This window comes from Symphalangus syndactylus, chromosome 1 (genome assembly GCF_028878055.3).
Source record: "Symphalangus syndactylus isolate Jambi chromosome 1, NHGRI_mSymSyn1-v2.1_pri, whole genome shotgun sequence".
NCBI lineage: Eukaryota > Metazoa > Chordata > Mammalia > Primates > Hylobatidae > Symphalangus > Symphalangus syndactylus.
Genome location: NC_072423.2, coordinates 95,898,106 through 96,182,079, shown reverse-complemented (window position 1 = coordinate 96,182,079; position 283,974 = coordinate 95,898,106). Strand labels below are relative to the sequence as shown.

Sequence of the window (283,974 nt, the reverse complement as noted above, 5' to 3'; positions counted from 1 at the left end):
CTCCCTCCCCGGCCCGCCGGGAGGGGTAGGAGGGCGGGCGGGAGGAAGGGCGGGCGGCGGAGAGGAGGGCGGAGGGCAGCGCCGAGCCTGGCTGGGGCGGGCCGGACGGGCCGAGCCGCGCCGCGGGACTCGCCGCTTCCTCGCTGCGAGCCGCGCGGCCGGAACCCTCCATGGTGCCCACGGCCGGGGAGCCGGCAGCAGGTAGGGACGGCGGGCGGCGGCCGTGAGTCCCCCGGTCCACCGTGGCCTGGGAGTGATTATTGTTGGGCGGGGGGCGGGCGCAGCCGGGCCGGACCCGGCAGGAAAAAGTCTGTCACCGGCCAGGGAGCGGCGGGAGCAGCCGCTCAGCCCGGGCGGGAGAGGAGTTGACGCGCGGGAAAGGGCAGCGCCGGGCAGAGCCCGGTGCCCCGGACCCCGCCCCCGCCCCCGCCGCCGGGAAGGAGCGACCGGGCGGGAGCGGGAGGGGGCGGGGCCGGGGGCGCCGAGGCCACACAGAGGGAAGGCGCAGCGCCGGGAGGGGTCCCGGAGCGAGAGGTCACCGCCGGGAGGGAGGGCCAGCTGGCAACCGCCGCCGTGCAGCTTCCCGGCCGAGCCCCTCGAAGGAAACCTTCGAAAGAGTCCCTGGGGCTCGCCAGAGGTCCCCTCATGCTTGCTCTCCCCACCCGCCTTCCTTTCCACAACTCCGTGCTGGGCTCCTGGAGCCCTCCCCACAGACCCCCCCCAATCCCAGAGGACCCCCGTTCCCCCAGCTCCCAGCCTGTCCCTCCCCCCGGGGTGTGAGGGGCTACCAGGAGAGGAGGGGAGACGGGCGGGTGCAGGCTAAGCCTTGGAGAGAGGCGGGGGGTGGGGGGCACTGGGCACGCTGCTCTTTTCTTACCCTGACCCAGGGATACCTCTGTGCTTTCACTGCCCCCGACTGACCTCCGCCACAGCTCGGGAGCACACGTTGCCCCTCACACCGGACAGGACGCGAGTACATATTCCCCTAACAGACCAGACGCGCTCCTGGCCAGCTCAGACACCCTCGCTGCCCTGGAGCCACACACTCCACCGGGGAGGAAGCAGAGATGGCAATTGTCACCCGGCAGCCCCAGAAGTGACACTGCTGATCTCTTGTCCGTCACACTTCTGCATACCACCCCTGCACGCCACCCCTGCACACCAGCCACTGGCTCACTGACACTTCACATTCCTCCCCACGTCCCACCTCTTGTGCACACCTGGCTCCTGCACTCTCCCCCAGCCCCTCCCGCGCCCCTCTTGATAACAACACCCTTTCCAACTCACCCACCACTGCCCTGGACTCCTCCTTCACTGCTCCCCCTGCCTCTGGCTCTCAGTGGGCTGCTGGGCTCCCCCCTGGCTCCCCGCTGGCCTCCCTGAGCACACCCAGGGCCCTCTTGCGGCACAATCAGGAAAGCTCTCACTCCAGCCAAAGCCCAACTCCTGTCTCGCTTGCTTGGTTACTGACTTCATAAGGCAGTGGGGCTGGCCCACCCTCAGCTTCTTCCCCTGGGCCTCAGTGACCTCTGTCATTTAGGCTGGAGGAGAAGGGCACGAAGGGAGATGCTGGAGAGGAGAGGAGAGATGAAGCCCCGTGTGTTTCCTCTAGGAGGAATTGAGCATGCATAGTGTGACCTCCTTGTGCAAGCCCACAGTCACCAGACGGGTTGGTGGCAAAGCTAGGTCTCCCGATTCCCAGGCCCATGTGTCCCCACTCACCAAGCCACTTCTCAGTGGCCTGGGGGAAAGGGAACCAAGGAAAAGGCAGAAGGGAGAGAAGTAAGAGAGGGGAAGGCAGCAGCCCAGAGGGTGTAAGGAAGATGGGTTTCTGTGGGCCTTTGCCTGGGAAGGCAGGTCAGGACACGCCCCTAGGGCAGTTTCCTACCGTCACAATGCCTGGACCTCACCCACTCCATCTCTAACCCACTCCTCACCCACTCTACCCACCTAACCCACTCCATCCCTCAATTCCCCTCAACAGACCCCTCCAACCGCAGCCAGCGCTGGTCCTGGTCTGGCCTTTCCTCCTGGCTCCCATATTCAGCCCAGCCTGAGGCCACCATGCCCCACCTCTGGAGCTCTGCAGTGCCTCCCTGGTTGCAACATTTAGGGCTTACAGTTCTTAGGGTAGCTCTTATAGTCCCAGGTGCAGAGATGCCCGTTGACTTGTCCTACCACCCTAACCACTCTGGCACATCTGCACGGCTGAACCCTCACCCTCACTGGGAAAGGTCAGCCTGGGGGCGTCCAGGCTAGGGACTGAGGGGCAGCTGGCTAAAGTGGCTAAAGACATGTGCTCACGGGTGCGCCTGCCTGTGCAGCTGTCTGGGTGGCCAGTCACTTCCTCGGGCTAAGGGAGAGAGAGAGAGAGACAGTGAGAGTGAGAGAGAGAGAGAGAGAGTGTGAGTGAGTGTGTGTGTGTGTGTGTGTGTGTTCATGAGGAGAGCCTTGGTTCCCAGGGCCCAGGGATCTGGATGGAATTAGGGGCTGGCTGGGGGTGGGGGCCAGGATAGGGGGTGGGGGGCTGCTGCAGGAAACGTGAGCTGTACTCGTTAGCTCCTCACGTGCTCAGCCGGATTTATAAACACACAGAGAAGACGGGATGTAAACAATCAGTGGGCAGCAGCCAGAGGCAGAGCTGGGGCGGGGGCTGGGCTGGGGGCCAGGACTGGTGGGGAGAGGGAGAGGGGGACCTAGGACACAGCCCCAGTGGCCGGGGTCCACCTGCACAACATGAGCCTGAGAGAGGATGGATGAGGGCTCCAGGAAGCCCACCACGCACTCTCCTCAGGAGGCAGGCGAGCTGTGCTGGGTTCCCGAGCTCACGACTAAACCGCAGGTGTTCACCCCACGCTGCTTTCCCTCTTGCTGCCTGAGACACGGCACGGCTTTGCCCAGAGTGGAAGCTGTCATAGCAGGGGCAGAGCCCTGTCCTTCTACTCCCCTTTCTCCTCTCCTAACCTCTTCTCCCTCTGGATTCCTGAGAGCCCTTCCCTCTTTCTGGTTCTCTCTGTGGGCCGTCGGATCCTTCTGTTCTCCCCTGCCCCCCACCCGCAGCCTGCAACGACACAGTTACCTCAGAACTGAAATATTCCTGGAAACACCGGCCTCGTCTGGTTAATTTCATGAGCCGTTTTTTCTGCCCAGATGACTTAGTTCTTGTCTATCCAAAGGCTTCTCCCCCTGCCGTCCCTGTGTAGGGAGCTGATCTCCCCTAGGGATGTCCTACAGGGCTCAGAATGGGAGAGGGTAAGTCCCGAGCTGGGTTCCTGACAATACCTCTTGGCCATGACAAAGGCAGAGCCTAGGACTCTGGCCAGCATGTGGGTAAAGAGGCAAGCCTAGCTCCCAGCTCCAGCTTCGGTTGGGACCTTCCGCCTCGCCACTAACTTTGAGTGAAGCCAGACTTGATGCTGAAAGTGACCTCAAGGCTGGGAGTGCCGCTGCCCTGTTCAGCAGGTCTCCAGTCTCCAAAACTAATGCTATTCTGTACCCGTAGGATCCTAGAGGTGACTGCCAGATCCCTAGGCTTGGAGTTGTGTTGGGATGTGAGGAACAGGGAGGAGAAAGGAACTGAGTCAGGCAAGAGCTGGGGATAGAAAGGAAGAGTGAGGAAAGCAGCATCCAGGAGGAAGCCACAAGCTCAGAGGGGACAGGAAAGGGTGAGCTGGTCTCCCCAGGGAGCAGTTGAGTGCCTGACCCTACTCTCTGTCTTAAAACACACGGGTGTACACACACCCACACTCGCCTCAAACCAAGACCCTGTGACTGGTGGCACCCCACCCCCATGCTCCCTCAGTAAAGCCGGCCAGTCACACATCTGAAGGAGTCCAGACTGACCAGGTGGGCCACTGCCCAAGTCCTCACTGACCCCTGTCCTCCATGAGAGATGTTTTATACAAATGGAGTCTTGCATCCTTCCTAGTTATTAGCCCTCTCCAAAACTCTGCCCCAGCACTGTGATTAGACCTAACCTAGTCTTCATTCTTTCTTGAATCCAAACCCCATCCTAACCATGGGCAAAGCGTTATACCTATCTAAGTTATTTCTACCTATCAAAGCAACCTATGTCGTTATAGAAAAACCTGAGAGTATAAAATATGAACTATAGGGGTGGTGGAAAGAGAAGGTGGCAGAAAAAAAAAAAAAAAAAAAGGAAAAAAAAGAACTATAGGAAAGAAACCACTCATGACCTCACACCTATTCAAGCTGAAAACCCAAACTAGCCCTGCTCTTCATAACATGACAAGCAGCACCCCATCTGATACCTAAACCGACCAAGTTACAGCCCTCCAACTCACCCTCTGCCTGCCCAGACCTTACCACATCCCCTGCTGGACTCAAACCTCAACCGCACTAAATCAACCAAATCCCAAGTCTAAACTAATCTGAAGCTTCTAAAGTAACCCAGTCCTTAAACCTAACCTAGCCCAATGCCAATTATATCTACCCTAGCCAAACCCTAACTGCCTTTGCCAGTCCAAAGTGTCCACTGAATCCTCACCTTGGTCCTCACTTAAAATCCCAGAAAAGCATATTTCCCCACTGCCCATGTCCCTCCTTACAGCACCCAACCCTGGCCTCTGGACTCCTGGTATCCTGGGATGTCCAAACTCTGCAGTGCCATCAGCTGACAAGCCCGACTCGTCAAATGCACCTCTCTCCCTTCCTGTCCCCACCCTCGCAGGCTGATGGAAAGGCCTCATTGAAGTCCAACTTTTCCCCACCTAACACCAAGAATGGGGTGAACCTACACACTGCCACCATTCCCTGAGAGTGAGCACTAAATCTCCTTCAATCTAACCCCACCCTACGCTTCCTACACTCAGGAATCACATCCTAGAATATACCGAAAACTAGCCCCATAAGGCAGCCCGACCCTGGTGGTCTAACCCTATACCTTGCTTCCTATGGGCGACTGTGTTCTTGGCGGCTGCCTCTCTCCTGCTTCCTCCCTTAGGGCTGACTGTGCTCAGCCTGCCAGCTCTGACATGTGCTGTCTCCCACCCTCTGACTCCCCTCAAGCTGCAGTGGGACTGGGAGACTGGCAGGAAGCTAGGGTACAACTGGAACACAGGTAGGTCGACCTGCAGTCCCTAGGCCTGGCCCCGTCCCACGCATACATGTTGGCACACACACAGTGGCACACATGCCAAAGACTCTCGCAGCTGACACACAGATCCACTCTCAAGTATCTACTGATAGACACTCATGTGTGCCAAGTCCTCATCCTCAAACATACACATGCCTCCTTTTCTCTCCCCTCTCGCCAGGAGTGTTTCCCCTCCTCCATCCCCTCTGCCTCCCATCTGGTGTCCCACCCTCACCCCCCTCCCAGCCCAAGGTGGGGACAGACACCTGAGGGGCTGCCAGCTGCTTCCCCGTGTGGGCCCGGGCCGCGCTCATGCTTCTCGTCCCTCCTGCCCACAGGGGACTCGTGGGGGATGTTAGCGTGCCTGTGCACGGTGCTCTGGCACCTCCCTGCAGTGCCAGCTCTCAATCGCACAGGGGACCCAGGGCCTGGCCCCTCCATCCAGAAAACCTATGACCTCACCCGCTACCTGGAGCACCAACTCCGCAGCTTGGCTGGGACCTATGTGAGTATCCAGCGTAGGAGTCTGGGAGTTGGGGAGGAGTGAGGAGTTGCGGAAAGAGTCCTAACCGTGGAGGGTCCTGGTAAATGATGGGGTAAGGAGGGGCTCTTTGGCTCCCACCAGTCCCCCTGTCTGGTCTATCTCCTGCCCTTCCCTCTTAGGTGGCCCCCCCACTTCCCCATCCCTGGCCCCAGGACTAGGCATGTGGGCAGGCCTCGCACCCGCCTTGGCCCATTGCCCCACTGGCTGCCAGCCCAGCCGCCCGCCTCCCCCTGGGGGCTGGGGAAGTCTCCTCTGTTTACACCGTGTTGTGGTGTCTCTTGCGCGGGCGGGGTTGGGTGGGGACAGAGGGGCCCCACCTCCCATGCCTGCGTTCCAGCTCGCCTCTGCCCCTAGACCTGGGGCCCTGCTGCTCTGGACCCAGGGGCCTCCCTTCCGTCTGCCTCTCCCATCCTAGCTGGGCCTCCTAGGGGGGTCATGGGGGAAGGGGACTGTAGGGAACCCAGGCAGTAGTGGCAGGGGGTTTAGGGTGTGGATGGAGGTTATGCTTTAAGGATTTGGGGGTGGTCCAAAGGTGTTCAGAGAGCCCAGGAGAGAAGGAAGGAGGATTGGAGAAGCTGAGGACCATGGGGAACCGGCCCCCTCTTCCCATGTTCCTCTTCCACATCCCAGACCCTACTCTGGAGCCAGGGAAAGAAAAGGGAGGAGGGTGGCGGGGGAGCTGGCTCCAGCCCCAGGATACACCGAGGAAATTAGTTTGTCTCTGTGCTTGTCAGCGTGTGAACCTCCCCCTGGGCCCTTGCCTATCCCAGGCCTCTCCCCTTGCTTCTCCCTTCTTTCCCAGTTATACATCTCCCTCATCCCTTTCCCTGGGCCCCAGCCGCTCCCCCGAGGGTTGTCAAGGGCTCTGCCCTCTTCCCTATACCATGCTGTCTTCCATAGCCTTCCTCCTGTCATACTTATGAGACTGCCTCCACTTCTTCCTTCTGCAGCCCTGCTTCTATCAGCTGAACCCTTCCTTCAGAGTGTTAGTGAGTACCCGTCTCTCCCCAGCCCTTCAGCTGGTGGGCCTGGGTGTGTCAGTGGCAAATGGGGCTCTGGTACCAATGGGCCACTCTCATCTCTCTCTTGTTCCTTGTGCAGAAAACCTTTGCTTCACTCCACTGCCCTCTCTAGTTCCCGACCCTTTTTCTCTCCTGGCTTTCCCTGCCAAATTTCTCGAAGGAGTGGTCTACACCCTCTGCCTCCACTTCCTCTCCACCCACTCACTTCTTAACCCCCTGCAATCTGGCTTCCAGGCCCCAGCAGTGGTTCTCTCCAAGGTCGTCAGGCACCTCCTTGCCAAGCCCGACAGTGTTTTGAAGCCTCATTCTCCTTGCTGTCTGTTTTGCAGCCACACTGCTGAGCGCTGCTGCCTTCTTGAACTCCTCTTCCTTGGTCTCTGCACTCTCCTGGGCCACCTTCTACCTCTCCAGCTCCTCCAGGCTCCTCTTCCTCTCTGTCCTGCCCCCACAGCGGGCACTCTCCCAAGGTTTGCCCACCCAGCCAATCAGCACGTCCTTCCTGAGCGTCTTGTGCGTCTCCTCCTCCTTCTTTTTGTACGCCTCTCCATTGGAGAGCTCATCACCGCTGCTGCTTCAACTGTCACCTGCATACAAATGATATCCTTATTGGAGAAACTCAGGGAGGCCATGAACAAAGAAGCCTAGCATGGAGACAGGGCCAGTGTCAGGGGACACAAAAAATAGAAACTTTGGGAGCAGGTAACTCCTCGGTGGTGAGCCAGCGGCTCTGCCCTCCTCCTTCCCCATCACCCTCTCCTTTTCACAGCTGAACTACCTGGGCCCCCCTTTCAACGAGCCTGACTTCAACCCTCCCCGCCTGGGGGCAGAGACTCTGCCCAGGGCCACTGTTGACTTGGAGGTGTGGCGAAGCCTCAATGACAAACTGCGGCTGACCCAGAACTACGAGGCCTACAGCCACCTTCTGTGTTACTTGCGTGGCCTCAACCGTCAGGCTGCCACTGCTGAGCTGCGCCGCAGCCTGGCCCACTTCTGCACCAGCCTCCAGGGCCTGCTGGGCAGCATTGCGGGCGTCATGGCAGCTCTGGGCTACCCACTGCCCCAGCCGCTGCCTGGAACTGAACCCACTTGGACTCCTGGCCCTGCCCACAGTGACTTCCTCCAGAAGATGGACGACTTCTGGCTGCTGAAGGAGCTGCAGACCTGGCTGTGGCGCTCGGCCAAGGACTTCAACCGGCTCAAGAAGAAGATGCAGCCTCCAGCAGCTGCAGTCACCCTGCACCTGGGGGCTCATGGCTTCTGACTTCTGACCTTCTCCTCTTCGCTCCGCCTTCAAACCCTGCTCCCACTTTGGGAGAGCCAGCCCTGTATGCCAACACCTGTTGAGCCAGGAGACAGAAGCTGTGAGCCTCTGGCCCTTTCCAGGACCGGCTGGGCGTGTGATGCGATCAGCCCTGTCTCCTCCCCACCTCCCAAAGGTCTACCGAGCTGGGGAGGAGGTGCAATAGGCCCTGTCCTGTCCTGTTTCTACAGGAAGTCATGCTCGAGGGAGTCTGAAGTGGTTCAAGTTGGTGCAGAGGCTCTCATGGCCTCCTGCTTCTTGCCTACCACTTGGCCAGTGCCCACCCAGCCCGTCAGGTGGCACATCTGGAGGGCAGGGGTTGAGGGGCCACCACCACACATGCCTTTCTGGGGTGAAGCCCTTTGGCTGCCCCACTCTCCTTGGATGGGTGTTGCTCCCTTACCCGCAAATCACTCTATACATCTAATTCAGGAAACAAACATGGTGGCAATTCTACATAAAAAGAGATGAGATTAACAGTGCAGGGGTGGGGTCTGCATTGGAGGTGCCCTATAAACCAGAAGAGAAAATACTGAAAGCACAGGGGCAGGGACAGACCAGACCAGACCCAGGAGTCTCCAAAGCACAGAGTGGCAAACAAAACCCGAGCTGAGCATCAGGACCTTGCCTCGAATTGTCTTCCAGCATTACAGTGCCTCCTCTCTGCCCCCTTTCCCAGGGTATCTGTGGGTTGCCAGGCTGGGGAGGGCAACCATAGCCACACCACAGGATTTCCTGAAAGTTTACATTGCAGTAGCATTTTGGGGTGTGGGGTGGCAGCTCCCCCAGGCCCTGCCCCCCAGCCACACCCACTCATGACTCTAAGTGTGTTGTATTAATATTTATTTATTTGGAGATGTTATTTATTAGATGATATTTATTGCAGAATTTCTATTCTTGTATTAACAAATAAAATGCTTGCCCCAGAACTTAGTCTCTTTGCCCAGCCTCACCCCTCCTGGTGCTCATCAGACTCTTGCCGCCCCCGGCTCCCACTCCCTGCTTGCCTCTGGTGGATCTGCACAGAGCTCTGGGAAGAGGCCCTCTTCCTCCCTGCATTGGGGCGATGGGCGCACCTCAGACTTGCCCACTCCTGCTGCCACCACCAACCCCTTGATCCCTCAGTCCTCCCACACAGCTTCTGTCCACCCCAGGTTTCCCATACCCCGCCTTTGCTCAGTCTTCCTCACCTTTCTGGGATTCGGTTTTCTTTCTTTTTTTTTTTTTTTTTCTTTGAGACAGAGTCTCGCCCTGTCGCCCAGGCTGGAGTGCAGTGGTGCAATCTCAGCTCACTGCAATCTCTGCCTCCAGGGTTCACACCATTCTTCTGCCTCAGCCTCCTGAGTAGCTGGGACTACAGGCGTCTGCCACCACGCCCGGCTAATTTTTTGTATTTTTAGTAGAGACGGGGTTTCACAGTGTTAGCCGGGATAGTCTCGATCTCCCGACCTCGTGATCCATCCGCCTCAGCCTCCCAAAGTGCTGGGATTATAGGCGTGAGCCACCGTGCTCGGCCTTGGTTTTTCTTTGAGAGAGTCTCACTCTGTTATCCAGGCTGGAGTGCAGTGGTGTGATCTTGGCTCACTGCAACCATTGCCTCCTGGGTTCAAATGATTCTCGTGCTTCAGCCTCTCAAGTAGCTGGGATTACAGGGGTGCACCACCACGCCCGGCTTTTTTTGTATTTTTAGTAGAGACGGGGTTTCACCACGTTGGCCAGGCTGGTCTCAAACCCCTGACCTGAGGTGATCCACCTACCTCAGCCTCCCAAAGTGCTGGGATTACAGGCGTGAGCCACCTCGCCCGGCCAGCCTCACCTTCCTGGATTGCATTAATGGTCTCACAGGTCTGTCTTCCCACCTTGAATTTCTATTTCTGCCCGCTGGCCCAGCCTCCTTATGATGAGCAAAGCTATTCATCTGCCCTTCTGGTGCTCTACCCTGAGCAGTCAGCCCCTGGGCTTCACTCCCCAGCTTCCCCAGGACTCCTGCCTGTCTCTGTCCACTGGGGCTTCAGGAGCAGTGACCCTCACTTCAACACCCTTCCTCTCTTCAGGAGGGAAACAGACTGTGACCAAGTCACAATTCTCAGCTGCAAATTCTACTCCTTTCTCTCCAATGTAAGACAGCATATTTGGGAAAAGAGAAAAACTCAGATTGTGAGAGAATGGGATAGATGTTATTCAAGGGATGGCCTAAGCTCAAATCTCAGACTCATAATCTATGAGTGACCAGTTCCCATCAGTAAAGCGGGGATAATTAAATACCCTTCTAAGACTGCTGGAAAGGATAACAGGAACAACAAAGGGCAGACGCTTGGCTGTAGCAGCAGCAGCTGTAGCCATTACAGATTACTTAGGCTCTAGCAACATGTCATGACAATTTAGTTAGGAATTGTCTGGGTAAGTCAAAATGACTGGGTAAGTCAATGGATGAACAGCTCCCAGGTAATACATGGATATTTTACGGACCTTGAGAGCTTGTTTGGAAGTTCTAGCAGGGGAGCGAGGCTACTCGTATACCCTTGACCAAAGACTGATCCTCCTCTATCAGGGATGGTCGTCCTCTTCAGCAGAGCGCACAGCTTCGGGAGGGATGCATGAGGAGCCGTGAGGGAGGAAGGGGACAGTCGCCTAGACAGCCAGATCAGCCGAATCAACCCTGGTGATCAATGGGGTGACAAATGTCACAGCCAGATCGTCCTCACATCCTACATGGATATGTTATAAGGGCCTCCTGGATATAATGCCTTAAGCAAAGAAAGTAAGAAATGATGGCAATGTCAATCAGTTGACAAATATTTTCAAGATCGAATTACCTGCCTGTGGTGTAGAAAAGCCAAAAGAAGCCTAAAACCTAATTTGGCTCCTGCCCTTATGGAGCTTCTAATCTACTTGAGAAGAAAAGATCAATGTACGTGAAATAGTAAAGGCCACAGGCATATCTGTGCGATGCAGACACAGAACTGCCGGCAAGTGCAAGAATCACTAGAAAAGGGAGAAGTCAGAGTGTAGGTGCAGGAGCTACTAACTTGCTTGTGGGTGAGGCAAGCCAGCTCTGCTGAATGTCCCTGAGTCATCTGACCCAAGTTAGAGGGAACATGCCCCACCCTGAGGGGTCCAGGCTCCTCAGGTCGAGACATCTGCCTAGGCATGGCTAGGGGCACCTGCAGGCCCTGCCCCCTGCATAACAAGATAGAAAGGAGAGGGTATCAGGGCTGTCTCCATACATAGTCAAAATAAGCTGTGGCCTGTGATATGCAAAGCATTAAGTAGGGGCTATAAGGAATACAGAGGTAAGTAAGGAGGAGGTTTTATCATCAGAGAGCTTACACAGTACTATCCTGTTGAGTTTCTTGGGGACAGCTTTTGAGTCTACTTCTCACTATACCAGCACCCAGCTTAGACTCCATCCTAAAGAAGGTGCTCAATGAGTGTGTTGGACAAAACAATCTAGAAAAGGGAACAGAAACCCTTCCCTGAATGGTAGAATACAAGGCAGAACTCGATTAAATGCAGAGAGATCCAGGCAAAATACTACAGAAGACTAGAAAAAAGAGACTGCATCTAGTTACGTGAAGGCCCTCTAGGCTGTGAGCCCTATTAGGGGAGAAAACAGCATCTGAAGTTATTGCTGACTTCCATAGCTGTATTTCCAGCGCAGAGCACACAGCAAGTGCTCAATAATTACCTTTTCCATAAATGCATGTGGTGGGATTTGACACCATTCTTGGAGGATGGGCAGAATTCAGACAGATGGAGATGGGGCAGAATAAGAGTTAGTTAAGTGTGGCCGGGTGCAGTGGCTCACGCCTGTAATCCCAGCACTTTGGGAGGCTGAGGTGGGCGGATCACCTGAGGTCAGGAGTTCGAGACCAGCCTGATCAACGTGCAGAAACCCGTCTCTACTAAAAATACAAAATTAGCCGGGAGTGGTGGCACATGCCTATAATCCCAGCTACTAGGAAGGCTGACAGGAGAATCGCTTGAACCTGGGAGGCGGAGGTTGCGGTGAGCCGCGATCATGCCATTGCACTCCAGCCTGGGTGACAGAGTGACTCCAACTCAGAAAAAGAGAGTTCAGTGTATTTGTCTTTTTCTTTTTATTTATTTATTTATTTTTGAAATGGAGTCTCGCTCTGTCACCCAGGCTGGAGTGCAGTGGCATGATCTCGGCTCACTGCAAGCTCCGCCTCCCGGGTTCACGCCATTCTCCTGCCTCAGCCTCCCAAGTAGCTAGGACTACAGGTGCCCACCACTGCGCCCGGCTAATTTTTTGTATTTTTAGTACAGACGGGGTTTCACCGTGCTAGCCAGGATGGTCTCGATCTCCTGACCTCTTGATTTGCCCACCTCGGCTTCCCAAAGTGCTGAGATTACAGGCGTGAGCCACCACGCGTGGCGTATTTGTCTTTTTCAAGCAAATAACATCTTGAGGGCAAGGCCCACGATTTATTCATCTTTGCATCCCTACAGCATTTTAGTGCTTTGTTGTTTTTTTCTTTTGAGATGGAGTCTCGTTCTGTCACCTAGGCTGGAGTGCAGTGGCACGATCTCAGCTTACTGCAACCTCTGCCTCCCAAGTGCAAGAAACTCTTCTAGCTCAGCCAACCAAGTAGCTGGGATTACAGGCATCCACCACCATGCCTAGCTAATTTTTGTATTTTTAGTAGAGACGGGGTTTCACCACATTGGCCATGCTGGTCTTGAACTCCTGACCTCAAGTGATCTGCCCACTGTGGGCTCCCAAAGTGCTTGGATTACAGGCGTGAGCCACTGTGCCCAGCCCTACAGCATTTTAGTGTAATGCCTGGTACAGTAAAACTTTGATAATTTTTTTTTTCTTTTTTTTGAGACACAGTCCCGGTCTGTCCCCAGGCTGGAGTGCAATGGTGCGATCTTGGCTCACTGCAACCTCCACCTCCCAGTTCCAGCAATTCTCCCACCTCAGCCTCCTGACTAGCTGGAATTACAGGCGTGCACCACCACATCAGCTATTTTTTTTTTTTTTTTGTATTTTTTTATTAGAGATGGGGTTTCACCGTGTTGTCCAGGCTGGTCTCCAACTCCTGATCTCAAGTGATCCACCTGCCTCGGCCTACCAAAGTGCTGGGATTATAGGCGTGAGCCACCGCACCCAGCCAAACCTTGATAATTTGACTTAAACTGATTTAAAGAGTGTCAAGACATCAGTTAATAGGGTTGCTATATTAGAGAAAAATTTAAAAAGTGTGTCAAGACAATAGTGTTTTGGAAATTGACAGAAAAGGCCAGGCACAGTGGCTCACACCTATAATCCTAGCACTTTGGGAAGCTGAGGCAGGAGGCTCGCTTGAGCCCAGGAGTTCAAGACCAGCCTGGTCAAAATGGCGAAACGCTGTATCTACAAAAAACACAAAAATTGGCCGGGCGCGGTGGCTCACGCCTGTAATCCCAGCACTTTGGGAGGCCGAGGCAGGCGGATCATGAGGTCAAGAGATCGAGACCATCCTGGCCAACATGGTGAAACCCCGTCTCTACTAAAACTACAAAAATCAGTTGTATGTGGTGGCGCACGGCTGTAGTCCCAGCTACTCGGGAGGTGAGGCAAGAGAATCGCTTGAACCTGGGAGGCGGAGATGGCAGTGAGCCGAGATTGCGCCACTGCACTCCAGCCTGGTGACAGAGTGAGACTCCATCTCAAAAAAAACCCAAACAAACAAAAAACAAAACAAAACAAAATTAGCCAGGTGTGGTGGCGCACCTGTGGTCCCAGCTACAAGGGAGGCTGAGGCAGGAGGATCGCTTGAGCCTGGGAGGTCGAGGCTGCAGTGAGCTGTGATCACACCACTGCACTCCAGCCTGGATGAAGGAAGGAGCTGATCAACAGTCTCAGATGCCCCCAGAGGAGCTCAAGAAGAATGCTGAGCAAAATCCACTGGCTTTGGCAATCAGGAAGTCTCAGGCAACCTTTGTGAAACAACAGGTGAGAGGCAGCCACCGAGTTGTGAGATTAATGAAGGCCATGGTGGGCAGAAGTAGAAGGGGTAAATCAAGTCCCTCAGAGTTTGCTGGTAAAGAGACCAGGCACAGCGGCTCACAACTGTAATCCCAGCACTTTGGGAGGCCAAGGTGGGTGGATCACATAAGGTCAGGAGTTTGAGACCAGCCTGGCCAACATGGCCATCTCTACTAAAACCATAAAAATTAGATGGGCCTGGTGGTGCATGTCTGTAATCCCAGCTACTCAGGAGGCTAAGGCGGGAGAATCGCTTGAACCTGGGAGGTGGAGGCTGCAGTGAGCCAAGATCCCACCACTGCACTCCAGCCTGGGCGACAAGAGCGGGACTCCATCTCAAAAAAAAAAAAAAAAAAAACACCATCTAGAAAGGTTAGCAAGGTCACAGAAGGCTTTTGTTTGTTTTGTTGTTGTTGTTGTTTTCAATAGAAGTGATCTAAACATGTTATTGCTGAGTGAGTAGGGGGTGGGTGAAGAAAAATGGGGAGGTTTGGAGAATGGAGTAAGGAGACAACCAGAGGAGAGCCAAAGTGTGTCTGGGCAGCCAAATAGAACCCAGTGATATCAGCAGGCACCTTTGCCATGGACCTGTCACCATGGGCAGTGACATTCCTTAGCATTTCAGAGGGAGGGGATTCTAGGCTGCTGGAAACTACTGGAATTGGCAGTAAGGGAAGAGTGGTCAGTGGAGGGAAACAGGAGGGGATAGGCCGGGAGAAGAATCCTGAATGGGGAGTGCTGGGGTTCCTGCATGCTGAGGACACAGAACGCTCCCACGGTGGCGGTGGTGTGGCGGAGGGAGAGGCGGATGAGAACACCATCAGAGAGGGCGCTTCAGAGTGTGAGTTCTTGAACTTTCTCAAATAGCCCCTAATGATGGTGACAGGGGATGTGAGCTGCTCCTTCGTGTTTTGGCACTGTGTCCCACAGGCATCTTGTGAAAACGCCAGCACCACAGCACAGGGAGCACCTGGTAGATCACAGGGCACTGGCGTTTTCTGTGAGTGAGTCATTGGTTTTCCATCCAGAGCTGCTTCAGGAGATTCGATGAGTTTTGTTGGTTATTGAGGTTCTACCTCATAAGTATGGCCTTAGAGTCAGAGGCCCAGGTATCCAGAGGCTAACATGAGACTCTAAGGCCTTGCAATGTCAAAGGTTGGAGGGTGCGTTATCTCTAGTAGTCCTTATGTCCCCACAAGGATAGAGAGAGTGGGCAAGAGAAGACCCTCCTCTCCATCATCTCCAGATAGCATGTAAGGATTAGAAATCTCGTTGTCATCTTGGGTGCTTGGAAACACACCCATGTTTGAAAGAATGAGCATAAAATGGAGAACTATCACTTGGGGCAGGGGCAACCTCTGGGGGAAGTGGGGCTAGAGGAGGCTCTGATGGGAGATGGCACAATACTCAGACCTTGCCAGTTTTCCACTTTTGCAAAGACTGACCCACCATCCAAGACTTACAGGCCGCCTCATGATATGAGAGGCTCATTCAAGCACTGAGTTTACACACACATGCACACACACACTCTCACTTGCCACAGCCACCCCAAATGGGGAAGAGCAAAGGGAGGCCCTCTGTTCCCCTTAACCTAGAGGGCAAGGGCTAGTGACTCAGTCCTGGCTGGGCACTCTGATGGGCAGCTTCCTCTCAGCTTCCCCTTCTGCTGTGGAGCTACAACTGTCCCTGCCTTTGTTCCTTCAATTCTCAAGCTCCCTGACTCAGCCTCGTTCCTGAACTTCCCAGCAGGGGACAAAGCCCTTGTCAGTGGGGTGGTGTGGGGGCAGTGGCAGTGAGGGGGATCTGGGGGAAAGCTGTAGAGTCAGAGTTTCTGTCCTTTTCCCAGTCTCAACCTTCAGGGTCCCTCAGCCTTGCCACTTCAGCGGTCACCTCTAGGCTCCTCCCCAGCTTGCCCAGATCTCTCTCTGAGGCCAGGCTGATGGGGTGGAAATGGTTAACTAGAACCTTCCTCCCACCCAGCTGGGCAAAGTCTGACACCTGGTGGCCAAGGTGAGGAATGGCCAGAAGGCCCCTTTTCAAGTCTTCCCGGAACTGCTCCAGAGCCTGGATGGCCAAGGTGAAAGAGGAGGTGACTAGAGGAGGAGGTGACTAGAGAAGGAGGTGTGGAGGGTGGAAGGAGCAGGACAGAAGACAGCAGTGGTAGAAAAACCCAGAGATAGGGCCGGGCGCGGTGGCTCACGCTTGTAATCCCAGCACTTCGGGAGGCCGAGGCGGGCGGATCACGAGGTCAGGAGATCGAGACCACAGGGAAACCCCCGTCTCTACTAAAAATACAAAAAATTAGCCGGGTGTGGTGGCAGGCGCCTGTAGTCCCAGCTACTCGGAGAGGCTGAGGCAGGAGAATGGCGTGAACCTGGGAGGCGGAGCTTGCAGTGAGCCGAGACTGCGCCACTGCACTCCAGCCTGGGCGACAGAGCAAGACTCCGTCTCAAAAAAAAAAAAGAAAAGAAAAACCCAGAGACCCCTTCCTTTCCCCTCAAGCTGCTGCAATGGAAGCACATTAGGCCAGAGAACCTGGACCAGGAGAGGAGGGAGTGTCTGGGAAGGCAGTGAGGGACTAGGAAGGACTGCCTGAAAGAATTCTGGCCCACAGGGTGAGGAATGGGGCCCACGGTGTGTGAGTATGTTGGGGGCTGGGGCCAGGGGTATTCTGGCTGCCCAGAATCTCCTGAGTGGGACTGACTTCCAGCTCAGGGTGGGTGGCAGGGCCCAAGGGCCTGAGGAAGGAGGATACTGGCGAGAGGGAAGAAGAGCTGGATCCACCCCACAGCCCACTGGGCCCCAGGCAGCTGCTCCCCTCTCTCCACCTGCCTCCACCTTCCCAGCTCTACCTGGCTCTCCCTACAAACCTCATGGTGAGGTGCGGGAAGGGAATGCAGGCGCAGTGCTGAGGCCCCCATTCTGCCACATTGTCTGAGTTAAGCCAGACATAATCCTTCCCTTGGGTGCAGTCAGCGGTGGGCCTCAGCCCCCGGGAAGGTGCTGGGTTCCTGTTTCAGTTCTTTTCTCTCCTGGACCCCCAGGACTCTGGGCTTGGCCCTGAAGCAAGGGTCTTGGGTATTATTACCAGGCTGAGGTGCGAAGGTCACTCCTACTAGTCTCATCACCAGCCTCTGGGTGTCAGGGCTGACACAAGGGTCTCAGGACATTCCCCCAGGGAGAGAGAATTCAGCACCCAACCCAGACCTCTGGCCTGGCCATCCAGCCTGAAGCCTGAACAGGCTCCAAGATAGCAGTTTAGGGAATGAGGTCAGGATGCTGCCTGAGTAGGGGAAGGGGTTCTAGGCAAGAAGGTACAGAAGGTGGATAGGGCTGGACAGCAAAGAAGGAAAAGACCTGAGGATGGGAAGGCCAAGGTCCAGCCTAGTCACCAGCGCACCTTAGGGATCCAGGTGCTGAGTCAGGGCATGCCAGTTGGACAGGGATGGTTCCAAAATCCCTGGGTGCCAACTCTTTCCTAGGGGCTCAACCCCACTGCCATCTAAGAGAGAACAGCAATGCTGCCTGCAGAGAGTTCCCTCAACTCCAAGCCAGAAAGCCAGGCCTAGGGTGCCTGCACTTGAGTTGACCACTCTGAATCTTTTTCTGGGGTGTGGGGGTAGCTGAAGCCTGAGGGAGACATCTTCTAGGCTGGGTGGGGGCCTGAGCCAGGCAAAGCTGGGGAAGCTGGCGGGGACAGCCCAGCCAACATCTACAGAGCAGCTCAGGATGCCAGAGGCTGCCCAAGGAGAAAAGGCAATAGGCCCAGGCGGTGGTAGGAGCTACTGTGGCTGCCCAGCGGCACACCCCATTTCACGCTCCCTGGGCGGTGGCAGGGCCCCACGGCTATCAGCTTTCAGGGGTGGGAGGGACTGGGAATGAGGAGGGGTCTGCCCCACCCATGGCTCCCCACTCCCTCAGGGCTTGGTGGACTCAGGAGGTGGGTGCCACACACCTCTGGAAACAGCCCAGGAACCCTTGCTGAGGCCCTCTGGGGAGGGGGTAGTAAATCCCCCAGAGCCTAGACGCCATCCCTACCTAGCATGCTCAGCGCCTGACTGGACTCAGCACCTAGGCCCTTCCCAGCCCTGGCAGAGACGCCTCCCTGCTTCCATCACTCTCTGCAGGGACACTGTCTCCCTGAATGTGGGCTCCACTTAGTCCACAAGGCAGATGGGGGGATTAGACTAGGCCCAGCCCAAACAATACAGCAGAAAGGGCCCTCCAGCTCCATGCAGTGCCCCCACAAGCTCCCTCCTCCAGCAGCCCTCCTCCAGGACACCGATGGGGAGAGCCAGGCAGGACGCGGACCCTGAAGACATGGCCTGCTCCTCTGCCTCCCCTCTGGTGGTCTCCTCTCCAGAGCAGCTTCCTCCCTTGTTCTCACGTGTACCAGTGGCTTAGCCCTCTTCCAGTGCAGAGCACCCAGACCCCAGAGCAGGGAAAGGAGGAGGCAGAGGCCTCTGAGCAGGCAGCAGCCCAGGAGTCTGTGCCCCACCCTCCCAGTATCCCTGGAAGGAAGAACCTGATGGGATCTCTGGAGGGTGATTAGAGCTGGGCTGGTCCCTGTGCTGGTTCCCAGACTCCCACTGGCCAGTACTTTTGCCTCTTGCCAGGAAGTTGGTGAGGGGGAGGCAGCAGTATGGGTGAGTCAGTGATGACAGGAGCCCAAGGGACAAAGGTCATGGGTGGAGAATTGAGAGACATTGTTTACAGCAGTCCACCTCCTCCAGGAGGCCTTCCAATGCTAATCATCCCTGTGGTCCTAACCAATCTCTGACCCACCCTTTCCCTCTTCTGGTAGGAATTATAGCCGCTCATTGACAACTGTGCATCTGTCTGTGACAGTGAGCTCCTGGGGTGCAAGGGAGACTGTGGTTTGATTGGGGCCCTACAATGCCTGTGACTATCAGCAGTGATAATCATTTAGCTATACTTCCTACTTTCAAAAACTTTTTGACATCTATTTTAATTAACATGTAGGAAAGTGCTTAGAACAGTACTTGGCACATGGTACGTGCAATATGAGTGTTAGGTTTATTGTTAATATTTTCTGCTCAGACTCACATTATTGTGAGAGACAGGGCAGATTTTGCCAATGAAGAACTGGGGATCCAAATACATTGTGGTGGGGGGACCAGACCCTTGCTCTGCCTTCCTACTCAGTATGGAATCTTCCTGACTGGTGGGGCGGGCCGGGCACGACTTGGGACCCCAGGAGGGCCAAAACGGCAAACACTCGGACTAAGAGTGGGCAGCATCTTTGGGCACAGACTGTGAGAAAGGAGGTTTCAGAACCCATGGGCTTTTCCGGCCAGGTCTCCTGGGGCCGGTGGGGGTTGGGTGGGAGCCGGGAAGGGGCCTGGATTAGCCCAAACTCTCTTCAGACCTCCAGACCTGCCCCCACAACGCGGGGCGGGCCAAAGGACCGAGTGAAGGCTCCAGCTGGGCTCTAGGGAGTTACAAACTGGCCACGGGGATTAGCGAAGCTGAAAAGAACATTTGCCTAGGAAGGGAAAACGGGAAGTGAGAGGCTGAAGATAACTCTCCTGAAGTCTCTCGGGACCCACAGCAGACCAATGGGGGCCGGGGGAGGTGGTGAAATCGGGGCATCCCGACAGGTCCCCCACCCCAGCCTGCCCCTCCTGCTGCCGCCCACAGCTGTGGCACCGCCCCGCCCCTCATCCTACACTGCCTACCATTGGCTAGCGCCAGGGCCCCGCCCCACAGAGGCAGCCTGCCATTGGCTGAAGTCTTTCCTGTTTGCGTGCTTTTGGGGGTGGGGGAGGCGTCCCTCCCTAGACCCCGGCGACTTCCTCTCTCGGTTTGTCTGGGTCATCTTGTCTGCCCGCCGCTGGCCTGGCCCCGTCTGTCTCTCAGCAGCTGTCTTTCTCGCGCCCACTGGCCGGTCTCTCCTCTTCCCCGCAGTTGCCGCCTTCTCTGCCTGCCTGGGTGGCCGCCATGGGCCGGAAGCGGCTCATCACTGATTCCTACCCGGTTGTGAAGAGGAGGGAGGGGCCCGCTGGGCACAGCAAGGGGGAGCTGGCACCCGAGCTAGGTCTCTGAGGTGTGAGGGAGGCAGGAGGAGTGGACACGGAGGGGCCTAGAGGACGTGGGCGGAAGGGCCGATGGAAAGGGAAAGGTGGCCTGTCCTCCCCTCCCGACCCCAGATCTCCTGCGGGGTGGCAGAGGCAAAGGGCTGGTGAGGAAGGCTGGGAGGTGAGGGGCAGGAGACTGAGGCCAGCCTCGCACTGAAGAGCAGCTGTCATTGCAGGGGAGGAGCCCCAGCCCCGCGACGAGGAGGAAGCGGAGCTGGAGCTGCTGAGGCAGTTTGACCTGGCCTGGCAGTACGGGCCCTGCACCGGTGAGAACCCACCCAGCCAGTCCCGTCACCCACACGTCTCTGAAGTCACCCAAGCGCTTGCGTGACTCTGACCCTCAGGCACTGTCTCCCCGCAACACACACATTCTCCAGCTCAGACTCTACCCCACCCCACACAAGTCTCCAGAGTCTTTTTCCCACTCTGGCAGGGATCACACGGCTGCAGCGCTGGTGTCGGGCCAAACAGATGGGCTTGGAGCCTCCCCTAGAGGTGTGGCAGATGCTGAAGACCCACCCCGGAGACCCCCGCTTCCAGTGCAGGTCAGAGACAGGCCGGGAGGGCTTTCAGGGGAGCCAGGGCCTTCTCCAGGCACCGTCACCCTGCTGTCCTGACCTGAGGGAGAAATGGATGGAGGGTTGGAAGGCCTTGCTGAACAGGCAAGAAGATTCTATGAGGTGCCTGGCTCAGGAGGACACGCTACTATAATAATTTTTTTTCGAGAGAGAGAGTCTCGCTCTGTTGCCCAGGCTGGAGTGCAGTGGCGCGATTTCGGCTCACTGCAAGCTCTGCCTCCCGGGTTCACGCCATTCTCCTGTCTCAGCCTCCCGAGTAGCTGGGACTACAGGCGCCTGCCACCACGCTCAGCTAATTTTGTTTTTGTATTTTTAGTAGAGACGGGGTTTCACCGTGTTAGCCAGGATGGTCTTGATCTCCTGACCTCGTGATCCACCCGCCTCGGCCTCCCTAAGTGCTGGGATTACAGGCTTGAGCCACCACACCCGGTCAATAATTGTTATCTCTACAAGCTAGTGGGGGGCAAAGGTACACCCAGGACCCAAGGAACTATCTATTTAGAACTGAGGGGTTTCCCAAGGACTATGGGCATGGCCAAGAATAAGCTGGTGAAATCAGATCCAGGGACTCAACAACTGATTCTCTCTTTCTCTCTTTCTCTTTCTCTCTGTGGTATCCCTCCCTCCCACCCCATCTTCCACAGTCTCTGGCATCTCTATCCCCTATGAGGCACCATGTAGGACCTCCTGCCCTTAGCTCTCTTGCTCACCACCCAAGAACCTCAGGACAGAAGCGAGAGCCCATTGCTCCTGCTCAGCTCAGTCCCGCTACAGAGGAACCCTTGGCGGAAGAACCTGGAGGTGTCAGAGGCTTAACTCCTCCATCTAACCAGCAGGCTCCCAGAGCTCCCTGGAAGAGCCTACGCAGCTGAAGCAGAGTGCTTCTAGATGGAGAGTGGTCACTGGGGAAAAGGACCTGGCCATCACCTTCCAATACCTGCTGCCTGTCTCCCTGACCCATGGTGTGGCAAGTTAGGCACAGTTAGACATGGACAGTTGATCCATGAGGAAAAGATGCTCTCCCACCTAAGGCCAGGAATCTGAGAGCAGGACTGGCTGAGCTCCCAGGGCAAGGGGTTCACTAATGCTTATCAATAAAGAATATTGAGTCTGGAATCCTGACCTTCAGTCCTTTACTGTGGCCCTGCTTTGACTGGCAGCCCCTAGCAAGTTAGGAGATGAGAAGGCCACCACCACAGCTCTTTTCCTTCAAGAAAGTCCTAGGCCTGAGAGGGAGGAGACAGTCATCTTGAGACCGATCAAGTCCTCGGAAGAGCTGAGCGACCTCTGGTGCCCCCTGGTGGCCCACAGGGAAACTACTCATGACTCACCTTCCTGGAGCAGCCAGGGAAAACCTACCTGACCAGCCAGCCACCTGCCTTGCTAAGCGGTGCCCACCTCACAAACATGGGTGCTTTGCCAGAGAAGGACCCCTGGGGTCCATAGCTCATGAAGTCCAAACATATCTATATATTCCCAGCAAACACCTCTGGCTTCCCACATCGGGGGATCCAAATGTGGATCCCCCTTGATCCAAAGCAGGGCTGGTGAGGGTCTCAACTTGCAGGACCTGCTCAGACATGACCATCATCTGAGGGGCTTTGGTAAGAAACTGATGGCCAGGCGCGGTGGCTCACGCCTGTAATCCCAGCACTTTGGGAGGCCGAGGCAGGTGGATCAGGTCAGGAGATAGAGACCATCCTGGCTAACATAGTGAAACCCCATCTCTACTAAAAATACAAAAAAACTTAGCCAGGCATGGTGGTGGGTGCCTGTAGTCCCAGCTACTCGGGAGGCTGAGGCAGGAGAATGGCGTGAACCCGGGAGGCGGAGCTTGCAGTGAGCCGAGATCGCACCACTGCACTCCAGCCTGGGTGACTGAGCAAGACTCCATCTCAAAAAAAAAAAAAAAGAAAAAAAGAAACTGATGGTGCTGGGGGATGGAGGAGAACTGGCTGGAGCCAGAAACAATGCTCAGGGGACCCGGGGTCAGGGTATGACATGGAGAATAGGGTCAGTAACCGCTTCTACAGCATTACCTTCATCTACTGTAGCAGCCCTCTTATCGTGGGGGTAGATGGAGGCAGCACTAGTAAGTTCTTGGAAAGAGGCCTAGAAAGCAGCTAAGTGGCCTGTGTAGCCCCCGTCTTACTGAACACTGATCATGTCTCGGGTACTTTAAATGTATTATTTAGAATCCTCCTAAAAAACCTTCCAGGTAGGTTTTACTGAGAGGGGAACAGAAACTAAGAAAGGTTAAGTAAAGTTGCCCAAAAGCACACAGCAGGCAAGAGGCAGTGCAGTGACCAGGGGCCACTTGCATTAAGCTCTTCCAGACTATGCCATACCTCCTGCCCAGCTGCTGAGCACTCACTATGTGCCCGGCACCAAAGGTCCCCTTGGGGTATTACTAATGGTCAGGAGATGGGCAAAAACAAACACGTAAGTTAATTATGGCAGGTAGCAGTCAGTAGTAAGCAAAATCAGAGTTGGGATCAGAAAGGGTCCAAGGATGCCAGGGGCGCTATGTTAGAGAGACTGGTCAGGGAAGGCCCTCTGCTAAGGTGGCATTTGAGCACAGACCTGAAGGAAGGAAGGGAGCAAGGTCTGCACCTGAGTGTTCCAGACAGAAGGGGCAACAAGGAGAAGCTCCCTGAGGAAGGAGTGTTTCCAGCCTGTTGCAGGAAAGGCATTGAGGAGGCCAATGAGGCTGGGGGGCCAGGGAGCGAGGAAGGGTAGTGGGAATTGAGGGCAGACAGGCAGCGGGCTGGTCCCTAGGGCCATGATAAGAAATCTGGATTTGATTCTGAGTGAGACAGGAGGATACTGGAGGACTTGAAGCCAATAAATGACAGAGTCAAGCTTATGTTTCGAAAACATTACTCTGTTGGTGGAAAACAAGATTGTGGAGCTGGGGAAAACAGAGGTAGCAAAACCACTCAGGAGGCTACTGAAGTTGGCCTCGTGAGAGTTGAGGGTGATCTGGACCAGCGTGGGGAGGTAGCTGCTCAGAAGTGGCCAGGTACGCTCTGTATTTTGAAGGAAGAGCTGACTGGCAGGACTTGCCTATTGGTCGACTGTGGGATTTAAGAGGGAGGAGCCAAGGATAACTCCAAAGGTTTTGGTTTGGGTGACTGGAAGGACAGAGTTCTCATTACTAAGATGGGAAAACTTGTGGGAAGGGTGGGGCGGGAATCTGGAGCTCCATCTTAGACATGCTGAAGTATCTGTGCCACTTCCAAAGGGACATGGGGTATAGGCAGTGGATATGTAAGTCTCGGATTCTGAGGCATTCTAGGTTTAAAATATAAACTTGGGAATCTTTTAGATGGCCTTGAAAGCTATAACAGTGGATGAGATCCCCAGAGTGAGTGTAGAGAGAGAAGTGGTCCGAGAGATCCAGTAGGGAGGGAACTTGAGGTTACCAGAGATGAGGCATTTGTGTGAGTGAGATCTTTGTGAGGGTGAGGAGGGCCAGGAACCAGAATACGGGAAGAGGGTGGCCTTCAGTAGACACATGCACTGTGACAGGAAGGGAGGCAGAGAACATGAGAGGAGCCTCAGGTAGGGGGATATATTTGGGGATGCGAATATTCAAGAATCAGATGTTTACTAAGAGCCTGGCGCTGCTGGGAGGGCTCTGATGTTTACTAAGTTCCTATCCATGCCATCTGCTATGTGAAATGCTGCACACATGTTATCTAGTTGAATCCTGAGAACAATCTCATTAGGGAAGTACTATCCATGTTTTACAGATAAGGAAACCAAGGCTGAGAGGAAAAGTGCCTTGCTCAATCAGTAAACACCAGGGCCTGAATTCACCCCACACCTGCACTCCAGCTGTTGGAGGATAAGAATGATGTTGAGGAGATAAGGACTACATATGTGGCAAGTTAGAAAACCACGTAATATAAGTGCTTTCCCGAGGCAACCTAGGAGTGGCATAGACACTGAATGGTCTGAGTTCTCAGAAAGGAAAGAGCACCACAGTTGACAGGGACCCACTGCAGGGGCCTCGAGCATAGGGACTGCCACCTCCCTCCCGCTGCATTGTATTCCCCCTGCTGCACCTCATCTGCACCTAGCCCCTTCTAATCAGGGGTCCCTGTTTCTCACCTTCCCGCCTTCCACTGCAGGGTGAATGCAGACTCCCCACTGTAGGGGACAGCACCATGTGGAATGTTCTTAGTCATTTCTTTCAGCAATTTTGCATTCTACTCCATATGTCTGGAGTAGTTGTACTTCTTTTCTGACACAGAGTCTCACTCTGTCACTCAGGCTGAAATGCAGTGGGATGATCTTGGCTCACTGCAACTTCTGCCTCCAGGGTTCAAGCAATTCTCGTGCCTCAGCCTCCCAAGTAGCTGGGATTAGAGGTACCCACCACCATGCCCGGCTAGTTTTTCTATTTTTGGTAGAGACGCGGTTTCATCATGTTGGCCAGGCTGGTCTTGAACTCCTGACCTTAAGTGATTCACTCACCTCAGCCTCCCAAAATGCTGGGATTACAGGCATGAGACACTGTGCCCGGCCTGGAGTAGTTGTATTAACATAAAAGTAGGTGAAATTATTTATAATTAAATAAAATGAAGTCTCCAGGAAGATGTGCCACATGTGGCCTATGGCTGCTTTCAGGTACCCCTGATACATCTACTACACCACCTCACTCAGTTTGAACAGCACTTCAGAAATACTAAAAAGCATATATATATATATATATATATTTTATTTATTTATTTATTTATTTATTTATTTATTTATTTTTTGAGAAAGTGTCTTGCTCTGTTGCCCAAGCTGGAGCACAGTGATGCAATCATGGCTCACTGTAGCCTCAAACTCCCAGGCTCAAGCCATCCTCCTGCCTTGGTCTCCCAAGTAACTGGGACTACAGGCACCTGTCATATACAGCTAATTAAAAAAAAAATTTTTTTTTTTTTTAGAGATAGTCTTGCTATGTTGCCCAGGCTGGTCTCAAACTCCTGAAGCCAAACAATCCTCCTGCCTTGGCCTCCTAAAGTACTGGGATTACAAGAGTGAACTGCCACACCCAGCCAGAGAATAATGTTCTAGACTAAGGGAATGAGCTGAACAAAGGCAAGCAAGAGGGAATCATGTGTGTGCCACAGGCTAGATGCGCAGAGCTGTGAAGTATATACCACAGAGGTTTCCACATAAAATCATAAAAAACTAGCATTTGGCTGTGAGCGGTGGCTCATGCCTGTAATCCCAGCACTTTGGGAGGCCAAGACGGGCGGATCACCTGAGGTTGGGAGTTCAAGACCAGCCTGACCAACGTGGAGAAACCCTGTCTCTACTAAAAATACAAAATTAGCTGGGTGTGGTGGTGCATGCCTATAATTCCAGCTACTCAGGAGGCTGAGGCAGGAGAATCGCTTGAACCCGGGAGGTGGAGGTTGCGGTGATGCAGTGAGCCAAGATCGCACCACTGCACTCCAGCCTGGGCAACAAGAGCGAAGCTCCATCTCAAAAAAATAAATAAATAAATAAAATAAAGGGACAAAGAACTATAAGAGATGAGGAAGTTGGCAAAATTTGCATTTGGTAAGGGAAGAATGGGGAGGAGGTGTCAAATATGAGTCAGGTTTTGAGCTTGGGTGGGTGAGAGAATGCTGATGCCATGGGAAGAAAAATGGAAACTGGGAGGGGGAAGACAGGCTCAATTTTATACATGGTTGGTTTGAGATGATGACAGGACACCCAAATGGAAACATCTGGTAGGAAATGGAAACAGAGCTCAAGTCCAGCAGAGAGGTCAGGGGAGGGGCGGTATCCGGGGGACAAGGAAATCACCTGCATAGATCTGACCTATGCGCACAGATGAAAGATTCAAGAGAGACAGTCCAAGAGAAGACCAAGCATGGCACTTGGGAAAATTCTCTCTAGAAAATGGTGGAAGAAGATCCAGCAAACCAGAAGGGAAGAGTGCTCAGAGTGGCAGGAGAACCAAGGCAGAGCAGTGTCCCAGAGGTCACCGGTGTGATGCTGCAGAGACATCAAGGAAGATACTATCAGGACGCATGGAGGGGACTTGCCCTCATTCCATTCCTTCATTTCCCACTTCCCTCTATCCCCGTTTTGTAGTTCTCTCTAGTGTCTTTGGCTGTCACGGTAACTACCAGTACCACACCCCTCTATGAAGGCCACACTGATTCATTCTTTTTTTTTTTTTTTTTTTTTTGAGACGGAGTCTTGCTCTTTCGCCCAGGCTGGAGTGCAGTGGCGCAATCTCGGCTCACTGCAAGCTCCGCCTCCCGGGTTCACGCCATTCTCCTGCCTCAGCCTCTCCGAGTAGCTGGGACTACAGGCGCCCGCCACCACGCCCGGCTAATTTTTTGTATTTTTTTAGTAGAGACGGGGTTTCACCGTGGTCTCGATCTCCTGACCTCGTGATCCGCCCGCCTCGGCCTCCCAAAGTGCTGGGATTACAAGCGTGAGCCACCGCGCCCGGCTGATTCATTCTTTATTGACTCAGGTGTGGCAACATTTATCCACCCTCAGACAAACTCACTAGTAGCTTGAAGGTTTAAGGAGCTAATTTACCAAGAAACTAAAGTCAACACAGGAAAGAAGCAAGTTTCTGAATTGGTCTAGAAACAGAAGAAAACTACAGCAGTGCCAGCTCGAGGCCAATTTGGGTTACTGCCACCTCTGGGACTCAAGAGATTCTCAAAATGATTCCTAGTTTTCCACACAGTTTATCCACCTGAGTCTATTCACCTGAGTCCTAAGCTAGAAAACCATAACTTTGTGCTAGTCATGGCAGAAGCAAATGATTAGAAACCCAGGCCCTAAGCCCCAAGAGCTCACTGTAGTAGGGAGACAGAAAAACAGACGCGCAGGTAAACTTCAAACAATGCTGCAAGACAGGCACGGGCCTGGCCTATGACAACCTTCAGCTGAGTATGTAAGGATGAGTAGAGGTGCCCTCCAGGTGGACAAGTGATGGTAGACCATGTGCTGGGGTCTGAATCCTTCTTGAGCCTAACTGGTCCTTTGTCTCTTGAAGGAAAAGACATCTCCTAGGAACTCCCTCTGGGATGTGAGCCTCTGTCCTGACCTCATGGATGCCCCTTCACCTCACCTAGAGGCGCCAATGGTTCCTATGCCTGCAGGCCCTGCCCTTGACTGCAGGATGTTTTTCCCTCTGTGCAGCCTTCCCTGAAGAGAGTTAAGGATTTCCCCTCTGCTTCCCATGGTAACCTGTTTCTGTTTTATTACAGCATGTCACATTGCCACAACAATACGCTTCATTGTTTCCAGTGCTAGAGAATATTTTCTCTCTGAGGGTGTATACCTAACACAAGGTTGGCTACATAGTAAGCGATCAAAGCTGGCTGAGGTTGGTCACAGTGGCTCACCCCTGTAATCCTAGCACTTTGGGAGGCTGAGGCAGGAGGATCACTTGAGCCCAGGAGTTTGAGACCAGCCTGGGCAACAAAGGGGTATCCTGTTTCTACAAAAAACAAAAAAAAATTAAAAATTAGCTCAGTGTGGCACGTGCCTGTGGCACCAGCTAGTGGGGCTGAGGCAGGAGGATCACTTGAGCCCATGAAGTTGAACTGCAGTGAGCCATATTCCCACCACAGCACTCTAGCCTGAGCAACACAGCAAGACCCTGTCTAAAAAAATATAAAAAAGCTGACCAAATCGTCCCACTTCACTCACACCTTTTTTTTTTTTTTAAACGAAGTCTTGCTCTGTCCCCCAGGCTGTAGTGCAGTGGCATAATCTTGGCTCACAGCAACCTCAGCCTCCCGAGTAGCTGGGATTACAGGCAGGCACCACCATGCCCAGCGAATTTTATATTTTTAGTAGAGACGGGGTATCACCATGTTGGCCAGACTGGTCTCGAACTCCTGACCTCAGGTGATCTGCCCACCTCGGCCTCCCAAAGTGCTGGGATTACAGGCGTGAGCCACTGTGCCCAGACTGCTCACACCTACTTTTTGATCCTGTCTAGCCTGTAAGAATCATTTGTGTGAGAGTTGTAAATGCAACTCTTTGGGCTCTAAGTCACTTCTCCATAGGGGTTGTGTGGCCTTGATGGCAGGAGCCATCTTTTCCTAAGGCCTTCTCAGTGAGGAAGGCATCAAAGCTGTCAACTGCAGAAGCGGGCCCTTTTCATTTCCTGTTTTGAAGCCTGTGCCTCCAGTGGGCTGGCCATGGAGTGCTTAGCTGAGGTCCTCTGAGGTGCAGAGTAGAGACGGTCATCATTGCAGTGAGCCATCCAGCCCATCTCTCCACATGCTCTCTGGAGAATGGCTGGCCAGGATCTGACTATTCCAGTCCTGAAATGCTGGAATATACACTTGTACAACTCCAAGGACACTAATTTGGCATTATTTATCAAAATTATAAATGCACCTATCCTTTTCAGTCTATATCTAGAAATTTATCCTACAGATATGTTGGTATATGTAAAATAACATGTAAGGTTATTTATTATAAAACTCTTTGTAATAGCAAAGAACATAAATAGCCTAAAAGTCTGTCATCCATAAGGGACTGGGCCAGGTGTGGTGGTTCACACCTGTAATCCCAAATATTTGGGGGGCCAAGGCGGGAGGCTGCTTGAGGCCAGGGATTCAAGTCCAGCCCAGGTAACATAGCTAAATCTTGTCTCTACAAAAACTGTTAAAAATTAGCCCACTGTGGTGGCTTGCACCTGTGGTTCCAGCTACTCGGGAGGCTGAGGTTGGGGAGGACCTCTTGAGCCTGGTAGGCTGAGGCTGTAATGAGCTGTGACTGCACCACTGCACTCCAGCCTAGGTGACAGAGCAAGACTCTGTCTCCAAAAAAAAATAAGGGCCAAGTGCAGTGGCTTATGCCTGTAATCCCAGCATGTTAGGAGGCCAAGGCAGGAGGCTTGCTTAAGCTCAAGAGAATTTGAGACCAGTCTGGGCAATAGAGTGAAACACAATCTCTATGTGAAAAAAAAAAAAAAAATTAATTCTCACTAAGTTGCACAGGATGGTCTTGAACTCCTGGCTTCAAGCCATCTTCCTCCCTCAGCCTCCCAAAGTGCTGGGATTACTGGCATGAGCCACCATGGCTGGCCAAGCTCATTCACTTTTGTTGCTGAACAATATTCCATTGTGTTTTGGCCGGGCGCAGTGGCTCACGCCTGTAATTCCAGCACTTTGGGAAGCCAAGGCAGGCAGATCACGAGGTCAGGAGTTCGAGACCAGCCTGACCACCATGGGGAAACCCCGTCTCTACTAAAAATACAAAAAAATTAGCTGAGTGTGGTGACACGCGCTTGTAATCCCAGCTACTCAGGAGGCTGAGGCAGGAAAATTGCTTGAACCTGGGAGGCAGAGGTTGCAGTGAGCCGAGATCGTGCCACCGCACTCCAGCCTGGGTGACAGAGCGAGACTCCATCTCAAAAAAAAAAAAAAAAAAAAAAATCCATTGTGTGAATATACTAAAATGTATTTTTCCCATTTATCAGCTGATGAACATTTGGGTTGTTTCCAGTTTTAGACTCTGATTGATGGAGCTGTTATAAACATTCATGTACAAGTCTTTGTGTGGGCAGGTTTTCATTTTTCTTGGCTATATGCCAAAGAATCATATTGCTACGTTATATATCATATATATATATTTGACTTTAAACTGCCAGTCTGTTTTCCAAAGTGGTTCTACCATTTTATTTTTTTGAGATGGAGTATTGCTCTGTCACCCAGGCTGGAGGAGTGCAATGGCACAATCACAGTTCACTGCAGCCTCAAACTTTGGGGCTTAAGCAATCCTCCCACCTCAGCCTCCAGAGTAGCTGGTACTAGAGGTGTGAGCTGCTGTGTCTGGCCATGCTCTATTGTTTTCTTTGCTATGCAGAAGCTTTTTGTTTGATGTAATCTAATTGGTCTACTTTTGCTTTGGTTGCCTGTGCTTTTGAGGTCCTATCTCAAAAATCCTTGTCTAGGTCAATGTCATGAAGCATTTCTCCTGTGTTTTCTTCTAGTAGTTTTATAGTTTGAGGTCTTATATTTAAGTCTTTAATCCATTTTGAGTTAATTTTTGTCATTCTTCTGAATGTGGATATCCAGTTTTCCCAGCACCATTTATTGAAGAGACCATCTTTTCCCCAATGTATATTCTTGGCACCTTTGCTGAAAATCAGTTGTGTGGATTTATTTCTGGGTTATCTATACTTTCCACTGGTTTATGTGTATGTTTTTATGACTGTACCATGCTGTTTGGGTTACTATAGCTTTGTAGTATATTTTGAACTCAGGTAGTATGATGCCTCTAGCTTTGTTATTTTTGCTTAGGATTGCTTTGGCTATTTGGGGTCTTTAGTGGTTCCAGACAAAATTTTTGGAATTTTTTTTTTTTTTTTTTTTTTTTTAGACAGAATCTCGCTTTGTCACCCTAGCTGGAGTGCCGTGGGGTGATCTCGGATCACTGCAACCTCTGCCTCCCAGGTTCAAGTGATTCTCCTGCCTCAGCCTCCCGAGTAGCTGGGATTACAGGAGCATGCCACCACACCTGGCTAATTCTTGTATTTTTAGTAGAGATGGGGTTTCACCATGTTGGCCAGGCTGGTCTCAAAATTCTTGACCTCAAGCAATCCACCTGCCTGCCTCGGCCTCCCAACGTGCTGGGATTATAGGCGTGAGCCACTGCACCCGGCCAGAATTTTTTTCTTAATAGTACCTTTAGAATAACGAAAGTTTTAAAATGTGTGTGTGTGTGTGTGTGTGTGTGTGTCTGTGTGTGTGATGGAGTTTCGCTCTTGTTGCCTAGGCTGGAGTGCAATGGCGTGATCTTGGCTCACTGGAATCTCCGCCTCCTGGGTTTAGGCGATTCTCCTACCTCAGCCTCCCAAGTAGCTGGGATTACAGGCATGTGCCACCATGCCCAGCTAATTTTTGTATTTTTAGTAGAGATAGGATTTCACCATGTTGGTCAGGCTGGTCTCAAACTCCTGACCTCGCGTAATCTGCCCGTGTCGGCCTCCCAAAGTGCTAGGATTACAGGCATCAGTCACCACACCTGGCCCAAAGTTTTAAATTTTGATGAAATCCAATTTATCATTTTTTTGTTACTGCTTTTTATGTCCTAAGAAATGTTTACCTACCCCAAAGCAACAAATATTTTCTATTTTTTTCTAGATATTTCATTGTTTTAGCTTTTACATTTAGGTTTAGGATCTATTTTTAATTTCACTGTTTCATTCCTGATAATTGGGGATTTATATTCTCTATTTTCTTAGTCTTACTAGGGACTTACCAATTTCATTTTATTTTATTTTATTTTATTTTTGGAGACAGAGTCTTGCTCTGTCTCCCAGGCTGGAGTGCATTAGCGCAATCACGGCTCACTGCAACCTCTGCCTCCTGGGTTCAAGCAATTCTCTGCCTCAGCCTTCTGGGTAGCTGGGATTACAGGTGCCCGCCACCATGCCCAGCTAATTTTTGTATTTTAGTAGAGACAGGGTTTCACCATGTTGGCCAGGCTGGTCTTGAAATCCTGACCTTGTGGCCGGGCGCGGTGGCTCACGCTTGTAATCCCAGCACTTTGGGAGGCCGAGGTGGGCGGATCATGAGGTCAGGAGATCGAGACCATGGTGAAACCCCGTCTCTACTAAAAATGCAAAAAATTAGCCGGGCGTGGTGGCGGGCGCCTGTAGTCCCAGCTACTCGGAGAGGCTGAGGCAGGAGAATGGCGTAAACCCGGGAGGCAGAGCTTGCAGTGAGCCAAGATTGCGCCACTGCACTCCAGCCTGGGCAACAGAGTGAGACTCTGTCTCAAAAAAAAAAAAAAAAAGAAATCCTGACCTTGTGATCCACCAGCCTCGGCCTTCCAAAGTGCTGGGATAACAAGTGTGAGCCACTGCGCCCAGCCTCAATTTTATTAACTTATTTCAAGAAACCAACTTTTGGCTCTGCTAATTTTCTCCACTTTTTTGTGTATTTTCTATTTCATTTAGAGGTACAGCTCAAGGTTCAAAAAGATTTTTTTCGTTTTTTTTTTTTTTTGAGACGGAGTCTCACTCTGTCGCCCAGGCTGGAGTGCAGTGGCGCAATCTCAGCTCACTGCAAGCTCCACCTCCCAGGTTCACGCCATTCTCCTGCCTTAGCCTCTCCGAGTAGCTGGGACTACAGGCGCCCGCCACCACGCCCGGCTAATTTTTTTTTTTTTTTTTGTATTTTTAGTAGAGACGCGGTTTCACTGTGGTCTTGATCTCCTGACCTTGTGATCCGCCCGCCTCAGCCTCCCAAAGTGCTGGGATTACAAGAAAAAGATTTTTTTCTTTTTTAATGTGGATATACAGTTCCAGCCCCATTTGCTCAAAGAGCTTTTACCCACTTAATTACCTTGGCACTGTCATCCAAAATAATTTGGCCATGGCCGGGTGCGGTGGCTCATGCTTGTAATCCCAGCACTTTGGGAGGCTGAGGAGGGTGGATCACGAGGTCAGGAGATCGAGACCATCCTGGCTAACACTGTGAAACCCCGTCTCTACTAAAAATACAAAAAAATTAGCCAGACGTGGTGGCAGACGCCTGTAGTCCCAGCTACTCGGGAGGCTGAGGCAGGAGAATGGCGTGAACCCAGGAGGCGGAGCTTGCAGTGAGCCAAGATCGTGCCACTGCACTCCAGCCTGGGTGACAGAGCGAGACTCCATCTCAATAAAAATAATAATAATAATAATTTGGCCACGTAAGTGTGGGACTACTGCTAAACTCTATTCTTTCACATTGATATGTTTATCTCAACATCACACTGTCTTGATTTGTATAGCTTCACAATAAAGCTTGAAATCATATAGAGTTAGTTTTTAAAAACTGGTGCGTTTTTGTTTCCTTTTGTTTCTAGAGACAGGGTCTCACTATGTCACCCAGGCTGGTCTGTGGTCTGGAACGCCTGGATTCAAGTGCAAGCGATCCTCCTGCCTCCCAAAGTGCTGGGACTATAGTCATATTCCATGGTACCCAGCCTAGTTTTAAGTGTAGAGGTCTTGCTTATCTTCGGCTAAATCTATTCCTAACAAGGTTTTTATTCTATTATAAGTGGATTTTTTAAAAATTTTCATTTTCCCATTGTTTGTTGCTAGAACATAGAAATATAAACGGTTTTTGTATATTCACTTTGTATCCTGTTACCTTGGTAAATCCACTTTATTCTAGTGGTTTTTAAAAGATTCTGGCCAGGCACAGTGGTTCACGCCTGTAATCCCAGCACTTTGGGAGGCCAAGGCAAGTGGATTGCTTGAGCGCAGGAGTTCGAGGCCAACCTAAGAAACATGGCGAAACCCAATCTCTACAAAGAAGTACGAAAACTTAGCCAGGTATGGTGGCACCCACCTGTAGTCCCAGCTACTTCTGAGGCTGGAGTGGGAGAATCACCTGAGCCCCAGAGGTGGAGTGAGCCATGATTGCCACTGCACTCCAGTTTGGGCAAGAGAGTAAGACCCTGTCTCAAAAATAAATAATAATTAAAACATTTTTAAAAGGGGTTATTTCATTCAAGTTGTCAAATTTATTTCCATAAAGTTATTCACAATACTCCTTTTTATCATCTTAATACATAACAATCTAAACTGATATCTACTCTTTCATTACTAATAATTGGTAATTTTTTTTTTTTTGAGACAAGATCTTGCTCTGTTGCCCTGGAGTACAGTGGCATGATCTCGGCTCACTGCAGCCTCCACCTCCCAGGTTCAAGTGATTCTCATGCCTCAGCCTCCCGAGTAGCTGGGATTACAGGTGTGCACCACCATGCCTGGCTAATTTTTTGTACTTTTAGTAGAGAAGGGGTTTCACCATGTTGGTCAGGCTAGTCTTGAATTCCTGGCCTCAAGTAATCCACTGGCCTTGGCCTCCCAAAGTGTTGGGAATACAGGTGTGAGCCACCATGCTCGGCCTGTATTTTTTTTTAATCAGTCTTGATATGGTTTTATCAATTTTATTATTTTTTCAAAGAATCAACTTTTGGCTTTGCTATTTTTCTCTTGTGTGTGTGTGTGTGTGTGTGTGTGTGTATTTTCTTTTCTTTACTTTTTTTTTTTTGACAGGGTGTTATTCTGTCATCTAAGCTGGACTGCAGTGGTGCAATCATGGCTCACTGCAGCCTCTATCTCCCAGGCTCAAGGGTTCCTCTCACCTCAGCCTCCCAAGTAGCTGTGACTACAGGCATGCCCCACCACACTGAGCTAATTTTTTAAATTTACTTTTTGTGGAGATGGGGTGTCACTATGCCAGGCTAGTCTTGAACTCCTGGGTTCAGGCGATCCTCCTGCCTTGGCCTCCCAGAGTGCTGGAATTACAGGCATAAGCCACTGCTCCCAACCTCTGTGTGTTTTCTACTTCATTAACTTCTGCTCTTCATTATTTCCTTCCTTTGGACTTAACTTGTTCTTTTTCTAGCTTATTTTATTTTCTTCTTCTTAGGCCGGGTGCCATGGCTCACCCTGTAATTAATCCCAGCACTTTGAGAGGCCGAGGCAGGTGGATCACTTGAGGTCAGGAGTTCGAGACCAGCCTGACCAACATGGAGTAACCCCATCTCTACTAAAAATACAAAATTAGCTGGGTGTGGTGGCACATGCCTGTAATCCCAGCTATTTGGGAGGCTGAGGCAGGAGAATCACTTGAATCTGGGAGGCGGAGTTTGCGGTGAGCCAAGATCGTACCATTGCACACCAGCCTGGGCAACAAGAGTGAAACTCCATTTCAAAAAATAAAATAAAATAAAATAAAAATAAAATATTTTCTTTTTTTGACAGGGTCTATGTCACCAAGGCTGGTCTTGAACTCCTATGCTCAATCTTTCCACCTCAGCCCCATGAGTAGCTGGGACTACAGGTGCACAGCACTGTGCTGTTTCTTTTCTTTTCTTTTTTTTTTTTTTTGCGCTATAATCCACATAATATAAAATTCACCATTTTTAAAATTAATTTATTTTTTGAGACAGGGTCTTGCTCTGTCACCTGAGCTGGAGAGCAGTGGCAGGATTGCGGCTCACTGCAGCCTTGACCTCCCAGGCTCAAGCAGTTCTCCAGCCTCAGCCTCCCAAGTAGCTGGGACTACAGGCACGCACCACCATGCCAGGCTAATTTTTGTATTTTTCGTGGAGATGGGATTTTGCTATGTTGCCTAAGCTGGTCTCCAACTCCTGAACTCAAGCCATCTACCCGCCTCGGCTTCCCAAAATGCTGGGACTATAGGCATGAGCCACCATGCCCAGCCTCCAAAATTCACAATTTTAAAGTGTAAAATTCAGTGATTTTTAGTATATTCGCTATGTTGTGCAACCATTACCACTATCTAATTCTGTAACATCTTCATCACCCCAGAAAGAAACCCTGTGCTTAATGGCAGTCAGTTCCAATTCCTCCCTGGCAACCACTAATCTGCTGTCTATATGGATCTGTCTATTCTAAAATTTTCATTTTTATAATTAATTTTTTACAATTTTTTTTGAGGCAGGGTCTCACTGTGCTGCCCAAGCTGGAGGGTAGTAGTGCTTACTGCAGTCTTGGCCTCCTGGCTCAGGGGTTCTCGTGCCTCAAGATTACAGGTGTGCGTTATCACACCTGGCTAATTTTTTATTTTTTATAGAGAGGATCTCATTATGTTGCCCACGCTGATCTCCTGGGCTCAAGCAATCCTCCCACTTCAATCTCCCAAAGTGCTGGGATTACAGGCATGAGCCACCATACCCAGCCCTGAAAATTTCATATAAATGGAATCATTTTGTGTCTGCTTTTCTTCACTTAGCATAAGGTTTTCAAGGTTTATCCATCTTGTAGAATATAACCACTTCATTCCTTTTCATGGCTGAATAATATTCCATTATAGGGATATACCACATTTTGTTTATTCATTCATCTGTGAATGGACAGTTGGATGGCTTCCACTTTTTGGCTAACACTGTTATGAACATTTGTGTACAAATTTTTGTATGAACATGTTTTTGATTCTCCTGCATACATACCAGGGAGTAGAACTGCTGGGTCATATGGTAATTCTATTTAACTTTTTGAGAAACTGCCAAACTTCTTATAGCTTCTTGAGGTAGAAACATAAAATTATTAATTTAAACCTTTCCACCGGGCATGGAATTATGCCTGTAATCCCAGCACTTTGGGAAGCCAAGGTGGGTGGATCACTTGAGGCCAGGAGTTTGGGGCATGAGAATCGCTTGAACCTGGGAGGCAGAGGTTGCAGTGAACCGAGATCGCACCACTACACTCCAGTGTCCCACTCTGTCTCTCTGACCACCACCCCCCCAAAAAAAAAATTTTAACCTTTCTCTTTTCTCATGTAGGTACTTTAAATTATCCACTTTCCTTTAAGTACTTCTTTAGCTGCACCACACATATTTTGATATTCTATGCCTTCATATGCTTCAGTTTGAAATATTTTCTCATTTGTGTTTTCTTCTTTGATTCATTAGTTATACAGAAATACTTTTTTTTTATTGTTTTTTTTGAGACAGAGTTTCACTCTTGTCACCCAGGCTGGAGTGCAATGGCATGTTCTCAGCTCACTGCAACCTCCACCTCTTGGGTTCAAGCGATTCTCCTGCCTCAGCCTCTTGAGTAGCTGGGACTACAGGTATGTGTCACCATGCCTGGCTAATTTTGTTTATTTTTTGTAGCGACAGGATCTCACTATATTGCCCAGGCTGGTCTCAAACTCCTGGCCTCAAGCAATCCTCCCTCCTCGGCCTCCCAAAGTGCTGGGATTACAGGTGTGAGCCATTATACCTGGCCTAAAAATATATTCTTTGGAAATATATTCTTTAATTTCTAAACATTTGGGGACTTTCTAGATATGTTACTATTAATATTATGTCTCTAATTTAATTTCATTGTGATCAGATGATCAGAGAGTATTCTGTAAGGTTGTTTGGGATTTTTTCCCTTTTTTTTTTTTTTTTTAATAGAGACAGGGTCTCACTCTTTAACCAGGCTGGAGTGCAGTGGCACAATCATACTCACTGCAGCGTCCAACTCCTTAGGCTCAATCTTCCCACTTCAGTCTCCCAAGTAGCTGGGACTATAGGCATGTGCTACCATGCTCAGCTAAGTTTTTTACTTTTTATGGAGATGGGGTCTATCTATTTAATATGTTGCCTAGGTTGGTCTTGAATTTCTGGCCTTAAGCAATAGATTTTAATCTTTAGAAATATATTGAGACTTATGGCCCAGATATAATCTAGCTTGGCTAATGTTCTATGTATGCTTGAAAAAAATGTAATCCCAGTACTTTGGGATGGTGAAGTGGGCAGATCACCTGCAGTTATTTGGTGGAGTTTCTTGAATGTCAACTATATCAAATTGGTTAATGGCATTGTTCAGGTTTTCTATATGCAGGTGCTTTTTTGTCTAGTTGTTCTATTAATTGCCAAAAGAAGGTTTTCTTTTTTTTGAGACAGAGTTTCACTCTTGTCCTCTAGTACAATGGCATGATCTGGAGTACAATGGCATGATCTCGGCTCACTGCAACCTCTGCCTCTGAGGTTCAAGTGATTCTCCTGTCTCGGCCCCCCCAAGTAGCTGGGATTACAGTCGCCTGCCACCACGCCTGGCTAATTTTTCTATTTTTCGTAGAGATGGGGTTTCACCATGTTGACCAGGATAGTCTAGAACTCCTGACCTTAGGTGATCCACCCGCTCTGGCCTCCCAAAGTGCTGGGATTACAGGCATGAGCCACTGCGCCCAGCCCAAAAGAAGGTTTTCAAATCTCTGACAATTGTGCATTTGTTGGTTACTTATTTATTTATTTATTTATTTATTTACTTAGAAACGGAGTCTCACTCTGTCGCCCAGGCTGGAGTGCAGTGGCACAATCTTGGCTCACTGCAATCTCCACCTCCCAGGTTCAAGTGATTCTCCTGCCTCAGCCTCCCAAGTAGCTGGGATTACAGGCCTGCGCCACCAGGCCTGGCTAATTTTTGTATTTTTAGTACAGACGGGGTTTCACCACGTTGTTCAGGCTGGTCTCAAACTCCTGACCTTGTGATCTGCCCGCCTCAGCCTCCCAAAGTGCTGGGATTACAGGTGTGAGCCACCACACCTGGCCTATTTATTTATTTATTGAGACAAGGTCTGGCTCTATTGCCCAGGCTGGAGTGCAGTGGTGAGATCCTGGCTTACTGCAACCTCCACCTCCCAAGCTCAAGTGATCCCTCAGCCTCTCGAGTAGCTAAGACTACAGGCGCCTGCCACCACGCTCAGCTAATTTTTCTTTTTTTTTTTAGATGGAGTCTAGCCGTATTGCCCAGGCTGGAGTGCAATGATGCGATCTCGGCTCACTGCAACCTCCGCCTCCCAGGTTCAAGCAATTCTCCTGCCTCAGCTTCCTGAGTCGCTGGGATTACAGGTGCCCACCACCACGCCTGGCTAATTTCTTTGTATATTTAGTAGAGATGGGGTTTCACCATGTTGGCCAGGCTGGTTTTGAACTCCTGACCTCAAGTAAGCTGCCCACCTCGGCCTCCCAAAGTGCTGAGATTACAGGCGTGAGCCACCGCACCCGGCCTTTTTTTGTACTTTTACTAGACACAGGATTTCACCATGTTGGCAAGGGTGGTCTCGAACTCCTGGCCTCAAGGGATCCACTTGCCTCGACCTCCCAAATTGCTGGGATTACAGCCATTGTGCCCAGCTGATTTTTCATATTTTTTTGTAGAGATGGGTTTTTTTTTAATTAATTTTTTTTTTTTTTTTGAAACAGAATCTTGCTCTGTGGCCCAGGCTGGAGTGCAGTGGCACGATCTTGGGTCACTGCAACCTCTGCCTTCCGGATTCAAGCGATTCTCTTGCCTCAGCCTCCCAAGTAGCTGGAATTACAGGTGTGCACCACCATGCCTGGCTAATTTTTGTATTTTTAGTAGAGACGGGGTTTCACCATGTTGACCATGCTGGTCTCAAACTCCTGACCTCAGGTGATCTGCCCACCTCGCCTCCCAAAGTGCTGGGATTACAGGCACGAGCCACCATGCTCAGCCGGAGATGGAGTTTTGAGGGAAGATCCTTTGAGCCTGGGAGCCCAGAAAGCTGAAGTGCAGTGAGCTGAGATCGCACCACTACACTCTGGCCTTGGTGAGAGTGAAACCTTGTCTCAAAAAAAGAGAAGGGGAGGTGAGGTGAGGGGAGGGCAGGGGAATCATAACAGTATATTTACTATTAAGTGGAAGTGGATCATCATAAAGGTCTTTATCCTCGTCGCCTTCACACTGAGTAGGCTGAGGAAGAGGAATGGTTGGTCTTGCTATCTCAGGGGCAGCAGAGGCAAAAGAGGTGGAAGGGGAGGCAGGAGAGGCAGGCACACTCTGGTGTAACTTTACGGAATACATTGTAACTTCTGTCTGACATTTTTGCTTTTTCATTTCTCTAAAAATGTTTCTATATAGCAGCAGTCCCAACCTTTTTGGCACCAGGGACTGATTTTATGGAAGACTTTTTTTCCCATAGATGGGGTTAAGGGGGTGGTTTCGGGATGATTCAAGCACTTTATATTTATTGTGTGCTTTATTTCTATTATTATTACATTGTAATATATAATGAAATAATTAGACAACTCACCATAATGTGTAATCAGTAGGAGCCCTGAGCTTGTTTTCTTGCAACTAGATGGTCCTTTCTGGGGTGATAGAAGACAGTGACAGATCACCAGGCATTAGATTCTCATAAGGAGCTGGCAACCCAGATCCCTCACACGCACAGTTCACAATGGGGTTCGCTCTCCTGTGATCTGACAAAAGGTGGTGCTTACGTGGGAATGCAAGTGATGGGGAGCGGATGTAGATGCAGATGAAGCTTATGTTCACTTGCTCACTCGTCGCTCACCTCCTGCTGTATGGCCTGGTTCCGGTGGCCTGGGGGTTGGGGACCCCTGCTATATGGTATTAATCCTTCTTCCACTGTTTGATTGAGTTTCAGTGCCTGCATCACAGAAGGGTCCATGTCATAAAAAATGTCAAAAGTGGTCCTGAATAATCAGAACCCTTCTTCTAGACTAATGTTAATTATTTTCTGCCACTGCTGCTTCTACATCTTCTTCTTCATCTGGCACAGGTTCACAAGTACTCATCTCTATCAAGTCATTTTCTGTTAATTCATCTTGGGTGGTGTCTATTAAGCTCTTCAATTTCTCTGAGATCCATATCAAACCCTTCACCCCATCTTTTTTGCCATATCCACAATCTTTTTCATGATTTCCTTGCTTGCTTGGCTTTATCATCAATCCTGTGAAATCATGCATAACATCTGGATGCAGTATTCTCCAGGAGGAATTTATTGTTTCAGGCTTGATGGTTTTCATGGCTTTTTCCATAACAATGATGGCATCTTCAGTGGTATAATCCTTCCAGACTTTCACGATGTTCTATCAGGGTTTGCTTCCATAGAGTTGACAGTCCTTTCCATAGAGTACCATGTATATGTGTAATGAGCCTTTAAGGTCCTTACGATCCCCTGATCTAGAGGCTGAATTAGAGACGATGTGTTTGGAGACAGGTAGACCACTTTGACACCTTCGGTGTTGAACTGATGGGGTTCAATGCCAAGGGCAGTGTCCAATAACAAGAGAATTTTAAAAGGCAATCCCAGGCCAGGTGTGGTGGCTCTTGCCTGTAATCCCAGCACTTTGGGAGGCCGAGGCGGGCGGATCACTTGAGGTCAGGGGTCTGAGACCAGCCTGGCCAACATGATGAAACCCTGTCTCTACTAAAAATACAAAAATTAGCTGGGCATAGTGGTGCGTGCCTGAATCCCACTTACTTAGGAGGCTAAGGCAGGAGAATCGCTTGAACCTAGGAGGTGGAGGCTGCAGTGAGCCGAGATCATGCTACTGCATTCCAGCCTGGGTGACAGAGCAGGACTCCATCTCAAAAAACAACAAAAAAAGGCAATCCCCTTACTGACAAGGTACGTCCTGACTTTAGGGACAAAGTATCAATGAAATCAATCCAGAAAAAGGGTTCTCATTGTCCAGGCTTTCTTGTTGAACAACCAAAAAATTGGCAGCTGGTGTTTTTCTTTTCCCTTCGGCTTGGGGGTTAGCAGATTTATAGATAAGGGCAGCCTTCATCATAAACCTGACTGCATTTGCACAGAACAGTAGAGTTAGTCTATCTTTTCTTTCCTTAAATCCTACTGCTCACTCCTCTTCTTTACTAATAACGGTCTTTTGTGGTTTTCTGTTTTCTTCTGCATTAAAAACCTGTTCAGGCAGGTACCTTTTCTCCTCTTTTTTTTTTTTTCGACACAAGGTCTCACTCCCATTGCCCAGGCTGGAATACACTGGCACAATCACAGCTCACTGTAGCCTCAACCTCCTGGACTCAGGTGATCCTCCCACCTCAGCCTCCTGAGTAGCTGGGACTACACGTATTTGCCACCACACCTGGTGAATTTTTTGTATTTTTTTTTTTTTTTTTTTAGTAGAGATGGAGTTTCACCATGTTGCTCAGGCTGGTCTTGAACTCCTGAATTCACGCAATCCACCCACCTCGGCCTCCCAAAGTGCTGGGACTATAGGTGTGGGCCACTGCGCTGGGCCTCAATTATTTTCTTGTTGGTATCTCAGAACTCATCTTTTGTCTCTTGGTAGGTAAAAGGTGCTTTTCCTGTTATCTTGACCTTTTTTTTTTTTTTTCTTTTGAGGCAGAATCTCACTCCCATCACTCAGGCTGGAGTGCGGTGGCACTAACACAGCTCACTGCAGCCTCAACCTCTCGGACTCAGGTGATTCTCCTACCTCAGCCTCCCAAGTAGCTGGGACTATAGGTGCATGCCACCATGCCTGGCTAATTTTTAGCATTTTTAGTAGAAATAGGGTTTTGCCATGTTTCCCAGGCTAGTCTCAAACTTCTGGGCTCAAGCAGTCCTCCCATCTTGGCCTCCCAAAGTGCTAGGATTATAGGCATGAGTCACCGCACCCAGCCTCTCTTGACATTTTTAAAGCCAAATCTCTTTCTAAAACTATCAAACCATCCTTTGATGGCATTAAATTCTCTAGTGTTAGATCCTCACCTTCCTTTTGCTTCAAGTTGTCATATAACGACTTCACTTTTTCTCAAATCATATTAGAGTCTACATGTACTCCTTTCTTATAGCAACCCTGCACATAAATGCTGAATTTTTGATATGAGATAAAAAGGTATTTTGTGCCGGGCGCGGTGGCTCACGCTTGTAATCCCAGCACTTTGGGAGGCCGAGGCGGGCGGATCACGAGGTCAGGAGATCGAGACCACGGTGAAACCCCGTCTCTACTAAAAATACAAAAAGCTAGCCGGGCGTGGTGGCGGGCGCCTGTAGTCCCAGCTACTCGGAGAGGCTGAGGCAGGAGAATGGCGTGAACCCGGGAGGCGGAGCTTGCAGTGAGCCGAGATTGCGCCACTGCACTCCAGCCTGGGCGACAGAGCGAGACTCCGTCTCAAAACAAAAAAAAAAAAAAAAAAAGGTATTTTGCAAAAAGTGCAAGATTTTCACACCTCCTGGTATAGCTTCACCAATTTCCTTTTCTTTTTTTTTTCACAATAGTCCTTACACTGGATTCATTTATCTTGAAATAGTGGGCAACCATAGGTACAGACCTCAATCTATGGAACATATCAAGCAATTCAGATTTTTCTTGAAATGTCATAACTTTTCTCTGCTTCCTGGAAAGCTCCCAGCATTAATGGTGGCACTTCATATGGGTCCTATGCCGAAATTCAAGGTTGATGGCATTGCACGAGACAATGAAAACTCCATGAGAACTGCAAGAGATCACCTTTTTACTGCAATAGGCAAATTACTAGAGAGACAAACTGCTCATGCAGAAATGATTAGTGTCACAGTATTTTAAGTGGATACTCAAAACAACTGAACTCAATGCAATAGCAACAGGAGGTGGTTATGAAATTATTACAGTAGTACAGTATGTACTAATTTTATGCAGTTATGATATAATACAGCACCAAAAATTTTTTTTTTTTTTTTCTGAGACAGGGTCTCCCTCTGTCACTCAGGCTGGAGTGCAATGGCATGATCACAGCTCACTGTAACCTCAGACTCCTGGGCTCAAGTGATCCTCCTGCCTTACCTTCCTGAGTAGCTAGGACTATAAGCACGTGCCTCAAGTGATCCTCCCAGCTTGGCCTCCCAAAGTGCTCTGATTACAGGTCTTGGCCACCTCATCCAGCCAATTTTAACTTCTTATAATAGATTTATCTATATTTCATTGTAGTAAGTGATAAAATAGACCAGTATCTATATTTGCTGCATTCATGACATACCGAACTTCCTCTTAATTTTTCAGTATTTCTAGGCTACGCGGTTTGTTTGTACATTTTTCAAATTGTTGGAAATCTCTAAAAAAAAAAAATTCCAATATATTTATTGAAAAAAACCTGGCTGGGCGTGGTGGCTCACGCCTGTAATCCTAGCACTTTGGGAGGCCAAGGCGTGTGGATCACGAGGTCAGGAGTTCAAGACCAGTCTGGCCAAGATGGTGAAACCCCATCTTTACTAAAAATACAAAAAAATTAGCCAGGCGTGGTGGCAGGTGCCTGTAATCCCAGCTACTGGGGAGGCTGGGGCAGAGAATTGCTTAAACCCGGGAGGCGGAGGTTGCAGTGAGCCAAGATCACACCACTGCACTCTAGACTGGGCGACAGAGCAAGACTCCATCAAAAAAATAAAAAGAAAGAAGGAAGGAAAAAGAAAGAAAGGAAAGAAAAAAGGAAAGGGAAGGAAAGAAAGGGAAGGAAGGAAGGAAGGAAGGAAGGAAGGAAGGAAGGAACGAACTCGTGTGGATCCAGGCAGTTCAAACCCATGCTGTTCAAGGGTCAACTGTATATTTCTTTTAGATATTATATAGTTGGATTTTGATTTTTTTTTTTAGACAGAGTCTCACTCTGTCACCCAGGCTGCTGTCTTTTAGTTGGAGTGTTAAATTGGAGTGTTTATATTGAAAGTAGTTATTAATATGGTTGGGCATAGGTCTACATTAGTTTGCTGGAGTTGTACTATGGTCTGAATGTGTCCCCCAGAATTGATGTGTTGAAAGCTCAGTCCCCAAGGCAATAGTGTTAGAAGGTGGGGTCTTTTTTTTTTTTGAGATGGAGTCTTGCTTTGTCATCCAGGCTGGAGTGCAGTGGTGCGATCTCAGCTCCTTACAACCTCCATCTCCCGGGTTCAAGTGATTTTCTTGCCTCAGCCTCCTGAGTAGCTGGGATTACAGGTATGCGCCACCAAGCTTGGCTAATTTTTGTATTTTTAGTAGAGACAGGGTTTCACTAAATTGGCCAGCCTAGTCTTGAACTCCTGACCTCAGGTAATAAGCCTGCCTCGGCCTCCCAAAGTGTTAGGATTACAGGTGTGAGCCACCATGCCCAGCCTAGAAGGTGGGGTCTTTTACGATTTTTTAGATCATGAAGACTCCGCCCTCATGAACGGATTAATATCACTATGAAGAGGGCTTGTGGGAGTAGGTTCACTCTCTCTTGCCCTTCTGCTTTTCTGCCATGTGAAGACACAGAGTTCATTCTCTCTTGTTCTTCTACCTTCTGCCACGTGAGGTGCAATCAGAAGACTTGAACACTTTTGGAACTATGACAGAATAAATTTCTGTTCTTTATAAATTATCCAGTCTCAGATATTCTGTTACAGCATCACACAACAGACTACGACAGGTTGCCATAACAAAGAACCACAGATTGGGTAGCTGAAACAACAGAAATTTATTTTCTCACAGTTCTGGGGGCTAGAAGTCTGAGATCAAGGTGTTGAGAGGGTTGATTCCTTTTGGGAGCCATGAGAAAAGGATCTGTTCTAGGTTCTGTTCTCTCCCCTCGGCTTACAGATGGCTGTCTCCACATCATCTTTCCTCTGTACGTGTCTATGTCTGAATTTTCTCTTATGAGGACACCAGTCATAGAGGATTTGGGTCCACTCTAAGACCTCATTTTAACTTAAAACCTCTGTAGGCCAAGTGCGGTGGCTCACGCCTGTAATCCCAGTACTTTGGGAGGCCGAGGCAGGTGGATTATCTGAGGTCAGGAGTTCGAAACCAGCCTGGCCAACACAGCAAAACTCCATGTCTACTAAAAATATAAAATATCTCCAGGTGTGGTGGTGTGGGCCTGTAGTCCCAGAGGCTGAGGCAGGAGAATCGCTTGAACCTGGGAGCCGGAGGGTGTAGCAAGCTGAGATCGCGCCATTGCACTCCAGCCTGGGTGATAGAGCGGGACTCCATCCAAAAAAAAAACCACCTCTGTAAAGATCCTATCTGTAGGCCGGGTGGCTCATGCCTGTAGTCCCAGCACTTTGGGAGGCTGAGGGGGGCGGCAGATCACAAGGTCAGGAGTTCGAGACTAGCCTGGCCAACATGGTGAAACCCTGTCTCTATTAAAAATACAGAAATTAGCCAGGTGTAGTGGACTGTGCCTGCAGCCCCAGCTATTCAGGAGGCTGAGGCAGGAGAATAGCTTGAACCCGGGAAGCGGAGGTTGCAATGAGCCGAGACCACGCCATTACACTCCAGCCTGGGTAACAGAGTGAGACTCCATCTCAAAAAAAAAAAAAATTCCGGCCGGGCGTGGTGGCTCCCAGTACTTTGGGAGGCCGAGGTGGGCGGATCACGAGGTCAGGAGATCGAGACCATCCTGGCTAACACCGTGAAACCCCGTCTCTACTAAAAAAACAAAAAAATTAGCAGGGCATGGTGGTGGGCGCCTGTAATCCCAGCTACTCGGGAGGCTGAGGCAGGAGAATGGCATGAACCTAGGAGGTGGAGCTTGCAGTGAGCCGAGATCAAGCCTAGGCGACAGAACAAGAATCCGTCTCAAAAAAAAAAAAAATTCTATTTGTAAATATTACATATTATTAGGAGGATTACTTGAGCCCATGAGTTTGAGGCAGTATTACGCTATGGCTGCGCCTGTGAATAGTCACTGCACTCCAGCCTGGGCAACACAGCAAGACCCTGTCTCTAAAATTAAAGAAATAAATAAATAAAAATTACAAACACAATGAAATAAATAAATTAGGCAAGGATTATTAATGCTAAGGCCAATGGCTGACAGATTGTTGGGGAAAAGCATATTCACATGGTCTCAACTTACCACTCAACAAGTTATTTATTTATTTATTTATTTAATTTTTTTTGTTGTTGAGACAGAGTCTTGCTCTGTCGCCCAGGCTGGAGTGCAATGACGCGATCTTGGCTCACTGCAAGCTCCGCCTCCTGGGTTGACACCATTCTCCTGCCTCAGCCTCCCGAGTAGCTGGGACTACAGGTGCCCGCCACCACGCCCGGCTAATTTTTTGTATTTTTAGTAGAGACGGGGTTTCACCGTTTTAGCCAGGATGGTCTCGATCTCCTGACCTCGTGATCCGCCCACCTCGGCCTCCCAAAGTGCTGGGATTACAGGCGTGAGCCACCGCGCCCAGCTTGTGTCTCAACTTATATGAGGTAATTAGAAGAGGTAAATTCACAGACAGAAAGTAGAATTGAGGTTACCGGAGGGAATGGGGAGCTATCATTCAATGGGTACACAGTTTCTGTTTGTGATGATGAAGAAGTTCTAGAAATGGATAGTGGTCACAGTTACACAACATTGTGAATGTACGTAATGCCACAGCTATATACTTTAAAATGGCAAAATAGTAAATTTTATGTATATTTTACCACATTTTTATTTTTTGTTGTGTTTTAGAGATGGTGTCTCACTCTGTCATCCAGGCTGGAGTGCAGCAGTGCAATCATGGCTCACTGCAGCCTCTCAAACTCCTGGGCTCAAGCCATCCTCTTGTCTCAGCCCCCTGAGTAGCTGGGACTATAGGCATGCACCAGTATGCCCAGTTAAAAAAAAAATTTTTTTTTGAGATGGAATCTTGCTCTGTTGCCCAGGCTGGAGGGCAGTGGCGTGATCTCGGCTCACTGCAATCTCCGCCTCCCGGGTTCAAGCGATTCTCCTACCTCAGCCTCCCAAGCGGCTGGGATTACAAGTGCTCGCCACCACGCCAGGCTAATTTTTGTATTTTCGGTAGAGACGGGGTTTCACCATGTTGGCCAGGCTGGTCTCGAACTCCTGACTCGTGATCCACTCACCTCAGCCTCCCAGAGTGCTGGGATTACAAGTGTGAGTCACCACGCCTGGGGTGACCAGTTAATTTTTAACATTTTTTTTTTTTTCCACAAATAGGCTCTCACTCTGTCGCTGAGGCTGGAGTGCAGTGGCAAGAACATTACCACACCGTAGCCTCAACCTCCTGGGCTCAAGTGCTCTTCCTGCCTTGGCCTCCCAAATTGCTGGGATTATAGGCATGAGCTACCACACCTGGCCTAATAATCACATTATCTTTTTTCTTCTTGTTCTTCTTCTTTTCTTTTTTTTTTTTTTTTTTTTTGAGACAGGGTCTCACTTTGTCACCCAGGCTAATTTTTAAATATTTTTGTAGAGATGGGAATCTCACTATGTTGTCCAGGCTAGTCTTGAATCCTGGCCTTAAGCGGTCCTCCCACCTTGGACTCCCAAAGTGCTGGGATTACAGGCATGAGCCACCACACTCAGTCCCATACTTTTTTTTGTTTTTTAAGACTGGCCAGGTGCAGTGGCTCACACCTTTAATTCCAGCACTTTGGGAGGCCAGGGCAGGCAGATCACGAGGTCAAGAGATCGAGACCATCCTGGCCAAGATGGTGAAACCCCATCTCTACTAAAAATACAAAAATTAGCTGGGCGTAGTCGTGCACGCCTGTAGTCCCGGCTACTTGGGAGGCTGAGGCAGAAGAATCGCCTGAACCCGGCAAGTGGAGGTTGCAGTGAGCCAAGATCGCACCACTACACTCCAGCCTGGTGACAGAGTGAGACTCAGTCTCAAAAAAAAAAAAAAGGAAAAGAAAAGATTGTGGTTATGTAGGATGATGTCCTTATTATGAGGATATACAGACCAAAATATTTAGGGGTAAAGTGTCATAATGCCTGCAACTTATTTTCAGTTGGTCCAGGAAAAAAAGAGAGAGAAAAGAAAGAAACATGGAAATAACAACTGGCGAATCTAGGTGTAGGTTACATAACTGTTCACTGTACTATTCTTTCAACTTCTCTGCACTGAAATTTTTCAAAATAAAAAGTGCTCAAAAAATATTTTTAAATAGAGAGATGAATGGTGGAAGGAACCCTCCCAGATAGAAAGATAAGCATAAGCAAAGGTGAAGAGGTGGAAAAAGTTTTTCGAGAAACAGTCGGTAGTCCAGTTTGATGAGAGTGAAAGGTACATACTAGGATGTTCTGGGAGATAAAGCCAGAAAGGTAGGCTGGCATCAGATTGACAAAGGCCTTCAGCAAAAGAATAGATCTGAGAATGGCGTGAACCCCAGGGGGCGGAGCCTGCAGTGAGCCGAGATTGCGCCACTGCACTCTAGCCTGGGTGACAGCGAGACTCCGTCTCACAAAAAAAAAAAAGAATAGAGTCTAGGCTGGGCGCAGTGGCTCATGCCTATAATCTCAGCACTTTGGGAGGCTGAGGCGGGCAGATCACAAGGTCAGGAGTTTGAGACCAGCCTGGCCAACATGGTGAAACCCTATTTCTACTAAAAGTACAAAAATTAGCCAGGCACAGTGGCACGTGCCTGTAATCCCAGCTACTTGGGAGACTGAGACAGAAGAATTGCTTGAACCCGGGAGATGGAGGTTGCAGTGAGCTGAGATCATGCCACTGCACTCCAGCCTGGATGACAGAGCCAGACTCCGTCTCAAAAAAAAAAAAAAAAAAAAAAAAAGAATAGAGTCTGTACTGCACTTGGCAGGCAATAGAGAGCACCACCAAAGGCATAGGAGTAACACGTGCAAAAGGATGAATACGTCTGCATAGTTAAGGTGCTCTGGACAGACTGAAGGGCATCGCCAGCTGTAAGGTTATCACAGTAGCTGAGGCGTAGGAACAGGGAGTTGGGCTGGGTAAAGGAAGTGGGGGCAAAAGGCAACTGTTTTGTGGAGGATTAGCGGAATCTGATAATTGATTAAATGTAGAAAGTCAGAGTTACCCTGAGATTTACATCTGGGTATAGGAAGGAGACTAGCGGTAATGGAAAAGTCAGCAGGAGGGGCTGGTTTGGAGCTCAAGACTCAGAGGTGAGCTGTAAGAAAAAAGAATGAGTTTAGTTTTATCCTAGGCTTCCTGTCAAATGGATCCTTCACAGTTCCTTGTACTCAAACAAGGGTCTAGCCAGAAACAGAATTCTCCTTCCAAGAACAGCTTCTCCATCAGACCAGCCTCACCTGGCTCCACAACCCAGTCCCAGCGACCATTAGGCCCTTACAGCTACCCTGGGCTCCTGGTGCCTTCAGTTATTCTCTGACAGCATCCCTTCAACCTAGTTCCTTCCTATCTAGCCTCCATGTAGTTCCAAGTCTTCTTTCCCTAACCTCTTTTCTAATCTGAGTCCTTTTTCCTTTTGAAGAGGAGAAGAATCAGAGCTATCTGCCCAGAAGCACAAGTCCTGCAGTATGCAGGCCAAGATGGGCACCCGTAGGAAGCTCAAGTGCAGATAGGCCAGGCAAGCATATGTGCCCCAAGGGTCAACAGCTGCTGCTTGCACTACCTAGAGGGAGGAGAGGAGAGAAAGAGGGAAGAGAAGAATGAACAGGGCTGAGGTGGAGGGTGAGGGTGAAGCTGGAGCAGGATGGTGGGGTGGGCAAGTGGAGACCACCTGCAGATCTTGCTGCATATAGGCTTTGCTCTACACAGCCCCACCCACCACAGGGATATTCGGGAGTAGGGGCGGGGGATCTCTGCTTATCAGCTCAGGCATCCCATTGACCCCAAAATGATTCCACTGGTTGCCTCCAAACCACATACTCTAGGCCCCATGGCACTCAACCTCCCTCCCAATTTCCCATTTCTGTGTTGAAAATAAGAGCTTTGGGTTGGCAGCAGTGAGGACATTCTAAGAAGGCAGAGTTCAGCCTGGCATAGGAACATTTGGGATGATCAGATCTCAGACGGCGGACAGAGCTGGGGGAGGCATCTAGCTGAGCCACCAGGCAGGGTGGAGGGTGTGAAAAAGGTCTCTCGAGGGCCATCAGAGGATGGGAGTCGGTCCGCCAAACCAAGAGAGGAGCTGCACAGCAGTGTGCGCTGCCTGGGAAGACAGGCTGCTGCTGTTCTGGGCAAAGCAGGCCAGCTCCAAGCCTTCTCAGGCCATATGAAGATAAATTATGTAGGATGCATATAACCAGCTCCCTCTCCCCAGGCGCATCCTCCTTTACCCAAACCTGTCTCCCACCTCCACCTCCATGGCTCTGGCTTGAGTTATGCCAGCAGGTGGGACCCTGCTTTAGCCTTTAGCCTGAGCCTTTACCTTCCCTACCACACTCACCTTCCACCTTTACCTCTATGGCTCATTGAGCTGCTCTGCCAGGGGTGCCAATGAGATAGGGTCACACAGGGTGTAGCATTACTATCCAGGCCAACCCCATCAGGCAAACTTTTGCTAACTTCCTTCCCCACCCAGTGGGGGAAACAGTTTTCCTGTTCCTGGTTCTCTAACCCAGATACAGAATCCCCTGAAGTCTCACAGCTACCCAGGGTGCCTATCTGGGAGAGGGTGCACCTGGCAGAACCAAGGGGAAGAGGACAAACTCTCTGATGGGACCTGCTGCCCTGAGAACAAGTCAGCATGTACTGAGGGCATCAGAGTGAGAAACTCAGATCAAACATGTCCAATGACAGGGAGAAGCTGTGCTGGGATAGGACACTGAGGAAAATGAGCAGGAAATTCTAGTTGAAATGGGAAAAAAGGAGAGTCTTGGTCCAGTTTCAGGTTAACCTAGGACCGTGCTCTCACTAGCAGGCAGATGGCACCCTGTCAGTGATTATGGAGGTGGTGGAAAGATCACTGCTCTCAGTGGCATCATTTAGTTCTTTGACCTACAACCTAAGAAATCAGATCCCTCATGTGGAAAAGTGAAAGTCACAATACAAGACCTTACAGCTGTTGAGATCAAATGAGATCACATTTAAGTGCCAGTGCTTAGTAAATTGTATAGGAGCACAGTGCATAACGCCCTTGAAGTAGGTGGACAGAAGCCTCCATGGCGGGCAATGGGCTGTCATAACCTCTTATCAAGTAGCAGGCCTGGAGCTACTCAGGCTTCACATGCACTTAGCTACAAGGAAATCCTGATACACCCTGCAGGCCCTTACCTGTGGCCCGTGGAGCGGGAGTGAAGTGGGAAAGGAGGATGAAAAGGAAGAACCGTTCTCTGGAGAGGGAGCACGGGCTGCCAGAAGGATGGTATAAAGGCTCACCTTGAGTTGCGTCTCCAGGAGAAGGAGCATTTGTGGCCCCCAGACATCCTCCAGCATCCCATATCTAGGGACAAAAAGGACAGTCAGTTGTGCTCTATCCCCTGTCTGGTTGCACCTGCTTAATCTCTCCCCAGCTTCCTTGTTCTGAGGATGACTCTACCTTCTGAGCAACAAAAGATTCCAGGGGGAATCTAGACCTTGGATGAATTAAACAGGACTTGGGAGGATTTGCCCTGTCCTGAACCCATTCTCCTTTCAACCTTTTCTACTTTTGCTATCCCAGCTCCTGAGGTCATTCTCCCCTCCACAGGCCATTAGACACCTGTCTCTAAGGGGTCTCCTTCAAGGCTAGCTCCTAGTGCAGGTTCAGCCCTGGACAGAACTGGAGAAGGGCAGGGCCCTGGAAGTCAGCCTGAAGATGGTGTGCTGAAGCCAGCTTCCTTCCTGTGCAGCAGCGGCAGGCCTTGGCAATCTGCTGGCATGGTGGACACAGTTTCTCACTCCCAACTGGGTCGCAGATGGGAGAGAAATCTCCCTAGGAAGGAGCCATAGAAAAAGAAAAGCCATGGCCGGGCACGGTGGCTCACACCTGTAATCCCAGCACTTTGGGAGGCCGAGGCGGGCGGATCACGAGGTCAGGAGATCGAGGCCATCCTGGCTAACACAGTGAAACCCTGTCTCTACTAAAAATACAAAAAATTAGCCGGGCGTGGTGGCAGGTGCCTGTAGTTCCAGCTACTCAGGAGGCTGAGCCAGGAGAATGGCATGAACCTGGGAGGCGAAGGTTGCAGTGAGCCGAGATTACACCACTGCACTCCAGCCTGGGCAACAGAGCGAGATTCCGTCTCAAAAAAAAAAAAAAAAAAAAAAAAGGAAAAAGAAAAAGAAAAGCCAAGAATGGACACAAGAGTCAAGGGAGTATCCATCACTGGTCTGAGGACTGCTGCATGGTCCTATGCTTCCATTTCCTTCCCTCATGGTTCTTCACCTTAGTTCCAGGGAAAGAGGCTCACAAACCCCCTATCCATTGATGAGACCTTGTTCCCTGGGCTCTCAGCTGGTACTGCACTAAAGATGCCAGCAATATGGCCCTTGCCCCATAATCATCTGCCCATTCGCCTCCTTCCCCTAGAAGAATGGCTCTGAGACAGCATGTGAGTCTAATAAAAGAGATTCAGGGTAATATAGAGACCACAGCTCCATTCCTCTCCACAGGAAACTGGCAGCCCCTATTCGTTCACTAATATTTACCATGGCAACCATGTGCCAATCAGGGGAGGAAAACGCTGACCAAAATCTAGTCCCTGCCTCCCAGAAGCTCACCATTTAATCAGGGCTGCAGATAGCTCTCCTTCACGTATCTCAAAGCTATGGAATGGGTGCCCAGAATATCTTTTCCCTACTTCTTGGCATATCCACATTGTTTACATGCTTTAGGAGGTTCAAAAGCTGTCTTCTTGATTCTCTCATTATACAGTGTGACTCAGCAGTGATCTCTCCTGCCTCTGAATCTTCAGAGCAGTAGCCTGGACCGCTCTATGACACATCACTTTCTACTTGAATTTTATATGTTTTAAATGCATAATTGATCTCCTCTACTAGACTGTATTTCCTGAGGGCAGAGAGAGTGTCTTATACATCTTCATATCCCTCACAGCACCCTGCACAGTTCCATGTACACAGTAGGTGCTCAAAAAATATTCATGGAAAGCCAAGCGCGGTGGCTCACACCTGTAATCCCAGCATTTTGGGAGGCTGAGGTGGGCAGATCACCTGAGGTCAGGAGTTCAAGACCAGCCTGGCCAACATGGTGAAACCCCATCTCTACTAAAAATACAAAAATTAGCCAGGCATGGCGGCGTGTGCCTGTAATCTCAGCTACTTGAGAGGCTGAGGCAGGAGAATCGCTTGAACCCAGGAGGCAGAGGGTGCAGTGAGCCGAGATCACACCACTGCCCTCCAGCCTGAAAGACAAAGTGAGACAAGACTCCGCCTCAAAAAAAAACCAAAATTCATGGACTATAGCTTCCATATAAAGATGTTTGTCGGCCGGGCGCGGTGGCTCACGCTTGTAATCCCAGCACTTTGGGAGGCCGAGGCGGGCGGATCACGAGGTCAGGAGATCGAGACCACAGTGAAACCCCGTCTCTACTAAAAAATACAAAAAAAAAAAATTAGCCGGGCGTGGTGGCGGGCGCCTGTAGTCCCAGCTACTCAGAGAGGCTGAGGCAGGAGAATGGCGTTAACCCGGGAGGCGGAGCTTGCAGTGAGCCGAGATTGCGCCACTGCACTCCAGCCTGGGCAAAAGAGCGAGACTCCGTCTCAAAAAAAAAAAAAAAAAAAGATGTTTGTTGGACAAATGAAGGCTTGTTTGTGAAATTATTGGATGTTCCCAGATTTTTAAAATATATAGTTTTTTTCATTAATTTAAAACTCCTTGTTACAATTTTCTCAATTAACACAAAGCTTGAACTCAATGAAAGCAGCATAGAATTCTTATGCATTCCTTATAACCATGAAAGTAACCAGTCTTATGTAAATACATAATTCCATATTCAGCTGTTTTTGCATCATAAGTACTCACATCCTCTATGAATCTTAAGTATCCACCCTACTATGTGGCATTAAGCCTGCATCCTCCCTAAATGCTGTGTGGTAATGCTATAATTCAGCCTACAGCTGAAGGGAGGCAAAACACTGGCCTTGAGCATCCAACCTTGGGTAAAAAGACTCAAGTTTCCCCATCAAAATCAGCCTATAAAACCATCCTGCTTCCTTCCTTCCTTCCTTCCTCCCTCCCTCCTTCCTTCCTTTTTCTTTCTTTCTTCTTTCTTTTTCTTTTCTTCCCTCTGTGGCCCAGGCTGGAGTACACTCGGCTCGCTGCAGACTCCCTGCGTCCGGCTCCCTTGATTCTCCTGCTCTGGCCTGCGGGCTGCCTGGGATTGCCGGTGCGCGCCACGTTTTTCTCCTTTGGCTGGAGGCGCGGTTTCGCCATGTCGGCCAGGCTGGTCTCCAGCTCCTGACCTCCGGTGGTCTGCCCGCTTCGGCCTCCCGAGGTGCTGGGACTGCAGACGGAGGCTCGCTCACTAGGTGCTGGGTGTTGCCCGGGCTGGAGTGCGGTGGAGTGGTCTTGGCTCGCTGCAGCCTCCGCCTCACAGCCGCCTGCCTTGGCCTCTCAGGGTGCTGGGATTGCAGCCTCTGCCCGGCCGCCGCCCCATCTGGGAGGTGGGGAGCGTCTCTGCCTGGCCGCCCATCGTCTGGGTTATGAGGAGCTCCTCTGCCCGGCCGCCCCGTCTGGGAGGTGAGGAGCGCCTCTGCCCAGCCGCCACCCCGTCTAGGAAGTGAGGAACGTCTCTGCCTGGCCGCCCATCGTGTGGGATGTGAGGAGCGCCTCTGCCCGGCCGCCCATCGCGTGGGATGTGAGGAGCGCCTCTGCCCGGCCGCCCATCGTCTGGGATGTGAGGAGCGACTCTGCCCGGCCGCCACCTCGTCTGGGAAGTGAGGAGCGCCTCTGCCCGGCCGCCCCGTCTGGGAAGTGAGGAGCGCCTCTGCCCGGCCGCCCCGTCTGGGAAGTGGGGAGCGCCTCTGCCCGGCCGCCCCGTCTGGGAAGTGGGGAGCGCCTCTGCCCGGCCGCCCCGTCTGGGAAGTGAGGAGCGCCTCTGCCCGGCCACCCATTGTCTGGGATGTGAGGAGCGCCTCTGCCCGGCCGCCCCATCTGGGAAGTGAGGAGCCCCTCTGCCCGGCCGCCACCCCGTCTAGGAAGTGAGGAGGGTCTCTGCCCGGCCACCCTGTCTGGGAAGTGAGGAGCACCTCTGCCTGGCCGCCCCATCTGGGATGTGGGGAGTGCCTCTGCCCGGCCGCCCCGTCTGGGAGGTCTACCACAGAGGCCAGAAGCAATGTGGGGGCTGGACGTGGTGGCTCATGCCTGTAGTCCCAGTACTCTGGGAGGCCGAGGCAGGTTGATCACTTGAGGCTAGGAGTTCGAGACCAGCCTGGCCAACATGGCGAAACATATGAAAAATACAACTGACCAACCAACCAAGCGACAACAAAACAGGTCTACCCTGGAGTCATACTCTAATTTTTTCTATTTTCCTCCCTTTCTGATCCTTTATCCCACTTTCTTTTTCTTCCTCTTCCTTCTCCTTCTTCTTTGTCAAATAAACGATTGAGTTATTATCATTGATCCATACAAAGTCCCTCTCTCATTTATTTTCTTTAATTCCCACCCCCCATCTCTATTCCCCGTCTTCCCATGTGCAACCTTCCTAATATGTTTGATATGCATCTTTTTGTTTGTATGTACTTTTAGAAAATGTTTATTGTTTTGTGTGCAAAAAAAAAAAAAAAAAAAACCATCCTGCCTAGCCAGGTGTGATGGCTCACGCCTGTAATCCCAACACTTTGGGAAGCCGAGGCGGGTAGATCTCTTGAGGCCAGGAGTTTGAGACCAGCCTGGCCAACATGGTGAAACCCCATCTCTAACAAAAAATACAAAAATTAGCCGGGAGCAATGGCACACGCCTGTAGTCCCAGCTACTCAGGAGGCTGAGGCACGATAATCACTTGAACCCAGGAGGAGGAGGTTGCAGTGAGCAGAGATCATGCCACTGCACTCCAGCCTGGGTGACAGTGAGACCCTGTCTCAAAACAAACAAACGAACAAAAAGCAAAAAATCGTCCTGCTTAGGAGAATGAACTTGCCCAGAAGTAAAGTGAATTCAAAAATTAAGAAAAGGTCTTACGGTGGCTAGGGACTGTTGTAGAAATTATCAGAAACGGTAGCTGGGACCTGGGATAGCAGTTCCTCTATGCAGTCCCTGGGCTAAAAACTTACATGCGTCATCTCATTTAATCCTCAAAAACCTGAGGTAGTATTAACATTATCCCCAATCTTGCAAATGAGGAAGCTGAGTCTCAAGAGATGTCATAACTTTGCCCAAAGTCACAATCCCAAGTTTCTCTGACTCTAGATCCCAAGCTGAGAGTCTTCCTCAGATCATCCCAGGTCCCCTTCTTTCTTCTTGCACTTGGGGTGCAATAAGGGGCAATGGAGCCAGCAGTGTGTAACATACTGCACCGCAGGAAGAGACGTTAGGGATCATCGGTGTCAGCCTCCGTATTTTACAGAGGAAGAAACTCGTAGGTCACACAGAGCCAGGGGCTGCTCTGCAACAGAATCGCAATGGACCCTAGAATTCCAGTCCAAGCCCCATTTTACAGAGCGGGGGAACTGAAGCCCACCGGGCCTGGGGGCCTCCCGGGTTCCGAATCCACCAGCGGCTGAGCCAGATCCAGCTCTGGGCGCACTCACTGTCCTGTCTGATTCTACCTCCGCGTTCACCTGCGCTGCGAACCCTCCCCGTGGGCTGCCAGCGCCCGGGAGTACCTGTCGGCTGCGCGCAGGCCCTCGGCTTGGGGTGACAAGACGCTGGCGCGGGCGAGCGGGGCTTCGCAGGCCACAGCCGGATCGCGGCCTGGAGGACCCGGGTCGCCACGCCAGCCCCTTTCCTCAGAACGCCGAGGCCTCGGGAGCGTGTGCGCGCCGGGACGCCCCAGAGAATTTGGAAGCGCTGGTCCCGCAGGCAAGGCCGGCTTGGTCTCCTCTCCTCAATCCCCCTACGCCGCCCCGTGGACCTTCTGCCGACCGGGTCCCAGCCCCAGCGCACCTCAGGAAGAAACAACACCTTCGCGCTTCGCTGAGTCAAGCGGCAGGGACTCTAGAAGGGGAGAAGTTCCCACGGCAACGAGGGAAACTCTTTGCGCCTGCGCAGAGGCGCTCGGCACGCTGGGAAACGTGGTTTCCGGGTTGTCCCTGGAGGCTAAAGGAATGGACACAAGGTGGCGCGCGAACGTTGCGGTCGATGTGGCCAAGCCCGGGTACCCAGCTCCCGGGCGCTGAGGGCGCAGGAGAGGCCGCGAAGGTCTGAAAGGTAGTTTCTCTGAGGCGTCTGGGATGCGGAGTGAAGAGAAGGAGGCATAGTCTCTTCAGCGCGGTTGATTTTGCCGTTTGAAAACTTGGCCTAACGAGGGGCCGCCCTGGCTAGGGCGAGGGCAGCTGCTTCCGAGGCCCCGCCCCAGCCTGGGCTGAGCCCAGAGCGGCCGAGGGAGGGGGCTCTGACGGTGGGAGCTGGTTCCGGAGGGAAGCGCGCGACGGTCGTGCTGCAGGGGGTTCCAGGTCCAGACTGGGCGAACCCTCGCGCTGCTGAGAGGCTCCTATGCCCGGTAGGAGTTGAAATCGGGCTCCGGGAGCAGCAGTCATCCTGATCCTCCCACCCGCGAGCTGCGAGCACTTCTGGATCCAGGTCCCGCCTTGGGCGGAACTGTGCAGTCAGTTGACTACCCAGGAGCGACCTTCCCCGCTCCCGAGTTAGGCTCTTGGAATGAGAATCTAGAAACCTAGGATCTGATTCCGGTTCTGTTAGAGATTAGTAGTTACTTCTCTGAGCCTCAGTTTCCTCATTTCTAGAAAACGATGGTATTGGGGCAGGCGCGGTGGCTCACGTCTGTAATCCCAGCACTTTGGGAGACGGAGGGGGTGGATCACCTGAGGTCAGGAGTTCGAGACCAGCCTGGGCAACATGGCGAGACCCCCCCCTACTAAAAATACGAAAATTAGCCAGCGTCGTGGCACAAAAAAAAAAAAAAAGAATTTTTTTTTTTTTTTTTTTTTTTTGAGATGGAGTCTCTCTCTGTCGCCCAGGCTGGAGTGCAGTGGCACTATCTCGGCTCACTGCAAGCTCTGCCTCCCGGGTTCACGCCATTCTCCCGAGTAGCTGGGACTACAGGCGCCCGCCACCATGCCCGGCTAATTTTGGGTATTTTTAATAGAGACGGGGTTTCATCGTGTTAGCCAGGATGGTCTCAATCTCCTGACCTCATGATCCGCCCGCCTTGGCCTCCCAAAGTGCTGGGATTACAGGCGTGAGCCACCGCACCTGGCCACAAGGATGCTTTATAAAGCATTACCTGGAATGGGGGGGGAACCCTCAAACAACCTAAATGTTCATCAATAAATGACCACTTAACTGATGGAGTCCATAAAATAGAACATGTGTGGTTATTTTTTAAATGAGGCAAATCTTTTATGTACTATTTGGGGGGGAAACTCAAATGGTGTTTTTCGTCTGCTCTCATACCATCACAATTATCAACACATAAAACTTTGGTGACCAAAGGTATTGGGTTGGCCAGGCGCAATGGCTCACACCTGTAATCCTAGCGTTTTGGGAGGCCGAAGCGGGTGGATCACCTGAGGTCAGCAGTTAGAGACCAGCCTTGCCAGCATGGTGAAACCCCCATCTCTACTAAAAATACAAAAAAAAAAAATTAGCCAGGCATGGTGGTGGGCACATGTAATCCCAGCTACTCGGGAGGCTGAAGCAGGAGAATCGCTTCAACCTGGAAGGTGTAGGTTGCAGTGAGCCAAGATTGCGCCATTGCACTCTAGCCTGGGCGACAAAAGTGAGACTCCATCTCAAAAAAAAAAAAAAAAAAATGTGGGGTTTTTCTCCCCACACACCAAGCAACAGACCAACTGGGTGGCCCCCAATTCAATTCCAACTCTGTCTACCGGGAGATAGTGTTAGATCCCACAGGTTGAGGGCTCAGCCCCCAAGACTGCATCTCCCTCCCCTCAGACCCCAGTCAAAAGTCCAGGCCTCCAGAACTTCTGCCTGACCAGCTTCAAGTTGGGGTTCCCACGATCCCCTCTTTGGGTTTGATTAATTTGCTGGAACAGCTCACAGCACTCAAAGAAACACTTAGGTTTAGTGGCTTATGATAAAGGATACTACAAAGGATAAAGATGAAGAGATGTGTCGGGTGAGACATGGGGGAGGGTGCGGAGTGTGCATGCCCTCCCTAGGTGCACCACAGTTGAGGAACCTGCACATGGTCAGCTACCCAGAGCTCCAAGAAGCCAGTCCTCTTGGATTTTTAATGGAAGCTTCATGACATCAGCATTCCTTACACCAGGGCATAGGGTGAGGATGAGGGTCTCTCTGGGGAGGATCTTATAACCTACAATCTGAAAGTGAGGGGGAACAGTAGAGCCCTGCCTTGGGGCTGGGGAAAGGAGGGCAGAATGTCAAGAGGTTGTTTTCCTACGACCTGCTCCTGAGGCCTGACATACTCAACATTAGAACAAAAGACTGAACAAGGGCTATGAGGGTTATGAGCCAGGAGCCCTGGATGAAAACCAATGTATATATAACACCACGGTACCGATGTGGAACTCTGTGATATGGACAAATTTTCAAAGTGTCGAATAGTATGTTAACGTGCTATTGTCTGTATTTTTAAAAAATACACATGCCAATATATTTGATTACATAAGCATGGGGTACCTGGAGGGCCTTGAAGGCAGCTGGTAACAAGTCATTGCCTGAGTAGACGTGAAGGACTGGAGGACAGAGTAGGAGTGAGATTTACTTTTCATTTTATATCCTTCTTTATTATTTTTTGCCCCTTTAGCAATTTGTGTGAGCTTTGTGTATACAGAGGGTTTTGTTTTTTTTTTTTTTTGAAGACAGAGTCTCGCTCTGTCACCCAAGCTGGAGTGCAATGGCGCAATCTCGGCTCATTGCGACCTCTGCCTCCCAGGTTCAAGCAATTCTCCTGCCTCGGGCTCCCAAATAGCTGGGATTACAAGCGCACACCACCACGCCCAGCTAATTTTTGTATTTTTAGTAGAGACAGTGTTTTGCCATATTGGCCAGGCTGGTCTCGAACTCCTGACCTCAGGTGATCCAACCACCTTAGCCTCCCAAAGTCTTGGAATTACGGGTGTGAGCCATTGCAACCAGCCCATAGGGTTCTTAATTGTTTGTAGGTTTTGTTTTGTTTTGTAGAGATGGGGTTTCACCATGTTGCCCAGGCTGGTCTGGAGCTCCTGGGCTCAAGTAATCCGCCTGCCTCAGCCTCCCAAAGTGCTGGGATTACAGGCATGAGCCACCACACCCCGCACCCTCTTGTCTGTATTTTTGATGCGGTTTCCCCTCCAGTCTTCATTTCCCTGTTTGCTGACTTCTTACTTCTTAGAATCCTCCTGGATTCTAGTGGATTCTAGTGAGCCCCACAGCTCTGAGTTCCTGATTGGACCTGCCTTCTGAGATGCACAGGTTGCAGGAGGGCAGGGCCTGGCCTTGGCTTCCCCGGACACTCTCACCACCACCCACCCATCTGCAGCCCTTGGCTAGGAATACTGAAAGGGCAGCCTGGGTAGGACTCCTAGTTGGCCACAGAATGGGGGGTAGCCCTCAGTGTTTGCTCAGCAGGATGGATCAAGAATCAGAACTAGGCCGGGGGCAGTGGCTCACACCTGTTATCCCAGCACTTTGGGAGGCCGAGGTGGGCGGATCACGAGGTCAGGAGATCGAGACCATCCTGGCTAACATGGTGAAACCCCGTCTCTACTAAAAATGCAAAAAATTAGCTGGACGCGGTGGCGGGCGCCTGTAGTCCCAGCTACTCAGGAGGCTGAGGCAGGAGAATGGCGTGAACCCAAGAGGCGGAGCTTGCAATGAGCCGAGATAGCGCCACTGTACTCCGGCCTGGGAGCGAGACTCCGTCTCAAAAAAAAAAAAAAAAAAAAGAATCAGAACTAGCTTCCCTGTACCCCACATCTTGTGACCCTTAGGCATACCACCCTGATAGGTGCCAAGGATTCCTCTTCTGGAAGGGAGGTAGAGGCTAAGTTCTAGCAATGTCTAGATAGCATGTATTGTTAAAATGTATCAAAGTGTAGCCAGGCGTGGTGGCCCTGTAGTCCCAGCTACTCGGGAGGCTGAGGTGGGATGTCTTGAGCCTGGGAGGCAGAGGTTGCAGTGAGCTGAGATCACCCCACTGTACTCAATAATAAATAAATAATAAATAATAAAATAAAATGCATCAAAGTGAAGAGGGGTACTTGGGGATTTCCAGGTCTAATCCCTTTATTTTACAGAAAGAAACAGAGACTCAAAGCAAAGTAATTCATAAGTGGTGAAGCTGGGGCTAAATCCAAGTCTCCTGCCACTGTGCACTTCAGGGTTAGAGCAGTGCTGGGAGTCCCACCAGGGCCTGGGTGAGAGATTCATTCTTAAAACTGGGCGTGAAGTCTCAGTCACTGAGAATGCTTGGTGCCAGCTCCCATCTCTGAGGACTGCTTTGAGGGAAGGAGTTGAATCCGGCCCCTTCCCCAGACCAGGGTAGTGTATCATAGAGCAGACAGCATACATAATCTTGGGAAGAGGGATAGAAGTGACAAAGATGGGCCAGGCGCAGTGGCTCACGCCTGTAATCCCAACACTTTGAGAGGTCGAGATGTGTGGATCGCTTGAGCCCAGGAGTTCGAGACCAGCCTAGGCAACATGGTAAAACCCCGTCTCTACAAAAAATAAAAGATAAAAATTAGCTAGGCATGGTGGCATGTGCAGGTAGTCCCAGCTACTCAGGGGCTGAGGCAGGAGGATCTCTTGAGCCCGGGAGGTTGAGGCTTTAGAAAGCCAAGATCTTATCACTGCACTCTATTCTGGGTGACACAGCAAGACCCTGTCTCAAAAAAAAAAAAAAAAAGGAAATGACAAAGATACAGCCACTTAGCTAGGTGCGTGCCTGTGGTCCCAGCTACTCAGGAGGCTGAAGTGAGAGGATCTCTTCAGCCTGGGAATTCAAGGCTGCACTGAGGCATGATCGTGCCACTGCACTCCAGCCTGGGCAACAGAAACAGACTGTCTCAAAAAAAGGAAAAAAAGATGGAACGACTAACTCTTCTTGGACACTAAAGTTGAGCAGAAGGAACCCCTGGGCAGGAGGGGAAGCGTCACCAAGGGTCCTTCTTCCCAGGCAGCAATAGCCTGGCTTGGAAAGTCAGGCCCTTTGCTTTGTAGCAGGAGGAAGGTGATACTTGGGACCCAGAACATGCCAGAGAACCTGGCGCCGAGTGTCCCAAGGAGGCTTCACTTTTGGAACAGGCTTGGTCCTGTCCAGGTAGGCACTTCCTCGTGAGTAACCCCTTCCAGCTCTCACAGTGGAGCCGCATGCCTGCTGCCCGCTGAGGACTTGTTCCCTTGCCCGACCTGTCTGAGCGGGTGTGAGCAGGTCATATTTACCAGGCCCTGCCCCAGGAGATGGGGAGATAGCACTGACCTCCTCTCTTCTCTTACCCAATCTTCCTCCCATGCCATGCCCAAACACGGCACTCCCCCAAATAGGTCTGTCACGAGCCACCTGGGAATTGTGAGGAGACTGCTGGGAGGAAGGAGCGGCCACCCTCCCCCGCCAGCAGAGAAGGGTCTGACTGCAACACAGACGGCTTCATCATCACATTGAAAATAACCAAATATGAAAATGTGTTTTATTTCTCAGTACAAAGCCAGATACTATAAGGCTATGAAAAACTGACTAGCCAGAGGCCAGAAAGGACAAAAAGAAGACTATCTCTGGCCTGGTGCCCTGTGATCTGGCGTGGTGTCACAGGAGGTCTGGGGACAGCAGCAAAGACCTGGACCAGTCGAGGTGGACGAGGGAAGCGACCTGCCAGCCCTTCCAGCCTCCCATGGCTGGGGCCTGAGGATCCCGCCTGCCTTTGGGGGCCACTGGTTGCCTGGCCTGGCTGGTTCCAGGAATGAACTGGGAGAGGATAGGAGGTGCAGGGAGGGGGTGGGGGTGGGAGGCATGACCCTTTTTGCACTGGAAGGTCTGTTTTCATTCTGTGACACAGGTGAGTGTTCAGGGCTAGAGTTGAGAATGAAACTAGGGTGCTGTTGCCCCCAAAGGCACCTTCAGTCCCTCTACCACATCCCAGTTAGAAAGTCTTGAGCCCTTGGACAGGCGGACGTGGGTCTAGGACTTAAGGCTGTAGGAGGTGAGGCTGTAGTGACAGGGGTGGGAGGTGAGGCCGTGGTGACAGGTGGGAGGTGAGGCTGTAGTGACGGGTGTGGGGCGGAGCTGAGAGGAATGTGTGCGGCGACAGACGTGAGGGTGTTTCTCCAAGGAGTTGTAGATCCTCTATTTAGTGTCTAGGGGAATGTGGGTGTGTGTGAGGGCTCAGGCCTCGCCCTCCTCTCCGCTGTCATGCACGCTGACCTGCCTCACCACCTTCCGGGACCTGGGCGTAGAGGAAATGCAGGGCTCTCCCTGCCCCTGCCCCTGCTCCTGCTCCTGGAAGGCCTGGGTCCGGTTGGCCACCAGGGCAGTGCCGTGGAGGGTATCCACTGACTGGCAGGACTTCAGGGCAGGCTGAGGCCCCCTGCCCATCTGCTGGCCTCCCTTGGTCCTTGCGAGCTGTGGGAAGGGCTGCAGAGGCTCTTCATGTGAAGATTCATGGGAAGAGAAGACCTGGACAGGTGTGAGGATACAGAAGCCATGGGAGGCCTTTCCGGGGCAGGGGCGCCCAAGCACAGAGCTGGGAAAATCTGGGGCAGGGGTGCCAAGCACAGAGCTGGGAGGAGGCGAGGGCCGGAATGTTTGTGGCACGCGCGCCAAAAGCCAAGCTGTCCACAGCCACGCTTCCCCAGGAGGGAGGACAACACCCCAGCCCTGCTGCCCCGCTCCTTGAACCCTACCTGCTTGTAGCTTCCTTCTGGCCCCCAGAAGCCCTCCTCAGCTCCCTGGAGACCCAGGCCTCCCTGCCCTCCTCCTCTCCTATCCTTCCTCTGCCTTTGCATAGGCAGCCGGCAGGTGAAACCCGTGCCAGCACCAGCCCCTGAGCTGGGCTGGGTGGATGCGTGTGTCCGGTGCCGGGTGAGGACCTCCTGCCTTTAGCAACACCCACACCCGCCCATCAACCCGCCACGCCTCCCTATCCTTCCCGACCCACACCTCCTCCAGGAAGCCTCTCCCAAATGTTCCTGCCCTCAGTGGATGCTCCTTCCTCCAAGTCAGCCATTTGGCCTTGAGTCCCAGACAGGGCCTGGCTCCCAGTCTTAGGCTTGTGCTCGCAGCACTGAGCGTCAAGGGTGCTCACTTAGGCAGGACTTGGGCGGCGTGAGTTCGCAGACTCCTCCCCACCCCATCCTTTGAAGTGCTGCTCCTCAGACCTGGGAGGGGCTTCAGAGATTAATTTAGCCTCCCCACCATGGGGTTAGAGATCGCCCCCAGGGCCAGCAGGGGCCTGTGGAGCTCATGGCCTGGGGAGGCAGCCCTGCCCCTTAGACAGCTAGTCCTGTGGTCAGGCTGGAACCTGCCCGTGACCCCGGCCAGGGCTGGCTCACCCAGGAGCCCCGGAAACAGGCGCTGCTTCCTGCCCTGCCCCTGTGACCCCTCTCCAGCCTGTGCCTACAGTGCCTCCGCCTGCCCTCACTGCATCTCAGCTGCTCTCAGGGGCCCAGGACGTGGCTGGTCCCGTCTTCAGGGGTACTCATGGGACAGGCTGGAGACGCCGGGTGCTAAGAGGTACTCAGCTGACTGTGAAGGAGGCTGGGACCAGGCCCCCTCGGTCCTCCTAGGACACCTGGCATGGGCGGGACAGACCTAGCCCGGGTACACCCTGCTCAGGTCTACAGTCAAACGCCCATCCTGGTCTTTCTCCATCTCCCTCCTTATGGCCCCCACCCCTGCAAGATGAGCTCCTGCAGCCCCAGCCTCACCTCTGGCATGTCACTGGTCTCTGAGGTGCTCTCCAGCTCCAAGGAGGGCTCCAGAAGACTGATGGACCTCATGACCCCTCGGAGGTTGATACGTAGCCGTGGCCCAGGCTCTTCTTTTGGGGCTGCCTGGCTCTCTTCCATGCCCACAACCTTCTCCTCCCCACCACCCCCAGGTTCTGGCGGAAGAGGTGGGAATGGTGTAGAGACTTCAGGGCCTGGGCGCTCCTCTAGGGAGACCCCACCCACTTTCTGCTCCCAGACATGGCTCTGGCGGCTGTGAGGAGGTGGCCCTGAGTCAGCTCTGAGTGACCCAGCAGCCACCCCCAGCAAACCCACCTACTCACCCCCTGCCACTCGCTCCCATCCCATACCTGGCAGTCAGGATGCCCTGGTAGATCTGCAGCTGGCGCAGGAAGCCGGGGTTGGGGCGGGCGATGGGCCGGAGCTCCTGCACGTGGCGCAGGGCCTGCTCCAGGCTGCATTCATACTGCTTCATGGCATAGGCCAGCACTGTGGCTGCCGAGCGGCTGACGCCCATCTTGCAGTGGACCAGCACGTGGGTGCCCTGTGCTCTGTGAAAGCAGGCCAGGTTCAGCACCCTCCCCTCACCATGAAGGACCCCGCCTCCTGCAGGGGAGGGCAGTTAAAGGGCTCACAACCAACTGAGAGTAGAGGAGAAGGAGGGAAGGACACTGAGGGCTGGAAGGAATGGCACAGCTGATGGCAGAGTGGGCAGGAGGAGGGCACTGGGGGCCGCTTGAAGCCACAGTGGAGCGGGCAGCAAAGCCAGGAGACCGACCTTGCAGCCTCAATGAAGCGGTGCGTCTCCTTCCAGTGCGGCAGCAGCTGGGCCGACTCCTCATCCCAGAGGCGCACATTGTGGTAGGTGAAGCGCTCAGGGTAGAAGTTGTCAATCTCCCGGGCCATGTTCAAGATGTGGGTGACCCTGTCCCAGAGGGCCCAAGGCCAGGCTGACGTGGGCAGAGGTACCAGGCCCATTGGCCATCGGACCTGGCAGCCCCTGAGCCTCTCTTTAGCTCTGAGTTTCAAGTCAGATGGAGGCAGCAGTGACAGTGGGAGGAGAAGTGACCCAGCTGTCAGCTGGCTGCGACCTTGGACCAATCATTTTACCCTGCTGGGCTTGTTTCCCCATCTGGTCCAGACAGCTGGGTCAATTGCAACTCCAGCCCTTCTGTTATTCTCGGAAATGAGTTAGAGAACAGCTTTTGAGCTAAGCCGAGAGTGGATGGGTCTGCAGCAGTGGGTGGCAGGGGCTACAGCAGGTCTCCTAGAAGCCCATGGTGGGCAGATGACAGGTACCTGTCAGAGCAGGCAGCCAGGTCCCCACAGGGAGAAGGGCAGTTCCTTCTTCCCTGAGACAGGGCAAGGTGGAGAAAAGGCTTTTTCTTTCTTTCTTTTTTCTTATTTTTTTAGAGACAGGGTCTCTCTCTATTGCCCAGGCTGGAGTGCAGTGGCATGATCACAGCTCACTGCGGCCTCAATCTCCAGGACTCAAGCAATCCTCCTGCCTCAGCCTCCCGAGTAGCTGGGACCACAGGCGCACGCCAAGAGGAGCCTTTTTCTGCTTGTCCAAGGCAGTTACAGCAGGAGGCTCTGCTGCTTCTCGTCTTGGCATGGCTGAGTCCCTTTGTTTCTGTCCTTGTTTCGCAGTGTGGGGAGGGGAGGAGAGTGGGCGGGGGCTGGCCAGCGGGTCTCCTGTCCCCACCTGGAAGCCCACACCAGGGCGACAGCCCCAGGACAGAGTTACAAGCAGAGCTAGCAGCTGCTGAGGGTGGTCCAGGGGTTTTTGAAGCTGGCTACCACCCAATGCAGGGAGGCCAGGAGAAGGGAAGATGGGGTGGGTGGCCCGAGGGGCTCATCGCCCTACCTGTTCCTCTGCAGCTCCTCCAGGTTTGCCGCATTCCACTCTGAGCCCTGGGAGAGAGGGAACAGCACATTTCCCCTTTCCTCCAGCCTCTGCTCCTGGCCCACCGCCCTCGCAGCTGCCAGCGGTCCCCATGGCCCAGGCCTGGCTGCAGCTCACCAGGTAGAGGTGGGGGAAGATGCGGGAGGCTCGGTCCCGCTGTGCCACCAGCAGCAGCATCTGGTTGTCGATGAAGTCACGGTACTGCTGGAGGGGGAGCCCTAGGCGCAGCTCCAGAGCCTGGCGGATCTGCAGGCAGAGCCCAGGGCAAGAGAGGCTGGGGCTTTCCTAGTGCCCAACCTGCCACCTTCCCTCTGGGACCTCTGAGGACAGCACCCTGTCCCATCTAGATGGATTAGGGCCAAGGCCAAGGCATCCAGGAATGGCTCAGGACTGGAGACAGGCAAGGTGGGGAGGGCTCCCAGGAAAGGCAAGCTTGCGGCCCCTGCCGGAGGGGACTCGGTCCCCAGGCCCCCTGCCCACCTCTTTGGAAGTGACACTCTCCAGGTCGCTGGCATCCAACACTTTCCACAGCTCAGCACGGATCGCCTGCTCCATCTGCTCTTGTTCTGAGGACCTGGGAGCAGAGCCCCTCAGTCAAGGGGCCCTTTCCCCTCCCCACCATGCCCCCCACTGCATTATCCTGCCTTCCCCCTCCACCTAGTCCCTCCCCTCCACACACTGACCGGCCAGGCTCAGCACTGGGAGGCCGCAGAGACTCCAGGTCGGCCATAGCCGTCCACTCATTGAGGCAGCTCTGGTCGGAGTTCAGTCTCTCCTGGTAGTGGCTGGCCCAGGTGAGGGCACTGCCACCCGGTACAAGGCCGCTGCCTAGAGCTGCCTCACATGCTTGGTGCAATACCTGGAGTGTGGCCCTGAGACAGAAGGACAGGCTGGGTCACACTGTTCCCTTGCTGCCCTTCCCCAGGCCCTGCAGCCTCCTTCGAAGGAGAGGCTGGCCTGAGTCCAGGCAGTCTCTGTCCTTACCACATGGTCTGGATGGAGATGGGCTTGAAGATCCGGCTCTGCCCACCAGACGTCACGCTGAAGCCCCTGCAGGAGACCAGGTGCAGGTGAGGCCAGACTCCCGGCTCTGCGACAGAGAACCCAGCCTTTTGCAGGGTACAGGAAGCCGAGGCCTAGGAGTCAGGTGCCTCGCTCAGGATCACGGTGAATCTGATGTGGAGCTGGGAGCAGGCCCCAGAGTCATAGCCTAAAGTTCTACTGTACCCCGGTGCCCAGGCCCCATCACATCTGTCACACTCAGTTATTCCACCCTCCTGCCCCCACCTCCAGTTGCCATTGCTTACCCGTCTCCATCTAAGTACACCTGGGTGTCACTCCAGAGGGGCAAGACCAGGCCCAGGGTGCAGCTGGAGGAGCTGGCAGGGGACAGAGGGAAAGCCATTGTCACCCCATCCCTCACCTCTTTGCCCCTCCTTTCCTCTCCCTGCTCGAACCTGCTGTCAGGGAAATCCACGCCCAGGAGGACTGTCTCATCCTGGCTCAGACCTTCTTCTCGTGTAGAAACTACCAGCAGGTAGCGGAGCCGGGGAGGCCGGGCTGCCTCCAGCTGGGCTGCCTGGGGGAGATGAGGAACCCAGGGTCACAGTGGCCCCAAGGACCCTGCTCCCCACCTAGACACCCCAGGCCCAGAACAGTGCTGACCCTGCTCCTTCCTCTCCCATCCCCCCTCTTCCCAGACATAAAATCAGTGGGTAAAGAGGGACTGTGTGGAAAAAAGCGGGGAATGGGACTGACATAGGTTGCACATTTTTTGTTTCTGCTGAGGAAGGAGGTTGTTTTTGTTTTTGTTTTGAGATAGGGTCTCACTCTGTCGCCCAGGCTGGAGTACAGTGGCACCATCACAGCTCACTGTAGCCCCAAACTCCCAGGCTCACATGATCCTCCCACCTCAGCCTCCCAAGTTGCTGGGACCTCAGGCCCATGCCGCCATGCCCAGATAATTTTTAAGTTTTTTGTTGAGATGAGATCTTCCCTATGTTTCTTGGGCTGGTCTTGAACTCCTGGACTCAGGCAATCCTCCCTTCTCAGCCTCCCGAAGTGCTGGGATTTACAGATGTGAGCCACTGTGCCCAGCAAGAAGGACGTTTTTTTTTTTTTTTTTTTGCGATAGAGTCTTGCTCTGTCGCCCAGGCTGGAGTGTAGTGGCGCGATCTCGGCTCACTGCAGGCTCTACCTCCCGGGTTCACACCATTCTCCTGCCTCAGCCTCCTAAGTAGCTGGGACTACAGGTGCCCGCCACCTCGCCCGGCTAATTTTTTGTATTTTTAGTAGAGACGGGGTTTCACCGTGTTAGCCAGGATGGTCTCCATCTCCTGACCTCGTGATCCGCCCGCCTCGGCCTCCCAAAGTGCTGGGATTACAGGCGTGAGCCACCGCGCCCGGCCAATTTTTTGTATTTTTAGTAGAGACGGGGTTTCACCGTGTTTGCCAGGATGGTCTCGATCTCCTGACCTCGTGATCTGCCTACCTCAGCCTCCCAAACTACTGGGATTACAGGCTTGAGCCACCGCACCCGGCCGGTTTTTTTTTTTTTTTAAACCCTGTCACTTGCCATTGCTATCATTTCATTTGAGAAATTTTTATCACCAAGAAATGTTAAGGACAAAATCTCAGATAGGGGATGATACTTCTGTTGTAAATTCAGTTTTACAAAAGATTCACTGCATCTTGTTTGCCACGTCTTGCTGAGGACGGCGAGCTGTCTCCACAAGCATTTAAGCACGAGCGCTCCAGCTCCACCTGGACTCCCTTCCTCCATGGGGCTGGAATCCTCCTCCTCTCTGCCTGGGTCCCTCTAGCACACCCGCCCCCAGTGGGTGTCCAGCAAGCCTGCCTTGTGCACTGGTCCATTTAGGGACAGCTCACGTCATCAGGAAAGTCTTCTACCGGTTGAGGAGAAACATGCCTCTGGAATTCCCACCTCTTGGACCTAATTTGGCCCTATTGGCTCACACAGGACAAACCTCCCCTGTTCTTTCCCTTCCAGAGACCTGCAGCCATGACCTCGCCCTGTCAAAACATCTCTGCCTGAAACAGCAGGGTCACTGGGGTATGGGTAACCCCAATACTCCCCAGGCGGCCCCCTGCCCTCACACCATTGCTCCCCAAGCAGACACATACACAGGGCTCCATTCTGCCCTCAGGCGTGTCTCTTCCCCCCACTCCCCAGAGCTCCAGACGGGCCCTCACCAGGCGGATGTCATCCTGCGGCCTCAGCAGCTGCACCATGAGGTGCAGGTGCTGCCTCTGCTCCTCCTGTTTCTGGGCACTCTGGGATCCTTGCCCGAAGTCTGTTTGGTCCCCGCGGAGCTCCTCCTCACTCGGGGGCTCCTCTGCTGGCTCAGGACTGGCCTCTGCTGCATCATCATTGTCCCCTCCATCCTGCAGTCCCAGGACAGCCCCACGGAGCACCGCAAAGCTCTGCCTGGCAGGGCAGTGGGCAACTGTCATGGCCCCTCATTCCCCTTAGGGTAGGGGCTCTCAAAGTCTAGCATGCGTCACATTCACCTGCAGCCCTTGTCTACACGGATTCATGGGCCCCCACGCGGTCGATAGGTCTGGAGTGGAGGCCTGAGCATCTGCATTTCTAACCCCTTTGCCCCTTGGCAATGCTGCTGAGAACGAGTCTTGGGGGCTTCCAAGCTCTCAGCCCCTCTACTCTTGCTCATCTGTGGGGGGAGGGGGCTGCTCCCTTTCCCCTCCCACCTGTTTAACTCAAGGGCTGCTGGGAACATGGTCAGGGACCCAGGAGTCCTCAGGCCCATCATGCCCTCCTGCCGTTCGGCCCGTGGCCACCACCTGAGCCAAAGCCCAGGGCAGTGGGTGAGGAAGCCCCAGCTGACCAGGGGGAGGGTGAAGGCAAAGGCCGCCCTACCGCGAGCCCACCAGCCGGCCCCACCGGGAACGCTGCCCCACAAATTTGGCAGTGGGCTTTGGCTGCGCGTCCTCCGGGGAGCTTTCTGTCCCTGCACCCGGAGTCCAGGACGGCCGTGGCCAGGCCCCGGGCAGACGGAAGTGTCTGCGTGGGGGAGGCGGCCCTCACCTTCGCTGGAGTCGACTCCTTCGCTGGACCGCCCGGTCCTGCCGAGAGAGCAGCCCCAGGGGAGGGTGAGGGCGGGGAGGGCTGTCCCCTCCCCTTTCTCAGGAATTCTAGGGTTGGGGGAGGCCAGAAAAGGCGCCAGATGCCAATCGTCTTCCCACCCCAGTCCACGCCCCACCGGGAGGCCCCGTGGAGCCCCGGCCCAAGGCCAGGTCAGCTGGGTGGGCGCCGAGGGTGGCGGGGGGCGCGCTCAGATCGGGGCCTCCGCAGCCCGGGCGGCGCGCAGGGCTCTGGATTGTGCCCCGGCGCCAGTACCAGAGACCCTTGAGGCCCCCAGCGCCCTCCAGCCCGAGCCCCGGGGCCCCCTCCTCATGTCCCCGTTCGAGAGGAGCCCGCTGGCGGGCAGGACGCGCTCCCGAGCCGGGGCAGCAACTGCGTGGGCGGCACCACGGCCGGACCACACTCACCCAGGGCCCCACGGGCGTGGAGGCGCCGCTGCCCGGGGGCGAACGGCTCACTGTGACCAGCGCCATGGAGCCAGGCCGCGGGCACCTGGGCTGGCACCGGGCACGGCCCCTTCCCTCAACCCCGCGGACAGTCGTGGCCCCGCAGGACCAGGAAGGACAGACGGCGCCACCCGGGCCTGGCACCTCCTCGGGGGCGGCCCTTAAAGGGCCAGTCACTCGCCCAGCTGGGCCCGTGGAGCTTCTCAGGGCGGCCGGGCCCCGCCCCTCCGGTCTCCGCGGTTCGGCCCGCCCAGCCCCTGGGCACAGGTCAGGGGCGAGGCCGGGGGCGGGCGCAGGTGCGGAGCCCGGAGACCCGAAGGGCAAGAGCTGGAGGCCGGGAGTTTGGTTCCCCTCCCAGGAAGCCAGCGGGAGCACCTGAGCTGTTCTGGGCCTCCAGCGTCCTGTGCCCAGCAGAGGCGGGTCCTAGGGAGGCAAAGCGGAGGGGAGGAGGTTGGGGACAGGTCTAGAGAGGATCAGGCACGGTGCGCCCTCAGCCAAGGGCCCCCACCCCAAACATTTCTCCCTGCTGGTCGGCCTTCTGATTCCCACTCCGCAGGAACCACTGGGAGACAGGCTTCCGGGGAAAACGGCCTGGGGTTTACAAATAACCCAGGAAGCTCACGAGGGGCTCTCAGGTCCACCTCGGAGGCGAGCAGGGCAGGACTTCCAGCTACGCAAGGGGAAGTGACTTGCGCAAACCCACCCGCAGAGAAGAAGCCGCGGTCAGGGCCAGGGCCTGGGCTTGGCTGCAGGGGTCGGCGTCTGGGCTCTTCCCAGCTGGAGGTGACTGGGGTCTGGGGACCCAGGCTTTTCCTCCCCAACAGGCAGGTGGGCCGGTTTCCAGAAGACCAGGCTAGGTGGCAGGACGAACCGGGTCCCCAGCAGATGGGACAGGGCACAGGGGATCTGACTTTCACAGGACGCCTGCTTGGTAAGGACACGTGATTCTCACCAGCTCCTTTCATCCCTGAGGGGCGGAGGGTGGGGGGTGGTCTCCTCATTTTACAACTGAAGAAACTGAGGCTCAGATAGGCTAAGGGGACCATGACCAGGATTCAAGCCCAGGTCTGAGGCCGCCACCCACAGTGTCTGTCCACAGCGCCCCACCTTCAGGGTCCCCACCGCTCCAGCCCAGTGAGCAGAGCAGCCCTGCTGCCACAGTCTCTTTATTTCCATCTCAGTCTCCCCTGCCTGCCCATTCCTGGGGCTCCAGGCCCCAAGCTCAGCAGCAGAGAGTTTATAAATAAATAAATTACAAAAGCGGGCAGGGAGTGGCCTGGCCAGCCCTCCCGGGGCTGTGGCTCAGTGCTCGGTGAGTGACAGCCGCAGGATCCGCTGTAAGTCCTCCTCCTCCTGCTGCCCGCGCCGCTCCCGCTCCTCCTGCTCCCGTGAAGACAACTCCAGGGCCAGGCGCAGCTGCTCTTCAAAGCTGGGTGGGCCGGGGGCTGGGGGTGTCCTGGGAGGGGATCCTGGGCCCCTGGGCTCTGTGGACAGCCGCAGGCTTTCCTGGAGGGCCCTTCCAGGCAGGGCAGGGGAGGGAAGAGCAGGCCAGTGAGCGCCAAGGCTGGGGCAGAAGCCGAGGGGCTGGGGACCGGCTTTGGAGGACAAAGGCAAAGACAGGGTGGCAGGGAGAGGAGACAAGGCAGGGCACTGCTTCCCCACCCCTCACCCCACCTTTGGTGGCAGATAGCGCTGCTGACAGAGGGTGGCCTTGCAGAGGGCCTGGGGTCCTAGCACCTTCCTGCTATCCCCCTCCCCGCCAAGCCAGGGCTGGGGGGAAAGGGACCCAGCCAGCCCCATGAGGGGCTCACCGCTCCAGCTGAAGCTGTTCCTCATAAACCGTGGCCTGGGGAGGAGGACGGGCACCGGGCCGGGTGTTGGTCAGGGCTTCCCAGACGGTCACCTGCAGCCACCAGAGCCCACAGCTGTCACTTCTGCCCTGTGGCTGCAGAGGCCAGAGCCCACCCCCTGCACAAGTCCCACCTGCTCCGCCTCAGTGCCCGCTTCAAGCAGGCTCTGCTGGATGGCGAACTGCAGGAGGTCATCATCCTCGTCTCGGAGGGGCTCGCTGCGCTCCGTGCCCAGCACACTGTACCCCTCGGGCACTTCAAACACGGTGGGATCCACCTCGCACGGGAAAGGGTTCCCTAGGCAGGTGGCAGAGGGGCCACGCTCAACACGCAGGGCTTGGTGACCAGAGAGCTGTGCAGGCTCCCTCTTCCTCCCGTGGGGGTACCTGACGCGGTGACAGCAGAGCTGGGGGCCGGCACCCACACGGAGCTCAGGGGCTCGTCACAGCCACACAGGTTGCTGAAGGTGATGCGGGCATTCAGCACGTGGAAAAGGGGAATCTCTGTGAGGAGACAGCCACACCTGAGCCCTGGCGGAGAGCCACCTGTGCCTACGGCCCCTGCAGCTCTCCAGGGACTGCGCTGAGGGGAGGGCACCATACCTGAGGCCCTCCCACTGCCTGGGCCCAGCCTCTCACCAATTTTGACGGGGAAGCCAGGTGGAAGGCGCAGGGTGATGAAGTCGCGCAGCTTGGCAAAGTGAGCGTTGCTGATGGCCATTAGGTCGATGATGGGCGTCACCTGGTCACCCAGGGAGAGCGGGTGCTCTTCACTCAGCCACAATGTTGCCTTGAACCTACCCAGCCGACCACAGGACATGGGTGAGGCACCGCTGGTGGCGCTTCCACTGAGGACTGCCCTCTGGTTCATGGGCAGCTGCCTTTACCCACCTTCTGCCTGGCCTAGAGTGCCCTGCTGTGCTCAGATGCCACTGCCCACCTCCCCCGGGAGCTGGTGTCCTGGCCACATGGCCCAAGCTGCCCTCCTCCCTGGGCCCAGGCTGGGGCTCCTGAGAATTTCGTACCAGCTCATCTGGTCTGGACAAGGAGGCCAGGTGCCAGGCTGTGGGCTTCTCTCTGGGCCTGGCCCACAGCCCCATTTTCCTCCTCAGCCCAGAGCTGGCCACCAGCTCACGTGTTGCCAAACTTTTATGTCCAGCACACCCCAGGGCAAGACTGCCAGGGTTCGAATCCCAGCGACTGTTGGGTGGCTAAGAGAATCCTCCTGAGATGGTGGGGAGAGCGCTAGGCTTGTGCAGGCACTGTGCCTGCTGTTACCGCCTACACCTGCTCAGGGCTCCTCACGAGGTAAGAGCATTAACTGTTCTGTTCCACCAAGGCAGACGCTCCACTCCCAGGCCACATCACTGGGGGCCCTTCCCACTGTGCCACGCTGGCCCCAGCAGGTACTCATGAAATTCAATAGAAAACCGTACATGGGTGGCACCATCCATTCATCAAAGACAAGCTACCGGTTCTCTGTGCCAAGCCCCTTGCTACGGGCTGAGGACCATGGATAAGGCAGACATGACTCCTGCCCTCCAGGAGTGGAGTCCAGAGAGAAGCCAGCTGAGGGGTGGGTCCCTCACTATGACAGGCCCAGAGAGGGGTCTGCAAGAGCCCTCGTCCCGAGGCAAGTCCCCAGCCAGCTCTCAGACCTCACCTCTGTACTTTGCTGGACATCTCGATGGGGCGGCCTATGTTCCGTGACTCCAGGCTGAAGCTGGGGTCGAAGTACTCCTCAGGGGAGATGGCTGTGGGGTTGGTGGGGCTGGCTGCCTGCTGCACGGGGGCCTGCATGGGTCCCAGGGCAGACTCAGCGATCAGGGCGACAGAGGGCGCCCTCCCGCCCAGGCTCGGCCCCCCGCCGGCCCTGTCTCAGCCCAGCCCCAGCTCACCCCGGTGTGGGAGGAATGCTGCTGGGCCATCCCCAGGAAGGACTGGAACGGAGTCTTCCCCGCTACGGAGAAGGGGTGGGAGCCGGTGAGGGGACACTATGCTTGCATTGCCCCCGCCCACCTCCACCCTGGGAGCCTCCTGTCTGGGGGAAGGGGGGCAGATGGGAACGGGGAGGCCTCCCAGCTCACCCCGGGAAACTCTGGCCCCTGACCCCAGGCCAGGGTGACCCCACCACACGGTGTGACTGGGCAGCAGGCAGGCGCACCTGGGTTTACCTTTGCTCCTTGACTTGTCCTGATCAGAGAGGTGCTCCGTGCGTGTGCGTGTCACCAGCTCCACGTTGGTGGCACTGTACACCTGGGGAGCAGGGGACACGGGGAGCTGGGGGCTCAGAGCCTGATCCCCACACTCAGCCTCACCAGTGCAGAACCCAGGTCCTCCTGTCCCAGAGACAGATGAGATCTTGCTCCCCAAAATGGAGGAGGTGGCAGGGTCTGAACCCTGGGAAGTCACCAATGAGGAGATGCAGCCCCAGGGTCAAGAGGAACACACTCCTCTTTTGATCTTGGTACCCTGGGTAGGGGCCCGTGATGTGGGTGAGCCCTATGTACTCCGCAGGAGCTGGGCACTCAAGCCCGCTGAGTTCCCACAAATGCTCAGGGTTTCCAGAGCCCAAGGGCTACTCTGGGATGGATGTGGAGAGGAGCTGAGTTCCTGGACCTCATCTCCTACCCCCAGCCCCCCACCCCTAGCCTCTCCTGCCTTGGCCTCGTAGCCGCTAACAGTTTCCATCTTCTCAGACCGCCAGCCCCAGATACCACATTTGTTCCTGAAACAGACCAAACAGGAGCTGGTGAGGACCTGCACCCTCACACCCTGGCCAAAGCCTTCCTTTCCAAAGCCCCCTCCAATCAGCCTGCCCGGGGTGCCCAATTCTGAGGGTCCCTTCTCAGTATGAAACATGGAGGACCCCTGAAGAGGGTGCCTGGACAGCGGGGGACACTTGAGCATGGACTTGAGGCTAGAAGACACTGAGGAATTAGCATGAATCTTGTGAGGTATGATAGTGTCGGGGCTGGATTTAAAAACATCCTTGTCTTTTAGAATTGTGCAGAAGCATTTACTAGAAACATTAGGACATCTGGGATGAGCTTTGACATACTCTAGGAAACATTTTTAAAAAAGGTAAGGAAGGATAGATTCAATAAGATTGGCAAGATGTTGATAAATGTTGAAGCTGGGTGATGAGTAAGTATATTATCTCTTCTTTCATATATGTTTGAAATTTTCCAAAATAAAAAGCTAAAATAAAAGTATGTCAGTTGGAGACTCCAGTACCCCACTTTCAATAAGGGACAGAACAACTAGAAGATCAACAAAGAACCAGAAGATAAGAACACTACAGCTAGACTTCATAAACAGGTTAGAACACTCTACCCAATAACAACCACACACATGCTTCTCATGCGCACACGGGGCACTCTTCAAGGCCATATACTAGGCCATTAAGAAAATCTCAATAAGGCCGGGTGCGGTGGCTCATGCCTGTAATCCCAGCAGTTTGGGAAGCTGTGGGAGGTGGATCATGAGGTCAGGAGATCGAGACCATCCTGGCAAACATGATGAAACTCCATCTCTACTAAAAAATACAAAAAATTAGCCGGGCATGGTGGCGGGCGCCTGTAGTCCCACCTACTTGGGAGGCTGAGGCAAGAGAATGGCGTGAACCTGGGAGGTGGAGCTCGCAGTGAGCAGAGACATTGCCACTGCACTCCAGCCTGGGCAACAGAGTGAGACTCCATCTCAAAAAAAAAACAAAAACTCAATAAAATTGAAAGGATAGAAGTCATACAATGTATGTTTTCCAACCACAATGGAATGAAATTAGAAATCAATAGCAGAAAAAAAAAAACTTTGGAAACTCACAAATATGTGGAAAGTAAACAACACACTCCTAAATAGCCAATGTCTCAAATAATAAATCAAAAGAGAAATCAGAAAATACTCTGAGATAAACAGGAATAAAGACACAACATATCAAAACTTATGGCCGGGCGCGGTGGCTCACACCTGTAATCCCAGCACTTTGGGAGGCCGAGGCGGGCAGATCACGAGGTCAGGAGATGGAGACCATCCTGGCTAACACGGTGAAACCCTGTCTCCACTAAAAATACAAAAAATTAGCCGGGCGTGGTGGCAGGTGCCTGTAGTTCCAGCTACTCAGGAGGCTGAGCCAGGAGAATGGCGTGAACCCGGGAGGCGGAGCTTGCAGTGAGCCGAGATTGTGCCACTGCACTCCAGCCTGGGCGACAGAGCAAGACTCTGTCTCAAAAAAAAAAAAAAAAAACTTATGAGACACAGGTAAAGGCCAGGCCAGGCCTGGTGGCTCACGCCTGTAATCCCAGCACTTTGGGAGGCTGAGACAGGCAGATTGCTTGAGCACAGGAGTTCGAGACCAGCCTGTGCAACATGGTGAAACCCCGTCTCTACTACAAAACAGAAAAAATTAGCTGGCGCCTGTGTTCCCAGCTACTCAGGAGGCTGAGGTGGGAGGATCACTTGAGCCTGGGAGGCGGAGGTTGCAGTGAGCTGAGATCACACCACTGCACTCCAGCCTGGGCGATGGAGTGAGACCCCATGTCAAAAAAAAGAAAAGACAGACATGCCTGGAAGTGTAAATGTAATATGTGTGAATGCCTATATTAAGAAAGAAGATCTCAAATCAATAACCTTAACCTAAACTTCCATGTTAAGACAATGGAAAAAGAGCAAACTAAGCCAGAAAGAACAGAAAGAAATAATAAATATTACAGTAAAGGTTAATGAAATAGAGAATAGAAAAATAACAGAGAAAATTAATGAAACCAAAAACTGGCTCTTTGAAAACATCAACAAAATTGACAAACTTTTAGCTAGGTTGACCACGGTGGGCAAAAAAAGAGAGAGAAGACTTGGCTGGGGGCAGTGGTTCACACCTGTAATGCCAGTGCTTTGGGAGGCCAAGGCAGGAGGATTGTTTGAGGCCAGGAGTTCAAAAGCAGCCTGGATGACATAGTGAGACCACATATCTACAAAAAAAGAAAATTAGCTGGGCTTGGTGGTGCATGCCTGTAGTCCCAGGTACTTGGGAGGCTGAAGGATCGCCTAAGCCCAGGAGTTCAAGGCTGCAGTGAGCTCTTATCATGCCACTGCACTTCAGCCTGGGTGACAGAGTAAGACTCTGTTTCAAAAAAAAACCAAAAATAAAAACCTCAAATTACTCACCAGAATCAAAAATGAAAGAAGGGAGCAACAGAAATAAAAAGCATTATAAAAGGATATAATGATAGCTGTATGCCAACAAATTTTATAATTTAGATGAAATGGACAAATTCCTAGTGAGACACAAACTACCAAAACTAATCTGAGAATAAATAGATAATCTGAATAGATGGATAACAAGTCAAGAGACTGATTGGTAAATATAACAACAAAAAACTATACACACACACACACACACACACACACACACACGCTCAGGCCCAAATGGCTTCACCACTGATTCCTACCAATCTTTTGAAGACAAATTAATACCAATTATTTGCAAACTATTCAAAAAAATAGACAAAGAGGTGACATTTCCCACTTCAGTTTATGAGGCATCATCCAGATACCAAAACCAGACATATATCACAAGAAAATTACAGACCAATATCGCTTATGAATATGGACACAAAATCCTCAATAAAATGTGAGCCAACCAAATCTAGCAACATATGAAAAGAATTATACACCACAACCAAGTAGAACTTATCACAGGAATGCAAGGTTGGTTCAATATCCATAGGTCAATTGATGTAATGTATCAATAGAATTTTTTAAAAAATCACATGATTGGCTGGGCGCAGTGGCTCACGCCTGTAATCCCAGCACTTTGGGAGGCCGAGGTGGGCGGATCACCTGAGGTTGGGAGTTCGAGACCAGCCTGACTAACATGGAGAAACCTCATCTCTACTAAAAATACAAAATTAGCCGGGCGTGGTGATGCGTGCCTGTAATCCCAGCTTCTCGGGGGGCTGAGGCAGGAGAATCACTTGAACCCGGGAGGCGGAGGTTGTGGTGAGCCGAGATCGTGCCATTGCACTCCGGCCTGGGCAACAAGAGCAAAACTCCGTCTCAAAAAAAAAAAAAATAAAAATAAAAATAAAAAAAAAATAAAAAATCACATGATCATATCAATAAACACAGAAAAAGCATTTCACAAAATCCAACATCCTTTCATGATAAAAACACTCTAAAAATGAGGACTGGAAGGGAGTTACGTTAACCTGATGAAGGGTATCTACCAAAAACTCACAACTAATATCATACTTAATGGTAAGACTGAATGTTTTCCCCCTAAGATCAGGAACAAGACAAGAATACAAGGATGTCTGCTCTAACCATTTTTATTTTCTTTTTTATTTATTTATTTACTGTTTTAGATGGAGTCTTGCTCTGTCACCCAGGCTAGAGTGCAGTGGCGCAATCTGGGCTCACTGCAACCTCTGCCTCCTGGGTTCAAGCAATTCTTGTGCCTTACTCTCCCAAGCAGCTGGGACTACAGACGCACACCACCATTCCTGGCTAATTTCTTTTTGTTTTTGTATTTTTATAGAGATGATGTTTCACCATGTTGGCCAGCTTAGTCTCAAACTCCTGACCTCAGGTGATCTGGCTGCCTCAGCCTCCCAAAGTTCTGGGATTACAGGCATGAGCCACTATGCCCAGCCTGCTGTAACCTCCCCCCGCTTCTTTTTTTTGAGACGGAGTCTTGGTCTGTCGCCCAGGCTGGAGTGTAGTGGCACAATCTTGGCTCACTGCAAGCTCTGCCTCCCGGGTTCATGCCATTCTCCTGCCTCAGCCTCCTGAGTAGCTGGGATTACAGGCGCCCGCCACCATGCCTGGCTAATTGTTTGTATTTTTAGTAGAGACGGGGTTTCACCGTGTTAGCCAGGATGGTCTCGATCTCCTGACCTTGTGATCCACCTGCCTCAGCCTCCCAAAGTGCTGGGATTACAGGTGTGAGCCACCGCACCCAGCCTCTAACAACCTTTAATCAATATTCTACTGGAAGTTCTAGTCAGAGCAAGTAAGCAAGAAAAAGAAATAAAAGTCATCTAAATTGGAAAGGAAGAAATAAAACTAAATCTATTTACAGATAACATAATCTTACATGTTAAAAAAAATACTGAGGAAAGGAATCCACTAAAAATCTACTTGAATGAATGAGTTTAGCAGTGTTGCAGGATACATGGTCAACATACAGAAATCAATTGTAATTTTATACATTTGCAATACACAATCAAAAAAATTAAGAAAAACATTTGATTCATAATTGTATCAAAAAGAATAAAACCCTTAGTTGCCGGGCACAGTGGCTCACATATGTAATCCCAGCACTTTGGGAAGCTGAGGCAGGCAGATCACCTGAGGTCAGGAGTTCAAGACCAGCCTGGTCCGACATGGTGAAACCCTGTCTCTACTAAAAATGCAAAAATTAGCCAGGAGTGGTGGTGGGCACCTGTAATCCCAGCTACTTGGGAGGCTGAGGCAGGAGAATTGCTTGAACCCAGGAGGTGGAGGTTGCAGTGAGCCTAGATTGTGCCACTGCACTCCAGCCTGGGCAACAGAGTGAGACTCCATCTCAAAAACAAACAAACAAACAAAAAACAACAAAAAAAACAGAATAAAACACTTAGGAATAAATGTAACAAAAGAATTGCAAAGCTTACACTCTGAAAACTATAAAATAATATTGAAAGAAATTAAAGAAGATCCAAATAAATGGAAAAACATCCCATGTTCATGGATTAGAAGACTTAACATTGTTAACATGGTACTATTCCCCAAACTGCTTTATAGATTCAGTGCAATTCCTATCAGAATCCCATCTGACTGTAGAAATTGACAAGCTGAATCTAGAATTCATATATTCTGCCTACACTGGGTTGTGAGAAAAAAGAAAATATAATTCATATAAAATGCGAGGGTCCCAAAATACTGAAATAACCCTGAAAAAGAAAAACTAAGTAGGAAGACTCACACTTTCCAATTTCAAAACTTACTGCAAAGCAACAGTGATTAAGACAGTATAATACTGGCATAAAGACAGACATGTAGACCAATGGAACTAATGTGGGAATCAGAAAGTAACCCATTTATCTATGGCCAGCTGATTTTCAACAAGGGTGACAAGACCATTCAGTGGGAAAAACATAGTCTTTTCAACAAAAGGGGCTAGGACAACTGGATAGTCACATGCAAGACAACCTTCCACTATACACAAAAATTAACTTAAAATGGCTCAAAGACCTACGTGTAACAGATACAATTATAAAACTCTTATGACTCAATGATCAAAAGATGACCCAATTTTTTAAACGAGTAAAGGGATAGGTGTGGTGGTTCATGCCTGTAATCCCAGCACTCTGGGAGGCCAAGGTAGGCAGATCGCTTCAGCCTAAGAGTTTAAGACCAGTCTGTAGGCTCTATCTCTACAAATAACTAAACAAAATAATTAAATGATATAATAAAATAATTACAAATAATTTAAAAATTAGCTGGGCATGGCAGCATGCCCCTGTAGTCCCAGCTACTTAGATCACTTGAGCCTGGGAGGTGGAGGTTGCAATGAGCCATGATCACGTCACTGCACTCCATCCTGGGTGAAAGGCCAGACCCCATCTCAAAATAAATAAGTTAATTAAATTAAATAAAAAACGAGTAAAGGATCTGAATAGACATTTCTGCAAAGAAGATATACAATTGACCAATAAGCACATGAAAAGATGCTCAACATCATTGGTCATCAAGGAAATGCAAATCAAAATCACAGTGAGCTATCACCTCTCACCCACTAGGCTGGCTAGATTCCAAAAACAAATGAGTGAATAATGACAAGTGTTGATGAGGATGTGGGGAAACTGGAACCCTCACATGCTGCTGGTGGGAATGTAAACCAGTACAGCTCATTTGGTAAACGGTCAATTAAACAATGAGTTATCAGTAACCTAGCAATTCCACTCTTAGGCATATACCCAAGAGAAATGAAAACATATGAAACAGAAATTAAAACATATGTCTACACAAAAACTTGCACATGAATACTTAAGAGTGGCATTATTCATAACTGCCAAATAATGCAAATAACCCAAATGTCTATCGATGGGTTAATGAATAAACAAGATATGGTATATTCATACAATGGCCACAAAAAGGAAAGAAGTAGTTACATGCTACAATTTGGATGAACCTTAAATATGTTATACTAAGTGAAAGAAGCCAGACACAAAAGGCAACATATTATAAAATTCCATTCATATGAGAACTCAGAGTAGGGAATTCTACAGAAACAGAAAGTAGATTAGTGGTTGCTTAGGACCGGGAGAGGGGATGAGGAGTTTGGCGAAGAGTTAGCTAAAGGGTGGGGGGTTTCTTCCTGAGGTGATAAAAATGTTCTAAAATTGACTGTGGTGATGTACAAATCTGTGAATAAATATACTAAAAGTCATTGAACTGTATGCTTTAAATGGGTGATCTTATATGGTATATGAGATTATATCTCAATAAAGCTTTTTTTTTTTTTTTTAAGTGTTTCCACTGACTGTTAAGTCAAGAGGGGGCATGTGTTGTCAGAGAAACTCTTGCTGGAAGGGTCAGGTTCCTAGGCTACGCACAAACGATTCTGCCCCCAACACAGCCACACCACCAACAAGCCAACATTGGTGCAAAGAGCTGCTGTGAACCACAGCCTAAATCTTTGTCTTAAAGGGAAAACACATGGGGTCAGAAGTCAAGAAACTGGGGACATCTTGACCTGACCCCTCCCCACAAACATGGCCACAGGAGCCCAACCACTCCCGCAGTCTGAGTGAGACATGGGCTGCAGCAACCCACCTGCCCCTGAGCAGCCCCTGGTGAGTGAGCCCAGAGGCCTGAACCAGGATCTTCAAGGATGGCCCTGCCCTCATTAATGGTGGCTCTTGCTATCCGTGCCCATCCCACCCATGGTGTGCCAGGCCCCGACCGACCTCTCAAAGGCCACATTACGAGTGTCCAGGTGGGTGGAGACGATAGGAGAGGTGAGGCGACTGGCCACATGCTCCTCGCTGGGCCGCATGGCGGCCAGCAGTGCTTCGGGCTCCTGCAGAGCGAGCCCCAGCGTCTCCACATGCACCACCTGCCGGTCATGGTCCACCTCCATCACCAGGGCTCCTGCCTCTGCCGGCAGGTAGGGGTGGACAGAGGGGGCGCAAATCAGTGCTGGGCGCCAGCAGTGCAGAGAGGGCGATCATGTACCCTCAGCCACCTGCTGCCAAGTGGGTCAGCCTTGGCCCCTGGATCCCACTCCATCCCCAACCTCAGCTTCCACATCTGGAAAGTGGAGAGAAAGGGCAGCACCGTCCTCCCAAGCCGTGGGAAACCCGAGAGCCAAGGAGCTGCAGTGAGTGTGTCCAGAGCTCACCCTGGCCCTTGAAGATGAAGCTCCTCCGGCCCCGCTGCCAGGTCATGTGCTCGAAGCCCAGGAGACTGGTGTCTACTCGCAAGCTCTCACCCCGCTTCCACACGCGGTACACATCACTTGGGCACATCTTGGACACAAGGGGCACTGCAGGGTACACAGGGGTCACTGGGGGTCTTTCCAAAGGCCCCACCCCAAATCCCTGGGAGCCCAGAGGTCCCTACTCACCCCAGCTGGTGAACTCCCACTTCATCTCCACGTAGAAATCAGGGGCCTAAGAGAAACCAGAGCTGCTCTTCAGGGCCCTGCCTGCTGCTGGATCCAGCAGGCCTGGGAACCCCTTGTCCACAGCCAGCCCAGCCCTTCATTAGGTCTTTTTTTTTTTTTTTTTTTTTTTTGAGACTTGCTCTGCCGCCCAGGCTGGAGTGTAGTGGTGCAATCTCGGCTCACTGCAACCTCTGCCTCCCTGGGCTCAGGTGATTCTTCCACCTCAGCCTCCCGAGTAGCTGGGACCACAGGTGTGTGCCACCACTCCCAGCTAATTTTTGTACTTTTTGTAGAGACGGGTTTCGCCATGTTGCCCAGGCTGGTCTCGAACTCCTGGGCTCAAGTGATCCGCCCACTTTGGCCTCCCAAAGCGCTGGGATTACAGGAGTGAGCCACAACACCTGGCCCTTCATCAAGTCTTGACTCACTGCTATGGCTCAGCTACGCCCAACCACTCTGCCCAGGAGAGGATGGGCCAAGTGGGGCACTACGATCGTCTTTGGGCAATGAGGCTGTAAGGTGGAGGCAATGAGGCTCCACCTGGAGGTGGAGGTGGAGGGCCAGCTTCAACCTGAACATGAGCCTCTGCAGAGCCCTGGGGAAGCCTTTGCTTCCACTGGGTCTCACAGTCCTACTCTGTAAAGGGGGCACAGTGGCTCCCTCCGAGGCTGCCCCTGGGGTAGCGGGTATGAGGTAGTATGCTCTGCCAGCCAGGCCCCTCCGCGTGCTTCCAGAAGGGTGCATAGTAGCAAGTATTCCAGGGGCTCAGGCCATAATCCACGGAGTCAACCTTAAGTCCCCTCTCCAGGTAATCTGCATTCTTCAGGAGGCCCAAAGCTGGCAAGGCTTCTCTTCCAAAGGGCCCAGTCTCTCCCACATGAGCCTGGCCGTCTCTCTTTCCTACCTGACCCTGGGCTGGGGTCAAGATAGACAGACCTAGACAGACCTCCTCGCTGGTGGCAGGAGGCACACTGCACAAACTGGGTGCCTTTCCAAGGCCAGGCCTGGCACAGTAACCAGGGTGGTGCCCTGCCATGGTACCCCACCTCCATAACTGTGCCCTGCTGTACCTGGCGAAGTTTGTTGAGCAGTTCCGGAATGCCCGCCAGCCTCTGCGTGGCCCTCTGGTAGTCCCGATACTGGAGCACCAGCTGCACCATCTCCGGGTCTCCAGTGCTGACTGCCTCCTGCAGGACTGCGGGCACCAGGCTGCTGAGGGGAGCCCTCCAGATGACCCCAGGCCTGGCTGCTCACTGCCCCCCACCTGCCAGCCTCAGGGGAAGCCCCTAGTCCTCTGCAGTACCTGCCCAGCCCTGGCGGTTCTCTTTGCCCACGTTGGCATTGTGTCGAAGGAGCACTCTCACGGACTCCAGGTTTCCCAGAGACACGGCCAGCTCCAGTGGGGTCCGCCCGCGGGGGTCCTCCTGTTCAATGTCGTGCTAGGGGAGACGGGACACTCACAAAGGGCAGGAGAGAAGAGGGCAAGGCAGGGAGGCTGCCAGGGCGGGCAGGGTTGGGAATCGCTGTGGGAAATAAGGACGGCGGACTGACCAGGGAGATGGCAGAGGGTGGCCTGCGTGTCCTGGCAGGGGAGAGGAGGGGGCAGGAGGGAGGGCAGGGGCAGAACGGGGGTCTGGCGGCGGGGCCTGGTCAGGCAGAGGTGCAGGATGTCAGGAGTTTGGCGGAGCCTGGGGACCAGGATCAGAGTTCTTGTTCTCAGCTTGGGTCAGCAAGGATGCGAAGCGAGTTCGGGCGAGCAGGGCAAGGCCCAGCGCAGGGGAGAGGAGGCCAGAGGCTCAGGCGCGAGGGGCCGGTGACCTGGGCTTGGGATCGTGCAGGGGAGGAAGGCCCAGGATGTGGCTGCGGAGCTGAGCAGGACGGAGGCCACAGCCTTGGGTGGGGGATCCGGGGGACGGGCCGGGTGCCCCAGCGGGGCCTCACCTGGTGGCTGTGCAGTGCGGCCTCCAGTTCGCGATGCCGGTTCGCCCAGACGAGCCGGTGCAGCGGGAAGGTGGGGCCCGGGCTGGCCATGCTGGGCCTCAGCGCCGCATCCCGGCCCCGCCTCGGCTTCGGGCCTGGCACGGCCCCCTAGCCTCCCCTCCGAGCCGCGCCCCAGCTGCGCCCCCCGCGGCCCCCGCAGCAGTAGCGGCGGCGGCGGCGGCGGCGGCGGCAGCGCGGGCGGCAAGGAGGGCGGGGCGGGCGGCGGAGCGGGCGGGGCTGCGCCGGGCCGGGGCGGGGCTTCTCGTGCGCCCCCGTCCCCCCGCAACCATGGCAACCGCGGCCAGGCCAGCGCGCGGCAGAGCAACCGCGGGCGCCCGAGGAGATCCCGGGCCTTGGGTCTGCGCCCCGACCTCGGTCGGGCCCGGGTCCGCTGGGGCGGCCTGGAGGACGGTGCCCGGTTACAGCTCCGCCCGCGGCCCGCAGGAGGCGCCCCGAGCCCTGCGCAGATCCCCGGAGCCGGGTCCGGAAAGAGAAGGGCACTGGGCGGGCACTGGGCGGGCACTGGGCCCCTGGGTCGTGCACGCGCGTGCGCGGCGGGCCGCGGTCCTGCTGCAGCCGTGATACCTGCGTTTCCCTCGCGGATCCCCTCGCTCACCCTGGTCTTCCTACCCCAGGTCCCGCGGTCACCGACTCTGCTGAGGGGTGCGGGTGAAGTGGGGCGCCCCGGCTCCCCTCGCATCACCGAGCACCTGGCCTGGAGACGAGCAACGAGCAGACGCCACTAAGTGCTCGCTGGCTGAGCGGGAAGCACCTTCCCCTGGGACCTGGCCGGTGTCTGCAGGCCCAGCGATGCGGGAAGGCGGCCCCTGGGGCCCTGAAGTCAGGGATAGGAGTTCGGGGAGAGAGTGGCGCAGGCCCAGGCAACTGCAGAGCCGCCCGGCGGAGGACCGCCCGCGGCGAACGGCTACCTTCGCCTGCCGCACGAGTCCCTTTTGCAGAGGCTGCGCTTGGCTGCCGGCGTCAGGAGAGGAAGGCGAGTTTCGAAATCAGGGCCGGCCCCTCCACCCACACCGGAACTAGGGTGCAGGCCTCCGTCAGCTCAGTTCCGGCCCTTGATTACTGGAGGCCCAGCCTGGGGTCTCGGGCCCTGCTTTTGTTAGGTGGCCAAGGCTGACTGACCCTGTACTCTCCGTTTCCCTACGTGGAACATGATTGAGGAGGGCCAGCTAGCTTGAGCATCACTTCCTGCTGTAGGGTGTCCTCAGTTCTGAGACTCTGGGCTGGAAGGCCTGATTGCCATTTTTACCCTGCCTTCTCCCTGTAGTCACATGGCGCCTGTGCCATCTGGGATCACTTTGCCACCCCACGCTATGGTGTCATCTGTGAGGTCTTGGGGTTGATAGCAGCCGGAAAGCTTCTGAGTGCCCAGAGCTCACCTGCTCACCACTGCTGCAGCCCTCCCTGGCCACTTTTCTCAGAGGCCGTCCCTTCCCTGAGCCCTCTCCAAACTCAACCCCGACAGGACTTTCTTGGTTCCAGCCTCTCCTGATTTCTGCCATCTTGAACATGGCTCCCCACTGGCCCTTAATTCCATGACAGTGCCTTCTCAACCCTCTTCCACGGCCTCTTTTCTCTCCCTGACCCCCACGTCCCTGGGAGAGAGCCTGTCCGTTCCCATTGTCACCCTGATGCCACCCCCAGGTCCACATTTCAGCTTACTCCAGGACATCTCTGTGCCCAGGGGTCCCATGCTATCCCATCAGTATGTCCGAAGCCAACCCAACCACACCTACCCTCTTCCCCAGACTCCTGCCTCGCTCAGCCCCAAGTCCAGCGTGTTTCTGCTGGACCACGTTCTTCCCGTCTGGCCTCTTTTCATCTCTTCCTCTCCCACTGCGACGGTTTGTCTCCCTGTCTCCTGTCCTTCACCTCCCTCCCCACATCCTGCACTCAGTAACCAGGCAACTACTTTAGAGCCAGCTCTCACCATCCTCAGCCCTGTTCTGCACCTTCAAGGGCTCCCTGAGCATGGCAGGTCTGGACTTCATGTCGTTTGTATCTTCATTCTGCAGTCCCCAAGCACACACCTGGCTCCGGGCTAGGTTAAGCCTGGCATTCAGCGCCTCCAGGCATGGCTCCTTCCCATAGTCCTCCAGCCAGCCTGGGCCATTCATGAGTGCCTGGCTCTTCCCTGCCTCAGAAATGTCCTCTCTCCTTCCCACACCAATGCTGGAGGCCTGGCTCAAAGGCCATTGCCCCTGACTCTTGTATTCAGCCCTGAGTACCCTGCCCAGCTGCCTGCCTCCCTTCTCTGCCTGGCATGCTGTGCTTTGGCCATGGGCCCCAGCCATGCCCAGCAAAGCCCTGTGTGGAGTGGGCAGCAACACGTATCTATCTCCCAGTTTAGTCACCCCGGGGGCTAGGGCAGGGACATGGGGAAAGGGAAGTTGACCAGAAGCCTCTGGGTAGAGGAGAGGCCTAGTGCTGGGGTTCCCCTCAGGCTTCAGGGACACCTATCAGGGCTGTGCAGTGAGGCCAGAGAGGAGGCTGAAGCCAGAGATGGCCAAGGGCCCAGAGGCTGCGGTGTGACCCAGAGGGAAGAGATGCCTTGTGACTGTTTCTGGGGAGGGGCCTCAGCTTGGTGCCTGCTGTGCAGGGGTGTTCTGTGGGCCTGAGACGGTCCCAGTCAGCCCAGACACTGCGCCAGGCTTAACACTGTTGGCACCTCCTCCTGCTTACCTGGGAAGTGGGAGAAGATGCTCTCTCCTCCCCGGGAAAAGGTGAGGAATGGGTACTGGACAGCCACTAGGTGGAGAGGACTGTCAGCTGGGAGGGGTAGGAGGGGAAGTGGGACCCACTGCCTCACCCCACCTGGAAGATGGCCTGGGCCCGAGCAGACCACCTTGGAAGCCGTGGCGGTGGAGGAGACCTGGTACCACCGAGACCCTCCCCTTCGGGCCCCGGCCCAGCAGAAGCTGAAAAGTGGTCACCAGGTACAAAAAGAGTCTTGAGACAGCCGAAATCAGGCACCATTTTTTATAAAAACGCATAGTCTCATTTTTCACTCTTTAAAATCACATTCAAAAATCGGCAAAGAAACGCCCCGGGGAATGAGTAGACGGGAGGGGAGGGTGCGCCAACCCAGCCCCGGGAGGGGAGAAGGCGCGACACCACACAGGCAGCGCGACTGGCACGAGGGGGCATGCGGTGGGCGAGGCGGCGCCCCGAGGTGGCAGCACTGACAGGACGTGGGCTGTGGGGCTGGCCAGCCTGGGCGGGGGTACACTGATGGGCCGGGATGGGGGGCACACTGATAGGCCCCAGCCAGCCTCCTTGCTGTGCTGCCCGCCCACCTGGCCGGCCCCGTCCTGGGCAGATGGGGTCGCACCCAGCCCAGCATCGGGGAGACCTCAGGCCAGGCGAGGCCAGTATGGCCCAACCCGCAGGTGCCTTGCTGTGGTCCCTGAGCCCGGGTGCTGGGGGTTGAGGCAAGAGGGGACTGCAGGGAGGGTAGCAGCACCTGCTGCCAATGCCACCCTCTCAGCCAAGCCCCGCAGTGTCAGGGAAGTGGGAGTGGAGGCAGCCAGTGACACAGGCTTTTCCTGAATAAGGGCACAGGAGCCCGAGTCACTGTGGGAGGCCTTGAGGGCCAGGGAGACAACGGACCCCTCCTCTCGCCAACACTGTGGGGCAGGACAGTGCAGGGCCTGCCCCTCTGCAGCAGGAGGGTGTGCAGTGGGAAAATTCAAGTCGGATCCCTGTGCTGTGCCTGCCCCTGGTGAGGGAGGCTGGGCCACCCAGCAGTGCCTGTGGGCACAGAGTGCAGCCCACAGAGCCCAGGGTGGCACAGCTTGGTGTGGCATCATCCCTCGGGGAAGGGGTGGGAGGGCTATGCTCTTCCCCCACAGGAAGACACTGGGAGCAGGCAGCCCCTAGGGTCAGGACAGAGGGCGCCGGGCAGCGGCTGGGTTGGTGCAGCAGGAGCCGAGGCAAGCGGGCCCCTCCCCGGGGAGCTGGGCCAGGCTGGGGCCACAGGAAATCACAATAATTACAAAATAAAACCTTTTCCGCTTGGCGGGAAAACAAATAATAAAAATTCGACAAAATAAATTAGAGGTTTATAAAAGGCGGGCGGGTGGGTCAGAGGCCGTTGGCACTGCCGCGCTGGATCAGCGGCACCTTGCTCAGCTCCACCACGGGTGAGCGTGGCTTGTTCTTCATCTTGGGCACCCGCTGCACCAGCTGCTGGGCCTCGCGGTAGGCGTCGCGCAGCTCCTTCTTCCACTGCACCAGCTCAGGGTCACTCTGCACATGCCAAGCCCAGCTCTGTCAAGGCTGGGGCTCTCCCCAGCCTGCCTGGCCTGGCCCCTCGCCTCCCACCCCTGGCTCAGCCCCCACTCACATCGCACTGCAAAACGAACTGTTTCCCACCGCGGATCTTGAGGAGCAGGCACTTGCGCTCCTTGATCTGCGTCTCCTCCACCGACTGGATCTCCTCCATGGTCAGCAGGCTCTGCTGCAGGGCCAGGGATGGGTGGTGCAGGTAAGAGCTGGGCCGGCAGCCACCCGGAAGCCCGGCTCCCGGACCCCCGCACGGGCTCCTTACCGGGGCCTCGCCCTCGCCCCGCCACTCGAGGCGGTTGGGGAACAGGTAGAAGTACCGCCGCTGCCACTGGGTCAGGAAGGGGTTGCCCATCTTGGACATGTAGCCGTGCATGATGCAGTCCTTGCCCAGGGCGTAGTCTGAGGCGAGAGACAGAAGAGACTCAGCCGGCCCCGCCTGGGTTTTTTTTGTTGTTTTGAGACAGGGTCTCCACTCTGTTGCCCAAGCTGGAGGGCTGTGGCACAATCTTGGCTCACTGCAACCTCCACCTCCCAGGTTCAAGCGATCCTCCCGCCTCAGCCTCCCGGGTAGCTGGGAGTACAGGCGCGTGCCACCATGCCTGGCTAATTTTTTTGGTATTTTTTGGTAGAGACACGGTTTCACCATGTTGGCCAGGCTGGTCTCAAACTCCTGACCTCAAGTGATCTGCACTCCTTGGCCTCCCAAAGTGCTGGGATTACAGGCGTGAGCCACCATGCCCGGCCCCAGCCTGAGTTTCAATCCCAGAGCTGCCACTTTCTGGCTGTGATCCAGGGTGAGTTCCTTAAACCCGAGCCAGCTGCTCACTTCTAAGCAGGAAGGGGCTTGGTGCCGCAGCAGCCGGCGACCCTCACCTTCCTCATGGCCCAGCTGCTTGTTCTTGGCTTTCTTGCGAGCCTCCAGCCGGTCTGTCTCAGCATTGATGGTGTCGAAGACAGTCTCTGCCACCTCCTGCTGCCACCGCTCCGAGATGGTGAGGGGGAAGTTGCGGTAGAGCTCCTGATCGCTGTCCAGTAACTTTACCAGGTGGATGGGGCATGGGCACATGGATGGACAGAGATGCCAGAATACCATCAGCCACAGGCTGCTGAGACCCAAGGCCCTGGGTAGGGATGGTCAGTGCAACTGCCACCACCAGGGAAGTTGGCCGAGGAGGAGCTGAGGCCTACAAGCTGGCAGGGCTGGCACAGGGTCTCACAGGTGATAAGAAGGGACAGGGATCCTCCCCCAGGCTAGGATCACAGCCCAGGTACAAGAGGCCAGGCAAGGCCCAGTACCTTGATTCCTTTTGTGTCCTCCTCATCGAAGGAGCCGATGTCGAAGGCGTCGGCCGCGTTCACCTCCCCTCGTGGGGGGATCAGCGGGGGAGGGTACTGCAGCAGAACGGGGGTCGTGGGCATTAGCTCGGGGGTGGGGCTGCAGAGCATCCCCAGTCCCTGCCACAGACTGTTACCTTCTGCAGGAAGACCATCTGCCAGTCCAGGGAGCGGAAGAAGGGGCTCTCTTTCACCTCCTGAGCCCTGTGGGGAGAAGCCAGTCATCTGGCTCAGCCCCACCCTCAGCCCTGGGCTTAACTCCTGGTTGAGCCACTTTCTGGCTCTGTGAACTTGGGCAAGTTCCTTAAGCCTGAGCTGTTTCCTCATCTTTCAAATGGGAGAACAGAAGTTCCTACATCATAGGGTTGTGGGTTTTAACACTGGTAAATTTTGCAAGCCTATGCCCAGTGCTTAATAAATGTTCAATAAACATAAAAAGCTGCTATCATCATCGTCTGTGACAAGGGCCCCTCCGGAAGCCAGTTACCAGCTGGTTCCAGCAGCTCCAACCCCCAGGGCAGCCCCTCCACCCTGAGAACATTGGACAGGGCTGGCTATGCCCCAACTTGTGAGCTCCTCCAAGGAGGCTGGGACCTTGGAGGAGGTTCCAGGTGACGGGACACAGCCCTTGTCCTCAAGGGGGCACAGCCAGCAGCATGCCCAAGGCGCCAGGGCACTCACCCTCGGCCCAGGCAGCCCAGTCTCCGGTTGACATCCCTCTGCAGCAACCCCTCCAGCAGGGAGCGTAGTTCAGGGGAGAAGGAGTCGGGCAGCTCCACGGCCTTTAGAGAGGAGTGGGACATTAGCAGGGGCTTAGGAAGAGCCCTTGACCCCATCCCAGCTCAGGGGAGAGAGAGGTCCAGGCCCCCGCAGAGGGACAGATGGGGCACAGCTTCCTAGCTCGCCCAGCAGTCATGCTCCAACAGCACGGGGAGGGCGAGAGCCTACGGGGCAGGAGGTCTGTCTCGGAGGCCAGAGTAGGGGTCAGTGGCCGAGATCTCTGCTGGCTGGTGGGAAGCAAGAGTCATGCCCTGGTACCCACAGGAGCTCCCCCCAGCTCCCCCGCGGCCCTGCACTGAGACCTGCACCCACCATTGTCAGCGTCATGCGGTCGATCTCATGCTTGTCTTTGGTCTTGTGCTGCCGGAAGGGGCTGTGCCTGGGCAAGAGAGGCCAAAAACCAATGTCAAAGGACAGGAATGGGGAAAGGGAGGCAGGCAGCATGAATGAGCGGTGGCCAAAGTCAGGGACGGTGCCACCCCTAACACCAAGGCAGCTATGGTCTCCCCTCCTTTGGCATCCCACCTGGATTGGGGAGGAACTTCTCTTAGCCCCAACCCACCTGCCCACCTGGGACGGGCCACTCACCCCCGCAGCAACTTGAAGAGCATGCACCCCAGAGAGAACCAGTCGGCACTGCTGTCGTAGGCCACGCCCTTCTGCAGGACCTCTGGAGCCATGTACCCGTGGGTGCCCCTGTGGGAGCAAGGGGGCCATGAGTGGGAGCGGCAAGGGGTGGGGAGGGAGAGGGTGGGGGGCACTCACACGCTGGCATGGGGCTTCTTCTTGGAGAAGTCGCAGGCCAGGCCCAGGTCCGAGATCCGCACGTGGCCATGCTCGTCCAGAAGGATGTTGGCCGGCTGTGGAGGAAGCCCAGTGAGCTGCCTGGGGCAGCTCAGGATGGGGCCCAGCCAGGCAAGATGCCAGCTGGGTCACTGCTTCACTGGAGAGGACGATGGGTCCCCAAGGAAAGGGCAAAGGTGGGGTCCTCTCTCCTGTCCCCAGCCACAACCTGGACCCAGAGAGTGGTTCGGTGGGAAGGGCAGGGGCGGAGATGGGAAGACACGGGGTGGCCATGTCCCAGGAGCCCCAATCCTCTGGGCCTGGTGGTTGGGATGTCGAGAGGAAGGAGAGGATAGCCACGGAGGCCCAGCCTGGGACAGCAGGGGTGCTCACCTTCAGGTCCCGGTAGACCACGAAGCGGTTGTGCATGTGCTCCAGGCCCAGGATGATCTCGGCCGCATAGAAGCGCATGTCAGCTTCTGAGAAGACCCCGTGCTGGGACAGGTGGTAGTGCAGGTCCCCACCTGAGGGAGGCAGCCCCACAGACAGCACTCAGTGTCTTGCCCCAGCCTCCCATGCCTGGGCCCAGCCCACCCTGGGGCCAGGCCAGCACTCACCGTTCATGAGGTCCAGGATGAAGCTGAGCTTGTCTGGCGTGTGGAACGCGTATGACATGCAGACGATGAATGGGCAGTCCTAGGAGGGGAGGGGAGGGGCAGTCAGCAGGGGCGCCCGGGGTTCCAGAGCCTCAATGGCAGCCTGGCCCACCCAGCTCACCCCGGTGCTGACGAGCGAGAGCATGATGCGCTCGTTCAGGGCCAGGGTCTCCCCCTGCTTCATCTTGATGCGCTTTTTGTCCAGGCACTTCATGGCGTACCTGCGGGGCAGAGGGCAGCGGTTGACACCCACCCTCGGAGCAGGGGCCCAGGGCTGCCTCAGGGGGCGCTTGAGAGAAAGACTAGACCCAGGACCAGCGTGTGACACAAATCAGAGACAGGGAGGACTGGGGCCAGAGGAGCCTGCAGGGGGCAACAGCAGCACGGCAAGACAGGACTGCATGGGGCAGCAGGTAGCCCTGTGCGGAACCCAGCCCCTCAGGGTCCCCAGGAGCCCGGCTCCCCCAGGCATCCCAGCGTGCCGAGTAGGGTGCTCACATCTTGCCTGTGTCGGCCTTCCGGCACCCATAGACCTCGCCAAAGCCCCCGCGCCCGATGATGCGATGCACGCTGAAGTCATTCATGGTCAGCTGTGGGGCAGCGACAGCTGCGGTCACCACAGGCTGCCTCTGCCCAGCCCTGGGGCAGAGGCACCTGGGCAGCAGGGGCTGGCCCCATGCCAGGGTCCCCATACCCATGTCCTGGCCATCCTCGCCACACATTTACCTGCTCCAGCCTCCCCATGCTGGGATCCCGGCCCTGACCCCCATAGCCACGGCCCTGGGAGGACAGAAATCCCCTGACCTCCCCACTCCCAGCCAAGCCACAGGCCCAGCTCCCAGGAGAGGAGCAGCAGGGTGCACGGCTTTCCACGCCCCACCCAAGCCCACTCACGTGGATGTTGAGCTCCACATTCTTCCACTGGCAAAACCGTGTGAACTTATCGCTGGAAGAGAAGAATCTGGGCTCAGGGGCCACTCAGAACGTGGGAAGGATGATGCTGTCATGAGCCTGCCCCACCCAGCCGCCACTCCCTGGGGTCCCGTGAGGGTAGATGTGGAAACATCAGGAGCTTTAATGTCTTCTTCCAGGAATGATATGTTGAGGGCCTGCCCACCCACAGCACCAGTCAGGGCTGCTTGGGTGCCCAGCATGGCCCTCGGCCACCTGGCTGTAGCTTCCTGCTGGAATCAGATCCGAACAGAAAGGAGGTCTTCCAGTCTAACCCAGACTTCCTGCTACCATATCCTTGACAAGTGCATCTCACCTCCCTGCTTGCATACCTCCAGTGACACAGAGCTCACTCCATGGCTGGGCAGCAGTGACCCTAAAAAAGCTGCTCCCTAAAGCTGGCTGAAATCTGCCTACAATTCCCACCCACCGTGCCAACTCTGGCTGTGAGGGTCACGGAGGCCGTGTGCTCTCCTGGGCCCACCCCTACCACAACCCGGATGCTTCTCAGTCCGGGTGGGCCAGCAAGGTGCTATACAGCCCACGGGAGACAAAGAGGCACAGGTGGCGCAGCTCTCCTAGCTCCCCGGAGCTAGCAGACTGCCTGGGATGGGCTTTGAGCTGCGTGGTGCTGAGGAGGGCAGGGTGGGAGAAGATAACCTGCAGCCTGTCTGACTTCTCAGGAGTCCTTGCAAGGGGGCCACTGACGGGCCAGCCACCTGCCTGCTCAGGGCCTAATGAAGGCTGGCTTCTGCCCTCCATGCCAGCCACACCCCTTCTGAGAGTGGCCCCTCCCTCCCCCTTCCTCTCCCACACTACCCTGCTCTCACCTCTCGATGAATTTCTGGAACACGTCCCCTCGGAGGTTTTGACAAATCTCTTCGATATATGGCTAAAGGAGGAAGCTGGAGGTTGGTGACTGAGACCCGAGAGACCATGGCTGCCCAGGCCCCTCCCCCAGCTGACCAGGTTTGTTGACCCGGGGCTGTCCAAGGTGACCTCGTCTGGGGAGGGACCGGGAGGTACACACCTGGAAGAGATCTGGAGGCACCTGTTTCTTCCCCAGGTGGCCTTGGACATGCTCAGTGGCACTCTTCGAGAAGGGCTGGGGAAGACAGAGGTGGCCATGAATTCTCAGCAGGGTCCTCTCTTCCCCTCCCAATCTGCAGGTGACTCTGGGCCAGCACACAGGGCCAGCTGAGGACACTCACATGCGAGCAGGCCAGAAGCTCCTTCATGATGTATGAGTCGAAGATCTCCCGGCTGCGGGCCACACGCTCCTCCTCCGTCTCCAGCTTCTCGTACTTCTTGATCTGGAGGACAGGATTCCTGCAGGTCATCTAGAGCCCAGCAGGGAATGGGGATGCCCAAGCCAGGCGGCTTGTGGGTTCCACAAAGCCACCCCAACCTCCTCCCCTTTCTCCGGGCAGAGCAGGGCCTGGGCCTCGGGGTCTCACCTCCTCATAGAATTCCACCAAGGGCCTGGCCTCCTCCAGGTGGTTCAGGCAGAAGTCTCGGAACAGCAGGTACCCTGAAGGCAACAGTGTAAGGTCACAGAGCCACGCCTCTCTCAGAGGCCTTCCCATCGTTGCGGATGGTGTGGGTTGGGCTCCCTGGGCAGAACTGGCTATGGAGGTGGCAAAGGTGGTCTCGGCCCCAGGCAAGGGGTGGGCCAGGCAGCTGCTAAGGCTGCTGCCAACTTGAAGATTCCTGGATTCTGGGTTGGGGCCCCAGTGTTTCTACTCTCTTCCTGAAATCTGTTTCCCCAGGTGGCAGCTGGACGGAGATGGGCACCAGGGTGAGGCAGAGGAGCGGGGTTGGCTCTGGCATCAGGTAGCCCTGGCTTGGCACCTGGGCCCCCACTCACTGCAGCCCAGGGCCCTGTGCCTGCTCTGTGAGGCCGATACCCCCCACCGGGGCGGGCTGTGCAGGTGCCACACGATTCAGTCTGGGGGCCCTGGGATGCTGTGGCCACTGGGGCCAGGTCAGGCTGCAGCATGGGGGGAAGGTTAGCAGGGGGCTCTGAGAGGCCACACCACTCTTCTGGGCCCTGCCCCCCTCCAGTGTCTGGCTGATCTGCACAGCAGCCTGAGAAACAGGCAGGGAGGGTGGGTCCAGTTGGGGAAACGAGGGCTCAGGGAGCTGGTCAGACACACTGTCTGTGGCAGAGGCTCAAGTGGAACTCAGGGTTACTCCACCAAGTGGCAGGTCCCTGGGAAAGAGGTTGGGGGCTGGGGCCTCAGGGCAGGGGGCATGGAAGGGGTATAAGCCACAGGGAACTGGAGAGGCAAGGTGGGCTGTGGGAGGGGCTCTCAGGGAACCCCAGATACGGTGTCCTCATGCCTGAGTAAGGGGCCTGGACCCTGGTCCCCAAGCACTACCAGGGGAAAGAGGCCCTCCTGAGGCCTCCAGTCTGACATGGGTGACCAGGCTTGAGCTGGGTGGCCTCCCATGCCTTCGGGGGCACTGCCTGGGCACCTGGGTCAGAGCTGCGGCCATCACTTCAGTCCTCACTGCCTGGCCTTTAGTGCAGGGCCTTTGAGGAATGGGGGCCAGGCTTCACAGTGGGCACAGTGCTCTCATCTGAATCTGATAGGCCTGTGCAGTGGGACTCATGAGTCCCATCTCCCAGATGAGGACACCATCAGGCTCAGAGAGGTGAAGCAACTTGCCCAAGGACACATGGCACAGGCCTGGGACCCAAACTTTGTGCTTCTTGACACACCGACTCCCCCAGGCTGACCTCCAATGCCTGATCCCATCAGGCCAGGATACCCCCTGTCCAGAGCTGAGCTCCTGTTCTCGGGAAGGCCAAATCAGAGCCATGTGGGGCTGGAGCCTGCTTCCCGAGACCTGCCCCAAGCCTGCCCTCCGGGCCAGGTCCACAGGGTGGGTCGCATGAAACTTCTGACAGCAGGCATCAGACACCAGCTGGAGGAGGAATGGAGGGCCAGCACCAGGCAGGTTGCTTACAAAGAGGGCCCATGGCGTGGGGCGGGGCCAACCACAGCTCAGCAGGCACCACAGGAAGGGCCCCGCCTCTTCCTGTCAGTTCTACCAACGGCCCAGAGCAGCTGCGGCCGCGCCAAGGGGAAGCTGCAACTCTCAAAAACAAAAACCCCAAAGGAGGAACTTCCCTGGCAGCCCTGGAAGACTCTGGGCCCCCACCCCCACCACGGGGCTCCCTGGGCCGACAGCCAGGGGCAAGGAGGCACGCAGGGTCGCGGCGACTTGGAGCAACCCCCCTGGGTTCTCGCTGGCTGCTCCACCCTGAGTGGATGGGAGGCCAAATCTCCGGAGAGTGGGGAGCACAGCTGGGCTGGCTGGGGTAGGGGCAAGAAGTCAAGCCCAGTGGCTGGCAGAGCCACTGCCATACTCACCCAGCTTCTGGGAAAAGATCTTCTCAAAGGTCACCTCGCCCCGGTCCTCCAGGTACTTCTGCATGACACTGCGGATGCTGTGAGACAGAGGGGCGCAGTAAGCAGAAGCCCCCAGAGCCTGTGGGGGCTGCAGGCCCAGAAACGCAAGCTGAGGGCACTGTGGTGGTGTCACCACTCCCTCCAGGAAGGAGGCCAGCCCGTCAGGCCTACTCACTTATCCCAGCCACAGGTCAGACCAGAGGGCTTCGAGGAAACCTTTGCCTGCACTGCCCCCGCCAGGCTGTGTCCTCAAAGGCCAGGGTGGCCGGCAGGTGGCCCCCTGCTCAGAGGCCCACCGCCTGTGGGGTCTCGTCCCGGTGCTGCCACCCGCTGGCTTTGGGAACTTGGCCAAGTCACAAAAGCCAAGCCTGGTTTGTGAGCGGATGAAAAGACACACATGTGGCATCTCCACGCAGCGGCACATGGCTCGGCTGTAAAAAGGAACGAGGCACCAACAGGGGCCACAACGTGGATGAGCCTTGAAAACATGAAGCCAGTCACAGAGGGTCACCACATATTGTGCGATTCCACTCATATGAACAGATCCACCGACACAGAACGCAGATCCGTGGCTGCCGGGGGCTGGAGAGAGGGAGAAGAGTGACTGCGGTAGGGACGGGGTTTCTTTTTGGGGTAAGGGTTGCACAACATGGTCAATGTACTAAAAAACACTAAATTGTATAATAAAATGATGAATCTTATATGAATTGCATCTCAATTTTTTAAATCGTAAGAAAAGGCCATGGCTTGGTTCATGTGTCCCTAGTACTTGCATATAAAATGTGACCCCTGCCCTGGGTTGCTTGGTATGGCCATAGGGGAGGGCCTGGCCATTGTGACCCTCAAAACCCAACCCGACATCCCCCACCCTGTTTATCTCACCCCACACTGAGTGCTGTCTGGGAGAGCCACACCAGGCTACACTGCCGGCCTCAAATACCACCTTACTGTCCCCTCCTGCCCTCTCCTGGCCCACCTCCAGCCCAGCCCTGCCGGTCTGTCCCAACAGCCAGCTGAGGCCTGCATCTGGTCCTCACTAGTCTGGGCTCCTGGGGTAACGTGTAGCTGCCATACTGAGGGCATGTGCAGGGCTGGGGGCCTGAAGGGCCAACACACCTGAGCCCATGTCATGCTCACATGGCCCTGCAGATCTATGGGGCCACCAGCAGGCCGCCTGTGAAAAGACTGCAGCTGGTGGAGATTTGGATCCGCAAGTCCAGGTTCTCTGTGCTTGGCATGGCCCCTGCCTATCTGCACCCCGGCCCTGCCTGCCCCTAGGAGCCCAGCCCAGGGCAGGTCGGACTGGCCACCCAGGCTGTGGTCACAAGGACCCGCTGCACATCTACCCGAGGCACTGGGTACCTCATGCCAAAGCCACCCCCTGCTCCAAGCAGCCCTGCCCAGGGCATGGTTCTGAGCCTGTGATACCAGACAGCGTGTGCAGAAGCCTTGGGAAGGAGAGGAGGCCTCTGGGTCTGGAGAGGCTGTGCGGAGAAGGTGGTACTCCACTGGGTTCCTGGAGTGCAAGCGGGATCTCGGCAGGTGGCGAAGCCAGGGAGGCCGGTAGATGTGGGAACAGGCAGGGGACAGTATGTCCAGGGATGAGCAAGAGGCCAATGGGGCAGGGGAGAGGGCACACAAACGCCATGGTGAGGGGGAGGGCAGGGCCTTGCAAACCAGGGGCTTCACAGCCAAGGAGTGGGCAGGAGAGCAGGACTCAGGAGGCTCGGTCCAGGGCAGCGGGTGGCCCGACTCCACTGGAGGCACCACGCGGAGGAAGTCCAGGCAGAGGCGACACTTGGGCAGGAAGAAGGGGAAGGGGGTGGGTGAGAGAAGGCTCAGGCTGTTGGGGACTGGGAGAAGGGTTATGAGGCCAGCCCCGTGAGGGCTTCCAGGCTTTGGGTCCGAGGGTCTGGAAGGAACGGCAGCTTCAGCCAGAAGAGCCGTCTGCGGAGAGCAGCTCCAGGCAGTGCGGACCTGGCCTGTGGACCCTGCCTGGCCTCTGGCCTTGGCCTCGAGAGGCGGCTCCTATCCGCTTCCACTGGGCACTGTCCTTCCGGGAAGGGCTGCAGTGGACTCCCGGGCCTCAGCCCCTTATCTCACTTGGTTCGAGCCTTCCTCAGGAAAGGCCGAACGACATAGCACCAGCACAGCAGGGCTGCCATGAGCATGGTTCCAAGGCCGTGACCCCCTGGCCTGCTCCCCACCCTCAGAGGCTGGAAGGGGCTGCGGCCTCTTCCAAAGTTGTCTCCAACAGGAAGCAGGGCACTGAAGACAAGGATGGGCCTAGGTGACCCTGAGTTCACATCCTATGACTCCTTTGGAACAGACCCTGCCTGGATAGGAAGAGGAGGGCCCATGCCCCCCACCGGGGAGTGAGGATGCCCTCTGAGAACTGACAGGAGCTCCGAGGATGGGCCCCCTGTCCACACCAGCACACCCGCCCCTTCGGGCCACATGCCAGCTCACGTCCACCAGCCACCATCAAGGACATGTTTCCCAGCATGTGGGACTCCCAGGGACACAGGAAACGGTGGACAGAGATTGTGGTGTTTCACACACAGCAGGGGCTTCATAAAAATCTCTTGAACTGAGAAAGACACAGTCCCTGCCCTCGGCACCTGCAGACAGGAGGCCTGGGCCCGGGGCGACCCTCAGGGCACAGGCTGTGCACTGGGAGACTGGAGCGTGGAGAAAACCCCAAGGTCGGGGCCTGCATCTCACCTGGGCGGTGGGCCGGGAAGCCAGGACTCTGGTTCTGCACCAGATTTTTGGGTTTGGGGACATTTTGGTCCACAGAAGGGGATGGAAAAAAAGCAAAAAAAAAAAAAAAAAAAAAAAATCACAAAATGCCAGTCTTCCAGGGCAGTGGAGGGTCAAATGGCTATGATCAGGTGCTGGTCAAGCGGAAGGTAGCGACAGGCAGATGCAGATGACAGGCAAAGCAATCCCAGCCTGTAGGGGTCACCCACCAGGAGCCGGGCATTGTCCCGGGAATGGGGGCCACAGGGCTTCAGCAGTAAGCACCACTGAGTCCCAGACTTGCTTTCTAGGAGCCTGCAAAAATGGTGCCAGCTTGGCGGGGTGCGGTGGCTCACGCCTGTAATCCTAGCACTTTGGGAGGCCGAGGCGGGCAAATCATGAGGTCAGGAGTTCAAGACCAGCCTGACCAACATGGTGAAACCCCGTCTCTACTAAAAATACAAAAATTAGCCGGGCATGGTGGCGTATGCCTGCAGTCCCAGCTACTCAGGAGACTGAGGCAGAAGAATCGCTTGAACCCTGGAGATGGAGGTTGCAGTGAGCCAAAATCGCGCCACTGCACTCCAGCCTGGGTGACTCTGTCTCAAAAAAAAAAAAAAAAAAAATGGTGCCAGCTTGGCAGAGGGAATGGCCACCTAGGAGCCAGGGAGTAGCCACTGCCACTTTTCAACTAGACACACAAAGTCTCCAAGGGGGAAGCATGCTCGCTTCCCTGCCTGAGACAGCCAGGGGAACCTGCCGGGCAGCCCCTTCCTCCTTCCCAGGGGCTCTGCTGTCGGCCCCGGCCTGGGAACAGCAGGGAGCAGGACCCAGGGCTCTGAGGCCATCTCTCCCCTCAGCAGCCACGCCTGGGCATGGCCACCACATTCTTCCCGGCCCACAGCACTCCACTTTCTTCCTTAAAAAGAAAAAAATGTTTTTTAAATAAAATAAACAACCCCCCTCCCCCCAGCAAGAAACCAAACACAAGGTCAGGCCTGAGCAGAGTCCTTGAATGGAAGGCCCCCAAAGTGGCAATTTTAGGGTTTCCTGTCTATCCCCATGGGTCTGGCCGCCAAGGGAACTGGCAGGTTGGAAGAACTTGTCACTGGGGGCAGCTCCTGCAAGGGTGGCAAGCATGGCGAGCAGAAGGGTGCGACAGCCTCCTGGGCTGGGTCACCTTGTCTCCAACACTGCTCCCTGATACTGACAGAGTCTGGAGTGGCAGTGAGCCCAGAGCGTGTCCCTGACCCCCACCCAGGTCAGCAACCCCGAGATCCGGGGGAACATGGCTCCCAAGATCTACTCTGGAGCATCAGGAGAACCAAGTGGCCTCAACAGTCCCAGATGGAAGGACCCTAAGGTTCCCAACACCTTTGGGCAAGGGCCTCAGAGTCGCCTTTGCTCTGGCCATTGGACAGGTGCCTGGGTTCCAAGTGGCCCTCACCACCTGGTCACAAACTTGAAATGTCCAGTTTCCCCCTGTAAAATGAGGATGTCAATGAGATGCTGAATTGCCACCATCACACTGGCCATTTACAAAGCCTGGGTGGACACGGCAGAAGAGGGGCTTCTAAGATGCCAGGCTGGCCGTGCTGCCCGCCATGCCCCACCTGCTGGGCCATGGGAGAGAGCTGCCAGAGCCCCATTCCTCAGCACCCCATAGCTCGTGCTAGAATCACACAGTAACCAGTCTTGCTCGAGCCTCTGCTCCACATTTGCCGTGTCCTCGGAGAGGACGAGGCCTTGGAGGATGGGGCCTGTGGCCAGGGCTGAGCCGAGCAGGGTGGCTGGGACTCGTCTGCTCACAGGCCAGCTTCAGGCATTGCATCGCTCTACTGCGGGCCCAGTGGATAGAGCCCGTGGCTTGCCCTGCCAAAGTATCAAGGGCTCCTTGGCACAGAGGTGCTTGGTGCCCGCCCAGCCTTGGGAAGGAGCGGTCAGTCCCACCTTGGCACCCCTGCAGTTACGGCAGCCCACACCAGCTCCTGCTGCTCCCGGAGCAGGCTCAGCCCAAGACAGTGAGCAGCTGCAGCACTGAGCACTGGGTGACAAGGAAGGAGTGGGTGCTAAGGGAGCACTTCCGGTCCCTTCTGGCACCTCATGGTTCAGAAGAAATACAAAGTCCAGGCCATCCTCTGTGGCCTGGGCTCTCTCAGGTGTCTCCTGCTCGGGGTCAGAGGCTACAGCTGAGTGGACGGGAGGGGGTGACAAGTCAGAGGCAAACACACTCTTGCTGATGGCAAGGAGGCTGGCTGGGCCACGTGCTCGGAGGCCCACAATGAGTTAGTGGCAAAGAAAATGTCCAAAGGCTCCCTGAGAAACGGCCTCCCACTAGAGCACCCTCCATCTCCCCCTTGACCTCTGTGGAAGAGCTGGGTGCAAGGCTCGGAGGACCCTGACTCGTGCCCAGCCTCTGGCCTGGCTGCCCTCCCGTCCCTGACCAGGGGCTGTAGGAGACGGGCAGCCCCCTTCCCTGGAACCCAGGATGGGAGGCAGCCTCGGCTGGCAGCTGGCAGCCAGGGGCCACGGTTCCTGTGCCCCTCGTGCGACAGTGATGCTAAAGCTTTGCCACGCCAGGACAGTGCAAGCTGGCACGAAGGCTACAGGCCTGGCAGGTCTGGTGCGGCCACTCTGGGAACTGTCCCCTGGGAGATGAGTGAGCGTTCACCAACCAGTGAAGCAGGGCCTGTGGCTGTGGCTGAAGTGCTCCCTGTGGCATTTCCAGGAAACCTGACACCAAGGTGCCAGCAGCAGAAGGAAGTCCCCTGGGGCTTCTTAATGTTTCTCAACGACTCTCCCTGGGGCGAACAACATCCTCAGAGCTCAAGGATGGGGCCACAGATCAAACAGGAAAGACCAGCCCAAACCATCAGGTCCAAGGCAAGCCCTGAGCAGGGGAGAGAAAAAGCCAGCTGGACCCGCGCACACAGCCAGGGTCTGCAGCAGCCCGGGCTCTGGAAAGTCGTGTCGGCCACAAAGAAGCTCCCTTGCGGGGATGCTCGGGAAGAGGCACTCTGGCGGCCTTGTCAAATGTCACGGCTTCTTCACAAATATGACATGAGCACCCACACCTTGCAATTTACTGCCGACATGGAGACCGTAATCTGCATCACACTAGAATGCACCAAGAACAAACTTCCAGAACTCCGTGCCCTGTGGTTTCCAGGAGGGGGTTGTCCCCCATCCCAAACACGAAATGGCTCTAGAGTCAGAAAATTGCCCCCACCTGGGAACAGAGCTGCCGACATGTTAATACCAGAAAACCCACTTCTGCTGGCACAGACACGTCCCTTTGCAGTAAGCAGCAAAGCAGAGAAGGGATATTACTGTTTTAGAAAAAAAGCTGCAGCCAAACACCTCATTTTTAGTATCTCAGTTGCAGCAGAGTAGAAATAACATGAATATAGCTCCATCCAGCAGTGGAAACTGACCCATGGGGAGCCGGCGGGGAGTAGGGAAGGGGCCCGGGAAAAAGGGGCAGGTGTGAGGGAGGCTGTGCGTCCTCAAGGGCTACACTGTGCTTTTGGTTCCTGCTATGTGTTCCGAGGCAACAGCATATCCTGAAAGCAACAGCCAAGCGCGTGGAGCCCAAACCCACCAGCCTGAGCACTCAGCCCCTCTGCCAAGCCCACCTGGGTGCAACCTAGGCACAGGGAGGAGACACTGGCTGTGGAGCGCGCCTGCACCTGACGTCACCGGGAACTTACTACTAGGAATTGATTGTGCACTAATAGGACACCTCATTCTGGGTTAACAGCCCAGGTTTCCCTGCACAGATTCCAACCTGCATTGCTCACACTCCCTTCAAATCCATTTACCCAGGTAACGGCAGGCGGGCGACTTAATGGCAAATAAGTGAAACGCAATGCTCTGGAAAGGAAAACAGATGGGAAAGACATCCCAGAGACCCTTCCTGGGGAACGGCGGTGCTTCAAAGGCCCAGAGGGAGTGACTGCAGGAAAGATCATCTTGTTTTCAGGGAAAGGAGTTGGGAGAACGCTGCCACTGAAGTGGAAAGTTCTGGGTAAGGGACAAAGGCTGGAAGCAGCAGGGTTTCAGCTGGTGCTGCAGGAGTGAAGGAAGAAGGGAGGGAGAAAGCTTCCCGCTGCACCCCTTCCCCCACAAATCGAGGGCAGGAAGTTCTGGCTGCAAAGAGTTAACAGGAACGAGGCAGCTGAGGAACAGGGGCAGGGTCTGGGGAGACAGGGAAGCCAGAAAGGGGCAGGAAGGAGGAAACTCTCGGTGGGGGAGGGACCAGGAAACAGCCAAGAAATCGGGAGGCTGCAAGAGGCACCCAGCTCCGACAATCTGCTGCTGGGGCTGCCACTGTCACCGGGGAGGGCAGAGGAACCTCCTGGGAGAGCCCAGGCAGGGCTCCTCAGCTAGGAGCCCAGAGATTAATTACACGAGGCCTCAATGGTCATATTAAGCAAATGATGATAATTACAAGACTGCTGGCTGCTGGGAAAGGGAGACAGCAGTTCCTTCAGGGCAAGGCCCAGACCACAGACCCTGAGAGTGAAGGGCCAGCCTCCTTGTTTTACAGAGGTGGAAACTGAGGCAGGCCCTGTCGGGCTAAGGGACTCGTCTGGGTCCCATGTGAGCTGGTGGTAGAGGGAGAAGCCAGGTCTCCCATCTTCCACATACACAATGCTGCCTGACGCTGCCTCCTTCTACAAGAAGGTCGGGGAAAGGGACTGTTTCCTCGGATTCTATAGGGTGACAGAAGGGGAGGCCCCTGTGCCAACTCAATGTGGCACTGTGCCTAACCACTCCCATTCCCTAGCCTTTGGAACTCAAAGCTGTGATGCCAGCCCCAGTTCTTGGTCAAGCCACATCCCTAGGCACCAGCCATGGAGGGGCTGCCGAGGTGGGCCACCTCAAGGTGTGAACAATTCCCAGTGGCACCCTGTCCCGGGCACAAGCCACAGCCCCTCTCCCTGACTCTGACCTTGACCTTGTGGATATGAGGAAGACAGGCTCCTGCATCTGACGGGACCCTGGAGTGGAGATGCCCCTCGGTGCAGTAGCTCTGCCACGGCACCTCAGTTCTGGGCTGAGCCTTGTGAACTGTGACAGCTGATGGCCCCAGACAAGGGGTGCCAGTCAGCCCACACCGTAAAATGTGGACAGGGGCGAGAACAGTGGTGTGCAGGGGTGGGTGGAGGGGATAAAGCACAGCAGAGAAACAGCACTGGCCTGTGTGGTCCAGAAACCCGAGGCCCCATTCCAGCTTTCTTCTGTGACGAGGACACGACTCCTCCCCTCCCTGCGCCTCAATAACTTCAACTGCTAAAGGGGAGAATCCCAACTGCTGGGCCTGCCTCTCACAGTTGTCAAAAGGACAAAATGGAGTAAAAAGCACTCTGCAAACGGAAAAGTGTCAGGCAAACATGAAACATGGTCAGGATCACCATTGGGGCGGCGGGGGACGGGGGGGGCGTGCTCTGCCCCAGTGGGTGTGCAAGGCAAGGCATTATGCAAAGGGTGGCCTGCTCCCTAATGCCCCAGGCCTGGACCCTCACGTAGGGGTGGCCTGTAGCCCTTCCCAGGCCTTAGCACACTGACATTCGGCGCTCGCACCTCCAGTCCATTTCACAGATGTGGGAAATTTGCGGAAGGCCATGCTGCTGATGGTGACCCAATGTGAAAACCTGCGCTGCCTGGCTCGGCCTCCTGCTGTCCTCCTAGAATCCTATCCAACCTTGTTTCTGCTCACGACTGCATGGGGGCATCACACAGTCCTGGTATTTCTTGAGCAACTACTACATGCAAGGCATGGCCTTGCCAGCTTCACAGGTTGGTTGCTGGAAGAATTGAGATGACAGATGTCAAAACAGGTAAGTCAGTAATAATTCCTATCATTATTGCTATCACTGCCATCACTACCACGGATGGGAAAGGGGACAGGAAAAGAAGAACATCTCGTTTCTCAGGGTTCTGACACCTGCAGAGCCAAGGCGGCGCCCCATCAGAAGCAATGCATTCTGGGGGGAGGTTACCTGAAGGCAGACAGTTCCAGAAAAGGCCCCGCCTCACACGTTGCAGAACTCCATCCTGCAGGAGGGTCTCGAGGCTGCGGCCACCAAGGAGAGCCGTTTTGAGCCCTAGAGGCTAACTCCCCCATTTCCTCCCTCGTGGGTTTGTCATTTCTGAACTCATTTCTGTACTAACCGTCACTGCTCCCTGGACAGCCCCCAGCTGACAGTCAGTCTGGTTCCTGTTTTGAGAAATCTGATTGCAAATGTCTTAAAAAAAGGCCCTAACGTCCTTTTCAAAACGCAGACCAATTTTCCTCTCCCAGGCCTGACGTTCAGTCAATCCAAACACCCAGTGAGCAGGGCATGGCAGAGGGGGCCGGTGAGGGCCATGGGCATGGCACCCCTGCAGCATCAGCCAGAGCTTAGACGGCTGCTTCAAAGGCTGAGGGACACCGCAGAGTCACAGCTCTTATTTCACGCCATTCACATTTCACAGATGAGAAGACCGAGGCCCAGTGAGGGAAGGGACTTACCCAGAGGCACAGGATAAGACCATGGCAGTGTGGACAGGCCCCATCCCCAGCCCGCTGGGGCACCAGGAGGAGGCTAACTCTCAGGCATGCACAAGGAGTTGCCACACGACACAAAGAATCGTGGCGGGCATGTCTGCTCCCTGGCACAGGCCAGGGTAGCTGATGAAATGTAGAACCGGAAGTCTGAAGCCCTGATCTGTTGGCCAGGTGCCACCTGGGACTACCTGTGTGACTCGGGGCAGGCCACTCACCTCTGGAGCTTCAATTTCCCCACCTGTTCCACAGGGACAAAACCACACCTGTCCTCGCCACCCCATGCGCTGCTGAGAGGCTCACACAGTGGAGAGATACTCTATCAGCCATAAAATGCTGGACAAACCGCAGCAATCGTCCACATCCTGTGTACTTTTGCACCTACATCCTGAACAGTCTAAACTTTGATACCAGGTGTGATGTCAGTTGTCTTACAGGGGCGGCAGCTAAGGTCCAGCCGTTGCAGGTGTGCTGGGAGGGCCCCTGGTCAACAGCACCCACGGGGCACCATATGCAGGGCCTGCCAGAGGACGAATGTGGGGGAGAGGGCACAGGGGATGTTTCCCCCACCTGAGCGCGGTCCGAGGGGGAGGGTGCCCGCAGCACCCTAGGTCCTGCTCACCACGCCGCCCTGAAAGCACTCTCAAGCCCAACTCCAGGACAGCGACCCCACCAGAGGGTGGGAGAAGAGTCCGGAAGACTGGCTGTCCCCCCACATCTCACACAAGTGTAGACTGGAGGAGAGACGGGTGGGGGAAGTGGAAATCTCAAGGCGGGTGCCGTGAGCAGGGACAGCAAAAGGGTGGGTGACATCGTCAGGCGAGGTAAATGGTGGCCGGCAGAGGGGAGGGGACCCCACAGGGACCAAGGGCTGCTCCGAGAAGGATGAAGTGGCGCGCTGGGCCCCCGTGGGAGAAGGCGGGAGCCAGGGGCTGACAGCGACTTGGGGGGGCCGGTGGAGCGCGATAAGGGAGCAGCAGGGCGGCCAGGGGGACCCGAGTGGGTCCGGGGGCCGATGGGGCAGAGGAGCTCCGGAGTTGGGGCGCTCCGGGCTCAGGCGCCCAGGGTCTGGGGCTTAGGGTCTGGACCCGCAGGCGCCAAGGCCGGGCTGCTCCGGGCTGGGGGGACGATAGGGGGTTGCGAGAGCCGGCCCCGGGGGTCCAGGTCGCGGGGTCCAGCGTGGGGCCAGGGTCTCGGGGCCGCGGCCGGGGCGCCCGCGGGGTCGGGCCGGGGCCGCGGGCGGCTTCTCCTCACCTGGGCTCGGGCAGCAGGATCTTCTTGCTGGCGCGCGCGGCCGGCGTGGCCTTGCTCTTCTCCATGGCCATCAGGTAGCTCACGTCGGCCAGCACCGCCTCCAGGTCCGCCATCTTGGCGGCGGCGCTGCCTCCTCCCGCCGCCGCCGCCGCCGCTGCCGCCGCCGCCGCTCCTGCTCGCTCGGCGCTCGGCCCGGCCCGGCCGCGGCTCGCTCGGCCTCGGGCGCCGACGCCTCCCGCCTGGCCCTGCTCGGCGCCCGCGGCTCCGCTCGCCGCCGCTCACAGGCGGCGCCGCCCCATGGCGCCGGCTCGGGCCCGGCCCCGGCTCCGGCTCGCGCTCCGCTCCCGCCGGGACTGCAGTCGGGGCGCCGCCGCCGCCGCCCGCGCGCCCGCGCCCCGGAGCCGCCGCCGCCTCCGGCCCCGCCTGCCGCGCACAACGCCAGCGAGCCCGCGAGGGGCCGAGCCGGGCGGGCGACGGCGCCCCCTGGAGGCCGCGCGGAATCTAACCCCGAACCAGACCTGCGACCGTGGGCTCAGACCCCGGCCGTGACTTCGGCCCTCGATGCTGGACGGAGATCCGGGCCTGGAACACGACAGGGACCTGGCACAGAAGACGACCCCAGACCCATTCTCTGATCACTCGGGTCACATCTCTGGATCCCAGGCTCCCCAATCAGGCCACGGCCCTGACACCAGACCTGATCACAAGGAACCTGGACGGTCACCAAGACACAGATTCAGACCTCTGAACACCATCCCGGGACTTTCGTCTCAAACCCTGGCTATAACCCCGGACTCCCTGACCTTGGACGCAGTCTCCAAACAGGACCCCAGACTCCAAACAGGACCCCAGACTCAAACCTTGGCCCACCACCTGAGACTCTAACCATGACCTCAGATCACAGCCCTGGGTCTCCAACGCCATACCCAGACTGTGACACTCACCTCAGACCCCCAACAGGTCCCCAGATCCAGATTTTGGACCATGACCTCGATCCCATCCTGGTTACTGACCCCAACCTTGATTCTGACCCTAGGCCACTACCATGACCCTGAACCCTAGACTTGGGGTCAGGGCTCAGACCTAGATTGGACTATCAACTCCAGACCACTGTCCTAGACTCAACACCCAGAACTGTGGACATGGACTCAGGACTGGGACATCTAACCTGGGACCCACACTGGACCCAGAATCCTTAGTAGGTCACCCAGAACCTGGGACCTGACAAATGCAGTCCAGTTACAGGCTTCCCCCATCCCCAATCCACCCCTCCTACTCTAGAACCAATCCTGGCCCCAGGAGGCCCACTCAGGATCAAGTACCCAACCCCACCCCACAACCGGCTCATAGACCCAGGTCCCTGGCCAGCACTCTTGGCAGCTCCCTTCCCTGTACCCTGTCCCATCCAGACGCTCCTTCAGGATGGTTCCACATGTAGGGTAAAAACTCTCCCAGCCCGAGAGGGCACAGAGGTTTCAGTGCTGCCTGGCAGGGGAAACCCACCCTGCTGAGAGCCCACCCAGAGTGGGGAAAGCCAGGTGTCTCAAGGCAGCACTCCTATCTCAACATGCCCCTCTCTAGAGCCTCTCTTTGCTTTCAAAGTGATAGGACCCTCCTCCCAGCCCTGGGCACATAGAGCTCAAATCTCATTACCATGCTGTGGGCCAGCAACCAGCATCCTTTTGCAAAGCAAGGCCCCCATCTCTGTGCACCTCTAGGCTACCATCTTGGATCAGCCCCAACAGAACCTGGAACCAGAGCATGTCAGAGCTTGTGAGGTTCTCCTCTCAGATACCCATGTCAGAGCCTCAGTTTTCTTTTCCCCAACAGCTCCTTCATTCTCTCCCCTTCTCTAATCTAATTTGTCCCCATAGTCTCCTGTCTGGCCTCCTGAGAATCTCCGTGAATCTATCTACTTCTCAGGGTCCTCATGGCCAGCCACTGCCCTGACCAGAGATGCTTTTCCCAAATCTAGATCTGATGGAGTCACTGCCTGCTTGGCACCAAGAAGCAGCTCTCCAGGCCTTCTGGGGCTACTAAGAGTGAGAGACCTAGAGGGGTCTCTAGGACTCACCCCACTCTGCCCAAAGCAGATTGGGTGAACAGACTCCTTTTTTTTTTTTTTTTTTTTGAGACGGAGTCTCGCTCTGTCACCCAGGCTGGAGTGCAGTGGCGCGATCTCAGCTCATTGCAAGTTCCGCCTCCCGGGTTCACGCCATTCTCCTGACTCAGCCTCCAGAGTAGCTGGGACTACGGGCGCCCGCCACCACGCCCGGCTAATTTTTTGTATTTTTAGTAGAGACGGGGTTTCACTGTGTTAGCCAGGATGTTCTCAATCTCCTGACCTCGTGATCCGCCTGCCTCGGCCTCCCAAAGTGCTGGGATTACAGGCGTGAGCCACTGCGCCCAGCCCTGAACAAACTCCTTAATCTGCAAGTCAAGATCTTGGGGGACTTGGACCTTGGATGCTCTAGTTTGTTTTGCTACCATCCTCTGCACCTGGAGTTCCCCCACCAACTCACCCACCCATTCTCACTTCTGTGCCTCTGTTGTTTCCTGGGCCTGGAAGCCCTTCTGTGTACCTTCCTCCCTGGCCAACTCCTACTCCTCCGCTAAGACTCACCTCCTCCAGGTAGTCTTCCCTGACTCCCTGACCCCAACTATGTACACCTCCAATTCTACACTTACCACCTAGGCCCTATTTTCCATTTTCAGTTGCAAGATGCATTGTTGCAAGTGTCGACAGTGGGGAGTGAAGCCTCATTACATGTCTGCATCAATTGGAAAATGCATCCAGATGTTGGAAATGCTGATATATATATTTAAAGAGGACATACTGTCCCCCACTGTCACTGGTGCCCCTAGTTCATCCCTTGCTCCCAGTGCCCACCACAGGACCCGACTCAAAGGGATCAATGTTTGATGAGTGAATGAATGAGTGAATGAGCTCTTGGAACACATGGGGTTTGGGGTGGAACAAGGCCAGATGCCACAACATGAAGCCCCTAACCTCCTCTCCCCACAGCCCTGTCCTGACTCTTCTGGAATGCAAGCACAGCCACATGTCAGCCAGGGTTTTTGGGAATAGCCTCTATTTAAAAAATTCTGCCTGATGAACTTGTTGGACCAGAGTCTGCGTGTGGGTTCTGAAATGCCAGCCATCCTATTCCAAGAGGTGGCCTTACCTTCCCACCCCCACCTAAAAACTCAGTCCCTCTCACCCACAGCCCAGTCCACACCCCCTGCCAGGCCTGAAGCTGGGGTCTTTTGAGGGGGGCTGGTCTCCCTTCATTGATTCCTGGGCCCAGGGAAAGTGACTTCAGGAAGCCCCAGGTTCAGAAGACGTTGGTGTGAGCCCTAGGCCTGGGGAAGATTGGTTTTGGGGATGGTGTTGCCCTCTGTTGGTCCTGGGAAGGTCGATTGCAAACTTGCCTTTGCAGGCAGGCCTTCCTTCTCTCAACAAACCTTTGTCCTGTGCCTAGACTGCTCCAGGCCCTGACCAGGATGCTAGGAGTGCAAAGTGGAGTGGAGCCCCATCTCCGTCCAGCTGGCAGCCCCACAGACACATCATTACTTGGCATCGCCACTGGATGACTAATAGATGTTGCAAACTTAGCGCGGCCCACACTGAGCTCTTGCTCCCACTACCCAGCCCGTGTCCAACCTGCTTCTCTCCCGCCTCCCCATCTCAGGCGTGGATCCTCCATTTTCCCAAAATCTAGGAGCTGTCCTCGATTCCTCTCTTTCCTCACCTGGCCCCCACCCCGATGTACACCCCTGCTGTCATACAGCATCTCTGGCGTATCTGTCTCTGAAGTACACTCTTGATCCTTCCACTGTGCCCTGCTAAACCCTGGCCCGAGTCTCAATCACCTCTCGCCTGCATGCCTGCACCAGCCTCCTCTCCGCACGCCCTGCCGTTCCTGCAGGTTGAGCTTCTCTAGATCTACATCAAAGCCCACCCCCAACGACTGCCCCTGCACTTAGGATAAAATCCACCCCACTTCCTGTGGCCCATGAGACCCGCACAGACTGGTGCCTGCCCATCTCTCTAACTCAGCAATTTCCATTCTTCCCCTTCCTCGTAGTCTCCAGCCTCTCTGGTCTTCCTTCTGTCACTAGAACAAGCCAAGTCCATTTCCACCTCTGGGGCCTTAACTTTACAGTTCCCTTGCCTGGACTGCCCTTCCCCACTTCCAGAGTGGCAGGCTCCTCCTCGTGCTGCCACCTTGTGGGCGGAAGAGATCCTGCTCAGAGGTCTCTCCCTTGGCATCTCTGTTTGTCCTGGTCACTGCTGCACCCCTCATCCCCAGCACAAAGTAAGGGCTGCAAAAAGAATCAAGACTCAGTGTTAGCCCAGTCTGGTGGGGAAGAAAACCCCTAAACACATATCTCCAATTAACCTGGCAAGAGCTATAGTTTAAGGAAGTGAGGGCACTCGGGAAAAGGTCAGGGGAGGGGTCGGGGAGGGTTGGGTAAAGTCTTGAACATGACATTGTGTGCATGAGCATGAGACAGGTTGGAAGTGGCACGCGCCAAGGCCCAGGAGCGTGAGTTTTGTCCTGCTGGGACCTCTCTTCTCCGCCTCCAGCCTGGGCTTTGCAGAGCAGGAGGGTGAGCTTGGGGCTTCCTTGACCTCAGCAGGTGTGTGCCAGATTGACCTGGGGACACTCCTCCCCAACATGGACAGCCATTCCTCTGATGTCAGGTCCCCAGACAGTGTCAGGCTCTGGCCGGGATGCTGGGAGTTGATTTATTCACCCGATTATTTGACAGTATTTGTTGAGCTCCTACTACATGCCAGGCACCTGTGCTTGGCCTTGCGGATCCAACACGGGAAGACACAGGTGGGGAGCTTAGAGGCAAACCATACGTGATAACAGCCGCTGACAAGTGTTGGGTTCTCCTTATGTGCAGGGCACTGCAGAGCCCAGCTGATCTTCTGGAAAGCGGGAACATCCCTGTGAAGCACGTGACAAGTTCTAAGAGTCAGGAGCCTCTTCAGGTGAAGTCAGGGAAAACTCAGGGCGTTTTTGTCAGAGCCAGAGGATGGGAGGGAAGCAGTTGTTTTAGGGGCAGAGAAAAGAGCTTTTCAGGTATGCGGAACAGTAGATGCAAAGGCCCTGAGGGAAAAAGGGCCCTGGTTATCTGGGAGGCTCCAACATCACCAGGACGCCTGGGCCCTTCGCTCTTTTATGCAGAGGGCAGGGACCTTGGGCGGGGGTTGTTAGCCCGCAGGCGCCAGCCCACTAACCATGGCAGGGGCTTCGAGACCCCTAGCTCCTCTCGACCCGCCTCCCAGGAGCAGCGCCTCCTCCTGGAACTCTCTGGAAAGTTCACACAGTCCCCGCACTGTCCCCGGATCTAAGGTCCTCTTCCGCCTCAGAGTTTTTGCCGAGACGGGGCCCCAGCGAGCTGCCAGGCCCGGCCCCGTCCCCTAACCCCCGCCCCCGCCCTCATCTTCATCCCGGAGCCTCGCCCGGCCCGCCAAGAGCCCTGCCCAGCGCGCATGCGCCTCGGCGTCGCCGAGCAGCCTGTTCCCAGAGCCGCTTTACCCCTTGACGCTCCTAACCGGCTTGTGAGTGTCCGACTCACGGTCTCGTCGCTCCCACTGGGCCCACATTGTGGCCGCTAGTACTTGCCATGTGTCGAGGGGTGGGGTAGGAAAGACTTGGGGTAGGATGCCAGTGCCACCTTCTAGGAACCCGCCTGGGTGCCCTAGGCAAGTTACTTAACTTCTTAGGGCAGGGCCTTTTTCATCTGTACAAAGGACGTCCCCCGCGTGGCCTCACTGGATTGTTGTGAGGATTAACTCAGATAAGATGTGTGAAACAGGCCGGTCGCGGTGGCTCACGCCTGTAATTCCAGCACTTTGGGAGGCCGAGGCGGGCGGATCACCTGAGGTCAGGAGTTCGAGACTAGCCTGGCCAACATGGCAAAACCCCGTCTCTACTAAAAATACAAAAATTAGCCGGGCGTGGTGGCGGTCGCGTAGTCCCAGTTACTCGGGAGGCTGAGGCAGGAGAATCGCTTGAACCCGGGAGGCGGAGGTTGCAGTGAGCCGAGATCGCGCCACCGTACCCCAGCCTGGGCGACAGAGTGAGACACCATCTCAAAAAAAAAAAAAAAAAAAAAGATGTGTGAAGTGTTGGGCTGGGGAGACGACCCGCCGAGTGGCCACTGTCACACTAGAGTATCTTGGGCCTCATTTATGTCTCCCCTCGTCTTCCTCCATGGTCTCTTTTCTCTCCGTCCCTCTCTACCTCTTTGCCTTTCCTCTTCTGGGTCTTTCAAGGTATGTTTCTCTCCCTGTCCCTCTGCCTGCTATCCTATGGCACGCTCTGGGGAGGTAGAACTCCCTGCCCGTTGGATTGGGGTGGATGTGGAGTGGGAGGCAGAGGCTGGATGACAGCATTGACTAGGGAAAGTCAGGTGTCCCTGACCTCTGGGGCCTGCCGTCAGTTTCCTGCACATACATGGGTGTCAACACTGAGATTTCAGGCCGGGCGCGGTGGCTCACGCTTGTAATCCCAGCACTTTGGGAGGCTGAGGCGGGCGGATCATGAGGTCAGGAGATCGAGACCACTGTGAAACCCCGTCTCTACTAAAAATACAAAAAATTAGCCGGGCGTGGTGGCGGGCGCCTGTAGTCCCAGCTACTCGGAGAGGCTGAGGCAGGAGAATGGCGTGAACTCGGGAGGTGGAGCTTGCCGTGAACCGAGATTGCGCCACTGCACTCCAGCCTGGGCGACAGAGCAAGACTCCGTCTCAAAACAAAACAAAACAAAAAAAACACTGAGATTTCCTTCTGGACCTGAGCTCTGAGAGTTGTGGCCTGGAAAGATGGTGAACAGACTGGTCTTTTTTTTTTTTTTTTTTTTTTTTTTTTTTTTTTTTTTTGAGACGGAGTCTCGCTCTGTCACCCAGGCTGGAGTGCAGTGGCGCGATCTCGGCTCACTGCAAGCTCCGCCTCCCGGGTTCATGCCATTCTCCTGCCTCAGCCTCTCCGAGTAGCTGGGACTACAGGCGCCCGCCACCACGCCCGGCTAATTTTTTGTATTTTTAGTAGAGACGGGGTTTCACCGTGGTCTCGATCTCCTGACCTTGTGATCCGCCCGCCTCGGCCTCCCAAAGTGCTGGGATTACAAGCGTGAGCCACCGCGCCCGGCCTAGACTGGTCTTTTTTTGAGACAGAGTCTCAACTGTGTCGCCCAGGCTGGAGTGCAGTGGCATGATCATGGTTCACTACAGGCTGAGGTGAGTCTCCTGCCTCAACCTCCTGAGTAGGTGGGAGTACAGGCACATGCCACCTTGTCTGGCTAATGTTTTGTTTTTTTTTTTTTTTGAGACGTAGTGTTGCTCTGTCACCCAGGCTGGAGTGCAGTGGTGCGATCTTGGCTCACTGCAACCTCTGCCTCCCAGATTGAAGCAATACTCCTGCCTCAGCCTCCCAAGTAGCTGGGATTACAGGCGCACGCCACCACGCCCAGCTAATTTTTGTATTATTAGTAGAGATGGGCTTCCACCATGTTGGTCAGGCTGGTCTGGAACTCCAGATCTCAGACGATCCACCTGCCTTGGCCTCCCAAAGTGCTGGGATTACAGGTGTGAGCCACCGGGCCTGGCTGTGTGTTTTTGTAGAGACAGGGTTTTGACATGTTGGCCAGGCTGGTCTTGAACTCCTGGCCTCAAGTGCCCCTCCCACCTTGGCCTCCCAAAGTGCTAGGATTATAGGCGTGAGTCACTGTGCCTGGCCTGACCCAGTCTAGAGTAAAGGAGGAGATGGTTTCCCAGAGAAAGTAATAGGTAAACCAAGTTAGGTGTACCAGATGGAGTGAACAGGGCATAGAAAGACCCAGAGATGGTGTTAATTGAAAAGTTGGCTATGAGTGGAGAGGAAGAGGGACAAATGGTGGGCAATGAAGCCTGAGGGCCAGGCAGCCTCATGGGCCACATTACATGCCACGTTCAGACTTTATCCTGAGATGAACACAATGAAGGGTTTTACGCAGGGGAGGGAAGTAGTCAAATCAGTCTTTTTTTTTTTTTTTTGAGATGGAGTCTCACTCTTGTCACCCAGGCTGGAGTACAAGGGTGTGATCTCAACTCACTGCAACCTCCACCTCCCGGGTTCAAGTGATTTTCCTGCCTCAGCTTCCCAAGTAGCTGGGATTACAGGCATGCGCCACCACACCAGGCTAATTTTTGTGTTTTTAGTAGAGACAGGGTTTCACCATGTTGGCCAGGCTGGTCTTGAACTCCTGACCTCTGGTGATCCGCCTGCCTTGGCCTCCCAATGTGCTGGGATTACAGGCATGAGCCACTGTGCCCAGCCAAATCAATCTTTTTTTTTTTTGAGACAGAGTCTCGCTCTGTCGCCCAGGCTGGAGTGCAGTGGCGCAATCTCGGCTCACTGCAAGCTCCGCCTCCCAGGTTCACGCCATCCTCCTGCCTCAGCCTCTCCGAGTAGCTAGGACTACAGGCGCCTGCCACCACGCCCGGCTAATTTTTTTGTATTTTTAGTAGAGACGGGTTTTCACCGTGGTCTCGATCTCCTGACCTTATGATCCGCCCGCCTTTGCCTCCCAAAGTGCTTGGATTACAAGCGTGAGCCACTGTGCCCGGCCAAATCAATCTTTTAAAATAAATGTCTGGCTACCAACATGGAGGACAGAGGGTTGGACCGGGGCCCTTGGGGCTTTTCCTGTGGTTGAGGTTCTAGACAGTGGTGGCTTCCACTAGGGTGGCAGGAATGAGATTAGTAAGAGGCAGATGGGTTTCTGAGATATTTAGGGGCAAAATTGACACTCTTCCTTCCCTGGAAACATCCAAACATGGCCACATCCATATCCGTCCTTGGGGGAACCAACATTAAATCAGCCCATTGTGCAACGCCTTGGTCCACTTCTAGACTGTGCTCCAGAATCAGAGATGGTCCTTTACTATCAGTTTGGGGAGTAGGATGGGCAGAGATCCCCAGATTCCTTTGGAGGTAGTGATGGAAGCCTGCTCAGGCCCTGCCAGATGGGACTGCAGCCCTCTTGAGAGTCAGAAGTCAGGTAAGGAGGCAGTTCTCTGGTAGCATCTGGCGCACACATTTAAAGACTGGAAACTTGGACTCAACATGCTGGGCGATGAGAAGCAGTAGGATGAGGTGGGAGACACGCTGGTCACAGCCTGCCTGGGCCAGACCCTGCTCAGTGACTTTCTGCAGCTTTAGCAGATGGAATTGGCCCTGGCTGATGGCTTGGCAGTTGTGGGGATGAAAGATTAGAGATGCCCCAGCCCATTCTAAGGAGTGAACCACTGGGTGCCTCTGCAGGGCTGCTCTTTTTGGGTGAGAGAATGTCAGGCAATCTCACACTTAAAATGTTCACATCCATTAATTGAAAAGTTGGCTATGAGTGGAGAGGAAGAGGGACAAATGGTGGGCAATGAAGCCTGAGGGCCTGGCAGCCTCATGGGCCACATTACATGCCACGTTCAGACTTTATCCTGAGATGAACACAATGAAGGGTTTTATGCAGGGGAGGGAAGTAGTAGTAGCCCACCTTGGGGCTGGGCGAGGTGGCTCATGCCTATAATCCCAGCACTCTGGGAGGAGGAGGCGAGCGGATTACCTGAGGTCAGGAGTTCAAGACCAGCCTGGCCAACATGGTGAAACCCCGTCTCTACAAAAATACACACACACACACACACACACACACAAATGAGCTAGACATGATGGTGAGTGCCTGTAATCCTAACTACTCCGGAGGCTGAGGCAGAAGAATCGCTTGAACCCGGGAGGTGGAAGCTGCAGTGAGCCGAGATTGTGCCCTTGCACTCCAGCCTGGGCAGACAGAGCGAGACTCCATCTCAAAAAAAAAAAAAAAGATGAAGTAAACGTTGTGTTTCTAGAAGCAAGTGCTGCTTTTTGGTGTTTAAAAAATAAGCTAAGGAAATCCAAGCAGTAAACATGCCCCCTAGTTCTGCTGCTGCTGCTGCTGAGAGTTCAAGCAAGGGCTCCTTGGCCTTAGCCTTCTGACTTACTTGCTCACACGCACACACCGAAGCAGAAAAGGTTTAGTTTTTGTTTTTAAAGCCTTTTTATTTTTAAAAAAAAAACAAAAACAAAAAACCCCCAAACAAAAACAAAACCTAAATTAAAATATTTCCCATTGGAGGCTATTTCTTTTTTTGTCTTTTAAAAATTTTATTACACAAATATCACCCATTCCCACGTGTCAGAGGAAAGATGTCCTTGCTCTCTCTAAAACCAATAGTGGAGAACTTTTGGAAAACAAAACAAAGTCCAACTAGCTTCCTCCTTCTCTGGCCCAAAATAACCTCAATGTGTCAACTGAGATAGCATAAGACTTATCCCCTTAATGCTTACATTTAATTTAAACTTTTTAGCACAACATTGGAGATTGACTCTAAATCAGCAACAAAAAAATATATATTTACAATATTTCTCCGAAAAACAAAAAACACAACCAAACCCTTTAAACATAAGTGACTTTAGGAGTTTTATTTATGGAGCAGTTATTTTTTTAATCACCAAGTGATTTTATATTATATATATATAAATTTTCTTCCTTTCCTTTGTGGTTTTTCGCCCCGGTGCTTGGAAAGATGGAGGCAGGGGTTCTGGTCCTGCAGTCTGAGGGCAGCCTCTCCTGGCAAGGCCGTGTCTAAGAGCAGATTGTAGGACATGCGATGGACTCCCCAGGTTCCTCTGTCCCCCAACAGAGACACTTCTTTCCTCCACATGGACCAACCCTCACCTCTAAAAACCATTTCCCCTCACAGTCCCAAAGAAAAGGAAAACCCAGCAAGGGCATGGTCCATCTGCTGCCTCTTCTGGGCTCCCTTTTCTGCTGACCAATTTACGTGCACGGTAAAAATGCATGTTTTTCCAAACCCCAAAAAAACAAACATAAAAACCAAAACCCAAAAGAAACCATTGGCTTGGAAATTTCTGTGGATGAAATGTCCCAAAGTCAGAGGCACTCTCCCGGCACAATCCCTGCTCTGAAGGGGTCTCTCCACCTCCCCTTTTATAAAAAGACAACAAAATAAAACAAAGTAATCTTTTCAGTATTTTCCACAGGAGCAACCAAAGAAAAAGGCAGGAAGCTTCCAATTACAGGTCATTAACAATAATAAGGTTTTTGCTCAATACCCAGGGTTCTTTACAGAGAAGTTCCCCTAACTGAGGCACTCTGGAATAAGTCACTGGCATTTCCTCAAAGTTTCAACCCCAGATTATTGGGGTCTGGAGACCAATGGAAGTGGGCAGAGGGTCATGGGAGCAGACTGCTGTTTGTAAGGTGCAGCCAAAATATTCAGCAGATTGGAAGAAACAGACAAAATGCCACCCCCTACCAGGACCCAGTTTCTTCTAAGGCCAGTTAATGCCAGGGTCAAAACTGGCCTAGGTGGCAAAGAGGGGACCACTCTGCCTCTATTGCTTTGGAAGTGGCAAGGGTGCAGTTGGCGTCTCTCTTCTCAGTGGCTCACACTTCAGACCCCTGGTGCCTGGGCTCCATTCCCTACCTCTGTAGGGCTTCAGGAAGAGGAAAGCCTGAGACTGGGCTACAGGAAGAGGGCCAGAAAGGGACAAGGATGGAGGACCAGAAGGTGGGGCGGGGGTGGGGAGAAGAAGAGGTTGTGCTATCAGTATCCTTACAGAGGGGGAGCAGAGTGCAAATTTGCATCAATCATTTATAAGCTCTTGCCATAGGCTGCTGCTACTGAGCATCTCCTCACACACTTAAAAATACTGACCCAAAAGAAATGCCGACCTTTCTTTCTTTCTTTTTTTTTTAAAGTGCAAAAAGCTCTCTGCTGCCCTAGAGAGAGGATCTTTGGACAGGCCGTTCAATGCAAAGTAAAAGGGGGCAGCTGATGGGGCTTGACAAAGGGTGGTGGAGCGGGAGACACCATGCTCCCCTCCCTCCCTCCCTCCACACACACACGCGGAATACACTCAGCCACACACACAGAGGCACATGCACACCCCCTTCCATGGCTGCAGGCAGAGGGCAGGTGACTGGCTTCTAAGCAGGACCCCCTGACTGCCCTGAAAGGTCAGTGAGCCACTGGGGCTAGACACAGGCCTGGGCTCGGGGAACTCCGCTAAACCAGAGGCCTGGAGGAGCCTGGCTGGGAGGCAGGTTGGGGCTTGGCCCAGTCCTCTGCCGCCTCCAGCTTGGGGGAGATAGGCTGCTCCCTCTGAGGACGTGCATCCTGGGAAAGCCTTCTTCAGGCAGAATGAAGACACATGGAAAAGGGCAGTCAGTGGGAGGCAAACGAGAGAGGGGGAACAAGGAGATGGTGCCTGTCTCAGAATCCACTTGGGTAGCAACGAAATGGGTGTGTCCCTGGGGTAGACAGTTCCAGCTCCTCTGAAGAGCTTCAACCCCAATAAGTGCAATAAGGACCTCATAGAGACTAGCAAGTAAGTCGGGTAGGCTGGGGTGGGAAACCTAATTATGTGAACGAGCATGAGTGCTGGGCAGAACCAAGCTCAAGGGAGAGGAAAGGAGGGAGAGCACAGTTAAGGACGTGAGGTTTGGGACATCTCAACAGCACCAGTGTGATCGGCACGGGTCTGGGACTCCTGGGGCTGCTGGCCCCTCCTGCGCAAGCCGGGAGAGTGTGATGGAGGAGAGACACGCACTGGACACCACAAGAACCTGGCCATGGAGACAGGGCTGCTTTCTTCCCTGGGAGTTTGCTCAGAACCAGGCACTGCTGGGGACCATGGATGGGGAGGAGGGGCACAGGGCCCAGTGCAGATGAAGTTTGCACAAACACCCCAAACTGAGAGCCCGGCCTCCTGGCAGGCGAGTAAGCGAGCAGGCGCCTCGACAGCACAGCCTGTGCTTTCCCCTCAGATCAATCTGCTACTCCCTTTTCCTTAGGAGGGAGAGGAGCAGGCAGGTAAGCCTGGTGTCCACCACCCTCTCTGCCCCACCTGTACAGGAAGGGCTCAAGGGACAGGAGAGCAGAGAGGGAGTGTGACGCTGGCCTCAGAGCCCGTGCAGGGTCGAGGAGAGGCTCTCCTCGGTGGGGAGTCAGGGGAAGATGGGTTTCCTGTTGAGTCTGGGCTGGGTGTGTCTTAGCTGATCTTCTGTATCAGCTTCTCGTCAGACAGGCAGTAGAGGCTGTTGATGGACAAGTCTGAGATGAAGTGCTCGCAGGCTTTTCGAGTGATCTGCTTGCATCCTCGAAGGTCGATCAAGGTGACGTTGGCAATGCGCCGTAGGTAGATCAGGGTCTGGTCTGTCAATTTATTGCAACCTGTCGGGAAAGTGGACATGACAGTGCTCACATACACACAACCTTCCTCTGCCATTCAATTCCTGTAGCCGTCTTTCCTTCAAAATGCTAAACAAAAGCCCTCTTTGTCCCACAACTACCTGGCTCAGAGACCAGAAGTGCCATCAGCAGCACCTCTAAAGGGATCCTGCTGCCTCACTCCCATCATCATATGACAACAAGCACAAGGGCTGCAAGGCTGACCAAACTCCAGCTGGATGTTGGCTGCGTACACAGGCAACCGACTTAACTACTCCAGGCCTCAGTCCCCCATCAGTTAAAAAAGGGATAGAAATCCATGTCCTTGTCCAGATGTGAAGAAACGAGCTAATGTGGGTCAATCAACAGACCCAAGGTCATTCTGGTTTACTGATCAAGTTCCAGGGAAGGCTGCAGGCAGGGGGCACCGCTGATTATGAACAACTGTAGCGGCATACCTGCCATATTGAGCTCTGTGAGAGAGTAGCGAGTGGAAGACCCGACAGCAGTGAGTAGATTGGAGGACTGATCTGTAAGGTGGCTGCAGTGACTGAGGTCGAGTCGAGACAGGAGGGGCATGTGGCGAATGATGAGGCGAAGCGTGGCATCTGTGATGTCAAGGCCTGCCAGCCGGAAGTCGGTCATGTTCCGGAGCTTGCTGCGATTGTCCTGACCTGTACAGGCAAGAGAAGAGCCTAGAGCAAAACTCTCAATTCTCTAATCCAGTTTCAAGGCTCCAGGCAGCAACAGCTACTTGCTGGCCAGGCCCCCTTGAAGGGGTTAAGTAGAACTGCCCACACCCAGCCCTGCCTTCAGGGTGTGAGCACTGTGTGTAGGCAGTTTCTAAGAAACCAGACAAGTTTTCTTTCTTCTCAAGCTGCTAGATTATGCCTCATGCACACAGCAAAAGGCTATGTGCAGAATGCTCCTCCCCTTCCAATACCACCACACTTTTCTAGACCATCATGCAAATAGCTTTTGACTCCACCTCAACCATAAAGCCTTCTCAGACTTTTTCAGGCTTACACTCTCTGGGTCCCAAGCTCCACCAACTCACAAAATGGACTTACTCCATTGTTTGTAGGTAGTTATCTGCTTATAGTTACCCTATTCTTGTACATAGTCCATCATTCTGTTTTCATTTTGTGCTCTTCTGTTCTTCCACAGCATCATTTCTGAGACTACCTTAGCTTCTGAGGATGAGGTCTGTTTGGAAGACAAAGCTACCGCAAGACAAGCACAGAGAAGTCAGGCCCAGAGCATACCTGGTTTATCAGCTGGTGGAGTAAGCAAGTCCCGAATTTGAGGGTCCTTGATTCCTACTGCCCACCGAAGATCAAGGGTCCTGAGAAGGGGGCAGCTGGAGGTGCTGAGGGCAGAGACTGCAGACCAGGAGCAGCCTGCTAGGAGGAGGTCTTTCAGTCCTGCAATGGACGGAATGAGACACGTAATAATACACTGTTTCCCAGCATACTCAGAGCCGTAACGATCTGAGCAAGGTGAACAAACTTCCAGTCTAACAGGAGAGAAGAATCTATGCCTAATCTTTTAGTCATCCAGCTCAAAGATTTCCATGGTATCCTATACTACATCTTCTAGCTTTAGTGGTAAATTGATTGATTAGTTCCCACCAGAGCAATACAAGGAGTGACTTCCTGTCTTTCCATGTGCTCAAAATGCTGAAGAGAACAAGGGCTTATAAGGAGCTGACCAAAGTAACATCTGACTCAAATTTCCTCTTTAGTGGTTATGCTGAGGAGAACTGCAGGGCTGGCAGCAACACTGATTCCGTTCTCTTTGCTGTCCACTGCAGTGATTGGCCTGCCAGTCCAGAGTGCTGCCTGGGAGACTGGCACTTAAGATGGCCCTGGGTAAACCTCTTGCTAAGCAACAATGGCATGGGACTGCTGCCCTACACTGCCCACAAGTGATGCTAAGAAGCACTGCCAATAACGCAACTTTTCTTGCCCGCTTCTTCTGGGCCCCTGGAAAGACAGCGGCAGGGCTGCTCACTTACCTGGCAGCCTATTGACGAGCCATGTCAGTTGCTTTTTAGAGATGTTGGTCCAGCTGAGGTCAAGGCTGACTGGCTGCCTCTTGATGATGCCACTGAGGGCCTGGGGCACAATGGCCTTACACCTACTCAAGTCAATTTTTGTCCAAAGTCTCTTGTCGCAGCACCTGTGATAGAAGGGAAGAGAACTCGCCTTCATGAACTTGATCAGTGGAGCTCTCATCACAGGCTGTTTATGGCTTCTGGGAAAAGCAGAGCACCTGGAGGCCCGTTCTTCTACAAGTGTACAGGGATCACACCGTATCATTTTTTGCCTCACAGAATAGGCAAAAAATTGCCTTGAACTCTACAACAACTATACGCTTTGCAAACTTGTATGTTGATAGTATATAACTTGACCACTTTACCCTGATTTATTCTGGAGTGTTTGAGAACACAACAGTTGTTAGGGACCCACAGCAAGCAAGTCTATAACTCCTTCATCTGCATTAAAATGGCATGGTTCCTGCTGAAGTGTATATAAGGGAGCCTCTTAAAGTTTCTAGACTTCTTACTGTCTAAAGCTAAGAAAGCCTGCTCCATTCCCTCGTCAGTCACTCGCAGCTGCCTGAAATGCGGGGTGCTACTCAGCACATCCACAATTCACCCTGCCTTCAGCCCATTACTGTATCAGGTCAAAAGAGGCTCTTTATCAGGCTTACAGAGTCCTCTCCCACCCTCAAGTTCTGCCTCAGTGCTATCCTGACATTTTCTAGCCAGGCCAGACCAGAACTGAAAGGGATAGGCCTGGCTTTCCACTGCAGTCTACAAATCTACAGGCCACAAACCACAACATGCTGGCTTCCATTTAATATTTTATAGCCCCTGCCCCTCAGCCTGGTTGGCAGGGGAAGAGAGACAGCACATAATGGGAATCTGATGTGCCTTGCCCTGAAAACCAAGAGGTAGAGCCAAGCAGTCCTACTAGCCCTAGACAGAGAAATATTAAGGAGAATTTAGATACACTATACATTAATTCAGATTTGGGAAATAAACTCATGTTTGCAAAGAATAGGGTCTATTTAGAGACTGAAACAATTTTACCAGTGGCACATGAAGCTTCTATGGCAGAAGCAAGCTGCTGACAATACAGCAGATTTTGCTGCTCTAAACTCGAGCATGCATCAGAGTCCCCTGGAGGAGCGCCTGTTAAAGCAGACTGCTGAGCCCATCCAAGAGGTTCTGATTTAAGAGGCCTATGAGGGTCCTGACAGTTGACATTTCTAAAAAGTTCCTGAGTGAATGCCATTGGTCAGGACACCACACTACTGTAATAGGATGTGTGGTGACCCAGATAAAAAGGATATACCTAGACTAAATATATACCAGAGTTTAAGGAAAAAGCAACAATGCCCAATGGGAAGCTCCTGGTTCATCATCACTAGGAATTTTTTCCCCCAAGTGTCTGTCCAACTTAAGAAGAAGAAATGGTAGCTCTCATTAAGGAAGCTTCAAAACTGGACTCTGCTTGCTGGAAAAGGGAATTCTGATCCAGGTTTGGGGGGATGAGCATTAAAACTGAAGAAAAATGTAAGCACCTTCAAATTCATCTTGAAAACCATGCCCACTTCTCTCACTGAATGGAGAGGTAATTGAGTCAGGGGCTTAAGTGAGGTTATCTGTGTTACCAGCACCAGAAGAGTGACTAGAACATCATAGGCTCTCAACGAACACGTGATGAGTTCAGCTGACTTGAGGAGGCAATTTTCAGCCAGCAAGACTCTCAAGTTTTAGCACAGACTACAAATCTATCCCCCAAATCAGTCTCTCTCCCCATAACAAAGACACATGGGAAAGTATAGAGCAGGGCCAGGAGGCAAATGGCCAGTTCCCTAATGACATCTGCGGGTACTACAGGCTACATCTTTAAACAGGACCCAAAGTTTGGGAAAAAGGGTCAATTCACTCCTCATAAGACCCCACAGGCTTTCAGATGCCAAGGTGCATGCTGTTCTCATATGGAAAGCCTGCCACCTACTCCCATACCCCTAATTCCTGACCCCCTGAATCCCTGCTCACCATTTATACCACGTCTTGCACACTCGCATACATTCACAAAGTTCTCTGCGGCTGAGGTAGCGGAAGACAGACATCCAGACCTCCCGCTGCATCCAGCTTTCGTCTCCATCCTGAGCCCAACTGCCCCGGCCATTCAGCCTGGCTGCACCCCCCTCCTCTGCACTGTCATCTTCCTCCTCCTCCTCCTCCTCTTCCTCCTCCTCTCCCCCCAGCCCCTCCTCATCCCCACGCTGGGGGGTTCGGGCTGGGCAGTGCTGCACTAGCACACGGGGGGAATGGCGAAGGTTGGCAGAGGAGGCCGTGATGGCCTGCAGCTTGGGCACAATGGATGTCCCGTGGAGCTCTTTGGTGGGCCTCTGTAGCGTGACAGTGAGGTACGATCCCCGGATCTTGGCTTTCTCAACTTCAGACAGCTCCTTTTTGCCGCTGGGATTGTTCTCCTTTTCCCGTACCATGGTGCGCTCTGTGGCCTGCAGCCGCAGCAACTGCCGCCGTTTGAAGCGCTCATCGCGGCTGGCACTGTGGTGGTCGCTGGGGCCAGCCCCAGGGGATGACCGAGTCACCATACCCCGGGGGGAAACCGGGTCATGGATGAGCTGCAGCATGGAAGTGGGTGAATGAGGCGGGGGCGTGAGAGGCTCATCGCAGCTCCGCAGGGGCCGCAGGACTTTGGCTTGCACAGCTTCTTCGTCACTCTCTTCCATTTTCCGCTTCTGCAAAACAGGCCCAGAAAAGCAACATCAGTGCTTCCTTTCTTCCAAACCTTCTGAACAGACAGGGTGGACCTCCCTTGCTCTCAGGGGACCAGAGAGAAGAAAGGTCACTGTTGGAGAGGGGGTCATTCCCTCAGAGTCGGCCCAGGCTCGTCTCCAACTCCTGGGCTCAAGTGATCCGCCTGCCTTGGCCTCCCAAAGTGCTGGAATTATAGGTGTGAGCCATTGCACCTGGCCTGACCATTTTTAATTGCGTCTCTGACTTACCTCTTTCACCCAAGAGACGTATTTCTGTTTCATGGTGGAAAAAGCCCACGTATACCATTTGAACTAAGATCCTGAGTCTGACAGTGGTAAACACCATTGGCTTCTAGCTCTACCACAGTCTAAGTTTGACTCCGTCAGGCTGCATCTTCCACTCCATCCCCCACGTGAATAATAACGCAGAGAACAAGATCCTCTGTGAGAAACTGGGTTGCTACAGAGAGATTCACTCAGGATTATGGTGAGGAATCCCACAAGAGCCCCCAACTTTATCTGTTGCATTTGTGCTCTCCAGATACTTGTCCTTCTTGGAGCCCACTATGATTATGCTATGACAAAGCCCAGTAAACATGTTCCACTAGGAACCATATCAGTAGTTCAGGTTTTTTGCAAGGAGACGTTTTATGTCTCTAAGCAACAACCGTGGTCTCTGCTCCTTTTCCTCCTTACATTATGGTTGGAAGAAAATGACCACCTTTTGGATGCTACCTTTTCCAATGTATTAGAAGGTAATACTAAAACATAGCCATCTGCCAACACATCTGCTACAGCAGAGATGCAAACACTCAACATCACTAGTGAAGACACACGTAAAGGCCACTAGTGCAAGAACTTAGGAGAACTTTGGCCCTAGTCAACTTCAAAAATCCTTGCCCTCAAAGACAAATAGATTGAAAAATTCAACTATCTTAGTATCCAAGTGGGAATAAATAAAAAGGTAAGAAAATTCCCTTCTGCCCCCTTCCCCGCTCCTGTGCAAGGGTCCTTGAAGACTGGCACTTGGAAAGCCATCTCCTCCTGTAGGTGTCCACAGCTGGTCTTGCCTTGTCACCTTGAGTAACTACAGTCCTTTTGGCCCTTTGACATTATTGGCAACCACTGGTCAGCAACCTCAGCTCCTTTGGGCCAAGGTCATAGCACTGGTCCTCTCTGGGGGAGGGGCTGCCTCCACATGACACATTTGGGCATGTGGGATAGGCAGGGCAGGGTTTTCTGCCAGGCCACAAAAGTGAAGATGACAAAAATGTGAACCTGCTTAACTGGAAGCTCAAGTACACTGCTGCACTCACTGGCTGCCTCAGGCCACTGCCTCTCCTCTAGTTAACATTCCTCAGGAGGGATCCTACTCACCTAATTTCTCTCCTCAAATAGCCCAGCCGTGGTTCCTCTCTTTGTAGGGCCCCAGAGTATAAAAGGACCTTAGGAATTTGCAGATCCCAAGTGGAACAATATTTAGTAATACAAAACACAATGCTACAAACTCTAACAAAGAAAATACTAAAAACTAACCAAAGGAAAAACATACCAAACCAAACAAAAATAATCTCCTAGGTCAGAGAAACCGTGTGAACACTAATGCAAAGGCAACCGTGTAGCAATCCCCCACATTTGACTCCCCCACATTTGATGCCTCCTTTCTGTCACAGTGCAAATCTGGTAAGGTTCCTTTACCTGGGCTTTCTCTGAGCTGTCCTCCTGGTAGCACTTTGGACATTCCCAGCAATTTGGCAATTCTTCGTTAAGCAACCCCTCTCCATCCATCTATAGGAAGACAGAGATGTTTTTAAAAGCCTGTCTCTCAAGCTTCCTTTATCCAACAATAACACAGTTGGGAAGAATTACTCATTTCTCAACAACATTGGTCCATAAAGGGAGAAAAACTGTGAGCAATCCAGCCCCAAATAGCCAATGGTGCTGAACCTGATCTTGACAGTGGGGCACAGGTTCTGATAGCTGGGGTTTAGGGACTAATGCTCTAGTCTCTGTGACTCAGTGTTCTCCACTGTAAAATGCTGGCTGATATTACCTTCAGTTTCCCTCAGGAACTAATACACAGAGATACAACAATATAATTGCCAGAGATACAACAAAACCCACCTTATAGGGTTGTGGTGAAGATTAAATTATTCATTGTGTAAAGAATTTAACAAAGTACTTTTTTTTTTTTTTTTGAGACAGAGTCTCGCTCTGTCGCCCAGGCTGGAGTGCAGTGGTGCGATCTCAGCTCACTGCAGGCTCCGCCCCCTGGGGTTCATGCCATTCTCCTGCCTCAGCCTCCCGAGTAGCTGGGACTACAGGCGCCCGCCACCTCGCCCGGCTAATTTTTTGTATTTTTAGTAGAGACGGGGTTTCACTGTGTTAGCCAGGATGGTCTCGATCTCCTGACCTCGTGATCCACCCACCTCGGCCTCCCAAAGTGCTGGGATTACAGGCGTGAGCCACCGCGCCCGGCCGGTTTAACAAAGTACTTGGCATACAGAAAACCCTTTGTATTAGCCATTATCATCATCATGGAATTAATATCCTATTTCATCAATTCTGTGGGTTTGAGACATGTTAATAGATGTAATATGCACCATTTAAATCTTCACCAAGTTATAATTAATCAAACAAACTTTAAAGATGGTAAAGCTGGCAGGGCATGGTGGCTCACGCCTGTAATCCCAGCACTTTGGGAGGCCAAGGTGGGCGGATCGCTTGATGCCAGGAGTTCAAGACCAACCTGGCCAACATGGTGAAACCCCGTCTCTACTTAACACAAAACTAGCTGGGCGTGGTGGTGCATGCCTGTAATCCCAGCTACTCAGGAGGCTGAGGCAGAATTGTTTGAACCCAGGAGATAGAGGCTGCAGTGAGCCAAAATCTCACCACTATACTCCAGCCTGGGCAACAGAGGGAGACCATGTCTTAAAAAATAAAAAAGATTGTAATGCTGTTAAAATATCGTAAGAATCAGGCCAGGAGCGGTGGCTCACACCTATAATCCCAGCACTTTTGGAGGCCAAGGTGGGTGAATCACTTGAGGTCAGGAGTTCGAGACCGGCCTGGCCAACATGGTGAAACCCCATCTCTACTAAAAACACAAAAATTAGCTGGGCGCAGTGGCGCGTGCCTGTAATCCCAACTACTAGGGAGGCTGAGGCAGGAGAATCACTTGAACATGGGAGATAAAGTTTGCAGTGAGCCGAGGTCACGCCACTGCACTCTAGCCTGGGCGCCAGAAGCAAGACTCTGTCTCAAAAAAAAAAAAAAAAAAAAAAAGAAATATCATAAGAATCATTTATATCATTAAATGAATAAATGTGTAATCGTGCCACTGCACTCTAGCCTGGGCAACAAAACAAGGCTATGTCTCAAAAACAAAACAAAACAAAAACTCGGTTCTTCATTCAACATATGCTTAATGTCTCCAAATACTGACCTACTATTGTTTCTGTTATAGATTTGCTGCTATACAGTATTCAAAAAAACCAAAAATCTATAAAAGGTATACACATTTTAACCTTTCTGAAATTGCTTCTCATGAATGACAATGTCTTATCATCACTGTCAGGCGAGTCATGATTTTAGCTGATACTTTCTGAGAAGGCCAAGGAAACAGTGGTTCTCCACACAGGCTGCACAATTCGGATCAGCAGGGGAGCTTCTGGAACACAAAGCCCATGCTGGACTCAATGTCTGAGGCTGAGATCTGAATTTATTACTTTTTATTACTTTTTTTTTTAAAGCTATTTAGCTCTGCACTGAGCCTGATACAGACTCAGCACTCATTAAATGTTACCTGATACTATTATCCTCACTCTCTCTGCGGAACTAATATCCAGATGTACACTGAAGTATGTATCAGAGATGCCTAAAGGCTTGAGGCATCCCAAAACACACCATGCAGTTCCATTATGGCCTGGGAACTCTACATACCCAGTCCAGAGTCCAGATTGTAAGCTCCATGAGGACAGGAACTGGGTCTATTTTGTGTACTGTTCTATCCTCAGGGTCTAACACAATGCCTGACACATTGTACATATATGAATCAAGGGCTGATGTTAGACCACTGCATTATGTGACCACAGAGCTGATGGCCTACAGTAGGGATGCTGGCACTCCCATCACAAGTGTCCCATTCTGTTGCGTCACTCGCTCCATTAGCTGAGACTTCAGGAACCCCTTATAGCTCTCCTCACCTGGAGGCAGCCAGGATGAACAATCTCATTGCAGATACAGCATTCCATGAGTTTCTTCTCAAAGTCTTGTGTCTCTTCATTCTGATCCACCTCTCCACAGAGGGAACATGTGACTGAGTGAGGCAGTCTGGGCTACAAGAGGACAAAGATAGAATCCAAGAGAACTGACTCAGATCCTTATCATTTCAGTTTCCCTTAAACTGAAGATGGGAGATTTGGGTCCTATAATTCTCTAGTAAACACCTGGAAGCATGGAGGCAGGGTGGAGAGAACGGAGGTTTTGGGTAGGTAAAATGACTGGGGAAGAGGAGGACTCAACTGCCTGGGCACCAGAGACTAGTTTATTTTCAGTTGACCTATCCTTGGCCTCCCCGGTCCTTTCTAATCTACTTGAAGAGGGGAAAGAAAGCAATGATTTGCCCTTCAAATGCTGGTCTCTTCTTTGAAAATTAGGTAAAGCCTGAAGATTAAATCGGATTTTTAGTACTAGATACCTTGCATCTAAACCTGGGGGAAAAGGTACAAAAAATAAAGCCAAAAAGAGAGTATAAACCTCTTCTTTCCAACTCTGAAGTCTCTTTAACTCTACACTATATGTATTTCAGTTCCTTTGGCACTGCCACCCCTCCCCCAAATTCTTTACCCAGCAGATCACTCACTGCCAAGCACTGTCGGAGGACACAGGACTGCTTCATGCGTCCAGGCCCCCCAAACTTCTTCATGTCTCTGCAGTAGTGGCAAACACCACACTCTCCTTGCACACAGGCTTTGCATTTTCGACATCGCACTCGTCTCCGTCTGGCTCCTGATACAATCGGGGAGGCAGCAGCTGGCCTCACAGGTGTTAACCGTGGAGCTGGTTTCATAGTGTGAGGCTTCGTAATGGGGATGGTAGGAACCCGCACCTTTGGTCGAGTGGGGAATTTAAGCTGGAAAGAAAAAGCAGTGAGGTCAAATATATCAGGTTGCTTTAAGACTGGAGAGGGTAGAAGATTACATGGTAGCATACCTAGCCTGGGACTTGGCCCACTATGGCCAGATCTGCCCACTGCTTGTTTCTAGAATAAATTTTATTGACACACAACTCATCTTGTGTTATGTATTATCAATGACTGCTTTTTTTTTTTTTTGAGACAGAGTCTTGCTTTGTCGCCCAGGCTGGAATACAGTGGCATGATCTCGGCTCACTGCAAGCCCCGCCTCCCGGGTTCCTGCCATTCTCCTGCCTCAGCGTCCCAAGTAGCTCGGACTACAGGCGCCCACCACCACGCCCAGCTAATTTTTTTTGTATTTTTTGTAGAGGCGGGGTTGGTTTCACCATGTTAGCCAGATTGGTCTCAATCTCCTGACCTCGTGATCCGCGCACCTTAGCATCCCATAGTGGTGGGATTACAGGCGTGAGCCACCACACCTGGCCAATCAATGGTTGCTTTCATGCTACCATGGCAGAACTGAGAAATTGTGACTGTGTGGTGTACAAAACCTAAAATATTTACTATCTTGACCTTTACAGAAAAATTTACCAGCCCTTGTCCTAGCCCTTTGGCCTACTAATTCAGCTGCTTCCCTTTCTTTTTGCAGAGCTGTTAAGATTCACCCCTCCCTGAGCTTTCTGTATTAAGTGCCATGTACTAAAGTCACTCTAGGAGCCCTCCAATATTTCCTCATCCTGACTTCTCAGATTATATTCCTAAAGAAGACAGTAAACTCCCTTAGGGTGAAACTAGCCGTTCATTTCTTTAGTACTCCAAATCCAAGCATACAACCTAGTACATAGCAGACACTCCAATAATATTTAAGTGTGGAACACATTTCTTAGCATTCGCATTTATCCTGCTGGTGACCTTTTCAAGGACAAGGACCATGTTTTCTACTACTTTAATTTCTTACCGTATCTTAAACACTTTTCTGACACAAAATACTCAACAACCAGAAACGACTGAATTGTCTTAAGGCAGTCACCTGTGGCCAAGCAGAGGCCAAGTAGGACTCCTCCCACTAGGGACGAGGAGGTGATTCTCTAAATATATTGTTCAACTCCATACCTTTATATTCTGCCTAAACACCCCTGGAATGTGATGGCCTTGCAAGTTTCAGCTAGGGAACAACAAACAGAAGCCTCATTTATTTGCCAAATTCACGGCCAGGATCAGAATGCTATCATTTATTTAATACATAACCTTGATAGAGGACAGTATGGGAAAAAAAATTATACAGGATCTAAACTGAAGAGGCATGAAAATAGATAATTGACAATTTATTAGCTGACAGTGATTCCTTTCTTCTTCTTTTTTTTTTTTCTTTGAGACAGAGTTTCGCTCTTGTCCCCCAGGCTGAAATGCAATGGTGCGATCTTAGCTCACTGCAACCTCCGCCTCCTGGGTTCAAGCGATTCTCCTGCCCCAGCCTTGCGAGTAGCTGGGATTATAGGCGCATGCCACCATGCCTGGCTTAATTTTTGTATTTTTGGTACAGACGGTGTTTCACCATGTTGGCCAGGCTGGTCTCGAACTCCTGACCTCAGGTGATCCACCCGCCTGGGCCTCCCAAAGTGCTGGGATTACAGGCCTGAGCCACCATGCCCGGCCCCTTTCTTCTCTTTTCCATTCCATACTGCAAAGTCCAAGGTAAGGGGATTTTTGAGAGAATGATCTCACTACGCCAAAGAAAAACTCTGCTCCTTTTAGATATCTATGTAATTATTTTAACTGGCTTTCAATCATATCTGTGAAGATAACTGAGTTACTGGTCACAAGGATAGAAGCGGATGCATTTTGGTGAACAAATGCACAATTTGGCATCTGAATCTGGAGGGAGACCTCCCAGTTTGATAGTTCTGTTAAGAGAGGTCACCTCCAAAGATAGCCAATTACCCTGACCTACGAGTCAAAACAGAACTGAGTAATGATTTTCTGTCAGTTTGTATTAATGCAACAAAAGCCATCTGCCTCTAGTTGTTCTTGTTTTCCCCAGAATGGTAATGATCAACTAACAAAAGGCTTAAGCAGCCTAAAGATCAAGCAAAATAGTTTCTTACCTTATCCCTTTTTGGCCACTGTACTATAGGAACTCCAGTGAGGGCTAACTTGGGATCGCTGTTGGCAAGCTCCTCCAGCAAAATCTAAGGGTAGGAGGGGAAAGAAGGAAAAATCAGGGCAGGGTGAACAAAGAGCCAACCACCCTGAACAGCATCCAGACTGCCTCAGTACCCTTGAGTAGCAAGGGAGGCAGGGTGGCAACTGTCTGTATTTGCCCTTCATATAGAGACTCACTGGAAAACAAATAAATCAAAGGTGAAGGAGAAAACTCAAACTTAGGCTGCTGCAATATTATCAAAACTTTGAGGCTGGGCACAGTGGCTCATGCCTGTGAGAGGTGGGAGGATCACTTGAGCCAGGAGTTTGAGACCAGCCTGGGAAACACAGCAAGACCCATCTCTACTGGGGGCGGGTGGTGGTGGTGGGGAAGCAGAAAGGACTTCAAACTCACCTTTGCTCCCAATCCCTTACTTGTGTACTAATTATACTAACACACGGAAACAACTAACTTACTGTGGCGACAAGTGTTACTTCTCATACAGTTCTACATATGACAGTAAAACTTTATTATTGCTTCTTCACTTTTCTACACCAGTTAGTGAATATTATCAGGTAATTAAGTATTGCCTTCATTTCTCAGATGTGAACCAAGTGGCATAAAAATGATTGGCTAATACAGAATTAATGAGATGAATGGTACAGCCTAATGTGCTGATTCAACCCAGGGCTCTTTTCTTCTAAGGCTGATTACAGAAATCTCAATCTCAAATCTCTCTTTTTCTCTCTCTCTCTCACACACACACACACACACACCCACAGAGTCTGCTATTTGCCTTTATTCCTCTAAATGGGGAAAGGAACAATCTTAGGGGCAAAAGTTCTCATGGCATTACCAATAAAATTTAAATGACTTACGAACAATGATACAGTGAGAAAATGCCACTTAAGTGAATCACACTGGTTGACTGTTATTTTGAAACAAACATTTTTTTTTTTATTTTTATTTTTTCAGATGGAGTCTCACTCTGTTGCTCAGGCTGGAGTGCAGTGGCGCTATCTCGCTCACTGCAACCTCCGCCTCGCCTCCCGGGTTCAAGCTATTCTCCTGCCTCAGCCTCCTGAGTAGCTAGGATTACAGGCACCTGCCACCATACCCGGCTAATTTTTGTATTTTCAGTAGAGATGGAGTTTCACCATGTTGGCCAGGCTGGTCTCGAACTCTTGACCTCAGATGATCCGCTTGCCTCGGCCTCCCAAAGTGCTGGGATTACAGGCATGAGCCACTGCACCTGGCCAAATCTTTTTGTTTTAGACAGAAACTCCTGAAACCCAAATCTTCTAGTATAATGAAATCCTTCTTCTTCTGACCTTATGAGCCCTAAAGCAACACCAACAGCAAAATAACTCAAATCTGGGAGACAAGTTACATGATTCCTTTTCTGGCTACCCTAGGTATATATGTACAGGATGGTAACTGTTTCAGCAAATACTAAACTCTGATCCTGGACAGGTTAGCAAGTCTGGGCCATTGCTAATAATTTTTCTCATAATCCTGTGTGCTCTGCCCTGGAGACCAGGACTTTTATGTATTTTCATTCTTAACCTAAGGATCCTGCTCCAAATCCCAAAGTTGGGTCTCAGAAAGATCCTTTAACTCATAGCCAAGAAGCTCCTCTACTAAGATCCCCTTTTGCCAAGTCTCCAGATGCCTCTCACCTTCCCCCGAACTCATTTCATTTGCGGATGTTTTATTTACTTCAAGTTGCTATGGCATCCTTTTCTGTTAGTACCACACAGTGTGGGGGTGAAGAGGCGGGGTGTGGTGCCACGTGGGACAAGACTCTGGTATGGGCTCCTAATCTCCCTAGGGTGAAAAATTCAGGTCCATTCAAAATGTGTGCTAGGGAGTGCATGGCTCCCCTCCCCCACTTCGCACTGCCGAAGAGTAGGACTCTGCCCATTTCCTCTGCTGAAGTGAACTGAGCTGTCCACAAACGGGGACTTTCCACTTTCAGCAAAACAGACTGCACAGTAAGATCTGCGATTGTTTAAGAGTAGAAAAGGAACTTAACTGTTCACCAAAAGCAGTCTAATTCTACCTGCAAGATTTTTGTGGGGAATAGGGAAGGGTAGGCGGAAAACTGTGTCGGTGTGTGTGGGGGGCGGCAGCTGTTCACACATACACGACTCAGTTACTGGGGTATGTGTGGGTGTGGAGGGAAATGCAGATTTCCTTCCAAGCCTTATTTTACTGGGGCCATTCAACCAAGCACGCCCTGCTTTCATCAAAAAAGGCAGACTCCAGCTGAGGCCCTACAAGAAACCATATAAAGAAGCCACCACCCTTCACTAGAGGGGGTTTGGGATAGGAGAGCGGGGGTGGAGTGCGGGAAAGGCTGACGCCTATCTCGGCTCCAGGCATTCGGGAGAACATTTAAACACAGGCCCACACCCTACACAGGAAGGGAAAGAGAACAGAAGGTGCCTGGGCAGAGAGGGAAAGGATTCTCAAAAGCCAACCAACCCAATTCAAAAGCACATCCCACCAGGTGAGGGAACAAGTGCAACGACGGCTCAAGCAACACGAAGTAACATAGCATTGTCCTGGACTCGCCCGGCAGGCAGTTTCTTCTGCCTCTTCACTGAGACAAAAGTCCCTATAGTTACACGCACCCCAAACCAGAAAGGGTTTGCCGATCGACCCCCTGACCTTTCGTTTCCCGTCGCTGTGGAGCTGCCGAGGCTCTTGGTGAAGTTTCCCCAGCGTCTTTGTTTTGTTTTCTGTATTGGAAGTTCTCCTGAAGGAGTTAGATATTCTGCCTCTGGTAAAATCCGGATTTACTTGAATATTCTGGAATCTCCCAGAGCACATAGGGCAGGGCAGTCCAGCTCTGACCCTTCAGACTACCCAGAGGGAGCAGCGTGCAGCACTCTGGGCTCCTTCTGGAGCCCTTCAGCTCAGCCGCGGCTTCCAGTGCCTGCGAACAATGCTGCTGCGTCACCCACATGCAGCTCCCAGAAATGCTTTGCAACGGAAGATGGCAGGAGGGGGAGCTGAGCGAGAGTGAGCGAGCTAGGCAGAGGGCCCAGCCGTTCTGCTGCAGAGCAGGAAGAGGGTGTGTTTAGCAACTGCTTTCTTCCTCGCGATTGGAAGAGGCCCTGCCAGGGAGGGGAGCTCAGTCACAGCCCCCGCCCTGTCTCCCTCCCACCACCACTGCAATAGGAGAACCTAGGGCCAGCCCCCTGAGGGCTCCCGGTGGCAGACTTATGAAGGCGCCAGCCAAAGGGAAGGCTTTAACTCGTTCTGCGGGCTACACTAGGCACCTTGGGCCCACATTTGTCCTTGTCTCAGTCCACACCCTTCCCCTCAGGGTCACCTCTCACTGTTACTGCCAGAGCTCTCTGGCTGACTGCACACACACTTATCTCTTCCCCTCTCAGCAAGTGGAGGGGGTCGCCCAAAGTTTCGCCTCTCTGGATGAACTAGGCACAGGAGCTGAGTTCCTCTTGAGTCATCTTCTCTCTCGGCACACTGCCTGCTTCACCTGCCCTCGCTGACTTGCTCCCAGCCTACAATCCAGAATCTGCCTATGTGTTCCAAAAAACCTTCAGAAATGGCCCATGTCAGCCAATATTGAGATATTCAATAAAATACGGCTAACATCAACTACATCTAAAACAGATGCCTGCTTCTGATTCTGACAAGGACTCCACCCCCACAGTACAGTACTAGAAATGTCTGCGCAGCAATCCTGCAGCAGTTCCACCGTGACCAAGTCAGACAACTGAGGCACAACCTAAGGGCAACACACTTTGCCCTCCTACCTCTAAACAAGGTGCAGGAAGCCAGGGAACACACATTCTCCCAATTCCAGCAGTCTCCTCTGCCTGTAAGATTATCCTACCCTCAGAATACCAGTATTGTACTCTTGGATTTCCATTTCTATTCAAGTCTGTTTGCCTATCTCATTCTTGATATTCCCCAGATGAAGCAGCCAGTCCTGCATCCTGTCAACACACCTCATGCCTTCTCACAGCCACTCGGACTGACAGGTATTGCTCACACCTCTGCACACCAAACCCTGATCCCTGGATCCCCAGCTGGGATGAAGCTCAGACTGAACACACACTCCCTTCAGTCTACAGGAGGAAGGGAGGGTGCACACTCTGGTTGAGTTTCTAGTGATCTACAGTGTACCAAACATCAGCATGGGAGAACCTGAGTAGGAATCAAATACTTAGCAGAAACAGTTTGGGTCTTTTTTAGAGCCGACGTGATTTTTATGTGATTTTTAGACCCTTACAAATGTAACTTGCCTTTTTTGCAGATGCTTTGATTTAAACATCTAGCTCTTAAGCATTCTTATTTATTTCCAGGACAGTTGTTTCAGTGAGTTTCTGGTACAGATTTAGTGGCTAACTAGGCTTTCTAAACTCTGGAGCTTTGCTGCCAGGGGCTACATATATTATTTTTATAGTAGTTTACCAGGGGAAGGACAGACTTTTGTGCTCTCGGCTGAGCTCTTCCTGGAAATGCTTATATGGTCATCCTAACCCTAAACTTCTCCCTGGCACTGTATCTTAAAACTCAAGACCCAGTGTAATCGGCTTATTTTGTTTGAAAAGCTTTCCTTAACAGTGATCTAGCTATTGAGAGGTCTTCTTGGAAAATGCTTATTTTCATCTTCAGTGCTATCTATATTATAGAGATAATAAAGTATGAATACTTAAGAGAAAACATATTACTTTAAAACAAACATAAGTTCAAGTTGCAGCAAGTGCAAATTCTAGAGGCCACCAGGAAAGGACAAAAATCACATAGGGCACTAGGAAACTCACTCCCAGTAAGTTTCCAAATCACAAATTAAACAAGGCCTAACTTTTCCCCCTCCTGCTAATTGAGAATAAAAGATAGGCAAAAAAGATAAGAATTACTAAGACCATGACATTACATAATACAAGAATATGAGGAAAATATTTAAAATAATTATATGTAACTTTAACCATATATGCCTCATAACTGAGTTACATTACTTAAAACTTTCTATTCAGTAAGAATGTATGAATTATTACAAATATCTTGTTAGTAAATATTGCAGATAAAGTTTTATTTGTATGGTTGGCCTTTTTTTTTTTTTTTTCAGACAGGGTCTCTCTTTGTTGCCCAGGCCAAAGTGCAGTGGTACGATGACAGCTTACTACAGCCTAGACCTCAGCCTCCCGAGTAGCTGGGACTACAGGTGCACACTAACATGCTTGGCTAATTTCTTAATCTTTTTGAAGATGGAGTCTCACTATGTTGCCCAGGCTGGTCTTGAACTCCTGGCCTTAAGTGATCCTCCTGCCTCAGCCTCCCAAAGTGCTGGAATTATAGGCATGAGCTAACACATCTGGCCTAGGTTGCTTTACAAAAAAAAATCTGTAAGCCTGGACCTAGGACAAACAAACAGAAAGAAAGCTGAGTTGGTTGGGTAAGGTGGCTCATGCCTGTAATCCCAGCACTTTGGGAGGCCGAGGCAGGAGGATTGCTCAAGGCAAGGAGTTCAAGATTCAAGACCAGCCTGGTCAACACAGCAAGACCCCGTTGCTAATAATAATAATAATAATAATGAAAAATTTAAAAACATTTAAAAATCTGGCTTAATGGAATAAGAGCTAACTATACCGGGTCTTCTACTAGTTCTTTTATTAGTGTCAGAATAACCCCCAAATTATCAGCTGAAGAGAATTCCTAATTAGTATTTCTGGAGTTATTTGCAACCATAACTCTTTCTGCTTCAATCTCATCATACTCCTGGGATGGGGCCTAATATAAATTTTTAGATCATAGTTCCAAAATAAAATGTTAAGATTCTTAGATAAGAGTATCAGTAGCCTATTACATCACAAATAACAATTTTCCAATTTATAAATTGAGAGCTTTTACCATTTATATAATGTTGTAGTAATAAATGTATATCCTGTAACAGGAAAGTTTATTAGCTGGTGAATTAAGAAGACTGGAACATCTCTTTCCCTTAGGACAGACTCTGCCACTCTCACTCATTTGCTCTGTGCCCTGTGTCATGCCAGGCACCTGCAAACCTGGACTGCGCTTATTTTCTATTTCTTAGCCCACTTTTATATCTGCTTTGCCACTGAACTCTAAGGCTCTTGAGGGCTAGGACCACGGCATGTCTGCATAGTTTCCTTAACATTCAATGTGATTCCTGACACAGGGCAGGCAGGCATTATTCAGAGCGGTGGAATAAGTGAATTTCATAGATTTGTAACATTTAACTTTTTTCTGGCTGTAATAATGCACTGCTTATTAAGTATTTTACTAATCTTGTTAATTTTAACAACAATCTCACAGAGTATTTTATAGAGGAGAAAATAGGTTTTCATAAATTTAGTAACTTACTCAAAAGTCACAAAGTAGGATTGGCAGGCTTATCAAAATGTTTAGAGAAAATAGGAAAGTAGAAAAGTATTCAACAACACTGAATTTGCTTTATTAAGTGAGCTGGGCAGCCAGATATATTGTTATATAAAAAGCTCCTTTTATATATGCATATATATTAAGAACTACTTTATCACCAAAATAAATACCAACAAAAACAACAATCTGATTAAAAACTCAAATTCTGGCTGGGCGTGGTGGCTCATGCCTGTAATCCTAGCACTCTGCGAGGCCTAGACAGGCAGATCACTTGAGGTCAGGAGTCAAGACCAGCCTGGCCAACATGGTGAAACTCCATCTCTACTGAAAATACAAAAATTAAGGCCGGGCGCGGTGGCTCAAGCCTGTAATCCCAGCACTTTGGGAGGCCGAGGCGGGCGGATCACGAGGTCAGGAGATCGAGACCATCCTGGCTAACACGGTGAAACCCCGTCTCTACTAAAAATACAAAAAATTAGCCGGGCGTGTTGGCGGGCGCCTGTAGTCCCAGCTACTCGGGAGGCTGAGGCAGGAGAATGGCGTGAACCCGGGAGCCGGAGCTTGCAGTGAGCCGAGATCGCGCCACTGCACTCCAGCCTGGGCGACAGAGCGAGACTCTGTCTCAAAAAAAAAAAAAAAAAAAAAAAGAAAATACAAAAATTAGCCAGGCGTGGTGGCACACACCTATAATCCCAGCTACTCAGGAGGCTGAGGCAGGAGAATCACTTGAACCCAAGAGGTGGAGGCTGCAGTGAGCCTAGATCACGCCACTGCACTTCGGCCTGGGTGACAGAGCAAGACTTCATCTCAAAAAAACAAAAAAACCACAAATTCTTCCAGTTGACTACTACCATCCTACTATGCCCTGCTATCAGCAGGTTGGCATGTACCCTTCTAGATTCCTCTGCAATGCACAAATACGCATACACTTTTTCTTACATTAATGGGATGGTACTATACATACTGTTACATGTCCTACCTTTTTATTCAACATATATCAAGAATACAACTTTCCAATTTTAGAAATGTTAAGGATATCTTGGCCGGGCACGGTGGCTCACGCCTGTAATCCCAGAACTTTGGGAGGTCAAGGCAGGCAGATCACAAGGTCAGGAGTTCAAGACCAGCCTGGCCAACATGATGAAACCCCGTCTCTACTAAAAATACAAAAATTAGCTGGGGTGGTGGTGCATGCCTGTAGTCCCAGTTACTCAGGAGGCTGAGGCAGGAGAATCGCTTGAACCCAGGAGGCGGAGGCTGCAGTGAGCCAAGATGGCGCCACTGCACCCCAGCCTAGGTGACAGCGCAAAAAACAAACAAACAAACCAACAAAACAAAACAAAAAAAAGCAGTCGGGCGCGGTGGCACGCCTGTAATTCCAGCACTTTGGGAGGCAGAGGCGGGTGGATCATCTGAGGTCGGGAGTTCAAGACCAGCCTGAACAACATGGAGAAGCCCAGTCTCTACTAAAAATACAAAATTAGCTGGGGTGGTGGCGCATGCCTGTAATCCCAGCTACTTGGGAGGCTGAGGCAGGAGAATTGCTTGAACCTGGGAGGCGGAGGTTGTGGTGAGCCGTGACTGCGCCATTGCACTCCAGCCTGGGCATAAAGAGCAAAACTCAGTCTCAAAAAAAAAAAAAAAAAATCTCATAGTAGGAAAACCCCATTCTACGTATGTACACTTTCAGGAGTCAACATTACCCACAACCCCTCCCAAACAGAACGTTATACACACACTGATAGCTTTACCAGTAAGGCAATACTTTACTTTCTTTTTTTTTTTTTTGAGATGGAGTCTTGCTCTGTCACCCAGGCTGGAGTGCAGTGGTGCCATCTGCGCTCACTGCAAGCTCCACCTCCCAGGTTCATGCCATTCTCCTGCCTCAGCCTCCCAAGTAGTTGGGACTACAGGCGCCCGCCACGACGCCTGGCTAATTTTTGTATTTTTCTAGAGACGGGGTTTCACTGTGTTAGCCAGGATGATCTTGATCTCCTGACCTCATGATCCGCCCACCTCGGCTTCCCAAAGTGCTGGGACTACAGGCATGAGCCACCATGCCCAGCCTACTTTCTTTCTTTTTGAGACAAGGTCTCACTCTTTTGCCCAGGCTGGAGTGCAGTGGTGAGATCACAGCTCACCGAAGCCTCAACTTGCCCAGCTCAAGTGATCCTCCCACTTCAGCCTTCCACGTAGCTGGGATCACAAACACACACCACCACACCTAGATAATTTTGTATTTTTGTGGAGATGAGGTTTCGCCATGTTGCCCAGGCTGGTCTCAAGCGATCTGCCTGCCTCCATTGCCTAAAGCACTAGGACAAGAAATGTGAGCCACTGGGCTCAGCCCAAGTCAGTACTTTTTATTTTTTTTTGAGACGGAGTCTTGCTCTGTCGCCCAGGCTGGAGTGCAGTGGCGGGATCTCCGCTCACTGCAAACTCTGCCTCCCCGGTTGACGCCATTCTCCTGCCTCAGCCTCCCCAGTAGCTGGGACTACAGGCGCCCGCCACCACGCCTGGCTAATTTTTTTTTTGTATTTTTAGTAGAGACAGGGTTTCACCGTGTTAGCCAGGATGGTCTCGATCTCCTGACCTTGTGATCCGCCCGCCTCGGCCTCCCAAAGTGCTGGGATTACAGGTGTGAGCCACCATGCCCGGCCCCAAGTCAGTACTTTTTAATGTCCTATTTTTTCACTTAATCCCCTTCCAACTCTATATTCTATGACTTGTTCTTCAACACCGTAGAACCTAAAAAAAGCCCTTTTATCACAGCACTGAAATGCACTATTTTTCCTTGGAATATTATGAATATCTCATCTACCACTTTTCCCCTCCTCTCTTCTACTAATTATTTCTGAAAGCCAGATAGGTTACAACAGCAAACAATTCCTTTCTCTGCAGGAAGGGTAAACTGTACTAGCTTTGTCCTCCGCTGAAGTATAGCCATCAGTGCTATAAGCACCAAGTTTTCTAGCACTTCAAAGTCCCCAGCTGTGCAGTGATTCAGCACCTCTCAATCTAGTGCTTTTTTCTTTTGAGTGATGCTCAGATTCTCAAGGTATTCAAACTCTAAGCTTGCTATATCTTTTCTGAGATTTAGCATAACTGATCAAATATAGGAGTAACTAATCTATTTGATCTTAAGTGAAACTTACACCTGCAGAGTTGGAATCTAAATCTGTTGTCTTCTGACGTCAGCTACATTTTGACTGTGGTTTTGGGTAAATGAGAAGCTGTGGACAAGTTTCTGGAGGGAGAATTCAAACACTGTCGGCCTGTGTAGTCATCTCACTGGCTACTTGTTCCTCATGCTCTGGCCTCTGCCACTATATCTTAGCCAGTGATGGCAGTCACGTTTTTCAGTGGTCCCTGATAAACACAAGCAAGCTATCTCCAGACACTTTTCATAATGCTAAGCCTCCTCTTTAGATGTCTCTTCTTAACTCCTCTCTCTTCTTGCTGACTCTGCTTAATATTTAACCCAAATCTTTCTATTTTTTCCCTTGGTATACCATTGTACCACTCTGTCACCTCAAATCTCCTTATTTAGCTACTTTAGTTAAACTCCTCCAGTGGATTTTTTGTTGTTGTTGAGACAGGGTTTCACTTCTGTCACCCAGGCTGGAGTGCAATGGCGCAATCTCGGCTCACTGCAACCTTCGCCTACCAAGTTCAAGGGATTCTCCTGCCTCAGCCTCCTGAGTAGCTGGGACTACAGGCGAGCGTCACTATGCCCAGCTAATTCATATATATATATATATATATATATATATATATTTTTTTTTTTTGTAGAAATGGGGTTTCAACATGTTGGCCAGGATGGTCTCAAACTCCTGGGCTCAAGCGATCCGCCTACCTCAGCCTCCCAAAGTGCTGAGATTACAGGCGTGAGCTACCACGCTCAGCCTCCAATAGTTTAAGGGAGTTTGTGTATTTCTACCACACTTGACCTTGTATAATTGATTAGTAGATTATTATATGGCTTTTTACAACTGAATTCAATGGAGTCAAATCTATCTATAGACATTCCCTAGGGCTGAAAAGACTTTTTTTAAAATCATGAATTACAAACACAGATACCCAGGCCAATAGAATGTTACGACATCCCCTAGGGCTGAAAAGACATTTTTAAAAATCATGAATTAGAAATACAGATACCCAGGCCAAAAGAATGTTACGAGGTGTAACCTTGGAATTCTTTTTTCTTAGGGTCCCTAAGACAATTACACAAGTTAAAAGTCTCAGCCGGGCGCGGTGACTCAAGCCTGTAATCCCAGCACTTTGGGAGGCCGAGGCGGGCGGATCACGAGGTCAGGAGATCGAGACCATCTTGGCTAACACAGTGAAACCCCGTCTCTACTAAAAATACAAAAAATTAGCTGGGCGTGTTGGCAGGCGCCTGTAGTCCCAGCTACTCGGGAGGCTGAGGCAGGAGAATGGCGTGAACCCGGGAGGCGGAGCTTGCAGTGAGCCGAGAGCGCGCCACTGCACTCCAGCCTGGGCGACAGAGCGAGACTCCGTCTCAAAAAAAAAAAAAAAAAAAACAACAAAAAAAAAACAAGTTAAAAGTCTCAAAGGTCACAATTTAGGCCGGGCGTGGTGGCTCACGCCTGTAATCCCAGCACTTTGGGAGGCTGAGCCGAGTGGATCACCGGAGGTCAGGAGTTCGAGATTAGCCTGACCAACATGGTGAAACCCCATCTCTACTAATAAAAATTAGCCGGGTGTGGTGGCATGCTCCTGTAGTCCCAGCTACTCAGGAGGCTGAGGCAGAAGAATTGCTTGAACCCAGGAGGTGGACGCTGCACTGAGCCGAGATCGCGCCATTGCACTCCAGTCTGGGCGACAAGAGCAAAACTCTATCTCAAAAAAAAAAAAAAAAAAAAGTCACAATTTAAAGTTTCCCACATACATCCATAATGGAATATAAGTCTTACCACAATGGAAATGAAAAATCTGAATGTCCTTTTTTCATTTAACGGTATGAATTAAGTCTAGGAAAGTATGTCTAAATTTGTTTTGTTGCACACATGAATCATTATAGAAGTAGGACCACACCTACTTGGAACTTTGTCATTTCCTCCCATAAATAAAAGCCATGATGATATCAACTGCCTCTTCTTATAGCAAACATTATAAAACCAAACTGTAACACCAACTACCTAGTTTCTATCACTACTAAGAAGGACCAACTTCACGAGGTTTTTGCCCCTTTTAAGCCTCTGTTATTTTTTACCTTTTCACTGATGCATAAACAATACAAGATCTAATTAAAATGTCGATTTTAAAAAGAATAAAAGATGAAGTACTATCCTAGTCTTTGGAATTCTTTCCTGAGGTGGCCAGGAGAAGCTGAGGAGCACCTCATCTGGTTATGTGGTGGCCACGGAAAACCTGAATGAGGAATCAAGGATGGAAAAGACCTACTATGAGACATTTATTCCATTTTCACTGAGGTCACAAAATTATTCCCTATAAGTTGTTTTTTTTTTTTTTTTTTTTTTTGAGACTGAGTTTCGCCCTTGTTGCCCAGGCTGGAGTACAATGATGTGATCTTGGCTCACTGCAACCTCCATCTCCTGAGTTGAAGAGATTCTGCCTCAGCCTCCCCAGTAGCTGGGATTACAGGCGCCCGCCACCACGCCCAGCTAATTTTTTTTTTTGGGATGGGAGTCTCACTCTGTCGGCTCACTGCAGCCTCCACCCCAAGCGACTCTCCTGCCTCAGCCTCCCAAGTAGGTGGGATTACAGGCGCCTGCCACCACGCCTGGCTAATTTTTGTATTTTTAGTAGAGATGGGGTTTTACCATCTTGGCCAGGCTGATCTTGAACTCCTGACCTCGTGATCTACCTGGCTCAGCCTCCCAAAATGCTGGGATTACAGGCATGAGCCATCGCACCGAGCCTTTTTTGGTATTTTTAGTAGAGATGGGGTTTCACCATGTTGGCCAGGCTGGTCTCAAACTCCTGACCTCAGGTGATCCACCCACCTTGGCCTCTCAAAGTGCTAGGATTACAGGTGTGAGCCACTGTGCCCGGCCCCCCTAAATTTATAAAATGGCTTAAAAGTAGCTTAAAATAATCTATGTGAGAAGGTTTTTTCAAAATAACATTACAACTTATAGATTAGCTTTCTAATATACATACCCATTGTTCCAAACACTGATTTAAAAAGAAAATTGCTATTTCCAGCTTTACAATTCTTGGTCTTCACATTAATTGTTACTTAGGAGGAAAGGCTTAAAATAATTTCCTCCAGTTTAGATAGCTCAAGGTTGGGTGTGGAGGCTCACACCTGTAATCCCAGCACTTTGGGAGGCTGAGGCAGGCAGATCACTTGAGGTCAAGAGTTCGAGACTAGCCTGGCCAACATGGTGAAACCCCATCTCTACCAAAAATATAAAAAAATTAGCCAGGCATGGTGGCACGTGTCTGTAATCTCAGCTACTCAGGAGGCTGAGGCACGAGAACTGCTTGAACCCAGGAGGTGGAGGTTGCAGTGAGCTGAGATCTTGCCATTGCACTCCAACCTGAGCGACAGAGTGAGACTGTGTCTCAAATAAAAAAAAAATAAAAAAAAAAAGCTCAAGTCTGGATTCCTTAAGAAAAATATACAATATGAAGGGGAGCTGGGGAAGGGATAGCATTAGGAGAAATACCTTACGTAAATGACAAGTCGATGGGTGCAGCAAACCGACATGGCACATGTATGCCTATGTAATAAACCTGCATGTTGTGCACATGTACCCTAGAACTTATAGTATAATTAAAAAATAAATAAATACAAAAAAAATACAATATGAAAAAACTTGATAAAGCAATGGGATGAATTATTTTAAAATGACGCTTTTCCCAATGTATTTAAGTCTTGATGCTAGATAAATTTGAATATAAAGATGCTAAAGCTACTCAATGTTAACCCAGCATAGAACAATTTCATTTCTCTCAATCTGCTTAGGATGAGACTCCTATCAGTCACTTTTGTCCTGTGTTTTATCTCAAGGTAACTTAAGTTTAATGTAACATTTCTTATATAAGTATTTTCTTAGGGTCACTTTATTTTTGGGGTCAGCCTGAAACCTATGTTTAAGACTAAATTTATAAGTCTTCAATGAACACATAAATGTTACTATTTTCAAAATAGGGACATAACCTCATTCTAGTAATGAAAACATTGAGCAGCAACAACAAACACACATGCATATTAACTTCTCTCTGACTGAACCAGAGATCACCCAAAATTTCTATATTTTCTCCCTCTGAATCTGGAAACTGACTGCCATAGCCGGATCAGTAGCTGTCATGTAACACATCAAACCCTTACCTTTACATCAGCAATGAGAGCATCTTCATCTTCTATCCCTGTGGGGACACATTTCTTGTGCAGTGGCAGAGACTCCAACTTATCTACAAGGCAGCGAAGGCCTTCAAGCTCAAAATGGGTCAGATGCACTTGCCTGTCCTTTCGGGGAGCACACTGGGGATCCCACACTTGTCCATTGTGGGACCCCCGGCTAGAGTCAGAAGATGAGTCCCCAGACAAAGTTTTCTTCAGACTTGGAAGACTTCGGCAGGTTTTGCCCAGTCCATCATAATCCAGGTTGACTCCATTTGCTACAGGGCTAGTGAGGACAGAACGCCTGCTGCTCAAGCGTCGGGGTTCTCGATCCACTGCTTCCTCATCCCCATTCCCAGACTCCAACCCATTTAACTCCAAATCTACCAATATGAAGAAAAAATGCAGTAAGAACATTTCACTTTGCCATGTGATCAGCAAGAGAAATAGGTGGCATGATAGGGGCCTTGAGGCTATAAATGACAAAATTATCACATTTAAAAAAATGGTCTATCTTTATTCCAACCCATTTGTCCGCTGTTGAAAATCACAGTTACAGGTAGAAACAGGATCCTGACCTAGGAGGACATCTAGGTAATAGTCAATTGGATTTTTTAAAGTTTGGGTAGGACCTAGTCTTTGAACTGCGTACTAGAAATTAGTTACTTATCAAAGTGGTTGTAAGTCAGTTTCAAGTTAAAGCTTGAATCTGGGATTATAATTTCATTACCTTTTAAAAGAGAAGATACTAAGAAGCACGTATGTTTAAAAAATAGTTTTAGCCTGGGCAACATAGTGAGACCCCATCTCTACATTAAAAAAATTAGCTGGGTATAGTGATGCATGACTGTGGTCCCAGATACTAGGGAGGGTGAGGCGGGAAGACTGCTTGAGCCTGGGAGGTTGAGGCTGCAGTGAGCTGTGATCATATTACTGAACTCCAGCCTGGGCAAGAGTGTGAGACCCTGTCTCAAAAAACAAACAAACAAACAAACAAACAAAAAAAACAAACAAACTTTTTTTTTAGTCTGAAATTTTGGTCTTAAAATTAAGCTTTGGAGTTGAAATCCTAACAACATAAATAACAAAACAAAGTGACTATTTTTGAAAAGGAAGATTTTGATAGTCAAAACACAGTGATAATGTTCACCAGTCTTTTCTATTATAATTTAGAAAATGTAAGAAGGTGCAAAGCAGTAAATAAGTCATCCCTTATCCCTCCATCCTATGATAACAACTAAACAGTACAATATATTTTCTTTCCATGTTTTAACAGATGTGTATGATTATTACGTGGGTTTTTTTTTTTTTTTTTTTTTTTTGAGACAGAGTCTCTCTCTGTCACCCAGGCTGGAGTGCAGTGGCGCAATCTCAGCTCACTGCAAGCTCCGCCTCCCGGGTTCACGCCACTCTCCTGCCTCAGCCTCCTGAGTAGCTGGGACTACAAGCACCCACTACCACGCCCAGCTAATTTTCTGTATTTTTAGTAGAGATGGGGTTTCACCATGTTAGCCAGGATGGTCTCGATCTCTTGACCTTGTGATCCGCCCGCCTCAGCCTCCCAAAGTGCTGAGGTTACAGGTGTGAGCCACCGCACCCGGCCTAGATGTGGGTTTTTTTTTTATGTTGTGGTTTGTTTGTTTTGAGACAGGGTCTCACTCTGTTGCCCAGGATGGAGTGCAGGGATGCAATCATGGCTCACTGCAGCCTCAACCTCCTGGGCTCAAGCAATCCTCCCACATTAGCCTCCCAAACAGCTGGGACCAGAGGCATGCGCCATCACACTCAGCTAATTTTTAAAATTTTTGTAGACAGGGACTGGTCATGTTGCCCAGGCTGGTCTCAACCTCCTGGACTTAGGTGCGCCTTCCACCTTGGTTTCCTAAAGTACTGAGATTACAGGCATGAGCCATCATGCCTGGTCTATATGTGTTTTGTCTGTTATTTTTTGAGATGGGGGTGTCACTATGTTGCCTAAGCTGGTCTTGAAATCTTGGACTCAAGTGATCCTATCCTACCTTAGCCTCCCAACTAGCTGGGACTACAGGTGCGCATCACAGTGCCTAGCTCTATTAGATGTATTATTATTGTTTTTTTTGAGACGGAGTTTCGCTCTGTCGCCCAGGCTGGAGTGCAGTGGTGCGATCTCGGCTCACTGCAAGCTCTGCCTTCTGGGTTCACACCATTCTCCTGCCTCAGCCTCCCGAGTAGCTGGGACTACAGGCGCCTGCCGCCACGCCCGGCTAATTTTTTATATTTTTAGTAGAGACGGGGTTTCACCGTGTTAGCCAGGATGTTCTCGATCTCCCGACCTCAGGTGATCGGCCCTCCTCGGATCGGACCTCAGGTGATTGGCCAAAGTGCTGGGATTACAGGCGTGAGCCACCATGCCCGGCCTAGATGTATTTTTTTTTTTTTTTTTTTGAGACGGAGTCTCACTCTGTTGCCCAAGCTGGAGTGCAGTGGTGTGACCTCGGCTCACTGCAACCTCTGCCTCCCAGGTTCAAGTGGTTCAAGTGATTCTCCTGCCGCAGCCTCCCAAGTACCTGGGACTACAGGCGCGCGACACCACGCCTGGCTAATTTCTGTATTTTTTAGTAGAGACAGGGTTTCACCATATTGGCCTGGCTGGTCTCGAACTCCTGACCTCATGATCCGCCTGCCTCGGCCTCCCAAAGTGCTGGGATTACAGGTGTGAGCCACCGCGCCCGGCCCATTTTTTATTTTCAACTGAGAATATAAACTATGAGTAAAATTATGCAGTAAAAGTAAAATGCTAAAGCAAAAAGTATCTTGCTTGGATTAAAGATTCCATAAGAACATGTGATCCCAGGATATTATGGTGTTGAGTCTTTACCAATTTCAGACATAGAAGAGTCTAAAAATGTATACTGAAACTACACTGTCATCTAATTAAAATATTTCTCTGATAGATGTTGGGGAAACTTGAAAGCACAGAGATAAAGAGCATAAACTGCAGAGTCTGACCAACCTGGTTTAAGCTGTAAAGCTGAACCAAGCTGGTCAGACTCTAAAAGCTTAAGATCATGGACAAGTTTTTAAATATCCTTGAACCTTAATGTTCCCATTTGTAAAATGAGGATAATAATACCTATTTCTCAGATAATAATAAGAATAAATGTAAACTGCTTAGTATAGTGCCTAGAATACGACAGGTTATTTTGATGATGTATTCCTGGTTTTTATTGTGCCAAAGACGATTATACAATAAAACACATTAGACAACGGGGCCAGGTGTGGTGGCTCATACCTGTAATCCCAATGCTTTGGGAGGTAGAGGCAGGAGGACAGCTTGAGGCCAGGAGTTTGAGACCAGCCTCGGCAACAGAGCAAGACCTCATCTCTACAGAAAGTAAGAATTAGCTGGGAATAGTGGTATGTGCTTGTAATCCTAGCTACTCAGGAGGGGGACTGCTTGAGCCCAGGAATTTGAGGTTACAGTGAGCTATGATCATGCCACTGCAATTCAACTTGGACGACAGGGCAAGGCCCTGTCTCTAAAACAAAAACAAAAAGCATATTAGACAACCGATCATCTTTTGTTCTTTCTTTTTTTTTTTCGCGACAGGGTTTCACTCTGTCGCCCAGGCTAGAGTGCAGTGGCACGATCTTCAGCTCACTGCAGCCTCAACCTCCTGGGCTCCAGTGATCCTCCCACCTCAGCCTCCTGAGCAGCTGGGACTCGAGCCACCATGCCTGCCCAATTTTCTGTAGTTTCTGTAGAGATGGGGTTTCGCCATGTTGCCCAGGCTGGTCTTGAACTCCTGGGCTCAAGCCATTCGCCCACCTTGGCCTCCCAAAGTGCTAGGATTACAGGCGTGAACCAGTATGTCCAGCTTGATCATCCTTCTTGAGGAGCTAAGTAATAGCAACTCAGACAAAGACCAGATCCAGAGTATTTCATTTGGCCATTAACTCACATCTGGGTAGGTAACTGGTATTCAATTCCAATGAATGAATTTGGTATTTCCAAGTAGATGAATTAAAAAACCAAGAACATACTGAGTGACAGCCTACTGAGTATTTCGGGCCTCACCCTCCATCCTAAGTGGTGTCTTCAAAGCTCCTATAGGCAGAATACTTACCCATGCTGAGGGACTCTTTCTGAAATTCCTTGGTTAGGTGGGAACGGTTGGTTATGCAGTACACATAGCGTTCCAACACATACCAACACATCTCATAGTAGAATGGATAGCGAAACTTATTTGGAACCTATAGAGAAATACAATAGAGAAAAGATGACGATTTTCAAGGAAAGAGAGTACAACAAATGGAATTAGTGCAATCATTAACCCAGGAAATACTCTCACCAGTCAACCTGCAAACCCAGCTTGGCATCTGAAGCAAAAACTTAAGTAGAACCATCAACTTAGAAAATGTTGGTCTTGAGAAACAATCACTGAAGATAAAGGGTACTTGGGAGGCCCAGACGGGTGGATCACTTGAGGTCAGGAGTTCGCGACCAGCCTGACCAACATGGTGAAACCCTGCCTCTACTAAAAATACAAAAATTAGCCAGGTGTGGTGGTGCACACCTTGTAATCCCAGCTACTTGGGCGGCTGAGGAATGAGAATCACTTGATCCTGGGAGGCGGAGGTTGCAGTGAACCGAGATCACGCCTCTGCACTCCAGTCGGGGCTACAGAGTGAGACTCCGTCTCAAAAAAAAAAAAAAAAAAAAGGTACTTGAGGAAGACCATTCAGAATCACCAAGAAGCTGTCTTGGTTGAGTAGGAAAGCATCAAAACAATGAAAGTTTCGGTTCTGGGACAGTAAATTTTAAGAGTAAGACACAAAATACTTGAGAAAAAGGCATGCAAAGTACTCTTGCTTTATTATATTTGCCCTTGAATCAGAAGGCCATGGAACAAAGAATCTCATGGAAAAACAGGACATGAGATGAAGTGACATGTTCATATTAGGCTATTACAAATACTAAAGTTTGACTAGAGACTCACTCTCAGACCGTGTCTAGTCTAGGGCACCAGGTTGGGTATTTTCTCCACTATCGATGCTCAGCTTGCCTGCCTCATACTTTGTAGTCTGCCAAAATGGTATGTCCACAAACCAGATTAATGTTCCATACGACTTAATCAATCATTATCTTTATTTTCTTTCCATTCTTCCCAAAACAGCATTTTCATTATTATTTCAGCTGGATACTAATTTTAAAAAGTACTCTTTTTTTTTTTTTTGAGACAGAGTCTCGCTGTTGGCCAGGCTGGAGTGCAATCTCGGCTCACTGCAGGCTCCGCCCCCCGGGGTTCACGCCATTCTCCTGCCTCAGCCTCCCGAGTAGCTGGGACTACAGGCGCCCCTCACCACGCCCGGCTAATTTTTTTGTATTTTTAGTAGAGACGGGGTTTCACTGTGTTAGCCAGGATGGTCTCGATCTCCTGACCTCGTGATCCACCCACCTCGGCCTCCCAAAGTGCTGGGATTACAGGCGTAAGCCACCGCGCCCGGCAAAAGTACTCTTTAGATATATCACAGTCCAGGAAAGGACAAATCAGCACAGATTGATCAGTGAGGAAGACCAATGATGGGGACTATCCTAAATGTATTTAGTTGCCTTTTTTTAAAACCATTTTTTTTTAACTTTAAGAGACAGGGTCTTGCTCTTTCACCCAGGCTATCATCCTCCTACCAAAGCCTCCCCAGTAGCTGAGATTACAGGTGTATGCCACCACACCTGGCTAATTTATTAACCCATTTCCCTTTTAGAAAATAAAAGAGCAGCTTGCGGCCAGCGTTCATTTAATTTTACATAAACATGCTCTTTGATGCTGAAGGAAATCTGATTGATTTTCGTTTGTTTGTTTTTTGAGACGGAGTCTTGCTCTGTTGCCCAGGCTGGAGTGCAGTGGCACGATCTTGGCTCACTGCAAGCTCCGCCTCCCAAGTTCATGCCATTCTCCTGCTTCAGCCTCCCAAGTAGCTGGGACTACAAGCGCCCGCCACCACGCCCGGCTAATTTTTTGTATTTTTAGTAGAGATGGGGTTTCACTGTGTTAGCCAGGATGGTCTCAATCTCCTGACCTCGTGATCTGCCCGCCTTGGCCTCCCAAAGTTCTGGGATTACAGGCGTGAGCCACTGTGCCTAGCCGGAAATCTGATTGATTTTCAAGGTGAACATAAAATATAAAAACTGTCCTTGGAGTTATTTCTAAACAAAACTAACAGCAGGATGGTCTGAATCATCAGGATTGTCTATTTCAAAAATATCAGATCCGTCATATGAATCTTTGGCCATGAATGATATATTATTATTTTTTTTTTTTTGAGATGGAATCTCACTCTGTCACCAAGGCTAGCGTGCAGTGGTGGGATCTTGGCTCATTGCAACCTCCACCTCCTGGGTTCAAGCGATTCTCCTGCCTCAGCCTCCTGAGCAGCTGGGATTATAGGTGTGTGCCCCCACACCCGGGTAATTGTTATTTTAAATTAATTAATTAATTAATTTATTTATTTATTTTTACTATTTTTTTGACACAGAGTTTTGTTCTTGTTGCCCAGGCTGGACTGCAATGGTGCAGTCTTGGCTCACTGAAACCTTCACCTCCTGGGTTCAAGCGATTCTCCTGTCTCAGCCTCCCAAGTAGCTGATATTACAGGTGTGCACCACCATGACCAGCTAATTTTTTTTTTTTTTTTTTTTTGAGACGGAGTCTTGCTCTGTCCCCCAGGCTGGAGTGCAGTGGCGCAATCTCGGCTCACTGCAAGCTCTGCCTCCCGGGTTCACGCCATTCTCCTGCCTCAGCCTCCTGAGTAGCTGGGACTACAGGCGCCTGCCAACACGCCCGGCTAATTTTTTGTATTTTTAGTAGAGACGGGGTTTCACCATGTTAGCCAGGATGGTCTCGATCTCCTGACCTCGTGATCCGCCCGCCTCGGCCTCCCAAAGTGCTGGGATTACAGGCTTGAGCCACCGTGCCCGGCCGCTAATTTTTATGTTTTTAGTAGAGACGGGGTTTCACCATCTTGGCCAGGCTGGTCTCGAACTCCTGACCTCAGGTGATCCACCTGCCTCGGCCTCCCAAAGTGCTGGGATTACAGGCATGAGCCACTGTGCCCAGCTATTTATTTATTTAGAGAGAATTTTGCTCTTGTTGCCCAGGCTGGAGTCCAATGGCGTGATCTCGGCTCACCGCAACCTGTGCCTCTGAGTTCAAGCGATTTTCCTGCCTCAGCCTCCCGAGTAGCTGGGATTACAGGCATGTGCCACCACACCTGGCTAGTTTTGTATTTTTAGTAGGGACACTCTTTCTCCATGTTGGTCAGACTGGTTTCAAACTCCCGACGTCAGGTGATCCACCCGCCTCGGCCTCCCAAAGTGCTGGGATTACAGGCGTGAGCCAGCGCACCTGGCCAGTTGTGGTATTTTTAGTAGAGACGGGGTTTCACCATGTTGGCCAGGTTGGTCTCGAACTCCTGACCTCCAGTGATTCGCCTGCCTCAGCCTCCCAAAGTGCTGGGATTACAGGCGTAAGCCACCACGCCTGCCCAAGAATGATGTTAACATCACGCATAGGAATGCTACGTTTTCTAGGATTTGACATTTTCAGCAATCAAGAATAACTATATTTTGTAAGTGGAAATACCACTACTAAAAACAGAATGCTATAAATAGAATGATATCTTTTGTTTTCAAAGTCAGTATACTAGAGTGATGTGAAAATAATAAAAGTAAGATAGTTCGTGGCAAAGTTATCTTGGGGTAAATGCTGCAGCCGCTGGGCGTGATGGCTCACACCTGTAATCCCAGCGCCTTGGGAGGCCAAGGCAAGTGGATCACCTGAGGTCAAGAGTTCGAGACCAGCCTGGTGAAACCCGGTTTCTACTAGAAATACAAAAATTAGCTTGGTGGTGCATACCTGTAATCCCAGCTACTCGGGACGCCGGGGCAGGAGAATCGTTTGAACCTGGGAGGTGGAGGTTGCAGTGAGCCGAGATCGCACCACTGCACTCCAGCTTGGACAACAGCAGCGAAACTCTGTCTCCAAAAAAAAAAAAAAAAAAAAAAAAAAAAAAAAGCTGCAGCTGCCAAGTGCCACCGGTGAGTATCATTGGGGAAAATTAGAAAGGGATTAATTTTGGCCAGGCGTGATGGCTCAAGCCTGTAATCCCAGCACTTTGGGAGGCCGAGGTGGGCGGATCACAAGGTCAGATCAAGGCCATCCTGGCTAACACGGTGAAACCCCGTCTCTACTAAAAATACAAAAATTGGCCGGGCTTGGTGGCGGGCGCCTGAGGCAGGAGAATGGCGTGAACCCTGGAGGCGGAGCTTGCAGTGTGCCGAGATCGCGGCGCCACTGCACTCCAGCCTGGTGGACAGAGCAAGACTCCGTCTCAAAAAAAAAAAAAAGAAAGGGGTTAATTTTTGGTAGGGACAGGGTCTCACTATGTTGTCCAGGCTGGTCTTAAACTCCTGGGATTAAGTGATCCTTCGCTTCCAACTCCCAAAAAGTGCTTGGGATTATAGGCATGAACCACCACATCTGGCCATACAGCTTTCTTTTAGAGAGGCCATATTTCAAAAGGATAAGCCAAATGATACTGTTTTGAATATGCAGCTCCTGAGAATGTTCCCATCTCCTCCCATATTGTAGGGATGACTTCACCTACCCGTTTTCAAACTCTGTATCAGGTAGTCTTCCTGAATCATGGAGAACTGGATAGGAGTCCCTTTTCAAAAGCCTTCACCAGGCCACAGGGCATCACTGGGGAATAAGGAGATCACTCTCCCCATGGCAAGGCAGGAGAGGAGATGTACTTTTCATAGCTAGCCCCAATCAGTTTTCTAATGCATAGTAGCCAGACCCTGATTCTGGGTTCTTATGTGGCTAAAACTTTAACAACTAAAAGAATGACTCTCTTACACAAAAGTAAAATTAATTTATTTCTGACTAAGGGAGACAGAGGAGAGAGACAACAACCAATAGGTATTTGGTCCCTCAAAATTAAATAAAATATACTATGCCTCTCCATTAGCCTTTTAAGTATAGCAACACTTTCTGGAAGGGTTTTTATTAGGAGTTCAGGACAACTCCAAATTCTAAAGCCCTCTGGAAATCAGTTGAAAGCTGAGTAATAATGACAGTTTAAAAAAAAGAAGAGTCTGAGCATAGTGGCTCACGCCCATGGTCCCAAGGCTTTGGGCGCCTGAGGCCGGAGGACTGCTTGAGCCCAGGAGTTTGAGACGAACCTGAGCAGCATAGTAAAACCTCATTTGTACAAAAAAATAAAAATAAAAAAACTAGCCAGGTGTGGTGGTGTGCATCTGTGGTCCCAGCTACTCAGGAGGCTGAGGCAGGAGGATCACTTGAGCCTACAAGGTTGAGGCTGCAATGAGCTGAGATCATGCTACTGCACTCCAGCCTAGGTGACAGAGTGAGACCCTGTGTCAAAAATAAATAAATAAATAAAAAAGAAAGAAAGAAAAAAGGAAGAAAATATGAAATACAGGCATTAAAATTTTGAGTTTTAACTTGTAACTTATAATACTGTATTAATTATAGCCAAGAGATACCATATACCCAAACTGACCCCATTGCTTTTTACTTATGCTGCATATCAATTTCTAAGACTGGGTTAGCATTTTTTGGAAATAATTTTTTTTTTCTTTTTTTTTTTTTTTGAGATGGAGTTTCATTCTTGTCACCCAAGCTGGAGTGCAATGGCATGATCTCGGCTCACCGCAACCTCCGCCTCCCAGGTTCAAGCGATTCTCCTGCCTCAGCCTCCCGAGTAGCTGGGATTACAGGCATGTGCCACCATGTCCAGCTAATTTTGTATTTTTAGTAGAGACGGGGTTTCTCCATGTTGGTCAGGCTGGTCTCAAACTCCCGACCTCAGGTGATCCACCCGCCTTGGCCTCCCAAAGTGCTGGGATTACAGGCGCTAGCCACCGCACCCGGCCACAGAAAGAATTTTTAAAACTCCCCATTATACAATTATTGAGCCTTTAAGCACTATTAGAATAATTACCAACACTTAAATTTAAATAGTAAATGTCTACATTGGTATGGCAAAAGTAACCAGAACATTGTCTTGTTTGCAACATGCTTTGTATTTCTTTGGTAAAGCATTCCCTATACATTCTCTTAACTTTATAGAGATTCTTATAACTTTATAGAGATTAGTAACATATCAAATGAATGCCAGGTTGGTATTTTCACATAAAAGGTTGGTATGGAAAGCAATAAAAAATTGCTGTGTGTACAAATATAGTAAACACAATGAAATTTTATGGGACTACAGAAAGATTTTATTTGGAATTAAATAATTAAGCCATTCTTAGAAAAAATAGAAAACAATGATTAGACACTGAAATTTTTGATAAAGTCTAGGAATTAGATAAATCAAGATGAGTTTTTACCAGTTAAGAGTTTGTAGGACTCGCCTTCCTTCCTTCCTTCCTTCCTTCCTTCCTTCCTTCCTTCCTTCCTTCTCTCCCTCCCTCCCTCCCTCCCTCCCTCCCTCCCTCCCTCCCTCCCTCCCTCCCTCCCTCCCTCCCTCCCTTCCTTCCTTCCTTCCTTCCTTCTCTCTCTCTCTCTCTCTTTCTTTCTTTCTTTCTTTCTTTCCCTCTCTGGCCCAGGCTACAATCTACTCGGCTTGCTGCTGCCCGCGCCACGGACTGCCTGGGACTGCCGGCGCGCGCCACCGCTGCCTGCCTTTTCTCCTTTGGATGCAGGCACGCGTTCGCCATCTTGGCCACGCTGGTCGCCAGCTCCTGACGCCGCCTGCTCTGCCCGCCTCAGCCTCCCGAGGTACTGGGACTACAGACGGAGTCTCGCTCACCCAGTGCTCGGTGTTGCCCGGGCTGGAGTGCGGTGGCGTGGTCTGGCCTTGCGGCAGCCTCTACCCCCGGGCCGCCTGCCTTGGCCTGCCAGGGTGCTGGGATTGCAGCCCCTGCCCGGCCGCCGCCCCATCTGGAAGGTGGGGAGCGCCTCTGCCCGGCCGCCCCGTCTGGGAGGTGAGGAGCACCTCTGCCTGGCCGCCCCGTCTGGGAAGTGAGGAGCGCCTCTGCCCGGCCGCCCCGTCTGGGAAGTGAGGAGCGCCTCTGCCCGGCCGCCCCGTCTGGGAAGTGAGGAGCGCCTCTGCCCGGCCACCCACCGTCTGGGAAGTGAGGAGCGCCTCTGCCCGGCCACCCACCGTCTGGGAAGTGAGGAGCGCCTCTGCCCGGCCACCCACCGTCTGGGAAGTGAGGAGCGCCTCTGCCCGGCCACCCACCGTCTGGGAAGTGAGGAGCGCCTCTGCCCTGCCGCCCCGTCTGGGAAGTGAGGAGCGCCTCTGCCCGGCCTCCCATCGTCTGGGAGGAGAGGAGCGCCTCTGCCCGGCTGCCCCGTCCGGGAGGAAGTGAGGAGCGCCTCTGCCCGGCCGCCCCCGTCCGGGAAGAAGTGAGGAGCGCCTCTGCCCGGCCGCCCCGTCTGGGAAGTGAGGAACGCCTCTGCCCGGCCGCCCCGTCCGGGAAGAAATGAGGAGCGCCTCTGCCCGGCCGCCCCGTCCGGGAAGAAGTGAGGAGCGCCTCTGCCCGGGCGCCCCGTCCAGGAAGAAGTGAGGAGCGCCTCTGCCCGGCCACCCACCGTCTGGGAAGTGAGGAGCGCCTCTGCCCGGCCACCCACCGTCTGGGAAGTGAGGAGCGCCTCTGCCCGGCCGCCCCGTCTGGGAAGTGAGGAGCGCCTCTGCCCGGCCGCCCCGTCTGGGAAGTGAGGAGCGCCTCTGCCCGGCCACCCATCGTCTGGGAAGTGAGGAGCGCTTCTGCCCGGCCACCCTGTCTGGGAAGTGAGGAGCGCCTCTGCCTGGCCACCCATCGTCTGGGAAGTGAGGAGCGCCTCAGCCCGGCCTCCCATCGTCTGGGAGGTGAGGAGCGCCTCTGCCCGGCCGCCCCGTCCGGGAGGAAGTGAGGAGCGCCTCTGCCCGGCCGCCCCGTCCGGGAAGAAGTGAGGAGCGCCTCTGCCCGGCCACCCACCGTCTGGGAAGTGAGGAGCGCCTCTGCCCGGCCGCCCCGTCCGGGAAGAAGTGAGGAGCGCCTCTGCCCGGCCGCCCCGTCAGGGAAGAAGTGAGGAGCGCCTCTGCCCGGCCGCCCCGTCCGGGAAGAAGTGAGGAGCGCCTCTGCCCGGCCGCCCCGTTGGGAAGAAGTGAGGAGCGCCTCTGCCCGGCCGCCCCCGTCCGGGAAGAAGTGAGGAGCGCCTCTGCCCGGCCGCCCCGTCTGGGAGGTGAGGAGCGCCTCTGCCCGGCCACCCATCGTCTGGGAGGTGAGGAGCGCCTCTGCCCGGCCACCCATCGTCTGGGAGGTGAGGAGTGCCTCTGCCCGGCCACCCATCGTCTGGGAGGTGAGGAGTGCCTCTGCCCGGCCACCCATCGTCTAGGAGGTGAGGAGCGCCTCTGCCCGGCCGCCCATCGTCTGGGAAGTGAGGAGCGCCTCTGCCCGGCCACCCATCGTCTGGGAAGTGGGGAGCGCCTCTGCCCGACCACCTATCGTCTGGGAAGTGAGGAGCGCCTCTGCCCGGCCACCTATCGTCTGGGAAGAAGTGAGGAGCGTGTCTGCCTGGCCGCCCCGTCTTGGAAGTGAGGAGCCCCTCTGCCCGGCCGCCCCGTGTCTGGGTAGAAGTGAAGAGCTCCTCTGCCTGGCCGCTCCGTCTGGGAGGTCTACCATGGAGGCCAGAAGCAATGTGGGGGCTGGACGTGGTGGCTCACGCCTGTGGTCCCGGCACTCTGGGGGGCAAGGCGGGTTGATCACTTCGGGCTAGGAGTTCGAGACCAGTCTGGCCAACTTGGCGAAACATGAAGAATACAACAGACAAACCAACCAACCAACTCAGTGACAACAAAACAGGTCTACCCTGGAGTCATACTCTAATTTTTTCTATTTTCCTCCCTTTCTGATCCTTTATCCCACTTTCTTTTTCTTCCTCTTCCTTCTCCCTCTTCTTTGTCAAATAGAGGATTGAGTTATTATCACTGATCCATATAAAGTCCCTTTCTCATTTATTTTAACTCCCACCCCCATTTCTATTCCCCGACTTCCCATGTGCAACCTTCCTAATATGTTTGATACGCATCTTTTTGTTTGTATGTATTTTTAGAAAATGTTTATTGTTTTTGTATGCAAAAAAAATTAATAAAAAAAGAAGCACAAAAAAAAAAAAAAAAAAAAAAGAGTTTGTAGGACTCTTTTTCTCCTTTTATTTATTTTTTCTCTTATTCTTTTTTTTTTTTTTTTCTGAGACGGAGTTTTGATCTTGTTGCCCAGGCTGGAGTGCAATGGCGCGATCTCGGCTCACTGCAACCTCCGCCTCCCGGGTTCAAGTGATTTTCCTGCCTCAGCCTCCTGAGTAGCTGGGATTACAGGCATGTGCCACCACGCCTGGCTAATTTTGTATTTGTAGTAGAGACAGGGTTTCTTCATTTTGGTCAGCCTGGTCTCAACTTCCTGACCTCAGGTAATCTGCCTGCCTGGCCTCCCAAAGTGTTGGGATTACAGGTGTGAGCCACTGTGCCTGGCCTTTTTTTTTTTTTTTTTTTTTTTTTTTCCTTATTTTTCTTCTCTTTACATAGAAAACTCTTCATGCAGGGATAAGGTGCTCACTTTATGTTACTGAATATATATTTTCCTTTTCTTCCCTGAAACTGAACCAGTCAAGCCCCAGGTATAAGAGTCATCTTTAACCATAAAAAGGGAACGCATTCTAAAAACCAGTTTTCAGACTGAATCTTAGAATGGGTACATAATTACCTCTAAGAGGCCGGGCGCGGTGGCTCACGCTTGTAATCCCAGCACTTTGGGAGGCCGAGGCGGGCGGATCACGAGGTCAGGAGATCGAGACCACGGTGAAACCCCGTCTCTACCAAAAATACAAAAAATTAGCCGGGCGTGGTGGTGGGCGCCTGTAGTCCCAGCTACTCGGAGAGGCTGAGGCAGGAGAATGGCGTGAACCCGGGAGGCGGAGCTTGCAGTGAGCCGAGATCGCGCCACTGCACTCCAGCCTGGGTGACAGAGCAAGACTCCGTCTCAAAAAAAAAAAAAAAAAAAATTACCTCTAAGAATGACACAGTTAAACAGGAGTATTTTACTATGGAATTATACATTTTGTTTCTTTTGAAACATTTTCCCTATTTTAGAATATTTACCTATTTTAGAATAGACATCTTTTTTTTTTTTTTTTTAATTAACAGACTGTGTCTCACTCTTCCACCCAGGCTGGAGTACAGTGGCACCATCATAGCTCACTGCAACCTGGAACTCCTAGGTTCAAGCAATCCTCTCACCTCAGCCTCCCCAGTAGCTAGGATTACAGGCATGCCAGCACACCCAGCTTTGTTGCCCAGGAGAGTCTCAAACTCCTTGCTTCACATAATCCTCCCACTTTGGGCTCCCAAAGGGTTGGGATTACAGGTATGAGACCCTGTGCCTGACCTGTGCTTTTGTTACTCTTAACAAATAAAAAGAAATGTACTTTTATAAAATGTGTTGAAGAAGCACTGGCTTCCTGTCTTAATTCTACTAGTAGGGCAATTCCTGTAATTCCAACAATAAAATCAATGGTATGTATAGTGATACGTAACTCCTACACCAAAATAAATGTTGCAAAATAGGCACCATAATGGTTGACTATTATTGCAGTACATAGGTCAGTGACCATTCCTTATAAAAGTTGTGAATTCTTCACTAATTGCTATTTTTAAATTTTTAGTACTTTTAATTCTACCAAAAAGTTTCAAGAGCAGTAGCATTAATAGTTTTACACTCTTCTCTGCAATTCTCCAACTGTTAACATTTCTCCACGTTTGCTGATCTTCATACTAGCTTAGTATTCTGCTAAGCTACTTGAGAGTAACTTACAAACATCACAACCCCCAAATATTCTAATTGCTATTTAATCCCAGTATCATCTATGATTCAGCCCTTACCAATTAGAATTCTGCTAAAAAATAAGCCCTTATTCTCTAAGGTGGAGGCTAGCCAGCAAACAACACTTAGTGGATTTGGCCTGCTGCCTCTTTTTATGATTCCTGTGAACTAAGAGTGTTTTTTTACCTTTTTTTTTTCGGGTCAGACAGGTAATGTGCTGACGTATTAATAGTAACAAGGTTCAAGGGTGGCATCTTTCACATACGTGCATGAACACCTAATCATGATCATGAACTATAAAAGGATCATTTTTTACATTTTTTAATGGTTGAAAAAAAATTAAGAGTATTCTGTGACATGTTAAAGTTATCTGAAATTCAACTTTCAGTGTCTATGAATAAAATTTTATATTATTTGAGCCACACTCATTTGTTTAAGTATTCCATGCTACAAGGTAGGGTTAAACAGTTACAACAGATACTTTATGACCCACGAAGCCTAAAATATTTACTATCTGGTCCTTTGCAGAAAAAGTTTGTCAACTCTTGCCTTAAGGTATCCATTGTATATAATAAATTAACTTTTTTCTATGCATCTAGAAAGGTATTAGCTGTGTATCATCCTAGGGAAAACTGAGAAAATAAGATACACAAATTATTTTATTTTGGGCTTAATTCTCTCTTGAAACCCCAGTTGAGAAAGACAGTATATACATTTATATAATTAAAGTAAGATGCTTTAAGTATAGTCATCAGTGTAGAAAAAGATACATGAATTTAAAGTTCTGAAATTTGAGTTGATAAGCCCCATTACACCAAATTATTCTGTGAGCATAAAAATGAAACACATGGCTCAAGAGATTACCAGAGGTAAATGTCTGGCCTTATAAAAATCCAAGCTACTGCAGGATGCAGTACCTCACACCTGTAATCCCAGCACTTTAGGAGGCCAAAGCGGGCAGATCACTTGAGCCCAGGAGTTCAAGACAAGCCTAGGCAACATAGCAAAAACCCATCTCCAAAAAATACAAAAATATTAGCTGGGTGTGGTGGCGTGTGCCTGTAGTCCCAGCTACCTGGGAGGCTGAGGTGGGAGGATCAACTGAGCCCAGGGAGGTCAAGGCTGCAGTGAGCCATGACTGTGACACTGCACACCAGCCTGGGCAACAGAGTGAAACTCTGACCCAAATATTAAAAGAAAAAAATGTTACTTTTTCCCATTCACTATAGTGTTGGCTAAAAAATAAAATAAAATAAAATAAAAATAAAAAAAATAAAAAGGAAAGAAAAAGAAATCCAAGATACCAAAAACCTCAAAGAACTGGAGTCCCCAAAACTGAGTATGTAAATTGTGTTAAAATTTATATTTGGCCAGTTGTAGTGGTTCACACCTGTAATCCCAGCACTTTGGGAGGCTGAGGTGGGAGGACTGCTTGAACCAGGAGTCCTAGACCAGCCTGGGCAACGCAGTGAGACCAAGTCTCTATGAAAAAAAAATTAAAAATTAGTCAGATGTGGTGTGCACCCATAGTCCCAGCTACTTGGGAGGCTGAGGCAGGAGGATGCTTGAGCCTGGGAGGTTGAGGCTGCAGTCACCCATGATCACACCACTGCACTCTAGCCTGGAAAACAGAACAAGATTCTGCCTTAAAAAAAAAAAAAAAAAAAAAAAAATTACATTTAAAATTTTGTGTGTTCCCAAAATGTCAACACTGCATTTTAACTGAATGAAAAATGGAAGTTTTGATAAACCATCAATGAATCTCTTATAACATCTATCTTAACTGGAGTAAACCTCTTCACATCCAACTGTTATATAAGATTACTTACCCGTGTCCGATCTTCAATGTTGTATATTTTTAACTGCATAGGGATGTTGAAGCTATGCAAAAAATTGCCCCCAAACACTAATGTGTCTGTAGGAGTATACACAGCATGAATCCAGCCTAGAAGAAGGGGAACAGAGGGCAGTGGCTGAAAACACACATTACAGTAAGTCTCTCTCAGAGAACTCGTACAAGACCCCCAGATCACACTCTTCACTCTGAATCTGCTTCTTAGTGGTTTGTCAAGTTACTTAATCTCTCAAAGCCTCAATATCCTCTATAAAACCAGAATAAATAATACCTCTTATGGTTGCTCGTGAGCATTAAATGAGAAAATGCACATCAAATGCTTAGCACATAATAAACGTTTACTGGAGCACCAACTAAAACCAGGCTCTGTACAAGACAGTTTACAATTCAGGGGTGTCCAATCTTTTGGCTTCCCTGGGCCACACTGGAAGAATAATTGCTTGGGCAACACATAAAATACGCTAACATAGCCAGGCGCGGTGGCTCACGCCTATAATCCCAGCACTCTGGGAGGCTGAGGCGGGTGGATCATGAGGTCAGGAGTTCAAGACCAGCCTGGCCAACATGGTGAAACCCCATCTCTAGTAAAAATACAAAAATTAGCTGGGCATGGTGGTGCACACCTGTAATCCCAGCTACTCGGTAGGCTGAGGCAGGAGAATTGCTTGAACCGGGACCTGGGAGGTGGAGGTTGCAGTGAGCCAAGATCGCGTTAATGCACTCTAGCCTGAGGCTACAGAGCAAGACTCCATCTCAAAATAAATAAATAAATAAATAAATAATACTAATACTAATGACAGCTGACGAGCTTAAAAAAATTGCAAAAAAAAAAAAATCTCATAATGTTTTAAGAAGGCTTATGAATTTGTGTTAGGCCACATTCAAAGCCATCCTGGGCTGCATGAGGCCTGTGACCTGCAGGTTGGATAAGCTTGGTTTACATGTGTTCTCATTTATATTCCTTATAACAAAATGAGACACAGATTTAAATATTTGCTCTAAGCGTTAGTATCTAGCAGGTAAATGCATAGTCAGAATCCTAATAGAGGTCTGTGACTCCAAAATCTGTGATCTTTACAAGCACTTACTTTGATTTAATGACTTGATCAAAAACATCCCTGACTTGAGCACTCCAGCCTTCACGGCCATTCCCTAGAATAGTAGGCAGCTCTTCAAAATAGATTGTGTATCACCTGCAGAACAGGTCCTATCTATAGAGATTCTAAATTACTAGGGCTAATGCAGAGCCCAAACGTGTATATCTGAAAAGCCTCTGCTGGCAATTCTTATATACTTTATTGGAAAACCACTGCCTTTTCAAACTGAAAACAAAACAAACAAAACCTCAGCATCTACTCCATAATGACAGGAAGAAACACTATTGTTTTCTGCAGACCCCAGCATCATAACTATTCTTGGTGGTAATCCATCAATTTCTTTTTCATTAAGAAAAAAATGGCTAAACAACCCACTCTTCCTATTTTGCTTACCTGAGGGAATGACGAAGGTATAGCCCTGCTTGAGCTCAATGCGCTGACAATCTGATACCCGGTCACCCAGAAAGATGTCTCCCTGTTTCCCTGACAGCAGCCAATTCTCGTACAGCTCCAGGTTGTGGGCTGTAGGGGGGATGAGCCAGAAGACCTGTGAGTTAAAAAACTTTAGTCTGTTAACAGCCATTGACATGACCCAGTCGTCTCCCTCAACTGATAAACAGGTACAAAATTAAGATCACCAGGTAGAAGAAAGGCAAGCAATTTTCCCAGCCTATAGAACTTGACTATTTGGTAAACCCTAGAAGGTCCAAGGCAGTAGATCTTTCTTATCTTCCACTTGATCCAACAGCATTAAGGCTTCCCTGGGGTTTGACTATATACCATCCAGGACTTGGAGAGAAGAGGGACATTCAGCTCATTACCTAGGCAGTCCCTTAAACACCTCCGACTGTCTGGCTTCCAGAGTCCTAAGTAGCACAGTTAATTAGGCACAGTATCTTCAAGAGACTGGCTCAGGTTGTTTTGTCCAAGGTAGTAACTAAGATCAACAGGGCTTAAAGGGATCTGAAGTAAACAAAATGACTTTTGGATTTGGAGACATAGTTGTTCTGATTAAGACTCTACAGGAGTTTCACTCTTGTAGTCCAGGCTGGAGTGCAGTGGCACGATCTTGGCTCACCGCAATCTCCACCTCCTGAGTTCAAGCAATTCTCCTGCCTCAGCCTCCAGAGTTGCTGGGACTACAGGCGTGCGCCACCACGCCCAGCTAATTTTTGTATTTTTAGTAGAGATGGGGTTTCACCATGTTGGCCAAGATGTTCTCGATCTCCTGACCTTATGATCCGCCCACCTTGGCCGCCCAAAGTGCTGGATTACAGGTGTGAGCCACTGTGCCCGGCCAAGACCTCATGTTTTTTTTTGTTGTTGTTGTTTGTTTCTTTTTTGAGACAGAGTTTTGCTCTTGTTGCCCAGGCTAGAGTGCAGTGGCGCGATCTCAGCTCACCGCAACCTCCACCTCGTGGGTTCAAGCGATTCTCCTGCCTCAGCCTCCTGAGTAGCTGGGATTATAGGCATGCACCACCACACCCAGCTAATTTTGTATTTTTAGTAGAGACGTGCTTTCTCCATGTTGGTCAGGCTGGTCTTGAACTCCCGACCTCAGCTGATCCGCCCGCCTTGGCCTCCCAAAGTGCTGGGATTACAGGCGTGAGCCACCATGCCCGGCCAAGACCTCATGTTTTAAACAAGGCATTATCTATTCTCATTCTAGTTCTACTTTTCTCTTACAAATGCATTCACTGCAAGTGAGAGAAAAAAGAGTAACAAGAGTATAATACTATAAACCTCGGGTATTAATCCTAGATTTCCATTCTCATATAGCATTCAGAAGCATTTTCACAAGCTGGAATATAACTGAATGAATAAAGATAATCCTTCAAAACCTATCTACACCCTCAAAAAGGACTTAAAGGCTTCCTTTGGCCACATTTCAGACCAATGGCCACATAGAGGGAAAGTTGGTTTAGATCTTAATTTGCTGATTTCACAGTGAATCTATCCAAAATTCGTATTCCCTTCCACTATTTATTATACTTCCAAGTACAGAAATTATCTTGTCCTTCTAAAATCACTTATTTGGCTTCATTTGGAGAACTCTGATTCAGGAATCTAGAAACAGGACTATTGAGATTTACTAAGTGCTGTGCCAATGGTGTAATGATAATGAACTAGATGAATACTAATTTCTACTGAACACTAGTCAAGGAGGTGAACTTAATCTATAATTCTTTCCAGATATGAATGGGGACAATTCCCTAACAGATTCATTTCCAGGGTATATTAAGCACACATGAACTGAAGCAAAGTCATACAACCAACTTCAGATTCCAACCCCTATCACAACTATGACCATACCTTTCCCCCTTGATGGATGTGATACCAAACAGAGGTACCACCAAAGTCCACATGGAAGTCAGTATAGCAGCCTCGAACACTCATTAGACAGTACCTGACCCAAAAAAAGCAGCAGCATTAGTGTACTGATAGAAAAAAGTACATCTGCCCCACCAAAATGCCATATTCTCCTCTTATATACTCCCTTTATCTTCCACTTAATCAAGTTCCAGAAGGAGAAAAAGCAATGTGTTTTCAAGTCATCACATTATCAGAAAAAGGTTTTTTTTTTCTACTCTATTGACTAAAAATGTAAGTTTTTTTTTTCCTTTAACAATGTGGTTGTGTGCTATGGTATGCTCACATACACTCTTCCTTGTGGAACTGTAAAGTCTCATCTTTAAATAATTCATCGTTTTAATCATTTAGGACACAGAGCAAAGCTTGTAAGGGAGAAGCCAATCCTTGCTATTACTTTGGTCTCCCACAGCACATGGAGGAAGATGCAGGGCGCATCACTTACTTCTGCACTTTAGGGTACTGCATCTCCAAGATGGCATTTGTTGATTCAGTCTGGCTTTCCTTCAAGTGCCTTGGCCACATGTTGTCTACCCAGTCAATGAAATCCACCTTTAAATAGAAGGAGGAAACACTTGGGCTCCAAGGGAAAGGTTGGGGTCAAAGATAATTTTAAAGTCAAGAAAAGCAGAATTTCTTAAAATACGCAACAAAAAACTATAATTTAATTATAAGCAAATTAAAACAACCTGTTGGCGAATCAGGATTACTAGGCAACCATCCTAGAAACAATTGTTATAAGAATAAAGATTAATCATTCCATCAAATGATAATAGTAAAGACAGCACTAGTCAAAATGGAATGATTAATTATGCAATAGTATACAACTATGAACTCTATTCTATGTCAATACTCATATAATTTGCTTTATTTTTAATCCAATAAAAGGTGTTGTCTGGAAGGTATCTATAAACTCAGCAAAATATATACCATTGTTAGAACAGTTAAGATGCCAAAAGTTAGGCAAAAAAAAAGAAAAAAGAAAAAAAATCCAGTATAGATTTATAGCCTTGCATTGACAATGTGCTATAGAAACTACCAGCTTAGGAATAAGAAGCTCCAGGTCTGTCATGTCTTTTCAAGACTATATAAGGCCCTGGAACTCATCTATAAAACTAAGATAGACCAGGCACAGTGGCTCACACCTGCAATCCCAGAGCTTTGGAAGGCCAAGGTGGGAAGATCACTTGAACCCAGGAGTTCAAGACCAGCCTGGGCAACACAGTGATAACCGATCTCTTCAAAATAAAAAAATAGTCGGGCTCAGTGGCTCACACCTGTAATCCCCAACACTTTAGGAGGCCAAGGCAGGCGGATCACCTGAGGTCGGAAGTTCAAGACCAGCCTGACCAACATGGAGAAATCCTATCTCTACTAAAAATACAAAATTAGACCCAGTGCGGTGGCTCACGCCTGTAATCCCAGCACTTTGGGAGGCCGAGGCAGGTGGATGACAAGGTCAGGAGATCAAGACCATCCTGGCTAACACGGTGAAACCCCATCTCTATTAAAAATACAAAAAATTAGCCAGGCGTGGTGGTGGGTGCCTGTAGTCCCAGCTACTCGGGAGGCTGAGGCAGGAGAATGGCGTGACCCCGGGAGGCGGAGCTTGCAGTGAGCCGAGATCATGCCACTGCACTTCAGCCTAGGCAACAGAGCAAGACTCCGTCTCAAAAAAAAGAAAAAAAAAAAAAAAAAATTAGCTGGGCATGGTGGCACATGCCTGTAATCCCAGCTACTTGGGAGGCTGAGGCAGGAGAATCGCTTGAACCGAGGAGGTGGAGGTTCTGGTGAGCCGAGATGGTGCCATTGCACTCCAGCCTGGGCAACAAGAGTGAAATTCCATCTCAAAAAATAAATAAATAAAATAAAATAAAATAAATAGCCAGGTGTTGTGGCATGTGCCTGTAGTCCTAGCTACTTGTGAGGCTAAGATGGGAGGTTTGCTTAAACCCAGGAGTTTGAGGCTGCAGTAAGCTACGATCACCACTGCACTCCAGCTTGGGCAACAGGGCAAGACTGTCTCAATAAAAAATCCAAAAACACTTTGGGAGGCCGAGGCGGGCGGATCACGAGGTCAGGAGATCGAGATCATCCTGGTTAACACAGTGAAACCCCGTCTCTACTAAAAATACAAAAAATTAGCCGGGCGCGGTGGCGGGCGCCTGTAGTCCCAGCTACTCTGGAGGCTGAGACAGGAGAATGGCGTGAACCTGGCAGGCGGAGCTTGCAGTGAGCCAAGATCGCGCCACTGCACTCCAGCCTGGGTGACAGAGTGAGACTCCGTCTCGAAAAAAAAAAAAAAAAAAAATCCAAAAACACAAAAAAACTAAGATAACTACTTCAAAGATATGTTGTAAAGATTAAATGTAAACACTTTTAAAATTCTGAAGTAATGTGAGAATACAGAAATCTCTTTTTTTTTTTTTTTTTTGAGACAAAGTCTTGCTCTGTCACCCAGGCTAGAATGCTGTGGTGCGATCTCAGTTCACTGCAACCTCCGCCTCTCAGGTTCAAGCAATTCTCCTGCCTCAGCCTCTTGTGTAGCTGGGATTATAGGCACCCGCCACGCACCTAACTAATTTTTGTATTTTTTAGTAGAGACAGGGTTTCACCATCTTGGCCAGGCTGGTCTCAAACTTCTGACCTCAGGCGATCCACCAGCCTTGGCCCCCGAAAGTGCTGGGATTACAGCATGAGCTACCATGCCCGGCCAGGAATCTTTTAAATAATATTGGCTGAAAAAAAAGAGAAGTGAAAGCAATATGCAACATTTTACACTAAATTATAACATGTCCTGTACTTTCAAGTGTCTACACTCAACCAATGAACTCCAGGTAGATAAAACTTGAGAGCCAAACCACCATGAATTCAGCACAGTGCTGATGTGGTAAATAACTAACTTATGGTTATAAAAAACATGTATCTGGTAAGCTTTGTAACAACATCTATGTATCTGATCACTTACTTCCCTTATAATGTGAATGGAGACGAATGCATACAGTTGTGCATGATATGAAGCCGTTGTCTAGAGGATACCCAGATGTTAACTCTGGGAGAGTGTTTAGAAAGCATCACCACTGACATGGAAGAAACAAACAAGATGAGGAGCAACTGTTAAGGTTAACCTGCTGCTCCATTTCAAAGAATTTCTGCTCAGGGAGCCAACAATTTTAATCAAGCATCCACCGGTCCCAGAACATTGAATAAGCCCTGTATGCCTTTCTTTCCTTCAAATAAAATTTACTGTTTCTTAACGTAGTAGCCACCATCTCCCATCTCCATGTGTTGTCCATGAGAATGCCTTTAACAGAATAATAAATAAAGTACTTGCTTAATACACTGTAAGCTCCCATGTCTGAATGGGGAGAGAAAGGGTTCAGAACATATCAGTATTTTTTTTTTTTTACCATGCATTCATTCACAGAAAGCAGAATTTCTTAATTGCAGCAAGAAAGTCAGTCATTTTTGCCTGCCTTTCTTTGGTATTATTAGGTATCTTCAGACTACAGAGAGAATTTGTGGTAACATGTTCGTGCTTTTCTTCTTAGGTTAATCTTTAGCCTTGGGATAGATCCTTTGCTAAATACCCTGATCCCAATTATAATCTGTTCTGCAACAAAACTAGGGCCAAACTAGTAAGAAGTCCAATATCATGAACCTAGTCTATTCATAAACAACTCATGGTCTTCCATGAACTTATTTCCCCATCACCAAACAAATGTGCATTATTTTTGCCACTTTTAAATCTACCTCTCAGTTATTGCTGGAATGGCAGCACTAAATAATCTCTTCTCACCATAGAACTCTACTTTATGCTAGCTCCTATAATAGGCATGTAAAAGTTGCCCTTTTTTTTTTTTTTTTTTTTTTTTTTTTTTTGAGACAGAGTCTCGCTCTGTCACCCAGGCTGGAGTGCAGTGGCACGATCTCGGCTCACTGCAAGCTCCGCCTCCCGGGTTCACGCCATTCTCCTGCCTCAGCCTCTCTGAGTAGCTGGGACTACAGGCGCCCGCCACCACGTCCGGCTAATTTTTTTTGTATTTTTAGTAGAGACGGGGTTTCACCGTGGTCTCGATCTCCTGACCTCGTGATCCGCCCGCCTCGGCCTCCCAAAGTGCTGGGATTACAAGCGTGAGCCACCGCGCCCGGCCAAAAGTTGCCCTTCTTACCTCCTGGAACCTACTTTTACAAATGCTATTCCTTCTGCCCGTAATTCTGGTCTCCCTCTCCTTGCTTCATTATTTCTTTTATGTTAATATTAGGCACCACTTCCTCCAAAGAGCTTCCCCTAATTCTCCTATAGTTTAAGTTAAGTCATCCTTCCAAAATGCTTCCACAATATCCTGCATTTATTCAATTTTTTTAGTTTTAAAAGACTGGGTCTTGCCACATTGCCTAGGCTGGCCTCAAACTCCTGGGCTCAAGCAATTCTCCCACCACAGCCTCCCAGGTAGCTGAGACTAAAGGCATGTGCTACTGTGCCTGGCTGTTTATTCACTGTTGAAGCACTGCTCATACTATAGTTTATATAAATGCATATTTTGTCTTTGAGCCTCTAACGAGAATGATCTCATTTTCCACTGTATCTCTAGTACCTAGACAGTGCTTAGCATGTGGTAGGCATCTGATAAATGAATAGGCAAACCCTGAAGGTTGTGAAGATCACAGGGAACAAACAGATTATGTAACTCTAGGATTAAGAAATGCAAATAGGAGGCTGGGCGCGGTGGCTCACGCTTGTAATCCCAGCACTTTGGGAGGCCGAGGTGGGCGGATCACGAGGTCAGGAGATCGAGACCACAGTGAAACCCCATCTCTACTAAAAATACAAAAAAATTAGCCAGGCGTGGTGGCGGGCGCCTGTAGTCCCAGCTACTCGGAGAGGCTGAGGCAGGAGAATTGCTTGAACCTGGGAGGCGGAGCTTGCAGTGAGCCGAGATTGCGCCACTGCACTCCAGCCTGGGCCACAGAGCGAGACACTGTCTCAAAAAAAAAAAAAAAAAAGAAATGCAAATAGGTTAGAACTTGAGGATACAAAGTGAGAAGTGACAGATCAAAGTTTTTAGAAATGCAGATTAAGTTTTTAGAAATGAAGATTAAGCTTTTGAATATTAAAAAATTAAAAAAGAACTATTAATAGGCTATTACATATATATTCTTTCTTTCTTTTTTTTTTTTTTGAGACAGGGTCTCGCTGTGTCACCCAGGCTGGAGTGCAGTGGTGTGATCACGGCTCACTGCAACCTCTGCCTCCTGGTTTCAAGCGATTCTCCCACCTCAACCTCCCAGGTAGCTGGGATCACGGGTGTGTGCCACCACACCCAGCTAATTTTTGTATTTTTAGTAGAGGCGGGGTTTCACCATGTTGGCCAGGCTGGTCTTGAACTCCTGACCTCAAGTGATCTGCCCACCTTGGCCTCCCAGAGTGCTGGGATTGTAGGCGTGTGCTACCGCACCTGGCTTATTTTCTATATTTTGATTGTGGTGGTTACTTACATGAATAAATATGTTTGTCAAAACTCACTGAAACGCCCACTTAAAATGGGGGTCCACTTTACTGAACATCAATTTTACCTCAGTAAAGTTGGTTTTTAAAAAGAGCACTAGTGAAATATACTGGAAAAGACCTAGATAAATGAAGGGATATACTATGGGGGGAATAAGAATTCTACCCATAGAAACAGCAACAACAAAAATAACATGATTGTAGCTATAAATGTTTTTGTTTGTTTGTTTTGAGATAGGGTCTCATTCTGTCGCCCAGGCTGGAGTGAGTGGCATCATTTCAGCTCACTGCAACTTCTGCCTCCCGGGTTCAAGCGATTCTTGTGCCTCAGCCTCCCGAGTGGTCTCAAACTCTTGGGCTCAAGTGATCCGCCCATCTTGGCCTCCCGAAGTGCTAGGATTAGAGGTGTGAGCAACTGTGCCAAGCCTCTAGCTATAAATGTAAAACTTGACCTGGTCAATACTTTTCCATCATTAAGATTTTGAAATGTGTGACTATTCCACATGAAGTCTTCTATCTTATTCTACCAATAAAATAAACGTTATTACTTACATAGCAAGGTCACAAAAAGCTTATCTACTTTTAGGATGTGAGCTTGGTAATGGAGCTCACTCAATCTTTCATGTTTTAGGTCCCTGTAAGATATTTGTATTGTGGCCTCTGCTCTCTTAATAATTTTTTATTTCTGAGCCCTCTCATAGGTTCTTCTCCTCCCTTTAATGTTAATATATTTTTCTAATTTTTATAAAATGATGTCACATTTTTATCATTAAAACTAGGGACAGAGTGAATAAATTCAGGATGCCACAAAAAAGGCTTCATGTGGAATAGTGAGACATTTCACAACCTTAATAATGGTATTGACCAGGTCAAGTTTTACATTTATAGCTACAATCATGTTATTTTTGTTGTTGCTGCTTAGTTTTTGTTTTTATTTTTCTTTTTCAAAAGTCGAGACAGGGTCTTATTATGTTGCCCAGACTGGTCTCAAATTACTAGGCTCAAGCAATCCTCCTGCCTCAACCCCCTGAGTAGCTGGGACTACATGGGGGACGCCATCATGCCCGGCTAATTTTTCTATAGAGACAGGGCTTCACCATGTTGCCCAGGCTTGTATCAAACTCCTGAGCTCAAGCAATCTGTCTGCCTTCGGCCTCCCAAAGTGCTAGGATTACAGGCATGAGCCACCGTGCTCGGCTTCTATTTATATTTTTTTATCATTTTATTATTTTTTTGAGACAGATTCTTGCGATGTTGGCTAGAATACAGTGATCACAGCTCACTGCAACCTCAACCTCCCAGGCTCAAGCAATCCTCCCACCTCGGTCTCTTGAGTAACCAGGACTACAGGTGCATGCCACCATGCCTGGCTAACTTTTCAAATTTTTTGTAGAGATGAGGTCTTGCTATGTTAACCAGGCTGGTCTTGAACTCCTAGGCTCAAGGGATACTCCCGCCTCAGCCTCCTAAAGTGCTGGAATTACAGGCATGAGCCAACGTGCGTGGCCAATCCTGTTATTTTTAAATTAAAATTCTGGAAATTGGCCGGGTACAATGGCTCACACCTGTAATTCCAGCACTTTGGGAGGCTGAGACAGGTGGATTACCCGAGGTCAGGAGTTCGAGACAAGCCTGGCCAACATGGTGAAACCCCGTCTCAACTAAAAATACAAAAATTAGCCGGGTGTGCCCCTGTAATCCCAGCTATTTGAGAGGCTGAGGTGGGAGAATTGCTGGAACCTGGGAGGCGGAGGCTGCAGTGAGCCAAGATCGTGCCACTGCACTGAAGCCTGAGCAACAGAGCGAGAACCTGTCTCAATAATAATAATAATAATAATAATAATAATAATAATAATAATAATAATAATAAAATAAAATTCTAGAGATATTAAGAAAATAAAATTACAAATAAATAATGTTACTGGAATTCTTATATCCCATCCCTCTCACCAAATTCCTATTTAGCAAATCACATTAGGCTAATAAGGAGGCTAAATTCTAACCACCTGTCTTCCTATACTTCCATATGACCAAATAAACATGATTACTAACACAAAAATAGTTCCTTTCGGCCGGGTGTGGTGGCTCATGCATATAATCCCAGCACTTTGGGAGACCGAGGCAGGTCGATCACTTGAGGTCAGGGAGTTCAAGATCAGCCTGGCCAACATGATGAAACCCCGTCTCTACCAAAAAAATACAAAAATTAGCAGTGCATGGTGGCCTGTAGTCTCAGCTACTCAGGAGGCTGAGGCAGGAGAATTGCTTGAACCAGGGAGGCGGAGGTTGCAGTGAACCGAGATCATGCCACTGCACTCTATATCCCGGGCAACAATGTGAGACTCGGTCTCAAAAAAAAAAAAAAAAAAAATAAAAATGTTTATTTTTATTTTGGGGGGGTCTCGTGACATTCTCCAGGCTGATCTTGAACTACTGGCCTCAAGCAATTCTCCTGTCTTAGCCTCTCAAAGTGTTGGGATTACAAATGTGAGCCACCATGCCTGGTCAAGAGTGAATTTTTTTTTTTTTTTTGAGACAGGGTCTCACTCTGTCACACAGGCTGGAGTGCAGTGGCATGATCTCAGCTCACTGCAACCTCCGCCTCCCGGGTTCAAGCGATTCTCATGCCTCAGCCTCCTGAGTAGCTGGAATTACAGGCGCATGCAACCACGCTTGGCTAATTTTTCTATTTTTAGTAGAGATGGAGTTTGGCCATGTTGGCCAGGCTGGTCTCAAACTCCTCACCTCAGGTGATCCGCCTACCGCGGCCTCCCAAAGTGCTGGGATTCCTAGCATGAGCCACTGCGCCTGGCCCCAAGTTTGAATTTTAATATTCCTCTCTGTTACATCCAAAGGTCAATGTTCCTACATCAAGTTACTGTGATGCAAATCAGAATAATCCTGCCCTATATAAAATTAAGTGATTTCACGCCCAGGCACAGTGGCTCACGCCTGTAATCCCAGCACTTTGGGAGGCCAAGGTGGGAGGACTGCTTGAGCCCAGGAGTTCAAGGTCAGCCTGGACAAAATTGTGAGATACTGTCTCTAAAAAAAAAAAAAAAATTTTTTTTATTATTATACTTTAGGTTTTAGGGTACATGTGCACAATGTGCAGGTTTGTTACATATGTATCCATGTGCCATGTTGGTTTGCTACACCCATTAACTCGTCATTTAGCATTAGGTAAAAATTTTTTTTTAATTATAATAAATTTAAAAATTCACCCCACCACAAAACTTTAAGTGATTTCAGAAAATGCAGTTATTCTTATCAAAATACAATATCAATATATCTTTATAAAAATACAAGTTATTCTTGTCAAATAGTCTTGTTTACCTTCAGCTTAATCTTGATATGTGCAAAAAGTTATAAAATTTCCCAGTATAAAAACAACCCATTTTATTTTAATTTTTTGAGACATGGTCTTGTTCTGTCACCCAGGCTGGAATGCAGTGGTGCAATCACCGGTCACTGCAGCCTCAACCTCCTGGGCTCAGGTGATCCTCCCATCTCAGCCTCCTAAGTAGCTGGAACTACAGGCATGTGCCATCACACCCAGCTAATTTTTTTTTTTTTTTTTTGTACTTTTTGTAGAGATATGGTTTCACCATGTTGCCCCGGCTGGTCTTAAACTCCTCAGCTCAAGCGATCTGCCCGCCTTGGCCTCCCAAAGTGCTGGGATTACAAGCATCGGTTAACAACGCCCAGCCGCAAACAACCCTTTTGGTGACAATGACAATATGAAGAAAATGATTACACTAACCGTGGAGGGCCTCTGCACCATATTCTCCAGCCTGGTGTGGCTAAACTCGAGGCTGATGACATTATAGAGTTTCTCTCGCTCCTCCTCTGGGGTCTCATAGTAGCGTGTCCACTGAGCCATGGTCATTTCAATGCCTTTCTGTGTGTTCACGTCCATGACATCCACCATGCGACGACTCCCTGCCATAAAAGATGCATTGATCATCTCTATCGAGCCACTAATATCCTTAAATATAGTAAGAATATTTAAAAAAAAGTAGAAGAAAAATATTATCCTTTCTTATTTTCAATAATAGACAAGGAAAAAGTTCTCACTCAACATAATCATAATCAAATCACAAAGAATGGGAAAGACAATGGATAATGTTAATAATAATTATTCCCTAAGGCATGTTTACTATACAGTCAGTTGTTGAATCTTTTATCTAAGGTCTCATTTAATCCCAACAATTCTAAATGCTAAATACTAATCTCCACTTCATACATGAGAAAGCAGATGTTAGGTAACTTACAGAACAAAGCAGGAAAAGAATCCGCGCAGGCTCACTCTAGAGTCAAGCTCTTACTTACTGAGCTATACTGATTTGATGCAGGTTGATCTAATCTATCTCATGATTTGAATAAAGGATCCATAATTTAGTGGGTAATAGACTGATTTTGAATTTATATTCTTTTGTTAAACAGGGCTATTTCGCAAACCTGTCGCTAATATCCTAGCCCATGAAGATAATTATCCTAGTTCATGAAGAACAAAGTCCCCTTTTCATTTATTCCACAAATATTTACAGAATGATAAAGACACCAGGATGGACACGAAAATCTATATCAGATTCTTGTTAACTATAACAACTACAACAAAACACAGAAGGCCACAAGAATCAGTATAAAATAGTAGTGGAAAGAAAACAATAGCTTTGGAGTCAAAGAGTCCTAAGTTTGTTTATTTTTTAGAGACGGAGTCTCTCTCTGTTGCTCAGGCTGGAGTGCAGTGGCACGCTCGTGGCTCACTGCAACCTTCCACCTCCTGGGTTCCAGCAATTCTCCTGCCTCAACCTCCAGAGTAGCTGGGACTACAGGTACACGCCACTACCCCACCTAATTTTTTGTTATTTTAGTAGAGACGGGGTTTCACCATGTTGCCCAGGATGGTCTCAAACTCCTGAGCTCAGGCAATCTGCCTGCCTTGGCCTCCTGAAGTGCTAGGATTACAGGCGTTAGCCACGGTGCCCGGCCTCTTTATTTCTTTATTTTTATTTTGAGACAGTCTCGCTGTCACCCAGGCTGCAGTGCAGTGGTGCGAAATCTTGGCTCACTGCAACCTCCACCTCAGGTTCAAGAGATTCTTGTGCCTCAGCCTCCCAAGTAGCTGGGAATATGGCCATGTGCCACCACGCCTGCCTAATTTTTATATTTTTGGTAAAGTCAGGGTTTTGCCATGTTGGCCAGGCTGGTCTCAAACTCCTGACCTCAGATGATCTGCCTGCCTTGGCCTTCCAAAATGCTGGGATTACACGTGTGAGCCACTGCACCTGCCTGAGACCTAAGTTTAAATCTCAGCTCCTATACTACTTACACAAGTTATATAATTTCTCTGAACATTAATATCTTGTGGAGAATGAATAGCACCTTGTGGGCCACTGTGAAGATTTAAAGTTGATAAAGTAAAATGTTTAGGTGCTCAAGCGACAGTAAAAACAAAAGGAAAGTATCATATTTTTATTAGACTGATCAGAAAAGGCTTTAGGAAAAGAGGGGGGAAGAATAAGTAGAATTCTAACAAGAGATGATTCAACAGGGACAATTCCACGCAGAGGTAAAGGCATAAGCTAAAAGATTCAGAAAATGGTGGTCAAGGAAGGGAGAGAGAATAAAAAGCTGACAGTATTGTATGCCTGGCCGGGCACGGTGGTGCACATCTATAATCCCAGCACTCTGGGAGGTCAAGGCGGGCAGACTGCTTCTGTCCAGGAGTTTGAGACCAGCCTGGGCAACATAGCAAAACACCGTCTCTACTAAAAATACAAAAAAATTAAAACACACACACACACACAAAACAAAAAAATACAAATACAAATACAAAAAATTAGCTGGGCATGGTGGTGTGTGCCTGTAATCCCGGCTACTCCGGAGGCTGAGGTGTGAGAATCACCTGAGCCCAGGAGGTCGAGGCTGTAGAAAAAAAAATTTTTATACATTGTAAGACAAATAAACACCTGCCCTGGCTGGATATATCAGGTAGCATTAGAACCTGATTCCCTGTCTCTAAGGAATTTATAGTTTAGTTAAAGATAAGAGATAATACCCAAGAGAAGAATATGGCCAGTGTGAAATAGACAAGGCAGAATATATATATTAATACTAAAACATAACTAATAATATAAGGCAATGGACAGAACCTACACTTCATATTTTAAAAGAAAAAGTGAATGCCAAATCAAAACTGCCAAGAAATACCACTTCACACCCACTAGGATCGCTATAATTTTAAAAATGGAAAATAATGAGTGCTAGCAAAAATGCAGAGAAATTGGAACCCTCATACATCTACTGGTGGGAATATAAGATGGTGCAGCCGCTAGGAAAATTGGGTTTGCAGTTCCTCAATAAACTAAACACAGAATGACCATGTGACTCAGCAATTCCACTCCTAGGCATATATCTAAAAGAACTGAACAAGGTGTTCAAACAAGAGCTTGTACGTAAATATTCACTGCAGCACTATTTAAAACAGCTAAAAGATGGAACGCAAATGTTTACCATGACATCAATAAACAAAATGTGGTCGATCCATACAAGGAAATAGTCGGCCATAAAAAGGAATGAAGTACTAATACATACTACAACATGGATATACCAAGAAAACACACTGTATCAGCCGGGTGTGGTGGCTCACGCCTGTAATCCCAGCATTTTGGGAGGTCGAGGTGGGTGAATCACGAGGTCAGGAGATCAACACCATCCTGGCTAACACGGTGAAACCCCATCTCTACTAAAAACACAAAAAATTAGCCAGGTGTGGTGGTGGGCACCTGTAGTCCCAGCTACTCGGGAGACTGTGGCAGGAGAATGGCGTGAACCCAGGAGGCAGAGCTTGCAGTAAGCAGAGATCGCACCACTGCACTCCAGCCTGGGCAACACAGTGAGACTCTGTCTCAAAAAAAAAAAAAAAAGAAAAAAGAAAACACACTGTATCAAAGAAGCCTACACAAAAGGCTACATATTATATAGTTCCATTTATATGAAATATATAGACTAGACAAATTCACCAAGACAGAGTAGATTTGTTGTTGCCAGGAGTTAAGTGGAGGAGAAAACGGAGAATGACCGCAGTGGTATGGAGTTTGTTTGGGGTGATGAAATTCTAGAACTAGATAGTGGTGATAGTTGCACACTGAAAAAACTTGATGACACTGGTATGCTTTAAAATGGGTACATGACAATGAAATGTTCTATGCAAAAAGAAAAAAATGTAATGGTTATGATGGTAAACTTTATATTATCGGTATTTAACCATAATTTAAGAAATTACAAGTAAATGCTTTCCTTCAAGAATGTAGGGGAGGCCAGGTGTGGTTAACTCACGCCTGTAATCCCAGCACTTTGGAAGGCCAAGGCAGGCAGATCACTTGAGGTCAGGAGTTTCAGATCAGCCTGGCCAACATGGTGAAACCCCATCTCTACTAAAAATACAAAAATTAGCTGGGCGTGGTGGTGCGCAACCATAGTCCCAGCTACTCAGGAGGCTGAGGCGAGATTCGCTTGAATTCGAGAGGCAGAAGTTGCAGTGAGCCAAGATTGCATCACTGCACTCTGACCTGGGTGACAGAGCAAGACTCTGCCTTAAAAAAATGTAGAGGAAAGCATTTTATTCTTTTTTCCTTTTGAGATGCGGCCTCACTGTCACCCAGGCTGGAGTGCAGTGGCACAATCTAGACTCAATGCAACCTCTGCCTCCCAGGCTCAAGCGATCCTCCCACCTCAGCCTCCTGAGTAGCTGGGACTACAGTGCATGCCACCATACCCAGTTAATTTTTTGTATTTTTGGTAAAGACAAGGTTTCACCATGTTGCCCAGGCTGGTATTCTTTTATTACTAGACTACTTAGTATAGGCATATCTTGGAGTTATTGTGGGTTCAGTTCCAGATCATTGCAATAAAGCAAATATTCCAGTAAGCAAGTCATACAAACTTTTTGGTTTCACAGTGCATATAAGTTATATTTACGTTATACTGTAGGCTATTAAGTGTACAACAGCACTGTATCTAAAAAACAAGGTACATACTTTTATTTAAAAATACTTTATTGCTAAAAATGCTAACAATCATCTGAGCCTTAAGTGAGTCATAATCTTTACTTGTGGAGGGACTTGCCTCATTGTTGAGGGCTGCTGACTGATCAGAGTGGCGGTGGTTCCTGAAGTTTGGGGTGGATATAGCAACTTCTTTTTCTTTCACTGAAGTGTAAACCATTTTTCTTTTTTTTGGGGGGGCGGCGGGGGAACAGGGTCTTGCTCTATTGCCCAGGCTGGAGTGCACTGGCGCAATCACAGCTCACTGCAGCCACAAACTCCTGGACTCTGGTGATCCTTCCACCTTAGCCTCCGGAGTAGCTGGGACTACAAGCACGTGCCACAATGCCTGGCTAATCTTTTAATTTTTGCAGATACAAGATCTCGCTATGTTTCTCAGGTCGACAATTTCTTTTCTTTTCTTTTCTTTTTTTTTTTTTTTTGAGATGAAGTCTCGCTCTGTCGCCCAGGCTGGAGTGTAGTGGCGCGATCTTGGCTCACTGCAAGCTCCGCCTCCCGGGTTCACGCCATTCTCCTGCCTCAGCCTCCCCAGTAGCTGGGACTACAGGTGCCTGCCACCACGCCTGGCTAATTTTTTTTGTATTTTTAGTAGAGACGGGGTTTGACCATGTTAGCCAGGATGGTCTCGATTTCCTGACCTCGTGATCCACCCGCCTTGGCCTCCCAAAGTGCTAGGATTACAGAGGTGAGCCACCATGCCCAGCTGACATTTCTTAAAATAAGACAACAATAAAGTTTGCAACATGGATTGATACTTCTTTTCACAAACAGATTTCTCTGTAGCATGCAATGCTGTTTGACAGCATTTTACCCATGATAGAACTTCTTTCAAAATTGGAGTCAATCCTCTCAAACCCTACTGCTGCTTTATAAACTCACTTTATGTAATATCCTAAATACCTTGTTGTTATTTTAACAATGTTTACAGCATCTTCACCAGGAGTAGATTCCATCTTAAAAAAACAAACTTCTTTATTTGCTCATCCATAAGAAGCAACTCTTCATCTGCTCAAGTTTCATTACAGATTGCAGCAATTCAGTCACATCTTCAGCTCCATTTCTAATTCTAGTTCTCTATTTTCACCACATTTGCAGTTACTTCCTCCACCGAAGTCTTGAACCCCTCAAAGTCACCAATAAAGGTGGGAATCAACTTTTTCCAAACTCCTGTTAATGTTGATATTTTGACCTCCTCCCATGTACCACAAATGCTCTTTTTCATTTTAATTAATTTATTTTTTTTAGAGACAGGGTCTCACTCTCATGCCCAGGCTGGAATAGAGTGGCAAGATCAGAGCTCACTGCAACCTCAAATTCCTGGGCTCAAGTGATCCTCCCACCTCAGCCACCCAAATAGTTGGGACTACAAGGTGTACACCACCAAGCATGGCTAATTTTTTTTTTTTTTTGAGATGGAGTCTACGTCTGTCACCTAGGCTGGAGTGTGGTGGTGTGATCTTGGCTCACTGCAACCTCCGTCTCCCAGGTTCAAGCGATTCTCCTGCTTCAGCCTCCCAAGTAGCTGGGACTAAGGCCCATGCCACCACACTCGGCTAATTTTTGTATGTTTAGTAGAGACCGGGTTTCACCATATTGGTCAGGCTGGTCTTGAACCCCTGACCTTGTGATCTGCCCGCCTTGGCCTCCCAAATTGCTAGGATTACAGGCGTGAGCCACGGTACCGGGCCATGGCTAATTTTTTGTAGAGACGGTCTCACTATGTTTCCCAGGCTGGTCTCAAACTCCTGGCCTCAAGGGATCCACCCACCTGGGCCTATCAAAACGTTGGGATTACAGACATGAGCCACTATGCCTGCCATAAATGTTCTTAATGGCATCTACAGTCGTGAATCTTTTCCAGGTGTTTTTCAATTTATTTGGTCCAGATTCACCAGCAGAATCACTATCTATGTCAGCTATAGCCTTATGAAATATATATATATACACACACACACATATATATATATTTTTGAGACAGAGTCTTGCTCAGTCACCCAGGCTGTAGTGCAGTGGCGCGATCTCGGCTCACTGCAAGCTCCGCCTCCCAGGTTCACGCCATTCTCTTGCCTCAGCCTCCCCAGTAGCTGGGACTACAGGCGCCCGCCACCATGCCCAGCTAATTTTTTTTTTGTATTTTTAGTAGAGACTGGGTTTCACCGTGTTAGCCAGGATGGTCTCGATGTCCTGACCTCGTGATCCACCCGCCTCAGCCTCCCAAAGTGCTGGGATTACAGGTGTGAGCCACCGCACCCGGCCATGAAATACATTTCTTAAATAATAAGACTAAAGTTGAGATTACTCCTTGATCCATGGGCCACAGAATGAATACTGTTATCTGGCATGAAAACAATATTAATCTCAGGCAGGGCATGGTAGCTCATGCTTGTAATCCCAGCACTTTTCGAGGCTGAGGCAGGCAAATCCCTTGAGCCCAGGAGTTCTAAACCAGCCTGGGTAACAGGGTGAAACTGTGTCTCTACCAAAACATACAAAAATTAACTGGGTGTGTTGGCATGTGCTTGTAGTCCCAGCTAAAGGCTGAGGTGGAAGTATCACCTGAGCCCAGGGACACTGAGCCTGCAGTGAGCCACGATTGTACCACTGCACTCCAACTTGGGCAACAGAATGACACCTTGTCTTAAAAAACCAAACAGGCGGCCGGGCGCGGTGGCTCACGCTTGTAATCCCAGCACTTTGGGAGGCTGAGGCGGGCGGATCACAAGGTCAGGAGATCGAGACCACGGTGAAACCCCGTCTCTACTAAAAAATACAAAAAATTAGCCGGGCGTGGTGGCGGGCGCCTGTAGTCCTAGCTACTCGGAGAGGCTGAGGCAGGAGAATGGCGTGAACCCGGGACGCGGAGCTTGCAGTGAGCCGAGATTGCGCCACTGCACTCCAGCCTGGGCGAAAGAGCAAGACTCCGTCTCAAAAAAAAAAAAAAAAAAAAAAAACCAAACAGGCTGGGCACAGTCACTCACACCTATAATCCCAGCATTTTGGGAGGCCGAGGTGGGCGGATCATGAGGTGAGGAGATCACGATCATCCTGGCTAACATGGTGAAACCCCGTCTCTACTAAAAATACAAAAAAAATTAGCCGGACGTGGTGGCGGATGCCTGTAGTCCCAGCTACTCGGGAGGCTGAGACAGGAGAATGGCGTGAACCCAGGAGGTGGAGCTTGCAATGAGCTGAGATCACACCACTGCATTCCAGCCTGGGCAACAGAGTGAGAATCCATCTAAAAAGAAAAAAAAAAAAAAAAAACACAACAAACAATATTAATCTCTTCATACATTGCCATCAGACGTCTTGGGTGAAGAGGTACATTGCCAGTGAGCAGTAACATTTTGAAAGGAACCTTTTTTCCTGAGCAGATCTCCACAGTGGGCTTAATATATTCAGTAAGCCATGCTGTAAAACAGATGTGCTGTCATCTAGGCTTTGTTGTTCCATTAATAGAGTAGATTTAGCATAATTCTTAAGGGCCCTAGGATTTTGGAATGGTAAATGAGCTTTTTTGGAATGGCAAATTTGGTTTCCAATTAAAATCACCAGCTGCATTAGCCCCTAACAAGAGAGTCAGCTTGCCCCTTGAAGCAACTGCCTTTCCTCTAGCTATGAAAATCCTAGATGGCATCTTCTTCCAATAGAAGGCTGTTTCATTTACATGGAAAATCTGTTGTTTAGTGCAGCCTCCTTCATCAATGATCCTAGCTGGTTCTCCTGGATAACTTGCTGCAGCTTCTGTATCAGCATGTGCTGCTGCTTTACCTTGCACTTCATTGTTACAAAGATGGTTTCTTAAACTTCATAAACCAGCCTCTCCTAGCTTTAAACTTTTCTTCTGCAGCTCCCTCACCTCTCTCAGCCTTTACAGAATTAAAGAGAATCAGGGCTTTACTGTGGCTTAGGGTTTGTTAAGGGAATGTAGTGTTATAGCTGGTTTGATTTTCTATCCAAACCACTCAAACTCTCTCCGTTATCAGTGATAAGGCTATTTTTCTTTCTTATTCCCATGTTCACTGGAGTAGCACTTTTAATTTTCTTCAAGAATCTTTCCTTTGCATTCACATCTTGGTTAACTATTTGATGTAAAAGGCCTATCTTGGCTTTTGACATGCCTTAATCACTAAACTTAATCATTTCTAACTTTTGATTTAAAGTGAGAGACGTGGGACTCTTCCTTTCACTTGAACACTTAAGAGGCCATGTGTTGTTAGTTGGCCTAATTTCAATATTGTTGTGTCTCAGGGAATAGGGAGGCCTGAGGAGAGAAACAGAACAGGGGAATAGCAATTTGGCAAAGCAGTCAGAACACATAAAACATTTCAAGTCTGCTCTCCTATATGGATACAGTTCATGGAACCTCAAAACAAGTATAACAGTAACGTCAAAGATCACTGATCTGCCGGGTGCAGTGGCTCATGCCTGTAATCTCAGCACTTTGGGGAGGCCGAGGCGGGTGAATCACTTGAGGTCAGGAGTTTGAGATCACCCTGGCCAACATGGTGAAACCCCATCTCTACTAAAAATACAAAAATCAGCCAGGCATGGTGGTGCATGCCAGTAATCTCAGCTACTCGGGAGGCAGAGGCATGAGAATTGCTTGAATCCAGGAGGTGGAGGTTGCAGTAAGCCAAGATTGCGCCACCGCATTCCAGCCTGGGCGACAGAGTGAGACTCCGTCAAAAACAAAACAAAACAAAACAAAAAAAACCACTGATCACCACTAACAAATAACAATGAAAGGTTTTTTTTTTTTTTTTTTTTTTTTTTTTGAGACGGAGTCTCGCTCTGTCGCCCAGGCTGGAGTGCAGTGGTGGGATCTCGGCTAACTGCAACCTCTGCCTTCCGGGTTCACGCCATTCTCCTGCCTCAGCCTCCCAAGTAGCTGGGACTACAGGTGCCCGCCACTGCACCCAGCTAATTTTTTGTATTTTTAGTAGAGACGGGGTTTCACTGTGGTCTCGATCTCCTGACCTCGTGATCCGCCCGCCTCGGCCTCCCAAAGTGCTGGGATTACAGGCGTGAGCCACCGCGCCTGGCATAATGAAAAGGTTTTAAAATGTGACAGACATGAAGTGAGCATACGCTATTGGAAAAATGGCGGCTACAGACTTGCTCAATGAAGGTTTGCCAGAAACCTTCAATTTGTTAAAAAAAAAAAAAAAAAAAAAAAGCACTATCTGCAAAGTGCATAAAGCAAAGTGCAATAAAATGAGGTGCGCTCATACTCTGGGTATTGACCAGAGCACTTAGATAAAATTGTGATGGTCAAAGTAATAGCTAACATTTACTGAGAACTCAGCACAGTTGATCCTTGAACAACACTGGTTTGAACTACATGGGCTCACTTACACATGAATTTTCTTCCATCCCTGCCACTCCTGAGACAGCAAAAGCAATCCCGCCTCTTCCTCCTTAGCCTACTCATCATGAAGATGAAAAGACAGTAAATATATTTTCAATCTTAATAGTAAACATATGTTCTTTTATGATTTTAAGGATTTTTTTATCTTTATTGTAAGAATACAGTACATGATATGTATTAACATAAAATATGTTAATCAACTGTTTACATTATCCATAAGGCGTCCAGTAAATAGTAGGTTATCAGTAGTTAAGTTTCTGAGAATTTCCAAGTTATATGTAGATTTCTGACTTGCTGGGGGTTGGTAGTACCTCTAGCCCTTGCATTGTTCAAGGGTCAACTGTATATGCCAGACACTGTTCTAAGCACTTCACGTTCAAGTAACTTGTCCAAGATTACACAGCTAGTAATTAGTGTAGCTTGGGACAGTTTTGCTACAGAGTCCATATTCTCAACCAAATACATCCTATCACAGAAAGTTTACAAGACAGAACGGCTTACTTCTTTCTGAGACATAAACTGACATTGAAGAAGTAACATTCCACCACAGGCTGAAAAGAAGAGCTGGATCAGCTTTTTCACTGCATTTTGCCAATGATTAGCTATCCAAGAAACAAAAAAAATCCAGACTTTAAAAAACCTGAACAGAAAGTTAGTCACTGGCCGGGCACAGTGGCTCACGCCTGTAATCTCAACACTTTGGTGGGGCCGAGGCAGGCCGACTGCTTGAGCTCAGGAGTTCTAAGACCAGCCTGGGCAACGTGGCAAAATCCCATCTCTACAAAAAAAATACAAAAATTATCTGGGCATGGTGGTGCCCACCTGTGGTCCCAGCTACTCAGGAAGCTGAGGTGGGAGGATCGCTTGAACCCAGGAAGTCAAGGCTGCAGGGAGTCATGATTGCCCCACTGCACTCCAGCCTGGGTGACAAAGCAATACCCTGTCTCAAAAAAAAAAAGGTTAATTTCTGATAAGGTCTGTTAGGTTAGATATAATTGCTACTTTATTTTAAATCACAGCAAAGATATTTGTGTTCACCCTTGGGTTTATTTAGAAACTATAAGGTTACAAAGGGCTTCCAAAGATAATTATTAGCAGTAAGAAGATTACTGAGGAAAGGAAAAGTGGTAAGGAAGCGGGAAGAAAACCGAAGAAAGACTGATGACTGAGTAAGATCTTACATATTTGTATAGCTCAGAAATTTGAATACTATATCCAGGAGTCTATTTTCTTTTTTTTCAACTTGTAAAAAATTGTAGTAAAATACAAAAAACGTAAAATGTTCTATCTTAACCACTTTTAGGAGCACAGTTCAGTGTTATCAAATATATTCAGTGTTGTGCAACCATTACCGCCATCCATCTCCATAACTCTGTTCATTTTATAAAACTGAAACTATGGCTGTTTTAAGTCCCCATTGCCCTTCTTCCCAGTAACCATTATTCTATTTTGTCTCCATGATTTTGGTTACTCTACATACTTCATGTCAGTGGAATTACACAGTATTTCTATTTTTGTGGCTGGGTTATTTCACTTAGCCTAAGTCCTTAGGATTCATGTCATGTGTAGTATATATCAGAACTTCCTTCCTTTTTAAGGCTAAATAATATTCCAGTGAATGGAAATAGCACATTATGCTTATGTATTCACCGCTGATGGACATTTAGGTTGCTACATTTTAGCTACTATGAATAATCATTCAGCCAAGCGCTGTGGCTCGTGCTTGCAGTCCCAGCTATGCAAGAGGCTAAGGCAGGAAGATCGCTTGAGTCCAGAATTTCAAGGCCAGCTTGGGCAATACAGTGAGACCTCATCTCTTAAAACTATAATAGGCCCACTTGCTCCCTCGTGCCATCTGGCTGACACGAAGAACTGGAGGTGGCAGCAGTGGTAGCCTGCATCTGAGGCTCATGGGCCACAAGCCCCTGCTCGTGCACCATGGATGATTTTGCCAAAGGAAGTTTCACTGTAGTGGATTATGTCTTGTTAGAAAATTGCCCTAATATGGGTGACTGTGTTGTTGCTCCTCAATTTATGACCGATAATTATGTTCGTGTGACTCAGCTTAACTGGGATGGGGTGGGTACGCAATATAAAGATTACATCTAAGTGAGAGAAATTTGGCAATTCTTGTGGTTCTGAGATAAGTCTGAAGAAATCACAACATCTTGAGTTGATAGAAGATATTGTGGATTTGGCAAAGAAAGTTGCTGTAAGTGGTAGAAAAATTATTCATTCCTTATTGGAGGCTATTGAGAACTGGTTATAAAATAGAAAATAAAATACTGGCAACGGAACCAGCTTTGAAGTGGGTAAATACACAGGCAATATAACAATTCTAACTAAATTAGGACAAGCTGACAATTGTTGGCTTATGTTAAGTATTTTCTTTACTGAATATAAGTACAATATAACTAAAGTTCTAACGGAAAACTGCAATTTGCTTTAAGAATTTAAAACCCAAGGTTATACAGACTGCATAGAGCATGAACAACTAATAAAAATAAAAGGAAATGAAGAGTTTTGCAAAGAAAGACTTGATATAGCTCTGTTACACCAGAGCCACTGAATAGATACCTGAAAACCATTTTCTTTATAGTAACAGAGCTCTTTGTTTTCTTCATACTGGATAGTTTAGAACACAGTCCCACGGTATAAAATTTGGAAAATAGAAGAGTTTAAAAAGAAAATAAAAATCACCAATAATCCAACCACCTTGAAGAATATTGCTGTATTAATGTTATGCAATTTTTTTTTTTTTTTTGAGACGGAGTCTCACTCGATCACCCAGGCTGGAGTGCAGTGGTGCGATCTCGGCTCACTGCAGCCTCCGCCTTCTGGGTTCAAGTGATTCTCCTGCCTTAGCCTCTCGGGTAGCTGGGACTATAGGCATGCGCCATCATGCCCGGCTAATTTGTTATGCAACTTTTAGATGGCTCAAGTCATGGATAAACTGAGACTATTTAGACTAGAGAACTGGATGGGCTTAACAGAGTCTTCCATCAATAACACTATTCTCAACGGTTTCTGACAAGAAATGAACTGCAAATGTCTTTAGGTTATTGCCTCTGTCTAGGTCCAGAATTGCATATATTCTACACTGTTTGAAGGTAAGTTTGTATGCTTTCAAGATCAGATGAATACGCTGGCAATTTCCAAAAGTTGAGAATTCCTGTAATAATTGAGAAGCCAATCCAAAAATCGTGCCTTGCAGGAAGTCATCCACTCTCCAGCTCCAAGAGCTAAGAGGCAAATCCAAGTATTTCTGCTTCTTCATTAATGTTGAATTTTAGACACACAAATAGGATCCTCCTAAAAGCCTGCTGCAACAAGAGGTGAATCAAAGTAGGAGTATAGAAGCCAGGTAGCTTGCTGAGGTAAAGGCCAAGAGCAGGTTGTGGATCTATCCTTGTTCCTCCTTCCTGATGGTCTAGCTTGTAGTTTAATACCACCTACATTTTTATTAGAGGCAGGTAAGCAGCACTGAGAGCCCTCTATTTTTTACTAGGCAATCACCAATATGTATTGGGTGCTTATGTAATGCACAAAGTGTTATGCCACATTGCTTTTGTGGTGTTTCTTACCTTCTCGCAGTATTTACATGATTTACTCAATAATGCAGGGATAATGTTTTCAGGGTCCACAGTATATATAACTCCTGATCAACTGACTAGATAACATAACTTAAGAAAAGAACACGTTGTTAGTAATTCAGATGTGCCATTGACACAGGAGGACCTACGCCTCAGAAAGACTTTTATCTGAGTTACCAAGGTTGAGATGTTTTGAAAGATGCTAGATCTGGGAATCTGGCTGAGCAGCTGCTGGGACAGCTGGGGGTAAAGCAACCACCCTCCCCCAGTTTGGGCAAGGATGTACTCCTCAGCTGTTCCACAAGGCCAGGATTCTTATCTGCTGTCATTGAAGCAAGAACTGAGATAGACAAAAACAACAGAAATGGAACATTTTAAACTAATACTAGAAAAGAAACAAACAAAAGGATTAAAGTCACGAATGCTAAAACTGCTGAAATAATTTATCCTAAAAGATTAGAAAATATAAGTAGAAACACTCAAAGAAATGAGATTAAATTTTAAAAATAACTTTGGCAAGATTAATATCTAAAATGGTGGACAGGTACAGTGAGATTACGCCTATAATCTCAACAATTTGGGAGGCCAAGACAGGACGACAGCTTGAGGTCCGGGGCTAGAGACCAGCTTCTTCAACACAGCAAGACCCCTGTCTCAATAAATATGTATGTATGTATGTATGTATGTATGTATGTATGTATGTATGTATTTATTGAGATGGGGTCTCACTCCGTTGCCCAGGCTGGAATGCAATGACATGGTCTCGGCTCACCGCAACCTCCCCCTCTCGGGTTCAAGCAATTCTTCTGTCTCAGTCTACCAAGTAGTTGGGAGTAGAGGCGCCCGCCACCATACCTGGCTAATTTTTGTATTTTTAGTAGATACGGGCTTTTGCCATGTTGGTCAGGCTGGTCTCGAACTCCCGACCTCAGGTGATCTGTCTGCCTCGGCCTCCCAAAGTGCTGGGATTACAGGTGTGAGCCACCACGCCCAGCCAATATATACGTATTTAAAAGGATAAAAATAATACTGTCTCCAACAACATGGCTGTGACTCTTCTGAGCACTTTATGTGTATTAACTTTTAAAACTAGAGTTTCTACTATTAATCACTATGAGAAAGTGATAACAGAATAAAAGGGAACATGAAAGTTTAAAAAATTTAAATAGATGGCCCAAATAGTCAATAAACATTTCTGAGAACATGATTATCCTTACAGGACATGCAGATTAAAAACTGTAAGTTTCTCTTTCATACCCATCAGATTGTTGAAAGTTTAAGTCTCGGCCAGGTGCGGTGGCTCACGCTTGTAATCCCAGCACTTTGGGAGGCTGAGGCGGGTGGATCATCTGAGGTCAGGAGTTCAAGATCAGCCTGGCCAACATGGCAAAACCCTGCCTATAGTAAAAATACAAAAATGAGCCAGGCGTGGTGGCAGGCGCCTGTAATTCCAGCTACTCAGGAGGCTGAGGCAGGAGCATCGCTTGAACCTGGGAGGCGGAGGTTGCAGTAAGCCGAGATCGCGGCACTGCACTCCAGACTGGGAAACAGAGTGAGACTCTGATACCCCCTCGCCAAAAAAAAAATAAAAAATAAATGAATATCTCATAATATCAAGTGTTTGAGTGAATATGGAACAAACGACACTCTCGTACTTGACTGAACAAAGTGTAAACTAGAACAATCACTTTGGAGAGGAATTTGACAAGGTGAAAATGTATACTCTTTGGCCCACTTCTAGGCTTATACCCTCTAAACTCTCAAATGTGTACCCAAGGAGAAATTTATAAACCTTCATTGTAGCATTATTTGTAAGACAAGAAATGCAGGCCGGGCACAGTGGCTCATGCCTGTAATCCTAGCACTTTGGGAGGCCAAGGCGGATGGATCACTTGAGGTCGGGAGTTTGAGACCAGCCTGCCCAACATGGTGAAACCCCGTCTGTACTAAAAAATACAAAGTTGACCAGGCATGGTGGTGCATGCCTGTAATCCCAGCTACTCGGGAGGCTGAGGCAGGAGAATCGCTTGAACCTGGGAGGTGGAGGTTGCAGTGAGCCAAGATTGCGCCACTGCACTCCAGCCAGGGCACCAAGAGAGACGCTCCATCTCCCAAAAAAAAAAAAAAAGAAATGGAAACAAAGTAAATGTCTATTGGTAGGGGAATGGGTAAATTATGGTATATTCATACAATGGAATTCTATATGGTAGTTAAAATGAATGCAATGTTTAGTGAAAAAGCAAGTTGCAGAATGATTTGTACACTATGATGCCATTTGTTAATGTTTAAAAACATGCAAAGCAATATGCATGTCTACAGACTATGCAGTAAAAACCAAGGAAGTGCCTATCTCTGGAGAGAGGAGGAAGGAAAAGGGATTGAAAATGGGAAGAATGGTACACAGTGGATGTCAACTCTAACAAACTTCTGCAAAAAGAGCTGAAGTAAATATGGCAAAAGGTTAATTTCTTACTAAGTTGTACACAAGTGGATCTTCATTTTGGGTTTATAGATGGGTGTTCATTTTGTTAATGATATTCTCTGTAATTTTATGTATATTTGAAATATTTGATAAAGAGCAAAACTAAGTGTAAAGATGCACATGACAGAAGGAACCAAAGAAAAATACTAATAACAACAAATAAAAAGGTCATATCATCTGCCAACAGAGGTGACTTTACTTCTTCCTTTACAATTTGCATGCCTTTTTTTTCCCATTTTTTGCCTAATTGCTGTGTTAGGACTTCCGGTGCTACACTGAATAGAGGCAGTAAAAGCAGGCGTCTTTACGTTGTTCCTGATCTTAAATGCTTTTGGTGTTTCACCACTGAGTATGATATTTACTGGGGGTTTTTCAATAAAGCTTTTATTATGTTGAGATAATTTCCTTTTATTTCTAGTTTGTTAAGTGTTTTTATCATGAAAAGATGCTGAATTTTGTCAAATATCTTCTCTGTGTCAATTGAGATGATCATGTAACTTTTTTCCGCCTTCACTGTTGATGAAATTTATATTGATTGACTTTCACATGTCAAATCATCTATTCCAGGAATAAATCCCACTTGGTCATGGTGTATAATCCTTTTAATATGCTGCTGAACTTAGTATGCAAGTATTTTGTTGAGGATTTTTACATCGTTGTTCAGAAAGGATATCCATTTGTAGTTTTCTTGTACTGTCTTTGTCTTGCTTTGGTATCAGGGTAATGCTGGCCTCACAGAAAGACTTAGGAAGTGTTCCCTCGGCCGGGCGCAGTGGCTCATGCCTGTTATCCCAGCACTTTGGGAGGCCGAGGTGGGCAGATCACGAGGTCAGGAGATTGAGACCATCCTGGCTAACATGGTGAAACCCCATCTCTACTAAAACACAAAAAATTAGCCGGGCGTAATCCCAGATACTTGGGAGGCTGAGGCAGGGAAATCGCTTGAACCCAGGAGGTGGAGATTGCAGTGAGCTGAGATCGCGCCACTGCACTTCAGCCTGGCGACAGAACGAGACTCATCTCAAAAAAAAAAAAAAAAAAAAAAGAAGTGTTCCCTCTTAAATTCTTTGGAAAAGTTTGAGAAGAACTGGTGTTAGTTCCTCTTTAAATGTTTGGTAGAATTCACCACCGAAGCCATCAGGCCCAGCCTTTTCTTTGTTGGGAGATTTCTGAATACTGACTCAATCTCTTCACTAACTACAATATAGTTCTATTCAAATTTTCTATTTCTTAGTGATTTAGTCTTAATAAGTTTTGTGTTTCTAGAAATTTGTACACTTCATCTAGGTTATCCAACTTATTGATGAACAATTGTTCATAGTATTTTTATTTTTATTTTTTTTTGAGACAGTCTCGCTCTGTTGCCTAGGCTGGAGTACAATGGCACAATCCGGGCTCACTGTAACTCTGCCTCCCCAGTTCAAGCGATTCTCATGACTCAGCCTCCTGAGTAGTGGGATTACAGGAACATGCAACCATGTCCAGCTCAGTTTTTATATTTTCAGTAGAGACAGGGATTCACCATGTTACCCAGGCTGGTCTCAAACTCCTGAGCTCAGGCAATGCACCCACCTTGACCTCCCAAAGTGCTAGGATTACCGGAATGAGCCACCATGCATAGTATTCCATTATAATCCTTTTTATTTCTACAGAATTGGAAGTAATGTCCTTACTTTCACTTTTTTTTTTTGAGTCAGAGTTTTGCTCTTGTCTCCCAGGCTGGAGTGCAGTGGCGCAATCTTGGCTCGCTGCAACCTCTGCTTCCTAGGTTCAAGCCATTCTCCTGCCTCAGCCTCCTGAGTAGCTGGGATTACAGACGTGTACCACCACCTCCAGCTAATTTATGTATTTTTAGTAGAGACAGGGTTTCATCACGTTGGCCAGGCTAGTCTCGAACTCCTCACCTCAGGTGACCCACCCGCCTCGGCCTCCCAAAGTGCTGGGATTATAGGCGTCAGCCACCGTGCCCGGCCCTCACTTTCACTTCTGATTTTAGTAATTTGATCTTTCTTTCCTTAGTCCATCTAGCTAAAGCTTTGTCAATTTTGTTTATCTTTTCAAAGAAGAACCAACTTTTGGTTTCTTTGACTTTTCTCTATTGTTTTTCTATTCTTTATTTCATTTATCTCTGCTCTAATCTTTATTACTTCCTTTAGCTTTAGGTTTAGTTTGTCCTTTTTCTAGTTATTTAAGTTGTAAGGTTAGGTTGTTGATTTTAAGTTTCTCTTCTTTTGTTAAAGAGATCGGTGTTTGTTTTTTGACACAGAGTCTCACTTTGTTGCCCAGGCTGGAGTGCAATGTACAATCTTGGCTCACTGCAACCTCCGCTTCCCAGGTTCAAGTGATTCTCCTGCCTCAGCCTCCCGAGTAGCTGGGACTGCAGGTGTGCATCATCATGCCTGGCTAATGTTTGTATTTTTAGTAGAGATGGGGTTTTGCCATGTTGACCAGGCTGGTCTTGAACTCCTGACCTCAGGTGATCCACCCGCCTCAGCCTGCCAAAGTGCTAGGATTACAGGCGTGAGCCACCTCGCCCAGCCGAGATAAGGTCTTGCTATGTTGCCCAGGCTGGCCTCAAAATCCTGGGCTCAAGCAATCCTCCTGCCTCAGTCTCCCAAGTAGTTGGAACTATAGGCGCATGCTACTGCAATCAGTGATTCCGTGTTTTATAATCAAAGCATTTATAGCTACAAATTTCTCCCTTAATGCTGCTTTCACTGATCTCTGTAAGTTTTGGTATGCTGTGTTGTGTTCATTCATCTATAAGTATTTTCTAATTTCCATGTGATTTCTTCTTTAATTCACTGATTGTTAAATTCCACAATTTTGTGACCTTTCTAGTTTTACCTGTTATTGATTTCTAACTTCATCCCATTGTGGTTGGAGAAGATACTTTGTTATCTATTTTTTAAATCCATTGATATTTAATCTGTAGCCTAACATATGGTGTATCTTGGAAAATGTCTTACATACACTTGAAAAGAATGTGTATGCTATTGCTGTTAGGTAGGATTCTGTCTGTGTCTGTGAGATCTAGTTGGTTTATTGTGTTAAGTCCGCTATTTCCTTACTTATTTTCTGTCTGGTTGTTCTATCCATTATTGAGAGGGGGTACTGAAGTCTCCAAGTATTACTGTATAGAAATATCTACTTCTCCCTTCAGTTCTGTCAAGTTTTCCTTTGGGTATACTGATGGTCTGTCGTTAGGTATATAAATGTTTGTAATTGTTATATCTTCTTGCTATAGTTAAACCTTTAATTAATATATGTCTTTGCCTCTTGAAATCATTTTTTTTTTTTTTTTTTTTTTTTTTTTTTTTTGAGACAGTGTCTCGCTCTGTCACCCAGGCTGGAGTGAAGTGGCACAATCTCAGGTCACTGCAGCTTTGACCTGCCAGGCTCAAGTGACACTCCCATCTCAGCTTCCTGAGTAGTTTAGACTACAGGCATGTGCCACCATGCTTGGCTTATTTTTATTTTTTTGGTAGAGACGAGGTCTCACCATGTTACCCAGGGTAGTCTCAAACTCCTAGGCTTAAGCAATCTTCCCGCCTTGGCCTCCCAAACTTGGGATTACACGTGTGAGGCACCATGCCCAACTATTTTTCTTTCTTTTCTTTTTCTTTCTTTCCTTCCTTCCTTTTCCTTTCTTTCTTTCCTTCCTTCTTTTTCTTTCTCTCTCTCTTTTCCTTTCTTTTTTTTTTGAGACAGAGTCTTCTCGCTCTGTCGCCCAGGCTGGAGTGCAGTGGCACGATCTTGGCTCACTGCAAGCTCTACCTCCCGGGTTCACGCCATTCTCCTGCCTCAGCCTTCCGAGTCGCTGGGACTACAGGCGCCTGCCACCACAGCCGGCTAATATTTTGTATTTTTAGTAGAGACGGGGTTTCACTGTGTTAGCCAGGATGGTCTTGATCTCCTGACCTCGTGATCTGCCCGCCTCGGCCTCCCAAAGTGCTGGGATTACAAGCGTGAGCCACTGCGCCCGGCCTCTTTCTTTCAAGACACAGGGTCTTGCTCTGTCACCCAGGCTGGAGTACAGTGGGGTGATCAGAACAGCCTCAAACTCCTGGGCTCAAGTGATCCTCCTGCCTCAGCCTTCCAAGTAGCTAGGAGCACAGGCATGTACCACCATGCCCAGCCAACTTTTAAAATTACTATTTTTTTTTTATAGACATGAGGTCTTGGTATGTTGCCCAGGCTGGTCTCGAATTCCTGGCTTCAAGCAGTCCTGCCTCGGCCTCCCAAAGTGCTGGGATTATAGGTGTGAGGCACCATACCAGGCCCCTCTTGAAACCATTATTTGACTTAAGGTCTGTTTTAGGGCCCAGTGCCATGGCTCATGCCTATAATCCCCAGCACTCTGGAAGGCCCAGGTGGGCGGATCACTTGAGGCTGGGAGTTTGTGACCGGCCTGGCCAACATGGCGAAACCCCTATTCTACTAAAAATACAAAATTTAGCCAGGCATGGTGGCAGGCACCTGTAAATTCGGCTACTTGGGAGGCTGAGGCAGGAGAATCGCTTGAACCAGGAGACAGAGGTTGCAGTGAGTCAAGCCTGCACCACTGCACACCAGCCTGGGCAACAGAGCAAGACGTCATCTCTAAATAAATAAATAAATAAATAAATTAAATAAATGAATAAATGTCTGTTTTATCTGATGTAAGTATAGCTACCCCTGCTCTTTTGGTTACTGTTTGCATGGAATAGCTTTTTCCATCCTTTCACTTTCAATCTATTTCTGTCTTTTGGATCTTTAGTGAGTCTCTTGTGGACAGCATACAGTTGTATCATGCCATTTTTATCCATTCTGCCAATTTCTTGTCTTTTGATTGGGGAATTTAATCCATTTAAAGTACTTGTAAGGAGGAACATACTTCTGTCATTTTGGTATTTGACTTCTATATCCTCATAGCTTTGTTCCTCATTTTCCTAAATTACTGTTTTCTTTTGTACTTAGATACATTTATTTGGTGAAATGTGTAAATTCCTTTCTCATTTCCTTCTGGATATATACTATAGATCTTGTCTTTATGGTTATCATAGGGATTACATCTAATATCCTAAAGTTAAACATTCTATTTTTAATTAATACCAGTTTGACTTCACTACTATTCAAAGAATCTGCTCCTTTACAGCTCTGTCTCTACCCCTTTTGGTTACTGATGTCACAAAACCACATCCTTATATACTGTGCCCCTATTAGGTATTAGCTTATGCCCTTAAACATAAATAACTCATTCATTCATTCATGGGGTGGGAGAAATGGGTCTTTGCTATGTTGCCCAGGCTGGTCTTGAATTCCTGGGTGCAAGCAATCCTCCCACCTCAGCCTACTGAGTAGCTGGGATTACAGGCATATACCACTATACCCCGTTCTACTAATTATTTTAAATGTATTGATCTCTCAAATTATGTACAAAATAAAATGTGGGGCTACACTCAAAGTTTGAGTATTAGATTTTAGACTAACAATTGTCTTTTAAAAAATATACTCGTCTCTTAAACTATGGAGAAAACAAAAAGGAGTTACAAGCCATTGTTAAGATAATACTAGCTCTTACAATTACCCATGTATTTACCTTTATCGAGATATTTCTTCATATGGCTTCAAGTTACAATCTAATGTCCTTTCATTTCACCTTGAAGGACTCTCCTGAGCATTTCTTACAAGGCAGGTCCAGTGGTAACAAGTTTCCTTAGCTTTTGTTTTTCTGAGAATGTCTTAATTTCTTGCCCCTTTTGAAGGACAGTTTTGCCAGATATAGGATTCTTGGTTGACAGTTTTGTTTTCCTTTTAGCATTTTGAATACACTGGCTCACTGCCTCCTGGCCTCCAAAGTTTCTGATGAGAAATTGGTTCATAATTTTACTGAGGATACCTTTATGTAACGAATCATTTAGTCATTTCTCTCTTGATGCTTTCAAGAGTTTGTCTTTGGCTTTTGAAAGTTTGATTATAATGTGTCTTGGTGAGGGTCTCTGAGTTCATCTTACTTGGAGTTCATTGAGCTGTTTGGATGTTTATACTCATGTCTTTCATCAAATTTGGGAAATTTTCAGCCATTATTTGATCAAATATATATTCTCTCTGCTCCTTTCTATTTTCCTTCTGGTACTTCTATAATGTGTATGTTGGTCTGCTTAATGGTGTCAAAATGTTCCTTTAGGCCCTTAGTCCATTTTGTGTTGCTGTTGACAGAATACCTGAGTACATAATTTATGATGAACAATAATTTATTGGCTCACAGTTCTGGAGGCTGGGAAGTCTAAAATCAAGGTGCCAGCATCTGGTGAGGGCCTTTTTGCTGCATCATCACATGGTGAAAAGCGAGACAGTAAGAGAATGAGAGAAAGCACGAAGGGGCCGAACTCATCCTTTTATAACAGTACCAATCCCACCCATGAGAGTGGAGTCCCTGTAGCCTAATTATCTCTTAAAGATCCCACTGCTTAATACTGTCACAATGGCAATTCAATTTCAACATAAATTTTGGAAGGGATAACTTTTTTTTTTTTTTGAGATAGAGTTTTGCTCGTCACCAAGGCTGGAGTGCAATGGTGTGACCTTGTCTTACTGCAACCTCCACCTCCCGGGCTCAATAAATTCTCCTACCTGAGCCCTCCCAGGTAGCTGGGATTACAGGGGCCTACCACCATGCCCAGCTAACTTTTGTATTTTCAGTAGAGACAGGGTTTCATGTTGGGCAGGCTGGTCTCAAACTCCTGACCTCAGGTGATCCACCCACCTTGGCCTCCCAAAGTGCTGGGATTACAGGTGTGAGGCACCACGCCTGGCAGGGATAACATTTAACCTATAGCAAGCTATGTTCACTTTTCTTCAATTTTTGTCATTCTGTTCCTTAGACTTAATAATCTCCACTGTCCTATCTTTGCTGATTCTTTTGCTTGTTCAAACCTGCCTTTGAATCTAAGTTTTCATTTTAATTACTGTACTTTTCAGCTCCAGAATTTCCTTTTGATTTAAGGTTTTCTGTCTCTTTAATGATATTCCCATTTTGTTCATACATTACTTCCTTGACTTCCTCCACATATTCCTTAGTTTTCTGAGCATCTTTAAGACAGCTATTTAAAAATCTTTGTCTATTAGATCCACAATCAGGACTTTTTCAAAGACATTTTCTGTTTACTTTTTTTCCTTTGAATGGGCCATACTTTCCTCTTTCTTCGTATGCCTTATGATTTTTTGTTGAAAATTGGACATTTGAATTTAATAATGTGGTAACTCTTGAAATCCGATTCTCTCCCTTCCCCAGGGTTTTTTGTGTTTTATTATTGTGTGTTTTGTTTTTGTTTTGTTTTTTATAGGCTATCTCTGTGTCAAGGATCAATCTGAGGTATACACTTAAGTTTTCTTACGTCTTCTCTGAGCCTGCACCTTCCATGTGCATATGCAGTCACTTCCTATTCTGAATGTGCTAGTCTTTAATGTCTGGCTCTTAAAGGGGAAAAGAGAAAACTAAAATGGGGATGGGGGTGGGCAATAGCCACCCCCCACTCGCCTTTTTTTGAGATGAGTCTCGCTCTGTCACCCAGGCTGGAGTGCAGTGGCATAATCTTCGCTCACTGCAACCTCTGCCTCCCAGTTCAAGCGATTCTCCTGCCTCAGCCTCCTGAGTAGCTGGGATTACAGGCACCCACCACCACGCCCGGCTAATTTTTGTATTTTTAGTCAAGACGGGGTTTCACCATGTTAGTCAGGCTGGTCTCGAACTCCTGACCTCGTGATATGCTCGCCTCGGCCTCCCAAAGTGCTGGGATTACAGGCATGAACCACTGCACCCGGCCTAATTTGTGTATTTTTACTAGAGATGGGGTTTCGCCATGTTGGCCAGGCTGATCTCAAACTCCTGACCTCAAGTGACCCGCCCGCCTCGGCCTCCCAAAGTGCTGGGATTACAGGCGTGAGCCACTGCACCTGGCCACAATAGACCTTTAAATCCCCGGAAGTCAGTTCAGCTGAGGGGAAGAGGCCTGCAACAATTAAGAGAAGATGCAACAACAATTGCCTCACCTGCCTTTTTTTTTTTTTTGAGACAGGGTCTCACTCTGTTGCCCAGGCTGGAGTGCAGTGGTGTGATCACATATCACTGCAGTCTCAACCTCCAGGGCTCAAGGAATTGCCCCCCAAGTAGCTGGGACTATCGGTGCATGCCACCGCACCCAGCTAATTTTTGTATTTTTTGTAGAGACAGGGTTTTGCTATGTTGCCCAGGCTGATCTCAAACTCCGGGACTCAAGCAATCCACCTGCCTCAGCCTCCCAAAGTGCTAAGATTACAGGCGTGACCCACTGTTCCTGGCCCCACCTGCCTCTTTGTCTGTAATTCTGTGATCAGAAGCAGCACTCAGTGACCACAGCATGGATCCCATTATTTGGAGGAAAGGTTCCTCTTTGCTCACCCTGGCTCCTATAGGCTGTGTGCAAGTTTTTCGGGGAAACATATGCACAGCTGCTTGTCATGGGCTTGGTTGGCAGGGAAGAATGGAGAAGTTGTTACTGTGTTAAGGCCTGAAACTGACTGAAATTAACGGTACTTTATTGTCCAAGCTGTCTCTGAAATTTGCAAGCCTTCAATAGACTCCTGAATTCCAAAATAGTTGTATCAGACAGATGCTGCCGGTGCAATTATTGTCTAGGTAAGGAGAAAAGTTCCTCGTGCTTGCTACTCTGCCATCTTCCTACAATCCTGAGAGTCTACGTTTTTAACAATATCACAAATAATTCTGATGCAGGTCATCTGTGGACCACAATCTGTAAGAACGTCTCATCAAGAGGGAAGCTTTAAACAGGGAATTACTGTCCTGGAGGCTCTTTAATAAAAGAGGTCAAATGACAGACTATTACATATTCAGGTAGGTTTTCTGAGTCCCCTGAGTGTTCTGTCTTGTGAAGAGTGGGAGAGCATTTTCATTATTCAACGGATTTACTGAGCACCTACTATATTCCAGGGACTGTGCTAAGTACTAGGGAATACATGGCAACAGGCAGATGGCCAGGATTTAACACAGAAACAGTAAGGGGATGAATAAAACAGAGATTTGAGAACTTTCCTCTACCTGGGATATCTGTGACTTTCACCTTTTAGATAAACAGAAGAGTCGGTAGTCTAACAAGGACCCTCAAGTGGCCAGGAGATAGTACTGCAGTACTTAATTTTCAAAGCAAAGGAATGGCACTGGAGCTTTAGTACAGAGGACAAAAGATAATAGAAATTCTAGTACTCGGAAGAAAATCAAAAAAGGCCCTTCGTTTTAAGTCCTATTGGAAGCATTTCAAAAAGACTTTATTCCAGCCGGGTGCAGTGGCTCACACCTGTAATCCCAGCACTTTGGGAGGCCAAGGCGGGCGGATTGCTTGAGGTCAGGAGTTCAAGACCAGCCTGGCCAACATGGTAAAACCACAACTCTACTAAAAATGCAAAAATTAGCTGGGCGTGGTGGCACATGCCTGCAATCCCAGCTACTCGGGAGGGCTGAGGTGGGAGAACTGCTTGAATGCAGCAGGCGGAGGTTGCAGTGAGCCGAGATTGTGCCACTGCACTCCAGCCTGGGCGACAGAGGGAGACTCCATCTCAAAAAAAAAAAAAAAAAAAAAAAAAAAAAAAAAAAGACTTACTCAATTTTACTGACCATCCCTGAACTCCTAAGGAAGATGGGGTGTCTCAGGACCACAATGAACACCACTGTCTGCAGAAAACTAGGCTGAAACTTTACTAACATCAGGAATTTTCTTCTTTAATTAGATTAATCTAATTTGCTTTCTTTTTCCTAAATTTTGAATATAATAAAATAATTAAAAGACTCAATTTTAATGTGTCTACTTCTCAGCTTATAAAGTTTCAAGTCTTAGGCAAGTTTCCAAATGCAGCACCGGCGAGCATTTCCTGGAAATTTCTCTACTGCTTTTAGGGGAAGGAAGGGAATCACGTATACTAATGCAACTTCATTCTTGGCTCAGAGATATAAGTTTTCGGTTTCTTGGAAAGGTTGCCCTAGAAGGCACACTCTTCATGGAGAGAAGGAAGTATGAAGGTAGGAAAAAGAGGTTCCAACTTTCTAGGTTTAATGTGTATTAAATAAGGCAACTTCTGTAACTCTCTTTGATAAAATTCTCAGTTCCTAATGAAAATGTAGTTTCTAATCAAATATATACTTCAATGTTCCTAGGCCTTAAATCTCAGTCAGAGATTTAATTCAGTCCTAAGTCTTAAATCTTTGCCTTAAAGACAGAGGCCAAAAGCTCGACACTTACCAACACACATTTTGACATCATTCACAGTGAAGTCTGGATCCGGCATTCTATGAAACAAACACCAGTAAGTATATATGGAAAACACAATTTCTCTAGTAAATGTGAGTTTTTTTTCTTAAAGTACTGAGAACTCCCCAGACACAGTAATATTCACAATCAGGTTTGAAATTATTTTAAAAATATAGGTGATTATATATTTACATATATGCATAGGAAAAAAGAATACATAACAAAATGTTAATGATCTACCCAAGGGTGGTAGATTTCAGAAGATTTAAATTTGTTGTTGTTTTTTTTTTGGTTCATCTATATTTTCTCATTTACCTCTAATATGAAACATTTATGTATCAAAAGAAAAGCATACACTTTTAAAACAAAGTGGGAAATTATTTTCAATTACTACTGTTTTGGGTTATCAATACCACCACTGTTTATAGCCCTGGTGTAACAAGGCCATTTTGCAACTACATCCAGCCAGGCTGAAAACACTTACTTTATTCCGAGTCCATCAGAATTCTTGAAAATCAGAGGATCTCTCAAGCCACCCCGCTGAATATACTCTACATTAAAATCTGTCACCATAGGAAAATAATTATTAGAAAGATGAGTGGTATAATTAAAAATGATAAAAGGACCATAAAAAGGATCCTAATACAGTATAAATGGTGTTTATTATTCTGTGTATATAGTTATGCTGTTAATAAAATATATGCTTATTAAGAAGCATCTCTTAGAAAATATGGAGAGCACACTGAGAAGCAAGGCTTGAGGGGTTTTCCAACTCTATATATTTCCACAGGAAATTTAGAGCTTAAACAATATGGGGATAGTACTACTAATAGTGAGTCATCTCATAAATGCTAAACAGAAATTATCATCACCCTGTCTCTTAAGAGTAAAAAAAAAAAAAGGCCGGCTGTGGTGGCTCATGCATGTAATCCCAGCACTTTGGGAGGCCAAGGTGGGCAGATCACCTGAGGTCAGGAGTTTGAGACCAGCCTGGCCAACATGGCAAAACCCCGTCTCTACTAAAAGTACAACGAAAAAAAAAATCAGCCGGGTGTGGTGGCACGTGCCTGTAATCCCAGCTACTCAGGAGGCTGAGGTAGCAGAATTGCTTCAACCTGGGAGACGGAGGTTGCGGTGAGCCAAGATCGCACCACTGCACTCCAGCCTGGGTGACACAGCAAGACTCTGTCTCCAGAAAAAAAGTAAAAAAAAAAAAATTAATTTTGACCACTACAATACATATATGATATCCTTGTCAGTTTGCCAAGGATCAAAGATGCATGGTGTGCATGGAATCCCACCCTCAGTTTTGGTGGGGCAGATATATACATAAAAGGATTTTTATTGTACTATTTTTAATTAAATTTAAACCAAGGGATAGAAGAAGGAGGAAGAGGCCGTTAGGCAAAAAAATCCAACAATACTCCTGCCCTAGTAAAAGATTACTTCTAATATAGCAGAGAATGACTCACAGGGTGGGAGGACTAGGGGATAAGTGCATACAAGTGGCACTGTATAATAAGAAAATAGATAGATAACATCAACAGGTAATATTTTAGCTGGATAAATGCTAAACCCCCAATGCTCAGAGTCTATGGCTTCCCACATCAAAGGACTGTACGCTGGAACCAAAATGATACTGACCTTTTCCTTCCATAAAAGTAACAAAATTGGCATTATATTTGTTGGTATGCAGTTTCTCTTCCAAGTCAAAAGTTCTTTTTCCTTCAATTTCATCATCTGAAATGCCATCATCTTCATAGCGTCGTCGCATGGTACCACGCTGGGTAAGAAAGGAACATACTGATGAAATCATGCACTTTTTCATGCCTACCTACAAGTGGTCATAGATTTCCCTACATGTGCAAAGTGCTACTTTCAAACTCAGTTGCTATTTTCCTTGCCTCATGGATCTTTTCTTTCTCTCAAGATAGCTGATATTCTCAGAATCCACAGAATATAATGAAGTTTTAATGCCACTGGGTTCTCTATGAATTTTACCCTTGCTAATTCTTTGAGCCTAGAGATGTAGATTCACAATAAAAACAGGACCAAAGAAGGTCTACTAAATATTTCATTTGTCTATCACTGTTTATCAGAGTGGGGACAAACTGTCTTCATAGAAATTTCAAGCCAGGATACGAAATATAATTTTTTCACAGGGAGAGCTATATTTAAAATCACCATTGTAAAGCAATCTCAAAAACAGACATTTGAATGAATGGATCAAAAACCCTTGTCTCAGATAAAGGAAGAAAGTTAATCTAAAGAACAGCATTCCAGGCCGGGTGCAGTGGCTCACACCTGTAATCCCAGCACTTTGGGAAGCAGAGGCAGGCGGATCATCTGAGGTTGAGAGTTCGAGATTAGAGACCAGCCTGACCAACATGGAGAAACCATGTCTATACTAAAAATACAAAATAAGCTGGGCGTAGTGGCACATGCCTGTAATCCCAGCTATTCAGGAGGCTGATGCAGGAGAATCGCTTGAACCTGGGAGGCAGAGGTTGCAGTGAGCCGAGATCGCGCCATTGCATTCCAGCATGGGCAACAAGTGCAAAACTTCGTCTCAAAAAAACAAAAACCAAAACAAAAACAAAACAGCATTCCAAACAGCATACCATCAATATTTAGCTTTAAAGATAACATGTCTTTCCAAAGAAGATATACAAATGTGCAATAGGCACATGAAAAATGCTCAATTCTCATTAGTCATTAGAAAAATGCAAACCAAAAACCACAATGAAGTACCACTTTATACCCACCAGAACGGCTATCATCAAAGAGATAAACAATAACAAGTGCTGATGTGAATGTAGATCAACTGGAAGCCTCATACATTGCTGGTGGGAATGTAAAATGGTGCAGACACTGGTAAACAATTTGAAAGTTTCTCAAAAAGTTAAAGTTATCGTAAGACTTAACAATTCTGCTCCTAGGTATATAACCCAAAGAACTGAAAACATACGTTCTTTTCAAAACAAAAGCTTATACACAAATGTTCACACTAGTGTTATTCACAACAGCCAAAAGATAGAAACCACCCAAATGTCAATCAACTGATGAATGGATTAACAAAATGTGGTATACCTATACAATGGGATGTCATTTAACCACAAAAAGGAATGAAATACTGCTATGTGCCATGACACAGATAAACTCTGAAAACATTATGCCAAATAAAAAAAAAGCCAGTCATAAAAGACCATATATTGTATGACTTCATTTAAATAAAATGTCTAGAATAGGCAAATCCATAGAGACAGAAAGTAGATTCATAGTTGCCAGGGGCTAGAGAAAATGAAGAATGAGAGAAGTGACTGCTAATAGTACGGGTTTTTTCCAAGAGCAATGAAAATGTTCTGGAATTAGATAGTGGTGACATTTGTACGACCCTGTGAATATACTAAAAACCACTGGATTGTACACTTTATTTTATTTTTTATTTTCTGAGATGGGGTTGTGCTCTGTCACCCAGGCTGGAATGCAGTGGCTTGATTAAGGCTCACTGCAACCTCAACCTCCTAGGCTCAGGTGATCCTTCCACCTACAGCCTCCCATAGCTGACACCACCAGTGTGCCCATCACACCCAGCTAATTTTTTTATTTTTAGTAGAGACAGGGGTTCCCCATGTTGGCCAGGCTGGTCTTGAACTCCCATGCTCAAGCGATCTGCACGCCTCAGCCTTCCAAAGTGCTGGGATTACAGGCTTCAGTCACTACACCTAGTTGACTTGCACACTTTGAATGAGGAGACTGTATGGTATGAGAATTCTACCTAATAAGCAGTTACTTTCAAAATGTTGCTTATACTGCAAGTTTACCTTTTAATACAATCATGCACAGTATAATGACATTTCAGTCAATATATATGAACTGCATATATATGACAATGTTCCCATGAGATTACAGTAGAACTAAAAAATGCCTATCTCCTAGTGACACTGTTGCTGTCACGACATCATAGCACAACACATTACTCTTGTTTGTGGCGATGCTTGTGTAAATCTAACTGTGCTGCCAGTCATGTAAAAGTGTAGCACATAGCGTTAGGAATAGTACATAATAAATGACTGTGTACTGGTTTATGTATTTATTATTCTGTACTTGATCATTATTTTAGCATGCATTCCTTCTACTTTTTTTTTTCTTAATATTAACTGTAAAACAGCCTCAGGGAGGTCTCTTAGGAGGTATCCAAAAGAAGGCATTGTTATTACAGGAGATGACAGCTCATCTGTGTTACTGTGCCTGAAGATCTTCCAGTGGGAAAAGATGTGGAGGCGGAAGACAGTGATAATGATGTCGCTCTGTGATACTGATGACCCCGACCCTCTGCAGGCTAATGTGTATGTTTATGTCTTGTTTTTTAACAAACAAGTTTAAGAAGTTAAAAAAAAAACTTTAATAGACAAAAGCTTATAGAATAAGGATATAAAGAAAATGCTTTTATACCGTGGTATAATGTATCTGTGTTTTAAGCTAAGTATTATTACAAAAGTGGAAAATTAGAAAACATTCAAAAGTATATAAAGTTAAAAAGTTACAGACTAAGCTTAGTTTTATTAGTAGTAGTAGTAATATTTTTTTGAGATGGAGTCTTGCTCCGTTGCCCAGGCTGGAGTGCAATGGAGTTATCTCGGCTCCCTGCAACCTCTGCCTCCCGGGTTCAAACAATTCTCTCGCCTCAGCCTCCCGAGTAGCTGGGATTCTCTCGCCTCAGCCTCCGAGTAACATGCTCGGCTAATTTTTGTATTTTTGTAGAGACAGGGTTTCGCCATGTTGGCCAGGCTGGTCTTGAACCCCTGACCTCATGTGATCCACCCACCTCAGCCTCCCAAAGTGCTGGGATTACAGGTGTGAGCCACCATGCCCAGCCTAGTTTATTATTGAAAAAAAATTTTTATAAATTAAAAAATAAAACACCGTTCATAAAATCTACAAAAGTGTCTTAGGCCCTCACATTTACTCACTATTCACTCACTGACTCAGAGCAACGTTCAGTCCTGCAAAATCCATCACAAGAAGTGCCCTATACAGGTATACGTTTTTTTTACCTTTTATACCATATTTTCACCATACCTTTTCTAGGTTTAGATACAAAAATATTTACTGGCATGCTATAACTGCCTATAGTATTCAGTACTGTAACATGCTGTACAGATTTGTAGCCTAGAAGCTATAGGATATACCATATAACCTAGGTGCGTAGTAGGCTATACCACCTAGGTTTGTGTAAGTACACTCTAGATTGTTAGTACAATGATGAAATTGCCTATACACTTCTCAGAACATATCCCCATTGTTAAGCAATGAATGATGGTATTTTACTTTAGCTAGTGTTAAAATTTGCTGAAATTTATTGAATACATACCCAAAAGGCAACTGGATGTGCCAGTGGTAGTGGTAAGGATAAAGTCACTCTACCTTCATATGTGCTAAGAACACCAAATCTAGAATTTAAAGCTAAGTATTGATGATCTAGAATTGATTACATAGCACCTGAATTTACATAAACACATAAGAAAATGAGACACTGGAGAAAGGTCTCTTAGGGAGTAGAAGTCTGTGAAAGGGCAGAAATAAGTCATAAAAAATGAAAGAAATAAACTTCACTATCACATACCAGAGGAAAGCAAGATTCAACTTACCAGTTTTAGGCAAAAACACAAAAGGGAAATCTAGTATCTTCTCCATATTTAGTAAAAAGCCTTAGAACAGTCTCTTACCTAGTAACTTGGCTGCCACAAATCACAGTTCAAAAGCCAAAAGAAGGTTTAATTTTGATAAGACTTCACTGACACCAATAATGCCATCATCATTCAAAGTATTTTTAGGTATCTTTTGGTGCAGGGCAGGGTGTTCACTGACAATTCCTAACATTGTTTTCCCCAAAAACATCATCCAGTTCTCTCCCTCACCTTATTTTGTATATGTGTCTCCGAAGAACTACAAAAGATGAGTTCCAAGCACATTATAAAGCAAGAGCAACGCTACTAGAGTAAGTATAGTTTCCCAGAATCACTTTTAGAAAGCACTCACTTGCACTTTTAGTTCGAATATGCTTGTTTTAAAAATCCCTCATGTTTTCAAACCTCAACCTTTTTATTAGGTCTACCATAACTGATTCTTCTTCACTCAGGAGAAAGTAATCATCCTGATTATCCCAACATTTCTAATATGATAGGCAAAAAGTCCCCCTGATCTTTTTCATGCTTTTCTTCTCCTTAAATTCTTCCATTTACACCTTCAATAGGGAGAATGTAAGGATACAGGGAAGGCTTCTGTCTCCAAGCCATTCCCATTTATTAAAGACAACAGAAAAATGAATTTGAATTCCTGATCTCTTTTTGATTATTGCAACTGGAAAGTTGGCAACAGTGTAAAAATTACGTGTGTGTGTGTCTGTGTGTGTGTGTGTGGTGGGTTTTTTCGGAGACAGAGTCTCTGTCATCTAGGCTGGGGTGCAGTGTCACAATCACAGCTCACTGTAGCCTTGACCCTTGACCTCCTGGGCTCAAGTGATCCTCCAACCTTGGCCTCCCAAAGCCCTGGGATTACAGGTGTGAGCCACCACACCTGGCCTGTGTGAATTTTAACACTGTCAAGGATGTCTGTTTTTCCTGTATCCTATCTTAATGTAAATACTAGTCAAAGTAAGATTCTATAACATATCTCATAAATGCTTTAAAAACATTCAATCCTCACAGTAACCCTGGATATCAGTAGGCAATAACACAATCTCTGCTATAAATGAAACCCAAAAGGTAAGGCCAGTTTAACAGTAAAGAAATCAGCTACTGATTTCCTCTAGCCCATCAACATTACCAAATAATACAAATTGGCTTACTAGCATGCTATGCTTTTATTCTAGATGCTTTTCATATACACGATTTTAGGCAGCCTAAAGGGAGTTACTGGCTTCCTGTAGGTACCAGTCCTCACTAGGCCCAGTGTCACAGTAAGCAGCAAGCATAAACTGAACAATGACATAACCACATTTCCTCTCAAAAGCCATTTGCATTTCCCAGGGTTAACAGGGAATTGTATTCCTGAACAACCAACAACAAATTACTTTATTCTACTTAGATGACCAAATAATATAGCAAAATCATGTTATTTAGAATCCAAATAATACAAAGAATTTTAAATGTCTTAAAAAATATTCACCATTCCCAGTTTAGTCGTAATTAACTATATAAAATGGTTAAAATGGCCACATAAATGGAATACTTAGATTAACTCAAGTACTGGTAGATAAGTCAAACTGCAGGAGTATTAGTTATATCACTCTCCTAGGTGGTGAGCAGAAGAAATATGAGGAAGCAACACTAGATGCAAGTAGGTATTCATCTATTAATCATTCTATAGAAATTTCTGACATTCTTTTCTAAAGCTGCCAGAAAATAGAATGGTGGAAAGGGTATTTTCTCAAATTGTCTATGTCAGACATTTAAAAAGTAAAAAAAGCAGGTAAAAGTTGGGAAATCAGAACTTTTGAGCAGAGAATATTCACCGAGTCAGTAACAATATGCCTGAGTTATCTAGAAAACTAGAATAAGCTGAGAAAGACTTTTTAGGAAACGGTTTCTTTCTTTTTTATTTTTTTTGAGACAGAGTCTTGCTCTGTCGCCCAGGCTGGAGTGCAGTGGCGTAATCTCAGCTCACTGCAACCTCTGTCTCCCAGGTTCAAGCAATTCTCCTGCCTCAGCCTCCCAAGTAGCTGGGATTACTGGCACACACCACCACATCCAGCTAATTTTTGTATTTTTAGTAGAGACAAGGTTTTGCCGTGCTGGCCAGGCTGGTCTTGAACTCCTGACTTCAGGTGATTTGCTTGCCGTGGCCTCCCAAAGTGGGCATGGTGGCTCATGCCTGTAATATCAGCACTTAGGGAGGCTGGGGTAGGAGGATCACTTTCTGAAGCCAGGAGCTCAAGACCAGCCTGGGCAACATACCAAGACCCTATCTTGTAAAAAAAAAAAAAAAAAAAAAAAAAAAAAAAAAAAAAAAAAAAAAAGAGAAAGAAAGAAAAGAAAAAAAAGAGAAAATTGTTTAAATTAGTTGGGCATGGTAGTGTGCGCCTGTACTACACAGGAGACTGGCACAGCAGGATTGTTTGAGCTCAGGAGCTTGAGGCTGCCATGAGTTATGATGGGGCTACTGCACTCCAGTCTGGGCAGCAGAGCCAGACCTTGCCTCAAAATAAATAAATAAAAAGAAAAATAATAAAAATAAAAACCAGGCTAAGTGCAGTGGCTCACACCTGTAATCCTAGCACTTTGGGAGGCCAGGGCGGGCAGATCACTTTGGCCCAGGAATTCGAGACCAGCCTGGTCCATGGCAAAACCTGTCTCTTCTAAAAATACAAAAACTGGCTGGGCATGGTGGCTCACACCTGTAATCCCAGTACACTGGGAGGCCAAAACAGGCTGATCACTGAGGTCAGAAGCTGGAGACCAGCCTGGCCAATACTGCAAAATCCTTTCTCTACTAAAAATACAAAAATTAGGCCAGGAATGGTGGCTCACGCATGTAATCCCCGCACTTTGGGAGGCCAAGGCGGGCGGATCACCTGAGGTAGGGAGTTCGAGACCAGCCTGACCAACATGGAGAAACCCCGTCTGTACTAAAAATACAAAATTAGCCAGGCATGGTGGCGCACGCCTGGAATCCCAGCTACTTGGGAGGCTGAGGCAGGAGAATCGCTTGAACCCACGAGGCAGAGGTTGCAGTGTGCTGAGATCGCAGCATTGCACTCTAGCCTTGGCAACAAGAAACTCTGTCTCAAAAGAAAAACAAACAAACAAACAAAAAATACTGAGGTGGGAGGATCTCCTAAGCCTGGGGAGGTCCAAGCTGCAGTGAACTGTTACAGCACCACTGCACTCCAGCCTGGGTGACAGGGTGAGAGACCTTGTCTCAAAAAAATAAATAAATAAAAACCAGAGCATCACATTATGTCTATAAATATTCCATAATTTTTTTCTTTTTTGAGATGTGGTCTCGCTCTAAAAAATAAAAAAAAAAAAGAAAAAAAACATACTTAATGGTGAAAGACTGAAAGCTCTCCCCCTAAGATCAGGAACAAGACAAAGATATGTTTGTTCCCCATTTCTATTCAACACTGTATTGAAGTTTCTAGCTATGGCAATTAGGCAAGAAAAAGAAAAGTTTGGAAAGGAAGAAGTAAAACTACCTCTATTCACAAATTACATGATCTTGTACACAGAAAACTATAAGGAATCCACATACACACACACACACACACACACAACTATAACAGCTAATAAAATCAGTTCTATTTCTATATACTAGCAATGAAAAATCCCAAAATGAAGTTTAAAAAAAAATCCATTTATAATAGCATAAAAAAACTACGGAATAAATTAAACAAGATAAGTACAAGACTTATATACCAGAAAGCTACAAAGCATTGTTGAAGGAAATTAAATGGTAGCTAAATAGAAAAATGTCCTGTGTTCATGAACTGAAAGGCATTATTAAGATGGCAATACTCTCCCAAATTTATCTTCAAATTCAAAGCAATTCTTATCAAAATCACAGCTTTTTTTTTTTTTTTTGGCAGCAATTAGCAAGATGATCCTAAAATTCATATGGAAATACCAGGAAACCAGAATAGCCAAAACAATCCTTAAAGAGAACAAAAGAAAGCTGGGAGGATCACTTGAATCCAGGAGTTCAAGACCAGCCACTGCCTCTACAAAAAATATATATATTAGCCAGGAGTGCTGGTGTGTGCTTGCAGTCCCAACTCCACAGGAGGCTGGGGTAGAAGGATGGCTTGAGCCCAGGAGGTTGAGGCTGCAGTAAGCCATGTTCATGCCACTGAACTCAGCCTGAATAACAGAGTGAGATCCTGTCTCCAAAGAAAAAAGAAGAGTTGAAGAACTCACTATAAAACTACTAGTAATTTCAAAACTTACTATAAAGGTATAGTAATCAAGACTGGGTGGTACTGGTGTTTAAGGACAGACATATAGATTGATGGAACAGAAGGCAGAATGCAGGCATAAACTCTTACACTTATGGTCAATTGATTTTCAGTAAGCATGTCAAGACTAGGAGCAGTGGCACATGCCTGTAATCCCAGCACTTTGGGAGGCCAAGGCAGGCAGAACACTTGAGATGAGGAGTTCAAGACCAGCCTAGCCAATATGGTGAAACCCCGCCTCTAATAAAAATACAAAAATTGGCTGGGCATGGTGGCGCATGCCTGTAATCCCAACTACTTGGGAGGGTGAGGTAGGAGAATCACTTGAACCCAGGAGGCTGAGGTTGCAGTGAGCTGAGATCGTGCCACTGCACTCCAGCCTGTGGGCAACAGAGCGAGACTCTGTCTCAAAAAAAAGAAAAAGAAAAAAAAAAAAACAAGCATGACAAGACAATTTAATGGAAAAAGTCTTTGTAAGAAACTGCTGGGACAACCAGATATGAACATGTCAAAGAATGAAAATGGACCTCTACCTCAGACCACACACACAAAAATTACTTTAAGATGAATGAAAAGCTTAAATGAAGGATCTAAAACTAAAAAATTCTTAGGTCATATGTTGTAAATGTCATGAGTCTGGATTAGGGAATGGTTTTGGGTTTTTTTTTTTTTCTTTTTCTTTTTCTTTTTGAGACAGAGTATCACTATAGCCCAGGCTGGAGTACAGTGGCACGATCTTGGCTCACTGCAACCTCCGCCTCCTGGGTTCAAGTGATTCTCCTGCCTCAGCCTCCCAAGTAGCTGGGACTACAGGTGTGTGCCACCACATCTGGCTAATTTTTGTGTTTTTTTCTATAGAGATGGGGTTTCACCATGTTGGCCAGGCTGTTCTGGAACTCTTGACCTCAAGCGATCCACCCACCTCAGCCTCTTTTCAAAGTGCTGGGATTTTTTTCTTTAAGAGACAGTGTCTCACTCTGTTTCCCAGGCTGCGGTATAGTTGTACAATCATAGTTCACTGCAGCCTCAAACTCCTGGGCTCCAGCAATCCTCCTTCCTCGAACTCCCAAGTAGCAAGGACTACAAGCCCCTGCCACCATGCCTGGCTAATTATTTTTTTTGGCGGGGGGGGGTCTCGCTATGTTGCTCAGGCTGGTCTTGAACTCCTGGCCTGAAGCAATCCTCCACCCTGGGCCTCCCAAAGCACCAGGATCACAGGAGTATGGGTGTGTGCCACTGTGCCTGGCCTAGTTAACAGTTTCTTAGATATGACACCAAAAGCAAAATTTAACTGTGACTTCCTCAAACCTTTTATGCTACAAAAAACACTGTTAAGAAAGTAAAAAGATAATCTATAGAATAGGATTTTCTCCCATTTGCAAATCATATATCTAATAAGGACCCAGTATCTATGATACTGAAAGAAGTATTTAACTCAATAATAAAAAGGACAAAAAAATGGACAATTTAAAGATGGGCAAAAGATCTGAATAGCTATTTCTCAAAGATATACTCGTCAATAAGTACATGAAATATTATTATAGTAATTAGTTCAACAACATTAGTCATTAAAGAAATGAGAATCAACACCACAATGAGACACCACTTCATACCTACTAGTCAGATAAGTGTTGGTAAGGAGGTGGAGAAAGTGGAACCCTCATTTGCTGCTGGTGACAATGCAAAATAGCACAGCAATCCCTATGGAAAACAATCTGGCAGTTTCTCGGATTGTTTAAACATAAAACTGCCATATGACCTAGGAATTTCCACTCCTAGGTCTCTATCCAAGAGAAGGAAAACATACATCTACACAAAAACTAGCACATAAACGTTGATAGTAACATAATTATAATAACCAAAAGGTAGAAAGCACCCAAAGATCCATCAACTGATGAATGGATAAATAAAATGTAGTATATTCACACAATGGAGTATTGTTTAGCAACAAAAGGGAATTAATTACTGATAAATGCTACAACCAAAAACATCATGCTCAGTGAGAAAAGCCAGTCACAAAAGACCACATATGATTCCATTTATATGAAATATCCAGAATAACTACATTCACAGATACGAAAAGTAGATTAGTGGTTGCCAGGGGCTGGGAGGAAGGGAGATGGGCAATAAATGCTAAATGTGTACTGGGTTTCTTTGGGGTAATGAAAGTGTTCTGAAATTAGATAGTGGTGACTGATGTTCACACACTTTTGTGAATATACTAAAAAACATTGAATTGCATACTTTAAAAGACTGAATTCTATGGCACATAAATTTTGTCTCAAAAAATAACTGGCAAGCCAGGTAGAGTGGCATGCACTTGTAGTCCCAGCTACTCAGGAGGATGCGGCAAGAGAATCGCTTGAACCCAGGAGTTGGAGGCTGTAGCGTGTTATGAATAGCTACTGCACTCCAGCCTGGGCAACTTAAAAAGATTCAGGCCAGGCGCAGTGGCTCACACCTGTAATCCCAGCACTTTGGGAGGCTGAGGCAGGCGGATCACCTGAGGTCAGGAGTTCGAGACCAGCCTGGTCAACATGGTGAAACCCCGTCGCTACTAAAAATACAAAAACTAGCCAGGCGTGGTGGTGTGCGCCTGTAATCCCAGCTAGTCTACTCAGGAGGCTGAGGCAGGAGAATCGCTGGAACCCGGGAGACAGAGGCTGCAGTGAGCTGAGATCGCGCCACTGCACTCCAGCCTAGGCAACAGGGCAAGACTCCGTCTCAAAAAAACCAGATTCAGTCACTAATAATAATAATGATAATAATAGTAGTAGTAAAAAAAAATTGGCAATCTGTTTTTTGTTTTTTCTTTTTTTGAGATGTTGTCTCATCCTGTCGCCCAGGCTGGAGTGCCGTGGCGTGGTATCAGTTCACTGAGACCTCTGCCTCCTTGGTCCAAGTGATTCTCATGCCTCAGCCTCCCGAATGGCTGGGATACCAGCTGTGTGCCACCACACCCGGCTAATTTTTTATTTTATTTTATTTTTGAAACTGAGTCTCATTCTGTTGCTCAGGCTGGAGTGCATGGAGCACAATGGTGCGACCTTTGGTCATTGCAACCTCCGCCTGCCGGGTTCAAGTGATTCTCCTGCCTCAACCTCCGGAGTAGCTGGGATTACAGGCACCAGCCACAACGCCCAGCTAATTTTTGTATTTTTAGTAGAGATGGGGGTTCCACCAAGTTGGCCAGGCTGGTCTTGAACTCCTGACCTCAAGTGATCTACCCACCTTGGCCTCCCAAAGTGCTGGGATTAGAGGTGTGAGCCACCATGCCCGGGCTAATTTTTGTATTTTTAGTAGAGACGGGGTTTCACCATGTTGGCCAGGCTGATCGCAAACTCCCAACCTCAGGTGATCCACCCTCCTCAGCTTCCCAAAGTGCTGGGATTACAGGCCCACTCCACCATTCCCGGCTAATTTTTGTATTTTTATTAGAGACGAGGTTTCGCGATGTTGGCCAGGCTGGTCTCAAACTCCTGACTTCAGGTGATCCCCCCCGCCTCAGCCTCCTAAAATGCTGGGATTATAGGCGTGAGCCACCATGCCCGGTTGGCTGATATTTTCTATCAAGATTAATTTGTCATCTCTTATTTTCTCTAAGGAATTAAAAATTTTGATCTTATTCCACTGCTTGTGGGTGAAATTTTAATTACAGAAGCCTCTTGCTGGTGATGGTATAAGACCAAGTAACAGCTAGGTGCAGTGGCTCATGCCTGTAATTCCAACACTTTAGGAGGCTGAAATGGCCAGTTTTCTTGAGCCCAGGGAATTAAGGTCAGCATGTGCAACATGGTGAAACCCTACCTCTACTAAAAATGCAAAAAATTAGCCAGGTGTGGTGGCATGTGCCTGTAGTCCCAGCTCTCGGGGGCTGAGGTGGGATATCATCTGAGCCTGGGAAGTTGAGGCTGCTGTGAGCCATGATCATGCCACTGCACTTCAGCCTGGGCAACAGGAGTGAGACCCCCACCCCCCGCCAAGCCAAAAAAAAAAAGAGAGACAGAGAAAGGCTGGGTGTGGTGACTCATGCCTGTAATCCCAGCACTTTGGGAGGCCAATGTGGGAGGATCATGAGGTGGGGGTTCGAGAGGCGTTCGAGACCAGCCTGACCAACATGGTGAAACCCCATCTCTACTAAAAATACAAAAATTAGCCCGTCATGGTGGCACGTGCCTGTAATCCCAGCTACTCAGGAGGCTGAGGCAGGAGACTCACTTAAACCCAGGAGGCAGAGGTTGCAGTGAGCCGAGATCTCGCCACTGTACTCCAGCCTGGATGAAAGAGACTCCATCTCAAAAAAAAAAAAAAAAGAGAGGAGAGAGAGAGAGAGAGAGAAGAAGAAAAAAGAAACCAAATGATGGGCTGGGCGCGGTGGCTCATGCCTATAATCTCAGCACTTTGGGAGGCTGAAGCAGGAGGATCACCTAAGGTCAGGAGTTCAAGAGCAGCCTGGCCAATATGGTGAAAACCCTTCTCTACCAAAAAAAAAAAAAAAAACAAAAAACAAAAATTAGCCAGGTGTGGTGGCTCAGGCCTGTAATCCCAGCTACTCAGGAGGCTGAGGCACGAGAATCGCTTGAACCCGGGAGGCAGAGGTTGCAGTGAGCCAAGGTGGTGCCATTGCATTCCAGCCTGGGCAACAGGAGCGAAACTTCGTGAAAGAAAGAAAGAAAGGAAAGAAAGGAAAGAAAGGAAAGAAAGAAAGAAAGAAAGAAAGAAAGGAAGGAAGGAAGGAAGGAAGGAAGGAAGGAAGGAAGGAAGGAAGAAAGGAAAGAAGGAAGGCAGGAAGGAAAGAAGGCAGGAAGGAAAGAAAGGAAAGAAAGAAAGGAAGAAAGGAAAGAAGGAAGGAAGGAAAGGAAGGAAAGAAAGGAAAGAAAGAAAGAAAGAAAGAAAGAAAGAAAGAAAGAAAGAAAGAAAGAAACCAAACCAATCTTGTCACTACTAGATTTTCATGTCTCACACTGTGATACCATTTAAAAAAAAAAAAATTTAGGGCACTGTTTTGTAAAGTTATATAAAGCTACATGGATTAGGCCGGGCGCAGTGGCTCACGCCTGTAATCCCAGCACTTTGGGAGGCCAAGGCAGGTGGATTACAAGGTCAGGAGTTCAAGGCCAGCCTGGCCAAGATGTGGAAACCCCGTCTCTACTAAAAATACAAAAATTAGCCAGGCACGGTGGCAGACGCCTGTAATCCCAGCTACTCAGGAGGCTGAGGCAAGAGAATCGCTTGAACCCCGGCAGCAGAGGTTGCAGTGAGCTGAGATCACACCACTACACTCCAGCCTGTGCGACAGAGTGAGACTCCATCTCAAAAAAAAAAAAAAAAAAAAAAATCAATCTGAATCTTTGCAACATATACCAAATCCCCATGTCATAGCCTTAATATGTACTTAAACAAATAAATACATTTTAAAGGAAGAAGCAACCTCAGGCTTTCACTCTGCTCCCCCACAACATATGAATGCATACACATCCAAAAAATCAACTGAACTTTAAAACGTTGTTGCTCTCATTTTCTTCTCTGTAACCTTTTGAAAACTCAACACTGCTGCCAGGTCACACAGTGGGCCATATGTCTATCCCCCGACCGTGTGTGTGTGTGTGTGTGTGTGTGTGTGTGTGTTATAATTCATACAAGACTGTGTGTGTGTGTGTATTATAATCATACAAGACCATGCTGAATGTAGAAAAAATAGCCAGACACTCTGTACACAAAACTTAAAATGCAGTCCTAGCACTCAAGAAGATTGCTGGCCAGTAGGGAGCAACAAATATGTAAATAAATTATAGAATTACAATTTAATGTGCTATGTATTAAGACAGGTAGATACAAATGTTATTGAAGCCCAGGAGGAAGAACAACTAACACAGACGGTTTAGGGGAAGCTCCATGTAAGAAGCCACATAAGAAAAATGCTGATTCATTCAGCGTAACTTCACTGGACATCTACCAAGTTCCAAAGATTATAGATACAGACTGTGTTGCTCCTCTATAGCAGTGATCTCTTCAAATTTTGGGGGTTTTTTCTTCACTTACTAGATTTATCAGTATCTCCTTATTAATAAGACATATATAAAACTTTTTTCTAAAATAAAAGGTTATACAAAGTTTGATAATTTCATTATATCTCATGAGGGATCTTAATTAAAATGCCCTAAGGAAGTATAAAAAGAGTTGGAATCACTGCCTTACAATGACTAAGCCTTGGGCCCAAGTTTTTATCTTTTGATCTATATAAAACTTTTTGTCCCTAAATGATAAATGGCCTGAGCACAGAGAATAAGGAAAAACACGTTTACTTTTAACGTAACTGCCATATATATTACAAAGAAGATGCAGTGATAAATTAACATGGCTGAAAAGCTTGCATTTCTTTTATTGAAAGGTCAGCCTTCAAATACATTCTGGAAAAAGATCAAATTCTACAGAGATCAACAGTACATAGAACAGTTTCCATACATGAAAAATGTTAGATCACAGTAACTCCAACAACCAGATAGTGTAACCCATAAATAGAAGGCATTGTCTACAGAATTTAGCAGGAAGCTTATGCGTACCTAAGTCTCTTGATTAAAAGAAAATATTTAGTCAGTAGGACCTTTAAGGCAAAAAAAAAAAAAAAAAAAGATAATTGTGAAGGCAGAATGTTCAAGAGAAGATGAATATACAAAAGTAAACTATTCCCTAAAAAGTTCCCCCAAGAACTAGTGTCAAATAGCTACTTATATATAGAATGATCCTAAAATTCCCCAGAAGAGTCGGGATACACTTACCCTGACCACAAACAAGCCCTCCACAAAACTAATTGGTCAAGAAATGAGTTAAAAGTGCTAGATCTCTCCCATCACTGTTGCCTGCTTTCCTGCATACCATTCAGGTATAATCAACTGTTCAGTGTGCTTGCTGCACATTTAACTATGATATCATCACAATTCTGCAACAACAACAACAACAACAAAATGTGGCTATCAATTCAAGATGAGGATAAGGCATCTCAGCATCATCTTGAAGAGAAGTAATCTGAGTTTAGATGTTATATCTAAGGCACATTCTTGGTTTTTCCAAAGGTTTTTACTAGAGTAAGCATGTATTTTTCTCCTTGGGTGCTAACAAAAGCAGTAACTCACAATATTAAACTTTTTAATTTTTTCTGAGGCAGAGTCTTGCTCTGTCGCCCAGGCTGGAGTGCAACGGTGTGATCTCAATTCACCGCAACCTCCATCTCCCAGGTTCAAGTGATTCTCCTGCCTCAGCCTCCTGAGTAGCTGGGATTACAGGCGTGCACCACCACGCCTGGCTAATTTGTATTATTTTTAGTAGAGATGGGGTTTCACCATGTTAGCCAGGCTGGTTTCATCAAACTCCTGATCTCAAGTGATCCGCCATCCTCAGCCACCCAAAGTGCTGGGATTACAGGCGTGAACCACCACACCTGGCCAATATTAAACTTTCTACCAACAAGCAAGTGTTCAGTCGGTTTATCTTCCAAAAACAGTCTAGTCAAATCACCAAAGAAACTGAAAGCAGGCAAGTAATGGCGTTTGTTAGTGTCCAAGCCAACACAGGGTTTTTTTTTTTTTTGAGACGGAGTCTCACTCTGTTGCCCAGGCTGAAGTGCAGTGGTGCGATCTCAGCTCACCGCAACCTCTGCCTCCCGGGTTCAAGCGATTCTGCCTTAGCCTCCCGAGTAGCTGGGATTACAGGCATATGCCACCACGCCTGGCTAATTTTTGTTTTTTTTTTAGTAGAGACAAGGTTTCACCATGTTGGCCAGGCTGGTCTTGAACTCCTGACCTCAGGTGATCCATCTGTCTCAGCCTCCCAAAGTGCTGGGATTACAGGCGTGAGCTATCGCACCCAGCTAGGGTTGTATTTTTTAAGTAACCATGAAGTAAAAATGTGTAATTCCTCACTCTCCCTCTGTGCCACTATTTCAGATCTTCACTTCCTTTTCATAGCCCCAAATAATTTTTAAAATTAGCACTTTAATATCTGACATTTTAAAATTAGCCTAAGAACTAAATGAAATCATAACTCAAAAGGAAAATAAAATATTTGCTTTTTCTAATTATTTGCCTCCTAGAGCAGAAAAGAAGGGGATTTTAGAAGGCCTGATCACTAATAAATAATCTAAAAAATTACTTTAAGAGACAGGGTCTCACTATGTTGCTCAGGCTGGAGTGCAGGGGCTATTCACAGGTGTAATCACACTACTCATCAGCACAGTGGTTTGTTTTTTGTTCTGAGATGGAGTCTCGCTCTGTCACCGAGGCTGGAGCACAGTAGTGCGATCTCAGCTCACCGCAACCTTTGCCTCCCAGGTTCAAGCAATTCTCCTGACTCAGCCTCCGGAGTAGCTGGGATCACAGGCGCGCTACCACGCCCGTATAATTTTTATGTTTTTAGTAGAGACAAGATCTCGCCACGATGGCCACGCTGGTCTCGAACTCCTGACCTCAAGTGATCCGCCCGCCTCAGCCTTCCAAACTGCTGGGGTTACAGACATGACCCACCACACCCAGCCCAGCACAGGAGTTCTGACCTGCTCAGTTTCCAACCTGAACCAGTATACTCCCTTCTTGGCCCCCAGTTGCTGGGAGGTCACCATATTGATGCCAAACTTAGTACAGATACCTGATCAGTATACTGCATTACAGCCCAGAACTCCTTGCTTCAAGAGATCCTCCTGCCTCAGCCTCTCAAGTAACTGGGACTACAGGCCTTATGCCACCATGCCGGGCAAGAAGTAATCTTTAAAGCACCCCCACTCCACCCTCATACACAAATACTACTACTGGTAACAATAATATAACTCAGAAATGTTCAGTTTCTCAGCCAGGTGCGGTGGCTCACTCCTGTAATCCTAGCACTTTAGGAGGCCAAGGCGGGCGGATCACTTGAGGTCAGGAGTTTGAGACCAGCCTGGCCAACCTGACACAATCCCGTCTCTACTAAAAAATGTGAAAATTAGCCGGGCATGGTGGCATGTGCCTATAGCCCCAGCTACTTGGGAGGCTGAGGCACAAGAATCACTTGAATCCAGGAGGTAGAGATTACAGTGAGCCAAGATCACACCACTGCACTCCAGCCTAGGCGATTGACTGAGACTGTCTCAAAAAACAACAACAACAACAAAAAAAAACAAAAAAGAGAGATTGTTTCTCCTGAAAGTCAACCAATTTTTTTAACTTGATTTTCATTAGCCAATGAAACACCTACTGAAATACAAATACTCCCTGAATACTTCTGTTTACTGGCTGATTTGTTTCTGTATCAACAAACACAGAAAGGAGAAACAAAGATAATGCCTAGTTTTTTCACCACCTTTTATAATTGCTGCAACTGTAAGTCATCAGTATAATACATGGTACTGGTCATGCCAATTTAGTTCCTAGAAGATAAGGATTAATGAAAGTATTATACAAATAAGAATTTATGGAAAAAGAAAAAACCCCTAAAAGTTTACCGTAAATCTAAAGGGGAAGTAAGAGTGACCTTTCTTTTTGCTAGTCAAGAAAGGTACTATAAACCTGAAAGGACAGCTTGTCTTAAAAAACAACTCTAGATCTTTGCTTGGTTAATGATAAAAACCATGAAATTTGTCACACATGCTGTTTCTCCTAAGTCTTTAAGTGAATTAAGGGAGATAGCAAGCAGTCACTTGAAACCAGAAGATAGTCTATAAATGCACCTATTTTCCAGCTTTGCTACATTCCTCTCATCAGGAAGCTTTCCTACATGATCTTTCTCTCTGGAGCTGTGATTAATGTTTTGATTCATAGACAAAGGTCAGTCTCTTAATCAACAAATGACCTCTATTTCAAACTGTCAAACTTAAGATTTACGAAATTTCACGTCTAGGAGTAAAAGCTTTAGAAGGAACTGGCATAAGATCAAGAGTTGGTATTCTAAGCCGGGTACGGTGGCTCACGCCTGTAATCCCAGCACTTTGGGAGGCTGAGGTGGGCGGATTATCTGAGGTCAGGAGTTCAAGACCAGCCTGACCAACATGGAGAAACCTCATCTCTACTAAAAATACAAAATTAGCTGGGAGTAGCAGCGCATGCCTGTAATCCCAGCTACTCAGGAAGGCTGAGGCAGGAGAATCGCTTGAACCCAGAAGGTGGAGGATGCGGTGAGCCAAGATTACGCCACTGCACTCCAGCCTGGGTAACAAGAGCAAAACTCGGTCTCAAAAAAAAAAAAAATTGGTATTCTAAATTACTCCCTTCAAACACATATACTCCTACCCCTCCCGCTAGTACCATTACATTATAGTCCTGGCAAGACCTCTTTCCTTCTATGTGTTCAGTCACCCCATCTGCACCAACTAAAGTTAAAGCAGAGAAAACTATGTCTTCATCGCTGAAATTACCTAAGAAAGTTACTCTAAGAGTGGTAAACTGACTAACATCATTAAAAAGTACAATAGCAGGCTGGGCGTGGTGCTCACACCTGTAATCCCAGCACTTTGGGAGGCCACGGTAGGTAGATCACTTGAGATCCGGAGTTCAAGACCAGCCTGGCCCACATAGTGAAATCCCACCTCTACTAAAAATACAAAAAATAACCAGTCCCAGCTACTCGAGAGGCTGAGGCAGAAGAATCGCTTGATCCTGGGAGGTGGAGGTTGCAGTGAGCTGAGATTGTGCCACTGCACTCCAGCCTGGGCGACAGAGCAAGATGTCGTTTCCAAAAAAAAAGTCCAACAGCAGTCAAGTGTGATGGCTCATGCCTGTAATCCTAGTGCTTTAGGAGGCCATGGTAGAGGATCACTTGAAACTAGGAGTTCAAGACCAAGCCTGGGTAAAAGAGCAATGTCCCATCGCTACAAAAAAATGACAAAAAAAAAGTCCAATAGCAAGATCAACACTTAATGAACAGTTATATACAAGCCACCAGAGAAACTAAAAATGTAAGTTAATAATCACATCTCTGCTAAACTTCTCCAGATTTAAGTATCCCATCTAAAACATTATGAAATCATCTTCAATCAAGCTAAAATTCTTATATCTGAAATCAAAAATTCACTTTCAGGTATGAACCTATATTTACTATGTTTAGCGAAACTACATAATCAGAACAAATGGATTAGAGTCAGAAGTAGGTCTGGGTCTAGGCACTGCCACTTTTGAGCTTCAAATTCCCTAAGCTTCCATTTTCTCATGTGAAAATGTCAAGAATGTCACCTAATGCACGGGATGGCTGTGATGTTTAAATGAAAACATATATACAAATACTTTGCAAACGTGGCCTTATATATAAAAAGAGGCTGTATAGAGTAGTGGCAGGGTCCAGACCAGGTTTCTAGAGTTCAAATCCTGGTTCAGCCTCTCACTGTGTCTGACCTACTTAACTAGTAATAACAGAAGCCATTCCACAGGGTTGTATGAGGATTAAATAAAAGATGCAAAGTATCTAGCACATGCTCAAAAAATAACAGCAACTGTGATTTTTTTTTTTTTTTTTTTTTTTTAAGATGGAGTGTTGCTCTGTCACCAGGCTGGAGTATAGTGGTGTGATCTCGGCTCACTGCAACCTCCGACTCTCAGGTTCAAGCGATTCTCCTGCTTCAGCCTCCCAAGTAACTGGGATTACAGGCACGCGCCACCATGCCCAGCTAATTTTTGTATTTTTAGTACACGCGGGGTTTCACCATGTTGGCCAGGATGATCTCGATCTCTTGACCTCATGATCTGCCTGCCTCGGCCTCCCAAAGTGCTGGAATTACAGGCGTGAGCCACGGCACCTGGCTCAGCAATTGCAATTTTGAACATGATTCTACATTGGACTGGAAATCAACTGTATGTCCCAAAAAGAATGGCCTAAGTGGCTGGAGACAAGTCATACTTGCCTCTTCTCCAATAACATTAAATGTCCTTCTTTATCATTCCAAGTCATAGAATTTTCCAAGTCCATACCTTTTGGGATTAACTCTTTTATGATTCCATCTCTAAATCTCTTCATATCAAATGTCTAACCCTAGGGATGAAATTTTAATGAAATTCAACAACTGTATCCTGCCAGCAATTTAATATGAAGTGGCCATCTCTGCAAGATGTTATTTGAGAAGGCCCTGCCCTAAGTGGTAGAGTTGGTTATGCAGCTGCTGATCCTTCAAGAGAGTTTGAAGGAAAGGTCAAACATAAATACGAAAGTGTAGTGCTAGAAGACAGAGTAGCAATGAAGTTACACAAGAGCAAACTTCTGGATATCAGTCTGACCAGGGCAGAAGGCTGAAAACAAACTAAAGGAGAAGAGAACTAACAAAAGTAGGATATAGTTCAATTCCTAACTTTAAGAAAAAAAAATCATGGTCATGCTTGGTGGCTCAAGCCTATAATCCCAACACTTTGGGAGGCTGGGGCAGGAGGATCACTTGAGGCCAGGAGTTTGACCTGCCTGGACACAATGCCAGACCCCATCTCTAAAAAATTTTTTAAATTAGCTGGGCAAGGTGGCACATGCCTACAGTCCCAGCTACTTGGGACGCTGAGGTGGAAAGACTGTTTGAGCCCAGGAATTGTAGGTTCCAGTGAACAATGATCACACCACTGCACTCTAGCCTAGGCAAAAGAGCAAGACCTTGTCTAGGAAAAAAATAAAAATAAAAATCGCGGGCCAGGCGCGGTACCTGATGCCTGTAATCCCAGCACTTTGGGAGGCTGAGGCGGGCGGATCACTTGAGGTCAGGAGTTTGAGACCAGTCTGGCCAATATAGTGAAACCCCATCTCTACTAAAAATAAAAAAGTTAGCTGGGTGTGGTGGCGCATGCCACATTTGCCAGCTACTTGGGAGGCTGAGGCAGTAGAATCACTTGAACCCAGAAGATGAAGGTTGCAGTGAGCTGAGGTCATGCCACCGCACTCCAGCCTGGGTGACAGAATGAAACTCTGTCTCAAAAAATATATACAAATAAAATAAAATAAAAATCATATCTACTTTCCTGTGTTGCCGTAAATCTCAGTGGGTGCTTCAGGAGAAGTGAGCATTATATATTTACAGGCAATAAGAATTAAATAAACTTTACCTGAATTATTTGGCACTTATTGCTATGATTTTCTTGTATTATTGGGATGTAAGAAGAGAAACTCTGGTGAAAAATATGCCACCTACACTAGAATTTCATACAGCCAAGAGAAACAGAAGATTTACCAAATAAACCAAAATGATTTAATAAACTATAATTTATCCATCATTGTATTTCTTAGGGAGCCTATTCAGTAGTGGAAGGAAATTCCTGAGAGGCAAAGTAAAGAATCAGAACAGCAGTAAAGAATCAGAACTGTAGTCCAGAACAATTCGCTGTACTACAGTGAGGTACAGATTAGGCAGATATAACCAAAGACAGCTACTAAGAGCATAATATAAATACTGAAAACTGAGGTGAATCTCTGAAAAAGCACCTATTTATACATTAAACCTATTACCTTAGGAAACTCTAGAAAATAAAGAATATACAAATATACATTCCATTAGTCCTGAGAGCATTATCATCACACATGATATAGTTCTAGAAAGCTCTACTATACTTCTGGAAAGTCTACACTTATTAGAGAATGAGAGCAAAAAAGACAAATAATAGTACTATTATGAAAATAGTTTTGACTTCACAAACCCCTAATAAAAGAATCCTTGTGTATATCCCCAGACCACATGTTGAGAACCACTGTTCCAGACTATCTTAAAGCATGAGTCACAAAAATCAATTTAGGTCACAATAGTGTGTATTTTTTAAATGAAATTTGAGTAAATCAGAAAACACACTATGAGTAAATACCATTTCCTGAAACATTTGTTACAGTTACATATATCCATGCATATAATAGTAATAAGTAGTAATATAAAATATATTTCCTGCTACAGGTCAGTTAAAAACCGTGCAAAACACTGTACTACAACATACTAATTGTCCTAATCTACTGTCTAAGCAAAAGCTTGCACATAACCTATGATCTGTAGACTGAAAACTAAACATTCGTGATACACTGGATACTCTCCAAAGTGAAGACAATTAAAAGTCTCACGTGGATACAATTTATATAGATTGAAAAAGTCAGTTTACCATGATCATGCTGTCATCACAGCCATCACTAAAGTCTCGTTTTTCTTTTGTTTTTGGTTTCAATTAAAAAAAATTTTTTTTAATAGAGACAGGATCACACTGTGTTGCTCAAGCTAGTCTCAAACTCCTAGCCTCAAGCGATCCTCCCGACTTGGCCTCCCAAAGTGTGGGGAATACAGGTGTGAGCTACTGTGCCTGGCCACTAGTCTTTTCTAACACCACCTTGTCCACAGTTAACTCAGGCAAAAAGGAAAGGAAAGAGAAGTCCAAGCTCCGTCAGCCACAAATAAAGGCGTTCTTTCTTTCCACCTAATTTGCTATTTTTTGTTTATTAATTATTTATTTATTTTTAGAGACAGGCTCTGGCTGTTTCTCACATTGGACTTGAACTCCTGGGCTCAAGCAATTCTCCTGCCTCAGCCTCCCAAGTAGCTGGGTCTACAGGCACATGTCTCAGTGCCCCGCTAGCTCTTGCTATTAATCAGAAGGTCTGTCTCGTTTTTTTTGTTGTTTTCTTTTTTTGAGATGGAGTTTCATTCTTTTTGCCCAGGTTGGCATGCAATGGCACTATCTCGGCTCACTGCAACCTCTGCCTCCCAGGTTCAAGTGATTCTCCTGCCTCAGCCTCCCGAGTAGCTGAGATTATAGGTACGCGCCACTACACCCAACTAATTTTGTATTTTTAGTAGAGACGGAGTTTCACCATGTTGGCCGGGCTGGTCTCGAACTCCTGACCTCAGATGATCCACCCACCTTGGCCTCCCAAAGTGCTGGGATTACAGGTGTGAGCACCGCGCCCGGCCCAGAAGATCTATTTCTTAAATGAAGGGCTTCCTCCCTAACAAACTGGTCACAAAATCACTTTCCTGCTGGCATTAAGGTTACTGCTCTCATCCTGAACCTGGGATTTACTAGGTCAAAGCAGCATTCAGACTATGGTTCAAGCTATAATCTCTTCCCAAACTGGCAAAGGCAGGCCAGCATCTGGTGAACTGCAACAAATGGCAACAGCACACCCATAGACATCAATAATGATCCCTCAAGTCTACAAAGACAAACTCTACTGATGCCAATTGCTAAGATACAACATCACTGCCTGTGCCTAACAGAACTGAACTATAGAATTTTATTTCAGGCAGAGTTTTTCTCCCAATTAGTCCTAATAGACCAATAGGAAGCCTGATGAAAATTATCAGGGAAGAGGCAGTGAGGCAGGGCTAAATTCAGTGGTATGCCATCACAGTGACATATACTTTCGTGTGTGTGTTAATATACACATAAAGTTTACCATTTTAGCCGAATTTAAGTGTATAGTTCAGCAGCATTAAATACGTTCATATTGTTATGCAATCAATACCACTATCCATCACCAGAATTTTTTCATCATCTCATACTACAACTCTGTATTCACTGGCATATACCTTTTCATGGATTCTATTTTTCTGATATGAACATATCCTAAACTGCAAATGTTCCCTGCTGCAAAAACAGATCCATTCCCACTATTGTCTTCAAACTCTGGAGGGAAAAAGGTAAGGTATGTGAGAGTAGAAATCTCTTTTTCACCACTGTCTTCCCAGTACCTATCAAATGCCTGACAAATATTGAGTCAAATATTTCTGTGTTCATGGCCAAAGAATCACCCCACAGATTATTTGCTAATTGCAAATGGCAAAATGTACCATTACAATGGGAAAATCTGCAGGTTACCACCTTAATCAATTTTTACCATCACTACCAGCGGGACAATCAAACATCCATCATTGTGTATCTCCTGACCTGATATAATTTGAAGTGCTCAATCATCTGGGAAACATTCTTGCCAAAATGTTTAAGATGAATCTAATCTTCTAGATCCAACTTTCAGTTTACAAATAATGTAGCTTAGGAAAGCAAATTAATCTATACAATGAGGAAACAGACAACCCAGAAAGAAGGACATTTTAAAAGACAGTATCACCCATGTAACTACAGATAATTATCTTTGACACAGGACCAAAGGTAACTCGGATGTAGAAAGGTAGTTTTCTCAACCAATGGTGCTGGAACAACTGAACATCCACAAGCAAAATAACTAAATAAATCTAAACACTAACTTTATGCCTTTCAGAAAAATTAACTCAAAAAAGATCAAAGGCCTAAATGAAAATCACACAACTATAAAACTTCTAAAAGAAAACAGGAGAAAGCCTAAGTGGCCTTGGGTTTGGTAATGGGTTTTTAGATACAACACCAAAAGCATGAACCATGAAAAAAATAATTAATAAACTGGATGTCAATGAAACTGAAAACTTCTGCTCTGTGAAAGACATCGTCAAAGGAATGAAAAGACAAGCCACTGACTGGGAGAAATGTGCAAAACACGTATTTTATATAAAGACTTAGTATTCAAAATTTACAAAGAACTTTTAAAACATCACAATAAAAAAACCAGCACAATAAAACGGTAGGCAAAAGATCTAAACAGAGAAGATATACAGATGACAAATAAGCATATGAAAAGATGCTCAGGCTGGGGGCGGTGGTTCACGCCCGTAATACCAGCACTTTGGGCATATAAAGTGGATCACTTGAGTTCAAGACCAGCCCGGGTAACATAGGGAGACACCATCTCTATTTCAAAAAAAGAAAAAAGAAAAGATGCTGAACATCGTACATCATTAGGGAGTTGCAAGTTAAAACTATGAGATACCACTACACACTTATTAGAATGGTCAAAATTGAAAATACAACACCAAATGCTGGCAAGGAGGTAAAGCAACAAGAACTCTCATTCATTGCTGGTGAGAATACAAAACAGTACAGCTACTTTGGAAAACAGCTTGCAGCTTCTTAGAAAACTAAATACTCTTACCGTAAAATGTGCTGACTCAATGAATTGAAAACTCATGTCCACACAAAAACCTACACACAAATATTCAGAGCGGCTTTATACATAATTGCCAAAACCTGGAAGCAACCAAGATGTCCTTCAATAGGTAAATGAATAAATGAACTACGAAACATCCATACAATGCAATATTCAACAACACAAAGAAATAAGATATGTAGCCACAAAGAGACATGGAGGAACCATAAATGCATATTGCTAACCAGTCTGAAAAGGCTGTATGATTCCAACTATACGACATTTTAGAAAAGGCAAAACTACAGACAGCAAAAAGATCCGTAGTTGCTGGTGTATGGGGGAGAGGAAAGGGGATAAGTGGTGCACAGTAGATTTTTAAGGCAGTGAAACTATTCTATATGATACTGTAATGGTGGATACATTTGTCAGAACTCAGAACTGTACAACACAATGAAACCTAATTTAAACTATAAACGTGAGGTTATAGTTATAGTTAAATAATAATGTATCTGTTTCTTTCTTTTGAGATGGGGTCTCACTATGATACCCAGGCTAGACTCCAATTCCTGAGCTCAAGTGAGCCCCACGTGGAGTAGCTGAGACTACAGGCACCCACATCCAGTTTATAATAATGTATCATTATTGGTTCATCAATTGTAACAAATGTACAACACTAATGCAAGTTTTTTTTTTGTTTTGTTTTGTTTCTGGAGATGGATCCTCACTCTTGTCGCCCAGGCTGGAGTGCAGTGGCGCCATCTCAGCTGACTGCAAACTCCACCTCCCGGGTTCCAGTGATTCTCGTGCCTCAGCCTCCCAAGTAGCTGGGATTTCAGGCGCGCACCACTGTGTCTGGCTAATTTTTGTATTTTTAGTAGAGACGGGGTTTCACCATGTTGGCCAGGCTGGTCTTGAATTCCTGACCTCAGGTGATCTGCCCGCCTCGGCCTCCCAAAGTGCTGGGATTACAAGCGTGAGCCACGGTGCCCAGCCACAAGATGTTAATAATAAGAGAAACTAGGAATTTTTTTGCTTTTAAAAAATAAAGTTGACTTCTTAAAAAGTCAATCACACACACTCACACACACACGAGGGACTATTCAAAATTTGCCAACTGTGTTTTTTTTTTTTTTTCTTTTTTTGAGATGGAGTCTCCATCTGTCGCCCAGGCTGGATGGAGTGCAGTGGTGCAATCTCGGCTCACTGCAAGCTCCGCCTCCCGGGTTCACGCCATTCTCCTGCCTCAGCCTCTCCGAGTACCTGGGACTACAGGCGCCCGCCACCACGCCTGGCTAATTTTTTTGTATTTTTAGTAGAGATGGGGTTTCACCATGTTAGCCAGGATGGTCTCTATCTCCTGACCTCGTGATCAGCCCTCCTCGGCCTCCCAAAGTGCTGGGATTACAGGCGTGAGCTACCGCGCCCAGCCAATTAGCCAGCTTTTAATGAAAGGGGCCAGAAGGTAAATATTTTAAACTTTGTGGGCCATACAGCCTCTACCACAACATGTTAAACGAATGAGCATGAGTTTATTTGTGGGCACTGAAGCTCCTATTTCATATTTTCTTTTTGAGACAGTCTCACTCTGTCGCCAGGCTGAAGTGCAGTGGCGCGATCTCGGCTCACTGCAACCTCCGACTCTCAGGTTCAAGCGACTCTCCTGACTCAGCCTCCTGAGTAGCTGGGATTACAGGTGCCTGCCACCACGCCCAGCTAATTTTTTGTATTTATATAAAGAATATATAATGAATAGTCCCTCGTGTGTGTGATTGACTTTTTAAGAAGTCAACTTTATTTTTTAAAAGCAAAAAAATTCCTAGTTTCTCTTATTATTAACATCTTGTGGCCGAGCACCGTGGCTCACGCTTGTAATCCCAGCACTTTGGGAGGCCGAGGCGGGCAGATCACCTGAGGTCAGGAATTCAAGACCAGCCTGGCCAACATGGTGAAACCCCGTCTCTACTAAAAATACAAAGTTTTGTATTTTTTAGTAGAGACGGGGTTTCACCATGTTGGCCAGGATGGTCTCAATCTCCTGACCTCGTGATCCGCCCACCTCGGCCTCCCAAAGTGCTGGGATTACAGCCGTGAGCCACCGCGCCCAGCCTAATTTTTGTATTTTTAGTAGAGACGGGGTTTCACCCTGTTGGCCAGGATAGTCTTGATCTCCTGACCTCATGATCCACCTGCCTCAGCCTCCCAAAGTGCTGGGATTACAGGCGTGAGCCACCACGCCCAGCCAATACTTTCATGTTATAAAATATTATCCTCCTTGTGATTTTTTTTTTTTTTTTTTTTTTTTTGAGACGGAGTTTTGCTCTTGTTGCCCAGGCTGGAGTGCAATGGCGTGATCTCAGCTCACCACAACCTCCGCCTCCTGGGTTCAAGTGATTCTTCTGCCTCAGCCTCCCAAGTAGCTGAGATTACAGGCACGCGCCACCACGCACAGCTATTTTGTATTTTTAGTGGAGAGGGGGTTTCTCCTCCATGTTGGTCAGGCTGGTCTCTAACTCCCGACCTCAGGTGATCCGTCTGCCCTCAGCCTCCCAAAGTGTTGGGATTACAGGCATGAGCCCTGCGCCCAGCCCTTCCTGTGATTTTTTTTTTTTTAGCCATTTAAAAAATAAAAACCTGCCAGGCGCAGTGGCTCACACGTGTAATCCCAGCACTTTGGGAGGCCGAGGCAGCCAGATTACCTGAGGTTGGGAGTTCCAAACCAGACTGACCAACATGGAGAAACCCCATCTATACCAAAAATACAAAATTAGCTGGGTGTGGTGGCACATGCCTGTAATCACAGCTACTTGGGAGGCTGAGGCAGGAGAATCGCTTGAACCCGGGAGACAGAGGTTGCGGTGAGCTGAGATCAAGCCATTGCACTCCAGCCTGGGCAACAAGAGCAAAACTCCGTTTCAAAAAATAAATAAAAATAAAAATAAAAACCAAGCCAGTGCAGTGGCTCACTCCTGTAATCCCAGCAACTTGAGAGGCTGAGGCAGGAGGGTCATTTTAGGCCAAGAGTTCGAGACCAGCCTGGGCAACATAGCAAGACCTTGCCTTCAAAACAATTTAAAACTTAGCCAGGCAAGGTGGTGTCTGCCTACAGCCCCAGATACTCAGGAGGCTGAGACAGGATAATCGCTTGAGCCTAGGAGTATGACGCTGCAATGAACCATGATCAGTCCACTGCTCGCACTCCAGCCTGGGCAACAGGGTGAGACTCTGACTCTTAAAACAATAATAAATGGATAAACTGCCAGGCTGGGGTGCAGTGGCTTACGCCTGTAGCAGGCAGACTGCTTGAGGTCAGGAGTTCGAGACCAGCCTGGCCAATGTAGCAAAACCCCATCTCTACAAAACATACAAAAAAATTGGCTGGGTGTGGTGGCAGGCACCTGTAACCTCAGCTACTCAGGAGGCTGAGGCATGAGAACTGCACGAGCCTGGGAGGCAGAGGCAGAGGTTGCAGTGAGCCAAGATGGCACCACTGCACTCCAACCTGAGTGACAGAGTGAGACTGTCTCAAAACAAACAAAAACCTAAAGAACTAAAAACAAGTATTCAAATACACACAAATGCTGATAGCAGCACTATTCACAATAGCTAAAAGGTAGAAACAACCCAAATGTCCATCAGTGGCTGAATGAATAAGCAAAATGTGGTATATCCATACAATGGAATATTATTGAGCCATAAAAAGAAATGAGATGCTGATACATGCCTAAACATAGATGAACCTCGAACATATGCTAAGTGAAAGCCAGACACAAAAGGTCATACAGGATATTGTATGATTCCATTTATATGAAACACCCAGGCTGGGCATGGTGGTTCACGCCTGTAATCCCATAACTTTGGGAGGCCAAGGCAGGTGGATCACCTGAGGCCAAGAGTTCGAGACCAGCCTGGCCAACATGGCAAAACCCCATCTCTACCTAAAAAAAAAAAAAAAAAAGAAAAAAGAAAAAACTAGCTAGGTGTGTGGCAGGTGCCTATAATCCCAGCTACTCAGAAGGCTGAGGCAGGAGAATAGCCCAAACCCAGGAGGCAGATGCTGCAGTGAGCTGAGATCACGCCACTGCGCTCCAGCCTAGGCAACAAGAGCAAAACTCTGTCTTAAAAAAAAAGAAAGAAATATCCAGAATAGGTAAATCCACAGAGATAGAAAGCCAGAGATGATGATCGCAAAACATTTTGAATATACTAAATACCACTGAATTGTGCACTTTTAAATGATCAATGGTTAATTTTTTGTTATGCAAATTTTACCTCAATTTAAAACAATGATATATTAAGAAACGTAAAAACCATTCTTATTGGATGGGCTGTACAAAATCAAATGATGAGCCAGATTTGGTACGTGGGTTGTAGTTCACCTCTATTCTATTAATACACTGAGTGACTAAAGAGTCAACAGTCAAATATAATGCATAAACGTGGACTGAAGTCAAGTGAGAGCTATAAAATTTTATTTAGGACGTTGGAAAATTCTAAATATTAGACATTATGGAATTTGAATTTTCTTCAGTATAACCATAAATTTGTGGTAAGATCATATTCTTATTCTTAGGAGAGGCAGCTAAAATATTTAGGAATAATGTGTCATGATGTATGCAAATTACTTTCAAATAACTCAGCCAAAAACAACAGAAAATTTTAAACGTGGCAATTAAAAATAAAATATGGGGATTCTCAGTGCAAGATATACACAGTTGGTTGTTTTTGGTGTTTTTTATTTTTTTTTTTAAGACAGGGTCTCACTGTTACTCAAGGCTGGAATGCAGTGATGTGATTATTGCTCACTACAGCCTTGAACTCCTGGGCTCAAAGCAATCCTCCCAACTCAGCCTCCTGAGTAGCTGGGACTACCTCACCACCACGCCTGGTTTATCTGTAAACGTTTTTGTAGACATTGGGTCTTACTATGTTGCCCAGGTTGGTCTGAAATAATCCTCCCAAAGTGCTAGGATTATAAACATGAGCCCCTGCACCACATCCAGATGTTCTTTACACTACTCTTTCAACTTTTCTATGTTTGAGCTTTTTCAAAATAAAAAGGGTTTGGGGAAAATGTATTGCATGAATGCAGAAAATGGCTCCAGACAGCTGAATACAAAGTTTGATGACACATTAAACCAAATTTCCCTCATTCTTTGGAAGCCAGGGTGTCTAAAAACTGGGTTGAGGAATACACCTAGTTCCAGGATCTTTTCTTGGACAGAAAAGCATCACCTTTCCAATTACAAGTCCTTGTAAACATGCATATTAAGACATACCGGCTGGGTGCAGTGGCTCACACCTGTAATCCCAGCACTTGGGAGGCCGAGGCGGGTCGATCACCCGACATCAGGCGTTCGAGACCAGCCTGACCAACATAGTGAAACCCTGTCTCTATTAAAAATACAAAAATTAGCTGGGCGTGGTAGCACACGCCTGTAATCCCAGCTACTTGGGAGGATATGGCAGGAGAATGGCTTGAACCCGTGAGGCAGACGCTGCAGTGAGCCGAGATCGTGCCATTTCACTCTAGCCTGGGCAGAAAGAGTGAAACGCAGTCTCCAAAAAAAAAAAAAGACATACCATGAGCACTATAAGAGGAATTCCTGAAAACACGTACACACACACACACACACACACACACACACACACACACAATCTGGCACTGTAATCCTATAGTCTCACTGATACATAAAATTAAAAATGCTTTTGTTTTCCTAGCAAAAAAAAAAATCTGATTCTACAAAAGTTAAATAACTTAAATATTCTTACTGAACTGAAATCATTAAACATCTATGGAATGATCCATATGAAATTCTACAGCAAGATAAAAGAAGTACTCATCCCTGGTACGGGTCGTTCCAGGCCAGTGGAGCTCAAAAGAAACATAATGTAAGCTAAATATAGAATTTAAATTTTTCTGGTAACCAATTTTTAAGGGATTTTTTTTTTTTTTTTGTAACAGGGTCTTACTCTGTCACTGAACCTAAAGTGCAGTGGCATGATCACAGATCACTGCAGCCTTGGCCTCCCAGGCTCAAGCGATCCTCCCACCTCAGCCTCCCAAGCAACAGATGTGCACCACCATGCCCAGCTAATTTTTATTTTAATTTTTGTAGAGATGAGGTCTCTTGCTCTGTTGTCCAGGCTGGTCTCAAACGACCCTCCAACCTCAGACTCACAAAATACTTGGAATAACAAGTGTGAGCCACTGCACCCAGCCCAGGGACATTAATTTTTTGTTGAGACAGGGTCTCACTCCATCACCCAAGCGGGAGTGCAGTGGTGCAATCTCGGCTCACTGCAACCTCCGCCTCCTGGGCTCAAGTGATCCTCCCACCTCAGCCTCCCAAGCAGCTGGGAGCACAGGTGCACACCACCACGCCTGGCTATTTTTTTTTTTTTTGGTATTTTTAATAGATACAGGGTTTCACGATGTTGACCAGGCTGGTCTTCAACTCCTGGGCTCAAGTGATCTGCCTGCCTCGGCCTCTCAAAATGCTGGCGTAACAGATGTGAGCCACTGCACCCAGTGGGAAATTAATTTTAATAGTATATTTTATTTAACCCAGTAAATCACTTCAAATGTAATCAATAATGCCATTTCAGGCCAGGGCAATGTAATAAAACCCTGCCTCTACCAAAAATTTAAAAAAGTTAGCCCGGTATGGTGGTGCATGCCTAGCTACTCAGGAGGCTGAGGTAAGAGAACTGCTTGAGCCCAGGAGTTCAAGGCTATAGTAAGCTAGATAAGGCCATACTACACTCCAGCCTGGGTAAGAGTGAAACTCTGTCTCCATAAAAATAAAAAAATAAGAAATAATAGTAATACCATTTCAATATGTCATCAATGTAAAAAATTATTGGGCTATTTTAATCCTTTTTTCATACCAAGTCTTCAGGATTTGAGGCCGGGTCCAGTGGCTTATACCTGTAATCCCAGCACTTTGGGAGGTGGAGGTGGGCAGATTACCTGAGGTCAGGAGTTCAAGACCAGCCTGGCCAACATGGTGAAACCCGGGTCTCTACTAAAAATACAAAAAATTAGCCAGGCATTATGGCAGGCACCTGTAATCCCACTTATTCGGGAGGCAGAGGCAAGAGAATCGCTTTGGAGGCAGAGGGTGCAGTGAGCAGAGATGGCACCATTGCACTCCAGCCTGGGCAACAAGAGTGAAACTCTATCTCAAAATAAAAAAATTAAATTTAAAAATAAAATAATATGTGGTGTGTATAGTTTACACTAACATCTTAATTCATACTAGCCACATTTCACATGCTCCCTAGCAACCTGTGGCTAGTGGCTACCATAGTGTACAACACAACTCTAGGCTGTTGGAAGCAGCAGCAGAATCAAAGCTGAAAAAATTAGCCACCAAGACAGTGATTTAATGTATGTATGTCAATCTCCTAAAGCAACATACGCTGAAACAGTTCTATATTTTCAGCATAATTGGTCAAACATACAGTTACCAAGGTATAACTTACAAACTAAACTGAACCCCTGCTTCTAGTATCCTCCATGATATCCTCCAAGCAAAGGAGAATATCACATCTCTACTGCATGCAAGGGGGGTTTACTACATACTCCCTCCCACTCACACTGTGTATGGGAGTATTGTCCTTTGGCCTTCATCACTAGGTTCAGCCTGAAGACTAGGATGAAAGAAGAGGTGAATGCTATGCTCCATTCTCCACCCCATCCCCACCTCCAAAATGGTTAGAATTAACACCATTTACCTTGGCATTTTAATTTTATTTTTGTAGAGATGGGGTCTTGCTCTGTTGCCCAGGCTGGTCTCACACTACTAGACTCAAGTGATCTTCCACCTTGTCTGCTAACACTCTCTCCCACAGTTTTCTCCAACTCACCTCTAATTCCCCAGAGAAGAGAGATCATGTCTGACATATCCTCCAACTCTTAGATCCCTCCTCTCAAAGGATTAATAACTATGGCCAGCCCTTTCCTCTTGATCTTGCCTTATTTAAACAAGTGGTTTCCAGAGAACTAACATTTCAAAATCAATCTCCTTCCCTAAGTGGCCTGGAATCCACTTTCCAATGTGTACTAATAGTAAACAAACAAAAACCAAAAATACTATAGATTACTACAAAAATAATTTAAATACACTTGAGAATCAATGATATGCAGAAAGCAGTTTCAATTACTCTTCTCTAATAACTTCTCCCAACCTCTCCTTTGGCCCAACAAGGTGGTGGTAAATTTTTCACATTTTTGAGAAAAGAAAACATCATTTTTTACTTGTCAGACTAACAAATAATACCTGTGGCCCTTAGTTGTAAAATTTGAGGTAAACTGAGAGGCAGTGAATTTCTTAAGTTCTGATCTATTTATCGGCTAGAAAAGCAAATGCATATTTCTGGGCTAAACAGCTGTAGCTGTTTCTTACTTCTTTTAGTTTCTTCTCTTTAATTAAACTTGTCTAGGGTTGTAAAGAATTCTGTAATTTCGTGCAAGATCTGCCATTACACAACAAATTGTTGAATTTTGCTGTCTTTGGTTACTGAGTATCTAAAATACAGATTCTAGGCCAGGGGCGGTGGCTCACACCTGTAATCCCAGCACTTTGGGAGGCTGAGGAGGGCAGGTCACCTGAGATCAGGAGTTCAAGACCTGCCTGGCCAACATGGTGAAACCCCGTCCTTCTACTAAAAATAGAAAATTAGCCGGGAGTGGTGGCGCATGCCTGTAATCCCAGCTACTTGGGTGGCTGAGGTAGGAGAATCACTTGAACCGGGGAGGTGGAGGTTGCAGTGAGCCAAGATCGCACCATTGCACTCTAGCCTAGGCAAAAAAGAGCAAAACACTGTCAAAAAAAAAAAAAAAAAAAAAAAAAAAAAAAAAAAAAAGATTCTAATACCTAGTAATATTTATAAAATTAGATTACTATCTTTTCTATTCTTCATCTATAAAATTAAAAATGCATGTGTACGTATGCATAAAAGCAAAGAACAAGACATGGAAGGATATATTAACTAATAAAATGGTTACATCTGGTGAAGGGGTTAGGCTTGAGGTGGCTAAGGGGCTCTTTAGACTTATCTGTAAAATTTTAATTTCTACAATAATACAAATATATGTTATCTGTATAACTAAATAATCAGATTTAAAAGGCGTAAAACTGGCTTGTTACATATAATAACGTATTAAGCTTTGAGAATTACAACAGATACCTTTTATTGAAAGCTCACTGTTGGCACAGCAGTCTACATTCATTATCCCATTAAATCCTCAACCAACCCGAAAAGGTATCAGTACCACCCGTACTTTAGAAGTGAATAAACCTGAGACTCAGAGAGGTTAAGAAGTACCCTGTTCAAGGTCACACAAATGTTATAACCTGGAAGGGACTCCACCAAAACCAGGTTATAGCCCTACACTAAGGGAACAGTCAATTTATTCAGGAAGGGAATATATTCATTCAGTAAATTCAGGAGTACAGAGAAAACACTTTTTAATTTTTGCCATTATTAAAGAGCTTCAGGGGAAAAAAATCTGCTTTTTCATCTGCCACCATCTGTAAAGGAAGCGAAAATGAACGTTTTGGGATATTTGATTGGCTTATTAACCATGCTAAACATGTTGTAACAACCCAAACCTATAAATAGTTTACAAGATTTAAGTAGATCTGTAATGCTGAGCTATGCGCCACCAGCCCCTACCCCAGCTCTTTTGGTTAATTCTAGGCAAAGTACCACAGACAATTTCAGCTGAATTGCACTTTAGGGTGTGGATTATTTCTTTTTTGTCTGTCTTGTTTTGTTTCTGAGACGGAATTTTGCTCTTGTAGCCTAGACAGGAGTGCAATGGCATGATCTCAGCTCACTGCAACCTCCACCTCCCGGGTTCAAGTGATTCTCCTGCCTCAGCCTCCCAATTAGCTGGGATTACAGGCACCCACCACCATGCCCAGCTCATTTTCGTATTTTTAGTAGAGACTGGGTTTCACCATGTTAGGCAGGCTGGTCTCAAACTCCTGACCTCAGGTGATCCATCCACCTTGGCCTCCCAAAGTGCTTGGATTACAGGCATGAGCCACCACACCCAGCTGGATTACTTGTTTCTGATGGGGGAAAAGATATGATTGTTACCTATTATTTGAGTTTTACCCCATGAAAAAACCATAATTTTATTTTCTTTCTTTTTTGAATTAGGTCTCACTCTGTTGTCTAGGCTGGAATGCAGTGGTGCAATCACAGCTCACTGCAGCCTCAACCTCCAGGGGTCAAGCGACCCTTCGGCTTCAACCTCCCAAGCAGCTGAGATTACAGGTGTGCATCGCCACGCCCAGCTAATTTTTTTTTTTTTTAATAGAGATGAGGTCTTGTGATGTTGTCCAGGCTGGTCTCAAACCCCAGAGTTCAAAAATGATCCTCCCAACTTGGTCTACTAAAGTGTTGTGATCACATGTATGAGCCACTGCACCCAGCCCCAACGTTTTCTTAAAGGAATGCAAAAGTAACAAATGCTTCTAACAAATCAGTGATCTAGTAAATACTTTAAGTAAATCAATCAATATGTATGTACTGAGCTGATTTACATTACCACTAGATGATGAGCTACAGACATCTGCTACAAGAATCTCTAATGAGGGCCAGGCGTGGCAGCTCATGCCTATAATCCCAGCACTTTGGGAAGTCATGAGGTCAGGAGTTTGAGAACAGCCTGGCCAACATGGTGAAACCTTGTCTCTACTAAAGATACAAAAACTTAGCTGGGTGTGGTGGCAGGCGCCTGTAATCGCAGCTACTCGGGAGGCTGAGGCTGGAGAATCGCTTGAACCCGGGAGGCGGCAGTTGCAGTGATCTGAGATTGCACCACTGCACTCCAGCTCAGGCAACACTGCAAGACTCCATCTCAAAAAAAAAGAATCTCTAATGAAAGGGAACTACTCAGTCTCCAAAGAAAGCGCTTGATCCTTGAAATTCTCACTTCTTCCTGCTTTAATAAGGTTTGGCTAGGTTCACTGACTCTTGAAATCCAGTGAAAGTTGTATCTTTTTTTTTTTTTTTTCAAGATGGAGTCTCGCTCTGTCGCCCAGGCTGGAGTACAGTGGCACCATCTCGGCTCACTGCAAGCTCCACCTCCCAGGTTCACACCATTCTCCTGCCTCAGCCTCCTGAGTAGCTGGGACTACAGGCGCCCACCACCACACCCGGCTAATTTTTTGTATTTTTAGTAGAGACGGGGTTTCACTGTGTTAGCCAGGATGGTCTCAATCTCCTGACCTCATAATCGGCCCGCCTTGGCCTCCCAAAGTGCTGGGATTACAGGCTTGAGCCACAGCACCCGGCCCAGTGAAAGTCATATCTAAACCTGACCATTCCCAGAGTGGCACAAAAGATCTGGCCAAGCCTGGATTAAATACAAACAGGCGTTATTTCTATTCTTTACACCAAACTGTCAACAACAGTGTTTGTTTTTAAGTTGATGACATACATCGGACTTACATGGCAGACACTTTCATAAATCTTAGCTCTGTTTCAACTTCCATCCTGTTAGGTTTTCTGGCTATTTATATCTGGCTAAGCAAATTTTAACTGTTATTGCTACAAATTAACCTTAGTCTTCAGTGAGGTTCAAGGGAGTTTCAAACATTAACATGATCTCAAATGAGATCAGTAAACTATGTGCCTTTGATAAACTTTCATGAAACATATTTATATTCCAGTTAAGGAATAATAGATAAAATCCACTAAAGTGAGGGAGGAAAGCATGGCATTAGAGTTTATAAGCAATATTAAAGAATGTTCCAGGCACAGTGGCTCATGCACCAGCACTTTGGGAGTCTGAGGCATGTAGATCACCTGAGGTCAGGAGTTCAAGACCAATCTAGGCAACACATCAAAACTCTGTCTCAACAAAAATTACAAAAAATTAGCCAGGTATAGTGGCAAGCACCTGTAGTCCCTGGTACTTGTGGGGCTGAGACAGGAGGATCGCTTAAGTCTGGGGGGTGGAGGTTGCAGTGAACCTAGATTATGCCACTGCACTCCAGCGTGGATAACAAAGTGAGACCCTGTCTCAAATAATAAAAAGGAAGACAGACAGAGAGAATCTGTCACAGTAGATAGAAAACTATATTCAACTGAATTCATTACATGTTTTAACTTCTACCATGTGCCAACCACTGCCAATGCTCTGATAAATAAGACTGCCATGATTTTTGCCCTCAGGACCTATAAAAAGCAAGTAAAAAGACAATTGGTGTATTATTTCCTATGACAGCAGAAAAATCAAATGTTAAATAAATGGGGGCCAGGTGTGGTGGCTCATGCCTGTAATCCCAGCACTTTGGGAGGCTAAGGCAGGCAGATCAGAAGGTCAGGAGATTGAGACCATCCTGGCCAACATGGTGAAACCCTGTCTCTACTAAAAATACAAAAAAAATTAGCTGGGTGTGGTGGCATGTGCCTGAAATCCCAGCTACTCAGGAGGTTGAGGCAGGAGAATCACTTGAACCCGGGAGGTGGAGGTTGTAGTGAGCTGAGATCACGCCACTGCACTCCAGCCTCCTGGCGACAGAGATAGATCTGCCTCAAAAAACAAAACAGGCCGAGCGCGGTGGCTCACGCCTGTAATCCTAGCACTTTGGGAGGCCGAGGTGGGCGGATCACGAGGTTAGGAGATGGAGACCATCCTGGCTAACACGGTGAAACCCCGTCTCTATTAAAAATACAAAAAATTAGCCGTGCGTGGTGGCAGGCCCCTGTAGTCCCAGCTACTCGGGAGGCTGAGGCAGGAGAATGGCGTGAACCTGGGAGGTGGAGCTTGCAGTGAGCCGAGATTGCGCCACTGCACTCCAGCCTGGGTGACAGAGCAAGACTCCATCTCAAAAAAAAAAAAAAACAACAACAACAACAACAAAAACAAAACAAAAAAAAGAAACGGGAAAAAGAGGCATTTTATATACCAGAAACAGAGAAAGATGTTGAAAACTTCCCAGATACAGTTCATGAAAAGCAGGAATCAAAAAAAAAATTCCCAAAGGATGTTAACACTTAAGCTGAAACCTGAAACCTGAAAGGCAGAGTTAGAGAGGAAGGAAAATGTTTGATTCAGAAAGAATAGCATACGCAAAGGTCCAAAAGTAAATAAAAGGGCATAAAACATTAAGAAAAGAGAAAGTAGCCGAGTATGGTATCATTTTCAGGTAATGAGAAAAGAGAAAGGGAGAATATGGTATAATGGAAAGAAATTCAACCTGAACAAAGAATACCAGGTGTCCAGTCTTTGTTCTACTGCTTACTAGTATAACGTTAGGGTAAGTAATTTTGCCTCTACGAGCCTTTATTTCCTAATGAAAAAAAAAATGGGATGCTACCATATTCCCCCTCAAAGGGATGGCTCAAAGATCAATTTTTTTTTCTTTTTTTCTTAAAATGAAGTCTCACTCTGGAAGGCTGGAGTGAAGTGGCGCAATCTCAGCTCACTGGCACCTCTACCTCCCGGGTTCAAGCAATTCTCCTGCCTCGGCATCCCAAGTAGCTGGGATTACAGGCACAAGCCACTACACCTGGCTAATTCTGTGTGTGTGTGTTTTTAGTAGAGACGGGGTTTCACCATGTTGGCCAGACTGGTCTCGAACTCCTGACCTCAGGTGATCTGCCCGCCTCAGCCTCCCAAAGTGCTGGGATTATAGACATGAGCCACAGCACCTAGCCTCAAGGATCAAATTTTAAAAACCATGTGAATGGTCAGGCATGGTAGCTCACACCTGTAATCCTAGCACTTTGGGAGGACGAGCTGGGGAGATCACCTGAGGTCAGGAGTTCGAGACCAGCCTGGCCAACATGGTGAAACCTTTTCTCTACTAAAAATACAAAAAAAGTAGTTGGGCGTGATGGCGGGGGCCTCTACACCCAGCAACTTGAGAGGCTGAGGCAGGAGAACCACATGACCCGGGAGACAAAGTTGGCAGTTAGCTGAGATTGTGCCACTGGCACTCCAGCCTGGATGACAGAGTGGGACTCTGTCTCAAAAAAATAAATAAATAAAAATAAAAATCCAGCCGGGCGCGGTGGCCCACGCCTGTAATCCCAGCACTTTGGGAGGCCGAGGCAGGTGGATCACGAGGTCAGGAGATCGAGACCACGGTGAAACCCCGTCTCTACTAAAAATACAAAAAATTAGCCGGGAGCGGTGGCGGGCGCCTGTAGTCCCAGCTACTCCGGAGGCTGAGGCAGGAGAATGGCGTGAACCCAGGAGGCGGAGCTTGCAGTGAGCCGAGATTGCACCACTGCACTCCAGCCTGGGCGACAGAGCGAGACTCCGTCTCAAAAAAAATAAAAATAAAAAAAATAAAAATCCAGGCACGATGGCTCACACCTATAATCCCAGCACTTTGGGAGGCTGAAGCAGGAGGATCACTTGAGGCCAGGAGTTCAAGACCAACCTGGACAACATGGAGAAACTCGTCACTACAAAAAAAATACCAAATATTAGCTGGGCTTCGTGGTCTGGGCCTGTACTCCCAATTACTCAGGAGGCTGAGGCAGATCAACTGAGCCCAGGAGACTGTGGATGCAGTGAGCTATTATTGTTCCACTGTACTCCAGCCTGGATGAGCTAACAGAGCAAGACCTTGTCTCTAAAAAATTTATATTAAAAAAAATGTTGGGGCCAGTCGCAGTGGCTCACACCTGTAATCCCAGCACTTTGGGAGGCTGAGGTGGGTGGATCACCTGAGGTCTGGAGTTCGAGACCAGCCTGACCAACATGGAGAAACCCTGTCTCTACTAAAAATACAAAATTAGCCAGGCATGGTGGCACATGCCTGTAATCCCAGCTACTTGAGAGGCTGAGGCAGGAGAATCAGTTGAACCCGGGAGGTGGAGGTTGCAGTGAGCAGAGGTCACCCCACTGCACTTCAGCCTGGGCAACAAGAGTGAGACTCTGTCTCAAAAAAAAAGAAAGAAAAAAAAATTTAAGGCCAAGGGCCAGGTATGATGGCTCACCCCAGTAATCCCAACACTTTGGGAGGTGGGTAGATCACATGACGTCAGGAGTTCAAGACCAGCCTGGGCAACATGGTAAAACCCCAACTCTACTAAAAAAAATACAAAAATAGCCAGGAGTGGTGGAGAGCACCTATAATCCCAGCTACTCAGGAGGCTGAGGCAGGAGAATCGCTTGAACCGGGGAGGTGGAGGTTGCAGTGAGCCGAGATTGCACCACTGCATGCCAGTCTGGGCGACAGAGCGAGACTCTGTCTCACAAAAAAAAAAAAAAAAAATTTTTTTAAGGCCAGGGACAGTGGCTCATGCCTGCAAACCCAGCACTTTGGGAGACCAACGCAGGCGGATCACTTGAAGTAATGAGTTTAAGCCAGCTTGGCCAACATGGGAAAACCCCGTCTGTACTAAAAATATAAAAATTAGTCGGACGTGGTGGCACACGCCTGTAATCCCAGCTACTCAGGAGGCTGAGGCAGGAAAATCTCTAGAACCCAGAAGGCAAAGGTTGCAGTGAGCCAAGATCGCGTCACTGCACTCCAGCCTGGGAGATGGAGTGAGACCCTATCTCAAAAAAAAAAAAAAAAAGAAAAAGGGAAAGAAAGAAAGAAAGAGACAGACAAAAGCGAAACTAAAATATAATTCCACTGAGTAAGAAAAAGTACTGATTGGGAAGGTCGTAAAGAAGCTTTTGAAGTGGTGGCAATTTCAAATCTTGACTGAGTAGTAGTTACACAGGTATTTGCTTCATGCTTATTCACTACACCATATAAATTTATGTTTTACGGACTTTTCTGCATGTGCTTCTTCCCAAGAAATTTTCAGAAACTGAACCAACACTATTTCATACCGATGCTAGTGCTCCTAAAGTCCTGTAGCAAAGACCCTCTCAGATGTTTATGAAATGAACAGACAGGCAAGATGCAGTGGCTCACAGCTGTAATCCCAACACCTTGGGAGGCGGAGGCGGGCGGATCACCTGAGGTCACGAGTTCGAGACCAGCCAACCCCGTCCTTACTAAAAATACAAAAATTAGCCAAGTGTAGTGGTGTATGCCTGTCATCCCAGCAACTCGGGATGCTGAGGCAGGAGAATCACTTGAACCTGGGAGGCAGAGGTTGCAGTGAGCTGAGATCATGTCATTGTACTCCAGCCTGTGTGATAAGAGCAAGATTCCATCTCAGAAAAAAAAAAAAAAAAAAAGAAATGAATAGATATATATGTAACTGAAGTGTTTACAGATGAAGTAATACTATCTGGGATTTAATTCAAGACAACTGAGAGGGAGTAGAAGATAGAGATAGAAGATTTCCACGTTTTGATAATTGTTGAAGCTTGGCAATGGGTATATGGGTGTTAATCACACCACTGTTTACTTCATGTTTAATTTTTCCATAGTAAGTCTTTAAAATGTTTCTAATTTTAATTACTGTACTTCTAGGAATAAGGATTTAATAGGAAACACAGAAAAACAAATACATAATTGAGCTCCTTGTACTTTTATTTCCAACCTTTTTTTTTTTTTTTTTTTTGAGATGGAGTCTCACGCTTGTCCCCCAGTCTGGAGTGCGATGGTGCAATCTCGGCTCACTGCAACCTCTGCTTCCCAGGTTCAAGCGATTCTCTTGCCTTGGCACCCGACCCCCGACCCCCGACCCCCGTCCACCTCACCAGTAGCTGGGATTACAGGCGCCCGCCACCACACCTGGCTAATTTCTGTATTTTTAGTAGAGGCAGGGTTTCACCATGTTGGCCAGGCTGGTCTAGCCACCACACCCAGCTTTATTTTTAATGCCCTAAAAAAAGTAGATACAGAGTGGGCACGGTGGCTCACGCCTGTAATCCCAGCACTTTGGGAGGCCAAGGCGGGTGGATCACCTGAGGTCAAGAGTTTGAGACGAGCCTGACCAACATGGTGAAACTCCGTCTCTACTAAAAATGCAGAAATTAGCCAGGCGTGGTGATGCATGCCTGTAATCCATTACTTAGGAGGCTGAGCCAGGAGAATCGTTTCAACCTGGGAGGTGGAGGCTGCAGTGAGCGGAGATCGTGCCTCTGCACTCCAGCCTGGACGACAGAGCAAGACTCCGTCTCAAAAATAAATGAATGAATGAATGAAATACCATTCAGCCATAAAAAAGACTGAAATTCTGTCATTTTCGGCAACATGGATGGAATTGGAGAATATTAAATAACGTGAAATAAGCCAGGCACAGAAAGAGAAGTATCACGTGTTCTCACTCAAATATTAAAGAACTAAAAAGCTGATCTCATAAACAGAGAACAGAATGATGGACACCAGAGGCTGCGAAGGGTGTGTATGAGGGGCAAGGGGGTGCATAAAGAGAGGATGGTTAATGGGCATGAACATACAATTAGAAGGAATAAGTTCTGATAATAGTAAGTAAGGTTACTATAATAACAATGAATTATATATATATACATATATATATGTATATATATATACATATATATATACGTATATATATATATATATATTTTTTTTTTTTTGAGACGAGTCTCATTCTGTCGCCCAGGCTGGTGCACAGTGGCACGATCTCAGCTCACTGCAAGCTCTGCTTCCCGGGTTCACGCCATTCTCCTGCCTCAGCCTCCCGAGTAGCTGGGACTACAGGCACCCGCCACCACACCTGGCTTATTTTTTGTATTTTTTAGCAGAGATGGGGTTTCACCATGTTAGCTAGGATGGTCTTGATCTCCCGACCTCGTGATCCGCCCACCTTGGCCTCCCAAAGTGCTGGGATTACAGGCGTGAGCCACCGTGCCTGGCAATAACAATGAATTATATATTTCAAAATAGCTTGAGGGGAGGACTTGAAATGTTCCTATTAAATATTCAAGGTGATAAGACACCCCAAATACTCTGACTTGGTTATTACAATCTATGCATCTAATAAAGTATCACATTTACCCCCAAAACAATATGGGAAAATTGTTTCACATATAAAGAAATGGTTAAATAATAAGGGACAGAAGTAAATGGATGGGTATCTTCAGATGCTTGTGTTCGACAAAATATAATGTTTAGGAGAGTTCCTAATATTTTCATCAATGAGACAATGTGGACTGACATTCCAAAGAGAGGGGGATAAACTGAGAAAGTGCCCACAAAGCTAAATGAGTAGTATTTACCAACCTTTGACTTGGGCAAGCATTAGGTAAGAGGTCTGGAGAAAAATTAAGTAATCCATGTAGTAATTAAAATATAGTGTTTTTTAACTAGTTCTACCTAATAAAAAGTGATCCAAATCTATGGTGATATCTCATGACGTTAATCCAGAATCTCTGGTAAGGTTCTTCATAAAGCAGACTCAATAAATAACTGGTGAATTAAATATGCTACTAGAGAAAGAAAGGTTAATATAAATAAATCAAAAGTATACTTGTAACTTTTTTTTTTTTTTGAGACAAAGTTTCGCTGTTTTTGCCCAGGCTGGAGTGCAATGGCACAATCTTGGCTCACTGCAAGGCGGGTTCAAGCAATTCTCCTGCTTCAGCCTCCCAAGTAGCTGGATTACAGGCGCCTGCCACCATGCCCGGCTAATTTTTTGTATTTTTAGTAGAGGCGGGGTTTCACCATGTTGGCCAGGCTGGTCTCAAACTCCTGACCTCAGGTGATCCAGCCGCCTCCACCTCCCAAAGTGCTGGGATTACAGGAGTGAATGAAACATCGCGCCTGGCCTACTTGTAACTTCTTTTAAGGTTTTCTTGAGACATCGTTTTGCTATGTTGCTCAGGGTGGTCTTCCGGCCTATATTCTTAACTTTGTATAAAACCATGATTTTTTTTTTTGAGACAAGATCTCACTCTGTCACCCAGGATGGAGTGCAGTGGCGTAATCATAGCTCACTGCAGCCTTGACCTTCCAGGTTCAAGTGATCCTTCCACCTCAGCCTCCCAATTACCTGGGACTAGAGGTACACGCCATGACAGCCAGCTAATTTTTGTATTTTTTGGAGAGACGGGATTTCGCCATGTTGCCCACATTAGTCTCCAACTCCTGGGCTCAAGCCTTGAACTCCTCCTGCCTCAGCCTCCCAAAGTGTTGGGATTATACGCGTGAGCCACCGCACCCAATCCACAAACCATGGTATTCTCTCTCAATTGGTGGCACCACCCATCAACCAGGAACTCAAGCTAAGAACACAGGAGTAGGCCAGGTGCGGTGGCTCACGCCTATAGTCCCAACACGGTGGGAGGCCAAGATGCACACATCACTTGAGGTCAGGAGACCAGCCAGTGCAACACGGTGAAACCTGGACTCTATAAAAAAATACAAAAATAGCCAGGCGTGGTGGCGCATGCCTCTAATCCCAGCTACTCCAGACCCGAGGCAGAAGAATCACTTGAACCCGGGAGGCAAAGGTTGCAGTGAGCCAACATCGTGCCAGCGTACTCCAGACTGGGTGACAGAGCGAGACTCTGTCTCAAAAAAAAAAAAAAAAAAAAAAAAAAAAGCAGCAGCAGCAACCTTGCAACCTTTGGGCCAGTCGTGGTGGCTCATGCCTGTAATCCTAGTACTTTGAGAGGCTGAGGCAGAAGGATCACTTCAGCCTAGGAGTTCAAGACCAGCCTGGGCAACCAACGTAGACAGATCCATCTCTAAAAAACAAAAAGAGGCTGGGTGCAGTGGCTCACGCCTGTAATCCTAGCACTTTGGGGGGCCGAGGTGGGCGGATCACCAGAGGTCAGGAGTTCAAGACCAGCCTGGCCAACATGGAGACAACCCATCTCTACTAAAAATACAAAAATGTGCTCGGCGTGGTGGTGGGTGCCTGTAATCCCAGCTACTTGGCAGACTCAGGCAGGAGAATCATTTGAACCTGGGAGGCGGAGGTTGCAGTGAGCTGAGATCAGAGTAACAGGCTGTACCATATTGTCTAGGTGTGTAGTAGGCTATGCCATCTAGGTTTGTGCGAGCATATTCTCTAATGTTTGCATGATGAAATCGCCTAACAACGCATTTCTCAGGACACAGCCCCATCATTAAGCAACACATAATACAAAGTGACTGGTCCCACAACAGAAATACATATAAAGTATCCTGGGAATATAATGGAGGAGAATGCAAGAGAAGGTCAATCTCTGGGAGCCTTGGAGGGTAATTAGGAACTTAACAAGAAAAAAGAATGAGGCTGGAGAAAGAGCATTTTAGATATGAACATTCATAGGAAACAAAACAAAACATTAAGCACCTAATAAAGCATTATATCAAGCACGGTGATGAAATGGTGAGAAAAGACATGACAGCAGCCTTTAATGATGTGTATACCCTAATAGTGAAACAGACAATCAAACAATAATCCAAAGAAATATAAAATGGCAACTTTGGTAAGTGCTATATATAAGAAGTATTTTATACTATAAGAACTTGCAACAAGCCAGGCATGGTGGCTCATGCCTATAATCCCAGCACTTTGGGAGGCCAAGGCAGGCATATCACTTGAGGCCAGGAGTTCGAGACCAGCCTGGCCAACACGGTGAAACACCTACCAAAAAATTTAAAAATTACCTGGGCATGGTGGCACACGCCTGTAGTCCCAGCCACTTGGGAGGCTGAGGCAGAAGAATTGCCTGAACCCAGGAGGCAGAGGTTGCAAGGAGCCGAGATCACACCACTGCACTCCAGTCTGGGTGACAGAAGACGACTCCATCTCAAAAAAAGAAAAAAAAGAAACAAACTAATTATGAAAGTAGCCCAGAGCTGAGGTGGGAAGACCACTTGAGCTCAGGAGTTTGAGACCAGCTTGTGAAAACAGTGAGACCCCATCTCTTTAAGAAAAAAAAAAAAAGGTCTAGTGAGCACAGAGTAAGAAAGGTAACTGGACAGTCTCAAGGGACATGAACAGTCTGTTCCTCTTTTCACTAATGACTAGAGTAAGTGGGGCAATTAGATACAGCATATTCTTAGTCCTTGACTCCCCTTCTCTTTGACTGTATTCTGACCACCACCTTCCTAATAATAATTATAGTATTACCATCAGCATGTAACCATTGAAGTGAATTAATTTTATTACATTCTACTTTGCTGTCATGAAATATGCATTATTAACCAACCAGTAAAATTAAGAGTCTCAATAATTTAAATAGTATCATGCTTTTTTTTTTTTGAGATGAAGTCTCACTCTGTCGCCCAGGCTGGGGAGCAGAGGCGTGATCTCAGCTCACTGCAACCTCTGTCTCCCCAGTTCAAGCAATTCTCCTGCCTCGGCATGCCAAGTAGCTGGGACTACAGGCACTTGCCACCACTCCTGGTTAATTTTGGTATTTTTAGTAGAGACGGGGTTTCACCATATGGGCTAGGCTGGTCTTGAACTGCTGACCTTGTGATCAACCTGCCTCGGCCTCCTAAAGTGTTGGGATTACAGGCGTGAGCCACCACACCCAGCTTTTTTTTTTTTTTTTTAATTGAGACAAGGTCTCCCTCTGTTGCCCAGGCTGGAGCACAGTGGCACGATCTTGGCTTACTGCAACCTCCGCCTCCCAGATTCAAGCGATTCTCCTGCCTCGGCCTCCCAAGTAGCTGAGATTACAGGTGCCTGCCACCATGCCCGGCTAATTTTGTTGTTGTTGTTGTTGTTGTTGTTTTTTGAGATACAGTCTCACTCTGTCGCCCAAGCTGGAGTGCAGTGGCGCGATTTTGGCTCACTGCACGCTCCACCTCCCGGGTTCACGCCGTTCTCCTGCCTCAGCCTCCCGAGTAGCTGGGACTACAGGTGCCCGCCACCACGCCTGGTTAATTTTTTGCATTTTTTAGTAGAGACAGGGTTTCACCATGTTAGCCAGGATGGTCTTGATCTCCTGGCCTCATGATCCGCCCATCTCAGCCTCCCAAAGTGCTGAGATTACAGGCATGAGCCACCGCACCTGGCCCCAAACAGTTGAGTTTTCTTTTCACTATTCCACAAAAGAAAAAGTTCATCAAGGTTAAGTAATATTACAGAGTTTATATGCTGAAATTCAAAAGCAGGTCTCATGAACCGAAGTCCAATGTCCATCCCACACCACTAGTGACTTTACAGAGTGGGAAAGTCACAGAAGATGGAAACACCATAATCAGAGCCTTGAAAGCACAACATAAGAAACAATAGATGCCCGGGCGCTGAGGCAGAAGAATGGCGTGAACCCAGGAGGTGGAGCTTGCAGTGAGCCGAGATGGCGCCACTGCACTCCAGCCTGGGAGACAGAGTGAGACTCCGTCTCAAAACAAAACAAAACAAAACAAAACAAAAACAAACAAACAAAAGAAATAATAAAAGTAAAAGGCCGGGTGCAGTGGCTCAGGCCTGTAATTCCAGCACTTTGGGAGGCTGAGGCGGGTGGATCACAAGGTCAGGAGTTCGAGACCAGCCCGGCCAAGATGGTGAAACCCCATCTCTACTAAAAATACAAAAATTAGCCGGGCGTGGTGGCACACACCTATACTCCCAGCTACCCAGGAGGATGAGGCAGGAAAATCACTTGAACCTGGGAGGCAGAGGTTGCAGTGAGTCAAGATCGCGCCACTGCACAAAACTCTGTCTTAAAAAAAAAAAATTAAGAAATAATAGAAAAGACCAGGTGCAGTGGCTCACGCCTGCAATCCTAGACTTTGGGAGGCTGAGGCAGGTGGACTGCCTGAGCTCCGGAGTTTGAGACCAGCCCGAGCAACATGGTGAAACCCCATCTCTACTAAAAATACAAAACATTAGCCGGGTGTGGTGGCGTGCACCTGTAGTCTCAGCTACTCAGGAGGCTGAGGCACAAGAGTCGCTTGAACCCGGTGGGGCGGAGGTTGCAGTGAGCTGAATGGCACCACTGCACTCCGGCCTGGGGGACAGAGCTAGACTCTGTCTTAAGAAAAAATAAATAAATAAATAATAGAAAAGATACTTGGGGCTGGGGGCGGTGGCTCACACCTGTAATCCCAGTAGTTTGGGAGGCCAAGGCAGGCAGACCATTTGAGATCGAGTTCGAGACCAGCCTGGCCAACATGGTGAAACCCAGTAACTACTAAGAATACAAAAATTAGCCAGCCATGGTGGCATGCACCTGTAGGCCAAGCTACTCAGGAGGCTATGGCAGGAGAATCACTTGAACCTGAAAGGCAGGGGTTGCAGTGAGCTGAAATCGCACCACTGCACTCCAGCCTGGGCGACAGAGCTGAGACCCCTTCTCAAAAAAAAAAAAAAAAAAAGACCCAATCATATGCCAGTAAGTCCTTCCTTAGACCCAGAATCATACCCAATCACCTACTCAACAGTTCTACTGTGATACTTCACAAGCACTTCACATTCAACCTTTTCAAATTTTCTCAAAACTGAACTTATGCTCCTTTGCTCAGTCCCCAAACCTGCTCTTCCTTCAGTGTACCCTATTTCAATAAAAGAACTGTATTATAAGCCATGCGCTAGGAAAACCTGGGAGTCATACTTATATTTACCTCCTTTACACTGACCCTCAAAACAGTCAATGAAAAGTCCTATGATTCTATTTCATATATATTTTTTCAATCATAGAATCAATCACAGAATCTCAATCATAGAATCAATCTCCTCTCTAGTTCTGTCAGCACTCAACCATACCACATCATTGTCTTACCTGAACCAATATAGTAGCCTCCTAATTAATCTTCCCAAATCTATTCTTGCCCTCTCCCTGACCCTTTCTCTACATTGCAACCACTGGCATTGGTCCAAACACATTACTACTCTGCTGAACTTCTGCCTTCCCAATAGCTTCAGGATAATGCCCTATTTGATCTGACCTGTCTACCTTGTTAAGATTTTAACTCTTTCCTTCACTTATGTCTCTTCACTTAAAATGGCTTTTTGGTGTTTTGTTTAGTTGGTTGGCTTAGTTGGTTGGCAGGTTTCTCAAACATGTCAAATTCTTTCCAACCTTAAGAGTTTCTCCATGTGCTAATCACTCTGCATCTTTGCCTGGTTACCTCCTAGTCATCCTTTAGGTCTCAACTTCAAAGCTTTCTCAGGAAAGTGTTCTCTAATATTTCTATCCACTACTGAAGTCTAGATTAGCTCACTCTATCATATACTCTTACTGCAGCCTATGTTTACCTTTGTAGCCCTTTGTGTAACTGTAATTAACATTACTAGTATTTGTTTAATGTCTGACTTTTCCACCAGACCAGAAGCTCCATGACAGAGGGACCATACCTGTCTTATCCATTACTGTAAGCCAGAGCCCGACATGGTATCTGAACATGGTTAAATGCTTAGTATTATTTTCTCATTCCTACCTTAGGGCTTTGCATTGCCTGTTCCCTATACCGAGGGCCCCAGATCTGGTCCCTGGAACCCTTGAACACCACAAGATTGGCTGTTCATCACTCAGGTCTCAGTACAAAATGCCACCTTGTCAAGAAGCCTTCACTGATCACTCAATCTCAAGGAATTCTCCATCCTACAAGTATCTCATCATCCTCGTAATTTCTTCAAAGCACTCAGCACTATCTGAAACCACAGCATTTAGAAGACCCAAATAAAATGCTCAGTACAACATAAGCACTCAACAAACGTTTGTTTAAGTGAATGAATCTCCTGAATGAGAACAGATGACTTGGGAAACACCCTGAATTCATCAGCGAAACATTTATAAACTGTGTCCCAACAAAGCTGATGAAGAGGCAGTATAGCTTAGTATGCTCTGGAATCACCAGACTGTTTACTTTGAATCCTGGCTCTGTCTCTTAACTGGATAACCTGAGACACTTAACTGCACTTTGGATCTGTTTCCAAAACTGTAAAATGGGAGTCAAAGAATCCATTTCAAAGGGTTCTTGAGAATTAAATTAGTGAGTATATCGAAAATGCCAGTACCAAGCACTTAGTATACATTCAATCAATGTGTGCTATTATCCATGAGATTGGGCTTTTATCTCCTACTTGCAAATATGCAGTGTGACTTTTCCTTTACCTTATCCCCCAAAAAAGGTTTCTGGCCTGGTGAAAAAGTCAGATATTAAACAAACACTTACACTAGTAATGTTAATTATAGTTACACAAAGGCAACAAAGGTAAACACAGAATACAATGAAAGTGTATGATAGGGTGAGCTATCTAGAATCTAGACTTCAGTAGTGGGTAGAAACATCAGTTCATAGTTCTACAGGGTGTACGCCGTTGAATTCCAAGGGCATCTTTATTCACATAGATTAAGATATGTGAATGGCAACTTTTGGGATTATCCAACATGTAGCACTGTCCACAAGTTCTGGCAACCCCAAGAATGATGATGATCAAAAGACTAAGATGGTGATGATCAAAAGACTAAGATGACAAAAAGACACAAGAGACAAAGAAGTACTTTGCAAACTATAAAACTACTATAAAACGATCACTACATTTATGAATATATATTATCTTGAGGTCACTTTCAGAAACGAGTCAGTTAGCCAGATTACTGCCTTGACAAACAAAAAAGTTCCTAACGTCTGTGATCCAGGATCTAAAGAGATGAATTAAGGCTGAGGGCCACAACCAGCTCATGAGGCAGTTTTTCAGAGTGATCATGCAGTCTTCAGCTACAGGGCAATTAAAAATATTTTAACATTTGCTCACAACAGCACCACAACTTTTATCTCACTTCCCTATCCTTCAAAGAGAGTATCAAAAGGAAATCTGCGCCAGGCGCGGTGGCTCACGCTTGTAATCCCAACACTTTTGGAGGCCGAGGCAGGTGGATCACGAGGTCAAGAGATCGAGACCATCCTGACCAACATGGTGAAACCTTTTCTCTACTAAAAATACAAAATTAGCTGGGCAGGGTGGTGCATACCTGTAATCCCAGCTACTCAGGAGGCTGAGGCAGGAGAATCACTTGAACCCAGAAGGCGGAGGTTGTGGTGAGCCGAGATCGCGCCATTGCACTCCAGCCTGGGCAACAAGAGTGAAACTCCGTCTCAGGGGGAAAAAAAAAGAAAATCTTATCTGCTGTAGCTTAATGATTGATGTCTAGACAGTGAATGCTTATGTTACTGAAATAAGTTGATCTTTGCGTATGTTAAAAGGAGTAAAGAAAATAGGCAACTGGGTTGAGAATTGTCATGACCATGAAGTTAGTTTTGTGAAAATTCAACAACAGAAAAAGGGCTTCATGCTTACTTTTGCAAAGCATGATGTGGGAAACACAATGTGAGACTGCTTTTGAGATGTTTTGTGTTAGATTTATCTAAAATTCAAGGCCAGGTGAGGTGGCTCACACTTGTAATCCCAGAATTTTGGGAGGCTGAAGCGGGTGGATCACCTGAGGTCAGAAGTTCGAGACCAGCCTAGTCAACATGGCGAAATCCTATCTCCACTAAAAATATAAAAATTAGCTGGGCATGGTGACGCATACCTGTAATCCCAGCTACTCAGGAGGTTGAGGCAGCAGAATCACTTGAACCCAAGAGGCAGAGGTTTAAGTGAGCCGAGATCGCACCACTACATTCCAGCCTTGGCAACAGATTGACTCTGTCTCAAAACTAAGTAAATAAATATTTAAAAAATAAAATTCTAAAGCCTCATCCACTCATATTCTCTCCTCACAGTTTCAAAAAGCTTTCTTTCCCCTGGTCTTCCTGGTAATCCAAGCTAAATCCCAAAGTCGACCTTAATATTTCATTTGTCTTTGCCTTAAAAGTCCTTAGAAAGCACACTGTACAACTTCGACAAGGACAGGTCAGTTTTCTTGTTTAAAACCACAGTTGGTGCCGGGCATGGTGGCTCACGCCTGTAATCCTAGCACTTTGGGAGGCCGAGGCGGGCAGATCACCTGAGATCAGGAGTTTAAGACCAGACTGGCCAACGTGGCAAAACCCCGTCTCTACTAAAAATACAAAAATTAGCCAGGTGTGGTGGTGGGAGCCTGCAATCCGAGCTACTCGAGAGGCTGAGACAGAAGAATCATTTGAACCCAGGAGACAGAGGTTACAGTGAGTAGAGACTAGGCCGCTGCACTCCAGCCTGGGCAACAGAGTAAGATTCTGTCTCAAAACAAAAAATAAAAATAGGCCAGGCACGGTGGCTCACACCTGTAATCCCAGCCCTTCGGGAGGCCAAGGCGGGTGGATCACTTGAGGTCAGGAGTTTGAGACCAGCCTGACCAACATGGTAAAACACCATCTCTACTAAAAAAACACAAAATTAGCCCGGTGTGGTGGCGCACGCCTGTAATCCCAGCTACCTGGGAGGCTGAGGCAGGAGAAGTGCTTGAACCCAGAAGGCAGAGATTGCTCTGAGCCGAGATAGCACCATTACACTCCAGCCTGTCCAACAAAAGCGAAACTCCCTCTCAAAAAATAAATAAATAAATAAATACAAATAAAAGCACAATTGGTAAGAGACTTGATACTAAAACTCAAGGCTCAACATCCCCAATTAAGTACTCTTCTCTATCATAACATGCTGCTATCCATCAGTTACAAAGTTTAGTCAGTCCTTCACTGCCAATGTGTCTTGCTTATATCTCTTCCTTTCCATTTCTACCTATAACCTACAGCAATGGTTCTCAAAACTTTTGCATGGATCAAAATCACCTGCCTTGTTAAAACGCAGATTGCTGGGCCCCAACTCCAGAGTTTCTAGTTCAGTAAGTTTGGGGTGGGGCCCAAGAATTTGCATTCTAACATGTTCCCAGACACCCAGTTAATGCTCATGCTGCTAATGAGAGACCTACACTTTGAAAACCACTGCCTTAAGAGTTCAGGGTTCCTGTCACCTCAAAAGGTAAGCTATTTGAATATCCTTCTAGACCATTCCCTGACCTGAAACTGGAGACATTACTCCCAAAATGCCACTTTGGCCAAATCACTGTTGTATTAAAAACAAACCAGCTGGGCGCAGTGGCTCATGTCTATAATCCCAGCACTTTGGGAGGCCGAGGCAGGCGGATCATTTGAGGTCAGGAGTTCCAGACCAGCCTGGCCAATAATAGTGAAACCCCGTCTCTAATAAAAATACAAAAAATTAGCCAGGCGTGGTGGCGCGTGCCTGTAATCCCAGCTACTCGGGACGCTGAGGCAGGAGAATCACTGGAACCAGGGAAGCATAGGTTACAGTGAGCCGAGATCGTGCCATTGCACTCTAGCCTGGGCATCACAGTGAGACTCCATATCCAAAAAACAAAACTTCTAATGGCTATGTCCGTACTTGGCTTTCAAAGTTGTTTAAAATTTCTACCCAACGTTATCAGCAGTGCCCCTCAAAAGACACCACCTACTTCAGTACTGCTCATCTATCAGAGATCCACAGAATAGGCCTTATAGTAGTAGTATAAAGCTTATGCTGTCTTTACCACCTGAAAGGCCACCCTCTTCCCTCCTCCTCTCTACCTACCTGAAGGAGGCCTTCACCAATGTATTTGCCAAAAACATTCGTTTGGTCACTATTTGCTGCCTTTTATCTTTAGGGTTTAACTTTTTACCAAGTACTCACAGACAGAGAAAAACCCCAAGAACCTAAAATTTAAAACAGAAAACAAGGATATGAGTGACATACATAAATAAAAGCCTTGATATACACACAAACTGCACAATACTGCCGTTTTAACAGATCAAGTGCAATAAGCTCAAAGTTCATGAAAAGAATGTGCCAAAGTTCATGAAAAGAATGTGCCATCTTTGTTTGAAACATAATCAAACACTGGCTATCAAATATTTATAGCTGTCTAATTCAGGATGTTAAGCAAACAGACGTTAGCAAGAAAATGTTAAAGTAGGCGGGGAGTGGTGGCTCATGCCTGTAATCTCAGCATTCTGGGAGGCCAAGGCAAGTGGATCACCTGAGGTCAGGAGTTCCAGACCAGCCTGGCCAATATGGTAAAACCCCATCTCTACTAAAAATACAAAAATTAGCCAGGCGTGGTGGCACATGCCTGTAATCCCAGCTACTAAGGAGGCTGAGGCAGGAGAATTGCCTGAACCTGGGAGGCAGAGGTTGCAGTGAGCCAAGATTGCACAACTACACTCCAACCTGGGTGACAAGAGCAAAACTCCATCTCAAAAAAAAAAGAAAAGAAAATATTACAGTAGCCTCAAAAGAGAGAAAGTACTCAGCCTACACACAGTGGAGTAAGAGTGGTTATTATTATTATTATTTTGTTGTTTTTTTTTTTTTGAGACGGAGTTTCACTCTTGTCACCCAGGCTGGAGTGCGATGGTGCGATCTCAGCTCACTGCAACCTCCACCTCCCGGGTTCAGGCGATTCTCCCGCCTTGGCCTCCCGAGTAGCTGGGACTACAGGCGTGCATCACCATGCCCAGCTAATTTTGTATTTTTAATAGAGATGGGGTTTCATCGTGTTGGCCAGTCTGGTCTTGAACTCCTGACCTCAGGTGATCTGCCCGCCTCGGCCTCGCAAAGTGCTGGGATTACAGGTGTGAGCCACTGCACCCGGCCTGTTTTCTGTATAAAGTACGTAAGAGACGTTGGATGGTATGAGAGAAGAAACCTGGGAGTTTGGAGTCAGGGTATCTGAGTTCAAGGTCTGGTTTCACCTCTTACCAACTCTGTGATCTTGGGCACGTCATGGCCCCTCCCTGGGCCTCTCTCTCCATAATTAAAAAAAAAAAAAAAATCAAGGTTTAAAACGATACCATCGACCTTACAGGGTTGTTTTGAGAATTAAATAAGGTAATATATATGAAAGAACTTAGCCTACTATCTGGCATATAATAAATGTTTACTGAATTTTAACCCTTTTTGATGTGAAAGTGCAATGCAAAAATAAAGTATTATTCCAAAAGTGAGATAAACAGAGAAAATTAATGAAACCTAATTAAGGGTGTCCATTACCCCCCCCCAAAATAGAAAGATACAAAGAATGTATGTCTATCTACATGATATACATAATGTATCAATTCCTCAACTTAATAACCAAAACCAAGACCCGAGAATAACACAAACATCATCGCTTGCAACTTCACAGCTTTTTTTTTTTTTTTTTTTTTTTGAGACAGAGTCTCGCTCCGTCACCCAGCCTGGAGTGCAGTGGCGCAGTCTCGGCTCACTGCAAACTCCGCCTCCCGGGTTCACGCCATTCTCCTGCCTCAGCCTCTCCGAGTAGCTGGGACTACAGGCGCCCGCCAACACGCCCGGCTAATTTTTTGTATTTTTAGTAGAGACGGGGTTTCACCATGGTCTTGATCTCCTGACCTCGTGATCCCCCCCCACGGCCTCCCAAAGTGCTGGGATTACAAGCGTGAGCCACCGCGCCCGGCCAAACTTCACAGCTTTAAGGCTGTCTAAAGGTCAGCAAAACCTAGGCACAGTTTAGGACAGGATTAGAACAAGAGAGCTTAAGGCTGGGTGTGGTGGCTCACGCCTGTAATCCCAACACTTTGGGCGGCTGAAGTGGGCGGATCACTGGAGGTCAGGAATTTGAGACCAGCCTGACCAACATGGTGAAACCCTGCCTCTACTAAAACAATACAAAAATTAGCCAGGTGGGGTGGCGGGCGCCTGTAATCCCAGCTACTAGGGAGGCTGAGGCTGAAGAATCGCTTGAACCCAGGAGGCGGTGGTTGCAGTGAGCAGAGATCGCACCATTGTACTCCAGCCTGAGTGACCACAGTGAAACTGTCTCACAAAAGAAAAAAAAAAAAAGAATAAAAGAGCTTAAAATTCAGACTAAACTTTAATTTTTTTAATTTTTTTTTTGAGACAGAGTCTCTGTCGCCCAGGCTGAAGTGCAGTGGCACGATCTCGACTTACAGCAACCTCTGCCTCCCGAGTTCAAGTGATTCTCCTGTCTCAGCCTCCTGGGTAGCTGGGATTACAGGCATGTGCCACTACGCCCGGCTATTTTTTTTTTTTTTTTTTTTTTTGAGATGGAGTCTCGCTCTGTCACCCAGACTGGAGTGCAGTGGTGTGATCTCGGCTCACTGCAAGCTCTGCCTCCCGGGTTCACACCATTCTCCTGCCTCAGCCTCCTGACTAGCTGGGACTACAGGCGCCCACCATCACGCCAGGCTAATTTTTTGTATTTTTAGTAGAGACGGGGTTTCACTGTGTTAGCCAGGATGGTCTCGATCTCCTGACCTTGTGATCCACCCACCTCAGCCTCCCAAAGTGCTGGGATTACAGGCGTGAGCCACCGCGCCCGGCCTACGCCCGGCTAATTTTTGTATTTTTAGTAGAGACGGGGTTTCACCATGTTGGTCAGGCTGGTCTTGAACTCCTGACGTCAAGCATTCCACTCGCCTTGGTCTCCCAAAGTGCTGGGATTACAGGCCTAAGCCACTGTACCTGGCCAGACTAAACTTTTAAAGTCAACTAGATACTTTATTATTTGTTCTAAATGGTCCAAATACCAACTATCATCAATGTGGTAGTCTGACATGTGTGCTACACATACATTTTTATTTGTTATAGTTTAGGTCTCTGTTTCTTATCTATACTGCAAGACCCAATATCCAGATATTCTCCTCATCCCTACCTGCCAAAGTGTCCTCCATTCTAATTTATTCATTTTTTTTAGAGACAGGGTCTTGCTCTGTAGCCCAAGCTGGAGTGCACTGGCACAGTCATAGCTCACCACAGCCTTAAGCCCCTGGGCTCAAATGATACTTCTGCCTCAACCTCCTGAGTAGCTGGGACCACAGGTGAAAGCCACTGCATCCAGACCCTCCTCCACTCTAGTGGCTTACTCCTAGCATTCAAGAAAATTGGTAGCAAAGAAGAACATATATCCGGGCTTTCAACAATATCAACAAATACTTATTCAGCACTTGCTATGTGTTAGGCCCTATTTGAAACATCTAGCACATAGCATAAACAAAAAGCCCCCACTCTCAAGAAGCTTATACTCTAGTGGAAAGCTATACACAAAGTACAGTAGTGATTAGTGCTCAGCAAAATAAAACAACAGAAAATAATAGGGCTTAAATTTAATCCTCATTCTAGGGGCCCAAAATATAGCTTACTGTGGAAGACTGATATATAAGAATAAAAAATTAGTTCTGTCATTATCTGCATTTTTGAATCACCCAAAAATGGTCAAGTTTTTCCTACATTATTAGGAGGGAGGCCGCAACAACGAGAACAGTGTGCTCTCTACCAACACAGACTAAAGACTAAATCTCATAAAATAATTAGAAATAAACTAATTCAACAATGTAGACCACATATAATTTTTTCTAGTTAACATTGTACTTTCATACTAGAAAAAAAAAGGCTTAAAATAAATATTCTATTTTATCTAGTCCATTCTCAGTCAGAAAGATCTCAGAGTGGGAACGGGGCCAGGCGCACTGGCTCACACTTATAATCCCAGGACCAGGGGAGGCTGGAGAGGCCTCCAGGCAGGAGAGAGGATCACTTAGCCCAGGAGTTCGAGACCAGCTTGGACAACACAGTGAGAACCTGTCTCTAGAAAGATTTTAAAAATAAGCCAGGTGTGGTGGCATGTATCTGTGGTCCCAGCCACTCAGGAGGCTGAGGTAAGAGGATCACTTGGGGAGGCTGATGCTGCAGTGGTAATGCCATTGCACTCCGGCCTGGGCAACAGAGCAAGATCCTGCCTTAAAAAAAAAAAAAAAAAAAAAAAAGGCCGGGTGTGGTGGCTCACACCTGTAATCCCAGCACTTTGGGAAGCCGAGGCAGGCACATCACCTGCCTGAGGTCGGGAGTTTGAAACCAGCCTGGCTAACATGGTGAAACCCTGTCTCTACCAAAAATACAAAATTAGCCAGGCATGGTGGTGCATGCCTGTAATCCCAGCTACTCAGAGGCTGAAGCAGGAGAATCGCTTGAACCCAGGAGGGGGAGGTTGCAGTGAGCCCAGGTTGCGTCACTGCACTCCAGCCTCGTCAACAAGAGCAAAACTCCATCTCAAAAAAATAAAATTAATTAATTAATTAAAAAAAGATAATCTGGTAATCGCTGCTGAATTTGGGGAGGCACTTTCAAAGGTAACCCAAGGAAAGGTGAGACTATTGCCAGAGTTTCGGTGGCCCCAGTTCCTTGCAAGAGATAAATGATTTAGCTATTTCATAATTATATGTAAGACAGGTTAACAGGATTGAATATGTGATAACATAATAACATCTTTTAGAAAAACTCTCAATTTCTTATTTTTTATTTTTTTTGCTAGGTGAAAGTGCTAAAAACTCTAAATTTCATCAAGATTGACAAGCACACCAGGCATAGTGGCTCACACCTGTAATCCCAGCACTTTGGGAAGCCAAGGTGGATCACTTGAGTCTGGGAGTTCAAGACCAGACTGAGCAAAAAAAAAAACCAGACCAGCCTGAGCAGGGAGAGCCTGCCTTTACAGAAAAAATTAAAAATTAGCCAGGCATGGTGGCACATGCATGCCTGTAGTCCCAGCTACATGCTGAGATGGGAGGACCACTTGAGCCAGGCAGCTGAGGCTACAATGAGGTATGATCACACCACTGCACTCTAGCCTGGGCAACAGAGACCCTGTCTCCAAAAAGAAAAAGAAATACAGAAATAAATCATTGTTACCTCAGAACAACCCATCCCAGCATCAAAAGGAAGCTTCTATCCCTCCCACTTGAGTACCTTCTCAGGTATACAAACTTGCCTCAGAGATCTGGCTTTGTTCTGGCAATCTATATACAAAAGTACTAATATTTAATACCTAAAAAAAATTAAGTCTTGCTTAAGAGAAGCCAAACATTGTTTATCCACCCTTGTCATTTCCTAGCTGTTCAACTCCAACACTGCAAAATATTCTAGTTCCAAGTTCCAGAAAGTGTAGCTTATGTTCCAGATCTACACATATACACTATCTTCAAAGGTGCATTTCTTTTCCACACGTAATAGGTAAATAATGAAGCTTGGCAAAAAAAAATTTTTTTTTTTTTTTTTTTTGGAAACGGAGTCTCACTCTGTCGCCCAGGCTGGAGTGCAGTGGTGTGATCTCAGCTCACTGCAACCTCCACCTCCCGGGTTCAAGCAATTCTCCTGTCTGAGCCTCCTGAGTAGCTGGGACTACAGGCGCCTGCCACCACACCCAGCTAATTTTTGTATTTTTAGTAGAGACAGGGTTTCACCTTGTTGGTCAGGCTGGTCTCAAACTCCTGACCTCAGGTGATCCACCGGCCTCAGCCTCCCAAAGTCCTGGGATCACAGGCGTAAGCAACCGTACCCAGCCAAAAAACAATCTTTGTGTGAGAAACGGGGGTCTATGTTGCCCAGACTGGTCTCGAACTCCTGGGCTCAAGTGATCCTCCTTCCTTGGCCTCCTAAAGTGCTGGGAGTATAGGCGTGAGTCACCACAACTGGCAAAAGACAATTTTTTTAAACTAGTTATTCCTTTTTTTTTTTTTGAGACAGAGTTTTGCTCTTGTTCCCCAGGCTGGAGTGCAACAGCATGATCTCGGCTCAGCGCAAGCTCTGTCTCGCAGGTTCAAGCGATTCTCCTGCCTCAGCCTCCTGAGTAGCTGGGATTACAGGCATGCACCACCATGCTCGGCTAATTTTGTATTTTCAGTAAAGACGGGGTTTCTCCATGTTGTGTCAGGCTGGTCTCGATCTCCCGACCTCAGGTGATCCGCCCGCCTCAGCCTCCCAAAGTGCTGGGATTACAGGTATGAGACACTGGGCCTGGCCTTTTTTTTTTTTTTTTTTTTTTTTGAGGTGGAGCCTCACTCAGTCACACATGCTGGAGTGCAATGGTGCGACCTCAGCTCACTGCAACCTCTGCCTCCAGGTTCAAATGATTCTCCTGACTCAGCCTCCTGAGTAGCTGGGATTACAGGCGCCCTACACCACGCCCGGCTAATTTTTTTTTTTTTTTTTTTTTTTTTTTTGAGACGGAGTCTCACTCTGTTGCCCAGGCTGGAGTGCAGTGGCGCAATTTCTGCTCAGTGCAACCTCCACCTCCCAGGTTCAAGCGATTCTCCTGCCTCAGCCTCCCAAGTAACTGGGATTACAGGCACGCACCACCACCCCCAGTGCTCAGCTAATTTTTGTATTTTTAGTAGAGATGGGGTTTCACCATGTTGGCCAGGCTGGTCTCAAACTCTTGACCTCAGGTGATCCTCCTGCCTAGGCCTCCCAAAGTGATGGGATTTCAGGTGTGAGCCACCACACTCAGCCCTTAACCAGTTATTTCTGATTTTTTTTTTTTTTTTTTTTTTTTTTTTTTTCAAAAAATGACTTGTTGGGAGGCCAAGGTGGGCAGATCGTTTGAGCCCAGGAGTTCAAGACTAGCCTTGGGAACATGGCAAAACCCCACCTCTACAAAAAATACAAAAATTAGCCAGGCATGGTGGCACAGGGCTGTAGTCCTAGCTACCTGGGAAGCTGACGTGGGAAGATCACTTGAGACCAGGATGTCAAGGCTGCAATGACCTGTGATCATGCCACTGCACTCTAGATTGGGCGACAAAGAGAGACCCCTATCAAAAAAAAAAAAAGAAAAAAAAAGAAAGTTCCCTCCAGGCCGGGTGCGGTGGCTCAAGCCTGTAATCCCAGCACTTTGGGAGGCCGAGGCAGGTGGATCACGAGGTCAGGAGGTCGAGACCATCCTGGCTAACATGGTGAAACCCCATCTCTACAAAAAAATACAAAAAAAAATTAGCCGGGCGTGGCGGCAGGCGCCTGTAGCCCTAGCTACTCCGGAGTATGAGGCAGGAGAATGGCGTGAACTCGGAAGGCGGAGGTTGCAGTGAGCTAAGATCGTGCCACTGCACTCCAGCCTGGGCGACTGAGCGAGACTCTGTCTCAAAAAAAAAAAAAAAAGAAAGAAAGAAAAAGAAAGTTATCTCCAAATATATAATGATATAATGTGTCCTCTTATACAAACACTGCTAAGATAGCACATTAAACAAAAGAAAACATATGCTAGTTAAGGGTTAATGTATGCAACAAGTAGCAATCACCTTACAACTTAAAGAAAAAAAGAAAAAAAAAAATCTTGCCAAGACAAAAGAGTACTTGACTCTCTTTCCCACTACTCCTCCCTACCTTGTTTAAAAAAAAAAAAAAAAAAAAAAAAAAGCGGGCCAGGCGCAGTAGCTCGCACCTGTAATCCCAGCACTTTGGGAGGCCGAGGTGGGTGATCATCTGAGGTCAGGAGTTCGACACCAGCCTGGCCAATATAGTGAAACCCCATCTCAACTAAAAATACAAAAAAATTAGCCGGGCATGGTGGCAGGCGCCTGTAATCGCAGCTACTTGGGAGGCTGGGGCAGGAGAATCGTTTGAACCTGGGAGGCAGAGGTTGCAGTGAGCCAAGATCGTGCCACTGCACTCCAGTCTGGGTAACAGAGTGAGACTCCGTCTCCAAAGATATATATAAAAATAAAAATAAAGTGAAGCTGGGCATGGTGGCTCACACCTGTAATCCCAGCATTTAGAGAGGCCGATGTGGGTGGATCATTTGAGGTCAGGAGTTCGAGACCAGCCTGGCCAACATGGTGAAACTCCCATCTTTACTAAAAATACAAAAATTAGCTGGGTGTGGTGGTGGGCACCTGTAGTCCCAGCTACTCGGGAGGCTGAGGCAGGAGAATCACCTGAACCCGGGAGCCAGAGGTTGCAGTGAGCCCTGATGGCACCATTGCACTCCAGCCTGAGCAACAGAGCAAGACTCGGTCTCAAAGCAAGCAAACAAACAACAACAAAACCCAAAAGTCCGGGTCCAGTGGCTCATGCCTGTAATCCCAGCACTTTGGGACGCCGAGACAGGCGGATCACCTGAGGTCAAGAGTTCGAGACCAGCCTGGCCAACAAGGTGAAACCCAGTCTTTACTAAAAATACAAAAATCAGCCAGGTGTGGTGGTAGGCACCTGTAATCTCAGCTACTCGGGAGGCTGACAGGAGAATCACTTGAACCCAGGAGGAAGAGGTTGCAGTAAGAAGAGATAGTGCCATTGGACACCAGCCTGGGTGACAAGAGTGAAACTCCATCTCAAAAAAAAAAAAAGTTAAAAGTTTTGCTTGCTAGAAAGGCTCTTCCTTTAAAGTCTGGACTGCAAAATTCCTTAGATATCTACCTAACAACCCTAACAACTTGACATGATAAAAGTGAATTCCATATAGCAATAACTACCTGGGAAAGGAGTTTTATGGTGTCATCTCTTTTTCTGTTCCCAAAGAAGAGTTAAATTCAAGAAATGTAAAAATAAAAATAAATCCCAACGATACAATATTCTACTACGGATATGTTTAATTTCTACAAAGTTACAGATAAAGAATTATCATCTCGGCTGGGCTCGGTGGCTCACGCTTGTAATCCCAGCACTTTGGGAGGCCGAGGCGGGCGGATCACAAGGTCAGGAGATCGAGACCATGGTGAAACCCTGTCTCTACTAAAAATACAAAAAATTAGCCGGGCGTGGTGGCAGGCGCCTGTAGTCCCAGCTACTCGGAGAGGCTGAGGCAGGAGAATGGCGTGAACCCGGGAGGCGGAGCTTGCAGTGAGCCGAGATTGCACCACTGTACTCCAGCCTGGGCGACAGAGCGAGACTCTGTCTCAAAAAAAAAGAAAAAAAAAAAAAGAATTATAATCTCAACACATGAACTGAGAACAAGACAAATCTCTGAAATTAGGCTCACCGGAATATATGCATGCTGAATATACACGTCCCAATACACACCAAACCTTTCTAGCAGTCACAAAAAAAAAAAAAAAAAAAAAAGCCAGGTACTGTGGCTCACGCTTGTAATCCCAGCACTTTGGGATGCCAAGGTGGGAGGATCGCTTGAGGCCAGGAGTTCAAGACTAGCGTGGGCAACATAGCAAGACCCTGTCACTAAGAAAAAAAAAAAATCTGAAAATTAGCCTGGAATGGTGGTACACGCCTATAGTCCCAGCTACTCAGGAGGCTGGAATGGAAGATTGCTTGAGCCTAGGAATTTGAGGCTACAGTGAGTTATGATCACACCACTGAACTTCACCCTGGGCAGAGCAAGATCTTGTCTATAAAAATAAAAATAAAAGGCCAGACGCAGTGGCTCATGCCTGTAATCCCAGCACTTTGGGTGGCCGAGGCGGGCAGATCACAAGGTCGGGAGATCGAGACCATCCTGGCAAACACGGTGAAACCCCATCTCTACTAAAAGTACAAAAAATTAGCCGGGTGTGGTGGCGGGTGCCTGTAGTCCCAGCTACTCAGGAGGCTGAGGCAGGAGAATGGCGTGAACCCCGGAGGCAGAGCTTGCAATGAGCAGAGATCGTGCCACTGCACTCCAGCCTGGGCAACAGAGACAGACTCTGTCTCAAAAAATAAATAAATAAAAATAAAAATAAAAAATAGGCCATGGCCAGGCACGGTGGCTCACGTCTGTAATCCCAGCACTTTGGGAGGCCAAGGTGGGTGGATCACGAGGTCAGATCGAGATCATCCTGGCCAGCATGGTAAAACCCTGTTTTCTACTAAAAATACAAAAATTAGCTGGGCATGGTGGCATGTGCCTACAGTCCCAGCTACTTTTGAGGCTGAGGCAGGAGGATCACTTGAACCCGGGAGGTGGAGGCAGTGGTGAGCTCAGATCACGCCACTGCACTCCAAGCGTGGGTGACAGAGTGAGACTCGATTTCAATAAAGATAAATAAATAATAAAGAAGTCTTTTCTCAAAAAGAGTAAGGATCACTAGAAAATGTATTAGAGAATCATTCTTTTTCTCCTAAATTCAGTCTAAAATGCAGAGCCAAATAAAACCACCATAAATTCCTTTAGTAATCTTCTAGGCCTTTCAGTTCAGCAAATTTCACATACTACATACAATTCTGTGGCTTTCCTCATAGCCCATTCTTCAAACACAAATTCAAATTTTTATTAATACTGTGAGACTATTAATAAAGCTCACTTTGGCTAAGAAAAACAAAAATTGAATTCTTAAAACTCCAATAGGGAAACCTTAAGAGGAAAGCATGGCTTAAAAGATCCAAGTGTTCATACACAGATATAAGCTAATCCTTTCAAATCATGTCTAAAATTTCTTTCAACAAGATCTATCTCATACATTCCTCCCAAAACACAGAACTTTATCAGCATCCAGTATTCTACCTACTTGTCTTCAATCAATCCCAACAACCCTTCAAAGCTACCAAAGTGTTAATTTATAAAATAAAAGAAAATAATCCATAGTTCTCCCCAGCTCAAAGTCACAAATCCTGGGACAACAAAATCTTAAAAAACGTATTGAACTATCCTTCCTCAAACAGATTTGCCCCAAAAATTTATATTCTAATCTAACTTAATCAGATGTATTACAATGTCAGTACTGTAAAATCAGGAACCTTTGTCACATTGTAATCTACAAAATCCTTTGGTATACAATGGTTTCTATAAAAGCTAAAGGCTACATATAACTCCATTTCCAAACAAGATAAATATATAAAATATAAAATATTTTTGGCCAAAAGCCAAATTCGATATTAATACACCTTTCCCCCTCCTCTGGTGCACAGAAAAGTCACCCGAAAAGTTTTAATCACAGATTCACAGTGTATTCACAACTGGAAACAAAATAGTTATCCTACTTCAAAACTGGAGGGTGTGGTGGGGGGAGAAAATACTAACCAATCTCTGGCTGTAACGAATCCTTTCTTCTTCGGGTTCCATCTCTCACTCCTCTGTTGAAATTATTGTACAGAAACCACTCCAGGGCTGCCTTCCTCTTCCTCCTTAGGAACCAGATTGCAACACTAAAGAATAATGATACAAGTAGAAATGAGAACTCATTCTCAAACTTGTGCTTTCTGTTCACGGAAAGGAGTATTTAAGGTAAGTGTTAAAGGCTCTCTGAAAAAATCAGGTTCCTCTTCATGAGTTTGGGACCTTTCTGCTCTTGGGCAAGTGGTTCCATGTCATGTTCAACATTAATCACATTACAACTGTCGGAGGCCTAGACGAAACGAGATGTTGGTTTCAGTTCCTTGTGGAAGGGCCACACCACCAGTTTCTCCCCACAGGATTACAACTAGCAAGGATCCCCTTCGTGGCAGCATCAGCAAGAAAAAAAAAAAAAAAAGCCCAGGACTTTTATCTCTAGAGAGCTGACCAGGTGAAGCACCACTGAACTAATCCAGATCCTAACCAAATTAGTTCTCTCTCACCGGTAATCAGAAACTAAAGGAAAGAAGGGCAGACTGACTATGTAAAAACAGGACAAAAAATTAGGATTTAAATGACCCCAAACAATTTCCCATACCCCTCCTGTAAGGCCGTGCACAATCGTCGCCTTCCTTTCTAGACTCCCCGGATCTTATTCCCAAATTCACCCTCCACCCCAACACAAGATGTGCACAACTCTGAAACAAATTTCAGAGGTGCAAATCAAGGACCAAAATTCCATCTGATCTTTTTGGATAAAGTAATAAAATAAACGATTGCATCTATGGATACGAGGAAAATACATCTTGTCCAAAAATTCAATAAAAGACCGGCCGGCGCGACGGTCAATCCGTAATACCAAGAAAGGGTTTCCTTTTTTCTAAATATTCTCGTGGATAATGGCTTCCATTGAGAACGCAGGTTCCCCCCGTTTTTGTCACTACATTACAGCCACGTTAACAGCATCCTTTCAAAACTGCTACGAGACCAGAGGACCCGATGACACAGTTTGCGAGAGCAGTTGGTGGCAGAGCCCTCCTGGAGGAAGCCCTGGCCCGAAGTCGAGAGGGAAACCGTGCTTGCACCCCCTGGGCGACAACCGCCCAGGCATGGAGCAGCCAGGGCCGGAGAGGAAAAAGGGCGAATCTCGCTGGACTCCCCCAGGAAAAGGCGTTTCAATGGTTCACCCATCGGAAAAAGAAATAGAAACTTTGCATTCAGTCTTTGGATAACACAGTCAACCAAACTTCCAAATGATGGGGGGAGGGGGAAACTCACCGGAGATTCTGCTCTTGAGTTCTTGTCCAAGTGAGAAGTAAAAGATTCCAAAGCTGAGAGGAATAATTAAATCCCAAACGTCGTCTTCGGTTTTTCCGTGGATCAACCCAGTATCCAGAGTGGGTCAGAGCGACCAGGAAAAGGGAGCAAACAGTTGCTGAATCAAACCTCCTCCTCTGGCTTTGGAGACCGGGAGTCGGGGGCGTCAGGAGAGGGGAGCGCGACCCCACGGCGCCAAGCCCGGGGCGCCCCCGCCTCCCCCAGGCCAGCGGTCAGCAGCCCGGGCCCGAGCCCCGGCCGCAGGGAGCGCCCTCCTCGCCGTGCCCTCGGCCAGGAGCTGGTCGCCTCCGAGAGCAGCGGCCGATCAGCTGAGACCGGCCGGCCCGAGGCTCCCCGCGCCGCCCCGGCCCCCCGGAACGCGGGCCCCGGCCCCGGGGGGCGGACAGGGCGGGAGCGGCGCGGCGCGCTGGGATGGGGGCCCTGGCTCCCCTCGCGTCTCCCCCTCAGCTCCGGCTCCGCGCTGCGGGACGAGCCCCCGGCTACTCCCCAGTCGCAGAGGAGGGATTCCGAGGGATGGGCCCCCTGGCGTTGCCCCTCCTCCCGGAGCGCCCCCTGCCCAGGAAAGACAGAGCAGCGACAGGCCCAGCCGCTGGGAAGGTGCTCCGAGAGCCGCCGCCGCCGCCGCCGCTGCCGGGGAGGGGTGTTGTTTCCCTCACACAGGAGGAGCCGCTGAAGCAGCCGCCGCCATTTTGAACCCGTCAGACTCTCACATACACACAGCTCCTCCGAGGCGCACTGCGCAGGCGCCACTTCCCCACCTCCTCCAGCTCGCCTCTCCACTCCCCCCCCTTCAGGCCTCCCTGCGCTTCTTACCGCTCTCCCGAGCGCGCGTGAACGCGCACGCGTCACTCCCCTCTAACGCGGACACACCGCCGGCGCGCGCACGCGCCGATGCGTCGGCCTCGAATCGCCCGCGCCCCGCGACGCCGACGCGGCTCCCTGCGCCCCCTCGCGTCAGGCCGCCCGCCCGCCCGCCGCCCCCGCTCCCCGTCGGCGTTCTTCCAGGGCTCTGGCCGGGCCGGCTGCTCGCGCCTGCGCGCAGGGCACCGATCCTCCTCCACGCGCCCTCCCCCCACACACCCTAACACACACTTCGCCTCTGTGACCCCGCCCCTCGCGGCCAGCTGCGCCGGCCGCCCTCCCCCACCCCCCCAGGGAGGGTGGTGACCCCCCCCCCGACCCCCCACAAAGCACATCACCCCCCCAAGCAGTGGGAGATCTGCGCCCCCTTCCCCTTCAACCGCCTTTGGCCCCAGGCGGCCCGTCACAGTCACACAACCTGAGGGCCGGGAGGCCTGGGCCAGGGCAACCGATAACCGCCTCAAAGCAGGGTCTCCCGGGGTCAGGCCGCCGGGCTGGGCCCGCGGGACCTGGGCTCCCGGCTCAGGCCTGCCCAGGGCGAGAGGGCGCAGGGAAGGGGCGCATGGCCGCCGGCTGCCCTCCCTTCGCGTGCCGGCCGGTGGGCCGAGGCCGGCTTGCCCGCCATCCCTGGGCAGGCCCCGGCGCCGCCGCCACGGGGCCCGTCTGCCCTGGGCCTGGGGGCTCCTCGGTGCAGCGGCCTGGCCCCGCCTCACCCACTGCTCGTCGCTCCGAAGGGGCAGGAAACAGGAGTAGCATGTCTGTCCTGGGCTCGGCTCCCCGGGGGAGCTGCAGGCGCTTAACAAGGGCGTCCACAGGTACCAGGCGCAGGAGCGGTCTCCGCGACGGCCCGGGGGCGGTGGCGGCCGGCGCGCCCACCGCCGGCCGGAGGCGCCCGGCGAGGTGGCCCAGGAAGCCCCCGCTCCTCGGCCACGCTCAGCTTTCCGCCGCGCCGGTGCCCCCGGCGGCCCGGGTGGGACGTGACCCCGCCCCCGGCGAGTCGGGGCGCCCCCCACGGAGGGGTGTGCGGGCCGCCCCCGGCCCCCGGCCCGACCCCGCCGCCTCGGGCCGTGGCGGGCGCGGGAGGCCCGGCCGGGAAGATGTCTCCTGTTGGTGCGCGCAGCTTCGCGCGGGGGTCAGCGACGGGGCAGCGGCCGCCCGAGCTGCGCCGGCCCTGCCCACGGACCGACTCCCGCGGCCCGACAGCTGCCCGACGGGCCAGCAGGCTCCGAACGTCGACGGAGCCCGGACGGAGGTACCCGAGCAATGCCATGCTAGCAGCCCAGCCGCGTTCCGGGCATTTCCCCAGCCAATCTCTTGCTCTGGGGCCCGTTTAAATTCTAAATCCCACAAAGGACGGTGGCTGGGGCGTTACACATCGGGGTTGGCACTATTTGCTCCACTACGCCCTTGCTGAGCGGTGTCACACAAATCTTTTTCTCCCTGCCTTGGTTTCCCACTCTTTAAGCTCTGACTCCTGGAAGCAGGGAGTGGAGCAGAGAGGTAGGGCATGGAGTGAATCATATAACCTGCATAAACAGCCATCAACTCTTTCAGGAGGACGTTAGCGAGACAATTATAATGATACCTTCTAATTCTATCAAGGCTTGAACTCCAAGGTAAAAGCGCTACGTAAATGCAAGGTATTATTATTTATTACCACAGGTTTTTCTGCATGCAGAACTTAGGGAGTTTGTACAGACATTCTCTGCTTTGTTTCACAACATCCTTAGGAGACAAGCTAAAGTGCCTGTTAGCGCTATATTCATTTTAAAGATAGACAACTGAAGTATAGAAAGGTTAAAGAGCTTGCATAATTACTCCAACAGCCGACTGAAACATCTCACAAACAGCAAAAAAGGTTTGTTAATAAGATATCATCCTCTTGCATTCTAGTCACTGGGAAATATTCTTTATTTTGATACCAGTTTTGTTCAGACTTCTTAGATTTTCAGAGCACTGATACGAAGAAGATAATCACAGAAACTGTATCAGATCTAAAGCCTCTTTAAATCTTTCCGACTATGGTAAAATATATTTTAAAAGCAGCAGTCTCTCACCCTGGTGCTACCAGATATGGTCCCATAGGCATCTGGTTCTCTGTAGGTATAGAAAAAGTCAGCAGCTTGTTTTGTTTGTTTTTTAAGCAGGAGAGAAAGCTTTTGCCATTGTCAGATTAAGTGTTGGGCCTTGTTGCTATTTGCAAAATAAACAGCTTTATTTCCTTCCCACTCACCCTTATAACCCAGGGAATACTTGGCAGCAAAGAGAAAGTCTCTAGGAGTAGCTCAACTTGGTCTTGCCCTTTTTCTTAACATTCAGACCCCCTTAAGTAATTAACCCTCAAGGAGGTGAGTTGCGCACCCTTGGCAAACAGATACCTCCAAGTTTTAATTCAGATGGGCATGCTGGGAGAAACCTAGAAAGGCTTTAGAAGAGGCCGGGCGCGGTGGCTCACGCCTGTAATCCCAGCACTTTGGGAGGCCAAGGCAGGTGGATCACCTGAGGTCAGGCGTTTAAGACCAGCCTGGCCAACATGGCAAAATCCTGTCTCTACTAAAAAAAAAAAAAAACAAAATTAGCCGGGCGTGGTGGCGCACGCCTATAATCCCAGTTACTTGGGAGGCTGAGGCAGGAGAATCACTTGAATGCAGGAGGTGGAGGTCGCAGTGAGCCGAGATGGCGCCATTGTACGCCAGCTTTGGCTACACAGTGAGACTCCATCCCCCTGCCCCCGCCCCGCAAAAAAAGGCTCTAGAACAATAATAGTAGTACTTATTTTGAATGGGACTGCCAGTAGAGCAAGATTTGTCAGATTGCAGCCAGCTCTTTTCCAGTAGAAAACCATTTGTTAACTAGTCTGCGTTGGGGGAACGGGACATTTAAACAGATATACACAATGGTTTCTCCACAGGCAGGCTTTGTTAATATTCCAGAGCAGATACACAGGGTGAGATAAGAGGTAGACAGATGGCTAGTGATTCCTCCCGCCATCACGGTGGCTCTGATTGGCAAGGACAGATCTGTGAGGCTGCTTTGCCCTAAAACAGCCATTTGCAGGGAGCATAGAGCTTGGGGGATTCCCCAAGAAGGCCACTAGAACTATAAACTCTATGGCTTCAACCCTGACAATGGTATATGGGAAGAAGGAAATAAAAATGCATTCTAGAGGCATTAAGAACAGGGTCCCTGGCTGGAATAAATTGGCACCTTAATAAGATATTAATAAATCACTGCCTTTTTGAGCAAAGCTAAGACTCAACAAATGCTGAGAGTGAAAATCCAGTCACCCTTTTCTTTTCTCTTATTTTCTCTTCTTTTCTTTTTTTGGGATGGAGTTTTGCTCTTGTTGCCCAGGCTGGAGTGCAGTGGCTCAATCTCAGCTCACTGCAACCTTCACCTCCTGGGTTCAAGCAATTCTCCCGCCTCAGCCTCCAAGTAGCTGGGATTACAGGCGTCCGCCACCACGCCCGGCCCACCTATTTCTTTTGGGAAACTTTAGGGTGTGAAAAGAGAACTCTAGTCTGGTTAAGCTAAACTATTTCCAATTTCTCCTTAAATGTTAAGGAGGAAGTAAAGATGTCCCAAACAGTGTAGGTCTAAACTAAAATAGAGAAGTCGATTGTGAAGTTTCCCCAGGAGGTAGCATAATCAGTGGTTAAAAAGCTTTGGCCAGGCGCCATGGCTCAACACCTGTAATTCCAGCACTTCAGGAGGCCGAGGCAGGCGGATCATGAGGTCAGGAGTTTGAGACCAGCTTGGCCAACATAGTGAAACCCCGTCTCTACTACAAATACAAAAAATAGCTACGCATTGTGGTGCGCACCTGTAATCCCAGCTACTCGGGAGGCTGAGGCAGGAGAACCGTTTGAACCTGGGAGGCAGAGGTTGCAGGGAGCCGAGATCGCGCCATTGCACTCCAGCCTGGGCAACGGAGGGAGACTCTGTCTCAAAAAAAACAAACAAAAAAAGAGGCTGAGGTGGAGGATTGCTGGAGCCCAGGATTTGGACTATGAACTGTGACTATGCCACTGCACTTCAGCCTGAGTGACAGTGAGACCCTGTCTCAAAAAAAAAAAAAGGGGGGGGGAAGGTTTTAAGTAAAGATGCTTCAATATTTAAGAAACTTGAAGTTTTCATGTGAGTCAAGAGTTTGCATAGACCTTAAGTGTGATGACTTATTCCTCGAATCTCTTCCCCCTCCCTTTTTTTTTTTTTTTTTTTTTGAGACAGTCTCACTGTGTCACCCACCCAGCCTGGAGTGCAATGGCATGATCTTGGCTCACTGCAACTTCCACCTCCCGGGTACAAGCAATTCTCCTGCCTCAGCTTCCTGAGAAGTTGGGATTACAAGCACCCGCCACCATGCCTGGCTAATTTTTGTGTTTTTAGTAGAGACGGGGTTTCACCATGTTGGCCAGGCTGGTCTCAAACTCCCTATCTCAGGTGATCCGCCCCCCTCTGCCTCCCAAAGTGCTGGGATAATAGGCATGAGCCACCACACCCGGCCCTCTTCCCTATCCTAACTCCTGATTTCTCTCCCCAGCCCCTGACCCTGGTGTCTCCGCTTTCTATTCTTCCTTCTTCCCTGACTCCAGCTGCCTCTTTCTCATCATCACCTGCCTCCTGAAGTCTCTTTCTCTCCAGCCTTCTCTCCATCATTTGGCCCACCCCCTCCTCCATGTTCATTCTCACTCTCCTGGCCCAGTGTCGTCTGACTGAATGGCTTTCCCACTTTCCTTTACCATCCATTCGGTGCCCTTAATCACCTCAATCCCGTGCTCTCTGATTTTGTTACTTAACCATTTCCTGAACATCTCCCTCCACCCGCCCCCCACCCCGGTGGGGGGGGGGGAAGAAAAAAAGAAACAAAACTTCTAGGGTTAAAGGCTGTTGGGGGGTGATTATAAGCTTTAAGTGATAGAAAGTTTTCTTTTTTTGAGATGGAGTCTCCCTCTGTTGCCCAGGCTAGAGTGCAGTGGCGCGATCTCAGCTCACTGCAAACTCCACCTCCTGGGTTCAAGCGATTCACCTATCTCAGCCTCCTGAGTAACTGGGATTACAGGCACCCGCCACTGCGCCCAGCTAATTTTTGTATTTTTAGTAAAGACGGGGTTTCACCATGTTGGCCAGGCTGGTCTCCAATTCCTGACCTCGTGATCCACCCACCTCGGCCTCCCAAAGTGCTGGGATTACAGCCGTGAGCCACCATGCCCAGCTGAAAGTTTTCTTTCTTTTTTTTCTTTTCTTTTTTTCTTTTTTTTTGAGTTTGGAACCTGAATTGATCAGGGGAAAAAAAACGAAGCAGAAAAGCCCTGCAGATTCTTGGATCATCAAACATGGGTGTCACATGAGGTTCTTGCATGGAACGTGGCTGATGCTTTCCTTGGGACCATGGGACCACCACCCTCCCTGGCCCCGTGCTTCTTTGCTGACATCTTTTCCAGGTATGTGACCTTCCGCTGTGCAGACCCACTGCTTCTGAGCGCTGGGGTAGACTTTGGCTATTGGGGCAACTGCAGCAGTGTCTGGGACCCACCTGCTCTTTAGCAGCCTTAGGCCACCCTCACTTCTCACTTCTAAAAGGGTGAGACTTCCTGCTGTGCCCAAGAATGGAGCTCAAAGATGCAGAGCCTGTGCCTCAGCTACACCTGTGCTTGCTGGGGGAAGTTTCTGGCACCCTGGGGTTTCAGGGTCTGTTTGCGACCTTGCACTAGCTTCCCAGCTTGGGTTGGTGGTGACAGCCATACAGGGCTCCAGCCACTTCCCCAAAGGGCCAAATGCTTAAGCACTTAGACCTGTTTAGCCCCTCCCAATGAGTCTGATCTTTGTTTATCTTCTTCAAGGGCATTCACTACCTTTCATCAGTTTCTGCTAAAGCTGGTGTTCCTTCAGCCACTTTGTGAGAGGTTCTGAACCTGTCAGAACTTCAGTTCTCTTTAATAAAACAGAGTAGGCTGGGCGCGGTGGCTTAAGCCTGTAATCCCAGCACTTTGGGAGACCAAGGCGGGCAAATCACCTGAAGTCAGGAGTTCAAGACCAGCCTGGGCAATATTGTGAAACCCCATCTCTACTAAAAATACAAAAATTAGCTGGGCGCGGTGGCACATGCCTGTATTCCCAGCTACTCAGGAGGCTGAGGTAGGAGAATTTCTTGAGCCTGGGAGGCGGGTGGAGGTTGCAGTGAGCTGAGATTGTGCCACTGCACTCTAGCCTGGGCAACAGAGCAAGACTCTGTCTCAAAAAAATATATATTATATATAATATATGTATACAAATATATATAATATATACAAAACATATATATTTAAAACATATATATTATGTATATATATAATGTATATAAATAAAACAGAAATAGTGACTCCTGCCCTGTTTCCTCCTAGGATTGTTGCGGAGTGAAATGGACTAATGGACATGAATACCCTTTGGAAACTAGAAGACAACTTATTTTAGAAAGTATTTCTGAGGCCTTGCACAGTGGCTCATGCCTGTAATCCCAGCACTTTGGGAGGCCAAGGTGGGCAGATCACCTGAGGTTGGGAGTTCGAGACCAGCCTGACCAACATAGAGAAACCCTGTCTCTACTAAAAATACAAAATTAGCTGGGCATGGTGGCACATGCCTGTAATCGCAGCTACTTGGGAGGCTGAGGCAGGAGAATCGCTTGAACCCGGGAGGCAGAGGTTGCAGTGACCCGAGATTGCGCTATTGCACTCCAGCCTGGACAACAAGAGTGAAACTCTGTCTCAAAAAAAAGAAAAAAAAAAAGATTCCTGGTTTTCCTATTTTTTAAAATTTTTTTACTTGTTAAATTTTTTTTTTTTTTTTCATAGAAACAGGGTCTCATTATGTTCCCCAGGCTGCTCTCGAACTCCTGGCCTCATATGATACTCCTGCCTTGACCTCCCAAAGTGCCTGGGATTACAGGCATGAGCCACTGCACCCAGCCAGTTCTTCTATTTTAAATTTATTTTTATTTTATTGTGGTAAGAACACTTGATGTGAGATTTACTGTTTTAACAAAGTTTTAAGTGTACAATACATTTTCCAGTTTCTTTTTCTCCTACATATAGGATTTGGGTACTTACTGAGTACACTGTGCCCAATGCTAAATTAAGTGCTTGGATAGAGAAAGGAGGTTTGAAAAATTAGAAGGCTTGGCTTTTACCTTCGAAGACTTCATATCGAAGAAAGGATACCATGAAGATGTGACATACTCGGAGAACAATCATCATTCCAATGAATTGCTGGAAGATAATTTAGACCATAAGAACTGGTCTTCAAATTGCACTTGGATATAAGCCCCGTGGGGCAGGAAGTTTTGTTCATTGCTGGATTCCCCAATGCCTAGAACAGTGCCAGGCATAGTTGGCACTCATTCCTTCATATTTATTGAATCGGCCAATAAAGTAGTGCAGTGTTGCTTTTCAGGGAAGGAGTATGAAGGCTGGAGAGCTTTGAATCCTTGCAGAGAAGCTTGGTTTTGTGAGAGTAAGAGAGGCACATATGTTCTGGAGCAGAGAAGGTTGATGTAATAGTAATTGTTCCAGAGAAACTGTTCCTGCAGCTGTCATTGCAGCTGGAATAGAAGTGATAGAAACCAAATCCTGTACTACTGCAAACCAAGACAGGAGGTATGTGAATCTTAGGCCAAGTTCTTCACTCTCTTTTTATTCCAGCTCCTCTTGTGATCTTGTCTTTCTGCTCCATTTACCTCTACTGTCTCCAGTTGAGGATGTTGATTTTAGAGTCCATGTCAGAGTACAACTTTTTTTGTTTCCTTTTGTTTTTAGACAGGGTCTCTCTCTGGCACCCAGGCTGGAGTGCAGTGGTGCACTCTCAGCTCAATGTAATCTCTACCTCCCAGGCTCAGGTGATCAGTCTTCCCACCTCAGCCTCCTGAATAGCTGGGACTACAGGCACATGCCACCACACCTGGCTAATTTTTGTATTTGGATTTTTAGTAGAGTTGGGTTTTTTCCCTGTTGCCCTGGCTGGTCTCCAAATCCTGGTCTCAAGCTATTGGCCTGCCTCCCAAAGTGCTGGGATTACAGGCATGAGCAACTGCACCTGGCCACGAGATTTTTTTTTTTTTTGAGATGGAGTATCGCTCCATTGCTTAGGCTGGAGTGCATTGGCATGATCTCGGCTCACCACAGCCTCCGCCTCCTGGGTTCTAGCGATTCTCCTGCCTCAGCCTCCCAAGTAGCTGGGATTACAGGCGCCCGCCACCATGCCCAGCTAATTTTTTGTATTTTTAGTAGGCGTGGTTTCTCCATGTTGGTCAGGCTGGTCTCGAACTCCTGACCTGCCTCAGCCTGCCAAAATCCTGGGATTACAGGCATGAGCCACCATGCCCGGCCTTTTTTTTTTTTTTTTTTTTGAGATGGAGTCTCGCTGTGTTGCCCAGGCTGGAGTGCAGTGGCATGATCCTGGCTCACTGCAACCTCCGCCTCCCAGGTTCAAGCGATTCTCCTGCCTCAGCCTCCCGAGTAGCTGAGACTACAGGCACTTACCACCATACCTGGCTCATTTTTGTATTTTAAGTAAAGACAGGGTTTCACCATGTTGGCCAGGCTGGTATCAAACTCCTGACCTCAGATGATCTGCCTGCCTCGGCCTCCCAAAATGCTGGGATTACAGGGGTAAGCCACTGCTCCCGCCTGTTTGTTTTTTTTGTTTTGTTTTGTTTTGTTTTGAGACAGGGTCTTGCTCTGTTGCCCAGACTGGAGTACAGTGGAGTAATCTCGGCTCACTGCAACCTCTGCCTCCTGGGTTCAAGCGATTCTCCTGCCTCAGCCTCCCAAGTAGCAGGGATTACAGTTGCACGCCACCACACCCCACTAATTTTTGTATTTTTAGTAGAAACAGGGTTTCACCATGTTGGCCAGGCTGGTCTCAAACTCCTGACCTCAAGTGTTCTGCCCACCTTGGCCTCCCAAAGTGCTGGGATTACAGGCATGAGCCACCGCTCCCAGACAGGAGTGCAGCTTTTGATGTGATATTATAAGCTTAATATCTCCAATCAATTATTTTTCACAATGTCTCTTTAATTATAATGTACATTATATTTAAACAGTGTAACTTTAAAATGACAATATTGTTTTTTCCCCAAAAAAATGCTTGCTAAATATTTACTCTGAAAATGTATTTAGTCTTTACCTTCTTTCTAGCTAAATCTATTTTCGCACTCTCTGGGGGACTGCAAGAAAATGTTGACTGAGTTTAAGGTAAGATTTTCATGTTTTTTTTTTTTTTGCAATTATACTTGATTTGCCACAGCTTAGACTTCATGTTCGATTTGGTCATAATTTCTAGATCTACTTTTACTGTTGATCAAATTATCTTCCTATTGGTGAGCTCCATATCATTAACTTTCTATTCCTGCATAATGTTATTGGTGGAAGAAATGTGGGAGACCCTACATCTATACCTCACTCCTTTATTACTGGAGCTGATGACAGGATTTACCCATCTGTCTATTTCATTTTTTTAATTTTTATTTTATTATTATTATTATTCTTATTTTTTGAGACGGAGTCTCACTCTATCACCCAGGCTGGAGTGCGGAAGTGCAATCTCAGCTCACTGCAGCCTCTGCTTCCTGGGACTTCCTGGGGATTCACGAGGTTCTCCTGCCTCGGCCTCCTGAGTAGCTGGGGTTATAGACGTGCGCCACCACGCCTGGCTAATTTTTGTATTTTCAGTAGAAACAGGATTTCACCATCTTGGCCAGGATGGTCTCAATCTCCTCACTTCAAGTGATCCGCCCGCCTTGGCCACCCAAACGGCTGGGACTACAGGCATGAGCCACTGGACCCAGCCCCCTAGCTAATTTTTAAATTTTTTGTAGAGATGGGGGTCTCACTGTGTTGCCCAGACTAGTCTCGAACTCCTGGCCTCATGGGATCCTCCTGCCTCAGCCTTCCAAAGGCTGGCTTGGGTTTACAGAAATGAGCCACTGTGCCTGGCCCGATATATTTTTAGTTTGTATGTTTCCATGGGTAAAGGTTTATGCTTTGCGTAAATGTTGGTAGTTTCTATAATATGTCTTAGTATTTTATATTTCTTTCCTTTTTTTTGACAAGGTCTCTCCTTCTGTCACCCAGGCAGGCTGGAATGCACTGGCATGATCATAGCTCACTGCAGCCTCAACCTCCTGGGCTCAAGTCCCTGTGTTGTCCCAAGCCGATCTCAAAACCCCTGACCTCAAGTGAGGCCACCTGACTTCCACACCTCATCCTCCCAAAGTGCTGAGATTATAGGGGTGAGCCTCCATGCCCAGCAGTATTCAGTATTTTCTTTTCGTTTTGGAGACAGAGTGTCACTCTTGTCGCCCAGACTGGAGTGCAGTGGTACAATCTCAGCTCACCAAAACCTCTGCCTCCTGGGCTTAAGCCATCCTCCCACCTCGGCCTTCCCAGTAGCTGGGACTACAGGTACACACCACCATGCCCAGCTAATTTTTTTTTTTTTTTTTGAGATGGAGTCTTGCTCTATCACTCAGGTGGAGAGCAATGGCACAATCTCTGCTCACTGCAACCTCCGCCTCCTGAGTTGAAGCAATTGTCCTGCCTCAGCCTCTCAAGTAGCTGGGATTACAGGCATGCACCACCACGCCTGGCCATTTTTTTTTGTATTTTTAGTAGAGACAGAGTTTCACCATGTTGCCCAGGCTGATTTCGAACTCCTGACCTCAAGTGATCCACCCGCCTCAGCCTCCCAAAGTGCTGGGATTACAGGCATGAGCCACCACGCCCAGCCAATTTTGTATTTTTTGTAGAAATATGGTGTCACTGTGTTGCCCAGGCTGGTCTCAAACTGACAAAGTGCTGGGATTACAGGCATGAACTACCATGCCCACCACCAGCAGTATTTTCTGTTTCATTTTACTATTTACTACTCATGTAATATATCCTATAATGTATTTTATGCATTTTTCTTGTCAATGAATTCAGAAAAATGGACAAATGGAATACACAGTTCTGACTTGCTGGAACATAATTTGGAATCCTCAGTGGCTTCCTTTTTCTGAAACCACATTGTGCCTCTTGATGGGACCATATTTCTTTCTTTCTTTCTTTTTTTTTTTTGAGACGGAGTCTCGCTCTGTCGCCCAGGCTGGAGTGCAGTGGCGCAATCTCGGCTCACTGCAAGCTCCGCCTCCCGGGTTCACGCCATTCTCCTGCCTCAGCCTCTCCGAGTAGCTGGGACTACAGGTGCCCGCCACCACGCCCGGCTAATTTTTTGTACTTTTAGTAGAGACGGGGTTTCACCTTGGTCTCGATCTCCTGATCTCGTGATCCACCCGCCTTGGCCTCCCAAAGTGCTGGGATTACAAGCGTGAGCCACCGCGCCCGGCCATTTTTTTTTTTTTTTTGAGACAGAGCCTTACTCACTCTGTCGCCCAGGCTGGAGTGCAGTGGCACTATATCAGCTCACTGCAACCTCCACCTCCTGGGTTCAAGCAAGTCTCCTGCCTTAGCCTCCAGAGTAGCTGGGATTACAGGCGCACACCACCATGCCCAGCTAATTTTTACATTTTTAGT

At 48.4% G+C, this 283,974-nt stretch overlaps 7 protein-coding genes, 2 long non-coding RNA genes and 1 other non-coding gene across 21 annotated transcripts in view; 3 read left to right on the top strand and 7 right to left on the bottom strand.

The window, feature by feature from the left end:
• Positions 1-8,890, top strand: part of CLCF1 (cardiotrophin like cytokine factor 1) — a 10,648-nt gene extending 1,758 nt beyond the window's left edge. The window contains exons 1-3 of one of the 4 annotated variants that reach the window (XM_055269872.2): positions 138-201; positions 5,434-5,600; positions 7,428-8,890. In XM_055269872.2, the coding sequence (XP_055125847.1) occupies positions 171-201; positions 5,434-5,600; positions 7,428-7,922 (693 nt within the window). In that variant the 5' untranslated portion in view covers positions 138-170 and the 3' untranslated portion in view covers positions 7,923-8,890. The other 3 variants (XM_063643878.1, XM_063643868.1, XM_063643865.1) reach the window with 3 other exon arrangements.
• On the bottom strand, positions 5,594-58,106 carry LOC129478221 (uncharacterized). The gene is made up of 4 exons (XR_008656362.2): positions 57,591-58,106; positions 51,922-51,985; positions 7,823-7,998; positions 5,594-7,245 (listed from the first exon to the last, which is right to left on the bottom strand). It is a non-coding gene; the product is annotated as an uncharacterized lncRNA (long non-coding RNA).
• On the bottom strand, positions 18,971-19,782 carry LOC129478244 (uncharacterized). The gene is made up of 2 exons (XR_008656369.2): positions 19,656-19,782; positions 18,971-19,462 (listed from the first exon to the last, which is right to left on the bottom strand). It is a non-coding gene; the product is annotated as an uncharacterized lncRNA (long non-coding RNA).
• Positions 19,718-21,748, top strand: POLD4 (DNA polymerase delta 4, accessory subunit). Of its 2 annotated transcripts, XM_055269881.2 has the most exons (4): positions 19,718-20,014; positions 20,231-20,320; positions 20,488-20,599; positions 21,277-21,748. In XM_055269881.2, exons 1-4 carry the CDS (start codon positions 19,918-19,920, stop codon positions 21,299-21,301), a joined length of 324 nt encoding a protein of 107 aa, XP_055125856.1. In that variant the 5' UTR covers positions 19,718-19,917; the 3' UTR covers positions 21,302-21,748. The 2 variants fall into 2 exon arrangements, with proteins under 2 accessions (XP_055125856.1, XP_055125857.1); XM_055269882.2 differs by lacking the exon at positions 20,488-20,599 and having other exon boundaries at positions 19,770-20,014.
• A 3,733-nt stretch (positions 58,107-61,839) lies between the features above and the next one.
• Positions 61,840-73,002, bottom strand: SSH3 (slingshot protein phosphatase 3). Of its 4 annotated transcripts, none has more exons than XM_063635679.1 (15): positions 72,692-73,002; positions 71,950-72,411; positions 71,486-71,523; positions 70,633-70,867; positions 68,877-68,998; positions 68,727-68,798; positions 68,404-68,469; positions 68,103-68,291; positions 67,900-67,993; positions 67,537-67,665; positions 67,381-67,427; positions 66,292-66,438; positions 65,864-66,064; positions 65,493-65,766; positions 61,840-62,290 (listed from the first exon to the last, which is right to left on the bottom strand). In XM_063635679.1, the coding sequence occupies exons 2-15, from the start codon at positions 72,013-72,015 to the stop codon at positions 62,192-62,194; spliced, it is 1,779 nt and encodes a 592-aa protein (XP_063491749.1). In that variant the 5' UTR covers positions 72,016-72,411; positions 72,692-73,002; the 3' UTR covers positions 61,840-62,191. The 4 variants fall into 4 exon arrangements, with proteins under 4 accessions (XP_063491749.1, XP_055124827.1, XP_063491747.1 ...); XM_055268852.2 differs by lacking the exon at positions 61,840-62,290 and adding an exon at positions 63,246-64,242; XM_063635677.1 differs by lacking the exons at positions 61,840-62,290; positions 68,103-68,291 and adding an exon at positions 63,246-64,242.
• A 136-nt stretch (positions 73,003-73,138) lies between these two features.
• On the bottom strand, positions 73,139-86,677 carry ANKRD13D (ankyrin repeat domain 13D). 2 transcript variants are annotated; one of them, XM_055269569.2, is made up of 15 exons: positions 86,427-86,677; positions 85,789-85,924; positions 85,556-85,680; positions 84,447-84,492; positions 84,222-84,365; positions 83,788-83,977; positions 76,499-76,565; positions 76,012-76,093; positions 75,736-75,797; positions 75,501-75,631; positions 74,477-74,634; positions 74,225-74,341; positions 73,972-74,135; positions 73,800-73,891; positions 73,139-73,504 (listed from the first exon to the last, which is right to left on the bottom strand). In XM_055269569.2, the coding sequence occupies exons 1-15, from the start codon at positions 86,514-86,516 to the stop codon at positions 73,291-73,293; spliced, it is 1,818 nt and encodes a 605-aa protein (XP_055125544.2). In that variant the 5' UTR covers positions 86,517-86,677; the 3' UTR covers positions 73,139-73,290. The 2 variants fall into 2 exon arrangements, with proteins under 2 accessions (XP_055125544.2, XP_055125504.2); XM_055269529.2 differs by having other exon boundaries at positions 73,139-73,494; positions 86,427-86,626.
• A 2,771-nt stretch (positions 86,678-89,448) lies between these two features.
• Positions 89,449-109,618, bottom strand: GRK2 (G protein-coupled receptor kinase 2). Its single transcript, XM_055268648.2, has 21 exons — positions 109,241-109,618; positions 98,656-98,732; positions 96,733-96,806; positions 96,487-96,588; positions 96,306-96,380; positions 96,106-96,167; positions 95,219-95,270; positions 94,823-94,914; positions 94,446-94,545; positions 94,286-94,364; positions 94,062-94,192; positions 93,651-93,745; positions 93,474-93,581; positions 93,198-93,264; positions 92,787-92,887; positions 92,243-92,309; positions 92,067-92,162; positions 91,644-91,806; positions 91,033-91,169; positions 90,829-90,942; positions 89,449-90,731 (listed from the first exon to the last, which is right to left on the bottom strand). The coding sequence occupies exons 1-21, from the start codon at positions 109,351-109,353 to the stop codon at positions 90,567-90,569; spliced, it is 2,070 nt and encodes a 689-aa protein (XP_055124623.1). The 5' UTR covers positions 109,354-109,618; the 3' UTR covers positions 89,449-90,566.
• Positions 109,619-119,304: 9,686 nt separating this feature from the next.
• Positions 119,305-272,277, bottom strand: KDM2A (lysine demethylase 2A). Of its 4 annotated transcripts, none has more exons than XM_055268062.2 (21): positions 271,505-272,277; positions 270,194-270,318; positions 205,485-205,623; positions 204,325-204,403; positions 203,832-203,878; positions 177,803-177,981; positions 168,976-169,082; positions 168,474-168,567; positions 166,554-166,707; positions 165,038-165,153; positions 152,440-152,566; positions 148,322-148,716; positions 134,576-134,659; positions 132,198-132,467; positions 131,539-131,670; positions 129,029-129,118; positions 126,600-127,312; positions 124,545-124,708; positions 123,793-123,951; positions 122,986-123,201; positions 119,305-122,530 (listed from the first exon to the last, which is right to left on the bottom strand). In XM_055268062.2, exons 2-21 carry the CDS (start codon positions 270,233-270,235, stop codon positions 122,349-122,351), a joined length of 3,489 nt encoding a protein of 1,162 aa, XP_055124037.1. In that variant the 5' UTR covers positions 270,236-270,318; positions 271,505-272,277; the 3' UTR covers positions 119,305-122,348. The 4 variants fall into 4 exon arrangements, with proteins under 4 accessions (XP_055124037.1, XP_055124125.1, XP_055124283.1 ...); XM_055268150.2 differs by lacking the exon at positions 271,505-272,277 and adding an exon at positions 259,027-259,148; XM_055268308.2 differs by lacking the exon at positions 134,576-134,659 and having other exon boundaries at positions 271,505-271,916.
• On the bottom strand, positions 163,408-163,514 carry LOC129461701 (small nucleolar RNA U13). The gene has a single exon (XR_008650665.1). It is a non-coding gene; the product is annotated as a small nucleolar RNA U13 (small nucleolar RNA).
• An 897-nt stretch (positions 272,278-273,174) lies between the features above and the next one.
• Positions 273,175-274,418, top strand: LOC134737284 (nematocyst expressed protein 3-like). The gene has a single exon (XM_063643950.1). The coding sequence runs from the start codon at positions 273,180-273,182 to the stop codon at positions 273,837-273,839; it is 660 nt and encodes a 219-aa protein (XP_063500020.1). The 5' UTR covers positions 273,175-273,179; the 3' UTR covers positions 273,840-274,418.
• Positions 274,419-283,974: the final 9,556 nt, after the last annotated feature.

Coding starts and splice junctions, on each gene's coding strand:
- POLD4 (XM_055269881.2), top strand. CDS start 19,918: ATGGGCCGGAAGCGGCTCATCACTGATTCCTACCCGGTTGTGAAGAGG. Junction 20,015..20,230: donor GGAGCTGGCACCCGAGCTAG/GTCTCTGAGGTG, acceptor CTGTCATTGCAG/GGGAGGAGCCCCAGCCCCGC. Junction 20,600..21,276: donor GACCCCCGCTTCCAGTGCAG/GTCAGAGACAGG, acceptor CATCTTCCACAG/TCTCTGGCATCTCTATCCCC.
- SSH3 (XM_055268852.2), bottom strand. CDS start 72,015: ATGGCGCTGGTCACAGTGAGCCGTTCGCCCCCGGGCAGCGGCGCCTCC. Junction 68,470..68,726: donor GTGTACTTAGATGGAGACGG/GTAAGCAATGGC, acceptor GGTCTCCTGCAG/GGGCTTCAGCGTGACGTCTG. Junction 66,065..66,291: donor CGCTTCATTGAGGCTGCAAG/GTCGGTCTCCTG, acceptor CTGCTTTCACAG/AGCACAGGGCACCCACGTGC.
- ANKRD13D (XM_055269529.2), bottom strand. CDS start 86,516: ATGGCCAGCCCGGGCCCCACCTTCCCGCTGCACCGGCTCGTCTGGGCG. Junction 84,493..85,555: donor TGCTCAACAAACTTCGCCAG/GTACAGCAGGGC, acceptor GGTTTCTCTTAG/GCCCCTGATTTCTACGTGGA. Junction 76,566..83,787: donor CGTAATGTGGCCTTTGAGAG/GTCGGTCGGGGC, acceptor GGTCTGTTTCAG/GAACAAATGTGGTATCTGGG.
- GRK2 (XM_055268648.2), bottom strand. CDS start 109,353: ATGGCGGACCTGGAGGCGGTGCTGGCCGACGTGAGCTACCTGATGGCC. Junction 93,746..94,061: donor TGGTCTACCGGGACCTGAAG/GTGAGCACCCCT, acceptor CTTCCTCCACAG/CCGGCCAACATCCTTCTGGA. Junction 92,310..92,786: donor CTGGGCTGCCTGGGCCGAGG/GTGAGTGCCCTG, acceptor TTCTCCCCACAG/GGCTCAGGAGGTGAAAGAGA.
- KDM2A (XM_055268062.2), bottom strand. CDS start 270,235: ATGGAACCCGAAGAAGAAAGGATTCGTTACAGCCAGAGATTG. Junction 205,624..270,193: donor TTCGTTACAGCCAGAGATTG/GTTAGTATTTTC, acceptor TTTCTTACCCAG/CGTGGTACCATGCGACGACG. Junction 122,531..122,985: donor CACAGAGCTCAATATGGCAG/GTATGCCGCTAC, acceptor CTTTCCCGACAG/GTTGCAATAAATTGACAGAC.
- LOC134737284 (XM_063643950.1), top strand. CDS start 273,180: ATGTCTGTCCTGGGCTCGGCTCCCCGGGGGAGCTGCAGGCGCTTAACA.